Source organism: Lynx canadensis, chromosome B4 (genome assembly GCF_007474595.2).
Source record: "Lynx canadensis isolate LIC74 chromosome B4, mLynCan4.pri.v2, whole genome shotgun sequence".
Classification (NCBI taxonomy): Eukaryota; Metazoa; Chordata; class Mammalia; order Carnivora; family Felidae; genus Lynx; species Lynx canadensis.
In genome coordinates, this window is record NC_044309.1 from 46,174,890 (window position 1) to 46,463,247 (window position 288,358).

A 288,358-nucleotide genomic window follows, 5' to 3' on the forward strand; every position below is an offset into this window, starting at 1 on the left:
TCTCTCTCTCACTCTGAAAATAAATAAATAAACAAACAAAAAAAGAACATTTTCTTTTCTTAAAAAAGATTTTATTTTTAAGCAATCTCTACAACCAACATGGGGCTCAAACTCAGAACCTGGTATCAAGAGTCCCATGCTCTACCAACCAAGCCAGCCAGGCACCCTTAATTTTAGAACATTGCCATCACCTCAAAAAAGAAAACCAGTGCCTATTAACAATCTCCCCCATACATGCCCCCACCTCCCTGCTGTTCCTAACCCTGGCCGGTCAACTGCTTGGTTTCCTTTACTGTACCTACTTAGACCTTCCATTAGAAATGGAATCTACAATATGTAAGCTTTCACTTAGCCTATTTTCAAGGCTCATGCACACTGCAGCATGTATCAGTCCTTCATTCCTTTTTATGGTCTTCTGGCAATCCTTTGAACATATATACCACAGTCAGTTGTCCTGTCCATTCATACAATGATGGGACATTTGGGTTGTTTCCACTTGTTCGCTGTTATGAATAATGCTTGTAGGATACAACATTGGTGTACACGTTTTCACGCAGAAGTATGTTTCCATTTGTCTGGAATTGTTGGCCATATGGTAACTCTATGTCTAATATTATGAGGAACTGCAAATTGTTTCCCAAAGCAACAATTTTTTGTTTTTGTTTTAATAAAGAACCTTGAAGGTTTCCTCGGTATCCCTAAAGAGGGCCCGCTCCCAATGCTCCTCCTTCAGGGGCGCCTCTGCAGGGCCTCAAACTCGCGCCACCTGCGCCCAGAGCTCTGGAAGTCCAAAAGAGCACACTGTTGGAAACGTAGTCTTGATCTCCTGGCTAGCCCCTCCTCCGCCGCGTTCAGAAGCAAGAGGAAAACAGACGCCTTGCTGAGGCTATGTGGACATTGTAGTTTTCTTCCTAGTCAGCCTTGCAGACGGTGCGTTAGGGAAAACTACAATCCCCAGAATGCCGCCGACTACGGCAACTGACGAGGCCATTCCGCGTGCAGTACTCCCGCCCACCCTCCCGTCCGGGCGGCTCTCCAGGGAGTCTGTAAACACACCCAGAGACTGTCATGGAGGGGGAGGAGGAGGCGGCGGCGGCAAAGGGAGGCGTTTTGGGCCGCCTCCAGGGTCCGCTCTGTCATTCCTGAACTGGTCCCTCGTCCCCGTGACTGTGGCCTCAGGGAAGCGAACTGTTAGGCGAGAGGAGGAGACAGTCAGAACCATATCCCCTTCTTCCCCCGGGGCGGGGGCCGGGCCCGGCCAGGCCGGCTGAGCCGGGAGAGGGGAGGGGGAGGGAGCGCCTGGCCAGGCCGGCCTGTCCGCCGAGATGGATGACAGTAAGGTAAGTCCTGTGGTTTGCACGCGCAGCTGCTGCCGCCGCCGCCGCCGCCGCCGCCTGCTTGTCGCTAAGTGCTAGACTCGCCGCTGAACCTCAGCTTGGTAGCCTCGCCAACACCCGGGAAACACCTGCCTTAGACATCCCTGCGCCTCCAGTTGTTACCCCCTGTACCCAGCCAGAAATTCAGGGAACAGGGGGCTGTGTTTTTCCAGAAGGGGCCTGCTCCTCTGGAAATTTTTCACTCCCCGGACAAGCCTGTTTGTCAGCTTTTCCAGGTAGCGCAAACCCTAGTCCTTGACTTGCCTAGCGAGATAAGTGAAGAAACTACCGTGTTTTCTCTTTTTGCCTTCCCCGGCCCTCTCCCACACTTTCTCCGGTGTGGAGACCTTAATTAGGGCACCCTGAACCAGCCCTATTCCCCTTGAAGGTTCCCCTTTCTTCTCTCAGGCTCCCTTACTCAATGCCCCATTCATATAATCAGTTCACTCCCCCTATGAGCTATTTTCCTGTGGTTGGTTGGAACACTCTGCGAAGCTCCTGTTGCTATTCGTCCAGAATCTAACCTCCTCTAGAAAGCCTTCTCTAGGAAAAGTAGTGAATTCCTTCTTGGTAATGTATCTTAATATTCCACTTCCATCCGTCTTTTGCCATTAAAAAAAAAAAAATCACTTATCCCTATGATTCTAGCAGGCATTATTCATAATTGGGTAATTCACATAGTTTATGTATACCCTGTCTTTCTGTCTATCCACATTAGTGTTGTCCAGTTTTATTTCATGAAGATATAGGGATGGTCAGCTCATTACTCATCAGCTTACTGATGTTCTGGCATGTTTAAGAAATTGGACTTTTTTTTTTTTTAAGGACTCAGACTGCTAGACTTTGCCAGTCTTTGAAGTAGAAGTTACTCCTCTTTGCCTTTCAGAGGTCCTACTTTCCACAGGCTCTGGCATACTGCTCGTGCTAGCTTTTTCCTTTGTTCGGGTGCTCTTGTCCCCCTCCACTTAACCAGTAACACTTTGCTGCGGTCACATTTTTGTTTCACCCATCCTTAGAATGAAAACACTTCTCGCTTCTCTGTGCTGTTTGTGTTAGTCTACATTATCGCCTCTTCCCGTTCTTGCAGAAGGCTCTGAGAAAAGTGATAAATGAAGGGAAAGCCCACTGCAGTACTCTGAAATTGAGACTCACCTAGAGAAACAGTTTGCTTGTGAAGTAGCAAACCCTAATAGGAAGTGATATTTCCAAGACAGAAAGAGGGAGTTCTGAAAGTTTTCCAGGAACATTAGAAAATGATTTTCCATAAAAGTGTTGCTAGCTTGACTGTTCAGTATTGATTTTGAAAGTAAATCTGAATACCGTATCCCTTCTCTTTTGTAGAAAATAATGTTACAGCTCTTTAAGGATGCTAAAATAACATTGTTCTTTAATTTCCTTAATTTGAGGCTCTCACAGTATATTCTACATAATTTTTAGTTTACTTTTCAGACCTTTGAAACATTTGATAACTTTCTCAAAGTCGTTGGTACTCTCAAATTAAGTCCCAAGAAAAATACATTGGATTTTGAGTTATTTGACTTGCCTATAAAATCACATAGGAGTTATTTCTAAAACTAGCAAACTGTGGTGGAGGGTATAAAATTGTATTGTTTTCCCTAAAAGAGTGAAGTTAAATTTGGGGGGTAGACTATCCATAATTTATTTCCTATAGGGTTCACAGGGAAGCAAAACAAACTCAGTTCTCATTCTTTTTAATTGATTGTTTTTATGAGAGTATTTAGAAACCAGCAGTTTCTTAAATCTTTAATGATCATGCAGAAGGAAATCCCTTCAGAGGTCTCTGGATGGATAGTGCCTCTGTAAATACACTACTTTCACTTTGAGTACATATCGTAGTTGTGGATGAGTAATATTTAAATGCCATGTACAGCAAGACTGGACCGCTCTTCCAGCAGCCAGGCAGTATGAAACAGCCCTTAAACAAGTCTTTGGCAGCTCCCAGGCCTGCCTTTCTCTGTGCTCTAGTTGTTACAGTCCTGCAAAATTGTATTTTCCTCCTAGCATATACATGTACTTACACACAAAACACATTTCCCCTCACATTATGTTTAAGTGATGGAGTCTCAGGTTCCCTTTTTTCCTGTATAAGGGAAGGTGAGAGTTGGGGCCTGGAATTGTGGTGACAGGAGGGCAGAAAGGATGACAGACTGGCCAACAGCAAGGCCAGGGGAACGGGAAGAGGATGAAGTGGGCAGGAGCTGCAGTTCTAGAGAGACAGTATTTGAATGAGCAGGTCAGGAGAAGACGATGATGATGTGAGGACCTCCCTTTAAAAAGATTCTGTATTCTGAGTTGTTTTCATCAGTGGCAACGAGTGAGTGTGCCAGGAGCTCTCCACATTCTGCCATCCAGCTTTCTGGAGTCAGAGTAGGACAGATTTGAATGGGAGTGCAGCTTTGCCTTTCAACCGACTAGCAGTGTGCCTGACACAGCATAGAGTACTTGTTAATAGTGACTGAAGGAAGTGGGGACAGAGTGTCATTAAGGAGATTGCCCTGACGTACCTGGGCTTTGTTAATCCATGTGCTCTATTGAGCTAACCACCCAGAGTATATAGACAATGGCAAATAGCAAAAAAGAAAGCAAGAGATAGATTGGGCATCTAAAAGTGGGGGCTTGGGAAAGTGTTAAGTAGCAGAGATCGAACACTGACTGAGTAGATCTCTACTAAGCTAGTTGGGAAGGAAAAATCTTGGCTAATTAACCTTTCTGAGCTTCCATTTTATTTGTTAAATGGCCAATACATTTTTCACAGGCTTTGCTGAGGATTAGAGGTACTACATTATCATAAAGCATTGAATACAGAGTCTGACATATAGTAAGCACAAAAAATGTTATCATTACCAAGGAGTGACTTCCTTGGTAGTTGACACAGTGCAGTAGGTACCTGAGATGCTCATTTTAGCAATTCTTAATTGCACGCTGTTGCATAACATTTGGAGCCATGTTTATATTTATACCTACACTACCCTTTGCTCCTAACTATGCCCCCAATGGGAAAGGGCAATGGGATGGGGCTTGAAATGAACTTAAACTCTGCATTTAACTGTCAGATTGTGAGAAAGATAGTCTCCTGAGCCCATCTGCATGTCTACTAGTAAAAAGTGCTTGTTTTTATGAAAGCTTCCTCCTGATCTGCTGCATTCAATTACAAAGAAAATTAATGTATGTTATTTTCAGAGGCTTTGATCATAGAAGGTTCTTACTTTTTATTTTACATTTGACTTCTATGTTTATTGAATGAATGACTAATATAAATTGAAATATCCTAGACTAGATATGTTCCTGCCTCAGACTAAGCTGGTAATAGACTACCATATTATATTGCCTGACAGTTTAGGGCACCAAGCTTCAGTTGAGTGACTGACAAGAGAGTGGGTCAGACACTGGCCACAATATGCTAATATGGATACTGTTCTCCTTCGTTCTTCCTGTCTACCTGTATTACACACGATTTTCTACAAATGAGTTTTCTTACACCTTCCTTACCTCTTAGGTAAGAAGACAAGGTCTTCTGTTCCGTTCAGTTCTGAGTAGTGTTGGTTCTCACAAAAATTTTAACTTGGCCAAAGAATCTCTTTGACATTCCTGGACCTGTCCTTTGGCCCCTGAAGTCCCTCCTATTGACCCTTTATCCATCTTTTGCTACAGTTGGAACCACCTTCCTTGAGCAGTGCCACAAAACTCAGACATTCTCTGCTTTTTCTTCCATCCTCTTCATCAGTGCTTTCCACGAGACTAAAACAGAAGAGCCAGCTCCTCTACTAAACAAATCTCTGACAGATTTAATGTACCTTCCTTTCCTCTCTAGGCTGCCTGTTATATTTTTTTAAGATTTAAAAAAAAATGTTTAAGTTTATTTATTTTGAGAGACAGAGGCAGAGAGAGAAAGAGTGCACGAGCAGGGGAGGGACAGAGAGGGAGAGAGAGAGAATCCCAAGCAGGCTCTGCACTGTCAGCACAGAGCCCCATGTGGGGCTCAAATTCAGGAACCATGAGATCACGACCTGAGCTGAAATCAAGAGTCGGATGCTTAAACAACTGAGCCACCCAGGCACCCCTATACTGCCTGCATATTTTAACTAAGGTACCTCAAAGATGGTTTAACCCTAAGGAGCAATTTTAATACTACAGAAACCAGCTGAAATCTAAGTTTACATATCCTTATTTAGAACAATTCACTCTCCTAAGGTTTTCAGAAAAGTCCGTTTATTCATTAATTCATTAAATATTTATTGGACACATAATATGTAAAGGCATTGTGCTAGACAGAGACACAAAAGTGATAACGTTTATAACTGTTCTTGGAAACTTACATTTCAGTGGGCTAAGCAGACATAAAGAAAAATAATTACAATATAGTGAGGTAAAAAATAAGGGCAATAGAGGTAAAGTGCTTTTGGAGCGGTAAGAGTAGATGCCTGTACTAAATAAAGCATATTGCACTGAATAAGTACTATGGTAGAAGTTAGAGCAGGAATTAAAAATTTTTCAGTAAAAGGTCAGATAGTAATTATTTGCTGGCCATGTGGTCTCTGGTGCAGTTACTCAGCTCTGCCATTTTAGCACAGAAGTAACCATAGGCAGATTTAATGACTGGGTGTGGCTGTGTTCTAATAAAACTTTATTTACCAAAACAGTCAATAGGGGGCTTTGCTTTCCATCAGGGCTGTTGTTTGCTGACTCCTAAGCTAGAGCATAAAGCATAAGTAAAGGTGTAGGCAGAGATAAGGTTGGAAAAATAATCTGGGGCCAGATCATGATATGCCTGGCAAGTTAAGCTAACACATTTTGGTCAGTATTTTTTCAAAATGTGGAATAAAGAAACACCTGCTGACCCAGGATCTTGGGAATAGGGCGTGGGAATCTGAATTTTAATTAGGCTCGCCAGTTGACTGGCTCATATGCTTGCCGAAGTTTGAAAACCAAGGCTATAGATGTTGGGGAGCCATCAAAGGATTTTAAAGCGGAGGTGACAATATCAGATTTGTGTTTTTAAAGGAAAAAATGCTAATGGCTATATGGAGAATGGATTAGGGTAAAGATGTAGGAACCAGCATAAGACTAGAGGCAGAGGGTCCGATTAGGGAAGAACATGGATTTTGGCATATAACCAAAGACCAGATCTCATTTCTACCACTTTCAAGCTGTTATGATTTTGAACAGATTATTTAATCTGTTCCAAACTGAATTTCTTCACTGGATGGATTAATAAAACTTTAATGAATTATTGTGAGAATTAAATGTAATAACAGTTGACCTTTGGGGCACCTGACTAGCTCAGTTGGTAGAGTATGTGACTCTTGATCTTGGGGCTGTGAGTTGAAGCCCCACCGTTGGGCGTAAAGCTTACTTAAAAAATGAACAGTTGACCCTTAAGCAACATAGGTTTAAACTGCCCAGATCTACTTACACGTGGATTTTTAGAAAATAAATATAGTACTGTAAATATATTTTCTCTTCCTTATGATTTTCTTAACATTTTCTTTTCTCTAGCTTTATTGTAAGATTACAATATGTAATACATATGACATACAAAATGTGTGTTAATTGACTATGTTATTGAGAAGGTTTCCAGTCAACAGTAGTCTAGTAATAGTTAAGTTTTGCAGGGTAGTGAAAGTTACAGATGGTTTTTTGACTGTTCGGAAGTTGGCACCCATCACCTTTGCATTGTTGAAGAGTCAGCTGTATATATGTGAGCCCATATCAGAAGAACTTAGTACATCACGGGTTCTCAGTAAATGCTAGTCCTTTCTGGCCCCTCATCAGTTTAGATTGCTTGTAAGAAAGGCCTGAGCTCAAGACCATATTGAGGCTATTGTAATTTGGGTTGTGGTTGATGTAGCATGCATAAAATCCTTCAAGGATGAAGGATGTGGACAGAAGAGAGAGCTAAAAAGACAGAACCCTGGACTAGAATGATCAGAAGAGGCTGAGGAACAGAACTCCGCAAAATAAAGAGGGTTAGTGATCCAGGAGAACCGGAAAAAAAAGGGGGAAGGCAGTTCTGCCATGTATCTAAGGGAAGAGAAAATTTTAAAGAGGGGACTTTAATATGAGATGCCACAAAAAAAGTCAAACAGCAAAGGGGGGGTTGGGGAGGAGTATCCGTTCTATTTGGAAAATAGGGGATTATTTATGATCCTAGCAAGAGAATTTTCCCTGGAGTGATAGGGTAGAAGCGAAAATGTAGCGGTTGAGAAAGAGGTGGGCGGGGAAGCAAAGACAGTTAGGTATAGACCCGCTCCTAGTGAGTCAGTTTGTAACAGTTTCAGGCATTGCTGAAATCTATGTAGTATTATATTTAGCTTCAAACAGGCATAGGTGTTGGGAGAGGAGAGGCAGGAGTTAACTCTCAGTTCAGAGAGGCCTACTTTATCTTCTTTCTCCTTCCGTTGACTAGAAAAACTGGCAGAAAGGTTAGCAGCAGGAAGATGTGATTAGACTTTTGTTTCTGAAGATCTGGTAAATAAAAGGCCTAACTCACAGCTGTGAAGGAAGTTACGGGAGTCTTAACACCAAATGAAAATGCAGCTACCTGTTTTTTCTTTAAAGTGGTGAAGAGCAGTAGCTGGGTACATTCCTATCTATCTTATTGTTCTTTAATCAGTTGGAGATAACTTTTCACTTTATGTTTTAAAAAGAGTGAAGTGAACCCCCTTGCTATTTTTTGTCTTTAGCTGGGGCTGTTGCTGCCACTTCATGTACATGCAATAATCCTCTTAGACTTAACAGCTTGAAACTTTTATGAGTTGCCTTAAGAATTAGAGCGTTAGGATGTAAATAAGTGCAAAAAGGGTGGTAAAATGGTTAAGAGTTCTTCATTGGTTTTTCAGATTTTATATCCCTTATGAGGGAGCTTTTTTTTTCTTTTTCTTTCTCTTTTTCTTTTTCTTTTTTTTATAGCTTCTATACGTTGGCAGTCCTGATAATGACACCAATTTAAGTCAGTTTTGAATAGTCCTAATTTTTCTTTGCATTTATTCGTTCAATTATCAGTCTTTTAATAAATGCCTCTTAAATTTAGCCTGTCTCAGGGCTGGATACAGTGGAGATTGGGAAAGCAGAAAACACAGCTTTTGTGCCCGAGCAGCTCACGTTACCTGGAGGAGATAGAACTTAAATCTGTGAGGCCACTAAAAAACAAACAAACAAAAAGCAATATAACATATAAATTCAGTGTGTTCAGTATATGTTCCAGACATTTGGAGAAGAAAAATGACATATGGGAAGACGGTGATTGTCAGGGAGAGCTTCAGAGAAAGAAGGCTAGAGCTGATCCCCTAACCAAAGAAAGCATAACATTTGCCATTCTGGATGGTAGAGAGGTGGAGGGAACATTTGGAGAAATGGTGATATTGAATAGATGGGAATGGAGGGGATGAGGCAAGGTCCTAAGGAGGCATGACTAGATATGATTCCCCTTTGGGGAATAATGAAAGAGAAGATTGCCTTGGTTAGCAGGAGCCTGGATATAGTGGGCTGACTAGTGGCCCCTGAAAAGAAATATCTGTGTCCTAATCCCTGGAGCCTGTGAATATCACCTTATATGGTAAAAGTGAATATTACCTTATGGGGTGGGGGGTGGGGGGGAGTGTGATTAAATTAATGGTTTTGAGAGGAAGAATTTATCCTGGATTATCTGTGTGGGGCCTAAATCCAATGACAGGTGTCCTCATAAGAGTAAGGCTGAGAGAGATTTGGCAGACAGATATGGAGGCGGTGTGACCACAGAGGCAGAGATTGGATTGACGTGGCCACAAATGAGGGCATGCTGATAGTTCCTAGAAGCTGGAAGAGACAAGGATGGATTCTCCCCTGTGCTCTCCAGAAGTAGTGCCATCCTTCCAGACTCTGGCCTGCAGAACAGACAGAAAGAATACATTTCTATTGCTTTCATCACCACCAAGTTTGCGGTAATTGTTAGAGCGCCACAGGAAAGTGATATACTGGATATAGTGACCTAGTAAGCAGTGCTGAGTCAGAGGTCTTCTCTTGAGCTGGAGAGTGACATGGCCAAAGGGAGTTTGTTCTTTCTGTAATGATCAGATACTGCGTTTTTACAATGAAGGAAAATACACCAACGTTATTTTAATAAACTGAAAAGAAAGGTTAATTTGGTAGCTCTTTGCAGGATGGATTAACTAGGAAGGTGGGAGTGGAAAAGGAGAGATGGTAGGGAGCCCTACTGAGAACTTATTGTGATAATCTGTGAGTAGAGCTCTGACTAATATAGGCAGTAGGAGGAGAGAAGAAGAGCTAACTCAGATTTTATAAAGGAATAGATTGGCATGACTTCAGTTGGTGGGTATGGAGAGCCACAATAGTAGAGGGAGATTTCAAGGAAGCATAAAATGAGAAAGTTTGTTAGTTAACCTCCTCACCACCACCCTCCATCAAGTGCCTAATGCCACAGTGAGCTGGAGTAAATGAAAGATATATGGCATTAATAGAGCAGTGCCTATAAAGCACCTGTCAGTTTTCGAGCCTTTGCAGGGCATGATGTGATCAAGTTAATGAGTCCTACCATGAAATCTGGAGGGGAATAGTTATGCTTATGATAGTGAGTTACCTTGTGACAAGTTGCTATGATGCAAATCAGGGGTCTTAGGTCCTAGACCCTGCTCTGACACTGAAATTCTCTGAACTAAAATGTTGCCATCTATAAAACAAAAGAGATCACTGTGCATATCTGTGTGTGGGTATGTGTGTGTATACATGTATCCTTCTACCACCATCACTCCTGTATATCCTGATATCCTGTCTTTTATTATGTTATTGCTTTTTTCATGTCTTCTGCGTCTTATGAGTCTATATACATTACAGTTTAGGACCCTATGTTCTTATATCAATATTCCTGGAGTTTCACAGAATTTGGGGATATGGCAGGTGTTCAGTAAATGGTTGTTGAATAGAGGAAATAATTTTCCCCTCTTTACCTGAAGAAGATGGCTTTTCCCTCACTGAAATGGTGTCAAATAACATGAGATAACAGGTAGAGTGCCTCACTCAAGGCCTTGTCCATGGTGAGTGCTCTCTTCCTGCATACTCCAGTTTGGCCTTGAGTTTAAGTGTTTGTTGTTAGCTCCTAAAAAGCTAGAAGTAAAATGATCCAAGAATCTTTGGAATAGGGTTTAATCTGGACACTGGAGCCTTCCTAATAAGAACCCCTGGAGAGCATGCAGCTCCTCTTTCTACAAAAGTTAAACCTGTTGACTGGGAAGCCTGTGCCATCCACACTCAGGCCTTTGCAGGCTAAGTTCTATTTTTTCTCTGTAATGGTTAAATTTAGAATTATCAGGAACTCCTTCTTGGCTAGATCCAGTCGTTGTATGTTAATTCTCAGCCTTTTGAAGCTCCAAAATTAGAACCCTTATGCTTGACCCCTCCCCTCTGTAATATTCTTTCTTCTCATAAGCTTGTGTCTCTATGCCACATTGATTCTTCCTTTTCTATTATTCTTTCCGCTTTTTAAGGTTCACGTATTTTTTTAATAACAGCTGTCTTTTTAAGATAATGCCTTTATTGAAAAATAATTCACATACCATAAAATTCATCCTTTTAAAGGGTACAATTCTATGATTTTTATTAGTACAGTTGACGCTTGAACAACATGGGTTTGAACATGTGGGCTCACTTACATGCAGATTTGTTTTTTATAAATACATTGCCATGCTATAAATGTATTTTCCTTATGATTTTCTTTTTTTTTAATTAAAAAAAAAGTTTAATGTTTATTTATTTTTTGAGAGAAAGAGAGACCGAGCATGAGTGGGGGAGGGGGAGAGAGAGAGGAAGACACAGAATCTGAAGCAGGCTCCAGGCTCTGAGCTGTCAGCACAGAGCCTGATGCGGGGCTCGAACCTATGAACCTTGAGATCGTGACCTGAGCTGAAGTCACATGCTTAACCGACTAAGCCATCTTCGTGATTTTGTTAATAATATTTTCTTTTCTTTAGCTTACTTTATTGTAATAATACAGTATACAATACATATAATATACAAAATATGTATTAACTATCTTATTAGTAAGGCTTCCAGTTATCAGTAGGCTATTAAGAGTTAGGTTTTGTGTGGAATTGTGACTGCTTGGGGATCAGTGCTCCTAACCCTTGCATTGTTCAAGGACCAACCATACATTCACAGAGTTGTGCAATGGTTACTGCTATCTTCCCAGAACATTTTCATTACCTTAAAAAGAAACCCTTGTAAACAAACTGTGGTATATCCATGTAATGTAATATTGTGTTTTTTTTTTAATTTTTTTTTAATGTTTATTTTTGAGAAGAGAGAGACAGAGCATGAGCGGGGGAGGAGAGAGAAAGAGGGAGACACAGAATCAGAAACAGGCTCCAGCCTCTGAGCTGTCAGCACAGAGCCCAACGTGGGGCTCAGACTCACAGACCGTGAGATCATGACCTGAGCCGAAGTTGGACACCCCACCGACTGAGCCACCCAGGCACCCCAGTAACGTTATTAAGCAATAAAAAGAACTGAACTATTAAACCACAAAAAGGCATGGCAGAACTTACCTGCATATTGCTAAGTGAAAGAGGCCAGTTTAAAAAGGCTGTCTACCATGTGATTCCAACTATATGACATTATGGAAAACGCAAAACTATAAAGGTAGTAAAAAGATAAATGGTTGCCAGCATTTTGGAGGAAGGAAGAAGGGGTGGGACATGGGATTTTTAGGGCAGTGAAAATATTCTGTATGATACTTTATTGCAGATACATGATATGTGCATTTGTCAAATCAAGAGAGCCATACAACACAGTGATGTAGACTATGGATTTATTAATAACATATCAACGTTAGTTCATCAGTTATAGTGAATGTACTACACTAATGCAAGATTTTTTTTTTAATTTAATGTTTATTTTTGAGAGAGGGAGTGGGGGAAGGGTGGGGGAGTACTGAGGATCTGAAGCAGGCTCTGTGCTGACAGCAGAGATCCATCCCAATGTGGGACTTGAACTCACAAACCACGAGATCATGAGCTGAGCCGAAGTTGGACACTCAACCAACTGAGCCACCCAGGCACCCCTACAAGATGTTAATAATAGGGGACGCTGGGGGATGCCTGGATGGCTGAGTCGGTTAAGCATCTGGCTTTGGCCCAGGTCATGATTTCACAGTTCATGGTTCGAGCCCCACATAGGGATCTGTGCTGACAGCTCTGAGCCTGGAGCCTGCTTCAGATTCTGTGTCTCCTTCTCTCTCTGCCCTTCCCCTGCTCATGCCCTGTCTCTGTCTGTCTCTCTGTCTCTCTCAAAAAAATAATGATAGGGGACACTGGGAGAGTGGAGAAAGAGGAGATATGTGAGAACTCTCTACTTTCTGCTTAATTTTTTGTAAACCTAAAACAGCTCTGAAAAGCAAACTATGTTAATTTAAAAAAGAACAAAAGAAACACTTTAGCAGTCGTTCCTCATTCTCTCCTCCCCTGCCCTAAGCAATTACTAATCTACTTTTTATCTCTTATCGATTTGCCTTTTGTGGACATTTTAGCTCCATGGAATCACATAGTATGAGGCCATTTGTGTTTGGTTTCTCTCACTTGGCATAATGTTTCCAGTGTTCATCTGTGTTGAACCATGTACTTCATTCCTTTTTATGTCTGAATAATGAATGTTCCATTGTATGGACACACCACATTTTGTTATACACTCATCAGTTGATGGACATTTTGGTTGTTTCCACTTTTTTAAAAGCTATCATGAAAAACGGTACTATGAACATGCATTGTACAAATTCTTATGTGGTCATATGTTTTCATCTTTTGGGGGGATATACCTAGGAGCAGAACTGCTGGGTCATATGGTAATTCTAGGTTTAATATTTTGGGGAACATGCAAATGGTTTTCCAAGGTGGCTACTATTTTATATTCCCACCAGCAATGTATAAGGGTTCCATTTCTCCACATCTCCACATGTTATTGGCTGTTTTTTATCATATAACCATTCTTGTGGGTATAAAGAGGTATCTCTTGGCCTTGATTCACATTTCCCAAATGACTAATGATGTTGAATGTTTTTCATATGTTTATTGGTCATTTATATGTCTTCTTTCGAGAAATGTCTATTCAAATACTTTGCCTACACTTTAATTGGACAGTTTATCTTTTTGTTGAATTGTAGGTGTCCTTTGTATATTCTGGATACAAATACCTTATCATACGTTATGACTTACAATTATTTTCTCCCATTCTATGTGTTGACCTTAATGGTGTTCTTTGAAGCATAAAAAAAATTTTTTTTAATGTTTATTTATTTTTGAGAGACAGCATGAGTGGGTGAGGGGCAGAGAGAGGGAGACACAGAATCTGAAGCAGGCTCCAGGCTCTGAGCTAACAGCACAGAGCCTGACGTGGGGCATGAACATGCCAACTGTGAAATCATGACCTGAACCAAAGTCAGATGCTTAACCAACTGAGCCACCCAGGTGCCCCTGAAGCACAAAATTTTTAATTTTGAAGTCCAATTTTTTTCTTTTGTTGAGTATGCTTGTGGTGTCATATCTAAGAAACTGTGGCCTAATCCAAGGTCACAAGATTTATCTCTATGTTTTCCTTTAAGAGTTATTGTGGCTCTTACATTTAGGCCTTTGTTCTATTTTGAGTTAATTTTTGTATATGGCATGTTGTAGGAGTCCAACTTAATTCTTTTTGCTTGCAGATATTCAGTTGTCCCAGCACCATTTATTGAAAAGACTGTTCTTTTCCCGTTTCTCTATTGTTGTGGCACCTTACTGAAAATCAGTTGACCATAAATCTAAGGTTTATTTCCAGATTCTCAATTCTTTTTCATTTGATATGTGTGTCTACCCTTGTGCCAGTACCACATTATCTTGATTATTGTAGCTTTCTAATAAATTTTGAAATCAGTAAGTCAAGCCCTCCACCTTTTTGTTTTTTAAAATTGTTTGGCTATTTGGGGTCCCTCTATTACCATATAATTTTTAAAATTATCTTGTCAATTTATGCAAAAAGGCAGCTGGTATTTTTTAAAGTAATCTCTACACCCACTATGGGGATCAAACTCATGACCCCAAGATCAAGAGTCAAATGTTCTACCAACTGAACCAGCCAGGCAACCCCAGCTGGGATTTTGTTGAATTTGCAGATCAATTTGGGGGAATATTGTCATCTTAACAATATTAAGTCTTTCAATCTATGAATATGGAATGTCTTTCTTTTTATTAGATCTTTAGTTTCTTATAATGATGTTTTGTGGTTTTCAGTGCATACGGTTTGCAGGGGTTTTTTTTTGTTAAATTATTGCTAAGTCATTCTATGAGGCCAATATTATAGCATGTATCAAAACCAGAGATACCATAAGAAAACTATAGACCAATATGTTCTCTGAATATAGATGCAAATACCCTCAATAAAATGCTGTTCCTTTTTTAAATGTTTATTTAGAGAGCAAGCAGGGGAGGGGCAGAGAGAGAAGGAGAGATAATCTCAAGTAGACTCCGCACTGTTTGTATAGAGCCCAACTTGACCTGGGGCTTGATCTCACAAACCGTGAGATCATGACCTGAGTCGAAATCAAGAGTCAGATGCTTAACTGACTGAGCCACTCAGGTGCTCCTAAAATGTTGTTCTAAATGGTATGTTTTTATGCTATTCTCAATGAATGTCTTTATGATTTCATTTCAGATTGTTCATTGTTCAGAGCTAATTTTTGTTTATAGATCTTGTCTCTTGCAACCTTGCTCAACTCATTTATCAGCACCAATAGTTTTTTGTGGATTCCTTAGGATTTTCTACATACAAGATCATACCATCCTCAAGTAAAAGTAGTTTTACTTTTTCCCTTCCAGTATGAATGACTTTTCTTTCTTTTTCTTGCCTAATTGCTGTGGCTAGATCCTCTAATACAATACAGTGTTGAATAGAAGTAATGAGAGAAGGCAGGGTCCTTGTCTTTTTCCTGATCTTTGGGGGGAAAGCTTTCAATATTTTACCTTTAAGTGTGATATTAGCTGTGGGTGTTTCATAGATACCCTCTATCAGGTTGAAGAAGTTCCCTTTATTCAGTTTGTTGAGTGGTTTTGGTTTTTTTTTTTTTTTTTTTTATCATATGAGGGTGTTAGATTTTGTCAGGTGCTTTTTCTGAGTCTTTTGAGAAGAAAATGTAACTTTGGCCCTTTCTTTCTTTTGAGATGATCTATTATTACAGTATTTGATTTTTGGGTTGTTACACCTACCTTTATTCCTGTGATAAGTTGCACATAGCTATGGTGTAAATCCTCTTTATATGTTGTTAGATTCAATCTGCTAGCATTTTGTTGAGGATATTTGCATCTATATTCAGAAAACATATTGGTCTGTAGTTTTCTTATGATATCTTTGGTTTTGGTATCAAGCTAATAATGGCTTCATAGAATGAATTGGGACATGTTGTTTTCTCTTCTGTTTTTTGGAAGAGTTTATACAAACTTAGTGTTAATTCTTTAAATGTTTAGTAGAATTCACCAGTGAAGTGACTTGGACTTTTCTTTGTGGGAATTTGTTGTTGTTGTTGTTACTAATTCAATCTCTTTATTTGTTATAGGTCTATTCAGATTTTCTATTTTATCTTGAGTCAGTTTTGCTACTTTGTGTCTTTCTAGAAATTTGTCCATTTCTTCTAGGTTATCTTGTTTTTGGCATATAATTTTTCATAGTATCTCATGTAACCATTTCTATTTCTGTAAAGTTGATAGGGATGATGTCTCTTTCAGTCTTTTTTTTTTTTTTTTAACCCAGTCTTTTTATTTTTAAGTTTATTTATTTTGAGAGAAAGAGTATAAGCACAAGCAGCAGAGGGGAGGAGAAAGGGCGAGAGAAAGAATCCCAAGCAAGCTCCACACTAACAGCACGGAGCCCAACACAGGGCTTGAATCCCACGACCCCAAGATCATGACCCGAGCCGAAATCGAGTCGGATGCCTGAGCCACCCAGGTGCCCCTCATCTTGACTTTAGTATTTTGAATGTTTTCTCTTGGCCAGTCTAGCCAAAGGTTTGTTGATTTTGTTGATTTTTTTTGAAACTTTTGGTTTCATTGATTTTCTCTATTGTTTTACCAACCTCTATTTTATTTATGTCTGCTTTGATACTTGTTATTTCCTTCCATCAGCTTGCTTGGGATTTAATTTGTTCTTCATTTTCGAGTTTCTTAAGGTGGAAAATTAGGTTATTGATTTCAAATCTTCTTTTTAGTTTAAGCATTTACAGCTCCCTCTGAGCACTGCTTTAGCTGCATCTCATAAAGTTTTGGTATGTTGTGTTTTCTTTTCATTTCAAAGTAGTTTTCTAATTTCCCTTGTGATCTCTTCTTTGACCCATTAGTTACTTAGGAATGTCTTTTGTCTTTTTATCTGCCATATTTATTAGATAGTTATTGCTGTGTACTAAGAATTATATGACAGTCCCTGGTGCTTACTTTCTAAAAATCAGAACATCCAGTTTTAGCTTGTCTCAATGGAGAAAGTGTTTATAAAAAAACAGGTAGTTAACAGAAAAGTAGGACCTTCACTCTTACTTGCTTATAATAAACAGACTTGAACATTTTAAACATAATAATGAAGACAGATGTGGTATTGCAAAAGCCCTAGTGAAATCTAGCATCTCTACTATTTTACCTTTGTGTAATAAATTCTCTGGAGAGTAAGGAAAAAATCAATGGCTGGCAAGTTTCTTTATATGAGAGCTAGGGAGACAGACTTTCTGAGTGTTTCCCTTGGGGCTTCCTATTTCCAGCTCACAAATGTGTTTGGGGGAGGAAAAAGAAGTAAAATGGGTAATGGATAAAGAGGTTCCACTGTTTTAAAGACAGCTATTTATATTTTCATGTGGCTCTATGTCAATAGAAATAAGACTAGAATAGAAAAAGCTAAATCTTATATTATTTTCATAGTTTTCTTTGGAGTTTGTGTTGGTGCATAAAAATCAGTACTTTTACTTAGCAACATTAATGTGCTTCCTCACAGAAGAGATAGGAGAGCAAAGGGACAATATGGTTGTCACTGAGTTTGTGAAAATTTAATGAAAATTGGTAAGAATGATTTTTGGCCAGAGATATTTAAGGAATTTGTGAGACTGATTTCAGTTTTAGTTTCTGGTTCCTTTCACTAACTTCTCCTAAGCTTCCCCTAATCATTATGGCTTATGAATATATGCAGTTCAGTTGTTAAGGCAAGTAGTCTACTAACCCACATTTGTATAATACCTTTTTCTTTACCTGGTGCTTTTATACTTAAGACTTACAGTAATCCTGCAGCGTACCTCTCTTGAAAACTGGTATACTAATCAGATTTTAGCTGACACCAAAAGCTAAAAATTCAGTCTACCATTGAGGAAAAATTAAACATATGGTTTTAACGTAATTTTATAGGAGGTGACATAAAATACAGGAACCCTGGATTCATTTACTCTGCTTTCTAATTTAAAAAAAGGTAGTGAAATAATTTTACTATCATGAAAACTAAACAAAAGGATATAACTTTTGTTTGATTTTTATGACCGTGCTCAGTTTGTTTCAAAAATCATTGAAGTCTCTTAAGTACACTGTGTCCTCTTGCTGGCTTCTCAAAGGCAGCCTTTCCTGAATTAATTAAAAACAGCAATATTCGAGGTATTAGATTACAGTGTTGTATGATTGACGATTCACTTTACTACATAAAGAATAGATATGATTATCATTTATGTCTCTGTAGACTCGAGTTTATGCTGTAAATATATTGCTTTTTAAAAACTGTAGCAATAGCAAATATACTTTGTTTTAATGTAGGATGATTTCAAAATATTTTATTAAAATTGTGCAGTTTCCTGAGGTGTATATTATTATGTTGGAATAAAAACATGGTGTATAATATAAAAAGCTTAAAAGATCTGTTTTTGAAAAGTTGAAACTAATTTGGGAATACTGAAGCAGCTAGCTTTACAAGAGTGGTGGAAAAGAAAGTTTTTTCCCCAGAGTCTTAGAGAATTCAGTCTCATTTCAGAGCTGCCTTATAAAATGCTTGATGCAGTGGTTGGCCATCGTGTTATATGACACAGGGTCCAGTCAATGTGGTTCATTCATATTTACAGTTTGGCTTTCAACCTAACCATTATACTTAGTAATGATCTGATCTTTATAGGGTATTGGGCATTGTTCATGTGTGATATTAATAGTGATTGCAACAAACAAGCAAATGAGAGTTTTTATACCCACATGAATATTGAGTTTGAGTTTTGTTACTGGGAATGCTTCTACTTTTTTTTTTTTTAAGAGTTTTTTTATTTTTCTTAAGTTCATTTATTTTGAGAGAGAGAGAGAGAGAGAGAGAGAGAGAAAACGAGCAGGGGAGGGGCAAAGAGAGGGAGACAGAATCCGAAGCAGGTTCTAGGCTCCATGCTGTCAGCACAGAGCCCAACGCAGGGCTTGAACTCATGAACTGTGAGATCATGACCCAAACCGAAGTCAGATGCTTAACCAACTGAGCCACCCAGGCGCCCCTACTTTATTTCAATGATTTGTCAGTATTTGAGTTTTGCATCTTCTCTTTTATAATTGCCTTTAAAGCCTCAGCAGTATTCCTTTCAGAATACTGAAGTTATGTCATTTTTATTTTCTGAGGGTAGTTTTCAGAAAGAACTAGACATAATTCAGAATTTTGTCAGATAAAGTAGATAATCTGAGGCCGACTCGACTGTATTGTAGCTTGTAAGAAATTAGCTCTAAAAGCACTTTCCCAAAAAGCTTGTTCTTTGGAATAAATGTAACCCCTTTCAAGGTAATTGCTTTAAAGAAAATTTATTTGATGTACAAGTTCAGGTTCGTGTATTTAAAAAATCATCACATTTACCTCATAGTTACATCTTGTGTAAGAACTTGGGGAGGTTCCAAAGCTAAACAATGAAGAAGATTAAATTACTTTGCTAGTCACCAAAAAATTGTGCCTGTGCAGGTAAATGAATAGAGATATTGAAAAGATGTCTTATGACCAGTGGGAGCAAGTTGAAATCTCCTGAGACAGTCTAAGGTTATAATTATAGGCTTCTAAAATCAGGAGAGAATTATCCTGAAGATGTCAGGGACTTCTGTGTGTTCCTTTGGGCTCATCAATGTTGAAGAGGGAATTCATAGCCAAATTTCTTAGGATACATTTATATATATATATATATATATATATATATATATATATATATATATATAATTTATATATATATACGCACACACAATTTTTGTACAAATTTTATGTTTTTTTCTAACTATAAACATTTAGAAATAATAAAAAATATAGACGAGAGAAAGCTGTCAAAGAAATCCTCATTGAATTTTTAATAAACATCCTTTCTTCTATGTGTTTTATAAGGTTGAGATTACACTGAACTTAAAATTTTTAAATCTTTTTTTTTAATGTTTATTTATTTTTGAGAGAGAGAGCGTGAATGGGGGAGGAGCAGGGAGAGAGAGAGAGAGAGAGAGAGAGAGAGAACCTGAAGCAGGCTCCAGGCTCTGAGCTGTCAGCACAGAGCCTGACGTGGGGCTCGAACTCTCAAACTGTGAGATCATGACCCAAGCCGAAGTCAGATGCTTAACCGACTGAGCCATCCAGGCACCCCTATAATTTTAAATATTGATTTTTCTACCTATTATTTTCACAAGTCAGAAATTCTTTGTGAACACAATATTCAGTGGCCATCTTTTAGATTGTAGCATCTAGCCATACATGGTTCATAAAATTTACTGTTAAATGACTTAAAGTTTATCATTGAAGAAATAATGAAAACTTACAGAATTTCTTCTCTCACACTCATAGTATTAGAAGTATCAGAAAGAAAACAATAACATGAAGCAAAGACTCATGAGGCATGTCATGGGATTATGCTTTCTTAGTTTCATAGGCTTCATTTATTATTTGTAAATGTTTTCCTTGCTAATGTGCAGCCATAGTCACTTTCCTAGAAACAGAACTGAGAGAAAAAAACCATTTCTTCTCTCTCTTGGCGAAGGTGGTTGGAGGTAAAGTTAAGAAGCCCGGCAAACGTGGTCGGAAGCCAGCCAAAATTGACTTGAAGGCAAAACTTGAGAGGAGCCGGCAGAGTGCAAGAGAATGCCGGGCCAGGAAAAAACTAAGATACCAGTATTTGGAAGAGTTGGTATCCAGTCGGGAAAGAGCCATATGTGCCCTCAGAGAGGAACTGGAAATGGTAAGAAAGTCTGCCAGTAAACACCTGAAAAAATCAACCTAAGCTTAGTAGTCAAAGAAATATATATTAAAATATGAAGGTACCAATTTTCACGTATGTGTTTGACAAATATGGGAAAGAGTATTAGTCTGTTAGCCAAGACGTAAGCAAGGAAGCAGTTTTGCATAGTAGCTTGTGGGAGCAGAATGTGACTATTTCACTGAGGGATTGTTTTTGAAGGAAAAAAATGGAAAATAACACAAATGTACAATAATAGGGGATTAGTTAAATTATACTGCATTCATAAATTGGACTACTTTGCAGGCAGTAAAAATCACAATGCACATGTATATTTACTAATGTAGAAAGGCATTTACAATATATTGCTAAGTGGAAAAAGCAATATAACAATATGTAACAATATGCATAGTATATATACCATTTGTGTTTCAGCATATTGATTTATTTATTTGTCATGTTTTGGTCATTTATTCATCCAGACTTTGGGTGGTGGCTGTAGAAATGTAAAAGAGAATAGAAATCTCACTATAAGCTCAGGGGAGGAGGTGACAGGTTGGAGACGAAAGAGAATACTACTATGATCATCACAAAACTAGGACCTCAGCATTTTAAATGGTAAGAAAATAAGGTTGGGGTCTGAAGAGAGTCCAGATAAACACTATTGAATAGATTTAAAAATACATATATTGAATTTGACTCCTGCTGCAAGTTATTTCTTACCTTCTGCAGTGGAAGCTACTTGAGGGCATGATCTTTGAACTGACTGATCTTTGTATACGTCAAAGTCCATACTACACAGTCTGGCAGAAAGCAGATGTTTAGTGAATGTTTATGAAAGAGAAGGGAAATTATAAAATTATTTATTTTAGGAGTAGAAATGATAATGTGACAGCAAAAAGAGATGAATTCTAATTAGTGGCACACTGGGAAGAGAGAATCTTTTAACCAGAGGAGCCTTCTTTTTTTTTTTAAGTTTATTTACTTTGAGAGCAAGAGAGTGTAAGCAGCAGAGGGGCAGAGAGAGCAGAATTCCAAGGCTTCACACACAGCACAGAGCCCAATGCAGGGCTTAAACCCACAAAACAGCCAGATCATGACTTGAGCCGAAATCAAGAGTTGGATGCTCAACCGACTGAGCCACTCAGGCACCTCCCCAGAAGGGCCTTCTTAATCTGAGCACTACCCACAGTTTATCACTAGAAGATTCAGCAGCAGTTTCCTACCCTCTTCTGAAAGATGGCAGGCCTCATACATGTCCTAGGTTATAAACAGGAAATACAGTGGAGGGATAGGATTCCCACCAGCCAGTGTGACCTCTAGTTATGGGAGTTTTTCTGTCTGGGATTTCCACCCCTGGTTCCTGAACTCTGACTAGTAAAATTTTACTTAAATATATTTTACATATTTCAGTACAAGCAGTGGTGCATGGCAATGGACCAAGGAAAAATCCCTTCTGAAATAAAGGCCCTACTCACTGGAGAAGAGCAGAACAAATCTCAGCAGAACTCAAGCAGGCACATGAAAGCTGGGAAGACAGATGCTAATAGCAATTCCTGTGAGTACCATGAGTGGGAGAGTTTATATTTAGAGGAGCGTTTTAAGGTAGGGTTTCCATTGACCACTTTCCTTATGTCATTAAATAAAATGTTGATGTCACTTGTAATATACTAATAAGCAAGTGAAATGGTGTTAGATTCTAAATATTGAGATGAATTTTACATGGGCTCGATGAACAGCAACTGAAAAATGTATGGAAAATTTTTAAAGTAAACTTAGTCCATAAATGGGAGTATACATTCTAGTTATTGTTCATAAGAATTTTATTTGTATTTTGATTTACAGCCTAAAGAATCCTTTCACTTATATTTATCTTATGTTTTTCCTCCAATAATTGTGTTAAGGAATTACACTTTTTATTTTGTAGATGAAGAAATAGCAGAGGGGTTGGTTAAGACGCCCAGGGTCACACAGCTATAATGGGAAGAACCTGTCTTCACCTAGTCCAGGCTGTATCTAGTACAGGAGCCCATCATTGCAGGGTTTTTTTTTTCATTATGGTGAAATTCATATGAAATTCATAAAATTAACCATTTTAAAGTAATAATTCAGAGGCATTTAGTACAATCAGTGTTGTACAACCACCACTTCTATCTAGTTACAAAACATTTTATCACCCCAGAAGAAAACCCTGAACTCATTAGGTAGTTACTTGTTCTTACTCCCTCCCTCCAGCCCTTGGCAACTTGTCTCTATGGATTTACCTATTTTGGATAGTTCATACAAATGGAAACGTACAATATGTGACTTTTTGTGTCTGGCTGTTTTCACCTAGTATATTTTCAAGGTTCATCCACACTGTAGCATATATTAGTACTTTATTCCATGTTATGGCTGTATAATGTTCTGCTAGGTATGTGTACCACAATTTATTTGTTCATTCATCTGTTGATGCTTGTTTCTCCCGAACAGTATGATATGAAACATGAGTGTACAAGTATGTGTTTGAGTACTTGTTTTCAATTCTTTTGGTTATATACCTAGAAGTGGAATTGCTGAGTCTTCTGGTAATTTTATATTTAACTTTTAAGGGAACCACAAATTGTTCTCCACAGTGGCTGATATGTTTTGCGTTCCCACCAGCAGCATATGAAGCTTCCCATTTCTGTACATCTTGCTAACTCTTTTTATTTTCCCTTATTTAAAAAAAATTTATTTTTAAGCAATCTCTACACCCAAATGGGGCTTGAACTCACAACCCCGAGATCAAAAGTCGCATGCTCCACTGACTGAGCCAGCTAGGTGCCCTTCTATTTTTAAAAACTATAGCCTTCCATCCTAGGATGTGAAGTAGTATCTGATTGTGGTTTTGATTGGCATTTCCCTAAAGACTAATGATGTTGAGCATCTCTTCATATGCTTGTTGGCCATTTGTATATCTTCTTTGAAGGAATGTCTAAGTCCCTTGCCCAAGTTTTAATTGAGTTGTTTTTCATTTTGTTGTTGAGTTGTAGGAGTTTATATTTTTCCCGGATTCTAGACCTTATCCCATTCTATAGGTTGTTTTTTTCAAATTCTTTTTTTTTTTTTTTTTTAAGTTTATTTATGTTGAGAGAGAGAATCCCAAGCAGGCTCTGCACTGTCAGCACAGAGCCTGATGCAGGGCTCACTCTCACAAACCATGAGATCATGACCTGAGCCAAAATTAAAAGTCAGACGCTTAACTGACTGAGCCACCCAGGCGCCCCTTCTCACATTCTTGATAGTGTCCTTTGGTGCACAAAACATTTAAATTTTGATGAAGTCCAGTTTATCTATTTTTTCTTTTGTTGTTCATGCTTTGGGTGTCATATGTTAACAATCCATTGTCAAATCCAAGGTCATGAAGAACCTTACCCCTATGTTTTCTTCTAAGAGTTTTATGGTTTTAGCTCTTATATTTTAGGTCACTGATCCATTTTGAGTTAATTTTTCTATATGGTATGAGTTAGAGGTCCAACTTAATTCTTTTGCATGTGAATATCCAATTGTTCCAGGACCATTTGTTGAAGACACTGTAAAGACTTTATAATGAAGATGTCATGGATTGGTTTCTTTATCATTGTGATTGCTTTGGGAGCACTTGAAACAGTTATAAGAAAATGCTGTAAATTTTTTATCTTTTAAAATATTTTTGTAAAAGCGAACGGTTTGGTTTTTGATAGCTTTTATTACATAAGGTAACATTTGTTTTAATCTAAATTGAATTAATGAAAAAAAGCCAAATCAGCTCAATTTTCTTGCAATCTGTATTTTTAAAAAGCCTTTCTGTAGATCCTAAACAAACAAAAAATTTATACATTTTAAAACAGATTAAACAAACTTCATTGACTTACAAACATTCTTACATTGGTAACTATGATTTATTTTTTAGGGTGAAGATTATATAAAATGATGAGTAGCTGATTGAAGCCAATATTCTGATTCCTATGGAGGATGAATGGGCAAGATTGTACTTCTTGGCTCCATTTACTACCTACTGCTCAGTAGTCATCTCTGTAAATCTGCAGTTTCTACCAAAATGTGTGATCATAGATCCCAAAGGATTTTGCTTTAACTTTCAACACTTAGAAAATTTATAAACATTCAGACCTGTTCTGGTTGGTATTGCCACCGGTGGCAGTTAACATGTTGTAATGCTTGAAAACACAGGAGTAGAGAGAAGTGGGTGAAGATTGTATTTTTGCACCTTAACTCCACATTGCTTTATTGGTTAATTTATATTCTTTCCATGTATTTCATGTCATTGTATGTGTATGTATGTTTAGGTGTCACCTTCTTTTATGTTTTTGACTGCCCTACAAAGAGAAACCAAATGGGCTGATTATTAAGTTCTCAGCCTTAATGGACCTAATCTTATTTGTTTATATTTACTTGAGTAATGTTTATTTTCTGCATGAACCATGATTTCTCCTGTGAGCCATTCCAGCATAAGCTGTGAATATGTATTAACAAATATATACAGTTCTATTTTTATAATCCATAATGATATGCCTGTTTTGAATAATGTACGTGTTCACAAAATCCATCAGGAAAGCCCTCAAGACAGCCTCTATTTAAAACTTTCGTTGCTGTCTTCTCGAACTATATTTATAAAAGTTTGCTAGGGCCTAATCCATACTTGGAGAATAATTAGTCAAATTTTCTTTTTAAGCAAGAAGTAACCCTTTAGGCATTTCATCAGCATACACCATCTTGACAACTTAGAGAATGTATGTATGTATGTGTTTCTATTGTATGTCTATATATGTATGTGGGGAGGGTAGGAGTGAATGTTCACACACATTTCCTTGTGTAGTCAACTAACTCGGACACTTTTTCTAAAGAAAATAGGATGAAATTAGCTGCTGAGATCGAGTTTCTGCCTCAAGAGATCTGGAACAAAATGAGGGAGAAATTGCTAGTAGATCTAATGGCTGTAGGCATAACCAGAACACTTAGTTTCTCCCCTGACATGAGCTTTGTGATGAATGTGTTCTGAGCCAGGAAGAAACACACTGTGGGTGTGCCTCTGGTTCGGCCCTGACCGTGTCTACACTCTGGAATGAAGCACTGAGCTAGAGTTGTCACAGCACCACGGCCAGATGGCCTGGTGGGAGCACAGAACGGCAGAGTAGTTCTTTTCAGCTCCGGTTACAGCTACATTGACCTTCTTCCTGACTACCCAACAGAGCAATGGCTGAGGAATCAAGCTCATAATATTTTACATGCAAATAGACTAGGTATCTTTCAGTTTCCCCAGTGAGACACCTTATCACTCTTTCTTCTCTGTCCCATAGTTAAATCAGGAATTGTGTTCTCTGTTGCTGCTAAATTATAATTGTTCTTTGCTCTACCGAGGCAAATATTTGGCTTCTACACAGTATGTTTTGTTACGAAATGGCAGTTTAAGAGGAGGCATCATACTCCAGACTGAGGTGGAACAAGAGATGGACCACATAGTTTCAGATTACAAGGTACTCTCCCCTCTTCTCTTAGGCCATGTTTCAATAAAGTGCTTCCCCTTAGCCTACGTTCCTGAAGATCTCTTGTGTGTAGGTTGCAAACTCAGATCTAGTCTAGTCCTGTGTGACTACTGATATACCACTAGCCCAACCTGTTGGGTCTCTCTGTGTTTTGGAGGACTGGGGGTTTAAGAGTATTTAATGTCTTTCTAGGATCACAAATATAGATAGATTGAGGATAGTTAATATCCAGACCTTCAGAGTTTAAGTGTTTTAAATATAGTGTTCAGATTGTAATGGGTATGGTTTTGCCATCTGGTCTACTCAAATGTATATTTTTATTTTGCAAAACAACCCAAGATTTACTACGTGTTGCTTTTTGTTCAGTACCTTTTGAATTCCCCAGAAGAGTTGTTTTCAAAGCAAACATTCCAAAATGAATGTGGCTCTTCAATGGAATGTCTCCATTGTGCTTGAAGTATTTCTTCTCTGGTTGTAATTTTAAAGTACAGGGTCATTTGAGCTACCCTCTGTCCCCACCCCCAGTATCTTTACAAGAGCAGTGACTTTGTCCTCAGGTAGAGGATGTGTAATTTTGGATGAAAGTAAATTACAACTTATATAAAGTTTATTCCTAAACCTATCTTTTTGGTATTTTAAAGTAGATCATACCAAGACAAAGTTTCTTGGTCTTAAAAAGGAATGTTTTGATTGCTTTGGGTGTTGTGCTGGCTGCACGCTTTGGCCACTTGAAGCATGTTAATAAATGTCACTGATTAAAACAGCTGGAGCATTTCTTTTCCCATTCCAGTTAGGAAGCAGCAATACTGAAATCCTAGCATCTCTCACTTTCTGTAATGACAACATACAGGCTAAGAGAGAACAGAAGAGGGGGAGAGAATCACTGAGCTCGGTCCCTCTGGATCAGCGCTGTTCTTTTTGCTCCCTGAGTAAAAAGAGTAATGTTGTTGTTGTTGTTCCCAAAGAAAGGAAGGTAAGGGGAAAGTATATATTTGTGTATTTAGACCAGTCATATTCTGTCATTAACTTAGCACGGACCTGCCATATATTAGAGCAACTGAATATAAGATGGAATAAGTTTGGCCAGGTCACGTTTTAGGAGATAGTTGATGTTCTTAAATTTTTTTTTCTATTTCGTCTAAAACCTGTCTGTTGTATCTAAATCAGAATCTGTCTTACTGCAGCAAATTCATATCACTGTTTTTCAGCTACTTGACAGTATTTATCAGCATCACCATTTAGCATTTTATTTCATCATCTTTGAATTATGATAGAGTTGATTTGGCTCATTACAAAAAGCATAGGTTTAAACTGGATTTACTTTTAGTTCAAACAAAGGCAAAGAAATTTAAAACATCAATGCTATATTTCACAAGAAATCAGTTGCATATTATCAATTACATATTTAGTTTTGAAAGAGAGGAAGATTATTAATCCATGTGGTATTGGGGGGCATTGAGGGTATTTTCTTTCTCTGAAGAGCATTGTACAATTATATTTTTATGAAAAATAAAATATCTTCACCAGAGAAATCTCAAGTGGTCTGTTTCGCAATACTGAAATATGTTTGTGTGAGCACAGAACAGTAAAAAGAGTGAGATTTAGGCAGAAGCACTGGTCTTGGATTCATTTTTCGAGTCACCTTGAATTCTTTGATCTCTCGGCCTGTTTTCCTCATCTATAAAAAGGGGGGAGGGTAACTTTCACAGAGTAACTGGCAGGGTAAATAGGAGATATGAGAAACTGCTTCTTATGTAGTAAAGACCTATATTAAATTTAAAATATTAGCATATGCCTGCATTTGACTATTGTAAGGATTTAAATCATGGAAGATAAATATATTTAATGAGCTGGAATTTAAACATGTAGGGTTGTAGGTATCACATTTCTGAAGTCTTTTAAGCTTTATCACTATGTCTATCCCTGGAATGGTGTAGTTGGAAGGCATTTTTAGCAATAATAGCCTTCGATTAATTAAACTAATTTTAAGAACAATTAGTGTTCCAACTAGTAATAATCCTATAATCTGCATAAAGCAGGTTTTCAGACTGCTAGGTAACTTAGTTCTCTTTTCCCTTATTCCATCCATTTTACTTAACTATAGAGTAGTCCTGAGTCACAGCCAAGGCTGCTATGTAAGGTTGGGCTGATTGTGCACTGCACAAAGGCACCCAGTTGAGGAGGTGAATGGATCTAAAATCTAGCTCACATTTCCTACAACAGGCCATGTGCAGAGGAGAGGGCACCTGCTATCTGCTCACCAGGGCACCTTTTGCATCGGTCTGCCCAGAGAGGTGCTTTTTTCTAATTTGACCTCACAGCGTTGGGGGGGGGGGGGGAGTACCTTTCTTAATTCCTCCACTCAGAGGGTGCATTTTTAAAAATGCAAAACAGTGCTGTGCTTCAGCTGGCTTATGGCAGGCTCCCCAGAGGAAAGCCAATTGTGTGCATCTCTTCTCAACTCCACATTGAGTGACATCAACTTCGTAGCTTTTAATTGGCAATGATTGGAGTATTGACACATAGAAATCAGTAAATGCTACAAATCAGCGATCCCCGCCCCCCGCCAGACTTGGTTTCCAGCACACTACTGAAAAAGGCCTAGTATAAGCTAGAATGGCCCAACCAGGCATATTGGAGGCCTGGAAAATAGATGGCTAGAAGACCTATGGAGCTGGAAGGGCTCTTTTTGTAAGTCTGTAGGCAGCTTGGAGATGTCCATATCAAATTCAGATTTGTGTTGACCCTTGAACAATACAAGTTTGAACTATTCAGGTCACACCTTTTTCAATACAGCACAGCACGCACTTTTCTTCTGATTTTTTTAACATTTTCTTATAGCTTACTTTATTGCAAGAATAGAGAATATAATATGCAAAACATGTGTTGACTTTATGTTATCAGTGGTAAGGTTTCCAGTCAACAGTAGGCTATTAGCAGTTAAGTTTTGGGGGAGTCCAAAGTTGTATGTGGATTTTTGACTTTGTGGAATGTTGGCACCCCATCCCTTGCATTATTCAAAGATCAACTGTATTTCATGAGACAGATGATAGTTGTGACTTAGAAACTGTTAAGGATTGCAGAGAGATACCCAGCCCAGCTCTAAAAATGACTAAGAGGTAAATCAGCTGGATTCTTAAAGCAAGCCCTGGGGTCAAAGTGGACAAACTAATTCACCTATTGTGCTGTGACAGGTCCCCCAAACACTCCTTGGCTGGGGGTTGGGCTGGAGTTGGACAGTGAGCTTTGGCTTGCAGGCCATTTTGATTCTGTAAGATACATATTTGAGCAGGAAAATTCTCCTGTGGTCCAACAGAACCGATTCCGAACCTGCCATGCCTCCGTGCCCCTTTGCTGAGAAGGAAAGCAATGCCTGATTAGCACTTCACAGCCCCAAACCCAACATGGAATCAAGTTAGCAGGCTGAAAATGACAACTATGTGTACACTGGGCAGACTTGGATAGTCCAGAACCAAACAGGCTAAATGGCCATCCCAGGCCCACATTGACTTTTGGATCGTACCGCTTCAATGGAATGAAGACCATGCCTCCCAGCACCACAAGACAAAGTATAGGATTTATGGCTAATAATAATAATACCCCTCAAACCTCAGGTCAGGACAGCACTGAGCCCCAAGTGCCACAAAAAGAGAAGAAAGAGCATTGAAAAAGGAAGGAAGAAAGCCAAAAAAAACGATGGCCAAGCCTTCTCCCAGAAGAAGGCATTCTCATTGACGTCAAGTACAAAATGAAAGCTGGCAGTGCCTCTTCCCTTGTGAGAGTAGCCCCGTGTTCTTCCCACTCCAGACAGAAAAAGGAAAACCCATGTGCCCTGGAGCCTTTTTTTTTTTTTTTTTTTTTTTTAGGGAGGCAGAGTAGGAACTCTACCTAGCAGCAACCAGTGCAGTGTCTTTAAACAGAGCTACACTAGCATCACTCTTCCTGGAGTGAAGAGGGCCAGCCCTGGTGGGGAAAGGAGTCTTCAGTACAAATCAGAAGCACACAAACACAACACATCTGGGCTCCGGAGATGCTGACTCATTTCGAGGACAATGCAGTACCCAGCCAGAGCTGCTGGAAGCATGAGATGAGAGAAGGTTCTTTTTCAAATACAAAGGACTCATCATGGAGTTCCTTTACATTAGCACTCCTTTGGTGAGATAAATGTTTCATAGATCATTAACCACATCATTCTATACCTGGGGGTGACAGAAACACATCAAGCTGAAATGTGCTCATTTATTTGTTATCAGATAAAATGAAAATAGAATATCTTTACAAGTGTAATATGTACAATCACATTCTGAGTAAGATGGCTTTTTAGGAATATTTTTGTTGAGTAAAAAGAAGTAGCCAGTTGTGTGCTGGTAGATGTTTAACAACAGACTCTTGGCTAGGGGAGGTCCGATTTGTAGTATTTACCCATTTCTGGGGTGGAAATATTCCCACCATGGTTGATTTCATGCTACTATGTTGTCAGTCGGCAACCAACATTTTTGAAAATTTAAAAACTGACTCTTGCAACATGTATGAGCCACCTTCACACCACTGGATAATCTATATAGAATGAGAATAGGGAATCTGTTAGGACTCTTTCAGGTACAAGTAAATACCCAACTGAAGTTGGTATAAACAAGAAGGAAACTGAAAGCTACAGTGGCTTGATAGTGTCAGTAAAGACATTTAAGTCATTAAAGACACAATATTTCCTTCTGCTCTAGGTTCTTGTCAGTAGGTTGGCTTTCACCATTGGTTTAATCCTCTCATAAACATCCCCAACAGTAAACCCATATATCTTTTCTTTTAAAAAAAATTTTAAGCCATAAACCGTTCTGTTAAATTTTTCTTCAAAATAAGCTTAAATGTTGCTTACAATGTTTGTGTTCATAAGTTTGAGTCTATGGCTTTTCACTGTGTTTCTTTCCCCTTCAACTCCCCAGTTACCAAGAAGCTTTTTTTCAATACCTTCATTTCTCTTTCATTTGATTTCATTGAAATTTGATTTCAATGAAATTTCATTGATTTCTAGTTATAGTATAATTCATATGGTTTAACCAAAAATGTACAACTGTTACATGTTTTAGCTACACAGTTGCCTATGATTAACTATGACCAAGAGTGACCTGGGTCCGTTTCACTGGTTTTTCATATTCTACTAGAATGATAGTTAAACTAACAGGCAAAACTGATTCCCCTCTACCCCCATCAGTTTTCTCTTCTGTATAAAGTGGAAATCCCAACAGAAGGGTGACAATAAAAGTCTACATCCTCAAGTATTTTGGGTATCCTGTTTTGGACCATTCCTCCTTTTTAAAATTATTTTTTAAATTTTATTAATTTATTTTGAGAGTAAGAGAGTATGCAGGCGGGGGAGGGGCAGAGAGCAAGGGAGAGAGGGAATCCCAAGCAGGCTCTGTGCTGCCAGTGCAGAGCCAGACCCTGGGCTTGATCTCAGGAACCGTGAGCTCATGACCTGAGCTGAAATCAAGAGTCAGTTGCTTAAGGGGCGCCTGGGTGGCGCAGTCGGTTAAGCGTCCGACTTCAGCCAGGTCACGATCTCGCGGTCCGTGAGTTCGAGCCCCGCGTCGGGCTCTGGGCTGATGGCTCAGAGCCTGGAGCCTGTTTCCGATTCTGTGTCTCCCTCTCTCTCTGCCCCTCCCCCGTTCATGCTCTGTCTCTCTCTGTCCCAAAAATAAATAAACGTTGAAAAAAAAAAAAAAAGAGTCAGTTGCTTAAGTGACTGAGCCACCAAGGTACCCCCTGGACCATTCTTTCTTAAGAAATATTTTCAGGGGGAAAAATTTCCTTTGGGGTGAGTAGTGAAGTAGCCCTACCACTTATGTCCCTTCCATTCAAGTTCCTGCTTCCAATTGTTCCTTCCACCTTGAGTCTGTAAAATCTTAACTTAAAAAAAAGAAAAAAAAAAGCTACAGAAGGAAAACAATGCCACAATTTGACAGTAACATTAAAAACCCATTTCTACTAATGTTAACACATGGCAATAGGTGCCAAGTAACTTGAAAAATGGGAAAATTCACCGGGTTAGCAGTGACTAAAGTAAAATAGCATTAGAAAACCTTTATTAAGGGCTTCACATGTGTTCAGTAATACACTGATGATTTACATGAGTTTGGGCTCATTTTATTACTGCAACAATTCTGTAAGGTGGTGTGATGGTTAGTCTCCCATGTCAATTTAGCTAGCTATAGTACCTAGTCATTTAATCAAACACTAATCTAGATGTTGTGAAGGTATTTTGTAGATGTGGTTGACATCTATAATCAGTTGACTTTAAATAAAGATTATCTTTGATAATCTGGGTGGGCTTTATTGAATCAGTTAAAGGCCTTATGAACAAAAAATGAGGTTTCCCAGAGAAGAAGCAATTCTGCCTCAAGACTACAACATCAAATGCTGCCTGCTGGCCCGGCCCATAGATTTCATAAACCGCAACCCCAGCCTACCTGCCTGCCCTACACATTTCAAGCTTGTCATTCCCCTCAATGGCCTGAGCCACTTCCTCCAAATATTATCATCTAGCTAGCTAGCTATCATCTAACTACATCCTATTAGTTCTGTCATTAGGGTTCTAGAGAAGTCTAGTACAGGTAGATACCGCTAGATTCCCCATTTTAAAAATGGAGAAGGTGGGGTTTGAGAATAATTTTCTGGGTAAACGGGTGGTAAGCAGAATCCAAACTTCAACCCAGAAGTTGACTTCCGAGCCCTTGAAAGCAACCATAATACTATTTATGACTAAGGAAAACTTTGCTGGCTGGATGTATCGCTGGAATGTTGTGCCTAATTTTCAAAGCGTCGTTCAAGTAGAATACATCTTCCTGGACAATCAGATAGCCCAGAAGTGTACATGAATCTAGACTGATGGACAGAGTATGTATCTTTTCTTCTCAGCTAGTGTGCTGCCCGTTGTCTCTACCATACAAATCCTGCATCTACTTTTCTGTTGTCCAGGTGTCTCTGCCATGTCCTCATCCAGCACGCTCAGGGTCCTATTAGCAGAACACTAATAGACCTAAGACCTTAGAAGACCTAAGACTACTTGGTCTTCTTTTTCATTTTTTGAAAAATTTTTAATGTTTTATTTTATCTTTGAGAGAGAGGCAGAGACAGAGCATGAGCAGAGGAGGAGCAGAGGGAGAGGGAGACACAGAATCCAAAGCAAGCTCTAGGCTACAAGCTGGCAGCACAGAGCCCGACACGGGGCTTGAACTCATGAACCACGAGATCATGACCTGAGCCAAAGTCAGATGTTTAACCAACTGAGCCACCCAGGTGCCCTGGGAATATAGTCTTCTTAGACTGTTCTTTGGAAGATCTGTCAGGGAAGGAGAGTAGAGAAGATTCATTCAAAATTCCCTTCGAGGAACTCTTGGGTGGCTCAATTGATTAAGCATCTGACTCTTGGTTTCGGCTCAGGTCATGGTCTCATGGTTCATGAGTTTGAGCCCCGCATCGGGTTCTGTACTGATGATGTGGATCCTGCTCGAGATTCTCTCTCTCCCTCTCTCTCTCAAAATAAATAAATAAAACTTAAAAAAAAAAATTCAGGCTGCCAGAACCAGAATCCTCAAACACTTAAAGGGGAATCAGGGAATGTTACAGCTACAGTTTAGATTGCAGACTTAAAAAAAAAAATTTCCTTAGAGGAGTGTTAATCTGTATTTAGCTATTGTGGGCAAATACCTGGGACTACTTTATTGCTGCCTGCTGAAAACCAGATTATATTCGCAAGCTTCCAGACCTACATTATAATCCTGGAACCAGACATACATGCACCCCTCATTGCAGAGGCCAGGACTTTTTGGGAGTCATTTTCCTGCAGAAGTGAAATCGCACATTCTTCAAATTATAGGTGAATCCTAATTGTATAGCCCTAATTGTATAACTCAGGGTTGATGGGGAGTTTTAAAAGGCAATCTTTTAAAGAGGCTTCTTCTGGAAAAGAATACAGAGCTTTGTTCGGTTGAGCAAAAAGTGCAGAATGGCCCAGATTATAGGGGATCAAAAAATTAAAGACGGTCTGAGGGAAATGAGAGGGCCCTAAAATAAATTCAACCTAAAATAAACTTAACTGCCTAGGAGCATAGGGACATTTACTTTTAGGAAAAGTCTAGATTGCACTTCTATGAAAAGGGCCATGAATTCTCAGAGTCAAATGGTAAAGGGAACAGAAAAGACAGAGGCCTTGGTAAATGTGGGTGGCACTCCCGCCAGTTTGGTGTCTGATGGGGTTTTGCGAAAGTGATACCATTTGCAAAATGGATTTAAAATAATATTTTGACTAGTGATTTCATGTCTGTAAAGAGTATTAATTATTTTGGAATTTCCTCCAAATGTTTAGATGCTCTGTCTTTTGAACACACTGATTGATCAGTTAATCTACAGCTGCTTCTTGTGCTCAGCAATTTTCCCTGACTTGTTGCTAGGAGACCAGGACCTCTCAGAAATTGCCCATGTGACAGGCATCAGGAAGAGGTGGTGGGCTCTACCTACTAGCCACAGTGCCACCAAGCGGTCATTCTGCAAAACACTTAGACAAAGTCCGTTTGTCTCCCCTGTTCTCTAATTAGAGTACGCCAAGGTAGTCTCTGTTCCAGATGAATTAGCAGGTTAACTGAACAGTGGGGAATTGTTTATTCTCTTCATAGACTTCTGCACACAGGGAGGATTTTTTCTCCAATAAATGAATCATGCCACGGCAAGCAGAATGGTGGAGTTAAAAGAATGTTGGACTGGGGGGCGCCTGGGTGGCTCAGTCAGTTGAGCATCTGACTCAATTTCAGCTCAGGTCATGAGTTCACGGTTCCTGAGATTGAGCCCTGCGTCTGGCTCTGCACTGACAGCACGGAGCCTGCTTGGATTCTCCCTCTCCCTCTCTCTCTGCCCCTTCCCCACTAGTGTGCATTCTTCTCTCTCTCTCTCAAAACAAACAAACAAACAAACAAACAAACAAACAAACTTTATATATATAAAAGGATGTTGGACTGGTTGGTAGAAGGCATTTTAGTTTACCCCTAATTTGACCTCCCTTGGTTGTAATTTCCTCTCCTAAACAATAAGGGGCATCGGCTAGGTCTCTCAATGTCCCTTCTAATCCAAAATTCTGTAATTCTTCATTGCTTTTACATGCAGTTCTTCCAGAGGAGCTCATCCTCGAAGCTGATCCTGGTCCAGTAGCTCCAGTAGATCTCAGTTATGTTGTTTCACAGTGAGTTTGAGCAGGGGGCAGCAAGACTGGAAGGGAAAAGGGAAAGACTGTGCCCACCCCAAGACACAAAACTGCCCACCTTATCTGGCAAATGACTGCTCCCACATATTTGGTGGAGGCCCCCCTGGGTAAAATTGTCCTTCCTGAGCAAGGAACTCTGGCCCAGGGAATCAGCTCCAGCCATCTTGGGTAAAAACCTGGCATGTCAGGTCAACTGAGAAGCACATATGAGCAGGATGTTCTTGTGGACTTTCAGCAGCAGGCTGATTCGACTAATGCTTTCACTGAAGATTAGAAGAAAAGGAACAACTTGAATTCCACCTTAAAGGATGCGTCCCTGTCCCTTCCTCTGACAGTCTCTGGGAGCCAGGTATGAGCATCACCTCTACTCTGAACCCTGTTCCCCACTATCATTTTTCTTGAACTCCGCTTTGGAGGCTACGTGAATCCAGATTCATGGTGCGCCTCATATGTACCTGGTAAGGAGACTGGGGTAATGTTTTTACTGTCTCCAATAGGCTGCCTCCCTGTGATTTAACTGATTCTTGCTAGGCAGATATGAGTTATGGAGAATGTTGTTCTTGTACTGTTGGGACTTATGCAAAGCCTCATCAATCTGTGAATTATATCCAGTTTCCTCTATTTCAGGATCAAGTGAGACAACAGGAATCCTGAATATTAAATAAGACTAGGGGTGCCTGGGTGGCTCTGTTTGTAAAGTGTCCAACTTCAGCTAGGTCATGATCTCATGGTTCATGGGTTTGAGCCCTGCATTGGGCTCTGTGCTGAGAGCTCAGAGCCCAGAGCCTGCTTTGGATTCTGTTGTCTCTCTCTCTCTCTCTGCCCCTTCCCTCAAGCTGTCTCTCTCTGTCTCTCAAAAACAAATAAACATTGAAAAAAAGTTTTTAAAAACAGACTAAACAAAAATACAGTGAATTATCAACATGCTCAGAGAATATAGCTGGATTATTATAGGTCATGAGACTATGATTTGGTTGACCCTTTTAATTTGTCATTATTTGGGAGATTCTTTAAGAAAAAAACCTTAAAGTGTCAACCAAATCAGTCTCATGACCTATAATAATTCAGCTATGAAATTGTCTCACTGAATTTCCACTGACTAGGATAAACTCACAGAACATTATAGATAGAATGGAGCTTAGAACTCTTTTAGTTTAAACTAAAACCTAAAAATATATATATAAACAAAATTGAGATGAATTAAATTTAACTTTTTACAATCTTTTAAAAATATTCCTTTTAAATGGACCAACGGTATGGACCAAAAAATGGACAAAAATGCAAGGGTTTTCTCTGTTTTTTAACAAGTCTGAACCATAGAATTTGAGGGCTAAGTGAGAGAAATGTCTAACTTCTTTTGTCATTTTAGAGTGCCATCTGCTGATGGGATAAGGAAGAAGAAGATGAGGAGGAAAAAGAAAAAGAAAAATATGAGATGTTCATTTTGCCTTTTGAACTTGACTGAAGGAAGCAGCTCCATTTAAAAACACCGGCTCTGTAGATGTTTCGTAGATGAAACGCTTTCTTGTTCTTGTTCCTTGTCCTAATTATTGAACCCAGTCTTGTCTCGTTTCCCTTTGTCTGTATCTCTGACATTCAGCACAAGTCCAACAACCTATCCACAGCTGAAGAAAAGGTGAGGGCCAGCTCATTAAATTCCACCTAGACTCTCCTTTTAAGAATGGGCGGATTCTCTTAGACCTTAGATTTCTACCAAAGCAGCAGCCAGAAGACCCACGGAGGCCTGGACGGGTTTGGCCACTCGTGTGTTCCTTAGAGAGACATCTGTAGTGTCAAGGAAAGAGTGATATACATGCAGTTAGAGGCCCTGAGTGTGAATACCAGCTCTGTCACACTCTAATGTGGGCAAGTCACAAAACATAGTATTCCAGATTCTCATCTATGAGGCGCAGATGACAAGAAGTACATCATAGAATTCCCAAGAGGATAAAATAATGCGGGTAAAATTGCTGAAGAACTGGAATTATTATTTGCAGCTCTTAACTGGGATGTGAAAATGCATACTGTCTTGTCTGTAAGCCCTTTATTGTTTATTTTTATTTATTTTTAACATTTATTCATTTTTGAGAGACAGAGAGCATGAGTGGGGGAAGGGCAGAGAGAGGGAGACAGAATCTGAAGCAGGCTCCAGGCTCTGAGCTGTCAGCACGGAGCCTGATGCAGGGCTCGAACCCACGGACTGCAAGATCATGACCTGAACTGAAAGTCGGACGCTTAATGACTGAGCCACCCAGGTGCCCCATGTAGGCCCTTTACTGTTTAAATAGGAACATTTTTAAAATGTGCTGGACCTAGATTTGAAACAACAGAAAGCTGACAAGCAGAGAAGAAAACCTAGAGATAGCACAGGCAAAGAAGAGTCTGAATTTGGCCAGGCTATGAAGATGTATCCTGGAGAGAGATGAGGGGAAAAAGGCGCTGGTTGGACATATGGCCTCAGGTCAGAGTATCAAGGAGGATGAAGCAGGTGCTTCTCGTCCTCGCTATATCTATTTATAGAGGTCGGGCCAGGCAGCCAAAGCCCTCTGCCTGAAGCGCAGAGCACAGAGAAACGCCATGTGTCATTTCTCCCACTGGCATTTTCTAAAGGGCTTGCCTAGCAAGGACACCTACTCATTTGCTTGAGTTTAACTCATAGAAGGGAAGTAAACATCCTAGACACAGCCCAGATGGGACACAGATGTGAGAAAAACATATTGACCTCGGAATTTTCAAGACCTCATCAACTGCTTAGGTTAAGGGAGAATGAAAATGAGAGATGGGGAGAGGGGGAGAGAGAGAGAGAGAGAGGGAGAGAGATATTAGGCAATTTTATAAGTTTTCTTTCCCTAAGAATCCTGAGTCAAATTTAATCACAGAAGACTTCCCAGAAAGTTCCAGTGTATTCCATCATACGGGGTGCTTTCCACAGGAGATCCGGACAGCGATTACTTGGAAGAAACTAATGTAAAAACATATACAATATTAACACTCCCTCAATGTTACTTAGTTGCAGAAATACAAGTCTCTGAAATGTGTGTGACAGGAGATTTCATTTGGAACAGAAGCCCATAGTTATAAAATTTCAGTAGGGAGGAGAAAAAGGAGACAGAATAAAACAAATTTGAGTCATTAATCAAAGGCTGTGTGTATGGTTTATGCTTTTTGGACCTAATGGTAACTAAAAAGTAGGAACGCATTCTCTCTTTTATGCACGTAACTAATAGAGTAAAAGAACTCTTAACTATAGCTCAAGGTGAAAGCTTCCCCTAAAAGAAAAGGCAACCAAAAGAAAACCACAGAAATTCCAATCAATAGTTAAATGCATTTTACAAAATAAAACATTTCCCTCAGAAAGTTGACAGAAAAAAAATGCAAATAAATAGCTTCTGTTTTTAGAGTTAAAGCTTTTTAATCTCTGGCAACATAACAATAATTGAAAGAACTCTGCGAAATTAGACAAAAGTATTTGGTGGATTTGAATTAATGGGCCAAGCAAGCTTTTTTTCCTTGGCTTCTCTGTCAAATGAATCATAGATTGAGTCTTTGGTTATAGTTTTGGCCGTAGGAGGAATTTCTGAAATGCCAACATAGTTTTTTTTGGCCATCCTTGAACTGGTTGTGATAGTATAGGCATTGCTTCGGTAACACTTCATTGAGGACATGCAAAAAGTTTCTTTCATTCCTCTCCTAAAATTGGCATTATAAATGGAATAGAGCGTAGGTTTAGAGGCTGAAGAACTAAAAGATATCCATGTGATAGCTGTGAAAACAAGAGAACTTTTCTTAGAGTCCCGTTCGGGGGGGTGCCACAGCTGAGCCACATGAAAAGGTAGCCAGGAGAGCAGGAACAATAGATTTAAAATGAGGAACATCTTGATAGTTTTCACTTTTGTCCTCGGGACAATGTTCATTGTCCTCCGCACTGTCCGACCATCGGTGCCTATTCTCCAGATATACTTCACGACCTTCTGGTAAAATAAGATGATGAGGACAGAAGGAATCACAAAGCTCACCAAGAAATGGATGACAGTGTAGGCAGTTCCTTCCCAAGAGGCAGGGAGGAAGTAATTGCAATGACTGTCCCAGTGGGAGCCATAGAAAAAGAACACAGGGGTCACGAAGGCTGCATTGAAGACCCACGACGCGGCAATCATTTTCTTGGCTTTTTCTCTGGACACCTTGAAGCTCAGGGGATAGACAATGGTGTAGAACCGGTCTATGCAGATGGAGAGGAGGACGTAGATCTGGACGCCTGGGGTGAGATACTGAAAATACCGCACCAGCTTACACATCACACTGCCAAGTGTCCACCTCCCCGTGGCGAACTGAAGCAGGACGAAAGGCGTACTGGCGACGCTGACGAGAAGATCAGCACATGCCATGGAGACCACAAAGTAGTTGGTGGTGGACTGTGTCCTCCTACTCCGGTGGATGACCAGACAAACCAGGGAGTTGCCAAATACAGAGAACAGCCACAGGGCCCCGAAGAAAATGCTGGCTGTGGCCACTTCCCCGGGTCTCAGTCCGTACTGCAGGTCCGTTCTGTTGCTCATCCAGCCGTGCTCCCCATGTAAGTCTGTCAGGTCACGGCTTGGCAGAGGTGTGGCTGTTTCGGTGCAGCTGTGGTTTTGGAGGGGCACCAGGAGCGTGGGGATGACCAAAGGCGGCTTGCTGTTATCCATTCTGTGAGCAAAAACCATATTCACTTTTTTCCTCTTAGTTCTGGATAAGAAAAGAAGAATGAGGCCTCCTGTTAAAATGGTGTTATAAAGAGCGACTCCTAAGGCTAACAGTCTTATCGGACACTGAGACTGTTGTTGTCTGTCAGTGAGTAGGACCCGTGGACTGGCAGGAACCCTGGACTACCATCCAGAAAGAGCTCTGGTTCCACTTCTCTTTTGTTTTAGGAGCTGTTTTGGCTGATCCCAGCTCAGGCTGTCCCTGGCCTCTCCCTTTCTCAACCCTTACTCAAGTGAGGTAGAACTCCTGCCCAGCCCCACCCCTAGACATATCCTTGTTGCCTTCACCCGCTGGGGACCACAAAGGGTTAAGGCACTCAAATCTGGCTCATGGTAAGGGTGCTACTCCCAAATGGAATGCACGGCACGCAGGTGAGAAGTTCCTAAATGTCAGGACACTAAAGCAGTGAGGCTGCGACAAGAAGACTCAGGCAGATGGAAACACACGGATGTCAGCTATGGAAACAGCTAACAGGAATCTGTGCAGACAGCCTGGCTGGTTCCCAGAGATGGCCCTGTTCTTACTTATGCAGAATTTCCAGTACAGAAGCATTATGAAAGGCACGGAGCAACTGTATATAACACTTTCACAGGAGCCAGAAGTAGCTTCTAATTTAATGACATCTGAAAATAGCTTGCTTCTTCCAAAAGATGACATGATCCCTGTTCTAATAGCTTGCTACTTACAAATGATGTAACTTGAGGCTATTCTGCTGTTACTGTTTCATAGAATAACATATTGACTAAAGAATATACAAGATGTTCTCTATAGAATGTAACCAGGTTACTAGAAAGTTTGTGGCAAATGGATGATTAAAACCAGCCAACTGTAACTGTTACTCAGCTGGGTAAATAAACATTTATTTATTTTTGAGAGACAGAGAGAGACAGAGCATGAGCAGGGGAGGGGCAGAGAGAGGGGGAGACACAGAATCCCAAGTAGGCTCCAGGCTCCAAGCTATCAGCACAGAGCCTGATGTGGGGCTTGAACTTACAAACCGCGAGATCATGACCTGAGCCGAAGTCAGACACTTAACCGACAGAGCCACTCAGTGCCCCTCAGCTGGTTTTTTAAAAGCTTATGACCCTTGGGGTGCCGGGATGGCTCAGTCAGTTAAGTGTCCGACTCTTGGTTTCCCCTCAGATGATCTCATGGTTTGTGAGTTTGAGCCCCACATAGGGCTCTGTGCTGACTGTGTGGAGGCTACTTGGGATTATCTTTCTCCTCTTCTTTGCCCCTCCCCCATTCATGCTGTCTCTCTCAAAATAAATTTAAAAAAATAAATAAGTAAAAGCTTCTGATCCTTAGATATAGAAGATTATTATAAATTTAGGCTTTAACTTTTTAGGGTACTATTTGCTGACAATAAAAGTTATACTTTTTATTTATTTATTTTTTTAAAATTTTTTTTTTCAACGTTTATTTATTTTTGGGACAGAGAGATACAGAGCATGAACGGGGGAGGGGCAGAGAGAGAGGGAGACACAGCATCGGAAACAGGCTCCAGGCTCTGAGCCATCAGCCCAGAGCCCGACGCGGGGCTCGAACTCACGGACCGCGAGATCGTGACCTGACTGAAGTCGGACGCTTAACCGACTGCGCCACCCAGGCGCCCCAAAAGTTATACTTTTTAATAGGTAAAACAATTATATAATTGTGGGCTATTCAATTAAAATTGGTGTGACTTTGGTTGTAGTTGGATTATTAAGGTCTAATTTGGTCTGAATCTATTAAGCAGAAAGAGAAAACACAGCATCTATGTCCAAAATAACCAGAGCAGTCCCATGTAGCCTGTGGCACAGCAGGGGGGCCCTCCAGCAGCTCCCGCAGGGCCCTGTGTCCCTGTTGGTGGGTTCCTGTTGACCAGCCTCACACAGAAGCGTTTCTGAAGTTTAGAGGTGGGATTAAAGAGCAGTTTTTGTTATTGTTTTTCTTTTAAAGATTTCATTTTTTAAGTAATCTCCACACCCAACGTGGGGTTCAAACTCACAACCCTAAGATCAAGAGTCACACGCTGCTCCAACTGAGCCATTCAGGTCCCTACCAAGAACAGTTCTTAATGAAAGAACAGTTTTTCTTTTTTTTTTTTTAATTTTTTTAACCTTTATTTATTTTTGAGACAGAGAGAGCAAGCATGAGTGGGGGAGGGGCAGAGAGAGAGGGAGACACAGAATCCGAAGCGGGCTCCAGGCTCTGAGCTGTCAGCACAGAGCCCGACACGGGGCTCGAACCCACCGACTGCGAGATCGTGACCTGAGCCGAAGTCGGATGCCCAACCGACTGAGCCACCCAGGCACCCCGAAAGAACAGTTTTTAATGGCAGAACAGTTCTTAATGGCCCGCTTTTCCTTGAAGGACTTTTGCACTAATTTGTGGTAGGGAGATGAGTGTTAATATATACTGTTCTCACCCTGAAACCACATTCAACAAAAATCTGGAGCTCAGTGTGATGTAGTAAATGCCAGTCCCATATTACCTTCAGGCTTTTTTGTCCATAAGGCAGCCTTACGTGATTTCTCAAAAGAAATGTAAGATAATTAGAAATTTGACTACTAGAAGGCTTTTAAGCATGGCTGGCTGGGTGATATTATAAGAATACCAACCACATTCTCCATCAAAAAAAAAAATCAGGATATGCAGTCTGAAAACAGAATATAAGATCTAAAATTAGCACTGCCCTAGAAAATCTGGAATGCATGACCCTTGTACTTATAAAGTTGAAATGATCTCTTCACCTTTATATGTGTAAAACCTACAAAATGCCAAAAAAAATTATTTTTTTAAAGATTTAAACTTTAGGGGCACCTGGCTGGCTCAGTCGGTAGAGTGTGTGACTTGATCTCGGGGTTGGGAGTTTGAGCCTCACACTGGGTGTGGGGATTATCTACAAATAAAATAAAATATAATAAAGATTTAAAGTTTAAAAGTAAAACAGACGAGGAATCTTCCCAGGCTGTGCTCAACTTTTGGGGGATGCCTGCAGCGTAAATAAAACAGGACTTGGTGGCACAGCCTCTTTTCCATAGTCAACACACACACTTTGAACCTGTGAACTTACTTTTGTTTCTCTCTCCCTTGTAGCAAAATTCTGGAGATGAAACTCAAGTTCACCACCACAACTAAAGCACCAGGAGGCCTTCCATCACTTCCTCCAGCTGCATTACACCAGCGAGTGTGTCTGCCCATTCTCTAGCCCCACCACTCGGAAGCAGAGGCTCCTAAAGCTCAGAAATCGGACGAGGGAGCCTTGAGGAGGTCCTGAGTCCAGGTCTCCCCAACGATGGCACGACTTTTTGGACATTACGTACAACTGCTACGGCTCTGTTTTTTCATTCAATAAACCAAGACAAGACACTATGCTAGGTACTAGGGAAACTGATAAGTAAAGCCCGTAAGAGGGAAAATGGATAAACAGCTGCCTGACAACTAAATTCTGTAATAATTATAATTGATTCTAAAAAGGCAAGCAGCTAAGTGGCAGAGAAAAACAAGGACCCAATTTTACATGGGATATGAAAAAGAAAGGAGAGGGGCGCCTGGGTGGCGCAGTCGGTTAAGCGTCCGACTTCAGCCAGGTCACGATCTCGCGGTCCGTGAGTTCGAGCCCCGCGTCAGGCTCTGGGCTGATGGCTCAGAGCCTGGAGCCTGTTTCCGATTCTGTGTCTCCCTCTCTCTCTGCCCCTCCCCCGTTCATGCTCTGTCTCTCTCTGTCCCAAAAATAAATAAACGTTGAAAAAGAAAGGAGACACTTCACAAAGGAGGTGATGTTTGAGTTGGGGATTTAGAGACTAGGACTTCTTTAGGAAGACAGGGAATGAAAAAAACATTCCAAAGAAGAGAGAGAGCATGTGGAATGAATTTGGGGGTCATCTTTTTTTGGGTCCCCTTTCCCTTAGGGGACATAGTTTCCTACAAACCACACCTCCTAGAGTATACACAGTTTCTAAATGTCCTACAATCAAACTGACCTAAAATTTCCCCAAGGTTACAGTGAGAGGTTACATTTTCTGCATTCATGGGCTGAAATGTGGTCAACAGTGGATGAGAGTATGAACAAAGCCAGAAAGGCTGTGGTATCCTTGTTCACACAGCACTTTGTTAGTCCTTTATTGCAGCATTTTCCAAGTATACTTTCCTTTAGAACAATGGTTCTCTAGCTTAGCAACGCATTGGACTCTCTCAGGGAGCTTTTAAAAAATACCGATGTCCTGGTCCTCCCCCAGAGATTCTAATTTAACTGGCCTGGAGTGCAACCCCCCAGGTGATCCTAATGTGCAGCCAAGATCAGGAGTCCCTGCTTCAGAATTGCTTTCATGTTTCTGACTTCCCCCATCAAACTGTGGGCTCCCAGGTGAAGAATGCTATTCTTTGTCTTTACATTAATAATTGCCCATTAAATATTTACTGAATCAAATCCATAGGGACAGAGAACTGAAATGTAGGACTCCTACCATAGGGGGCTCTGCTAGGAGAATTAAACCCAGAGATAGAAAGTCATTGTGTCTTCTCATGGAGCTGAAACACTGGTGACCATGGAGACAGGGAAAACAGACTGTGAAACTAAAGTCACCTCCATCGACTGCTACATGCAATAGAATTCTCATTTAAGGGAGAGTGAAGGTAGTTGAGACGTCTGTCCTCAGACAGGCTTCTGCAATCCCCACCCCCCAAAAAATAGTCTGCCATGTTATAACTAAATTCTAGGGTTCCAAAGTAAAATTTCAGGTTCCAAAGTAAAATTTCGCCTACCCCATTAATTTGGAAATAAATCCTTCTTCAGGGGAGTGTTTCTGAAATACAAGGGTTGTTTAATTAGTTATTATGTCTGGGTTATCCATATGCAGTAATTTTAACAGCAACAGGAAAAACTTATTCACCTCTTTCCTGATCGACCTCTCTCTTCCCCTTCAGTTCTGAGACTGCCACATGATACACCCCACTGAGTTGAGTACTGAAGGCCCTTATTAGAATATATCTCTATACACTATCATTCATCTATCAGGCTCTAGGAGAGCTGTTGCAATATACAGGTGGGGAAATGGTGGATGGGTTGCCATGGTATAGAGCTAGGGACTGGGTGGACCTCCATCCCCCCCTCAGGAGCCTGGGGTAAATGCCTGTTAGTGTATATTGCAATTTTTACTTTGTTTTGTTTTTTGTTTTTGTTTTTTTCAAGTTTATTTATTTTGAGAAGGGGAGAAGGCGAGAGAGAATCCCAGACAGTCTCTGACCTGCCAGCACAGAGCCCGATGTGGAGCTCAAACTCATGAACTATGAGATCGTGACCTGAGCGGAAGTCAGATGCTCGACCAACTGAGCCACCCAGGCACCCTGCAACTTTTATTTTGAATGTTGCTCTGCTTCATAAGGTTATGAGTTCCTTAGGGCAAGGACTGTGTTTTTATCTCTGCATCCCTGGGGCATATAGATACTAAAAGTTTACTGAATAAATAAATGGATAAATGTGTTAATAAAAAGTATCCAATACTTGAAAATAAAGCAAAGAGAGTATAGCATATCTTTTTGATGTCATGCTAAGACACTGTTAAAGGGGGTTCCCCCAAAGAATTATTTAATTCTCTGGGAGAATGTATCTGTGCTTGATTTTGCTATTTACTATATGACTAAAGCCCAGACATTGTGAAAGTACATGTTAACATGCAGATTTCTGTCTAGCAGAAAAAATAACTCCAAGAGTTATGAACTTATTGCTCTGTAGGACATCAGTTTTGTGTCTGTCTAGCAATCTTATGTCCATCTTCTTTAAAAAAACAAACAATAACAATAACAAAACCCTATAAATACCCATCTATTCAAATGCTCTTAGAACCAGCCCTATTACCTCATTGGTTTCTTCAGTAGCAAGTTGATAAGTCTTTGACCTACGTTCATCCCCTATTTGTGTAAGAGTGAGTCATGATTTTAGCTTTTTGAAAATCACACTGATAGATGGATGAATGCATGAAAGATGAGAAACAAACAAAAGGACCAAAAGAGGAACAGAGGCATACAGCTGACAAACTTGGTTTACTTCAGGGTTGTACCAGGGGCCATTCCTTGCCAAGCATCAACTGCTGCTTCGGCTTCTAGATTCAAAGAACCCTAACAACTGATCTCTTTTCCCCCATGGAATTATAAAGATTCACAGGCATTCTTACAATAGAGAAAGACCATTTTTATTTCTGAAATCTGTTTAAACATTTAATGTCAAACTAGAATTTTTATAATGTTGAATTTTTTTTTTTACATGATTTGGTTGGGGAAAAAAAAAAACAACCTGAAACATTTTCTTGTACCATGGTAAGCTTCTGCTGGACCAAAGCAGATACATAAGATAAGGTTGTTTACTACTGAGCAGTAAGACTAATTACAATTATGACAGTAGTTACAGCATTAACACCACTGAGAATTGATATCTATTTTGTGCTTACTATATGTCAGGTACTTCATACACATAGCCCTTTGAGGTAGGTAATAGCTGTATTTCACAAATGGAAAAAACTGAAGTTCTTCCCCAAGATCATATAGTTATAAAGTAGTCACCCCAGGACTGCCTCACTCCAAAGCCCATGCTCTTAACCACCACTGGGGCTTCATGCCTAGGGAGGCCACAAAAGGCTGGATCTGAATTCAGAGGTTCACATTGGCTGTACATGGATAGGTCTTTCTTGACTCCTCAAACACAGGAATGTAAAATTATTCCGCCACAGCCTCTTGCCTACCCACAGATACATCTGTTCAATATGCTAGCTCAGAAATATGTGACATAGTGAACATTTGGGGGAAAAAAAAATCACTCCCACCATATACTGCACAGAGGCTTGGCATCAAAAGTACAGTAAGACATGTTGGTCTGGAAATACAGCCTTTCTTCAGAATGAAAAATGTGAGATGATTGGAAATTCATTATAACACATGATTAACCGTTATTGGCTTTTAAACACAGGATGAAAGCAGAACTCTAAACCCGTTTGAACTGAAAGTGAGGAAAAGTTTGATCAATGGTAGTGCCCCAAGTAGGGAAATGACTCCTTTAAATTTTAATTTTTGTAACTTAGAAAATACCATGGTGGTAGATATTTGCTCTTAAACCTTGCATTGTTAGTAGGCTGTATATGTGAAAATAAGAAATACCCAAAACAGTAGTGGGTGACTGGCTTGCATGAGCTCCCCAGAGCCAGCTGTGCACATTTCTTCGCAACTCCAAGTTCAATGACATCATGCTGGTATAAATCAGCCTTGGCAGGAATATTCACACCATGGAAACTGACAAACACCACAAATCAGGTTTTGTTTTTTTTTTTTCTTCTCCTGCTCAACTAGATGTTTAACATTTACCAGCCTACTGCCTCCAGTAGGGCAGGATTTACAGGGCAACATACCCTGAAGCCCTGAATTTACATCCCTGAATTTACAAATGGCTAAGGAGGCCACACAGGCTCTTCAGAAGCTTCCTGAATGGTTATCTCGCTTTCTGGCTCTGAGCTATGGCTTTGGTGTGGACACTGAGCTCAGTGCTTTATGGAACTACATAAGGCCCAGGTAGCCACCAGCATGACTATGGTGGGGGAACAAAAAACCAGAGAGGATAAGACACGTTCTCACAATGTGCCACCCAGATATGCCTGCCAGATGAAATACAGGATCCCCAGTAAAAGATGAATTTCAGATAAAGGACAATATTTTAGCATAGATATATCCCATATAATATTTAACTGGTATCCTATATTTTTATTAGCTAAATCTGGCAAACCTACACCCAGAACATAATCCTGTGCTGAAAATCTTCTCATCTCACAATATAGGAATATTGCAAAGCGTACATGTATGAAGGCTTTGAAGTCAGAAAGCTCAAGTGTAAATTCCACCTTTGTTGCTCACTAAGTTGTTGTGTGACCCAGGACAAATGATCTAACCCTTCTTGAACTCCAGTTTTCTTATCTGTAAAATAAGGATAATTATTCCTATCGTATTTGATTATTATGAAGATAAAATGAGATAATATATGCACAGGAGTTAAATGAGCTAATACCAACCAATCTGCCTAGTATGAGGAAAATTGTCAATAAGCCTTATCCTTGTGCAGGTCTATACATGATCTAATGCAGTGTCTAGCACATAGCAAGTGCTTAAAAAATTAGCACTCTTATGGAGGTTCTTAAAAAAGTTAAAAATAGAACTAGTACAATCTAGCAATTGCACTACGAGGCATTTACCTAAAGAATACAAAAATACTAATTTGAAGGGATACATGCACCCCAAATGTTTATAGCAGTATTATCACAATAGCCAAATTAAGGAAACAGCCCAAGTGTCCACTGATAGGTGAACGGATAAAGAAAATGTGATGTGTATATACATACAACGGAATATTACTCAGCCATAAAAAAGAATGAAATCTTGCCACTTGCAACAAGGATGGAGCTAGAGAGCATTACGCTAAGTGAAGTAAATCAGTCAGAGAAAGACAGGCACCATATGATTTCACAATATATAGAATTTAAGAAACAAATGAGCAAAGAGGAAAAAAGGAGAGGCAAACCAAGAAAGACTCAACTATAGAAAACAAACTGATGGTTACCAGAGGGGAGCCGGAGGGACAGGTGACCTAGGTGATGGGGATTAAAGAGTGCACTTCTGATCAGCACTTTGTGATGAATGGAAGTGTTGAATCACTATACTGTACACCTAAAACTAACATTATACTGTATGTTAACTAAACAGAATTTAAATATCAACTTTTTAAAACTTAAAAAAAAATTAGCACTCTTACTACTGTTAGCCCATGGAAGTCTCAAAAGCCATATGACAAGCAAATTTTAGTAACCACATCTCATACTGTAGTGATAATACTAACATCAGTCACATAATTTAACTGTGTTAAGAGTGAATGGCTTTTGCAGAGGAGCCGTGGCACCTAATCATTATTCACATTGTTGATTCTAAGGGAAAAATCATTGAGATCCAAATAAATCAACACAACCTTTCTCCAAGTTGGGCATGATTTTTTTTAGTGACAGATTAGCCAAATAAAACCTTTTTCTATACTTTAAACCAAAATATGTAATACAATGAATTGAATGTCTTTCTCAAAAACATATGAAATCCACTCTACTTAAATTATTTCCATTAAGTAATTCTGAATAATTGCAAAAGAACCTCATATTTCCAGTGAAACAGTTTCTCCTCCACCATCGGAGACCCCTAGTATCACATGCTTACTAAACCTGGAATTTTCTCTACTGCCCTTTCCCCCTTTTCTATTATATGTTATATAACATATAAATATTCCTCCATAATATTTCCAGCTCTGTGCCTTTCAATCTGTTTCCAGCCTGGGATCGAGCAGTGTCCTAAGAGCAGTCTGGGCACACCATCTTTGTGTCTGGATACTGGCTGTCCATGGACCTGTATTACTCTTCTACCACCTTTACCTTTCTTTGTCCTTCACATGAATTCTAAAATATCAGAAATAAACAGAGTCAGCATCCTTGGAGTGATTTCTGGGAACGAGGAAAGCTTCTTTCTCAACTTCTCTTACCATTAGAGCATCATTCTTTTAAAGTCAAGGTCCCTATTAAAATGTAAATGCTTCTTAAAGAGTAAATATTTTTACTATTATAAGCAGAAGAGACCCCTTTTATCTCTGAGATCAATGATCTTAGTGGAAAGGAAAAAAGAAGAGATGCCAAAACAAAAGTCTTGAGGACAGTCACACCTGAGAGAATAAAGATGGGGTGCCATTATGGGAGGGAATGGGTGAAGGGTGAAAGGCTGAAGGTGAAGAAGCACCTACTTGACAGTTTTGTGTAGGGATGGCTAGCACTGGAATAAATGTCACACCCAAAAGAATATAACAGAAAGGAACCCAAGCTCTACCCCACATGAACATTTCTGTTGGTCATGAGCTGCAGTCCTCCCCAAATTCTTTACAAACAATGTTGCAGGAGAAAATGTTAGGTTACCCTAGCATCTCACTTTAGGTGCATATAAAGGACACTAGCCAATCTCTCTCACCCCACTGCCACTTAGTAAAGTTCTGTGCAGGAGGGATGCAGCTCCAGGGTTAATAATACTGAACTTCTCCCTCTCTCTACTGTTCACACAAAATCTATAAAGTCAGACAAAATGGGGGGGGGGGAGAAATATCAAGAAACATCACCCTAAGAAATGACTATTTTCTTACAATGGTATATGCAAAATAGTCTTCAATTATACAATTACCCAATATTTTTTATCACTTAATATGAACCAGGATTGTGCTAATTGCTAAAAATATAGAAGTCAGCTAGACAGACAAGGTCCCTGTTTTTGTGGAGCTTACCTCTAGTAGGGAAACAAATAACAGCTAAACAAATACATAAAGAGTAAAGAAATGGCTAGTACTAGGGAGAAAAATAAAGCAAAATGAGGGACCAAGGATCCATGAAAAATGGGATGGCACGTGACTGGTTGGTTACCCAATGGCCATTCCCAACTTCTCCCTTGCCTTCCTCTCTCAAGAGGCTGAAAAGAGATAACCACTTTCTGTCATCCCTTGCAGCTAGGGATGGTCACACCATCATTGCTTCTGGCACTGAGACAAGAGGAAATCTCTAGGTGGGTGTTGGGAAGCTCTTGAGAAAATGTTTCTCTCTTGATAAGAGGAAAGAGGCATGTGGAAAGTGTTCTATCTTGTGGGCCTGCCTGCCCCTTACTTCTTAACCTTTGTAAACTGTCATGTGAAGAGGTCAGGGCACTGGGTGGTATCTTATCACCCAGTAATAAGGGCAGGGGAAGTCCTGAGACTCAAAAAGATATTACCCAGTGTCCTGACATTGAGGTAATGTTAGAACAGCCACCACTAGGCTTCTCAAATAAGCAATGTTTCTGTATGGCTTTAATCCCCTTTGAGTTTTCTATTACTTGCCTCTAAAATCATTGTAACATAGGGTCTTATTTTAGATGGAGTGGCCAGAGAACAGTTCTCTGAAGAAGTGATACTACAGCTGAAACTCCAGTGATGGCAAGCCAGCCACAGGAAAGTCAGAATAACATTCTAGGCAGAAGTAATGTGTGCAAAGACCCTGGGGGCAGGAATAAGCTTGTTATGTAGCTGGAGCATATGAATGTGGAATAAAATGGTACCTGATATAATCAGAAAGGTAGGCAGTGGATTAAATCACATATGGCATTGCAGGGCACAGATATTATTCTTATTGCAATGAGACTCACTGCAGGCTTTAAGCAAAAGAGTGATAGGAGTATGACCTGATTTATGTTTTAAAAATACAACTTTAATTGCTGTGTAGGTGGCTGAGAGAAGTGGGGGCACCAGTTAAGAAACTATTACAATAAGCTAAGTAAGTAATAATGATGGCTTAGACCTAGTAGCAATGTAGGTGGAGAAAAGTAGATGGCTACTGAAAATACTTTGGAGACAGAGCCAAGAATATCTGCTGGTGTGTGATGGGGTTAGGGGAACAGGGATGACTCCTAGGTTTGAGGGTCTGCGATGGGGGGGGGGAGGGAGAAAAAGTTTGGGGATCTGGAAATCAGTAATTCTATTTTGGGTGAGTTACATTCTTAGCAGATACCCAAGTAGAGACATCCAGTTGTCAGATAAATAGATAAGTTTGGAGAAATGTCTATTGAGATTCTTTGCCCATTTTCATTAAGTCATTCATCATTCCATAAATCCATTTTAAGATCATACTATGTGCCAGAATGTACTGTGCTAAGAACTATGTATACAATGACCAATAAAACCATGTCCCTACCTTCAGGAAGTTCACAGTCTAATTACGACTATGCTGTGGAGGGATGGAGAGAAGAGGAATAAATAAGTACAAATAAAACCAGTAAGTTGTAGTGAGTTCTGTGAAAGAAAAGAGCAGAGCATGGTAGGAGGACCTTCTTTAGGGCTGGGTGGTTGGGGAACCAAAGGAAGCAGTAGCAGCCATGACAGAGAAGAACAAGCCATTGCTAGTAGACTCCCTAGGACACCTGCTGCAGACAGATGACAAGACAAGAAAACCCAGTCCCTAAGCTGCCCTGGATCCCCAGCTACCTTCCAGATCTTGAACAATGTTTCAGGCTCCTTAAGGCCTGGACTTAGTACTTGTGATAGGCTGTTTTCCTTGAGGCAACTCAGACTTCTCTGCAGTCAAAAAAACCTATCTCACAGGGGATGGGGGACAAGAAAGAGAGAAAAAGGGTAAGCGGGGCCTAGAGGGCCTAAGTGCCTCCGGGAACTTCCTTTGACTCTGTACCAGATTGGTTCCCCTATTCGCCTATCCCACTCCACAATATGTCCCCACCTGGTCATTTAAGCAGGGAGCAAAGAATGCCTTCATTTCTGCCTAGAGGAGGGGGAAAAGAGGAGGCCTGATTCACTCACCTGCAGGTCACTGTTCCACGGAGTCAGTGTTGCCCATTGATAATTGCAACTGGAAGACTCCACCGCATTGTACGGAGGCAAGATAATAAGTCACTCAAGAATTGATTTGTGCTGTGCTCTTTGCGGAGATTTTTTTTTTTCTGTCCCCTTCTGAGAATGACCCCAGACCCTAAGTTCTGCCTTATTTTGCAGGAGAGTTGTATTACTGGGCCTGAGACAACACTGTTTCCTTGGCTTTTGTTTTCTGGAGGCTGAGTTCTCTGATGCGATTTCTAAAGAGGGTAGGAGAGAGAAACAAGGATGGCTGAACCAGGATGTGGCTGTGGCCCCTGGAGTCATGTGAAAGGCAGGCCTAGATGGCCACAAAAGATCTTTTGGGAATGATGAAAAGGTTCCAAAATTTGATTATGGTGATGGTTGTGCAATGCTGTAAATATAACAAAAATCACTGCCTTATACACTTAATATGAGGGAATGTTTTGGTATATGAATAAAGTTGTTAAAAAACAAAAAACAATGTTGGCCTGGAACCCTTGCCTCACTTCCCCACTGCACTCACTTCCCTACTGCTCCCCACTGACAAGTGGTAATAGAGGAGTGCAGCTAGCAGGGTGGACTCAAGGCATAGAGTTTCTAGCTGGGAATAAAGTCCACTGCCCCAGGGGTGGTACCAACACAGATCTACCAGTTTCCAAGGACACGTGGTGGCCCAGATCATAATTACATTTCTGCTATAATCAAAAGGGATCCAAGGCTAGAGCGACCATCCCATACATTTTGCTGTAAGAACCCCAGGACATAGGAAGAGAAAGAGACTCCCACTCCCAGTCCCAGTAAAGTTTGTCACTGACTTTCCCACTTAGCCTGGTAGGATGGAGCCCTGCCGTTATTTAAAGGAAATAATATATGTAGGAGGCAAAATGCCCCCCCCCCCACCAAAGATGTCCATGCCACACAGCAAAAGAGACTCATAAATGAATGAGCCCTTAAAAACAGAGAATCCTCTCTGGTTAGAAACAGACAGATGAGGGGCACCTGGGTGGCTCAGTCGGTTAAGCGTCTGACTTCAGCTCAGGCCATGATCTCGCGGTTTGTGAGTTTGAGCCCAGCGTCGGGCTCTGTGCTGACAGCTCAGAGCCTGAAGCCTGTTTCGGATTCTGTGTGTCTCTCTCTCTGCCCCTCCCCTGCTTATGCTCTGTCTCTGTCTCAAAAATAAATAAAACATTAAAAAAAAAAAAGACAGACAGATGAGGCAAAAGAAGTTAGATAATGATTCCAAGCATGACAAGGAAGCAGACATGCTGTTGCTGGCTCTGAGATACAGGGGCTCATGTGCAACAGCCAGAGAGAGGCCACTAGGAGTGATGGATGGTCCCCAACTGATAGCCATGAAGAAAATGTGACCTTAGTCCTACAACCACAAGAACTGGATTCTGCCAATCACTGAGAAGAGCTTGGAAGGGGAATCATCCTCTAAAAAGAAACACAGTCCTGTCCACACCTTGATTTCAGCCTTGTGAGACTCTAAGCAAAGAAACCAGCCAACCCACTCAGACCTCTGACCTGCAGAACTGTGACATAATAAATAGCTATTATCTTAAGCTACTAAATTTGTGTTAATTTGTTGAGCAGTAATAATAATAGGAGCTTGGCATATATTTTGACACCATAGTTGATAAGAACATGCTATATACTGTAAATGTACACCTGAAATCTGAATTCTTTTATTCTTTTTCAATATGGCATTTCTTAGATAACTGGGTGTGAACACTACCACTTTCCACTACCCCACCAGCATCTAGATTAGTAGAAACCTTGAAAAGCTTAAAGAGTGTAGTTTACCTTAAAGATTGGACCAGGGACTAAGAAACCAGGGCTCTGATTCTGATCATAAGCACTGAACAGAAAGTCATGAGAAACAGGTCTTATTTTTAGATCCCTGTAAGGACCTTAAGTAAATCAATCTCTCTGACTCTCCATTTCCATGTCTACAATATCAATGAGTTGGCCTAGATGACTTCTAAGTTCCTTTTAGTGTAATGAACTAAAACTGATAGACGTTTCAAGGAACAACACACATTCATTTAATATATAACCCACTACTTTCACCCGGCAGACAGCTCATCCCAAGAGGGCATTTTGATGGGTGGAGAGGGAAGTTGGTTAGGGCTGCTGAGGCTTCTGTGAGCTTCTGATAACCAAGAACAGTATGGGTCTCCAAAGAAGAGATGAATTTCCCCTATGGGCCAGCTAAGCACCCTGCCCCTGCCACCCCCAGGTGCCCCAATAATTATCCTGGAAGAGCCAGCAACCTCTTGAAGATTCCCTGCAAGAAGTGATGGGTCAGGGAGGACCTGCCACCTGTGTTTGCCTTCCATTCTATCTAAACCAAGCTTCTCAGAGGGGAGAAGAACTTACTAGCATCCTCTACCAATTTCCCACACCTCTCTTCCCAGTATGGAGTCTTTCGAATTCTGAAGGAAACAATTTGGCCAAGGGATTTGCACCTCCCCAAATTCAATGTAATTCATTGCAGCAAACGGTTTTTGAATAGCTGCTGTGTGCTCACTGAGTTAAAGTAGAGGCGAGCAGTTGTTCTGGAGGTAAGCGTTCAGTTTCATTTTCAAGCTTGGATTTCAGTATTAAAATCTCTAGTGAAACTCAGGAAAGAAGGAGGAGGCAAAGACCAGACGCATTACACTCAAAGCACAGAACGATACAGTAGATGCGATTTACAGTCATTTGAAGAGAAGATGGTTTTCCTTAAGAACTGAGTGCAAACACTGAACAGAGTTACTAAGAACGCTGTTTTTCAGAAGCATTTATATTCTGTTTCACATCAAATTAACATCAACACTCTGGGTAAATTTTGTCCTCAATCAGGGTTTTTCCAAGAAAGCAAACCTTTAAGTTCATGGAACAGAACTTAGATTTGAATTTGCATTAATGTGCATTCTTCATGGACAAATTATGCAACTATATGTAGCCAGCTGTCACTGAAAATATGTTTGACATGTATTTGCTTTTTTTCACATGGTTAATACATATTTTAGTACCATATATTTTTAGACATTTTATAAGTTAAAACAATGCTATCATTTCTCATTGGTTCATACTTTAATCCTCTCTGTACATCAGCCATGGTTGACCCAAGTCACCTACACCAATCATTTTTAGCTTTTCTTCCTCAGAGACAGATGTGACAAATGTGTTTTTACATGTGACACACCCCTACAGATGTATCCAGAATTATGTGCAACTCTACGAGCCTGACCTATAACTCCAAAACTGAGTCTTCAACTAAGAAATCATGTGGAAAAGAAAACAATTGTGTAGATATCCTTAAATTTATTCTAATTAATTTAAAAAATTAATCACTGGCAAATCTTGGTATTTGATATATTAGCAAGCAATTATTTGCAACAGATATCCTTTGCTTGGCATATATTTTGACACCATAGTTGATAAGAGCATGCTATATACTGTAAATGTACACCTGAAATCTGAATTCTTTTATTCTTTTTTTCCTTAAATGTTTTACTTACTTTTGAGAGAAAAAGAGACAGGGAGCATGTGTGGGGAGGGGCAGAGAGAAAGGGAGACTGAGGATCCCAAGCAGGCTCTATGCTGTCAGCACAGATGCGGGGCTCGAACTCACGAACTGCAAGATCATGACCTGAACAGAAGTCGGACACTTAACCAACTGAGCCAACAAAGTGCCCCTGAAATCTGAATTCTTGAAGGCTAAGGGTGCCTGTCACAGAGAACCAGAGAAAAGACTATAAGGAAGAAAAACATAGTTATTCTCCCAACTGGGCAATGGTGGGAATATGATAAACCTGTTATAAAAGTCTACCAATGAGCATTTTTCTGGAAGTAACTAATCTCCTACCCATGATCTATAAAGCCACTGACATTCCAAAAGGTTTCATAGGCTACACCCAAACTTGGAAGTTGTGTTACATTCCTTAGATGTGGAAGAAAATGACTCTTCACACATTTCAAATATGAAGAGGCTGTATAATGTGGTGATTGGGAGCATGGGCTCTTAGAGCTGTGGTTCACAGTTAATTCTGCCTCCCAGGGGACATTTGGCAATGTCTGAAGACATTCTTGATGTCACAATTGGGGGAGGAGGGTGTTACTGACATCTGGTAGGTAGAGGCCAGGTATGCTGCTAAACATTCTAAAATAATGTAGGAAAGCCCCCCACAAACACAGAGTTAGCTGGCCCCCAAAACCAATAGTGCTGAGGTTGAGAAACCCTGCTATAAAGCAACCTGCCTGGGTTTCAGATCACTCCATACCTAGGTAGCCTCTACCAAGTTACTTAACATTTTTGTCCTTATTGAGTGCTTTTTACCAATAAAATTAGGATAATAATGGTACCCACCTTATTGATTTGTTGTGAGCATAAAATAAATGATGCAGGAAAGGAGCTAAGAACAATGTTTGGAACAAAGCAAGTGTTCAACAAACACTGACTTTTGTTATCACTGTATGTATTGAGAAAGACTGAGAAGAAATAAAACAAAATTGTAACAATGGTTGTTTCCAGGTGGCAAGATCATGACTGATTTTTATTTTCATTACAGTTCTATAGTTTTCCAAATTTTCTAGAACTGTATTTATATTAACCTAATATCCAAAAACATATACTATATTTTTAAAGAATGCAGAGGAAAGAACTTTACTTGTGATATGGCAGAAAGAGGACAGAATTCAGATCCTGGCTCTATCTGCTGCGTGGGACTTCGGGCAGGTTAGTCCATCTCTCTGAGCTTCAATTTCCTGATCAGAAATTGGGGCTAATAACCTATGTCACAGAGTCTGTATCAGGATTACACATGACAGACATCCAGTGCCTAGGAAAGTATGCTGAATGAGAGGTTCCATGAGATGACCGTTTTAAAAGTTTAGCCAGGAAGGGGCGCCTGGGTGGCGCAGTCGGTTGGGCGTCCGACTTCAGCCAGGTCGCGATCTCGCGGTCCGTGAGTTCGAGCCCTGCGTCGGGCTCTGGGCTGATGGCTCAGAGCCTGGAGCCTGTTTCCCATTCTGTGTCTCCCTCTCTCTCTGCCCCTCCCCCGTTCGTGCTCTGTCTTTCTCTGTCCCAAAAATAAATAAACGTTGAAAAAAAAAAAAAAAAAAAAGTTTAGCCAGGGAAAAATGACTCCATAAACAGGAAAATATATTCATCATGCTAACGCCTCTTTTGCTTTTTAAACTGTCCTCTTAGAGAGACGACCTCCCATCTCGTGTCATTTTTGGCCTTGGTTCATAAAGGAGATGCTGCATCCATATTCTGGTTCTTCCTTCTATTCCTTCCTCTTCCCCTATATACACATATGCTAGGAAAAGATTCAGTAATTTGGCTGGCAGGGCCTGACTCATTTGGCAGGGTTTGTGAGCAGTGGGCAAGTTACTGTGACTGAAAGGCAGGGCCCCGGTCTCACTTTCTCATATCCTTCACCCAGGCTCAGTGTCCCTCTTCCTATTTCCTCTTCCATTCCTAGCCTCCAGGTTGGCAAGGCCTCTCCCTAAGGGGAAGCCTCTCTGCTTTGTCTCTCTGTTCCACCTTCTCCTGTTCAGCTGGGAGAGTAGAGCTGGTAGACTTGAGAGGGATGAGTAGGAAGCCCAGCTAGGTTTCCAAACCTAAGCCTCTCGAGCACACCAGCCCTGCCTACCTGAGAAGCCCTGCATGAGTGTGGTGGGCATGCCGCACTTGCCTGGCTTCCAGCACAGCTTTTCTTCTGCACAACTCACTCAGCAGGTAACACCGGAGGTAAGGCGGTAAGGAGGAGAAGTTTATCCACAAACCCTTTTCTTCCTCTCCTTAATGACTGAATTAGATGGGAACAATAGGATATGTCTCTGAATATTATAAAGAGGGGTGACTATTTTATTTATTTTATTTTTATTTTTTAATGTAATCTCCACTCCCTACATGAGGCTCAAACTCATGACCCTGAGATCAAGAGTTCCATTCTCTACCAACTGAGCCAGGCAGGTACTCCAAGAGGGATAACTGTTTAAACCCTAGTTATCCTGCTAACTTGAATTCAAATCCTAAGCAAACTTTCAAGATAACCTGAGACAATCTTTTGCACTCAAGTCCTAACTGCCATGGTTTGGGAAAAGTACTGTGGCTCCAATCTACTCCGACACTAAAGATCCCAGGGTTCTCTGGGGGAGGAGTCCTATAGTCGTGTGAGCTCTTGGCTAAGTGTTCTGGGGACTGGGAGCCACAGCTGATTAGGAGAGGCCTGCCTGGGGCAGGAACTGACCTTCTCATCACATTCAGCCTCAACCCAAGATAAACTATTTCAGTGTTGGGAGATGATGCCAGGCAGAGCATCAGAGTAAAATGAGACCATTAGGGTGCCTCTATATCTAGACACAAATAAAAATATCAGGAGAACCTCATTCTAAAGATAAATAAAATGTCAGGAGGATTGGATATCCCCAGGTAGGAATTTATGAATACTTCTTGAACTCTAGTGTGCTACTGCTTCAGGGTCAGCCTGACTATTGTATATAAATTTCAGGCATAGTTTTGACTATATGTAGTTGCTAAGTTCTCTCCCACTACACATTCACCTCTTCACTGTCCTCTCTACAAGCACATGCAGCATAAAATAGAGGTGGGCCCCTAAACTGGCTCCAGCAGAAAGCTTCCAGAGCTTTCGCAAATGTATAGTGTGAGCTTACCATAAACCAGGCCTGGTGCTAAGTGCCAGAAACCCAGTGATGGAAGATATGGTCCCTTCACTCAATGAGCTCATTTTAGATGACTATAATAGTGTAAAAGTGGTACTTGCCCCAGGGAAACATAGATTTTAGCAGGGATCCAAGGCTTAATATAAAGGACTAAAGTTCAGTATCGTAGGAGACACAATCACTCTTCAAAGTATTCTTCGATGAAACCCTGAAGGGGAATACCTCATTTAGTGAAGAATTTTACAAATTTTAGATTTCTATCCCTTCTCTTCCTCTTTGTATCTTTGACCTAGTAACTTCTCGTAGTTTTTCCATAGCACAGAAGTATGAGATCAGTCATCATTTACTGTCAAGAGCCAAAAGGGAAACTACACAGACCAAAAAGAGGAAATCTTTATATTTCAGAAATTTCTAGAAGTTAAGGGAAAAACTTATTTTTCCCTTAAAAACCTAAAATAATTTGTAAAGAGAGTGATCTGTTATTACCTTGAAGTATGATAATATTATTTTAAAGCAATAAATCTAGTCTGTTTGATACCGTAGTTTGTGGTCATAATTTCTAAAGTTTTTAATCTCTTTGTTTTATTTTGAAAACCAAGTTAAGTCCTTTTAAAGATAACATGTTTAGACTGGTCTTATTACTAGGTTCAGAGGATGAAAATATGTTCAGTTCGATTAAAAAAAAAAAAAATCAACCATGAGGTAATTCTAGATTTTTTTGCCTTTAGACATCATTTGGTCACCATAGTAACACAGTACTTTACTACCAAATATCTATACAGCAAAAAGGGAAGAGAAGAACAGGCAATTACTTACTGGTTATTTGGGAGTACAGAATATGACTATTGGGATAATTCAAGATTATATATAGATTCCACCGGGGATCTGTTTTAGCCAGGCAAGCTAATTTGATCTTCTAGTAGCATCAGCTGAACAAAATTTGTAGCCAAATCAACTGTTGACATCATTTGAAATAACACAAGCAGGAAAGAAGCATAGTTTAGTAGTTAAAAATCATGGACTCTGGGGTCAATTTCCTTGGGTCCAAACCCTATTTCTAGGGTTTGCTAGCTGTATGATCTTGGGAATGTTCCCTGATTTCTCTGTGCCTTAGTTTCTTCATTACCAAAATGTGGGTACTAATAATACCTCCCTCCGAGGTTATTATAAAGATTAAATGACTGATTATTTGTGCTTAGAATAATGTCTTGCACATAGCAATAACTTTGTAAGTATTTTTTAAAAGATGAAATAAAATTTAAATTTGCTAACTTCCCTCTTTGTGCTAGGTAGAAATGGCCAAAGATACCAAGATTTAAGTACACAGCAGATTATTTTAGCCTGTAACTTTAGAAGATTCCTTTGAGAACTTCCTGGGAGCCTTCTTGATGTATTCTGTAAGATTTGGAAGTCAGTAGCACTCTACTATCTAAAACCAGAGCTGGAAATAATCATAAGCTCTCCTTGAATCAGGAACATCAGAAGGAAGACAATTGCACAGCACAAAGAAACAGCACGCCTGCCCGCTCAGGCTCCCTAAGCCACTGCCAATAACCTCTGGGAACATGGGCACAGAATAAGCAAGGGAGGAAACAAGATTTTATTGCCATGACAATGAAATCTAGTTGATTTCAGTAATATTATTTTTTTTCTTCTTTCCAAGACTCAAAGAAAAAATCGTTTTCATCAATTAGTACTTTGTTTTACTAATTATCATTGTACAAAATTTCCATCAATTTTTCTTCAACAGGCACTTACTCTGGTAAATTGTTCCTTTTACAGAACTATCTAGGCATCTTTTCTAAACCTGCAACAAATCTAAAGCCCCTAACCAACATCTAAGCCATGACAAAAATCTCTAAATTGCCTGGAAAAAAGAAGGTATTATGTTCTCTAAGCCAAATTTCAGCCGCGATACCACAGGATCCCTAGCGCATACCTTCATCTGGACTTGATTTCAGGGATGGTCTCCTTTGGTCTTCTCCGTCAGGAATAACCCTTGCATAGGAGTTTGGAGAATTCCATAAACCACCAGGAAAGCTTGGGAACACATTCATTTCTGTCCTCTGCCTTCCCCTTGGCTCATAGCCTGCTTCCTGGTAAGAAGACAAGATGACGCTGTACTGGGTTGACGGTTAAACCATCTTCCCGCCCCCAGCCCCACTCTCTTGGTGCCCCTCCCTTATCCTTTCCAAGGCTCTGGAATGTGTCACATGGGAAATGGATCATGTGGTTCAAGGGGGGGAATGTGGCCATCTTCTATCTCCCTTCCCCCACTTTTCCTTTCAGGAGCAAAGCAGCAGAAATCTCCGACCTGATTGGCTCTGACCAAAAATCTCCATATGAAAAGGAAAAGACTCAACCAAACCTCCAGCCTTCTCCACTTTCTTTTTTTGTTTTATTTCTCATCTGAACGTTTTATTATGGACATTCAGAGTTGCTAGGTAGTGAGGGAAATGATGCTTTCTTCCCAGCCCCTTTCTTTCTTATTATCAATACCCTAATGTGACAAGGTGTTCCCTAACCTCCGTCTGGAACCCACTTAGCATAACTGAGACAACTGAGTGTTCAGCACCAAGGACAGCATTGCACCCCCTTCGGCGTTCATTAAAGCCATTTGTTTACTTCACTCTCAGGTAAATAAAAATATTTTAAAAATATTTCCCTGAGGTCTTGTGTCTAAATATAAGTCAGACCACATATTTAGGGCCCTGATGTTTCCTACTATCAATTTATTGCTACTTTATAAATACAATTTTTACATATCATTACAAAGACCATCCCATGCCTACCTACCTCCCTGTTGCCATCCCATCACCCATCCCCACCCTTTAGATATGCTCCATGCTTTAGGGGGAGGGGAAATTCTCATAACATAGTTTACTATACACCCATATATCTATGCTCATGAACAAGACAAAATAAAACACAGAAACACACAGGATTTCTTAAGTGTGTATATCAAGATGTCCTTAGCCCCATTCCTAGGCCTCAGGCAGGGTTGAATTAGAGAAGCAGGGAGGAAGCCTAGTAGAAACTGTTTTTGTGCAGGGTCTATCCTGCTTTGCTGACGTCCCTGTTGCCATGGTGCTAGGTAACAGCTGAAGGGGATGATTTCTTTCAGAACCGGTCACCATGGGACCCTGCTGACTAAAGAAAGGAAGAGGAAAAAGGACTGAATTGCTGAGGAGGACTTTCAATTAGCATTTTCAGAGCCAAATTTACCTAATGGGCCCTTTCCTTATTAAATTGTTGCTGACCCTAAATCCTAAAAGGATTCTAGAAATTAGTATGGACACTGTGATGCTAACTCCCTCCATACTCCTCTGCTTTTTTCCCTAAAAATCTATTTAGGTGCAACTGAATGAAAATGCCAGCTTCACAGGGTGACTGTGGAGTGCCATCACAGAGTTGGGGGAAGGACACAGGAATCTATATTTTTCTCAGATTGGGACTTCTGATTTTTACGAAGCCATTCATCTTAAGTCCTAAAAGCCTTAACTTTACAACCACACCTGATTGTTGACACAAGGAACAATTTGTGAATGTTTTACAATTTTATAGGAGAAAGCACAAATATTTTTGAATGTGAGTTGCTGAATGATATTAAATAAAAATAAATTTGATTAAAGCCAATCCTTTGGATAGAATTTGGACTACCTCCATCAGGAATTTAAGCAAGCTCTACGTTTATGTCATTAGGCTGGCATATAACTGATTGTTTCTAACTCAGAGTCCTTGCCATGGCAATTCTAGATATTTATCTTGGGGGGCAGAAATACTTTCAAAAATTTTCCTAATGTTTATTTTTGAAAGAGAGACAGAGTGTGAGCGGGGAGGGGCAGAGAGAGAGGGAGAAACAGAATCCAAACCAGGTTCCAGGTTCCAAGCTGTCAGCGCAGAGCCTGATGCAGGGCTCAAACCCACAAACCGTGAGACCATGACCCAAGCCGAAGCCGGATGCTTAACCGACTGAGCCACCAAGGCACCCTGGCAGAAATACTTCTAATGTGCAGGAATGCAAACTCTGTTAAAAAAAAAAAAAAAAAAAAAAAAAAGAGGCTGCACAAGGAAGCTGGAGTATAATTTCAAGAAATCAAAATTTCTTCCTGGCTCAACATTCACAGCTTAAGATGTATTTACTTCTTTTATTTTAGGAGAAGAGCCAGGTTAATTCCAGTTTTTCTAAATAAGACAGAGAATTTCAACTTGGCTAATTCTAATGCTTGTAGCTTTCAGAAAATTCATTTATCAGGAAAGCCGATAGGTGTTTGAAGAAATTCTTAGAAAGCCAGCAGGACGGTGACTTAGATATCATCTATCTTTTCTTAGTCAATAACAATAACGAGAACAAGAAAAACAGCTAATGTTTAACATGTCCCAGTTATTTAGTACATGTCATTTAATCCTCCTCCCAAACCATGAGACAGGTACTCTTATAGACTTTCTTGTTTTATAGAAGTGACTGAGGCTTAAAGAGGATAAGTAATGTGCCCCAAACTACACAGCTAGTTAGTGTGGGAATAAGGATTTGGAACTATTTAATCTGACTCCAGAGCAGGCACACTATACTATACTATTCTGCATCGTAAATAATGGACTAGACTAAAATTACTTGTCAATTGATTGTAATGTGATTCACTACTAAGGGCCTCTGACAGGAGAAATTAAAAAGATTGCTTTAAATTATTTGAGACCAGGGCACCTGGCTCAGTCAGTTAAGCATCAAACAATTGATTTTGGCTCAGGTCATGATCCCATGGTTTGTGGGATCAAGCCCTGCATTGGGCTCTGTGCTGATGGCACAGGGCCTGCTTGGGATTCTCTCTCTCCCTTTCTCTGCCTCTCCCCTGCTTGCATGCTCTCTCTCTTTCAAAATAAATAAAAATAAACTTAAAAAAAATCATGAACTTTCTGATTGCTTTAAACCAAATCGAAAGCAAACTACTGTCCAACTGTCTGAGAGATTTATTAAAATAGTTTTCTTAAGGGGCACCTGGGTAGCTCCATCAGTTAAGCGTCCAACTTCAGCTCAGGTCATGATCTCGCGGTTTGTGAGTTCGAGCCCTGTGTCAGGCTCTGTGCTGACAGCTCAGAGCCTGGAGCCTGCTTTCAATTCTGTGTGTGTGTCTCTCTCTCTGCCCCTCCCCTGCTTTCGCTCTGTCTCTCTCTCCCTAGCAAAAATAAACATTAAAAAATTTTTTTAAAATAGTTTTCTTAAAACAAAGCTCTTTTTACAAAAGAATGCCAGCTAATTAATGCAAAGTATAATAGTTAGGAGCAGCCCTCAATGAAATAACCTATTCAGTAAAGGACCAAAATGGGCATTCAAACTATTAAATGAGGACAGGTTGTTTGTAGATGATTTGCAAACTGCAAAGGCAAATGTATTCTGGAAGGGGGGGGGGGGTCGTCACCATCTTGACTATGCCACCAAACAACTTGCAATTATGTGCCAACATGAAGCAATGTGAACTACCCAATATTACTAATGAAGTACTCTTTCATAAAATGTTCAACCTGAATCTAAACAAACTTCTATTCATAGAGTCTAGTTTTTTTTAAAGGGCAGGGGTTGGAGAACAAGTCATAAGATGTTATGAGGAAATAATCAGCCAAATCGAGAATACAGACTATTCTACAAGGGAACTTATCTAGACTTATCAAAAGTCAATGTCATGAAATGAAAATAAAACAGGGGCACCTGGGTGGCACAGTCGGTTAAGCATCTAACTCTTGATCTTGGTTCAGGTCATGATCTCACAGTTCATGAGTTCCATCCCCATATCGGGCTCAGTACAGAATCTGCTTGGGATTTTGTCTTTCTTTCTCTCTGCCCCTTCCCTGCTTGTGCACACATGCTCTCTCTCAAAAGAAATAAACTTAAAAACAAACAAACAAACAAACAAACAAAAAAAAACAGGTGTGCTGCTTGAAGGGTGTGCTGTTACAGATTAAAAGAGACTAAAGACCACAGTTGCAAAGGATATGATTTGCTGACGTGCTGACTGGGGAGGGAGAGAGAATGGAAATAAGTAGCTATAAAATATTTTTGGGAAGCATCTGGGTGGCTCAGTCAGCTTGAGCATCTGACTTTTGATATCAGCTCAGGTCATGATTGCTTAGTGTGGAACCTGCTTGAGTTTCTTTCTCTCTCTCTACCTCTGCCCCTCTTCTCCATTCCCGTTCTCTTTCTCTAATAAAAATTAATTAATTAATTAATTAAAAATATTTTGGGGACAATTGGTGAAATTTGCATTGTGAATGGATATTAGATGACATCACAGAATTGTTATTTATATTAGGTGTAGGAAATGGTTTATAGGAGAATTTTTTTATTCTTAGGAAATGCTTAAGTATTCAGGATAAAGTGTCAAGACGAATGCAAGTTACCTTCAAATAGTTCAACAACAAGAAAATATATGTATGTATATATACAGAAAGTGTGAGAAAATATGGCAAAACAATACAATTGGTGAATCTAGGGGAAGAGTGTATGGGTGTTTATTGTACTTAAACTTTGTCATCTGAATGAAAAAGTAATAAATACTGTTCTATGCTAGAACAAGGACATGCCGCATGGAGTCTGTCCCTTTCCAGGTCAGGTTTAGTGAGAAAGAAAGTGACATAAGGAGAATAAAGCAGTCAGAAAACTGGACTTGACCTCTTTCTAGGCCGAAGTTGGATATGAGTGTACTCATTTTCTACTGTGGCTATAACAAATTATCACAAACTTAGTGGCTTAAAACAACACAAATATTAAAGTTTTATAGCTTAGAAATCTGACATGGGTCTTACTGGACTAAAATCATGGTGATGGCAGGGCTGCATTCCTTTCTGGAGGCTACAGAGACAGAATCTATTTCCTTACCTTTTCCAGCCCCCCACATTCCTTGGCTCGTAGCCCTCTCACTCCATCTTTAAAACCAACAACTTTGTACCTCTCTAACCATTATTCCATAGTCACATCTCCCTTTGACTCTGACCTCAGACTGAAAAGGTTCTTTCAAGAACCAATGTCATTAGATTGGGCCCACTCAGATAATCTCCCCTTTCAAGGTCCTTAACCTAATTGTATCTACGAAGTCCCTTTTGCTTTGTAAGATAACATATTCACAGGTTCCAGGGGTTGGGACATGGACATCATTAGGGAGCCCTTATTCTGCATACCACAGTGAATTGCCTCCATGTTGAGAGGATCTCTACCATTGCTCCTCTTTGGGGACCACTGCCCAGGTCCCTCATACCACACTCTCTGCACTTTCCATAGCTATTTGGGCCAATGGCAAGTCTCCAACAGTGTAGTCAGACAGAGATAGAGCAGTCAACTATCCCAAGCTGTTCCTATTCCCTTGAAGCATGGATGCTGAACTAACAGCCAGGGGGCTGCCATAAACAGATGAGGTGACTCCATAGCATGGGCCAAGAAGAAGCTGAGTCCGCAAGGGGAGGTAGCCAGTACTCCCTGGGAACTTTGCCTGAAGCCAAAAATGGGCCATGAATTCACCAGCTCCAGGCTTCAGCATCACAGGCCAGCAGATTCCCCGGTGATCAGGCCAACAAGGGACATCATGCCAGAAAACTGCCAGTACATACTCTAGGTCCAGAATGAAGCCAGGGGATTCCATCTCTCTCATCAATTCCACAAGAATGTGTACATTACCCTTCCCCACCCCCCATACAAATGGATGTTATCTTCAGAGAAGATGCAGGACCTCCTCGGAAGGCATTGTGAAACATGAAACATATTTTATCCAAAGGAGACTTATACTACTTAAAGGAATTGTTCAATGAAATTGAACTATATCTGAGACTGAATTAGACACTTAGGGTTTTTTTTTCCCCTGTAACCTAACAATGGTTTTAAAATATGATATGACTCCCTTCAAATGGTGATACCTAATACTACTCCCCTTGAATGTGGACCTGACTTAGTAGCCTATTTCCAATGAAAAGAATGTGGCAGAAGGGATTCTATGTACCTTCTAAAGCCGGGTCATAATAAGGATAGTTTCTGCCTGGCTCGCTAACTTCTTGGACTGTTCATTCTGGGGGAAGCCAGCTACCATGTCAGGACATTCAAGCTATCTTATGAAGGGGCCCACATATGGAAAACAGGCCTCTCACCAACCAGCACCAAGGAGCAACCATGAGTGAGTTGCCATGGCAGCAGATCCTTCAGCCCTAGTCAGGTGACTGCAGTTCTCATCAATATTAGGACTGCAACCACGTTTGACACCCGAAGCCAGAACTGCTAAGCTGAGTTGCTCCCAAATTCCTGACCCACAGAAATTATGAGATGTTTATTATTGTTTCAAGTTACTATGTTTTGAGGTATTTTGTTATATAGTAATAGATAACTAATACACAAGTGAAAACTCTGGAAAAAACAAGATACCTATTCTTTCTTGGCATAGCTGAGTTAATAAGTTAAATTAAGTGTCCCTACTACATATGTGTATGTTCCTTATACAGAAGTTATGTGGTTTCATTAAGTCAAGACACTAGGAAGGGGAGAAACAATTAGCCACTTAACAGTGTTGTCTGGGGGAAGAAAAGCTAAGTAGATGGAAGTAGGTTATAAAGACTCAGAAGAACTGTAGGGAATTCTAGGAACAGGAAGACAGACCTAAGACGGGACTTGACAAGTGACCAGAAAGCTGTCAGAGCCAAGACTGGCACCGACTCTACCTCTTTCTCTATGAGGCTACAATGCCTATCATCTCTTACTTTCTCATCATCAGCTATGTTCACCTGCTTCTCTCTTTTTTAAAATTCGTATTTATGTATTTATTTTGAGAGAAGGAGAGAGTGTGCACGTGTGAGGGAGAGAAAATTCCAAGCAGGCACCATGCTATTAGCACAGAGCTCGATGTGGGGCTTAATCTCACGAACTGTGAGATCATGACCTGAGCTGAATGTTTAATTGCCTGAGCCACCCAGGTGCCCCACACCTGCTTCTCTTTTGGTATCAGTTCATCCTGCTTTACATTGCATTACTGGCCCCCAAATGGCTGGTCCCAACAAACCCAGCTGGCTCTGAAATGTACATGACCTTACCAGTTCAATGTTCCTATCTAAGTAACCCAATTTCAATTAAAAACAAACTACCATATAATCTAGCAATCCCATTTCTGGGAATATCTCTATCTCTAAAGGAAATAAAATCAGTATCTTAAAAAGATATCTACATTCCAGGTTCACGAAGCATCATTCACAGTAGTCAAGATATGGAAACAATCTCAGTGTCTGTCAATAAATGAATGGATAAAGAAAATATGATACAGACTTCAGAAGATGACAGAGAAATAGGCAGACTGGGATTTCCCTCGTCCCTCAAACACAGCTGTATTGGGGCCAGAACACTTGAAACACCCAGGAAATCTATCTGCAGAGTGACAGAAAAATCTCCACAGGTGGAGGGAGACAGCTTGGCCAGACAGAGGTGCGTGTAGGTGAATTGGGGGACATATAACAGAGTGGGCACAGAGGGGAGAGATCCCCTTATGTGGAGAGACAAAGGGGAGAGAAAGAGAAGCTGTATATTGTGGTTGTGTGTTAGGACGAGAGAAAAACATCTCCAGATCACAGACTGAGGAACGAGAAATACAGAGTACCAGTCTCTACTTCGTAAACAGCCTTAGGAGCTGAAGATCCTGATTTTCAAAAGTGTGCGATTTTCTCCAAACAACACCTAGGGGTGGGGAGCCAGCCCCAGGGCTTGGTAGCAATCTCAGGGGCACACTGGGAGAGAATAATCCCCTTCCTGGAGTACTGTGGGAAGAGAGGTTATTGCCCCACCAAGGACCAAAGAGTCTGCAGGCGCCCAACATGTTGGGAGAGTGGAGTGGTGCTACCCCAGAACGGGGTTGCGTGGTGCAGGATCCTTTAAAAACAGGTGCTGAATCCCAGCCCACTGCCTAGGAGGTGTGGGAGACTGTGGAGCAGGATAGGCTGACCACTGGGACTACTCTGTGAGGACCGCCTAAACTGTGTGGTTTGAGACACTGGTCAGGGGAGGAGAGATTGAGGTGTTACCATTTTTATCTCCATTACCAACACGGTGGGGCTTCAGAGAACAGGACAGCGGCCCCCAGTGGAGGCGGGACCTGCTTCCTAGAGAGATTAACACTGACCCAAACCAAGCAGCATCTCATCCAGACCATCACAGCTGCAGGTCCCAGGCACCAACAGACAACTGTCCTGCGGTTTTGTATGTTAGTCTGTTGCTCTTTTTTTTCCCTCTTTTCTTTATTTCCTTCTCTTCTTTTTCTTTTTACCCTCTTCTTTTTTTTTTTTTTTTTTTTCCCTTTAGAATCAGGCTCGTAGTTTCTGATTTGATTTTTGGTCAATTTTTATTATATATATTTTTTCTTTATTTTTTTTCTTTCTCTTTGTTGGTTTTTTTAATCAGGCATTTTTACTCTATTCCTTTATACCTCTTCTATACCTCCTTCTTTATTTTCCTTTCTCTGGATTAAGCCTTAAAGTTTCTTTGATTCTCTACTTGGTCTTTTTTTTTTTCGCCCCTTACATTTTTCTCCTCGTATGAGATCAGGTCCCCTGCCCATTCCTTTTTTCCAGAGTTACTTCAACAACAAATTAAAGCATACCTGGTGGAAAGTCTAAACAATCCACTACTATGAGTAAGGAGGAGCTTTGTAGAAGACTGACCAGTGGGATAGAGCAGGCAATACACAACAACAGAGAGCACTGACACACTCCAAAAATACTTCCTGAAGTTCCAAGCCCTGGACAGTGTATGGCCCCTTTTTAATATAGTATTACTTGCAGGTGCAGGACATATAACAAGCTACTAAAGCATGTAAAAGACAGAAAACTAGCCAAAATGATGAAACAGAAGAATTCTCCTCAAAAGAAATTCCAGGAAGAAATGACAGTCAGAGAATTGCTTAAAACATATAAAATATATATCTGAACAAGAATTTAGAATAACAGTCATAAGACTAATAGCTGGGCTTGGAAAAATCATAGAAGACAGCAGAGAATCTATTGCTGCAGAGATCAAAGACCTAAGAAATACTCATGATGAATTAAAAAATGCTATAAATGAGATGCAAAATAAACTAGGTGCAGTGACAGTGAGGACAGAAGAAGCAGAGGAGAGAACAGGTGAAATAGAAAATAAAATTATGGAAAATGATGAAGCTGAAAAAAAGAGGGAAAGGAAGTTACTACACCACAAGGGGAGAATTAGAGACCTAAGCGATTCAATGAAATGAAATAATATCCGTATCATAGGAGTTCTAGAAGAAGAGAGAAAGGGGCAAAAGGTTTATTTGAACAAATTATAGCTGAGAACTTTCCTAATCTGGGGAAGGAAACAGGCATCCAAGTATAAGAGACACACAGAACTCCCTTCGAAAACAACAAAAAAGGTCAACACCATGACATATCATACTGAAACTGGCAAAATACAAAGATAACAAGAGAATTCTGAAAGCAGCTAGGGACAAATGGGCCTTAACCTACAAGGGTAGATACAAAAGGGTAGTAGCAAACCTGTCCACTGAAATTTGGCAGGCCAGAAGGGAGTGGCAGGAAATATTCAACATACTTAATCCTTTATCCAGCAAGGCTGTCATTCAAAATAGAAGGAAAGATAAAGACTTTCCCAAACAAAAACTGAAGGAGTTCACGACCACTAAACTAGCCCTGCAGGAGATCCTAAGGGGGACTCTGTGAGTGGAATGCTGCAAAGGACCAGAGATATCACCACAAGCACAAAACCTACAGATAACACAATGACACTAAATCCATGTATTTCAATAATCACCCTGAATGTAAATGGACCAAATGCCCCAATCAAAAGACATAGGGTATCAGAATGGATAAAAAAACAAGATCCATGTATATTCTGCCTATAAGAGACTCATTTTACACCTGAGGACACCTGCAGATTGAAAGTGAGGAGATGGAGAACTATCTATCATGCTACTAGACAGCGAAAGAAAGCCAGAATAGCCATACCTATATCAGACAAACTAGACTTTAAAACAAAGATTGTAACAAGAGATGAAGAAGGGCATTATATCATAATTAAGGGGTCTATCCATTTAGAAGATCTAACCATCGTAAATGTTTACATCCCCAACATGGAGGCACCCAAATATATATATCAGTTAATCACAAACATAAATAAATGTATAGATAATAATAGTGATTGTAGGGGACTTCAATACTCCACTTACAACAATGGACGGATCACGTAGGCAGAAAAATAAATAAGGAAACAACAGTCCTGAATGACACATTAGACCAGATGGACTTAACAGATATATTCACAACTTTCCATCCAAAAGCAGCAGAATATACATTCTTCTCAAGTGACATGGAACATTCTCCAAAATAGATCACATACTGGGTCACAAAACAGCCCTCAACAAATATAAAAGGATTGAGATCATACTATATATATTTTCAGATCACAACTTGAAACCAACCACAAGAAAACATTTGGAAAGCCCCTAAATACATGGAGGTTAAAGAATATCCTACTAAAGAATGAATGGGTCAACCAGGAAATTAAAGAATAATTTTAAAAATATATGGAAACAAATGAAAATGAAAACACAACAGTCCAAACGCTTTGGGATGCAGCACAGGCAGGCCTAAGATACACTGCAATCCAAGAAGTAAGAGAGGTTCTGGGGCACCTGGGTGGTTCAGTTGGTTAAGTGTCCAACTTCAGTTCAGGTCACGATCTCACGGTGTGTGAGTCTGAGCCCTACATCGGGCTCTGTGCTGACAGTTCAGAGCCTGGAGCCTGCTTTGGATTTTGTGTCTCCCTCTCTCATTGCCCCTCCCCCACTCGCATTCTCGGTCTCTCAAAAATGAATGTTAAAAAAAAAAAAAGTAACAAAGGTCCCAAATACAGAACCTAATTTCACACCTAAAGGAGGAAGCAGAAAAGAAAGCCCAAAGCCAGCAGAAGAGAAATAATAAAGATTAGAACAGAAATAAACAACATAGAATCCAAAAACAAAACAAAACAGATCAATGAATCTAAGAGCTGGTTTTTTGAAAGAATAAACAAAATTGATAAACCCCTAGCCAAACTTCTCAAAAAGAAAAGAGAGAGGACCCAAATAGATAAAATCATGAATGAAACAAGAGAGATTACAACGAACACCTCAGAAATACAAACAATTAGTAGAAAATACTATGCAAAATTATATGCCAAAAAACTGGACAACTTGGAAGAAATGGACAAATTCCTAGACACTCACACACTACCAAAACTCAAACAGGAAGAAATAGAAAATTTGAATAGACCCATAACCAGCGAAGAAATTGAATAGGTTATCAAAAATCTCCCAACAAATAAAAGTCCTGGGCCAGATGGCTTCACAGGGGAATTCTATCAGACATTTAGAGCAGAGTTAATACCTATTCTTCTCAAGCTGTTCCAAAAAGTAGAAACGGAAGGAACGCTTCCAGATTGATTCTATGAAGCCAGCATTACCTTGATTTCCAAACCAGACAAGACCCCACTAAAAAGGAGAATTACAGCCAATATCCCTGATGAACACAGATGCAAAAATTCTCAACTGGCAAATCAAATTCAACAGTATATTAAAAAAATTATTCACCAAGATCAAGTAGGATTCATTCCTGGGCTGCAGAGCTGGTTCAATATTCGCAAATCAATCAACGTGACACATCACATTAATAGAAGGATAAGAACCATATGATCCTGTCAATAGATGCAGAAAGAGCATTTGACAAAATACAGCATCGTTTCTTAATAAAAACCCTCAAGCAAGTCAGGATAGAAAGTACATAACTTAACATCATAAAAGCCATAAATGAAAGTCCCACAGCTAATAACATCCTGAGAGCTTCCCCCTGAGATCGGTAACATGACAGAGATGTCTACTCTCACCACTGTTTAACATAGTGTTGGAAGTCCTAGCCTCAGCAGTCAGACAACAAAACAAAATAAAAGGCATCCAAATTGGCAAAGAAGTCAAACTTTCACTCCTCACAGATGACATGATACTCTACATAGAAAACCTGAAAGATTTCACAAAAAAACTGCTAGAACCGATACATGAATTCAGCAAAGTCGCAGGATATAAAATCATTGTAAAGATATTGGTTGCATTTCTATACACTAATAATGAAGCAACAGAAAGAGATATCCGGGAATCAATCCCATTTACAATTGCACCAAGAACCATAAAATACCTAGGAATAAACCTAACCAAAGAGGTAAAAGATGTGTATGCTGAAAACTATAGAAAGCTTATGAAAAAAACTGAAGAGCACACAAAGAAATGGAAAAACATTCCATGCTCATGGACTGGAGAAACAAATATTGTTAAAATGTCTATACTGCACATTCAATGGAAACCCTATCAAAAAAGCACAAGAATTCTTCACAGAGCTAAAACAAACAATCCTAAAATTTGTACAGAACCACAAAAGAGCCCGAATAGCCAAAGTAATGTTGAAAAAGAAAAACAAAGCTGAAGGCAAAACAATTCCAGACTTCAAACAGGCAACAACCTCTTTGAACTCAGCCACAGCATCTTCTTACTAGACATGTCTTTGGAGGCAAGGGAAACAAAAGCAAAATGAACTATCTGGGACCTCATCAAGATAAAAAAGCTTCTGCACAGAGAAGGAAACAATCAACAAAACTTAAAGGCAATTGATGGAATGGGAGAAGATATTTGCAAATGACATGGCAGACAAACAATTAGTATCCAAAATCTACAAAGAACTCATCAAACTCATTGGGGCGCCTGGGTGGCTCAGTCCGTTAAGCGTCCTACTTCGGCTCAGGTCACAATCTCGCGGTCCGTGAGTTCGAGCCCCGCGTCAGGCTCTGTGCTGACTGCTCAGAGCCTGGAGCCTGTTTCAGATTCTGTGTCTCCCTCTCTCTCTGACCCTCCCCCGTTCATGCTCTGTCTCTCTCTGTCTCAAAAATAAATAAACGTTAAAAAAAAAATTTTTTTTAAAGAACTTATCAAACTCAATACCCAAAAAACAAATAATCCAGTGAAAAAACGGGCAAAAGGCATGAACAGACACTTTTCCAAAGAAGACATCCAGATGGCTAACAGACACATGAAAAGATGCTCAACATCACTCATCATCAGGCAAATATAAATCAAAACCACAATGAGTTACCACCCCACACCTGTCAGAATGGCTAAAATTAACAACTCAGGAAACAACAGATGTTGGTGACGATGTGGAGAAAAGGGAACACTTTTGCACTGCTGGTGGGAATGCAAACTGGTGCAGCCACTCTAGAAAACAGTATGGAGATTCCTCAAAATATTGAAAACAGAGCTACCCTATGACCTAGCAATTGCCCTACAGGGTATTTATCCAAAGGATATAAAAATGCCGATCTGAAGGGGCACACACACACACCCCCCCCCCAGTGTTTATAGCAGCACTATTGACAATAGCTAAAGTATGGAAAGAGACCAAATGTCCATTGACTGATGAGTGGATAAAGAAGATGTGGTATACATACAATGGAATATTACTTGGCGACCAAAGAGAATGAAATCATACCATTTCATGGATGGTATTGGAACGTATTATGTTAAGCAAAATAAGTTGGTCAGAGAAAGACATATGATTTCACTCATATGTGGAATTTAAGAAACAAAACAGATGAACATAGGGGAAGGGAAGGAAAAATAAGATAAAAACAGAGAGGGAGGCAAACCATAAGACACTCTTAAATACAGAGAACAAACTGAGGGTTGCTGGAGGGGTGTTGAGTGGGGGGAATGGGCTAAATGAGTGATGGGTATTAAGGAGGGCACTTGTTGGGATGAGCACTGGGTGTTATATGTAAGTGATAAATCACTAAATTCTATTCCTCAAACCATTATTACACTGTATGTTAACTGACCTGGATTTAAATAAAATTAAAAAAATAAAAATCTAAAAGCAAAGTAGGTGCTCAACAATAATGTTCCAGCACATTGAACAAACAGGACTTTTGGGGACTGACTTAAAACAACTTAATTTTTATTCTCCACTGTCCATCTAAAAACACTCTGCAGGGGTTGGGTCTTCTCCTATCCCCAAAAGAAAACCTGGGCAGTCCCATCCTTTTTCTGGTCACGTTTAGGTAAAAATAGCAATTAAAATATCCAGTCCTGTATATTAGTCACGATTTGCCCCTTAACTTAAAGTTCAGGCTTTTCCCCTCCCCCCTGTTTGTGCCTGCTACAGATAGGGAAGCTTACATTTTGGGTAAGAGTGTGCCACCTCTCTCTCCCTGATTTGTTTGTCTAACGGCATTCCAAGAACTTCACTCAAATATCCTCTTTGAGACCCCTTTCCCAGTCACCATCTTGCCTTTTTATGCCCTTGATAAGGGTGAGCATTCCAGAGTACTCTAATCCATTCTCACCCCCGTATAAATTGCGGAAACCCTACCGAGTGGTCTGTCTGTGGTATTTCTTGTCATAGAATCTCAGGTAGGTAGCACTCCTATTTTCACATATTTAAAAAAACTTTTTTTAATGTTTATTTATTTTTGAGAGACAGAGACAGAGCATGAGTGGGGGAGGGGCAGAGAGAGGGAGACACAGGATCCAAAGCAGGCTCCAGGCTCTGAGCTGTCAGCACAGAGCCCAACGCAAGGCTCAAACCCACGAACCATGAGATCATGACCTGAACCAAAGTCAGACGCTTAACCGACTGAGCCACCCAGGTGCCCCTTCACATATTTTTGTAATAGTTGGACTAAACTGTCACTGCTTGGGATTTTTCTATTTCTAACTTTCAACATACTTCCCTCCTTAACCAGAGTTCCCTATCCTCCTACCCCATTCCACTCCTCACTTCTGCTTCATAACCTCTATTGACCCCTGGAGAGTCTCTGACTCCCTTCTCTCCTTACCTAGCCAATAATGTTGAGTCATTTCCCCAATGCTCTTGCAAATGACTAGACAAACGAATGTGCTTCTCAAGAAAAGGGACCCAATTAAAGACAGGTTACCTTATGTGGCAGAAGATATTTCTGGCCATTACTGCTACATTTGGAGTTAGCCATCCAAAGACTGAAGTAATAAGGTGGTTTCAACTTCTGAATCACTTATATCCCTAGAAGCAAGAGTTGTCCTACTAAAAAGTCACTTATCTCTTAGAAGCTCAAATTCTTGACCCAGACATGCCATCCCTCTTGTTCCAAGTGATTTTCTATTCACTAAAAGGCTGCAAAAATAGGCTTACATCTCACCTTTGTCATCTGTTACTACCAACAAAACTACTTGTGTAGTCAAAGCAGCCACAACCCTGATAGGATTCATGGCCAATGGCCTGCTGCATACTTCCCCACATGCACCTTCACATCATACACTTCAGTGAGGCCATGATGCCCCCCCGACCCCGAACTAATGGGGCAGAGCCAGGAAGGTAACCCCACCCCACTACAGACATCAGCCCAAGATTTACCGCATGGTAAAGCAATAAAGACATCATCATCTGCGTTGCCTGTCCTAGATCAAAAAATCAACTTGGGAGGCTCAAAGTCCTCTATCTCTACAGCAAGACCCATTTATTCCTGGGGCCTATATTATTGACCTCATCACTTTCCTCTCCCCAAATCAAGATGCTTACCACACTCTTATCATAGTGTCCTCTTTCCTGAATATAGCTCACTATGCCCTACTCATTTGCCCATCTCAAACACTAGCCTTTATTCCTCTAGAAATTTTTCAAATATATAGCTATACAGATGGGTAGTCTTAAACCACAAGTCTAATTTTCTTCTTCTTCTAGAGAGAACTCTTAAAGCAGTGGTTCTTTTCTTTTCTTTTTTTTTTTTTTTCAACGTTTTTATTTATTTTTGGGACAGAGAGAGACAGAGCATGAACGGGGGAGGGGCAGAGAGAGAGGGAGACACAGAATCGGAAACAGGCTCCAGGCTCTGAGCCATCAGCCCAGAGCCCGACGCGGGGCTCGAACTCACGGACCGCGAGATCGTGACCTGGCTGAAGTCGGACGCTTAACCGACTGCGCCACCCAGGCGCCCCGGTTCTTTTCTTTTTTAATGTTTATTTATTTTTTGAGAGAGACAGAGACAGAGTGCAAGTGGGGGAGGGACAGAGAGAGAGGGAGACACAGACTCTGAAACAAGCTCCAGGCTCCAAACCATCAGCACAGAGCCCAACGTGGGGCTCAAAACCACAAATCGCAAGACCATGACCTGAACCAAAGTGAGACGCCCAACTGACGGAGCCACCCAGGTGCCCCTTAAAGCAGTGGTTCTTAACTTTAGTAGCAAAATGAAGAGCTTTAAAAAGTACTGATGTCCAGACCCCACTACCAGAGATTCTGATTTATAATTGGTCTAGAGTGAAGGCTCGGCATTTTTTTAAACCTCCCCAGATGATTCTAAGGTGAAAGCAACATAGAGAACCTGTCTTAAATACAGATGGCCCAATGCTACATAGGGCTTCCATATTTGAGGGGTAGATGACATGCATAAATGTGGGAGGCTCAGGGAAGAAATTCTCATTTGATGATCATAAATTACATATGTTCTATATAGTAATTCATGCAGCCATCTCAACAGTACCTCATTTCATCTTTACAATCATCCTATGAGGTAGGCACTGTTATTCTTATTTTACAAATAGGGAAACTGAGGCACAGGGAGGTTGCATAACCGACTAAGGCAAACCCCAGGTCCGATTTCCAATTCCACACCCTTTCTGTGATACCATACTGAGATGTCAATGCCTCCTACAGCTGGATGATCCCACTCCCTAAAATAAGACACCCAGGCTTTATCCCAGAAATACTATTCTACTGCATCCATGAATTTTTCCTGGAACATTTTTCCATGAATTGCATACATATAGCCCAGCTACTAGGCTATATGTTAAGCTGCCAAAATGAAGTGAAGTGCTCCAAGGGAGAGCTCCTTGACAGGGGTCTACTTCTTTTTTTTTTTTTTTAATTTAATGTTTTTTTATTTATTTTTGAGACAAAGGGAGACAGAGCATGAGTGGGGGAGGGGCAGAGAGAGAGGGAGACACAGAATCTGAAGCAGGCTCCAGGCTCTGAGCTGTCAGCCCAGAGCCTGATGCGGGGCTCAAACCCACGAACCTCGAGATCATGACCTGAGCTGAAGTCGGACGCTCAACCGACTGAGCCACCCAGGCGCCCCAACAGGGGTCTACTTCCTTATTGAAGTACTTCCATTCTCTAATTAATACCTGCAGTCTTTCTCCATTACTGCTTAAACTTAAACTCCATTACAACTTAAAGCCTGTGGCTTTCTAGATTTAGTTTTTCTTACAGACGAAGCTATACTGCCTACCTACAAACCATTCTTTTGATGGTCTCATGAAATTAAGTACTCCATTGCTCCTCTGCCTTGGACTCCACACAGTACACAAAGAATCAAAATTATAGAGGCTAAGCTGCATAAGACTGCTGCCAATATCAAGATGGACTCTAATACATAGTGAGCTGGGTAACTAGAGCTAGAAATATGTATTTTTGTAACGCACCAGTGGTATGTTTAAGGGACTTGGTAACAAATTCCACCGTGTCACTCCATGAAATCCACATTGCATGCCGGCTGACATACAGGGTGGGTGGGAGGTGGCAGGGACCAGGGGACTTACTGGGAGAGAGAGTCCTGCAGGTGTCTGCGTGGTAGCTTTCAGACGTTGCAGAACAAAAATCCAATGCTTGTGCAGGTGTCCCATGTATCCTGAGAAAGAGGTAAGATTAGTCAGTTCTCTCAAGACAGTTCCCAAATTCCTGACTCCTGTTACTTTAACTGTTCTTTCTAAACCTAACCTCAGCCCTTGTTCAGGGCTACACGTTTCAGAATCCTCCTTGTTCCACCCATTTAGGGACTTCCCAATTTTCACCTTACGAATCACGGCCTCATCATTTCTGCCTGTTTCCAAACATGCCCAGGTTCACACTATTTTCGGGAAAACTTCTTCTCCTTGCCAATTGTCCTGTCTTTCTAGTCTCACCTCTCGCGTGTGCTGTATAGTTACTGCCTTCATTTACCTCTCAAATTGTCCCATCTCCTTCCCACTGCATTACCTCAGTTCAGCAGTCTCCCATGGTCTCCAGTAAAGAAAAAAAAAAATCTTGGCCCCCTCAGATTTATTCCTTTAAGTCGCTCCCCGAGTTATCTTTCCAAACACATAAAAGTCATCCTTATTTTAAAACCTTGATCCGCTCTCTCATGCCCACTCCTTTATTACTGGATTCGCTGAAACCCTCCTCTCACACAGAATTCACAGCCAATATACAAGGGAAAGAAGGGACGACTACGCAGTCATACAGTTATGACTGCAAAATCTTGAAGAACGTAGCGGTGTGTGCTTGACTCCCTCGGACCTTTCTGGAGGACCAAATTTGGTTTACTACTAACCCCACAGATAGTTTCAAAGTTTCAAACCTTGTTCCCGCGAAAAAGGATTTAGTCAGGCGCATGCGCAATCGTGCCCTTGGAAGTGCCGCTTTACTCTCGGGCAGATCTCGCGTTGTTTGGGGAAGCGCCCAAGAGTAGCAAATTTTGTGCGGCGTTGTGAGGCCTTTTTTTTTTTTTTTTTTTTTTTTAAACCCTCCCAAGCCGGGTGGGTTAGTGTTGTGTACAGAAGATCGAGACTCTGCGGCGAGAACAAATGAGGCCGGTATAACTAGCTGACACGCTAGCGGCAGTTCTCGGGGGTCGAGGTATTCTACGGACTTCTCTGCAAGGCCCCAAGGCTGCGACACTCAGGAACCAAAGCCAGAAATAAATAAACGTAGAAAAAGCCAACCAGTTTATCACCTCAAGAAGCAGCGTTTTGTTTTGCTTCTCCACTTTTCACTATACGAAAAATCCCCCATTGGCTACCAGGCCACCGCTTTACCCTCCTGCTGTCAGTGCGCCTGCGCGGCGTTTGTTTACCAACTCGGGCGACCGCTCTGTCCCGCTTCCTGGGCGCCGGCGTTTAGTCTTGATATGTAATTCATACTGAAAGTCATGTTTTCAGTCAGGAAGGCGGAGTGGAAGTTAAGAACAGGCCATTTTAAGTGTAATTCCGAAACCAGCGAAAATACGAACGGTAATGAAAACCCTGAAAGTTAGAAATCTTTGCCTTGTCAGACCTATCATGGAAGAGCTTTAGAATGAACGTGACGAAGGTGACAGCAGCACTCTCTCCATTACTGAGAAGTGACAGGCAGCAACAGTAAATCCAAAAGCTCAGGTAGTATTTAGGTACATATTTAAAATATGGGCTCTGTTATGGAAAAGATGCAAATAAACCTAGCCCCAAGGCCGTCTTGCTCGAGCAATGCCTCAGGATTAAGACTGACTTTTGAAGCAAAGTCAAAAGGCAGCCATGCAAATTTAGAAACCATAAAGAGAGGTAACTCTAGAAGCAATAGCCATCAAAAGCACAAACCAATAAGCAAATGTTAAAAGGTGGTTTTAAGTTCCCTTCGGAATCCGTTTCAGGTGGTTTAGAAGTCTGTGATACTAAGAAAAAATTAGAAGACCTGGTGGAACTTAATGTTATCATGACTGGATCTGTTTGGGGAGAAAAAAAAAAGGCAGGCAAGCTGATTTTTTTTTTTCAAGTATCTTTATGGAAGAATTTCTAACGATGCATTTTAATGTGCTCAGATGCAAATTTACATAACTGGTAGATTGAGCTAAACCCGAATCTTAGAACTGTTATAAAAACATAGATGTTAGTAATTTGGCAACTTTATTGCGCTCTATTTGTTAAGTTTTAAATGATGAATTTGAAGACTTGGATTTGGGACAGAAGAAAATTTCTAGAAAGGAAAGTGTGATTTTTAGGTAGCATGAAATTAAGTAGAGAAAAACGTATGGATGTGTGCAGGTGCGGCCAAATTTTGAAGGCTTTGGACAGTTTCCAGCAAGGTTCACATAGAACCTCCATTTTAAAAAGCTAGCCCCTGGATTTTTCTATGTTCAAAATGATAGTAAAATTTAGTAAATCTTGTTAGTTTGGATACTCTACCTTTTAAAGCAAATTTGTGCCAAAGTCAGAAATGACTTCAAAATCCTGCTCTGTTATCTAAAAGTACACTTATTTGGTTGAGGAAGGTGATAACCAGTTTTCGAAGCCAGGATTGAATTGACATTTTCTTCATGAAGGAAAAGAAATGTAGATAAGGTGAATTGATTCTTTGTTCACCTTAATGATTAAGACTGAGTCATAAAGACGGCTGGCTTACTTTGTCAAGGCAATCAACAACTGTAAAACAAACTGAATACTTTTATTGCACTAGATGAGATGGCTCTAATGAAAATTAAGTATGGGAATTGGATGAAGAGTTGATAAAGAACTGTGAATCCTTTGAGGCTCCTCGTTCATTTACATGTGATAAAAATGTTAGTGTAACACTGGTAAGTGGTCAAATAAAGTTTCATCTTTGTTCCCGGAAAAAAATCCTTTGATGAGTAAAAGAAAGTCATTAGTGGGTTGGTTATCCATTCAGTCTGTCACATGACTCAGGAAATACACTTACCAAAATTTCCACAATCAGCAGCTGAAAAAGCTACCCATACAATTTAAAACAAAAAAAAGTTTTTTTAGCAGTATTCTGGGCAGTGTGTCCTGTAACTACCCTGACACTATAAAGCAGTGAAAAACTGTTGTCATTTTTATCCACGTATTTTTGTGAATCTGGGTTCTTGAATTATTGTGACCTCAAGACACATAAGAAATTGATGAGCAATGAATCTGATATGCATTACCAATTACTCAAAATTGGTTGAATCAATAGAATATGATCTTATTAACTGAGTGATGGAAATCTTTTTCAGGATAGAAAACCGTAAGAATTTTTTTTTAAGTGTTAAATACATATATAACAGCCAAATTGCAATGTTTGTGAATGAAACCTTAATGATAAAAATAAAGGACTTCAAGGAAATTTTGCTTCTGCTTCTAACTCTCCGCTCTTCAGTGTTGGGAGTGATTTTAGCACTCTTGTCATACCTACAAGAATGTTCTCATCAGAAGGAACTGATTAGCAAGGGAGGGGGGTGGAAATGGAAGAAAAAAGGGTGAACTTCAGTTGTGAATATTAAGCAATGCCCATTGAGGATATCTTCTCTGCTGAAGCACCCTTCTGCTAGGTGACTCTGCTCTGATCTCCCTCCCACCCCCGTATTTGCATGGCTAGCTGCTTCATTGCATTTTAATCCCTGATAAGGAAAGATGCCTTTCTGTTCTGCCATCCTCAACATATTAAAGATTCGTCTATCATAGTCACAAGATGGCTGCCATAGCGTCAAACATCATGTTCTTCTATCAAATGTTCCAAACAAAAAGAAAGGGATATGGCGGGATGCGGTGGGGGTCGGGGTGGGGGGGTGGTAGGTAAGCTTTCTCCTTGTGGCCTCTCTCTTATCAGGGTGAAACATTTTCCCATATGACTTAACAGACTTCCCTTTACATTGCTCAGAACTGTATCATATGACTACCCATAGCTGAAAGGAAGGCTAAGAAACCATGTACAGGGAAAACAAGGTTCTTTAAAGTGGTGTACTAAAAAATAACAGGACTTAGAGAAAATATAGGTTTAGGAGCAGACCCTCAAAACTTACACAACTTTGTTACTTGAGGACAATAAAAGTTACTATGCTAATGAAAAATAATACCAATTAAATCTCCACTGGCCTTTGTATTCAACCTCACAGTCATCCTTTAAAACTATACTGCCCAATATGGTATCCATTAGCCATGTGTGGCTCTTGGACATTTAAATGTGTGAATCCAAAAAAAAATTAAAATAAAAATAAATGTGCTAATCCAAATTGTGATGTGCTTGCTGTAAATGTAAAATATACAGCAGATTTCAAAGACTTAGTATGGAAAAAAGAATGTAAAATATCTCATTAATAGTTTTTATGTTGATTATATGTTGAAATATTTCACCTGTTTCTTTCTACTCTGCTTTTTAAAAATGTGGCTACTAGAAAACTTAAAATTATATGTGTGTCTCATATTTCTATTATATAGCATTTCTTTAGAACCTTTAACCCTGGGACATGGGCTTCCCTCTTGTAACATGTAGGTCCTAGAGGACGCTGCTTCCAACTAAAAGCAGTTTCATCAAAATTAAAAATACGATTCAAGGGGTGCCTGGGTGACTCAGTTGGTTAAACGTTCGACTCTTGATTTCAGCTCAGGTCATGATCTCACGATTCATGGGATCGAACCCCACATTGGGTTCCTTGCTGAGTGTGGAGCCTGCTTGGGATTCTCTCTCCCTCTCTGTCTGCCCCTCCCCCTCTCTAAAAATAAATAAACATTAAAAAATATATGTGATCCAAGATTTAGCCTTCTCAATCAGCACCCCCCCACACACACACACACAGGAGAAAATGCTTTTATACTTTCATTTACACTGTGCAGTTTCACCATATAAGCTACTATTGTGAAAAACTTAAAGGCTCTTGAAGCTACCAAACCTCTATTTATCCTAAGGAAAGGCATTCCTGAGAAATTGTCTGCTTTTTTTTCTTTTTTTTAATAATTCTTTTTTCTAAGTTTATTTATTTATTTTGAGAGAGAGAGAGGGAGAGAGAATTTCAAGCAGCAGCACGGAGCCCAATTTGGGGCTTCAACTCATGAACCGTAAGATCATGACCTGAGCAGAATCCAAGAGTCAGATGCTTAACTGAATGAATCACCCAGGTGCCCCATGAACCAACATGATTTCTGAGTTATATTGACATTATTTCCCTATTTACCAATTGCAATGTGCTAATAATGACTATATCTAGCATATAAAGCTTTTATGGTAGGAGATAAGATTGTCAGTAGGCAAAACGAAGAGAGAATTTCCTATATTTTGAAAGGATTGGTAAATTTGTGAGCTATCTTGGACAGTGACAATAAACGATAATGGGGGAATAAAATGACTCTTCAAGTTACCAAGTTAACATGTAATAAACTGTACCATTTGATTAATTCAGTTACTCCTCCCCTCTAGTTAAAACCCATTGAGTTTTCAAGACCCATTTCAAAAGCAACCTCTGAAGCCTTCCCTGATCTCCTCTAAAAGCTTCGTTAACACTTTGCTTGTACTATCTTTTCAAAGCACACATATTTGGCTTTGCATTAATGTTATTGTCTCTTTGTTTGTATATATAGAATAAAACTCCCCCCATTGAAGGTAGTGATTGTATTTTGTTCACTTTTCAAAATTCCTCTAGTGATTGCCCTTATGGTTCACAAAATTGCACACACTTAAATATTTGTTGAATTTTTTTAAAGTTTATTTATTTTGAGAGAGAGAGAGAGAGAGAGAGAGAGAGTGTGTGTGTGTGTGTGTGTGTGTGTGCGAGAAGTCTAGGGGCAAGAGAGAGGGAGAAAAAGAACTCCAAGCAGGCCACACCCTGTCAGCACAGAGCCCAACACAGAGCTCGAACCCACAAACTGTGAGGTCATGGCCTGAGCAGATGGTGAACACTTAACCAACTGAGCCACCCAGGTGCCCCAAGGGTTGTCTAACTCTTAAATCTAAAACATCAAACCACATTTAAACTCCTGAGAAGTCAGCACTCATGTTAAATAATGGTCATGATGAAAGTAGTAATTATTAACCGTGTCCATCTAATTACACCATTCTACATCCCAATGAGCAAAGCACTCAAGAATGATGATTTAATTCTGTTCTCATCTATTCACTTGGGTGTACAATATGCTGACACAAATCTGTGTTAACTGATAAACTGGACTTGGATAGAAGAGCCCTATCAGGATGACATACAAGCAAAAGGGAATCTACCACTTAGGCAGTCGGTATACAATTTTTCCAAATTTTGTATAATTTGTTTCTTGTATAATCTTCCTATGTATTTCCTGCTGAGCTTGGAGCCCCTCAAGTAGAGACCTTGCCTTATTTGTCTCTTGTTTATTTCTCTCTGTAACTCCAGCACTCATATAATGCCTGACATGTCATAAGTAATCAATAGATACTGAGTGAATGAAGTACAGCTTTGATCATATAAGCATATGTTCCGTGTGACCCTGGTTGGGATTAAATGTGGGTTTATATTGATTGTGAAGAATATCTGTGGGTGATGGTATATAGTCTTTTGGTTGTAAGGAACGGTCCCGTTTGTTACCTTGAATGTGTGGGATATGTGTGCATGTGTGTTCACATGTTCTTAGCCATACTGCCAAGTCCTTAGAAAATACAAAGCCAAAACTGTGGGGCCTTGAAAGGGTCCCAGGTAAACAGGAATCAAAAGTTCATTTGGGATGTTGGGAATTCTAGACACCTATGCCTAGGAAGTCCATGGCCTGTCATTCTAGCACATAGTGACTACAGGGTCCCTACATGTGTTCTCTCTGCATCTGTCTGTTCTCTTTTCACCATGACCTTATGGTTCTTGCTATACTTCCTTGTTCTAAATCTTGAGTGAAAGTATAAGATTGACTTAGCTAATTACCATCTTGTTTCTTTCAGGCAGAGCTCTCTGTATCAGGCCCCATTATAAACCATAGCTCTTGGTCAGGAGCCCATGCCATAACCTTTGGTGGGGCTGTGGACTTGATGGGTTCCATAACTACCGTATCTAGGACCCCTACTAGAATGCAGTGGGAGGTATCTCTTGGAGCTATACTGGAATCGTGCGTATTGGTCACTAATACCTATTGGGTGCTATCTACTTTGCATTTATTTTGTTTGGAGCATAAGAATTGGCCTCACTGGAGACACAAAAAAGGCTGTCAATTTATATCTGAATTCAAGGTGAATATGTCATGGAGGCAGTATATGTGTTTTTATATGTTGAAGAGGCTGACTTTCTGAAAGAGCTAAGTTTAGTAGAAAAGAATCAGATTTAAGTTGTTACATTGACCTTATGCCTAATTGTGTGTGACCATAGATAAGTCACCTTTTATCTTTATTGTACTTCCTCACTTGTTAAGGGTTATAATACTTACCTTGATTGCATAGCTATTATAACACTCTGCTTTGATAAAAGTTAAATTCAGATCACTATGTGAGTAATGTATCTATTATTAATACATAAAATAATCTGAAAACATTTAATAAGATCTATGTAAATTTATAGTTCAATTAAATTTGGTGGGGATTGAAACTCTTGTGTATGCATTTTAAGAAGCAAATTACAGTGGCACCTGGGAGGCTCAGTCAGTTAAGCCTCTGACTTGATTTCGACTCAGGTCATGATCCCACGGTTCATGAGATGGATCCCGGAGTTGGGTTTTTCTGCACGGACAGCACAGAGCCTGCTTGGGATACTCTCTGTCCCTCTCTCTATGCCCTTCCCTGCTCATGTACTCGGTCTCTCTCTCTCTCTCTCTCTCTCTCCCCCAGAATAAATAAATAAACATTAAAAAAAAAAGTAGATTACAAATATGGTTGTAGTTTGGCATAGTTGCAGGATTAGGGCTGACAGTTCTGGCCTTGTGCTGCCCTCCTGTGCTGTTTAAATAGCGCAGCAGGTCAATTACATTCCTGCCTGATGAATGCTGGGGGGTGGGGGGGGAGGGGGAATTCTATCTTATTACTTACCCTCTTCTGTCCTCATGTGGCCACAGAGGGCCTAACTATTCTGGATGTTTCTGTTTCTTCAATAAAGGAAGAGATGGAAAACTACTCTGAAACATTCTAGGTCAGAAAATCTAATCCTGAGTTAAGGAAAAAGGTAACAAATTGCATTTGACACTGGAGATCTAATTACTCCACAGACACAGGAATATCCTAAGCAGATTATTGAGGTTTGTAGAAGAATACCATTATGACAGAGTAAGGAAAGGCTTTTTGTCAAAAATAAATAAAAATGCAACTCATTGCCCTTTTGATACGCCAAGAATTTATACTAGAGCCTTACATTGTTTATTTGGTAAATAAGACAGTCTATTATGATGGGAACAGAAGATGCTGTTGTACAATGAATTTCTATGCAGAACACTAGCTAGTTGAAATATGAGACTCCCAAGCAAAGCTAATTCCATACTAATTCTCTTAGCACAGGCTCCCAAAGCTATTCCTTTCAAAGAGGTTTAAGGAAGTTTGTTGACGTGATAATTTTTAGGAAAGTTAAGAAAAGATATTGAAGGAAGCCTTGTGAAACCATACAAAGAATTAAGTAGGGCAGGTAAGCAATGGGAGGCACCCTTATAATGTGTTTACTTCCCATCTGCCAACGCTCAGACCCCACCCCTGGCCTGCTTCCAGACTGATGCCTGATATTAGAACCTAGCTACCCTCTGCTTAGACTAGGTACATGTGTGCATATTTTATTCATGTGGATAGATAGCAGTCAGGTTTTCATATCTTCCAGTCTAGCAAAACTACTCTTGTCCAGATTACCAGTGACCTCCATGGCTAAATCTAGTGGTAGGTCTTCAGTCCTATTTCTTGTCAGCAGCAATTGAACCATTTGAACCAGTAATTCTCTCCTCCTTGAGACACATTCTTTAACTTGCTCTCTGGGTCACTTCTCCCTAGGCTCTCTTCTACTCCGTCAGTGTCTCCTTTCCAGTCTCTTTTGCCTAGATCCTCCCCGTCTCCTTGATTTCTTACTGTTCAGGCCTCTTCTCTTCTCTGTCTAAACTCCCTTGGTGATCTTATCTGGTCCTGTGGCTTCTAGTCCCATCATCTAAATGCTGAAAATTTCCAAATTTGTATCTCCAGCACAAACCTCTCTCCCCTGAATTCCAGACTCATGTATACATCTACTTACTCAGCCTCTCCATTTGGATGTCTATGGATATCTCAGACTTAACACAAAGCAAAATTCGTCCATCCTTCAGCCAACCCCGTTTCAGTAAATAGCCAAACTTTTCTTCAGTTGCTTAGGCCAAAAAGCCTTGGCATCATTATGGACTCCTCTCGCTCATGCACACACTCTATTTCCAATCCTTCAGCAAATCCCATTGGCTGTGTCTTTAAAAACACATCTATCAAGTCTATCCTTTTTCTCCTTACACTGCCACCATTCTGGTCTCAGATGACATGACCTCCTTTTTGGATTACTGCAATGGTCTGCTCACTGGTCTTTCTGCTTCTCTCTTGCTTCTTTGTAGTGCTTCCCACTCAGCAAAGTGATTAAAGTTAGCCAAAGTCCAATCAAAACTCTCAGCTCAAAGATGGCTTATCTTGATTGGAATAAAATCTAAAATCTTTAATCTGGGCTCCTACTTACTGTCTGATTTCATTTCCTACCTCCCAGACCCTACTTTATTTCTGGCTTACCGTTCCCTTATTGTTCTTCAGCCATTCCAGGCACATTCCTACCTCAGGGCCCTTGGATTTGCTATTTCCTCTGCCTGGAACATAGAAAATTACATAGTCCATGCCCTCATTTCATTCAGGTCGCTATTCAAATGTCACTTTATCAAAGAATCCTTTCCTCTTAATATTGCATCTGCCGTCATTACTCTCTGTACCCTAAAGTAGTTTGTTTCCTTTTAGCACTTGTAACAACATGACAAACTATGCTTATTTGTTTGTGTATTGTCTGCCTTTCACACTTGAGTGTAAGCTCAATTCCATGAAAGCAGGACTTTGGCTATCTTTGTTTTCCACTGTGTCCCCAGAAAGGCTGGCATCTGGTAAGGGCTCATTAAAAATTTAATGAATGAAGGAATGAACAAATATTCATGTGAATAATTATTCAGAGAGTGATCAGGAGTAGAAAAAGAGCACTCCCCTCCCTTTTTAGGTGTAATTTTGCATAAATTGAATACAGATCATAATCGAAGGAGGTTTTCCCCATCATGTTTTCTCAATTTAAAGAATAGAATGTAATTGAAAACAGTGAATTAGTGGTGAACCTATTTATTGTCCCAAATTCCATATTCTACTCACAGAAGTTGGCCACTTACGTTCCAGTCTTGGAAGCTGAATAAATCAGGTAAATAAATCATGTAAATCAGGTATGTGGTTATGACTCCAGGTTTTTCTATTTATTTCCCATTCTTTTGAAACCAGCAATACTAGTAAATCTGCCCTCGCTTACCATATTTTATTTGAAAATGAAGATTTTTCTCCAAGTAGAAATGCTTGATGCACTTTTTTCTTTAAAGAATGACCCCACCATATCAGTTTGATACCCTTCTTGCAACCCAATTTCTTTCAAAGATGTTATTTTTCTTTCCAGGAATTTAACTTTCATTTCCCCCAGAGATGGGGGGAAGTGTAGTGCATTGTAGGTAAATTAAGGCAATGATGCCTCAGTCATAAAATTTATGGAGTCCTTGGATCTTCTTCAAGTATCGTCACCATGGACTCTGGACTCTGCTTCATGAGAACAGGCATGCTGCTTCTAGTACCTTCCTCACTCTCTTCCTTGGCTTTGGAACACTCAGCCTTCCGTCTTAGGACTTCATCTGAAAGACAACATGATAGCATTGGCCTCGTAACGGTTGTCTTATAAGGGCCAAATGTGGTAACACCAGAGAAGCCGCTTTCAAATATGTAAACCATTGAGTTCATCAGGAACATCTCAGGTTCAACTAACAGAAACCCATAACAAACTAGCTTGGAAAAGAAGGGGGAAATTGTTTTATAAACATAGGGATGTCCCACAAAACTTAAGTTCAGGGAGAGGAACCTCATGAGTTGCAGGATCCAGAACCTGGGGAGTCTTTGGTTGCTAAGGGTTATCTGTCTTTCTAAATCCCATGGTCTCTTCACTGCCTCTCTTTGCATGCCCGTTTCTTTCTTCTGGAACTCTACAGAAGATCATTATCTGCATCTCCATCACATGTGGGCTGAAGATATCTTTCTTTCTTTTTTTTTTTATAACAATGCTCTTTTTAAAAAATTTTTATTGGGCACCTGGATGGCTCAGTTGGTTGAGTGACCGACTTCGGCTCAGGTCATGATCTCACGGTTTGTGAGTTTGAGCCCCTCGTTGGGCTCTGTGCTGACAGCTCAGAGCCTGGAGCCTGCTTTGGATTCTGTGTCTCCCTCTCTCTGCCCCTCCCCCACTCATGCTCTGTCTCTCTCTGTCTCAGAAATAAACAAACATAAAAATATTTTTAAGTAAAGAAAAAAATTTTTATTTATTTATGCGGGGGGGGGGGGCACACAGTGGGAGAGGGGCAGAGAGAGAATCCCAAGCAGGCTGTGTGGGGTCAGTGCAGAACCTGAGGAGGGGCTGGATCTCATGAACTGTGAGACCATGTCATGAGCTGAAATCAAGAGTCAGATCCTTAACCGACTGAGCCACCCAGGTGCCTCCTGAATATACCTTTTTTTTTTTTAATTTTTAAAAAACTTATTCATTTTTGGGAGACAGAGAGAGACAGAGTGTGAGTGGGGGAGGGGCAGAGAGAAAAGGAGACAGAATCTGAAGCAGGCTCTAGGCTCTGAGCTGTCAGTACACAGCCCAATGCAGGGCTCGAACTTACAGACTGTGAGATTGTGACCTGAGCTGAAGTCAGACACTTAACCGACTGAGCCACCCAGGAACCCCTGAAGATGCCTTTCTTAAAGCAACTCTTTCAGCTCTGAATCTGCATCACTTTATTAATCTCTGACTGACAATTTACTAACCGGTTTCTGAGACCTGATTCCAAATTTTCATTAGAGGAATTTGGCCAAGTTTAGGTCAGATAGGACACCTGCTTTCCCCTCATCTGGTCAACTTCAGGATCAGAATGGGAACAGTGTCATATAATCTGCTGTCCCTCAGCAGACGAGGTTAAGTAAGAGGACAGACTCTCTGAGAAGAGAGCCTGGGGCAGTGAAGAAACAATGTTGCACACCTCAAGTGCGACATAGACATCAAGGGATGGAGAAGCTACATGCATCCTTATTCCCATACCTTTGTAACAAAGTATCTGATGTGGCCGTATGGTTAATGGCATATTTGTAAATATGGATGGGTCTTACAGATCCCCACCAACCATGACACCCCTTCACATTGTGGTTCAGATTTATTTTTCTAATACCATCTCTGTTGCCCTCTTTTTTTTTTTTAAGTTTATTATTTATTTCTGAGAGAGAGAGAGAGGGGAGGGGCAGAGAGAGAGAGAGAAAGAGGGAGACACAGAATCCAAAGGAGGCTCCAGGCACTGAGCCATCAGCACAGAACCCGACGCAGGGCTCGAACCCACGAACCACGAGATCATGACCTGAGCCAAAGTCAGATGCTCAACCGACTGAGCCACCCAGGCGCCCCTCTGTTGCCCTCTTAAGGAACATAGCCTCTCTTTCTTTTCTTGGGGGATCCAGTTTCAATGCACACACTGACTGTATCAAATTCTGAATCTTCCCTATTCCTTATTCCCTGATTTCCCCCTCTACGTTAATTAGAATTGACTACAAAATGCTATAGCAAATAGACCCAAAATTTCAACGAAATAGAAATTTATTTACTTATTTATTTCTCAGGTCAGGCCAGGGACCCAGGCTGATGTAGTTCTATGTTCTTCAATATGTGGCTGCCAGGGGTGCTCAGGTGGTAGAGCATGTGACTCGATCTTGGGGTCATGAGTTCAAGCCTCACATTGGGTGCAGAGCTTTACTTAAAAAAAACGTGGCTTCCAAAATTGAGGTAGTATTCACCTTCATAGCCCATAGGAAAGGAAAGAGAGAGAGGCAGAAGTAGGAGGTTGATGTGACAGGTTTTATGTGCTAGGCCGGGAAGACACATATCCCTTTTTCTTACATTCTGTTGGGAAATACCTAATCCACAAGGCCATATTCTATTTGCACAGGGGCTGGGAAATTTACTGTGGCTGGGCAGCTGTCAGCCCAGTTATAATTCTGATACTAAGGGAGAAAGAATGGGTTTTGGTGGACAGCTAGCAGTCTGTGTCACATTGACCCCCTGTGTTACTGTTCTTCGTTAATGACAGTATTTCTGAAATACCCAACCTTGAGTCCTTAAAGTTGTCTTCCATTTCTCCATCTTTCTCTAATCTCCTTATCCTTTCTAACTACCGAGGCAATCCTACATTCGTTCTGTACATTTCATTCCCTCCTCCACAGCCCTGCTTAATGCTGTTGTGTCTCTTGCTTGAACAACTGCAATCAGGCTCCAAAATTACCTCACTGAGTCAGCCTCTCCAGGTTCATTGGACCCACGTTTTACTCTTGTCAGATGCCACTTCCTAATACAGAGATCTGATTGTCCAAGACAGTTTGGGCCCCTTAACACTTACGTCTCCACTTACTCTGGGGGCTGTAATCACCACATACAAAGCATCTAGAGCTATGCCTCTGTAGCTCAGGTGATCATGCCAGATTGCCTCCCACCTTCTGTTCCAAATACTCTCATCCTGGTCTCATGGTCCATGCTTCTACCCTCTTGCCTCACATTACACTTTGCCCAACAACCAGCTTCCTTTGGATTAACACCATAATGGGGCTGTCTACCCAGCTTTCCATTTAGCTCTGTCCCTGGACACTGTCTCTCAGGGCCCAGGCTTGCTCTTGTTCAAGAGACAAGCCTGGACAGTGATCACATTATTTACTGCACCAAAAGCTCCATCAGTTCCCATTGCTTGTTGAATAAACAGATTTTTTTTCAGCATGCCATCCACGGCCTGCCAACTGTCTGATCCCATCCCCCAACTACCAGCCCCACCAATACATCCTTATAATCTTGACATTTTTCTCATTTTTTCAAGAACTGACTTGAACACTTCCTTGAAGACTTCCTCTTTCTGTTCTTCCATGTATTGCCTTCTACCTCTGTAGCTTTTTGTGCACCTGGTGGCCTCCCACACCTATGAAGTATACTCCTTAAAGGCAGGCTTTGTGACTTAAGTCATCCTTTTACCCCCACTGCTGCTGAGAATAATGCCGTGGGGAATACCTTAAACATGGTAAGATCACATTATTCCCCTGCTCAGAACTTCCTAGTGTCCCAGTGGCTTCCCATGATAAAAACTCCACACAGGCCTACGACCTGAGTTTCTGCTACCACTCTCCTCTTGCTCCTTGCTGTTCCTGGAAGACATTGGACAAAGATCTCACAACAGGGGTTTTGCATTTGCTGTTCCTTTTACTGGGATACCCTTTCCCCAGCTACCCGCACGGCTTGCTTTCTCAAGCCTTCTGAGCTTCTCCAAGGCCAATTTCTCAATGAGGCATTTCTCTGCCGCTCTGTTCGCACAGGGACTTCACAAACCCTTTGTTTTCCTTTCCTCTGCTTAGGGTTTCTCCATAGCATGTATCACTTCCTTACATAGTATGTATTTTAGTCATGTATTTTGGGGTTTATTTTCTGTCTCCCCTCCCCCTATTTAGAAGTAAGCTTCATCCTAGTCTAAATCTGTTTGTTTACCTCTCTATCCCCAGAGCCTAGGATAAGGCCTGGCATATCCAAGGCAGTCTGTAACTATTTGTTGAAAGAAAAAAAGAATAAGCAAATTAATGCAAGGGGCCTAATAAATATTTGTTAAGTTGAGTGAAAATGTCAGAAACAGATGACCGTGAAATCTTCAAACTGTAAAAGTATGTGGGTTTAGGAGGATAGTGAAATTGAGTGAAAGCTGCCTTATTATCAACATCGTCCAGGAAGGATTAAAAGCTCGTACTTGTGGTGGGAGGGGCAACTGGGCCAGGAAACTCGGACTTTCGCAGAAACATTCGGGGCTGCGCAAGTACCCACCCCCCATCCTTGCCCCTAGGACTGCATCTGGGAGGCGAGCTGGCCCTACCACCCCGTTTGGACCCTTGTCTACTACGCAGGTGTTTAAAGTTATTTTGGTGTCTGCTTCTGTGTCAGTTTGTGAAGGACACAGAAATCTTGGCTGGCTTACGCGACACTTCTCAGCTCTAAGTAGGAAACCGTCAGGGGTGAAAACGACAGAAACACGGCTCAGGACTAGATTCTGGGTCTTGGGGAAGCAGAGCCCATTTTAGAGCAGTGCGAGGGGAACTTTCTGTCTTCTACCCAAGCTCCGCCTTCGCAGTGTTTTTCTGAAATTTTTCACCCTGGCTTACTCTTTTGCAGCCTCCCACTTTCCGCAAGGAGGATGGCGCTCGCTCAGATCTCCGCGTTCCCTCTTCCCTTGGGGACTCCATAGTATTTTTTTCACGCTTCGTCGCTACTACTCATTATTTGCCTTACCGATCTCCGGTGCCTTGCCTGTAACCAAAACGCTTTCAGATCGCAGCAAGGTCGATTTAAGCACAGCCTTTGTTAAGGTGGCGTGACTGTGACTCATTTACTCTTCCAGAGTAACAAAGCAACAAAATGGTGCTCCCACATATTAATTGAAGAAAGATTCAGGGGAGAGAAATATTAATTTTCTACTTTTATGTAAGATATTAATTCCATGAATAAAATCAAACTCTTGTGGTATGTTGTAATACTCTAGAATATCTCCTTTTACATCTATGTGGTAGTTTGTGTATTTATACATGTGGATTTATGCTTATGTATAATACAGAATTCCTGGGTAGTCTAGCAATTATGTTAAAATGTCAACAGTGATCTAATTCCGGGAATAGTGTATAAAATATGGTTTTGAGGCCTACCCTAATTTTCCTGTCCCTCTCCCCCCTTCTCTAATCCAGGAAATTAAGTATAGCTCCTTAGGTGTACAAAAATAAAGGCGAGACCTCTCACGTGGATCGCAGGTGAAATATTTTCTGTCAATCAGGTGGAAAGTCCTGACTTTGAAACTAGTTTTGGGCACTGCCTCTCTCACTGCTCTCTTGGGTATCATCACCCTTGGCCTTCTGGAATCTGCGTTTTAGTTGAACTAGTGCATAGTGATACCAAAGGCCAGTGACAGCTGCGTATAAATATCAGTGACCACAGGCCACATCTAGGAAACATCTGCAGGCAGCCCAGGGAATGAGCAGAAGCCATTTTGAATCCCTTGTAAGAGAGGAGGATCTGCAGACTACAGCACAGGCGAATCCAGGCAAAACCTGAACCATTAGGAAGGAAAGAAAGAGAAAATGAACCAGCCTGAGGGTTAGGAGACCTGGCTCTGCCATCTACTGGATGTGTGTCCCTGGACAGGAAACTTCTCCTGCTCTCAATTTCCTCAGTGGTGGAAAGAGAGGGTTTGAGCCACAGGGTTCTGAAGGTCCCTGCCAGCTCTTACATTCTGGAGTGCCGAGGTGAGGCAGGCACACAAAGTGGAACACGCTTTGGAACAATACGTGGTTAAGAAAAGTTAAAAATCAAACTCATCTGTAGCATAGATGCGTAAGAAAACATTGCTGCTGTGTACTATTAGAAGTGAAGGAGATTAGTTTCCAGTAAAATGTATCCACTTTGACCCAAACCAAGATTACATGTATGGGCGGGTGGTGGAGTCCGGTGTCTCAGAAACGACAGCCCTCCCCATACATCTTTAACTCTCACCATCCTGCTCAGGATCATGTTGATAGATAATTGCAAGTTGTAACGGGGAGCAGAGACACGCCCAAATAATAGTATCAGAAGTGAGGACAGGGTTGCTGTGGTTTTATGAATCATTTCATAATCTGGACTTTCAGATTACTTTCACCCTTCAACGATTTGTAGCTATGTAAAGGCATTCACTTGCATCTAAATTTTGCTCTGGGTGGGTTGTAGCAGTGAATCTAGTGGGAGGGAAAGGTGGAGGAAGGAAGGAGCTGTTGTATTTGGCGGCGGGACTCAGGTAGAGGAAACTGCTACAACCCGGGAAAGAAGTGAAAAATACAAAGAGGAGACGAGTTCCCACACGCAGCCCATGTCAGTGGCCTTAAATGTGCTCGGGAAGCAAGAACCTGGGTCAGGGGTGTGACCTCGCTTTTGAAACCTGTGTCTGAGACAGCTACAGGTTTTATTAGGGACCTGGGAGACCAGTCGAGTTTTTGATCTTGAAATCCTTATTTTTATTGAGGGAGAGAGCTTGGGTTCAGACTGGATTACAAATGCTGCGCCCACGTTCGCTTTGGCCTCTTCCCCAACCTCCCGCCACCCCCCAGAAGAGCAGAGACTTCTAGGTTAAGGGTGAGCTAACCACTGCTCACCCACAGCCGAGGCACCCAGGCAGGGGGGCTCCCAGGCCCTCGGCGAAGGCTCCCCCGCCCCCAGCCCCGCAGTGCCAGAGGTTGGGGCCACCGGCGAGAGCCCAGCTGGGGGCAGAACTCCCACTGTCCGCCTCCGCCCCCAGTGGCCCGCACCCGCGGCCCGGCGAGTGCCGGGAAAACACGATCGCCACCGAGGCGTAAAACGAGGCTCCAGCCACCTTGGAGATCATCTGATCCAGCCCCTCGGTTTCCCGGGCGCGGAGTGGGCGCGCCAGCCAGCGCAGCGCGGTGACCTGAACCCGAGGTCCCGCCGCCCCCGCCCCTCCCCGGCTCCCCGGCCGTTTGGCTAGTTTGTTTGTCTCGTTTTTAATTTCTCCGAGGCCAGCCGGAGCAGGTTTGCTGGCAGCGGCGCACCTCCGGCAGTCACGCGACCAGCCAATCTCCGGGCGGCGCTGTCGGAGTCGGCGCGCGCGCGCGCGCGGGCGGGGACGCGCCGGGCCACCTTAAGGCCGGGCTTGCCAGCCGCGGCGGGGCGGCTCCCGGCGCCGCAACCAATGGATCTCCTCCTCTGTTTAAATAGACTTGCGGTGTCAATCATTTTCTTCTTCGTCAGCCTCCCTTCCACCGCCATATTGGGCAACTAAAAAAAGGGGGCTCGTCTTTTCGGGGTGTTTTTCTCCCCCTCCCCTGTCCCCAGAGCCTCGCCGCTCCGCGACTCCGACGCCGCCAAGGTTTGGAGAGCCGCTCGGTTGGCGGGACCCGCGGGCTCGCAGCAGCCCGGGACCTGGACTGGCTTTGCCACCCCCCTCCTCTCTCCTCTCCCCTCCCCTCCCCGCCCTCCCGCTCGCCGGTACACTTGATCGGCGGCGGCTCTCGGCTGCCTGGCCGGGGCTTCCCCTCACCCCTCCCCCAGAGCCAGCGCGCCCCTGACGCTCGGGCAGTTACTTGTCCGTGTTTGTTTCTCTTGGCTCGGAGCGCAGTCGCAGGGCTTATAAGAGGGGTTCGGGCTGGGTCGGGGCGTTTTGTTTTGTTCAGTTTTGTTTTCGGAGAGCGGGCGCGAGGCGGTCATAGAGACCTGGGAGGAAGATGTCAAACGTGCGAGTGTCTAACGGGAGCCCGAGCCTGGAGCGGATGGACGCCAGACAGGCGGAGTACCCCAAGCCCTCCGCCTGCAGGAACCTCTTCGGCCCGGTCAACCACGAAGAGTTGACCCGGGACTTGGAGAAGCACTGCAGAGACATGGAAGAGGCAAGCCAGCGCAAGTGGAATTTTGATTTCCAGAATCACAAGCCCCTGGAGGGCAAATACGAGTGGCAAGAGGTGGAAAAGGGCAGCTTGCCCGAGTTCTACTACAGACCCCCGCGGCCACCCAAAGGCGCCTGCAAGGTGCCGGCGCAGGAGAGCCAGGATGTCAGCGGGAACCGCCAGGCGGTGCCTTTAATTGGGTCTCAGGCAAACACAGAGGACACACATTTGGTAGACCAAAAGACTGATACATCGGACAACCAGACGGGGTTAGCGGAGCAGTGCCCTGGGATAAGGAAGCGACCTGCTACAGATGGTAATGACCCTTCCCCAAGCAGAAAATGTCTGTCTGTCTGTCTGTCTGTCTGGGGCACCGCTTTGCCTGCTTGAGGGTCTTAACCTCAGCTTTTTATTTATTTGTTTGTTTGTTTATTATTTATTTATTTATTTATTTATTTATTTACTTTTGTAGCGTATTCTGATTTAGCTTGTGGGGAGCGAAGTGGCCTAATCTTGGGTTTTAAATGCTATCCGGCTGACTGCTTGCCTGTTTATTATTTTTAAGTCAGGAGGCTGAGATGGTATTATCTGATAATTTCTCTAACCGAAAACATGGCAGTTCCTCCCCGCTAGCCAGCGGTGGGTCTGTGACAACGTTGGGATGTGTATCCACGGCCTCCGTCTTCGCAATGGACAGAGAGCTTTTGGGGCGTAGAAAACACTTTCTGTTATGTGAAAACAACCTCATTCTGTGCCCTTAAAGGCCACTGGGAATGACGGGTCCGGGATTGTGGGTGGAGGTGTGGGTTTTTCATCCCCTACCTATTGTGCCAACTTCTGTCAGCCATTGTTTTTCTAATAAAGATTGTGTGTTCTTTTTAAAATTCCCTCCTGCCCTTAGATTCCTCTCCTCAAAACAAAAGAGCCAACAGAACAGAAGAAAATGTCTCAGACGGTTCCCCGAACGCGGGTTCAGTGGAGCAGACGCCCAAGAAGCCTGGCCTGAGAAGACGTCAAACGTAAACTCATCGGTGGGTTGATGGCTAGGCGCAAGTAACTTACATCCCGAATTGGGCTTTCAAACCCCAAGATAACCTGATCTTAGTGGTTGCTGGCAGATTATAGAGTTTGTGGGTTTTTGTTTTTGTTTATATTTTGTGAGGTCAAAAAATAGGAATGGGAAAGGCTGGGGCATCACTGGATTCCGGGGTACTGTGGTGCTTCACGCTTTCCACGTCCTGACATCATTTTTCCTTGAAACATGGAATGACTAGACCAAGTGTCCTCGGCAAGTACTTGTGACCAAGGCCCAATGGATAGAAGGCCAATTCCCTGTGAATCCCACCAAAACATGTTGGGGAACAGTAGGTTCTTAACTTCTTCTGAACAAGAACTGGGGTATGCCCCAGTCTCACTTCATGAGAATTCATTTCCCAGGGATTCAAGTTGAGTCTGTAACAGATTTCGAGCCATACGTGGGAAAATGGCAAGTAAATGATTAAAATTTGGGGGAAAAGTTAGGTACAAATGGTTACATGCTTTTATCTTTATCGTTTTCATAAACTGCCGCTTTCCCTGTTTTCTTACAAGTTTTGGGAACAGGAAAGGAACCCTGTGTATTTAAAAAAACCAAACTGGAAACCTCAAAAATACTAAGGTTCCTACAGAATTTCTGATGATAACTTCCGAAGTCACAAAGCAGAAGTTAAATTAACTCTGCTGGAGTAAGCAATCCAGGAACACGTCAGCATGTGTATGCTAATTGTGCTATAACAGGATGATTTGGATATTTTAGGGGAAACCGTGAATAGTCATAAGGGCCGGCAAGGGCAAGTCTACCCCACAGAAGAGAAGTGGAGATTTTTTTCCATATACTAAAATCTGGTCAATATGGACAGCTAATTTGAATAATTCACCCCTCAATTTACCGTGGATTGGCTATCCATAATGATCAAAGTGCATATGTTAATAGTTTGTAAACTTCTTACTGATAAGAACCGTGACCTCTTCCCCCCCCCCATGCACTCATAGCTTAGCACATAAAGAGATTTTAGTACATGTTGATCCTGGCTTTTAAAAATCCTCATTTATAAAAAAAAATAAAGGAACCTAGAGATTAAGGTGAGATTCAAGTTTGTTGTGTTTTTAAATCATAGTGTCATATATATGACTTCTTCACACACATCTGGCATTTTTCAAAGGTTATACAGAACATCACTATAGGACTTCTATATTACAGCTGTATACGAAGTGGGAAAAGTGGATGAAAAAAATTTTCTGAAGCCACCTGCAGCTTGGGACTTGTGGTTTGTGACCTGAAGCTTAGCTCATCAGATGAGCCACAGTGAATCACACCTATTGGATTTTGATCTGGTCCCATTCTGACATAGAGAGAGGCATTTGTTAGTAAACATTGCCAGTTCAGAGAATACTAGAAATAGTGGTAAGGACCTCCCTCCTCAAAAGCATTCTTGTGTATATTTTGCATATGACTGAGAAACAAGAATATTTTGAAAAAAAAAAAAAAAAGTTAATAGAATTTTCTTTGGAGAGCATTTATAAGTTACAGTTCCACTTATTTTTCAAATTTAGAAAACTTTGATACTCTTAAGTGTTACAGTTTCTTAATTCTCCTTTCTTTCTCACTGTCTTTGACCCCGATTCTCGAGACCAGGGTTTCTCAACCTCTGCACTATTGACATTTTGGGCTGAATAATTCTTTGTTGTGGGAGGCTGTCCTGTACATTAGTAGAATGTTTGGCAGCAGCCCTGGCCTTTCCCAACAGATGCCAGTAGCAACCTCCCACCCCCAGTGTGACAACCTAAAATGTCTCCAAACATTGCCACACGTCCCCTGGGGGACAAATCTCCCCACTGTTGAGATCCCACTCCTCTAAACAAAAATAAACAACACGGAGAAAAGTAAAAAATCCAGTGAAGGAAACGTTGGATGGAGAGGACTATAGTCATCAGCTTTTAGTACACACTTTCTTTTCCATTGCTCAGGTATTTCACAACTAAGACAGTGATGAAATAATTCCTGTACTTTATTGGTAATGCTATTCCAGTGCTTTTTCTCCTAATTCTTTCTTCTTGTTTCTTTTGCAGAATTAAGAGCACGTTTCCTTGTTTATCAGATACATCACTGCTTGGTGAAGCAAGGAAGATATAAATTAAAAATTTTAAATACATATCGCGGACTCCATGGAGTGGACATCCTGTATAAGCACTGAAAAGCAACAACACAATAACACTAAAATTTTAGGCACTCTTAAATGATCTGCCTCTAAAAGCATTGGATGTAGCATTGTGCAATTAGGTTTTTCCTTATTTGCTTCATTGTACTACCTGTGTATATAGTTTTTACCTTTTATGTAGCACATAAACTTTGGGGGGAGGGACGGCAGGGTGGGGCTGAGGAATTGGCGTGGGGGGGGTTTCTGAAGAGCTTGCTTCCATTTAGAGCAAGGAGAAAAATATTTGACTTGCATGAAGAGAAGCAGTTTTGGGGAAGGGTTTGAATTGTTTTCTTTAAAGATGTAATGTCTCTTTCAGTGAAAACTGATAATTCATTTTTAAAAAATCATCCAAATTTGAACACTGGTTGCAAATAATTGCTAATTTTTTTGTACATGAAGCTTTTTCTCATTTGGGAGCTCTGATGATTCCGTTATGTAGTGGCAAATGGCTTTTTTTTTTTTTTTTAAACAAAAAACTATCCTCTTATTCCTCCCGCCCCCCCCCCCCTTCAGTTTCTCTTAAAATTGGAATTTACCATTTAATTATTCAGCAGTTAAGTAATCCTTTCAGGTAATTCTGGGCAAATATCTGGGGTGTATGGGGGAGTTCTAAATGCTCAGATTTAACCATCTAATTTTTATCAGGTTTGCTGAGAAGATTTCTTAATTTTCTTTGGACTTTGAGCTGTGTAGACACAGTCATTCTAATACCTTGGATATTTTTTAAACATCTTTCAGTAACTTCACATAAAAATAATGAAATAATTTTAATTTAAAGTTTCTCATTTTATTTGTTAATTTGCCCCAAGGAAATAGTGTTTTTAAAGGAAAGTGCATATAGAGAAAAGCATACGTGGAATTACTGAAATGGATACTACATCTTTAAGCAGTATTTTTACATTGCCTGTGTATGTGTATGAAACAAAACCATTTGAAGTGTACCTGTGTACATAACTCTGTAAAGACACTGAAAAATTATACTAACTTATTTATGTTAAAAAGAGATTTTTTTTTTTTTTAATCTAGACCATATACAAGCCAAAGTGGCATGTTTTGTGCATTTGTAAATGCTGTATTGGGTAGAATAGATTTTTTCCCTTCTTCTGTTAAATAATATGGCTATGCTTAAAAGGTTGCATACTGAGCCAAGTATAATTTTTTGTAATGTGTGAAAAAGATGCCAATTATTGTTACACATCAAGCAATCAATAAAGAAAACTTCCATAGCTATCGAGTTGAACTGTAATGTGCTTTACTAAGCTTTGAGGTATTTGACCTGGCATTATGGGTGTATTTACACAAATATAACATGAAGTGGCAAATATCTTGATAATTTAGGCCCACATCTCAGATGATGTTTATGTGGTTCTGAATGTGATAGTATTTTCCACTTAGTTCTGTATGCGTGAACAAAGCTTTAGACGTGGAAAGTGGAAAAGCCACATTTTCATATAAATAAGATTGTCAAATCTCCATTAGTTCCAATATTTATATCTTCTAGGATATGTGTCCGACTCAAACATTTTTACATAAGTGTAGACTGTTCATACATTTGCAGGACTGAAAATGAAAGTAACATGGTGACTTCTCTAAATTCTGTATTTACACATGCAAATGTTGTGAGAAATTAGAGCGATTGTTCAGACCACCTAATCACCTCTTGCCAAAAATATTTAGATATATATAGGTCCTTTAGAAATTGGAATTCCACACTAATTTAGACGGAACAGGTATTCTTCAAACTGGTCATAACAAATCCTTCAATTTTGAAATTTCCTGGTTATAATCTACACAACCCAAGACTGGTTAATCTAAATACCAAATCTGAGGGTTTGGGGCCCATGTTGACGTGGCAGAGGTAAGATATTTTTTACTTTAATAAGAAAAACTTAGACAAGGTATTTTAAAGTCAAATTTACTAAAAATGATTCCTGTTATTACACATTCTCTTAAAAATGTGGCTAAGGTGTAAATTTTTTTTTCTAGGATTCTGCAAATGGTTAAATCGCAAACATTTGAACTTGGGTTAAATTGTTTACCTGAAATACTAGCATTTACATTATTGCACCCCAAAGGGGGCTCTACACAAGACAGTTAAAACTTATTTTGACCTGAAGCTGTTAAGAAAAAAAAAAAAAAGAAGAAAGCAAAGCAAAAAAAAAAAAAAAAAAAAAAAAAAAAGAGTTGACTCTCTTCGGCTGCCGGGAAGGAGAAAAGAAGGTCCTTTGGTGGCGGAGCTACATCTTCCAAGTAGGTATTATTTTAATTAAAGGCTAAAGGTGTTTTTGTGATTCTATTCAAAACACGCATACAGGGTGTTTTTCAGGAAGACACTGAGAAAGCAAGAAAAACAATTCAAAATGGGGAGGAAGGAATGGAGAGTCAGGAAATAATGAAATAAAATTAGTTTCTCTGAACCAAAAAGAGTACTTAAAAAGTGTCTCTAACAGAGGAAAAAAATCCTCTTAATTGCTGCCTGCACCTTATTTTCCTTCCCTCAAGCGGCATCCTTAATGTGAATTTTTAGAGACTGCGTTTTAGGAGTGTAGGGCCAGGAAGAAGTGGATGCTCGCCGCGCCAGGCACGTTCACAGGAACGCAGCCCCCAAGTCACCGGGTGGATCCTTTACACGTCTGTGTCAACGCTCCAAGTGCGTCCCCGAGATTCGGAGCGTCCCTTCCCTGGTCCCGGACCGCTGGGCCCGCCGCGGGCGTCCCTCTGAGGGGTCGCGGCAGCCGGCGCCAGCCAAACCCTGCTCCGCTCCCCCGGCCACTGCGCCGTCGTCTCCCCAAACTGCCCCGAAGCCCCGCTCCCGCCTGCCGCGGCAGTTGCGGCGTCGGGCTGGCTGGCGCCCCGCGACGAAAAGGCCATCAAGTCTCGCAGCATTTCTGCCACTTGCAGCGCCCGCGCTGCCGGGGTGGCTGCGCGCAGTTCCCGCGCTCGGGGCGCCCCGCAGGCCGTGGAGGGCGGCTGCTCCCCGGCCCGCGCAGCGGCGCGGGGCGGTTTCTCGGAAACTTTCCTCCCTCATCATCTCTCCTCTGGGTTGAGAAAGAAGCGGAAGCCCCTACTTCTCTCCACAGTCAGACCCTCTACACCAAGCACCCTGCCATATTCCAGATCGGTGGGGGGATCTGAGCGAAGGGGAGAACCTTTCCGAATCTGCGGACCCTCCGGGGCAGCAGCCCGCTCCCACCCCCACCCTGGGCTCCAATGATCCGCAGCCCCGCGCATTTCGAAAGGCTTCGCGGCTCGCCGGCGGCCAAGGAGGACCGCAGCGACGCGCAGGAGGGGCCGAGCGCCACAGCCGCTTGCGGGGTCGCTTCCTCCTTTACAGCCGTTTTGCAAAATCCAGCTCCCCCCCACCCCCACCCCCCATCGCATCCCCAGCTGTCCAACGCGTCGGACTGGGGCAGGGAAGAAATAGGAAAACGTGGGGCCAGGGGCATGACTGGGGGACAGAAGGGACCGTGGAAATCCACAGGATGGGAGCGGGGCGCGCGGCCTTTCAGGCCCCGGTGCGCCCACCGCCCCGGCCGCGCCAGGCGACCTTTCCCGGCGGCCGGGAAACCCCGTCTTCGCCATTTCATCTTCATCATTGTGAGCGTAACACTTGCTCTTCATAAGCTTTTTAGGACTGAAAAAGGTGTTTTAAAAGCCTATCTGGATCTCCAATCTGTTTTTCAGAGTGCGAATTTCTTTTTTAAATTTGCCATCTCTTTTACCTGAGCCACACCCTACGCCCGCTCCCCTCCCTCCCGGCCAACAGGAAGGTAAAAATCCTGTAAGCGAAACTGGGGAGGGGGACGGCGGCAGAGAAGAAGCGCCCACAGTCAGGCTAGATCCCCCCACCCCCGCCTCATCAACGGCGGGGTAAGGAGGAGGAAACCTCCCGGATCTTGGCCCGCGTGGGGGTGGGGTGGAGTGGGGTGGGGTCAGCCTCAGTCAGACCCTGCAGAAGCGAAAGTATTTACACGGACACTCAAGTCCCAGGCCTGTCTCGCGTGGGGACACACAGTAGGCAGGAATCAGAAAGCACAAAATACAACAAGAAATCGATGCGTGTTGGGCGCGAAGCGTCGACGCGCCTCAAAGGAACGCTAAGAAAAGGCAGGGAGAAGGGCGCGCAGCCGGGACGCGGGGCCGGGGGATTGCATCATTGCAGCTCCCCCTCCAGAAAATGGGCTCCGAACCGCGGCGACCATCATGGCGCTCGGGTCGGGCCGCGCTTCCCGCGCGCCTTCCCCGAGCGCTCGGGCCGCGGGCACCGAGCCCCAAACGAGCGTTTTGCAAACATTTACCCCCACCCTCCTCCCTCGGGCGCCTGTTCCACCCCCCCCCCACCCCCGCTTCCTTTTGTGTGCCCGCGTATGTGAGTGCGTGCGTCCGTCCGAGTGTGTATAGGACTAGGGAACTTGAAGATTATTTTTTTCCTCTCTTTTTTCCCTCCCGGGCTGGTGGTTGTAAACTTGATTGGCATTGGCTGCGCCCACTGACCCCTGCGCCGAGTCCACTGAAAATTTAAGGTGGATCCGAAAGGCTCCAGCTTCTCGCGCTTTAGCTGGTTTGGGAGGAAAGGGAAGAAAAAAAAAAAAAAAGCCCCAAACCTTGCGCCCGGCGCGTTTTCACGAATCCCCTGCGGTACCAGCCCCCGCGCCCGCCCCACCCGCCCGCCGCGCTCTTCCTCCGCCCACCTCCCGCTCCTTCCCCATTGGCCCGACGGTGCAGTTTGAATTTTTTTTTTTGGATGCTTGTTTGCTTGTAAAAAATACGGTACCCCACATCGTGTGACGAAACCTATTTCGGCGCCCCGAACTGGGGAGCTTCAGCTGGTTCTGGGGAGGAGGGTGGGCGGAGCATCTGTCTGTTCCAAAATTTTGCCCCAAAGTGCCGTTGACAGTGTGCAGGCGGGTGGGGGAGCGTGGGGCCGCGGTAAACAAACCCGAGCAGCTTTGGCGGGGGCAGAGATGTAGTATAAAACGTTAATGGATGTCCGGGGCACGCCGTTTCGCCGGCTGCTGGCCAGAGGTGCTAGGGAGGCGCTGACGGAAGCCCAGGAGAAGATGCACCTTCCCCTGCCTTGGAAAGGTAGACTTGGGGAGGGAGGGGGCTGGGGATGAAGGTGGCCCGGAAAAGAGCACCTTACAACCTAGAGGAAAAAAAAAAAAAAAAAAGAAAGAAAGAAAGAAAGAAAGAAAGAAAGAAAGAAAGAAAGAAAGAAAAGAAAAGAAACCGGGGAGATGTAAAGACAGATCAGGTCTATTATTTCAAGTGCTACCCAGCCAGATTCCATCATAATTCAGCCAAGTCGCTGTCATTTTTATTGAAAAAATTTAAAGGAAGTTTTCTCTCTTTGATTTCCAGAGTGCTTTTGAGTAAGGAAAACGTTAAAATAAAATTGAGAAAAAAATTAAGAAAGGAAATACGACTTTTCAAGTGCCTTTTGATTTCTGGGTCTGGAAATTAATTCTTTTGATAAAGTACTTTAAGATTTAGGAGAATGTTGGTTGTATTACGGGTCTAATAGAAACGATATCCTGCATTAATTGTAACTCAATTATGTTTTACTTTGCTGTGAAAATTGCAAAAGTTTATAGTAATTCAAATTACTCTCTAAATCACTATTTTCACATTAGTGAAACTAGCATATATGCATACATTTTGGGAGTCTCTTACTCTTGTGGCAGTGTAACTAATGATTTTAACCTGACGTCCAGCCCCAGCCTTCAGTCTTAACAGCTCTTAACTCCACTTCCCCAGCCATTTTTTACTTCTTACCTCCTCCAGTCCTTCCTAACCCAATCAATCCTTTACTTACACAACCTAACTTGGACCACCATAAACTAACCTGCCTGTGCCCTTAGTAAGGAATTTGTTTGAGTTAAGAAAGTCCCCAGATGGACTGGCTAACCTCAGGAAGTAGTGAGCTCATCATCCCTGGAAGTGTGAGTCAGGCACTAGTTTGGATGACCCCTTGATAAGGACATTGTAGACAGGAGACAAATATCAAGTGAGTGTGAGGACTAGTTACTTCCAAAGTCTGTTCTAGACCCTTGAGATATGGTATTTCCAATCTTGGACTTTATGGATATTCAATAAATTAAGCAATTTTCCTTGAGTTGCACTCAAGGAAGATTTCTTCTAGAGTTGTACCTTCCAATATGGTAGCCAGAAGCCATATGTAGCTATTGAGCATTTGAATGTGGCTCGTCCAAATTGAGATGTAACTGTGAAATATACACCAGGTTTCCAAGAATTAGTATGAAAAAGAATGTTAAATATCTCAATAATTTTTGTATTGATTACATGTTGAAGTGATCATATTTTTGATATATTGGATCAAATAAAAATATGAAATTTAATTTTATCTGTTTCTTTTCCCCTTTTTTTAGTGTGGTTACTAGACCATTTTAATTTGCATATATGACTCCCATTATATTTCTGTTAGACATTGCTGTTCTAGACCAACACCTATGATTACTTGAAGCACTATCTTTGAGAGTAGCTGGTAACTTCCAGTTGCCATCCTAACTTCCCAACTGAAAGCAAGGCCCAAACTCAGCCTCTGGAAACTTTAAAAAGAATTCTGCCAACACCGAACACCTACTGTTTCATCTTTAACACTTAGTATTGGGTTTGGGCCCAGTCTATGGACCTATGGTACAGATATGTCTGATTAAATCTGACTTGATAACAGCTTTCCACATTATGTGAATAGAGAGAGACACTAGGGAATCCAATATGTTAGGAATGATGCTGGGAAGCAATTTAGACCCCAAACAAAGCCTCCACAGGTAACTTTTCACTACTTGTCACTCTTTAGTGGAGAGGAAGGCAGGGGGCAGATGGAGTAAGGTTCTCATTCTGGATGTATCTCTAACGGAAGACTTGAACAAATGAAAGGGTGTCCCATATTCTTGGATAGAAATACTCAAGATGATAAAGGGGATAATTAAATGTATGCTTTTATATTAAATTCTGTTAAGTTCTGATTATCCTATTCCATTCCATTGTTCTATTTGTTTATGCACTCAGGACTATATTATTTTAATTACTGTAATTTTATTTCTGGTAACGCTAATATTCTACATCCAACCAGTCCCTTTAATCTGCTTTTTTCCCAGAATTTTCCCAGAATTTGGCTGCTTTTGCTTGACTTTTTTCCTATTTGGTTTTAAAATGAATTTGTCTGGCTGGAAATGGAATTCCTACTAGCATTTAAAAAAAATGGAGTGGGATCCTTATCTCATACTTTATACTAGGATCGATTCCTGAAGGATTAAAGAAGTGTAAAAACTTACACTTTTTTCCTGAAGTGTAAAAAAATGAATTAGAGACACACTAGAAGAAACTTCAGGGGACTTTTCAAAAATATAATCTCAGAGCGGGGAAGGTCTTTCTAGGTATGAAACAAAGCAGAATCTATTAAAGATAGTATTGTTAAATTCAATGACATAAGAGTAAAAATGTTCTGTATGGCAAAGGCTTTCAGAGCAAAGTCAGAGACAATGGCTTGGGGTAATAGTTGCACAACAACGTGAATATACTTAATTCCACTGAGCTATGCATTTAAAAAATGGTTAGGGGCGCCTGGGTGGCACAGTTGGTTTAGCAACTGACTCTCGATCTCTGCTCAGGTCATGATCTCACGGGTTGGTTCATGAGATCGAACCCCCACATTGGTCTCTGTGCTGACAGCACAGAGCCTGCTTGGGATTCTTAATCTCCCTCTCTTTCTACCCCTCTCCTGCTTGCACTCTTTCTGTCTCAAAATAAATAAATAAACTTAAAAATAAATAAAAAATGGTTAAAGTGGCAAATTATATGCGTATTTAAATACAGACATACATACATGCATATATACTTACATACACTTCTACAAGCACACACACATACATACGCACACAACTACTGGAAACATTTTAAAGTCTGTCCATGTTCTGTCTAAAAGAATCTCCTACACAGTGTTCTGTGAATCCTTTGTGAGACATGGGTATGGTGGTTGCACTTCAGGCTCTGAAATCAGACTGCTTGGGTTTGAGTCCCAGTTACCTAACTCATTGCCTATAAGACCTTTTGCAAGTTACTTCACCTTTTAAAGTTTCTATTTCTTTGGCTATATCATGAGGATGCATTTACCTCTCTCACAGGATTATTAATCTATTCAGTGGGATAATGTATGGGCAGTACTTACCACAGTACCAGTTATATAATAAATACTAATCATTCCATATATTTATAAACCATATAATTAACAGAGACATCCAGTTCTTATCTTGGATTCTCAAGTAACCATCCATAATCTGCTATATTAACCTTGTAAACATATTTCTCAGTTAAAAAAAATGTTTATTTTCAACAGAGACAGAGAGAGTGTGCGTGTGAATGGGGGGAGGGACAGAGAGAGAGGGAGAGAGTGAGGATCCAAAGCAGGCTCAGCACTGTCAGTGTGAGCCCCATGCTGCGCTTGAACTCATGAGCCATGAGATCATGACCTGAGTCAAAACCAAGAGTCGGATGCTTAACGGACTAAGCCCCCCGGGCGCTCCTATTTCTCAGTTTTAATTCTCACTTTTTTTTTTTAAGGTTTTGAATTTATTCGGAGAGAGAGAGTGCACGCATGCACGCACAAGCTGGGGAGGGACAGAGAGAGGGAGAGAGAGAATTTGAAGCAGGCTGGGCACTACCAATGCCAAGCCTGAGCCTGAGCCCGTCATGGGGCTCAATCCTACAAACCATGATGTCATGACCTGAACCAAAATCAAGTCAGATGCTCACCTGACTGAGCCACTCAGGCACCCTGCTGCTGTAACCACTCTTAAGAACAATTTTTTTTTAAAATGTTTATTTATTTTTGAGACAGAGACAGAGCATGAATGGGGGAGGGTCATAGAGAGGGAGACACAGAATCCAAAGCAGGCTCCAGGCTCCGAGCTGTCAGCACAGAGCCCGACGCGGGGCTCAAACTCACGGACCGTGAGATCATGACCTGAGCCGAAGTCGGACGCTTAACCGACTGAGCCACCCAGGCGCCCCAAGAACAATTTTTTATGAAGTATTTAATAAACAGAATTAATATATTGCAAAATATAGTTAAAATGATCAAATTTTTGTTATGTATACTTAACACAATTTTTAAAAAAGCTTAAAAAGTAAGGCATTTGTTCAGTTTAGGGCCATCTCTAATTATCTCAAAAAGGACCTGGTATAGATTTGTTTGTGGTACTAAATCAATCACATACACACACACACATATACACTCACACAAATACAATGGCAAACTGGGAAAATGTTCACAACCCATATACTGAAGGGCTAATTTCCTGATAAATATAAAGTTCCTACAAATCAATGAGAAAAAGCAAACCAACAGAAAAATAAGAAAGGATATAAACACAGTTTTCAGAAAGAGAACAAAAGGCTTTTAAAATATGAGAACATACTCAACTGTAGCTTAAAACTATTGGGATATAAATTACATACAGAATACATAAGTTTAGGCAAATATATTCACAATTAGCATCACTCAGATACAAAGATGGCCATCATCCTTTCTTGATAGTTTAACCTTTGCTTCCCTCCTTTCTATCCAAGGCTGAGTGATTTTTTTTTTCCTGGCTTCATTGGTGACCAGAGAAGCAAAGAGTTTGCATATGTGGAAGCCATGACCACCTTTCAAATTCAGTGTAAGATTCCTCTCAATCCAAACCTGCTAGTCTTTGGCTTAGTGCCATCACCTTTTTTTGCCCATAGACATTCCCCTGAATCAGCCTCCTTTTTTTTTTTTTTTTTAACACTATGGCCAAGTGGATTTATTTTATGTTTGCAAGTTTGGTTCAACATTTGAAAATCAATATAACCTACCACATTAACAGTCTAAAGAAAAATCGTAAATCATATCAGTTGATGCAGCAAAAGTACTTGGAAAAATCCAACATCCTTCATGATAAAAACTCAGCAAAAAAAGGAATAGAAAACTTCCTAAATTGGATAATGAACATCTCCAAAAATTACCTAGGGCTAACATGATACCTACTGATGACAAACTGGATGCTTTACTACTAAAGCTGAGAGACAGCAAAAATATTATCTCTTAACACTCCAATTCAACATCATACTAGAAGTTCTAGCTGAGTCAGCCTCTTAAAATGAATACAACCACCTTTTTGACACATTTCATCCATTTCTGCTTTAAAAATTTTTTTAAATGTTAATTTATTTTTGAAAGAGAGAGAGACAGTATGAGCAAGGGAGGGGCAGAGAAAGAGGGAGACACAGAATCCGAAGCAGGCTCCAGGCTCTGAGCTGTCAGCACAGAGCCTGACTCGGGGCTTGAACTCACGAGTTGTGAGATGAACTGAGCTGAAGTCAGACACCCAACCGACTGAGCCACCCAGCTGCCCCCATCCATTCCTGCTTTTAATTTCTATATATCAGCTGGTAATCTGAGCTGATAAGTCATCACCTTAACTGGCTTTTGCTTCAACTTCTCTATTCTCTGAAAAGCTTCAAGTGGAATTTATTATATGATAAAACGCAAAATGTCAAATCAGTAGAGAGAGACTATATTATGGAATAAATGGTGTTAGGTTATAGGGTTATAGCCAACCACATGGGAAAAATGTTAAATCTCTCCCCTGCTCCTCCCCACGGACACACACACACACACACACACACACACATACACACACATTATATTTTACATTATATACTGTGGGTTTACTTTTTGATTTAACAATTCATCTTCTACAAGTTTACTTTTGGGAAATAATGACTAAAGATATATTTACCAGAATGACTATTGTGAAGTTATATATTTGATTATAAAAAGAAACAAAAAAGTAAACAACTGAACAACTCCTTAGATATAGGAATGTGGGATTGATTATTTGAATATGGTATATCCAAGAATGACACAGATCGCAGTCATTAAAACACCCCAGGTAGCTTTATCTATGTTAATACGGAGAGTTGTCAATAATATTAAAGCAGGCACAGAGCAATATTTATGGTATGACCTCATTTTTGTAAACAGTTTTTAACAAGAAACAACTATAAACATGTTTCAAATTTGAAAAATAATTATCCTTACAGTTCTTTAATGCAGAATAAGTTTCTCTTTGTCTTAGTCTCTTTTCTCAGACATTGGCGGAGAACAAGCATTTCTATAATGCCTATCCCCTCCTTTTCTGTCTATTTCTGTCTAGTTTCAGATATCAGTAAATCCATATATGAATTATGAGGAGCGTGTGTCTTTGGGTATATGGTTTTCTTTCCAGGGCACACAAACGAGGTATAAATATCATTCCCATTAACTCGGGAATATCTTAACAAACCATGGAAAATTGAGCCAATTCCATCTTTTTTGGCACAAGGGATCCTGTGGGTAACATTATCCCAAACCTCACATTCCTAGATCTTTGGGATTTGGCACACCCAGGGATTCTGCCCGGAATTCAACAGATTAACTAACTCCCTGTCTTAGTTTTGTTATGTAGGACGTAGTGCTCAGGAGATTGTTTTAAATTTCTAGTTTGCTAACCAGACCAATCTTGAGCTGTCACTCTCCATGGGACTGGTTTGAGGCAAATCTTAGGATCTCAGAATACCAGGTATGGAAGATCACTGCATCCAGTGTTCATTTTACAGACGAAAATATTCTAATCCTTGATTTCCTGTAAAGTGGGGAAGTTAAACAAGTTGATTTATAGGTTCTTTCTAGCGCACAATTCTGTGATTTCTGTTTCCTAGTCAGGATCACGTAGTCTATCCCTGCGGATCAGGTTATTTTCCAGGGAAGCTAGAATCCTGATTTTTGGCTGAAAACCACATATTCGCAGGAGTCAAAGAAGATGCTGGTACAACAGTACAGGCTGAACGGTGGACATTTATTATCTTGCTTCAAAAAAAAGCATGTGATAACTTCATGGTTGCTTAGTGATGCCAAACACTGCTTCATTGTTGCCTGCTAAGGGCCAGGCTCTGTTTTCAGCGTAACAAATGGGAGCATTGCCCTCTTCAGGCTGTTGGAGGAGATGGACAGGGCATCACAGCCATGATTATTACATGCAGTTTAGGTGAGTGTTCTGAAGGATAAGTGTTGTGAAGGGATCTCAAAGATTCTGTCTTGTGCTCCCATGGTTTGGGCCCCATACAAAGGTGTCTAGCTGAGAGAGCAAAGGGGGGCTGAAATCCAAACTCTTTCCCCTAGCCAGCCTGTGTTCACCAAAAAGAAACAAGTCTTGAAAAACCTGTCTCTTCACGAGGGGCCTTCTGTCGTTGGTTGCCATGTAGGATGCTGTAAGCGTTAGAAACAGGGGGCCTAACCTAGTGGTGGCGGCTAGGAAGTCTCTCCTAAGGAAATGACCTTCAGCTGAGATTTGGAGGCTGAGCGGGAGTTAACCAGTCTAAGGAAGGAGGGGAGGAAGAGAGACCCAGGCTGAGCCAGTCCAAAGCTCCAAGGCAGGGAAGGACTTTGAGGAAGTGAAGAAAGGTGCTTGTGGCTGGGAGTGAGTGCTGTGGGGGAGCTGTGGGCAAGTCCAGATGGGCTTTTGAAGGAAGCCACATTAGGAATTCTGGACTTGACTTTAAGAGCAATGGGAAGCCATTGGATACTTGAAGAGACTTGTGCAGCTTCCGTTAAACTTGCTTATTTCCTCATTTTATCTAATTCTGGTCAAAGCCCTTAGTCTTGATCAGGATTATTTCCATAAGAGGTGGGGGGCACCTGGGTGGCTCAGTCGGTTAAGTGGCCGACTTTGGCTCAGGTCATGACCTCCCAGTCCATGGGTTCAAGCCCCACGTCAGGCTCTGTGCTGACAGCTCAGAGCCTGGAGCCTGCTTCAAATTCTGTGTCTCCCTCTCTGTGCCCCTCCCCTGCTCACACTCTGTCTCTCTCTCTCTCTCAAAAATAAATAAACATTAAAAAACTTTAAACATTTCCATAAGAGGTGGGAAAGAATGTTTAGGCTTGCACCTTTTTATTTTTTATTTTATTTTTTGGGGGGAGAGAGCCAAGTGGGGAAGGGACAGAGAGAGGGAGGCAGGATCCGAAGGAGGCTTTGTGCTGACAGGCTGACAGCAGCAAGCCCAATGTGGGGCTGGAACCCACGAACTGTGAGATCATGACCTGTAGGCTTGCACCTTTATGTTTCTCTGTGATGCTGTTTAAACATACACCATATAAAACACATTTTAAAACTGGCTTCAGGGGCACCTGGGGACTCCCCTGCTCGTGCTCTGTCTCTCTCTCTTTCTCAAAAACAATAAACATTAAAAACAAAAAACCAAAAAAACCCCTGGCTTTGGGGCGCCTGGGTGGCTCAGTCAGGCGTCAGACTTCGGTTCAAGTCATGATCTCACAGTTTGTGCGTTGGAGTCCCGTGTCAGGCTCTGTGCTGACAGCTCGGACCCTGGAGCCTGCTTTGGCTTCTGTGTCTCCCTCTCTCTGCCCATCCCCCACTTGCTCTCTCTCTCTCTCTCTCCCTCAAAAATAAATAAATATTAAAAGAAAAATCCTGGCTTCAGTAAATGAAGGGGACACGAAGTCCTGGGACCATCAGGGGGGGTACTGGCCACAACTAATATATTGCAGCTTCAATGCAGGACTCTTCCCCTCCTCCTGGAAAATACTATGGCCTGCTGTGGGTCTTTAAATGATGGAGCTGAAGAAGTGAATCTCGCCACTTTGCCTCCACCCACTAGCTGCTTGTTCACCTTGCCTCCTCTTCTCACGGAAGCTGGTTGCCTGACTTGTTTTGGGTGCCGGCCCATGTTTTGCCCTTTGCCGGTACAGGTGGTGTGAATCTTCTAAGCAGGTGAACAGCTTAGGAGTGGATACTGAATCGCTTTCTTCAAATAGCTCAACAGTCTTTGTCTTCCATTTTTACTGGGCGACTGGATTGAATGTTTACAAATAATTTGGCCGAGGGATTCACTATTTATTTGGTTTTGGAAAGAGACTTCAGAGGCCGGATGATAAAAATGGACAGCCCATGGAGTTGGGTTGTTGTTGTTGTTGTTTTTTTTTTTTTTTAACTGAAGCTTAGGAAAAGAGAGACCTCTGCTGGCTAAGCCGATAGAACCACCTGCATTCATTCGGTCTGCGACCCAGCAAGAAGCTGTCCCTTAAGCTTGTGCGAGGGGGGTTCGCAAATTCACTGCTCCCTGTTCATTTCCTCAGCTGTCAACTCAGGTGTTTTTGGAGTGAATCTAAGTGACCTGTAATTCCCAGCCCCAGTCATGGTTGTTTCGGTTTCAGTCTCTAGGAAGAGGGTCGGTCTTCCATACTGCTCGAAAACAAAAGCTCTAAATAGCAGCACCAGGGAGCACCCGGGTCTGAAATCACTCCTACACCTTCTCTTTGTTTCCTTTCTCTTCTCTGCCCTTCACCTCCCCGCCTCCCCTCTGCCAGGAAAACAAATCTTCACTGAAAAGGGAGCAGCCGTGATGGAGAGAGAGGAGGAAATAACCGCTTATCTGTAGCATATCCTCCACTGAAGATTGTGGCTGGGGGCCCAGAGGTGGGGTTATATATATACCTGAGCAGCGCTGGGAACCCCGTGGATAGTGGAGTGGAGCTCCATCATCAGTGGGACACCCGTTACTCCGCTGAAGAAGGTAGAGGGTGGTTATATGGGAGAAGGAAGTGGGGGGAATCGTCTCCTTGAGCCCCTGGTTTGTCAGCAACAACAACGATGATGAGTGCCTATCACGTGCCAGGCCCTGGGCCAAGCATGTTACATACCTTAATTCTGCTTCTTGCTTTGCCTCTCTCTTTACGATTTAAAAATTTTTTTTTTTTAACATTTATTTATTTTTGAGACAGAGAGACGGAGCATGAACGGGGGAGGGGCAGAGAGAGAGGGAGACACAGAATCGGAAGCAGGCTCCAGGCTCTGAGCCATCAGCCCAGAGCCCGACGCTGGGCTCGAACTCACGGACCGTGAGATCATGACCTGAGCTGAAGTCCGACGCTCAACCGACTGAGCCACCCAGGCGCCCCCTCTCTCTTTATGATTTTAAAGCCCTCTTTCTCTAGAAAACAAATTAAAAATAGGTAAAGAATTTAGGACAAAGCCTGCATAAAAATAATAGCTATGTGTGTGTTTGCCATTTTATTAGTATTTTTTCGACTCTGGAGTATCCACCGCCCCCCCCCCCCCAGCCCCCGCAAAGGAGAAGAGGCCTTCCCTGTGCTGACTGGGCTAAGTCCTAAGCTCACATCCAAGATGACACCTCGGGCCTGTGGTACAGAGCAGCAAAAGGGCCTCTTTGGTCTGGCGCTTTGTTTCCAACATTGGTTCCACATCCCCTCTTCCCACACGTCCTGTCTTCCTCTGTCTAACCTGCTCTTGCTCCTTAAACACTCATTCTCCTAGATTTCAACGGCCTTTTCCGGATGGGCTGAAGTAGGAGCTCTTACTATCAAGTAACGTTCACTTTAACGCTGTTGGGGGGACCTTGAATCATCTGGTTCAAGCCCCTCTTTGGGGAAAATTGAGGCCCAGAGAGGTTGTCGGCTGCCCAAAGTTACCCAACTGGGGGGGGGGGGCTGAGGCAGGACTGGAACCCAGAGCTGGGGTCTTGATGCGGCACCCCTTTTATGACACCCACGCCGTCCTTGCTGTCCATCGTGCAGGAGATGGTTTTTGACTTTACTTTCTGCTTCTCCTCTCTGGTTGCCTGTCAGCCACCCCCTTTTCTAAGGGGTCCACTCCTTCATACCGCACAGGGCCAACCCGGGGCCAATTAGTACAGCCACCTGTCGGCCGGCCGCTCCAAGCAGCCCCGGGGCAGTTTCCCTCCCTCCCCTAAACTAACCTCTTCTGTTTGCACCTTGTTAGTGCAGTAACAAATCACTTGACTCACATTTACCAAGTGACATTCATGGACCTTTTACCCTGCTCTGAAATGCCTATTGATTTTGGCATTCCTGTGCTGCTAGGTAGTCTCGAGTTATATTTCATGCGTGCTTTAAGTTTGTGTGTGTCAGAAGTTGCCTTTACTTATTCTAACGCTCTCTGATTCCTCAGCATAACACAGTGCCTTTGACTGGAAACATAGTCTCTTAACCCAACAGAATAAATCTCTAACTCTGGGAATTTTAGTACTGTGGAAAGCCAATTATATAGCTATTTTAAAGCGGGGTGTCCTCTCTTAAGAGTTTCAATCTGTGCCTTATAGTTTCTAATATGGTGCCCTGGGTCTACTTGTTAACATTTGCCAAAGTTTTCTAAGTGATAAATCGCCCTACTTGAGTACTGCCGTAGAATTTGTTCATTCATGGGGCTGGCAGTTATTTAAAGAGTGTTCCTGAAGTATGCTGGACTGCGTTAGGCCCCTGAAGGCATTTGAAAAAAAGTTTTCGACATCTGCGGCATTTGAGAAAAAGTTTGACATCTGCCCGTCCATCCCCTTCTGGCTGCCTAGAGGGTGGATAAGATGGATGCAACTTGAGGAGGCATCCTTTGTTTCTGAGGATAGAAGGTGCATTGTGGAGCACAAAGATACAGGAACTGTAGGCGATGCCACACCAGCTCTGTACCGCTTATCTCCCGAATTCCTCTAAGTAAAAGAAAAATACACTTTTATCTTGTTTAAGCCACTATTATTTCTGGTCTCTGTTACTAGCTGCCAAATGCAAATCTTAACTGATATAGAAGTCCTTGAGGATTTTTGAGCAAGGGATTGATTCTGATTGGTAGCTATGCAAGAGCTAGATTTGGGGGGTGGGGGTTGTTCCGGGCCATACAGAGAGATAAAGTTGGCTTGGCAGGTGGGGACGGATAGTTGGGGAGGCTTTGAATGAGGAGAATACAGATCTTGCACAGGGTCATTGATTTCGTTTTTTTTCCCCCAGGACACCTCTGCTGAACTCCTGTTCTATAGCTGTTATTTAAATATGTAGTTACTGAGTGATTTGCATTGTGCTATCGTCAGGTGGCCTGAAAGCTAGGGAGATTGAGAAGATGGGTATTCTTTGTGTTCTAAAAAGGAGCAGGCAAAAGCTGGCACAGGAAAAGAGTATCAGTGTTACAGTAAAGTGAAGTTACTATGTTTTCTGAACTCCTGCAGACTTTTTCAAGGAAAGGAACTTTTGTTACATGGGACTGTCTAATCAAGATACATTTGAAATGTATCCTTTCCTGGGGAGCAACTGTAAGTAATATTTAAAAAATATATCTTGGAGTAACTTGCAGGGTAGAGATACATTTCATATGCTAAAAATTTCCAAAAGGGGAAAATCTATTAACTTACTCTAAGCTTCACATCACATCTTCCTAGTGAACTTTTCATCTTCAGGTTGGGCAGATAATTTCACATCTTTTAGAAGCCATTTCATTCTTGTTTAAAAGGCTTATAAAAATATAATAGTATAGCTATAATAGAGCATAGCGTTCCTGTGAACTAGATGTGCTAACTTAGTATCTAGGTCTCTGTTTCCTTGAAAATGGGTTGGCCGTTCCAAAGTTCCTTCCAAACCCGGCTCAAACAGGTAATTGGAAGCTTACTACAAATTTCAAGGTCCCTTAAGGCACTGGCCTTCAGTCTTTCTCTCCCTGCACATAGAAAGGCAGACGTGCCCAATGTTACCTGAAAATCCTTGTTCATTAATTATGTCTCCCTGCTCTTTCCTTCATTTGGAAAAAAATACATTAGAATGCAAGTAACTGAATACATTAACTGACTACATTAGAATGCAAGTTCAGGTTGTACCTGAACTATCTGTTGCAAACTTCATGCCAGCTCATTTTTAATAGTATCTATGATTGTCCCTCATTCATAGTGGGAAAAAATAGGGAAAAAATGATTGCAAATATTAGGTTTTGATTTATACCTCCCTGAAGTGCCTAGGTTGAATTTTGCACATAGGCAAAACAATCCCCAATAGTCTGATAAGCAGACGTTCTCTCCCTACAGATAGATAATAACAGGAACCAACTTTTATGGAGCACTCAATGTGTGCTAAGCCACTTATCTACATTTTTTCCTTTAACCCTGACAAAAATTCTGAGAAATAGCTTTATCAATGAGGAAACTGAGTTTCTGGAACTAACTCTTGCTCACCATCACATTAAGCAGCTGAACGAGGGCTCAGATCTAGGTCTCGCTGACTCTTCTGACTCTCGCCTGGGTTTAGAGGCTGTCCTGTTATTCTTGTAAATAATCTCAATGAGAACAAGGCCAGCTGGCTCAGTGTGACACTCGATCCCAAATCATTCTCTTTCACTTTCTGCCAGATTGGAAGACTGTATAGTGATTAAATATTTCTGGCCAGCAATGTCTTGCCATTTATGGAAAAATGATACCCCCTAATCTTTAATAATTGTTTCATTAAGAACAAAAACAAAGCTCCTGCTAAACTTTGGAATGACTATAGGAAAATCTTAGTACTTCTTGCACCTTAGTCTCCCTCTCTCCTCGGCAAGGAAAGAATAGCATCGTTTTCCAAAGTTGCTTTAGGAAGAAGACAGAGGATGCTACTTAGTTTTGATCAGTAGACTTTTTTTTTTCTTTTTTTTTGTGGCAGGCTACAACTACCATGGGACATTTTAAGGTTAGGAAACCCCTTCTTAGGGGATAAGGCCATTTTATGGTAAAAGAGGCTCAGAAGGCCTAAGGAGGGAGGTTATTATTAAAGCATGAGCTTGCCTCTGAAGATCCATATAGATTCTGGTGTTTCTCCAAGGCCACCTTGCGAGTTAGGTAGGAAGACATGATCCAAGGCTTTATATTTGCTAAACTTATTTGTGTTAGGTTCCTACCTCCTATCTCATTTGCCTGGGAGGGGAGGGGGGCCCGCCCAACTTGTTTTGGGGGAAGTGTAGCAAGATAAGAGCCAAGTTAAGTTAGCTAATTTGTTAATTTGGTGAGAGGACTCTGTAAAAAGATCATTTCATGGGGTGCCTGGGTGACTCAGTCGGTTAAGCGACCAACTTCATTCAGCTCAGGTCATGGTCTCACGGTTTGTGAGTTTGAGCCCTGCATGGGGCTCTGTGCTGACAGCTCAGAGCCTGGAGCCTACTTCCGATTCTGTGTCTCCCTCTCTCTCTGCCCCTCCCCTGCTTGAGCCCTGTCTCTCTCAAAAATAAAATAAAATAAAATAAAATAAAATACCCTTAAAATTTTTTTAAAAAGGCCATTTCATTTGTGTGGATAAGAAGCTCTTAGGGTGGTTTTCTTGTCCTTTGGGTTTTGAAGGTAATTTTGTAAAGAATAATTAAGCCTTAGGTTTTCTTTTGAGCCTGAGAGGTAGGTCCTGGGAAAGCCAGTTGCTTCGTGGATGGGAATATACCCACAGCTGGGGGTGGGAGTGGGTTGGGTGGGCAGAGGTAGATCTGATTAGCTGAAGTCTATGGTCTTCCTCAATGAGCCACCACAGACTTGTAGGTGGGGTCGACATCTTCACGTCATGATGTCTAGGCTAAGCTTACGAGGGAAAGGAATAACCTCCCCACAAGGTGGTCGACATGAGCCACTGAAATAATGTATCTGAGAGTGCTTTATAAAAACATTGTTATAATGTGTGGAAATGGTGGCTAAAGGAAGTGCTTCAAAACGTCAGCTATTATTAATGAGAGTGTAATTCAATATTAGGTCTAACTGGACACGGCTGATGTATACACACATGGGGCAACTTTTCAAAATATATCCTTTCCTTACCTGTTCACAGATATTCCTCACCATCCATTCTCATTCCTCCCTGCTTTCTCCCCTTTGCATAGTATATTCATATAAATACATTTATCCATTCCGTTTTAGCAGCTGGAGTGTGAGTGTGGTTTCCTTAGTTGCTCTGCTGTGTGTGAAGCGAACACTGACTACACATTATTCTTTACTCCAGGAAGGCTGGGAACAATTCAAAGCCAAGGGCATGTTGTAACACTACTTAATAATCTGATGTCACATGGCCCATTCTCTGAATAATAGGTATGTTTTCTTTAGGGCTGGTGTCTTAGACCTGCTTCCTAGGGCAGAGCCTCATTACTAAGCACAATATTTCTTAATTAATCAAATGAGAACCAGGCCATGTTGGTATGATGTCACTGCATTAGTGCTTGGCATAATTTCTTCTCTGGTCATCTGGCTGAATCATTAAGATAGCTAACATAACTGTAGGAACAATGGCTCTCACACCTGGTATGAGGAAGAATTACCTAACGTAGCTTTGAGGATGCTCATTTGCACAAAGTTCTGGAAAATGTCGATATGGAAAGAAGTTCTGTGTCAGTTTTCTTTTCTTTTTTTCTGCGTCTGTTTTCTTTTACCTTCCTTCTTCCAATAAAAACGTATTAAGCACCTACTGTATGCTAAGCATTAGGTATAAAAAAAAACCATCCCTGCTCTCAAGCCCTTAAGGAGCTCAAAGGTGTGTGTGTGACCACAGTACAATAAGTTATGAACAATGAGATAGGTTAGCATAACCTTCTGTGAGCATACACATGGGAGAGGGCAGCTCTGGGAAGGCTTTGCAGAGGAGATGTTGTGTTAACTATTGAAGGATAAATAGAAATTTGCGGAGCCCAAACCCAACAAACAAGAGTAGCAGAAGGGGTATCCATGTGGCTGAACAAAATCTACAAAGGCACCAAGGCGTGGAGGAAGGTGATTGGGACGTACGATGTGTAGTCTGCTAATACCCATAGTAGTCTTGTCATAGTCTGGTGTTACCAGTGCACGGATGCACAGTTTACAGCAGCAGACATTTTTGTGGACCTGCTCCTGAGGTGTCTCCACAGCTGTGGTAATCATCCGCTACAATCTGGTTTTGGCAGGCCACAACTGTTTTCCCTCTGCTTCATGGTGTGGAATTCTGGAGGATCAGTAGAGCACTTCTCGGTCACTTCTCCGTGTGGAGATAGACATGAGGGAAGCTCTGAACCCTGAATCAGCTACCAGTTGCCTACCGCCACGAGATGGGAGATGTGCAGAGAGTAGACTCCAGGATAAAATTACTTTATCTCATTTGAATGACCTGTTCTGGTAAATCATGCTAGATTTCAAGAGTTACACCAGCTCCTTTTACCTAGACTAAGGTCAAGCTTAAGTGGCTTCCTCCGTCTCTTTTCTCCTGTGCTTCGATCTATTTCCTACCGACTGCCTACAACCGAGCCTTCCCCAGAAGTACAAGCAGGCCCTGGACCATCTTACTCTGGGTGTGGAAGGATGCACAAAAGGGAGGTATGAGAAGTGACAGGTTTAAGATAGGAAAAGCCATGATGGATTGAGTGGTGTGGAGAGAACAGCCAGAGGAGTCTCATGGCTCCCAGGTATGGTCTTACTTCAGTATGGCCGTTGCGTTCAATCATTGGCTGGAGGCAGCCTTGGGAAGCATGGCCTCAGCACAAAGTCAAGTGTGGGTTTCAGGTGACTGGCTTGAGGACTCCCCAGTGGCCTTGCTGAACTTTCTTTACAACCGCACTGCGATCCAAGACACTTTCACTCAGCCTTCCTTCCTTCCCGCTCTCCTTCGCTCAAGGTCAGATATGCATCATGGTTGGACAGCTTCCCCAACTTCTCTTGGCTCCTCTTCACTTCCTCTACAGATGTTTCCCCTGGTAAATGTCTTGCATGTGTAACTGTATTTTGGTGGCTCCTTTTTGGAGGACCTGGAACAATACTGCACGGGACGAGCAAAGGAATGCTGATTTTAGTTCTATGCTCTTTACTGCTGAGATTCACCAGTAGGAAAATGTATTGCTTTGATCAAAGTTTTAAAAGAAAAGGGAGAACAGAAAGTGTGCCAATAAGGCAAGAGAAAGCTGTTGAAAAGGATTAAAGTTCAATAAAATAGGGACAATAAGGAATGAGATACAAGAAGATGCAATGGTTTAAAAATATTTGAATGAGCATGACGTGGAGGAAGGTATAATAAAAATGCAATGTCACGTGGGGTCACCCCCCCCCGACCAAGGTCTGTTTAGTGGGAGTCACTAGCCTTCACTTGTTCCTGTTTGAGTCTCAGTCTTGGGCTTCTGGAGCTTACTAGCTCACTCTTGTATAATAAAAACCCTCTTTCACAGTGTCAATTCAGTAACTAAAATTGTCCAGTTTGATGCTTAATCAAAATTCAATCTTCAGGGCGCCTGGGTGGCTCAGTCGGTTAAGCGTCTGACTTCGGCTCAGGTCATGATGTCGTGGTCCGTGAGTTCGAGCCCCGCGTTGGGCTCTGTGCTGACAGCTCAGAGCCTGAAGCCTGTTTCAGATTCTGTGTCTCCCTGTCTCTCTGACCCTCCCCCGTTTATGCTCTGTCTCTCTCTCTCTGTCTCAAGAGAATAAATAAACGTTAAAAAAAATAAAACAAAAATAAAACAAAAAAACTCAATCTTCATTCAAGTGAAGTTTTCTTCTCCTTACCTATTGACCAGGACAAGAAAGATTCTATGGCCTCTTCAATTCTAGACAAAATTGGTACTCTGTCTCTTCTGCTTCATTCTGTTTGCCAAAGCAAGTCACATGGCCAGCCCCGAAGGTAAAATCCAAGGAAATATACTTATTCCTGAGTCAGAAAAACTGAAATTACATGGTAAAGTGTGTGGGTAGAGGGAAAAGCAAAAGTTAGGGCTAGGAATTCGATCTCCCGTAGTACTAAGGGGAGAAAGTCTCCAATTAGCTATGCGTGGCACCTGTGTTCATCCCTTGACCATTCCCTGTGGCCAGGGTGGGACATGGTAGTATGATTGGCAGCTACAATAGGACTACGTGCTTGATGTGAGTAAGAAGAACTGTTTCCCCAAAAGAAGGAGATGCTAATCCAGGAAGAAAGGAGGAGGCTAGAAACAGAACAATTCTACTCCCATGCTTCCCATGCTTTGGCTTCTTAGCCCTTATAATCACTCTTTCACATAGGTACTCCTAAGATCCTCTTTTTTTTTTTTTTTTTAATGTTTATTTTTGAGAAAGAGAGAGAGAGAGAGCAGGGGAGAGGCAGAGAGAGAGAGGGAGACAGAGGCTCCCAAGCAGGCTCTGCGCTGACAGCTGAGAGTGCAATGTGGGGCTTGAATTCACAAACCGTGAGATCATGACTTGAGCTGAAATCAAGAGTTGGTCGCCTAACCCACTGAGCCACCCTAATATCCTTTTTATAGCTGAGAAAATTGATGTTAAGAGAGGTTATGTAACTTGCTCAAGATGACCCATCTTGAATGATAGAAATTTTGGATTAAAAAAATAGCTTTAGGAACTCCTGGGTGGCTTAGGCGGTTAAGCAACCGACTCTTGATTTTGGTTCAGGTCATGATCTCATGGTCAGGAGACTGAGTCCTGTGTCTGGCTCAGCACAGAGCCTCGTTGGGATTCTTTCTCCTCTCTCTGCTTCTAGTCTGCTTGTGCTCTCCCTCACCCCCATCCTCCACCCCCAACAAAAATAAATAAATTAATTAAAAAAAAATAGATATACCTAAGGGCGGCTGGCTGGTTCAGTCAGTAGAGCATGTGACTCTTGATTTTGGGCTCATGAGTTCCAGTTAGGTGTAGAGATTACTAAAAATAGATTATCTAATCACCAAAGCCACAGTAATCAAGAGAGTGGTGTTTATTGAAAGGACAGACACAAAGATCAATGGAACAGAATGCAGAGTCTAGAAATAGACACACCCATGCATTGTCAACCAATTTTTTAAAGATGTTATTTCTAAGTAATCTCTACACCAATGTGGGGCTTGAACCCATAACCCCAAGATCAAGAGTTGCATGCTCTCCTGATTGAGCCAGCCAGGCACCCCAACCAATTTTTAATGAAAGTGCAAAAAGTCAATGTAGGAAGATAGTCTTTTCAGTAAATGATGTTGAAGCAAATAACAACCATATGCAAAAAAAAAAAAACAAACACAAAAAACAAAAAAAACAAAAAAGCCAAAGTAAAGAAAAAAAAAAAAAGAATCTCAACTTACACCTTTCACCTTATGCAAAAATGGATATGCCCAAACCTCACAATGAATCATAGACCTAAATGTAAAACATAAAACTATAAAGCTTCTAGAAAAAAACATAGAAGAAAATGTTTGTGAACTTGGATGAGGGAAAGGTTTCTTAGATATGAAGCTGAAAAAGCACGATCCATCAAAAAAAAAAAATCTAAATTGGGCTTCATCAAAATGAACAACTTTTGCTGTGTGAAAGTGACTGTAAAAGAGAATGAAAACACAAACCATAGACTAGGAGAAATAGTTTCAAATCACATATCTGACAAAGGACTTGTGTGCAGAATATATAAGAACTTTCAAAACTTATCAATGAGAAAATAACCCAATTAAAAATGAGCAAAAGATTCTTTTATTTTTATTTTATTCTTTTATTCTATATGTGAGATATATATATTATCTTTAAATAATACTTTATTGTTATAATCTGAATTTTCTCCATGACATAAGCATTAAGGGGATAACTTAAAAATTTCAAATAGTTGAGCAATTTTAGAGGCTGCTTTTGTTATTTATCACACTACAAGGTGAAAATATATATAGTGATTTTCTGCCTTTTAAAATTTTTTTAATGTTCATTTGTTTTTGAGACAGAGAGAGACAGTGCCAGCAGGGGCGGGGTAGAGAGAGAGGGAGACACAGAATCCGAAGCAGGCTCCAGGTTCTGAGCTGTCAGCACAGAGCCCTACGCGGGGCTTGAACCCACAAAACACAAGACCATGACCAGAGCTGAAGTCAGATGCCTAACAGACTGAGCCACCCAGGTGCCCCCCCCCCCTTTTTTTAAGTACGCTTCACACCCTGCATGGAGCTCATTGTGAGGTCTTGAACTCACGACCCTGAGATCAAGACCTAAGGTGAGATCAAGAGTTGGCTGTTTAACTGACTGAGCCACCCAGACACCCTGATTTTTTGCCTTTCTGATACTTATCCTATTTTTCTTATCTAAGTGATCCAAACAAATGATTGACATGGACTTACTGAAAAAAAAAAAGTTTTTCTTCTGTCTTGCCATTAAATTTTTACTATTACAGGGGTGCTTGGGTGGCTCAGTCAGTTGAACATCCAACTCGGGTCATGATCTCACAGCTCGTGAGTTCCAGCCCCGCGTCAGTCTCTGTGCTGACAGGTCAGAGCCTGGAGCTGTATGTATATATGTATGTATACATACATATATGTATATGTATATATACATAAATATATGTATATATTTAAGCTCTTCTTTATCTGTTCATCTATTGGTGGATACTTGGGCTGCTTCCATAATTTGGCTATTATAAATAATGTTGCAATAAGCATAGGGGTGCTTATCAAACTTTTCAAATTAGTGTTTTTCATATTCTTTGTAGAATTAATTTCTACATTAATTGCACTCATTAATGCAATTAGTGGATTATACGGTAATTCTTTTTCTCCTTCTCTTTTTAAAATGTTTTTTTTTTTATTTTGAGAGAGAGAGGGAGAGAGAGAATCCCAAGCAGACTATACACTGTCAGTGTGGAGCCTGAAGTGGGGCTCAATCCCACAAACCATGAGATCATGACCTGAGCTGAAATCAAGACTGAGCTACCTAGGCGCCCCTCATATGGTGATTCTATTTTTAATTTTTTGAAGAAACTTCATACTGTTTTCAATAGTGGCTATACCAGTTTGCATTCCCAACAACAGTGCACAGCAGTTCTTTTTTTCCCCCACATCTTCAACCTTGTTGTTTCCTGTGTTTTTGATTTTAGCCATTCTGACGGGTGTGACATGATATCTCATTGTAGTTTTGATTTGCATTTCTCTGATGATGAGTGACATCGAGCATCTTTTTGTGTGTCTGTTGGCCATCTATATGTCTTCTTTGGAGAAATGTCTGTTCATGTCTTCTGCCCACTTTTGAATTGGATTATTTGGCTTTTTGGTGTTGAGTGTTATAAATTCTTTATATATTTTGGATACTAACCCTTTAACAGATATAGCATTTGCAAATATCTTCTTCCATTTAGTAGGTACCTTTTAATTTTGTTGGTTATTTCCTTCACTGAACAGAAGCTTTTTATTTTGATGTGGTCCCAATAGTTTATTATTATTATTTTTTTTGTTCCTCTTGCCTCAGGAGACATATCTAGAAAAATGTTGCTATGGCTGATGTCAGAGAAATTACTGCCTGTGCTCTCTGCTGCGATTTTTATGGTTTCAGGTCTCACATTTAGGTCCTTAGTCCATTTTGAGTCTATTTTTGGGCATGGCATAAGAAAGTGGTCCAGTTTCATTGTTTTGCATGTAGCTGCCCAGTGTTTTCAATGCCATTTGTTGAAGAGACTGTCTTTTTCCTATTGCATGATCTTTCCTCCTTTGTTGAAGGTTAACATAATAAAATAATCATGGTTTTACTGCTGGGTTCTCTATTCTGTTCTTTTGATCTATATGTCTATTTTTGTGCCAGTATCATACTGTTTTGGTTCGTATAGCTTTGTAGAATATCTCAAAATCTGGGATGGTGATACCTCCAGTTTTGTTCTTCTTTTTCAAGACTGCTTTGGCTCTTTGGGGTCTTTTGTGGTTCTATGCAAATCTTAGGATTATTTGTTCTAGTTCTGTGAAAAATGCTTTTGGTACTTTGATAGGAATTGCATTAAATCTGTGGATCGTTTTGAGTAGTATGAACATTTTAACAATATTTGTTTTTCAAAAAATGGGCAAAGGGCTTTGAACAGATACTTCATGAAAGGAGATACACACAGATGGCAGATAAACACATGAACGTGTGTTCAACATCATCAGTAATTATGGAGTTGCAAATTCAAACATAATGAGATAATACCACATGCCTCTTAGAATGGCTAAAAACCCAAACCAAGGCAACCCAACCCAACTAAACCCAAACTAAAACAAAACAAAACAAAACCTGAAATGCTCAATGCTGATGAGGCTATGGAGCCACTGGAACTCCCATACATTGCTGGTAGGATGCAAAATGGTGCAGCCACTTTGGAAAACAGTGCGGAGTTTTCTTACAAGGATAAACACACACCATATGACCCAGTAATTCTAGGTATTTACCCAAGAGAAATGAAAACTGAAGTTCACGTGAAAAAAAAAATGGTACATGAGTATTTGTTGCAGCTTTATTCACAATCATCAAATACCGGAAACCAAAATGTCCATCAACAATTGAATGGATATGGGGCGACTGGGTAGCTCAGTTGGTTGAGTATCCGAGTTCGGCTCAGGTCACGATCTTGCGGTCTGTGAGTTCGAGCCCCGCATCGGGTTCTGTGCTGACAGCTCAGAGCCTGGAGCCTGCTTCAGATTCTGTGTCTCCCTCTCTCTCTGACCCTCCCCTGCTCATGCTCTATCTCTGTCTGTCAAAAACAAATAAAACATTAAAAAAATTAAAAAAAAAAACCAACTGAATGGATAAACACACTGTGGTGTAACCATACCACGGAATACTACTTAGCAGTAAAAAAGAATGAACTATACACACAGCAACACGGGTGAATCTCAAATGCATTTTGCTAAGTGAAAGAAGCCAGATCTGAGTGACTACCGATTGTGTGATGCCATTTGTATGGCAGCCTCAAGAAGGCAAAAGTAGAGAGATGGAGACCAGATCCTTGGTTGTCAGGGACTTGGGCTGAGATGCGTTGGTTATAAAGAGGCAGCACCAGGGGATTATTGGGGCTGATGTAACTCTTCTGTATCTTAATGGTGGTAGTGGCATCATGCTGCTGCTTTACTTCCAAGCAGAGAGAAGAGGACACATGTTTTTACAATCTAGGGAGTTAAGAGGGAAGAGTCTTTTGCTTTCTGACTAAATTGAGGTCATTGTATCTACTAGTTGAATTCTCAAGGGCTTCTGTCAGAGCTCCAGCTGGAAATTTCAGGGTCAATGAGAAGCCTGGACACCTAGAAAATTCTATCACAGATAAGATGTGTAAGGCAGAATAATGGCTCCCCGTGACGTCTACATCCTATTCCCCGGAACTTATGAGTGTTGCCTTAAGTGGCAAAAGGGTCTTTCCATATGCGATTAATGTTGAGGACCTGGAGACAGGGAGAATAGCTTGGATTATCTAGCTGGGCCCAATCTAATCAAATGAATCCTTTAAAGCAAAAGCAGCTGTGGTCAGAGACACGCCTATGGAAGACTGGTCATTCCTTCTCCCTCATCCCTGCTTTGTTTTTCTCCATAGCACTCAGTGCCGTATTGTAGGCAGAATGATGGATCCCCAAAGATGCGCACACCCTAATTCCCAGAATCTGTGAATATATGTTACATGGCTAAAGGGGAGGGAAGGTTGCAGATGGAATTAAGTTTGCTCATTTGCTGACCCACGAATAGGGAGATTATTTGGGATTATCTGGGTGGATCCAATGTCACAAGGGTCCTGAAAGATGGAAGAGGAGGGCAGAAGACATCAGAGTGACGGGATGAGAGAACTCAACGTGCCTTTGCTGACTTTGAAGGTGGAGGAAGGAACCGTGGAGCCAAGGAACACAGAGCCTCTAGAAGCTGGAAGAGGCAAGGAAAAGGAGCCTCCCCTAGAGGCTCCAGAAGGGAATGCAGCACCGTCAACACCTTCATTGCCACCCGTGAGACCCAGGTTAGACTTCTAGCCCACAGTCCTGCAAGGTATTAAGTTTGTGTTGTTTCAAGCCACTAGGTTTGTGGTGATTTGTTATAGCAGCAATGGAAACCAATACATAAGGAGAATGTATTGTTAAGTGTGAGGGGAGATGTTAATATTCACCAGGCTTCCTGGTTCTTCATCCCTCGAGTCCAGGCAGGTGATCCATTTGTCTACCTTCAGGATCAGTCTCATTGCCACTGGGATCAGTTCTGATCCTGGCAGTAAACATATGGGGTGTTTGTTGATATAAGATCGCGTATTAAACTGCACTCCTGTTGCCTGTGCCAGTGTTTCCTGAAAACACGTTCCCAGCTCCTGCCCTCCTTCAGCACAGGTGACTCGACCTCATTCTGAACCCAGTTTCGGGTTGTATCTGCTCCTGCCTCGAGATCCCTGTTCCCGATCTCCTTTTCCTCCACCAGATTGCACTACATACTTGAGCGTGCCGAGGCCCCACACTTGCTTCACCCCTGACACAACTTTTTCTTCCCTCTGCTTGGGATTTTGTTTTATGCCCGTGCGACAGAGGGAAAGATGTATTATAATGATGTACTGGCAATACCTCCCTTCTTGTCCACGGGACGAATGCATGCTTTGTATACTCAGCTCACTCTAGAGGGCTTGCTGAATTAAGCAGGGTGGCTGGCAGTGAAGAGAATTAAAATGTGAGGGAAGACCAAAGTTCTTCACCTACCACAGGCTGAGGGGGATCATTGGAAGAAAATTTGATGAGAAGGTTGAATAAGCAGTAGAGATGGGTGAGCTGTAAGCCTAGAGATTTTGAGGAAATAGAAACTGAACAAATATTTAAAAGGAAGGTTTCCTAAGGGCACTTGGCTGGCTCAGTTGGTAGAGCATGCAATTCTTGATCTCGGGGGCATGAGTTCGAGCCCCATGTTGGATGTAGAGATTACTTAATAAAAAATAAAGTAAAATGAAGAAAAAAGAGGAAGGTTTCCTATATGGTATGTAATGTGATATTGTCTTTGCCTCCCTGAGAAACACTCAGTAAATGTTGGCTTTGTGGGAGCTTGGAGGCGGTAAGTGCTGAGGGTCGCCCCAAGGCAAGGGCAGGATGACCCCAAACAGCCCAAATAGTTTCAGATGGAGAGAATGAGGAAAGGGACGGAGGTGGTCTTCCCAGTGGAAGGCCTTTCAGCAGGGATCCTTCAGAAAGGCTGCAGGAAGTAGCTGTCTCTCAGAGCAGTCCAAGAGGGACACAAGAGGGCATTTACCTGCCTGCACGCTCCCGTCTCCATTTCCGTTGGCCAGGGTTCACCTCCTGAACTCCTAGATAGTGTCGTCTGGCCACTCTGTGACCACTCAGAAACTGATTTCACACACTGCCATTTCATTTAAGTCTGGAAATGGGCAGTGACTCACATGGGTGGGGCACTGACAAAATGAAAGAACAGAAGAGGCAGTGGAGGGAATCTGAGAAGGCTGAAAACATTTGTCTCCGTGATGAGAAAAGCTTTTATTAAAATCTGGCTCCAGGGGCACCTGGGTGGCTCAGTCGGTTAAGCATCTGACTTTGGCTCAGGTCATGGTCTCACGGGTTAGTGAGTTCAAGCCCCGCATCAGGCTCCCCACTGACAGTGCAGAGCATGCTTGGGATTCTTGCTCTCTCCTCTCTTTCTGCCCTCCACCACTCACACTTTCTCTCTCTCTCTCAAAACAAATAAATAAAAACTTAAAAAGAAAAAAAAGAAGCCATACCTTCTATTTCTAAAAAAAAAAAAAAAAAAATCTCGCTCCAAATTGTAAATCATGTTTTTGAGTGCACAGCTAATAAATGTATGAACTTACTTTTTTTTTTTAATGGTTATTTATTTTTGAGAGAGAGAGAGGGAGTGAGCAGGGAAGGAGCAGAGAAAGAGGGGGACAGAGGATCCAAAGCAGGCTCTGTGCTGACAGCAGAGAGCCCAATGCTGTCTCGTGGGGGCTCCAACTCAAGAACTGTGAGATCATGACCTCAGCCAAAGTTGGACACTTAACTGACTGAGCCACCCAGGCACTCCAAATTTACATTTTTATTCATAAAGACATATGAAAAACTACTGAGGAAACATTCCCTAATGCTAATTAAGAATGCCCCAGAAATCTCATCTTTAGAATTTCAGATTATAGCCATAGTGCTGCAGTCTAACAGGTGGGAAGCTTCTAGCATTTTGATTTTTAAAAGGTCATGCTGTCTCAAAAATAAATAAACATAAAAAAAAATTAAAAAAAAAAAAAAAAGGGGCACCTGGGTGGCTCAGTCACTTGGGCGTCTGACTTTGGCTCAGTTCACGATCTCACCATCGGTGGGTTCCGGCCCCGTGTCGGGCTCTGTGCTGACAGCTCAGAGCCTGGAGCCTGCTTCGGATTCTGTCTCTCTCTCTCTCTCTCTCTCTCTCTCTGCCCCTCCCCTACTTCCACTGTCTCTGTCTCAAAAATAAATAAACATTAAAATTTTTTTTAAAAGGTCATGCTGTTTAATTACTCAAGTATTACATATAATATTTTTACTAGTAAAAAAAAATTTTTTTTCAAGCCAAAACCACCCTTCCGAGTAAGGGCAGTTGCATTTTCTCTGCCCTTTCTTAACTCAGCCCTGAATGGAAAAGGGGCATGATTTGAGGGGCAGATTTGGGGAAAATAAAGTGGGCATGCTCAGTTCATTCCCACCCACTTTCCTCCTTGGAATCCAGCCCGCATGAGGTCTGCTCTCAGGGCGGGCTGACGCCTCCACTCACGGCAAGGCAAATCCCCCTTGGACCTGGACTGCTGGATTTTATTCTGCAGCTGGGTGCTGGGAAGCTTTTCTGACTCCCAACCCAGCTTTATCAGGAACTAGGTACGACTTTGGCCTTCTCCTTCCACTCCTTTATCTCAGTTTGTTTTGAACTCAGAAAAGGAGGAAGGGGTGCTATTTATCGGGCTCTGCTTCAGTGTTCCGACATTTGGTACATCGGCCAGAAAATTGGTGTGGGAGAAATAAGGTACACAATTAAGGAGAAGCGAATGAATGCCCATGGAGTGACTGAGGCTTCTGGAGTGGCATGGGATTGGCCTTGGCCCTGTGGTCTTGCTCTTTAGTGTGTGTGTGCAGGACATTTCGATCTTGGCAGTCTTACATTGAGCCAGGTAGGTTTTTATGGTGGTGCAGTGGGCTCTTAACAGCTGTGGCCTGGGAAAAAAGACCTTAGAAAAGCCACTCTGAGGCTGTAAGAGGACTTTGGCAAGGGCACAGGGGCCACGAGAGGGACTTATCAGGGGCCAGCAGGCTGAAGAGGTCTTAATAAGCAGTTACAGCTGAGGCAAGGGTTCAATTATAGGGAGAAAGAAACAGTCTTTTCATATACTGCCCTTTTAGATATTGAAGGAGTAGAAAAATATTTGCTGTTTTTAAACCGTGGGGGCAGCTGGGTTCTCTTTGGACCACAGAGCACTAATGAGAGATTAGTTTTCAATGTGCTAGTACTAAGTTTAGGTGGGTAATGTAAACAAACAGTCCTAATTTTGATTCCTCTTTTATGTTGTTTTGAACTATCTTCAAGGGCAAAAGTGGATGGACTAAGTTTGCATTTATGTGGCTCAAGAATCACTCCCTCTACTTGTCCTCGAGGTTGCTAGAAACTGGTTACGGAAATGGGATGGAGAAATCCTCCCCAGGTGATGGTTTTCTTCCGCCTGAGGAATGCCACAGAAAGAGGCGGTGGAAAAAGCCACGGCAGCACAGGAATAAAAATGCTTACTGGTTACTTTGGGAGCTCTGTCACTGGACGGAATTCACCTTCAGTGCAACACTGCAGTGCAGACATCTAAAATTCAAAAGGGACTCGGGAATTAAGAGGTTTCTAATATCTGGGTGGGAAAGGACAGCTCCACAGATAAGATCTGATCCACGAAGATGTTGCCAGTGCTGCGCGATTCTAACTTGGCAAGGAGGCAGCAGCCCCTCAAATGCCTTGCCAGAGGTGGAACTTCCTGGATGTGAAAAATGCAAGGTGCCATTGTGCGGAAATTAACCTGTAGCTAGTCGATTTCTCGTATCTAGGTTTTTAAATTTATTTTTAAAAAGTCTTTATTTTTTTTGTTTTAGAGAGAGAGAGAGAGAGAGAGACAGAGTGCAAGCAGGGGAGGCACAGAAAGAGAGGGAGACACAGAATCCAAAGCAGGCTCCAGGCTCCAAGCTGTTAGCACAGAGACTGACCCGGGGCTCAAACCCATGAACCGCAAGATCATGACCTGAGCTGAAGTCCGGCTCTCAACGGACTGAACTGCCTAGGCGCCCCCCTCCTAACTGGGTTTTAACTCACAATCCATCAATTCTGGATTCTTGGTCTCACTCAACTGGCTTCTGGTGAGGCTGTTATTTCTGCAACAGTTTTTGGCGACCCAAAATACTGTTGGCGACCCGCACTACTGATTCTGGGAATGTATTTTGCTTGATAATTTGCTTGAAAAATCGGCTTGTTTTCTGCCTCTGGTGTGTGTAGAGAGGGTGCTGTGATCATTTTGCATGTTCTGTAAATCTATAGACTCTTGGAAAAAGCAGAGTACAGACTTGCTGGGGGTAACTATTGCTTTCTAATTTGGAGGCCCTCTAGGAGCTGCCCCCATTCCAGTGAGATCCAGCTTAAAATGCAGTTGCTAAAGATCCCTGCCTCTACCCAAACATCGAAATCCCCTCCATCTGAGACAGAGCAGCTCGAATAAAAAGTTGGGGGAAATGAATTTTGGACTTTAATTTCTTTGAATTTTAATTCACAAAAACAGGGTAATTTTGTTTTGAATCTTGCTTTTCTTTGAAACTTAATGTCTCATGATTTTTATTTCATGCCTTGGACCTTAATTTCTCTCTAGACATTTGATAAAGGGAAGATGTTTATGTTAAAATTTTTTTCCCCTCAACATTATTAGCATTTTGTTATTGAGGTTGTGTTGTGCATATTATAATGGGAATAGTGCATTTGTCATTTTTATTTTAATTTTATTATTATTATTATTTTAAATGATTTTAATGTTTTTAAGTTTATTTATTCACTCTGAGACAGAGAGAGACAGACAGACAGAGAGAGAGAGTGCACACAAGTGAGGGAGGGGCAGAGAGAGGGAGAGAGAATCCCAAGCAGGCTCTGCACTGTCAGCACCAAGCCCAATGTGGGGCTTGAACCCATGAACCGTGAGATCATGACCTGAGCCATAGTCAGACGCTTAACCGACTGAGCCACCCAGGAGCCCAGTTTTATCAGTTTTTAAAAACGTTTATTTATTTATTGAGAGAGAGAGAGAGAGAGCAAGCATGTGTGGGGGAAGGGCAGAGAGCAGAAGAGAGAGAGAATCCCAAGCAGTCTCTGTGCTGGCAGCGTAGAGCCTGACGGGGGCTCAATTCCATGAACCCCTGAGACCATGACCTGAGCCAAAACCAAGAGTCGAAGCTCAACCGAGTCACCCAGGTGCCCCTTTGTCATTTAATTTCAATCCCGGGGCATCTGGGTGTCTCAGTCTGTCAAGCGTCCGATTTCAGTTCAGGTCATGATCTCATGGTTTGTGGGTTCAAGCCCTGTTTTGAGCTTTGCGCTGACAGCTCAGAGCCTGGAGCCTGCTTCAGATTCTGTGTCTCCCTCTCTCTCTGTCCCTCACCTGCTCAGGCACGCTCTCTCTGTCTCTCTCAACAATAAATAAACATTGGAAAAAAATGTTTTTTAAATCTCAATCCTGATCCTCTGGTATGCTATGTGGAAAACATGGATAGGCATGATAAAAACGGATAATAGAAAAATGAAAATTTCAGATTTGGGTACAAAATGGCATTGAACTATTTAATGCATATAGGGAACTATTTTGGAAACTTTTGTGAGTGAAATCTGTCTTGCCCACCAGTGTTCCTGGGAGGGGACAAAGTTGGGTAATATAAGAGGGAGGAGTAGTCTCATGAAGATGGGGCAGGACTGTTCTGATAGGCTCCTGAGGTCCTCTTGTGAGGATGTCACACACACCTCTGCTGACATAGGCTTAATGGCTAAAACCAGCGGTTTAAGAGAACAAAAATCAAGGGAATATTAGTGGGGGGATAATTCTTAACTGACTTTTGATAGTACCTTCTGCCATAGATTGAGTTATTCTCCAAGCATATCCATGTCCTAATTCCCGGAACCTGCGAACATATTCTTTTATATGGTACCAACGACTTTGCAGATGTGATTAAGTTAAGATCCTGACGTGGGGAGGTTATCCTGGATTATCTGGTTGGCCTGATGTGACCACAAGGGTCCTTAAAGGGGGACACAGAAGAGTCAGAGAGGAAGGTGATGTGATGACAAAGCCAGAGATGGGAATGACAAGCTTTGGCGACGGAGGAAGGAGACACAGCCAACAAGCACAGGCAGCCACTAAATGTTGAAAATGACAAAAAAAAGGGGGGGGGGGGGAAGTGGGATTCTTCCTCTTCCTCAGAGCCTCCAGAAGGAACCAGCCCTTCCAGCACCTGGACTTTACCTCTGAAAAGTGAAATGGATTTTGGACCTCGGACCTCTAGAACTACTAGAGAATAAAGATGCATTGTTTTAAGTAACAATGTGGTAATTTGTTACAGTCCCAACAGGGAATGAATACAACTTCCATCTGTGAGGGAACCTGACTTAGTAGATCTCCTTGTGTTCTTGGAGAGGGTGATGTAATCTGATTGGTAAATTCCAGAATAATAAATTGAGCATGAATGGCTTGGTTTCATTCTTCTTCCTCTTTGGGAGCCAGGCAGCCCAAGAAAGCACCCACTCGGCTACTTGCAGGGCAGGGCCACCTAGGTGATGGGATCTGCCCTTCTTGGGGCTGCTGGGTTTGGCTGGTTCAGTCGGTATAATACTGTGTGGTTCAGTATTAGTAAGCTCATTTGCCTTCCATGCTAAGCTACATTCTCTAGTGGCTCTCTTTTTAATGTTTATTTATTTTTGAAAGAGAGAGAGAGAGAGAGAGAGAGAGCGAGCACGTGAGCAGGGGAGGAGCAGAGGGAGAGGGGGACACAGGATCCAAAGCAGGCTCCAGGCTCTGAGCTGTCAGCACAGAGCCCGATACGGGGCTTGAACTCATGAACCGCGAGATCATGACCTGAGCCAAAGTCAGACACTTAACCGACTCAGCCACCCAGGTGCCCCTTCAGTGACTTTTATCAGAAAAGGTGATATTTTGGTTCCCATGGATCACTTCTTTGTCTTATTTCTCTCTTTATGTATAACTCAAGCATGATAAAAGGGTGAACTTGAAGATAATAGATTGAACAGAAGTGGCACAACCTTTTCTTCCAGCTCCAAATTTCTATAAGGTCTATAAGAAATGGAAAAGGTAGATGAAGAAAATCACAACTGCATGGGAAACAAGAGGGGGAAATTTCCAGGGACCAGAAATTGTGACAAATGCCTGTATGATACAGGCGCAGGTGAAAAAGATCTATGATAGCCAAAACTTGAATATTGTTTTTTTGTTTTTGTTTTTGTTTTGCTGCAAAATATAGGAAGGACACCCTGAATGCTTACTGCCCCAAACTGGTAGATGCTAGCAGCAGGAAAGAGTTTAAAGTTCAAATAAGTTGACTGATTCGGGGACCGCAGCAGGAATGTCTAGATGGTTTGATCCCTCCTTAGCACCACCTTCTCCTACCCCTTCTGCCTGATAATAGTAATGGTCGTGTCTATCTCCAGTGAAGAAAAATGGGGAGGAAGGTGACAGTAAGAAAGATAAGGCAGGGCCCCACCTTCAGTGTCTGGCAATGTCTGGGAAGAATGAGGAGCATCTGTACCAGAACACTAGCCACCGAGGTATAGCCAGTGGTAATCCTATCCTTCCTCAAAACAGGCCAAGAAAAGCAATGCGACGTAGATCTAAGAGATGCCCTCTACAGAGATGAGTGAAAAATCAAGAATGTCCAACTTTGAAGAATGCCACCATGACAGAGAGAGACGGTCAAACTTCCACCTGAGAAAATGGAGTCCGTAGAGCAAGAAGATTAGGGCTTTGCAACAAGTTATGACTTGTGTTCACGTTCTTGTGAACGCTGAATACACGTAAGTATGAATAAACCAGAGATTATGGAATCTGATTGTTGAAATAATAAAAGGGCTCCATCAGATTTGCTGGAAAACAAATTAACGAACTGGAAAACAGAGCTAGAAAGTTCTCTACATAATCAAGATACGTGAAAGATCTAGAATTTTCAGTTTTATCTAATCAGAGTTTCAGAGAGAAAGACTATAGAATATGGAAGAGAGGCGGAGCATTTAAATAAGTCATTCAGAGAAGACTTGCTTCCTCAGATTGAAAGGACCTACAAATAGTATGAAATGTATGAATAGAAGAGATAAGGAAAAAAGCCTTAAAATCTTCCAGACAAAATAAACAGAATGCCTACAAAGGAGGGAGGGAGGGAGAATCAAACAGACATCAGATTTCTCATCAAAAACACTGTATTAAAAAATATCAGTGCAATGGCATCTTCATAATTTTAAGAGACGCTGACTTTTTAGAGCATTTTGACCACTTTTAATTGTACACAGTGGCATACAAGTATATTCACATTGTTGCGTGACCATCCAATCTATCCAGCTCCAGACCTCTTCATCATCCCCACTGAAACTCGATGCTCAGTAAACACTAATCCCCCATTCCCTTCTCCCCACAGCTCCTGGCAGCCACCATTCTTTCAGAAGGGACAATAACTTTTAATTGAGGATTTTCCAAGACCCAATGAAACAGAAGAAAAGGATGGGGGTCTTTTCCTACCAGACATGCACCGTTAATATAGAGCTATTGTTATTAAAACAGAATGACATTAGTGCATGGATGGACAAGTAGACAACTAGGAACAGAACAGAAGCTCAGAACAGACCAAACTATTTATGAAAACGATTTATACAAAATGGACACTCTGGATCTATAGGGAAAGGGAGAACTACACTAGTGATGCTTGATAACCCCTTATACATAATTAGATCCCTAGCTCACAGATATACCAAAAATGAATTCTAGATAAGGACTCAAACTGAAAAGTAACTTTTATTTATATATTTTTTAATTTTTTTATTAAAAAAATTTTTTTTAATCGTTATTTATTCTTGAGACAGAGACAGAGCATGAACAGGGGAGGGGCAGAGAGAGAGGGAGACACAGAATCCAAAGCAGATTCCAGGCTCTGAGCTGTCAGTACAGAGCCCCACACGGGGCTCGAACCCACGAACCGTGAGATCATGACCTGAGCCGAAGTCCGACGCTTAACCGACTAAGCCACCCAGGCGCCCCGAAAAGTAACTTTTAGAAGAGAAAACGGGAGAATGTTTTTATGGTCTTGCTCTTTAGGATAAAACGAAGCTGAAAACCCAAGCCATAAAGGAAAAAATTGGTAATTTCAACAACATTAACATGTAGACAATGTCTGCTTATTAAAAGTCATTATAAACATTGAGAAGTTACAGGGGTGCCTAGGTGGCTCAATTGGTTAAGCATCGGACTCTTGATTTCAGCTCAGGTCATGATTTCATGGTTGTGAGATAGAGCCTCGCATCAGTCTCCATGCTGGGTGTGGATCCTGCTTAAGATTCTCTCTCTCCCTCTCCTGCTGCCTTTTCCCTGCTCATGTGTGCACTCTCTCTCTCCAAAAAAAAAAAAAAAAAAAAAAAAAAAAAAAAAAATCGAGAAGTTACAATCCAAAAGGTGATATTTGTAACAGATATAACCCACAAAGATTGGTGTGCAGATTACATAAAGAACTCCTACAGATCAATAAAATACAAATAACCCATTAGAAAAAGACAAAAATATAAACAAATTCACAGAAAAGTAAAACCAAATGACAAATAGGATGATCAACCTTCCTAAGATTCATAAAAAATGCAAAGAAAAATAATGTGATTCATTTTTTTAGCCAGTTTGGTAAAAACGAATATAAATGTGATACCAATTGTTGGTGGGAACGTAGAGCCATAGGACCTCTTCTGCACCATTGGCAGGGAGGTAAACTAGTATGTCCACTTTGGAGAACAATTTGGTAATGTCTAGAAGAATTACAAATGCACATAACCTAAGGCCTAGGATTTCATTCTGAGGATTCATTCTAGGAAATCAACAAGACTTGCACAAGAATGTTCAGAGCAACACGGTACAAGTAAAAAAAGTTAGAAATCTGCATTAGAAATATACATCAAGGGCACCTTGGTGGCTCGGTCAGTTAAGCATCTGACTTCAGCTCAGGTCGTGGTCTCATGGTTCATGAGTTCGAGCCCTGCGTCAGGCTCGCTGCTGTCAGCACGGAACCTGCTTCGGATCCTCTTTCCCTCTCTCTTCCTCTCCCCCACTTGTGCGCTCTTTCTCTCTCAAAAATAATAAATAAACATTAAAAAAAAAGAAATACACATCAATAGGAAAATGAGTAGTTAACTCGGATTCTATTAATAAAAAGTTGTACTACAAGCAAATCTGAGTAAATTATGATTAAGCTTGAGCTTCACCCTCAGAATAGGGATGTCTTTCACAAATGTAATGTTGAATGAAAAAAGCAAATTGGCAAAAAAAATACACCTAGTAAGATACCATTTATAGAAAGTTTAAAACAACCAAAAGAATACTATGTATTGATTCCGGATACGTCTGTAGTGGTTAAAACCTAACAAAATGTATGGGATGATAAGCACCAAATGAAGGATAGTGTTTGCCACTAGAAGGAAAGGTGGAGGATGTGATCACTGAGAGAAAAACAGAGCCAAAGAAGTAACTATAGAAGATTTGAATCAGACAATTAAAAGCTTTTTGTTTTTTTAATGTTTATTTTTGAGAGAGAGACAGAGACAGAGCACAAGTGGGGAAGGGCAGAGAGAGAGGGAGACACAGAATCTGAAGCAGGCTCCAGGCTCTGAGCTGTCAGCACAGAGCCTGATGCCGGGCCCAAACCCATGAACCAGGAGATCATGACCTGAGGCGAAGTCAGATGCATAACTGACTGAGCCACCCAGGCGTCTCCAGACATTAAAATCTTAAACATATGCAAATATATGTATCCCATATATATTTGAGATATATATATATATATATATATATATATATATATATATATCTCCAACAGGCAGAGAAATAGCATTTTCTTCAAATACACATAAAACATGGACAAAAATTGAGCATGTAGTAGGTCAGTTTCCCAACTTGTATACCATGTGGGACCTGTGTCCCATGGGCCAGAGGTTTGGGGATTATAGCCTGACTCCCACCAGCATCCTAGTTTGGGGCTCCAAATTCCTTTTACCCTAATGAGATGCACAAATATCATTTTTTACGTGTACCACAACACCAAAAAAGTTTGGGAAGCAGATACTTGACCATAAAGAAAAGCTTAACAAATTTCAACTCACATGCAGTGATTACAATGTAATAAAATTAGAAATTGAGGATAAAAAGAACCATTCCCAAATCTATACACTTAAAAATTAAGAATAAAAAGAGACACGTAAATAACTCTTGGATTAAAGAGAAAGTCAAAATAGAAAATACAAATTATTGGGGCACCTGGGTGGCTCAGTCAGTTAGGTGTCCGACTTCGGCTCAGGTGTGATTCTGTGTCTTTCTCTCTCTCTGCCCCTACCCTACTTGTGCTCTGAATCTTTCTCTCTCAAAAATAAATAAACATTAAAAAAAAAAGATACAAATTATTTAGAATGGAACAAAAAAGAACATTACATATTAAGATCCACAGAATGGGACCAAACAAGGAAATCCATAGTATGTATGTATGTATTTAAAGTAATCTGTGTGCCCAACACAATGTGGGGCTTGAACTCACAAGCCTGAGATTGAGTTGCACACTTTTCCAACTGAGTCAGCCAGGAGCCCCAGAAATCTGTAGTTTTAAATGCACTTTTTTGGAAAACAAGAAAGACAGAAAATAAGTGCCTGAGCTGAAGTCAAGAGTCAGAGGCTTAACTGACTGAGCCACCCAGGTACCCCTAAGATTTTATTTTTAAGTAATTTCTACACCCAGTGTGGGACTCAAACGTACAATGCTGAGATCAAGAGTCTCAAGCTCCATGGACTGAGCAGGCGCCCCATCTTACATTTTTATTTGATAAATCAGGCAACTCTAAAATTAATGAAAATAGAAAATAAAGATAGATTTTTTGGGGGGGGAAAAAGCAATTAGATAAACTTTTATAAAGTTTCATTAAAAAAGATAAACTTAACATTGGGATAGAAAGAGACATACTACAGATATATAGAGGAGATTTTAAGAGTTATTACAGAATACCATGTGTAATTTATGCCAATATATTTGATGAAATGGACAATTATTGAAGATAACCTAAATGTCAAATATTGGATCCACAATAAAGAAAAAACCCGAATATACCAATAACCACAAAAGAAATTGAAATCGTTGTCAAAAAAATACCTACCGAAAAGGTACATGGTCCAAACGTGGTCTGTGTTCTACAGTGAATTCTTCCAAGCAGTTAAAGGACATAATTCCCATCCTATCCCAGCCTTTCTAGAGCACAGAATCAGATGGGAAGCTATGTGATTCATTTTATAATCCTGACATAACTCTGATACCAGTGAGGACAAAGGACAACACAAGAGAAGAAACAGGCCCAATCCCTTAGAGTCAGTCAGTCACTCAATATGCAAATCTAATTTAGGTGTATTTTGAAAGAATAATGCATCATGAGTAATTAAAGTTTATCTTAGAATGTAAGAATAATCTAAATTAAAATTGTTAACTAATCTACTACATTAATAGATTCATTTGACAAATGGTTACTGAGCTCCTATCACGTACCATGCACTGTACTGGGAACTGGGAAAACAGCAGTAAACCAAAACTTAAAAAAAAGACGTTTAAGTCAACTTTACCCAAAAACCTATCATAATTCTGTAAATCTTTCATTTGAGTAAAAGTACAACCACTTAGGGCACCTGGGTGGCTCAGTCGGTTAGGCATCCAACTTCAGCTCAGGTCATGATCTTATGGTTAATGGGTTCCAGCCCCGCGTCGGGCTCTGTGCTGACAGCTCAGCCTGGAACCTGCTTCGGATTCTGTGTCTCCCTCTCGCTCTGTTCCGACCCCACTCGCGCTCTGTCTCTCTCTCTCTCTCTCAAAAATAAATAAACATTTAAAAAATAAAAAAATATATAACCGCTTCAGTAATAGCAATTTCCTAAACTACAAATAAGCAACAATTCGCAATTAATTTTGAAAAGAGATTTCTTAAAAAAAGTCTCTAGTTCAGTAGTAGGTTTGACTGAAAGTGGAAGCAACTCTGAAGAGAACTCACCACTTCAGGATAGAGGGATGGCAGACTGAAATGGTACACGAGAGAACAAAAGGAGGCAAACATTTTGGTGAATAGGTATTTTTCATTGCTTCTGAAGGATGTGGCAGTAGAGAGAAAATCCTCCTGTGGAAAGGATTTTGGGGTGGTCTATACGTGCTTTCTGGAGAAGCAGGAGGAAGCAGTGATGCCTCTGAACACACTGGAACCCAGGATTGTGAATTAGAGAACGAGGCATGGGATAGTTAAATTTTTTTTTTATGTTTATTTGTTTATTTTGAGACAGAGGGTGTGCGAGCAGGGGAGAGGCAAAGAGAGAGAGAGGGAGAGAGAGAATCTTATGTAGGCTCCATGCTGTCAGCACAGAGCCTGCCACAGGGCTTGATCCTGCAAACTGAGAGATCATGACCTGAGCCGAAATCGAGAGTGGGATGCTTAACTGAGCCACCCAGGCGCCCCTGTGGTAATTTTATTGGTCAATTTGGCTAGGCTTTGGTGCCCAGTTGTTTAGTCAAACACCAGTCTAGATATTGCTATGAAGGTCATTTTTAAAGATGTGCTTTGCATTTAAATCAATAGACTCTGAGTTAAGCAGATTACTTTCCATAATGTGGGTGAGCCTCGTCCAATCAGTTGAAGGCCTTCAAAGCAAAGACAGGTTTTCCCAAGAGGCAAATCTGCCTCCAGATTGCACTGTCTACTCCCACTTGACTTTCCAGCCTGCAGATTTCACATTCAAAATTGCAACATCAACTTTCCCCTGAATTTTTAGCCTGCCAGTCTGCTCCACAAAATTCAGGCTTGTCTGCCCCACAATAGTGTGAGCCAATTCTTTAAATCTTTCTCCCTCTGTATATATCGTACTGGCTCTGTTTCTCTGGAGAATCCTACTACAAGGCAGAAGAGCAAAGTCTGAGAGCAAAGGAGAGTCTGAATGGAAAGGCATGAAAAGATCTGCTCTCAGAGGAAGCTGACCCGGTGGCGAAGAAATGTATTGGAGAATATTTAGTGCCAGATGGAAAAGCCTGAGTGATTGCAGGGAGTTTGATTTATGTTCTGGTGTTTTTATCCTCCTTGCAATGCCAGCAATCTGGTATCCAGATTTCTCTTTTTTGGTTCTTTTTCCATCAAACCTGCTTCACCACCACAGAATGCAGAACTGGACCCGTGTGGCTTTCCATCAGTAGCCTCCAGATTTGCTGCTCCCCATGACTCTTTACAAAGGCTGGCATCTTGTAAGGATAGCTCCGCACTGTCTTAATTTCTTAATATGGCTAATCTCTTCAAGAATTTTACATTTTCCTCCAATTAGTTTGTTAAGTAGTATAGCAAGCTTCCCCTCCTTCCTCTACAGCTGCTTTCTATTCCTTTTTTTTTTTTAATTTTTAATTTTTTAAAAATTGTAGGGGCCCCTGGGTGGCTCAGTTGGTTAAGCATCCAACTCTCAGTTTCAGCTCAGGTCCTGATCTCACGGTTTCGTGGGTTTGAGCCCCGTGGCTGGCTCTGTGCTGACAATGCCAAGCCTGCTTGGGATTCTCTTTCTTTTCCTCTCTCTCTGCCCCTCCCCTGCTCATCCTGTCTCTGTGTCTCTCAAAATTAATAAATAAACTAAAAAAAAAAAAAAAAAAGGAGAAGAAGAAGAAACAGAACCTTGTCAGCCACCCCAGAAACTCCTTTATGTGTCCTGTCCCCATCTCAACCTCCTCCCTTGCCCCAAAAGTAACCACTTTTGATTTTTTGAATTACTTTATTGAGATATAATTCACATACCATATAAGTCACCTATTTAAAGGGTATGATTAAATGGTTTTTAGTATATTCACAGAGTCATGCAACCATCTCCTGACTTTCACAGCACTTCCTTATACCTAGTACATATAGGAAAGGCAGGTTAAATGTTTGTTCTGTCCCTTAATTTATCACTTTTCAAGATATTGAATTAATTTTCTTCCATCTTTCAAATACGACCAGTTGGTTGGGGGTTTTTTGTTTTGGGGTTTTAAAAAAAAATTATTTATTTATTTATTTATTTATTTATTTATTTATTGAGTGAGAGAGAGAGAGAGAGAGAGAGAGAGAGAAAACACACAAGCAGGGGAGGGGCAGAGAGAGAGAGAGAAAGGGAGAGAGACAATCCCAAGCAGGTTCTACCTTCTCAGTGCAGAGCGGTTCTCGGGGCTCGATCTCACAAACAGTGAAATCATGACCTGAGCTGAAATCAAGAGTGGGATGCTTAACCCTGAGCCTCCCAGGCACCCCATGTTGTTGGGTTTTTTAAGCCATTATATACTCATGGTTTTAAATATATTTGATGAGTTTCAATCCATTGCAAATTATTAGTGAAGCCCAAATCGTCTCATTTTGACCAACATTGCCTCCTAGTTCCCTTTGACATAACTCTAGTTGTGTTTGATAGCTTTCTTGCTATCTGGTATGATCAGCTGCTACAAAGCATGTCAGGCTTTGGTAACTTTATTTTTTATTTTTTATAGAGAGAGAGAGAGAGAGGGAAAGAGAGAGAGAGAGGGAGCAAGAGAGCCAGGGAAGGGCAGAGAGAGAGGGAGAGAGAATCCCAAGCAGGCTCTGCACTGTCATCACAGAACCCAATGTGGGGCTTGAACCCATGAACCGTGAGACCATGATCTGAACTGAAATCAAGGGTCTGTCACTCAACTGACTGAGCCACCCAGGCGCCCCAAGACTTTGGTAATTTAAACCATGTGGGAATAAGTAAATGAGTTAATAAAAATATGGAGACTTAGTCATAAGGTTATATAGTGGACATCTTTTTTCTTTTTTGCTGCCAGCGTTTACTGCATTTTATACTATGAAAAGTTTCCCAGAGTTTATTTTAGATATCACTCCTCATTCATTCAGCCTTACTGAAGTGTGTTGAGAGGGATTGACCACATCATGTGGTCCATGACCACATGGACCAGGGTGCATGAAAGACAAGAAGACATTCACGGGGTCTTTTGGAGACATGTTGGGATAATTTGCCTTCCTTTTGGAAGGAGATATTGAATTTCTACTTCTTACCATTTATACATATTAACTGAAGTGGTATTAAAAACCCAGAAGAGTCTATTATTAGAAGACACAGAAAGGTAAAAAGTCATATTGATAGATTGATAATTTGGTTACATGATGTTAGGACTACAAACCACCATGAACAGAATTCAAAGACAGGCAACAGAATGAAAGTAAACATTTCCTACATACAAAACAAGAATTAGTACCCAGATCATTGTAAACCTTCTGCATGGGGATTAGAAAAAAGGTAAACCAGTAGAAATATGGGCAAATGATATGAGCATATAATCCACATAGGAGGACACAGAAAGGGGAAAACACCCAGATGTGAAAAGTGCACCATTTCACTCATAATCAAGAAGGTACATTTAAAAAAATCTTTTTAACGTTTTTATTTATTTTTGAGATAGAGAGAGAGACAGAGCATGAATGGGGGAGGGTCAGAGAGAGGGAGACACAGAATCCGAAACAGGCACCAGGCTCTGAGCTGTCAGCACAGAGCCCGACGCGGGGCTCGAACTCACGGATCGCGAGATCATGACCTGAGCCGAAGTCGGCCACCCAACCGACTAAGCCACCCAGGCGCCCCAAGAAGGTCCATTTTAAAACTGCAGCATAGGGTTCCATAGCATGGATGTACCACAGTGTAATTAACCATTTCCCTACACGGTGGAAATTTAGATTATTTTAAATTTATTACAGTGTTCAATAAACATCTGTCTTGCCTCCTTGAATCTATTTCTGCTTTTGAGAAATTAAACCCGGTAAACTTAAACTTCAGAACATGATAGCAGACATCTTGGTGTCTGGGCCCCAAACAGAAGTTGCGTATAATGCGAATGTCCTCTGAAACTTACCATCAGAATGTTCTTTGGATTATATTCTTAATCATGTGCTTAATCTAATACACTTAGGGACCACTGGAACTTTTTCTGGTCAGATTAGTTCGAACAGTCAGAAATTGTTCTCTTTCCTTGAAATAAAGCTGATTGAAGGATTACATTGTCTGAATAGCTGCAGGATTCAGAAACTCCTTTATAAAGACTTACTTTCTTTTTAGGTTTAAAAATATCCATGATTTCTTTTGGATGAATGGTCTAAACATGCATGTTTTACCAGGGCCTTACTTTTTTATTTACCATAGCTATAGTTATTTGTTGCTCATTGTATGTAAATATGTTACAGGAGAGAAAATTGTTGACTCTCTGCCCAGGAGGGAGAAAAAATATTTATCAAATTCAAAATATGTATGCGTTTGTTTCAGAAATTCCACTTTTAGGAATCTCTCCTACCGAAATACTCACCAAGAATAGACACAAACATACTCTTGACCACATATGAGAATATTCACTGTACCACTGTTTGTAATAAACAACTCAATTGAAGATATGATAAATGCCCATCAATAAAGGAATGGATAGATAAATCATGGCCTGCCCATAAGCTGAGCGACAGCTACATGTATCATCTTGGTAAAATATCTGTATACAAGGGGCGCCTGGGTGGCGCAGTCGGTTAAGCGTCCGACTTCAGCCAGGTCACGATCTCGCGGTCCGTGAGTTCGAGCCCCGCGTCAGGCTCTGGGCTGATGGCTCGGAGCCTGGAGCCTGTTTCCGATTCTGTGTCTCCCTCTCTCTCTGCCCCTCCCCCGTTCATGCTCTGTCTCTCTCTGTCCCAAAAATAAATAAACGTTGAAAAAAAAAATATCTGTATACAAGAAGGTCTTGGCAGGAAAAAGAACTCACCCCAGATGGTCAAATGAAGGGATTTTTAGGAAGGATTTACTTATGGAGGTTGGGCAGTGTTAGGCCAGCAAAGAAGAGGTGGAGAAATGCCTACAGATTAGCAAGAGTGGGAAGCTGATCCATGGGGTTGAAGGTACAAAGGAGAAGACATAACAGGAACCCGGTGAAATTTGGAACCATAGAGGCAGGGCCACAAGTGGAACTCAGCCAAAGAGGGGATACATCTACTGCAAAAAGACAGAGCTGAAGTGGGTAAATGCAGGGAAGGAACACTGATTTTTTTCTCTTATGCTCGGATATCTTGCTGGTGCCTCCCATTGGCTGAACCCTAGAAGAAGCATCTGGCAAGGGAGCCTGGTGAAATGATCCACAGGGGTCAGCCGGCTGGGACACAGAGCAGGGCAGACAGAAAGGCCAAAAAATGATCTATGGGGGTAGGGAAATGACTAACACAATGTTTATGTTATATTTTTTAAGTGGAAAAAAAAAGTTGCATAGCAATATATACAGCAATATGCTATTTTTTGTAAAAGAAAGCCACAATGCATATTTGTATAATCATAAGCATTATGTAAGAATACATAGCAAACTATAAACCTCAGTGTTACTTCTGGAGGGTGAAAGCAAATAAATGGAGAGGGAAACCTTTCTAACTTTCTACATTTTTATATTATATAAACATGTTACAAAAAGTATTTCTTTTGTGTTGAGGGAAATAATGATAAACTATATTTTCCATGAAAAGAAAGCATTGTTATCCCTGAAGTGAAGACAAAGTAGGAGAAACCCCTGCATGATTATTAAATAGTTGATTCACTCATGGGCACTGCAGAGAAACACCTCCCAAAATCCACGTTAATTATTTTAATGTGAAATTCAAAGAATAGATCTTGTATGCTTTGGTGTTGGTTAGGGTTCTCTGTTTGCAAAGATGAGAAATCAAATCAAGATCACTCAAGGAATAAAAGGGGAGTTAAAAAAAAAAAAAAACTAAGGGGGCACCTGGGTGGCTCAGTCAGTTGAGCGTCCAGCTTCGGCTCAGGTCATGATCTCGCGGTCTGTGAGTTCAAGCCCTGCGTCGGGCTCTGTGCTGACAGCTCAGAGCCTGGAGCCTGCTTTGGATTCTGTGTCTCCCTCTCTCTCTGCCTCTCCCCCGCTTGTGCCCTGGCTCTCTCTCTCTCTCTGTCAAAAATAAATAAACATTGGGGCGCCTGGGTGGCGCAGTCGGTTAAGCGTCCGACATCAGCCAGGTCACGATCTCGTGGTCCGTGAGTTCGAGCCCCGTGTCCGGCTCTGGGCTGATGGCTCCGAGCCTGGAGCCTGTTTCCGATTCTGTGTCTCCCTCTCTCTGCCCCTCCCCCGTTCATGCTCTGTCTCTCTCTGTCCCAAAAATAAATAAAAAATGTTGAAAAAAAAATTAAAAAAAAAATAAATAAATAAACATAAAAAAAACCCCAAAAAACTAAGGATATACAGATGGCTCATGGAACATAGGGATGGAGAGAAAGAAACAGCGATTCTTTCTGTTTACCTCCAGGTCCCTGTCTCTATATTGTTCCCCACAAACACACCTTTTCTGCTCTTTGGTGTACATAACAGGCAAAACGTAGCTGCCTCACAGATCTGGACTTCCATATTTCAGTTGCAGCCACTGAGAGAAGACTAACTCAACTCTCTTTGGGTCCATATTCCAACCTCCCAGGAGAAAGAATCTGATTGGCTAAGTTGGGTTCAGATGGCCACCTCTGGTCCAGTTGGCTATGGTCAGTGGCACAGGATCATACAATGTAGTGCGAACACAGATCCTGGAATCCTCTGCAAGGAGATAAAGAGATATTGTTAGATCAAGGATAGGGGATATGTTCCTAGGCTACCTACTACGGTTGCAAATAAGGCAGAGAACATTATAAATTGATGAGTTAAAAATCACTTTTGGATTAGGCCATAGCTGAAAAGTAAAAAAGATATTCTGAGGGAGCCATAGAAAGGCAATGGTAAAACACTGATATAAAATGAAATCAATTGGTAAATCAAATGCTGTACTATGAGAATAATAAAATATACATTTTTTTTAACTATTAAAAAAATTTTTTTTAACGTTTATTTATTTTTGAGACAGAGAGAGACAGAGCATGAACGGGGGAAGGTCAGAGAGAGGGAGACACAGAATCTGAAACAGGCTCCAGGCTCCGAGCTGTCAGCACAGAGCCCAACGCGGGGCTCGAACTCACGGACCGCGAGATCATGACCTGAGCCGAAGTCGGCCGCTCAACCGACTGAGCCACCCAGGCGCCCCTCAACTATTTAAAAGGTTACAGATAGGGGTGCCTGGGTGGCGCAGTCGGTTAAGCGCCCGACTTCAGCCAGGTCACGATCTCGCAGTCCGTGAGTTCGAGCCCCACGTCGGGCTTGGGCTGATGGCTCAGAGCCTGGAGCCTGTTTCCGATTCTGTGTTTCCCTTTCTCTCTGCCCCTCCGCCGTTCATGCTCTGTCTCTCTCTGTCCCAAAAATAAATAAACCTTGATAAAAGGTTACAGATAATCAGAAATCACAGTCACTGTTTTGAAAATAGGTACTAATAATATATTTATAACACATTTTGTAGTTCTCAAAAGGATTCCACATGTATTTTATAATTCATTTAAGAAAACCCTCTAAAGGCAATTGAGGATCAAAGAGGTTAAGTTATTTGCTCAAAGTCATATGGGAATCAAAGGCTCAGGACTCAAGGCCAGTGTTGTTACTCTACATGCCGGGCCCCACCTTATAGAATCTGCTTTGCCTGTTTTTCAAAGGTAATTTAACCTTTTTTTTTTTTTTTTTTTTTTAGCATAGAAAGTAGCAGCAGAAATAATTTTTAAAGTGCTAAATTTTAGGAAAGGTGGATTAAAAAGTTATTTTCTCACCTAACTCAAAAGCAAATAGAGTTGAAACCCTACCATTGAAGGGTTTATTATTATTATTGTTATTATTAAAGCAAATAACTAGGGGCACCTTGGTGGCTCAGTTCGTTGAGCGTCTGACTCTTGATTTCAGCTCACTTCGTGATCCCAGTGTCGTGGGATCGAGGCCCCCATTGGTCTCTGCACTGAGCATGGAGCCCGCTTGAAATTCCGTCTTTCTCTCTCTCTCTCTTCCTCTGCCCCTCTCCCCTGCTCACATGCATTCTCTCTCTCTCTCTCTCTAAAATAAAATAATAATAAAATAACAAAGCAAATAACTAGAACAATAACAATCAACTTCCAGCGTATTGGAAGATACATCCCTGCTTCACTATAATGTTTACTGCGAAATGACTAAATTCTTCATTAAAAAACAGGCTTTGAGCAAAGTCAAAACAGAAAACTAATATCCAACATTCTCTTGCCTGTAAGACACATGCTAAAAATGAAACTATTCAAGGCGTCTAAAAGTTGAGAGAGAGCTTAAGATTTATTATGCCTCTGTACATACAAAGCCAGCAGGTGCTCTAATCTAGGTTGCAATGATTATTGTATACGTCTGAGAACTTGAGAGATAATGACTAAGCTTGGGAAAAAGAGAGACAAAGGTAATAGTTTCCTGGTGTCCTGTCCTGGGAGATAAGAGAATCTTTATGGCTACTGGCAGGGTGTGGACTCAGCTGCAGTCTTTCTGGCACCAGAGGAAAAGGCATGTGGTAAAGAAGATACGCTGTAATAGAGCCCATGGGGTAAATGCTTCTATGTTAATGAGGTAATGCATGTTTCACTCACGTGATCCCAGGTGTGTCGTGCACACCTGTGGAGGGGGAAGTGGAACAAAATTAAAGTGTCTTCAATTGATCACCTTAGGGAGATTGGGGCAGTTGAAGAGCTCCCAGTCAGATTTTGCCAGAAAAATAAGTAAGATTATATCTTTTTTCCAGAAAATGACAATGATGAGAGATTCTCACTTTAAAAATAAAAATCCTGGGGCACCTGGGTGACTCAGCCAGTTAAGTGTGCGACTCTTGATTTCAGCTCAGGTCATGATCGCGTGGTTTGTGGGATCAAGCCCCGCATTGGGCGCTGTGCTAATGGGTAAGAGCCTACTTGGGATTCTCTCTCTCCTCTCTCAGCCTCTCACTCATGACACGTGCACGCTCTCACTCTCAGATAGATAAAGAAATAAACATTAAAAATAAAAAATAAAAATCCTATTATGAAGCAGTGATTTTCAAAATTATATTATATTGAATCAAAAACAGAGAAATTGATCAGTGGAACAGAATAGAGTTTCTAGAAACAGATGCAGACAATAGTAACAAATCAACACAAGACAAATCAGAAATAACACATTTATAGAAAAGCATAAATGCTTTCTCACTTTCTGCTTAGCTTAACTCCCATCATACACTAAAATGAACTCCAGGTAGGTCAAGATAGATGAAAATGTTTATGGTGGATGCTTTCTTTTTCTTTTTTCTTTTTTTCCTTAGGCATCGGTTTCCCTCTCCGCAGCACCCCACCATAATTTCCTACTGTGAAATTTCTTCTCCCTGACTAGATGTAGTGTTAGTGGGAGGGTAAAGTTCTGTTACCATGTTGCATTTGGAAGCTGAAATTATTCACTCCCCTTCTCTCTACCCAGTACAGCCAGGGGATGGGCACTTGACCTAAGTTCAGCTACTCCGGGTTGACTCCTAGAATTTTGATATTAAACTGATGTTACTACAAGAAAGAACAGGGGTTGGTCCAGGGCATCCAAACAGCCTATTCCAACTATAAAACAGCTAACATCCTTCCAGCTTTGGTTCGCCAGACCTCCTTGGTTCACTCTCAAGCATATTCCTGCAGACACGTACCAATAGTTTGATTATATTAGCCAGAGTGAGATTTTTTTCTATATCCACATAGAGACTATAATTCCAAAGAAATAACTAAGGAGGAAGAGAATTTATGAGACATGAGATGGTTGGTAGTATCGCCGTTCATCCTGGAATACATATCTCCTCCATAAGAAAAGCACTCTGGGAGATGACCTGATGGTTTGCATTTCTTCTTCTTGCCTTCCCCGATGGCAGGAGTATACTTCTCTAGCCCATTGATGTTGGCTTGGCCACCTGACTTGATTGACCAATAGAATGGAAGTGGATATGATGGTCTGAGAGGCTTTAAGTATGACTTGTCAATTTTGTTTCCAAAATATATATTTTCTTTTATCTGCTCCATTCCATTTTACCAACACTGTATACATCCATGATAATCTCATTCATGTATTTAAAAACATTTAAAGTGTTTTTATTTTATTTTTGAGAGACAGAGAGAGGCAGAGCGCAAGTGGGGGAGGGGCAGACAGAGTGGGAGACAGAATCTGAAGCAGGCTCCAGACCCTGAGTTGTCAGCACAGAGCCCCACGTGGTGCTAGACCTGTGAACCATGGGATCGTGACTTGAGCTGAAGTCAGATGATGCTTAACCAACTGAGCCACCCAGGCGCCTCACATTCATTTACTTTAACAGCCTTCTAACTCATCTCTGGCCTTTTAGCTGTGTACCTCTGAAAACCATCCTTCATACAACTGTAAAGCCACAGATTAAAGCCTTCAATGCCTCCCTCTCCCCGACATGGCATTTGAAAGCCATCACGAGGGGCGCCTGGGTGGCTCAGTCGGTTAAGCGTCCGACTTCGGCTCAGGTCATGATCTCATGGTTCGTGGGTTCAAGCCCCGCATCGGGCTCTGTGCTGACAGCTCAGAGCCTGGAGCCTGCTTCGGATTCTGTCTCTGTCTCTGCCTTTCTCTTACTCATGCTCTGTCTCTCTCAAAAATAAATAAATGTAAAAAAAAAAAATTAAAAAAAAAAGAAAGCCATCACGATTTACTCCTATACATCCTCTCAGCCTCATCCCTGGACGTTCCCAGCTTCCCACTTTATGCTTAGCAATATGAAACTGCCTGAAGCATCCTGAACGCTACTCCACGCCTTCGTCCATTCTGTTTCCTTATTCTGTCCTCCTCTTCCTTCTAATCTTATCCATATAATATCTGTTCAACTCTCTAGTTTCTACCAGTGCTTCCAGAAATTCTTCCCTGGTACTTCCTAGACATGCACTTTCCCTGTGCTTCCTTCGTGCACACACCTTTGGCACTTTCCATGTTGAATTGAAATGATCTGTTCTGATATTTCTCTCTAATAGATGGCCATTTCCTGGAGGGCAGGAAAGGTATCTTATTTAGCTTTTTATCCTCAAAATCAAGCATGATGTCTGGCACACTGTAGGTATTTAATACACATCCATGGAGCTGAAATAAACCAAGCAAATTAATATAAGAAAGCTAAGTTGTCTTTTTAAAAATGTTTATTTATTTATTTGAGAGAGAGAGAGAGAGTGCACACAGAGGAGGGGCAGAGAGAAAGGAAGAGAGAGAATCCCAAGCAGGCTCCAGGCTGCCAGCGATCTCATGAACTGGGGGATCATGACGTGAGCCAAAATCAAGAGTCAGAGGCTTAACTGACTGAGCCACCCAGGCGCCCCAGAAAATTAAATTGTCTTAAATCCTGCAGCTGGGATTCCTAAAAGCTAATGGCATTATGAAGTGGTTCTTCTGGAAAGAAGTATAGCAACATGTAACAAAAACTATGAAAATGTTCTTCCTCCTCCACTTGGTATTTTCCCATTTGTGAATAGCCTCAAAGAAATAATCCAAATGGGTGAAATGTACACAGATGTTCCCGGCAACTCTAGTTATAATAGTGAAAAAAAGAAAAAAACCCTGGAAGCCATCCAACTGTCTAATAGGGAAATGACTAAGCAAACAGTGGGATTATTACATAGCTATTAAAAATGACAAGGTGAGGACTATGTCAACACGAAGTGTGTATCTGCAGGAACGTTAAGTGGAAAAAAGAACACAGACAGTGTTTAAACAATAGTGGTTAACGAGGAGTGTGTACATTAACAAAGATCAGAGGCCAGTTTGGAGAAATGAAAATGGCTAGAGTTCACTCGGCCCTTTTTTTCTTGTGCGTTTCCATGAGTTGATGAAATAATATTGAGATATCGTTGCAACATAGATATCCTGAAAGTCCTCTGCAGTGTCAGTGCTCTGAGTAACCTACCAGGTTGTATTTTCCAAGAGATAATTTCATGCTAAACTCTCATAAAATCATTATGAAAATAATGATATTTCTTTGAGAGAGCAAAATATTTTTCTTTAGTTTAATTCAACAAGCAATTCTGAGAACTATGTGCTAGAGTGCTTATGTTCTCATGACATTTACAAATCACATGGGCAAAAATGCTCAGATGGATCTGTGTTATTATTTTAACCTACTTTTATTTATTTGAGTGACTGTACATATTAAGACCATTAACACAGGAAAGTTTGAAAGACCTTTGGCCTAAACCTCTCATTCACAAATTGTTTCAATTTTATACTTTTGATGTTGACTCCAAAAGAGGTTCTATGTATAGTCAGTAAGATATTCTGGTAAAGATTAAAAGGAAAAAATTATCATCATACAATTCTAAACTTGTGTTGCTTTACCAGTGTAGTGCACTGTGAATTAATATTTTATAAATCCTGTGATTATCTTGTGAATAGCAAAATATTGACATTGCAATATACATTACATTGCAATGAAAAGAAACCACATTTTTTTTATATCTTGTTTGAGAAATGTTTTACCTTTTTAATTCACTGAGATCCTCAAAAACATGGAGGTGGTCCAGGTGTCCCTGGATCTCTGGGAGACCCCTGATTATAATCATCACTTTATCTTAAAATGTGATAGTTTTAACAAGGGTCCCCAAATTAATGGCTATTAATAACTGTATACACACCTAACTCACAGGGGCACCTGGCTGGCTTAGTTGGTTAAGCATCGGACTCTTGATTTCGGCTCAGATCGTGATCTCCTGGTTTGTGAGATTAAGCCCCGTGTCTGGCTCTGTGCTGACAGTGTGGAGCCAGCTTGGGATTCTCTCTCTCCTACTCTGTCCCTCCCTCATTCATGCGCGCACACACACACACACACACACACACACACACACACACTGTCTCTCTCTCTCTCTCTCTCTCTCAAAATAAATAAATAAGTAAACATTAAAAACAAAAACAAAAAAAATCACCTAACTCACAAACTGCTGTCACTTAGCCCTACTGTTTCTGCTGCCATGTAACCAGCAGTCAGAACATTCACAGCTTTTAGAGCAGAGGTTCACAACCTTGGCTACAGATCAGAATCACCTACGTTTTCCCAGACCCCACTCTGGGCCTCTTGATTTAGACTCTTCGGGACTGGAATCTGGAAATGACTATGCTTAAAAGGCTCTCTTCCTCTCTTCTTTCCTCCCCTGTATTTCCTTATGGTTCCAGAACTCAGAATTCAAGTTAGTACTGTTCATAGTATGGTTTATCTGCATCATAGGTTTAACAGATCTGAAGGCTAATCTGAGGGTCAGCCACCATTTTCAATGTAGTCTCTCTGGGACAATGTGTTACAAGTGCCCCAGACATAATTTAGAATAGAAGTTTGAGGATGCAGGCCACAGATTTTTGGGGGAACAACTCACACAAAACTTTTTTTTTTTTGACCTTCAGGAGCATGTTTATTGTGTCTGAGATGATACATCAGGTGCTCTCTGAGCTACAAAGGGTAAAAGGAAATCCTCTCATTACAAACTGACAAAGGTAAAAGGTAAAACATTTTTCACAACAGCATGAACCACATACTCAGAAATAGATCTGGGTTTAATACAAATGATATCATTCCTAGTCATCTACGGCTACTTTTATAACTTCATACAGATAATGAATTAGGCTAAAATGCACTATAATATTTGGTAGACTTCAGGACCAGTATCCTTAATACATCACAAAATACATTTTGATATCCCAAAGAAGCAAGATTTGCAAGTAGGCATTTTAAACATAACTAATCTACAGCTACAAAGTTCTACTCTTGACAGCATTTACCTTTTTGGGGTGTCTCCCAGTCTCCAAAGGATAAAAGCAGAGAGTAGAATCAGTATAACATATGGGGCGCCTGGGTGGCTCAGTCGGTTGAGCGTCCGACTTTGGCTCAGGTCATGATCTCGCGGTCCGTGAGTTCGAGCCCCGCGTCAGGCTCTGTGCTGACAGCTCGGAGCCTGGAGCCTGTTTTGGATTCTGTGTCTCCCTCTCTCTCTGACCCTCCCCCGTTCATGCTCTGTCTCTCTCTGTCTCAAAAATAAATAAATATTAAAAAAAAAAAAAAGAATCAGTATAACATATACACAGAAGTCCGTATCATAAAGGCTATAAAGATTTGCAGCACAATGAGAAGAGGACAAAACTTTTGATCAAAACTTTTCAATCATTCCTCAGATTTCTTATTGTGCTTAAATATATGAAAGTAAATGCTGAGATGAAAGTGTTATATTCAAGTGTCCATTCTTTTAAATTTTTTTTTAATGTTTTTATTTATTTTTGGGACAGAGAGAGACAGAGCATGAACGGGGGAGGGGCAGAGAGAGAGGGAGACACAGAATTGGAAACAGGCTCCAGGCTCTGAGCCATCAGCCCAGAGCCTGACGCGGGGCTCGAACTCACGGAGCGCGAGATCGTGACCTGGCTGAAGTCGGACGCTTAACCAACTGCGCCACTCAGGCGCCCCTCAAGTGTCCATTCTTATAAGTAATTCAAAGCCTTATGTTGACCCTTCTCCTCTACCTTCTGTTTTCTTCACTATAGGTCTGTACTATGATTACTGATGCTCTGAAGATGACGACCCTCCTGTATCCCAATAAGATTCCTCGCCCAAGAAATACAAGCTTAACTGTGGTCTTCTAAACCCGAGCACCCAAGGAAATATCCAGGGAAGTTGGGAGCTGAAGAACCAGGGTACATTCCCACCTTGCCCCCTGCCCCAGTGCACTCTGGCTCACATTCCGTTTGGAGTGATTATGTCTATGGGGACAGAGGAAGATATGTTCCTACCTTTTACCTGAAAAGCACAGGGAGACACTGAAGGCATCTTGACTAAGTTCATATTTCTCCTTTGGGGAGCTGTAGCCGGAATATTTGGACATGGACCAAATTCTGAAAAATCAAGTTCAAAAGGACTGCGGTTGTGAGTCATAGCAAATGGTGTCGTGTTGATAAATACAAAGCATAGTTATAAAGATGGAGAAATTCATTATGCTCCAGAAAGATATGGCTGTTAAGACTTTCCAGATGAACCAGAGAGTTGAGACCATAATTATTTAAGTGAAAAACCAATTTGGCCTTCCTATTCGAAGGTGGGACTATTAGAAGGATGATGTATTTGGGGCTTCCAGGCTGAGCTCCAACCACATATCTGAATGCCCCAGAAAGTATCCACAGATGCTGTATGTGTTTTTCCCTTCTGAATTATCCAGATGATTGCCCTTCAGCCCATGCTTCGCTAACCTAGGGATAGGATCCATTCATTTAACTATTGTATGGGCTATAATTGCCACTTCAAATGAAAACCCAGGAAGCCAAATCCAGGCTGTTGAAAGTGTATAATTAGCTCCTTGTACAGCCTGACCCCACTGATTTTTCTGACGCATTTGGCCTGCAGTGTGCCCTTTCTGAGACCTCCAGTATCTTCTCCACAGCTGGAGATGCCCAAAACTGCACGCAGCACTTCCTGTGGGTGTGGTCTTACATTCTTAAGGCTGTGGGCTGAATGAATCGCCTTTCAACCACTCAGAGCCACAGTGACTTTTAAAATACGGGAGTGGATTATGAGTAGCTACCTCAGACATAAGAGGGTTCTCCCTCTTCTTTTTCTTTGTAAAAAATGATTTTGTGGTGGTGCCCTCTCAAGAAACACTATAATTGGTCAGCCTGGGGTACGTTAGTTGTCCTCCCAGATAACGTCATTAGCTATTCTCAGGAGAGGAAAGGCAGGGTATGCCCCTTGGGAGAATGACAACACTTGTTTCAAGTTGGGGAAGAGCCTGTGGTTCTTTTCCTGCGTTTGGGGGAAAGCGAACACACAATGTTCATTTCCTAGATACGGGATGTGCTGTGTGGCTGGCAGGTCATTTTCCACCATGTCACATCCTTCTGGTTGAAGGCAGCAGGGGCCAGGACAGGAAACGGCAAATTCTGAGAATGAGACCAGGCTTTCCCAGAGCAATCATTGGTTCTCTGGAACTATAAAGCATGCTCATCCAGAAACAGCCTCAGATTTTTCTGTCCTGGAGATAGCCAGAAGTGAATGGTAAGTGGGGGAGCCTAGAAGGATTCTGTCTGAAAGATTGCCATTGGGATTGTAATACTGGGGTTATATCCTTGGTCCACTATATATTTTGTGTGACTTTACCTCATTTTGCTAAGAGGTCTCTTTACTTGGAAATTTATCACTGGTGAGTGGAATAATGGGGGCATGTGAATACAATTAAGACCTAGGAGTCAGGAGACCAAGATTCTAGATGGTTCTGTGAAGAATCAGCTGTATCTAGAATGTGTCTGTGTTTCAATTTTCTCATCTTTCAGATGAGAATAATGATTCTATGCTGATATGTCACAGTATTGAAATTCTCTATTGCTATGGCTTATATGCCACTTTTAAGAAGGTCCTAATAATGATGAGTACAGTGGTTATGAAGATGGGGATCTTTGGCAACTAGGAAGGATATACTTTTACCCCAGATGTATAGTTGTCTCTCTTAGTCATCTCCAATTGGCTTCAACTTAACTTGGTACTAGGTAGCCCTCAGTGAGTTGTTAAAAATGTTGGACACTTTATTTCATTCAGTGGCTACTCATTTTTTTAAGGAAGCGTTTGGAATAAAGAAACAGCAGTATTCATTTACTGGAACTTAGTTTTAATGAAGCACCCATCAAAGAGTGAGACTTAGAAAAGATGGCCCAAATAACATTTTAGGCTTGATTGTAAGGTAAGAGCCTGGAAAAACAACAATCACAAGAGTTGCTTCAGGGAAGCATCGAATGTAGCAAAATTAGTTCCTTACATTTGATGGACAATATGATTTTTGAGTTTTGGGGGGACTTGTCTTTTTCACTCATCCCAGACGCAAAACGATGAATTGCAAAGTGTTGGGATCCGAGTGTTCAGGTAAGGACAGGGCTTTGTGAACTGGTACAACCCACCACCTGTAAAGTGATGTTTTAAACAGAGCAGAGGCCTCAGTATTGCGGCAGAGTAATGCCGGCACCCCCTCCTCACTGAGCTTACCTCTTATTTAACAGTTAATAAAGCCCACCCTTAGCGTTCCCCGGGGGGAGAGAAGCGGACGAGGGCATTGCATACGCATTTTTAAGGTCCCGGGAACTGGGGTGCCTTGTGCCAGACAGAGTACAGAACTGGTCCCTGCGCACCTGACCCACAGGACTCGCTGGAAAATGCCCCGCCCGTTCCCCCTCGCGTGGCAGTCGCTGCGGAGCCTCACTGGGGCGTGGGGGGAGCAACGAGACTCCGCGCTAACCGCGCGTCTGTGTCCCCGCAGGGCATGGAGAGGCCGGCGGCGCGGGAGCTGCAAGGCGCCGACGCGCTGCGCCGCTTCCAGGGGCTGCTGCTGGACCGCCGCGGCCGGCTGCACGGCCAGGTGCTGCGCCTGCGCGAGGTGGCCCGGCGCCTCGAGCGCCTCCGCCGGCGCTCCCTGGCGGCCAACGTGGCGGGCAGCTCGCTGAGCGCCGCGGGCGCCGTGGCGGCCATCGTGGGGCTCTCGCTCAGCCCGCTCACCCTGGGGGTCTCGCTGGTGGCGTCGGCCGTGGGGCTGGGGGTGGCCACCGCCGGAGGGGCCGTCACCATCACGTCCGACCTCTCCCTGATCTTCTGCAATTCCCGGGAGTTGCGCCGGGTGCAGGAGATCGCCGCCGCCTGCCAGGACCAGATGCGCGAGATCCTGAGCTGCCTGGAGTTCTTCTGCCGCTGCCAGGGCCGCGGGGACCGCCAGCTGCTGCAGTGCGGGCAGAACGCCTCCATCGCCCTGTACAACTCTGTCTACTTCATCGTCTTCTTCGGCTCACGTGGCTTCCTCATCCCCAGGCGGGCCGAGGGGGCCACCAAGGTTAGCCAGGCCGTGCTGAAGGCCAAGATTCAGAAACTGGCCGAGAGCCTGGAGTCCTGCACCGGGGCCCTGGACGAACTCAGCCAGCAGCTGGAGTCCAGAGTCCAGCTCTGCACGAAGGGCGACCGTGGCCACGACCTCAAGATCTCTGCGGACCAGCCCGCGGGGCTGTTTTTCTGAGAACATCCTTTCCCCCTTGTGACCGAGGCCAGAAACCATCCCCATGGGATGCTCCAGATTTGTAGCTCCCTCAGGAAAACACCAAGTTGGATTAGGAGCTGAACTGAATGCAAAGGATGAGAAAAACTGTTCTTGAAATTTGGGGAAGGAGGGAGTCACAGACCTTCTTTCCGTAACACTAGGACATCCTGCCTGGGGCTGAATGCTAGGGACTTTTGACTTGCCATATCCTGTGGGACATGTGACCCGAAAATTATTTTTCCTTTATCAAAACGATTCAGTCTCCACAACGGTGGGCGCTACTCTATTGAAGTTGTTTCAGGGTCCCTGCCACAGCGCAGGTGGTTTGAGCAGGTTGGGGAGGGTGCCACGCAGCCACCCTCTGGGTCCTCTCCAAGCCCCAGTAGGCTTTGAGGTCCTCAGAATGCCTGTGAGAGGAGACACTAGCTTTGAAACCTCTCTTTCCGAGTTTCTGAGTGTAAAAGAACTCCAGAATCCAGAGCAAATCAGACCCCCTCTGAACGGGCACGGCTCATGACCCAAGAGGGTCCTCTCCCACTGATGTGCCCTTCCCTCCCCTCTACTTGTACACGTTCTCAAATCCAGCCTGGGGCAGAGTGCATCTTCCTGGGTGGGGGAGGGAATCATATCCAGACCTCCGGATACCCTGGGAGAAAAACCAACTAAACGGTCCTCTAATTCCTGCCCCCTCGCAACAGGAAGCAGAGGCCAAGGAAGATGAAGTGACTAACAGCTTCATTTACTGACATTCTGGTGTACAGAAGAGAGCAGTGGCTTGGAGTGAGACAGCGCTGGGTTTGTTACTGGCTCTGTTGCTGCTGTGTGACCTTGGCTAGTTCATTTCTCCGTGACTTGGCTTCCTGGTCTGTAGAACAGATGCTAAACCCTCACCCTGTTGCGAGGTATTAAGTGAGATTAAGGTGCCAAGGGCAGTGTCTGGCTCACAAAGTGCGGCCCCTGGACTGGCAACGTTAGAATCACCTGGGAACTTGTTAGAAAGGCAAATTCTTGGACCCAACTGTCAACTTAAGGGATCCGAAACCAGAGGTGGGGCCCATCAACCTGTGTGTAAGCAAGCCCACGGGGCGGGGGGGTGGGGGGGTGATTCTGATACCTATTAAGGTTTGAAAATCACCGCAGCAGATACTGGTATCCGACCCCCTTGTGGGCATTTATGAAGTTTTATGGCCTCCCTAGGGGCTCCGTGGTCTTCAGAGTCATTCACAGAAGGTCAAGGACAGACAGTGTCCCAAAAGCAAAAGAAAGAATGTGTTTGTGCGTGAGATACGTCAGTGCATCCTGGGGCAATTTCCCACCATATGAAGTAAGGGATATAACATAATAACCCCTTTAGAGGGCAGTGTTGCCCAATCATTGTAGAAACTGGTACCTGAAGGACTGTGAACTTAATGCAGATTGACCTTTGTTACCTTCTATGAAAACCGCCAGACCATGTATTGTGTTTTTAATTTATTTTAAGTTTGTTATTTAATTACCATTTATTATTTGCATTTAATTTTATTTAATCACCACACCACATTTAGGAAGTAATAGGAATAGCAGACTTCTGAATGGGAGACTATGGACGCTCTTTTAAGGAGATGAGGTTGAGTTTGCCTTCGTCAGGTGGCTCATGAGCTGGAAAAAGCATCGCTCTCCTTGAATAAGTCTCTCTCCGTCAGAGGGGACTTTCATTCCCCAGCAAAGGCGGGAAGTTCTGAACAGAGAGATGGGGCCGAATTTAAGCTTATCAGTGGAGGTTTGGCTTGCGGGCTCTAGAAATGATGCAAGCATATTTATCCTGAAGGCAGTTGGCCAGCAAATAACACTTGATCTGAAAAGTGAACCTGTTTTATTCAGGGGAGAACCCCAATTTAGAGGCACGTGAAGGAAACACTCAGACCATGGGAAGTCTGATGTCCTGTGAAGTTATGTCTTAGGGATGACAGGCAAAATAGCTTGTGTCATGGTGGCGATGTGTCATATTTTCACTTTGAGATCTGTAAGGAATCTGTAAGCTGTCTCTAAGAAAATACGTATAACTTTTTCAATTTCCATTCCTACAACTGTAATGTTAAAAAATATGTCGAAAAGTATTTCGGGATACTTTGGGACCACACACGCAATACTTGGCTGTGTTATTTAATTATTTAACATGCTTTAAATTTATCCAGTCTACCCCCATCTTTCCCAAATGATAGCCGAGTGTCTGAGGAACTGTACTTTCAGTGCTGGGGGAAGGGGTTAGTGGTTGTAAATTTTTATTTTTACCACAAATTGCAATTTCTCTGTATCCTGGTTTCTTTTGAAGTTGGTACTGGTTTCTTTTTAAACTGGTGTCGTTTCTTAGGCTACCTTGCACAGATAGCTAGCATTGTAGATCACCAGAATGTACTTTGCATTGTCGTTTGTGTTATATCACACAGGTACAACCACTCCCTAACTCCAGCTTTTATTAAAGCTGAAGTTTGAGTTATAGTCTTCCAGTGGGTAGGTTGTTCCTTCCCTAAAAATAAACTGGGCATTTCGGGAAGCAGCAATAGCAAACTTTTCCTATCATTAGGGTACTTCCTATCACTAGGGGATATCAAAGTCATAAACTCCCAGTTATCATTTCAATGGCCCTCTTTACACCTAAGGAAGAGTGTCTACTTTGGAACAACACTCCGCACATAATAGGAGCACAATAAATGCATTTGAATAATTTAATGAACTGTTTAGCTACATTAATAGGAATTTGTCGATAATGAAAGCTTACCCACCCTCTTATGTGTCTGTTATAAAGATTGGAGCCTCTACCAGGATTTAGTCAATTTCAGTTAAATGGATCCTAGAGATAAATTTTTATTTATTTCTTTTGTGGGAATGTGAATAAGGCTTTTCCTTAAGGCCTTCATTCTATAAACAAACAGATTGAAATGGTATGTTGTAAAAGGAAGAAGGGAGAGGAGTATTTGGATTATAAGTGTATTTCAGGAAAATGTCCGAGTTTGAAAAATAAAAATTTTGTACTTGGGTCTAAGTGCGATTGTTAGTTTCTTGGGTTTCTAATTGTTTGGATTGTTTTTTTTTCCCCCCACAAAAAAAGGAGGTTTATTTAGCTCTGCATTTCAAGGATTCAGTAAAACTATGTTTTACTCTCTGAAAAAAATGGTCCTTAGCAAATATTCTGATCTTAATCACCTTGATGCATTTGCCCTCAGTCACCTGTCATTTCCAAGATGGCAAATGTCAAAGTCGAAAGTATTTACTGAGAGAAAAAAGAGAAGAGTGCTGTAGAAGCCACCCTACATCAGATAAGTTAAAGTCAGTCAACTTGATATATTTCTCATTCAATACCTTAGTGCGAAAAGAAAGTAGAGGGAAGTGAGACATTGAGATAAAAACATTGCGCAGAGATAAATGGGGATACAGTTCAATGCAGCGATTTCTGAATTCCACATTTTTTTCCCACTGTAGCAAAATAAGTTCTTTCCTTTCATTGAAATAAATTACCCATTCCTCAGACTTCTTGACCTTTCTGTAACTAATTACCTAATCTCATGTCTGCCTGTGTATGAATTAATAACTTTGAAAAGGGGCAGATGTGTAATTATTTTCACTTAGAATATTCCATATCAAGCTGTATAATTTTTAAAAAGTAATCAACTCATATTACAGGAATTTTCTTATTATCTAGAAGTCTCAGCAAGTTTCAAAGCCTTTGGACACAATTACAACCTGGGAAGTAATTGAAAAGAAACCTAGAATCAGCCAAATCAGACTTCACAAAAGCCAAGCACTAGAAAAAGGCAGAAAGGAAGGGTGAGGGACAGGATCTCTATGAGGAAGGCAAAACTGTCCCAGAAATTTCCAGGAGATTTTACCTTGCAAGTAGCTGATCTTGACCATGGGAGGCCTGTTAGGAAATGCAGTAGTTTTAGCTACAAATTTGCTGCTCCAAATATACCTAGGATTCTTTTGTAAAGAAGAAAAGGAGGCTGGACATCGAGTGAGAGGTCCAGCAATCTAAGCAAAGAGTCTGTAATGGTTGCTGCAGTCTTTTGAGAACTTCTGTCCTGGAGGTGATCTCTGAGTGCCAGCCTCTGAGTCTCCACCTTGGAAACACCCCTGGGGTTGAATGTTGCATTATTAATGACTGTGCAACCAAAAAAAAAAAAAAAAAAAGTCTGTGTTGGTAGGATTGTTTGCAAAGGCCAGCCACAAGCTGGGATCCTATCTTTGCTGAAGCATATGGTGTTCCTGTCGTGACAAGTGTCTTTTTAGTTAATTGCAATAAATCTCTCCTTGTTGAGTTGACAGGAGGTTGGGATGTTGCTTTTGGCTCCTGGCAAACTCAAATGAGAGAAGGTAAATCCTGCTGTGGTCTGGAATAGGACCAAGAGTGAGCCCTAAGATCTGAATGTTCTTTTAGCAAACAAGAGTTTTAAGGAGAGGGCAAATCATGCTGATGAAGCAAGACCCCTGTAGGGGCTATGAAGGAACATTAGGGACCCTCAGCACCCCTGATCCTGACTGGCATTAGCATTAGGTTGTGGGGAGAAGGTCTTCCAACGTGCCCCTGCCTGCCCTGGTAAAGCTTGTCTATACGAAGCTACATCTGCAAAGGACGGAGTTTAATCCCATTTTGTATTTCCAGCGCAACCCCAGGGCTGGGAGCGCAGGCAGGCCCGTGACCTGATTTGCCCCAGAACCTTAGCAGTGACTCACAGCCGAGGCCTCTGCCTCCCAAGTACACGGGAGCAGTCAGAGTATGGCTCATTCCAGCATTTGTGTGGATACAGTTGCCAAATTTACCAAAATTTTTGTAGATGGAGTCAGGCAAGGGTTGGTGATGTCTCAAATCTTTCTTTTAGGTTCAAATTTCTTTTTCCATGTCTGGTTGGCATGCAGACATTTATTCTGCCCTCACCTTGTTATTAAAACTGCACTCGTAGAGGCGCCTGGGTGGCTCAGTTGGTTGAGTGTCCGACTTCAGCTCAGGTTGACGAGTTCAAGCCCTATGTCGGGCTCTGTGCTGACAGCTCAGAGCCTGGAGCCCGCTTTGGATTCTGCGTCTCTCTCTCTGCCCCTCCCCTGCTCGCGCCCTGTCTCTCTCTGTCTCAAAAGTAAATAAACATTAAAAAAAAATTTTTTTTTAATGCACTTGTGAAATGTTGTTGAAGAACCATACATTCCTTAGTGCTGAACAAAATGACATTTAGATGATAAATAAAAGATGTGGATATTTAATGATAACAGTAATAGCTAACATTTCTTGAAAACTTACTTGTTGTGAGTACAATTTGACAGGCATTATCACACTTACCTTACAAAAATTTTACACATGTACACCATGATTACCCCCATATTATTAGATAAGGAAAGTAAGGAAGTGGGAAGTCGTACAGTTAGCAAGAGGTGGCCCAGGCTTTGAATCCTGGCAGCCTGACTACAGAATTAGGCTCTTTAGCACTTCCGGGAGTGACTGTATTCATGATATAAAATGATAGCTCACAATAATGACGACACTATTAACAACAGGGTGACAGATTCATTCATTCATCCAGACAACACTTACTGAGTACTAACCTACCAACCTCCTGCCTCCTATCATTTGTCAGCAACGGAGACTGTGTTCTAGAATCTTACAGTGCTAACAATCCAGTAAGCCAGGTAGGGTAATCTTATGCCATTAGGTTGATCAATAAGAAACTAAAATGTAGCTTTGCAAATGGCTAGTATTTGCAAAAAACGAAAACAAAAACAAAAACAAAAACAAAAACCAATGTGAGTATGATTTGAAAATGACCAAACTTCAGCTTAGATCATAAAAACTTGTGCACAGATATTTTGTAATGCTGTCCCAGATGTCCCAATCATGGCAAGATACTTGGGAACAAAACATCTAGAACGGAAGGACATGATTAATAAGAACTTTTTGCTAACTGCTGATGTGCTGGGAAGGCATCTTCAGAGACCACACAGACACGAATGAAGAAATGACTGGTTCAACAGGCTTTTCCAGCTCTTGGAGAAAAACCTCTGCAAATGAAACTTCTGGGGGTCATGCCACTGAAACCACCATAAAACCTGCTTGTTGGTTTTCTTCCCGTTAGGGGTATGTACTCAATTCCACTGCAGTTGTATGGCCTAAAACTACTGGAGGCTTGTGGGTGAGCAGATAGGTGTGAGTATGAATGAGATCTTAGGTATCATGAAACTATCCAAGATGATAATACTTTGTGGATGATTTGTGGTTGTTGTTTTAAGATTTTTTAACTTTTTTTTATCCATTATTATCTTTTATTTAAAAAAAATTTTTTTTAACGTTTATTTATTTTTGAGACAGAGAGAGACAGAGCATGAACAGGGGAGGGGCAGAGAGAGAGGGAGACACAGAATTGGAAGCAGGCTCCAGGCTCTGAGCCATCAGCCCAGAGCCCGACACGGGGCTTGAACTCACAGACCACGAGATCGTAACGTGAGTTGAAGTCGGACGCTTAACTGACTGAGCCACCCAGGAGCCCCTCCATTATTATTTTTTAACGTTTATTTAAGCATGACCTGAGCCGAAATCAAGAGTCGGACGTTTAACCTACGGAACCACCGAGGCGCCTCTAAGATTTTATTTTTTTAAGGAACCTCCACATCCAATGTGGGGCTCGAACTCACAGCCCCAAGACGAGGAGGGGGTGTGCTCTATTGACTGAGCCAGCCAGACACCCCCAGGATGACTTGTTTTTTTAACATTGTTCCCTGAGATTTTGCATAGTAAACACTATTAATTGCTTTTTTAAATGTTTATTTGTTCTTGAAAAAGAGAGAGAGAGAGAGCGAGGGAGGGGCAGAGAGAGAGGGAGACAAAGAATCCAAAGCAGGCTCCAGGCTCTGAGCTGTCAGCACAGAGCCTAACATAGGGCTCAAACTCATGGACTTCATCTGAAGTCAGACGTTTAACTGACTTAGCCACCCAGGCTCCCCAACACTATTAATGGACTTTCATTCTTTCTAACTTCTCTGTAGCATTTGACATTGTTGATTACCTAGTCTTAAAATATCCTTCTCTCTTGAATTCTGTGATGCTGGTCTTTCTTATTTGTCTCTCTGTTTAGCTTCCTTGATAGCTTTCTCCTCCATTCCTGAGATTCGAATTTCTCTGAGCCACAGACCTGCCTCTATCATAGAGGCTTTCACTGAGTCCTACATGTCTATTCCTAGCATCTCACAGTCCTGGAGTGGATGTTGGTATGGATGAAACCAGTGACAAAGAATTCTCTTAGGGCAACTGAAATTGGTGTGTATTCCATGAGGTGCAAACAAAGGTGGAGGTCGTTGACGGAAGAAAACACATTACAGGAGCATGTGCAGAATTGAAATCCCTAGCTGATTCCTCCTCATCACAGTGCTGTACTTTGATGTCAGCCAGACATGGTTTTGCTCTTGACTGAACGTCTAAGAGCAATCTGTTTGTGTCTCTTACACAGACTTATCACATGGTGCCTTTTATTAGAGATATTTGTGCATACCTCAAGGCTCTTGAAGGACAGACACAGTATCTCAGATAAGCTTCCCCACGGCGTCTCTCCAGCTCCTGCTACAGGACATGCTCCATAAGCATTTGTTGAATGAGTGAACAAATGAACCAGTGCTCTTTGTCCTCATGGATTGGCTGGCATTGCTTCCCAGCACACCTAACGCTAGACATCTCCTCCCCCTCGGCAAAACTGGTGCAGTTTCACGACGCTTCCACGTCTATCAAAGGTAGCAGTGGAATCCCAGGTGCCTACCTTGAATTCTCACTGTCTTTTTTTTTCTTTAAAATTTTTTTTAAAATTTATTTTTGAGAGCGAGAGAGACAGAGCCTGAGTGGGGGAGGGGCAGAGAGAGAGAGAGAGAGAGAGAGAGAGAGAGACCCAGAATCTGAAGCAGGCTCCAGACTCTGAGCTGTCAGTACGGAGCCCGATGTGGGGCTCGAAATCGTGAACGAGATCATGACCTGAGCTGAAGTCAGACACTCAACTGACTGAGCCACCCAGGCACCCCTCACTTCATTTCTAAATCTTCCCCTTCCTTATTTCTATGATAAGGTTTTGCCAAAGGATTGCTTTCCTATCAAATGTCTCTCAACTCCATTTTGATCAATTCCACTGCTATCATGACTCATCTAGGCTTTTACCCCCAACACCTGCAACCATCTTCTATTTGGTTCTCCTGATTTGAGGTTCTTCCTGCTCAAATTCATGCTATACTCCAATCTTTGATTCATTTACATGAATTACAGATTTTCTCATATTCCAACCCAAGGGAATGTAACCTTAAAACTTGACTCTGAATTTGAGTATACATCCGGAAAGGTTTTGAGTGGCTGTGGTATTTGTTATGTTTTAACAGTATACTACGACTGGTGATACTGTGAAGGGCTAAGATGAACTTGATTCTGTGGTTTTAATGACAAAACAATGATGTAGTTTGGGGACTTTACGAGAAGAGCTGAATCAGGAAGAAAAGGTCCAAGAAGAGTGGTGGTGGGAGGAAGCCTGTGAGGGGGAGGAAGGAGGAAAGCAGAGAGAGAGGAGCCAGGTTGGGCAGACTCAGGCCAGAACTATATGTATATATATGTATATATCACATACACAAACACCCCAAGCCCAGCCCTAGGTCACCACTGAATCATAAATCCGTGGTGCTGACCTCTGAAAGCTTTCCTCCCTAGAGTGGCCTCCTTTAAAAGGGGTGTTTCCTAAAGGGGAGAAGACTTCAGGTAGCACTTCTCACCTCTTTAGTATGACCAGCTCTTTGAGCTTTCTCGTGTAGCTGTTGATCCACATTGACCACCCAGGACAGCACTGGAGTGTGGGGTCTTTCACACCATTTCCTTTGGTGCGCGGGAGCTAGTAAGAGAGAGAGTTTTCCTCTCTACACCATGGTCAGGTTGGAGCTTGTCCCCACACCCTTGCCTTATAAGTGGAAGGATGTTGGGCTTCTCCTCTCCTCACCAGGATGACCAATCTGGGCCCAGGGTAATATAGTCTGTTTCCAGAAGTGCAGTCTAATTTACTGCTTCTTTTACACACAAGCATATAACCTTTTCACTTGACAACGGCTGTTTTGTCGTTCCTCTTCCTTGTTCCCTCCCAGACACATGACACACCTATAGACAGGTAGATATTCATTCATTCAACAAGGTATTTACGGAGTGCTCACTATATGCTAGGTATTTTTCTAGGCGTGAGCACAGAGATGTGAACAAAATAGCCAAATATCTCTTCTATCGTGGAATGTGGAACGTGTAGTCTAATGATGACAGGGAATGCAGACATAAGAAAAGAAGTAAATATCTAGTTTGTGAGATAGTGTGTATTTGTTTCCTTTTGGGGCTGTAATGAATTGCTGCGGACTTAGTGGCTTAAAACCACCACACACATTTATTTTCCTACAGTCAGAAGTCTGACACGGGCCTCTCTGGGCTAAAATAAAGTAGCTGGTGGGGCTAGGATTCTTTCTGGAGGCTCTAAGGGAGAATTGTGTTTTTTTGCCTTTTCTGTCTTCTAGAGGCTGCTGCATTCTTAAGCTGGGACCCTCTTCCTTCCTCTTCAAAGCCTGTGATGATGGGTTGAGTCCTTCCATTACATCATTCTGGATTCCTCTTCTGCCTTTTCTTCCACTTTCCTGGACCCTTGTGATTACACTGGGCCTACCTGGACAGTCTATCATAATCTCCCTATTTTTAAAAAATGTTTATTCATTTTTGAGAGAGAGAGAGAGAGAGAGAGAGCGTGAGTGGGAGAGGGGCAGAGAGAGAGAGTGAGACACAGAATCGCAAGCGGGCTCCAGGCTCTGAGCTGTCAGCACAGAGCCCAACATGGGGCTCGAACTCATAAACTGTGAGATCCTGACCTGAGCTGAAGTCTGATGCTTAACGACAGAGCCACCCAGGTGCCCCCTAATCTCCTATTTTAAGGTCAGCTGATTAGCCACCTTAATTCCATCTGCAATGTGATTCCCCCTTGCCAAGTAAGAGAATGTGTTCACAGATTCTGGAGATTAGGATGTGTACATCTTTGGGGGCCATTATTCTGCTTACTCTATGGCAATAAGTGCCATGGAGAAAAGCCAAGCAGGGACAGGGGAGACAGTGCAAGGGCAGGGGAGGTGCCGCAAGGCCTCAACGAGAAAGTCACATCCTAGTGAAGACCTGACGCTGGCGTGTGGGAGAGAGCCATGCGGGTGCCCGAGGAAAGAGCACACCAGGCTGAGGTGACCAGAAAGGACAGAGCTTCTGAGGCAGAAGCATGCTAGATGTGATTTGGGGAGGGAAGAAGCTCAGCGTGGCTGCAGTGGGGCAGGGAAGGGGAGCAGGTGGGCGATGAGTTCAGAGCCGAGTGGTAGGGCTCTGTGGACTGCTGGAGGACTGACTTGTACTCTGAGGGAGGTGGAAAGTCATTGGAAGTTTCCAAGCAGGGCAAGGATCTGATCAGACTTATGTTCTACAAGGATCCTTTTGGTGCTACATTGAGAATTCCCTGCAGAGGGATGAGAGTAGAGGCAAGAAGACCAAATGGGAGGCTATTGCAATATGGCAGGTGGGAGATGTTGGTAGCTGGCAGTGGAGAAGAGTAGTAAGATTCTAGGTATATTATCGAGGTAGACCAACAGGATTTGCTGATAGTTTAGATGTGGGAAGTGGGAGGCAGTAAGGACTTGGGCCTGAATGGTTGAGACGGGTGACATTGCCATTTCCTTACCTGGGGACAGCTGTGGGTGGGGAGGAGTGGGATCAGGAGTGTTCCATTTTAGAGACGTTAAGTTTGACACACTGGAGACATTCAAGAAGAAAGACAAGTAGACAGTTGAATAAATGAGTCTGGAGCTTTAGGAGGACTTAGACAAGAGTTATGAATGTAAGGATCCTTAGCAAATAGGTGGCAGTTGAGCAATTAGGTTGGATAAGACACTTCAGGAGTGAGTCGACATAGACTATATAGGGAATAGCTCTAAGGACTCAGCTCAGGGCTTGCCAACCTTTAGAATGAGGGGTGCCTGGGTGGCTCAGTCGGTTAGGCATCCGACTCCTGATTTCAGCTCAGATCATGATCTCATGGTTTGTGAGATCGAGCCCCCCATCACCAGGCTCTGCACTAACAGCACAGAGCCTGCTTGGGATTCTTTCTCTTCTCTCTCTCTGCCTCTGCCTCTCTCTCTCTCTCTCTCTCTCTCTCTCAAATCACATTTAAAAAAACTATTTAGAGTGAGGAGTTGGTGGGGATGAGGGAGAGCTAGCTAGGAAGATAGAAGGAGTGGTCATCAGGGCCGAAGAAAAACTTTGGAAGCCAAGTGAAAAGGATTTCTCGGGGAGGAGGGAGCCAAAGGTTTCTGGAGAATCAAGTAAAATGAAGAATAAGAATTGGGCATTGGGTTTAGCAGCATGGAGGTCACTCATGACCTTGACATGAGAACTATCTGTGGAAACAATGGGGACAAAAGCCTTACTGAAGTGGATTTGAGAGACAGGATTGGAAACAGCATGTACAGACAACTCTCTTGAAGGGTGTTGCTGTCGAGGGGAACAGAGAAGTGGGCAGTAGCTGGAGGGGGATATGGGGTCATGAGAAATATTTTGTAAGACTAAGAGAAATCATAGTACGTGTGGTGTGTGCTGTGGGAATGATCCAGGGGAGAGGGAAAAAGTGATGGTGCGGGAGAGAAAATGGAGACTTTAGAGGAGTGTTCTTGAGAAAGTAAGAGGATGGGGTTTGGCCCAAGTGCACAGTAGGGTTTGGCCTTCACTCGTAGGGGCACTGAGCGCACCTCCTCCAAACAAGAGGGAAGGCCGTGGGGCAGGCAGGTGATAAGGTTGGCGTGGGAACTCGTGGAAGGTCTCTTCATTTTTCCCCAAATAGGAAGCAAGGTCATCGGTTGAGACTAACAATGGGAGAGGGTGTATTGAATGGTTGGGAGGATGTCTAGGACAGCGGGACAGACAGCAGACAGACACAGGAAACGTGCTAGGCTCACCAGGCCGCGTGCGGCGCCACTTACAGAGGGCGGCTGAGGAGCGTGTTTTAATTGTGTAGAATCGGGGAAGCGTGGTTTCTTCTCAGCAGTCCTGCCACTTAGGTTCTAAGGTGCAAACAATAGAGGCTCTTCCAGCCAATTTAGCAGAAAAGAAACTTATTAAACATATTAGGAAGCCCACAGAATCTCCAAAGGGGTGCAAGCGAGGGTTGGGGGTAATGCTGCCGGGAACAATACTCAAACCTTGTGACGTCACCACACCAGCGGAAACTCCTCCGCAGCTGTTGCTAAGCTATGACACCTCAGACTGCATCTACGTGACCTGCACAGGCTGTTGGCCCCAGGACCTCTGCCCCCCCCTTCCCCCAGCTGCCCCCTTAGCTGCCAATGCCAGGGACCACTTCCTTGCATTGCTCTGTTCTAAACTAAGCCCTGGCAGGGGTATTCCTGTTTGTAGAGACTGTGCCCTAGCAGTGAGGGAGGGTGGGCGAGTGAGTGTTTGGTTTCTACTTAAGGAGACGAATTGTACCTGGGTGGCTCAGTGGGTTAAGCTTCTGACTTTGGCTCAGGTCATGGTCTCACCATTCATGATTTCGAGCCCCACATCCCGCTCTGTGCTGACAGCTCAGAGCCTGGAGCCTGCTTCGGATTCTGTGTCTCCCTCTCTCTCTGCCCCTCTGCCACTCGTGCTCTCTCTCTCTCTCTCTCAAAAATAAATAAAAACATTAAAAATAAGTTTTTTTATGTTTAAACTTTTTTAAAAAAGTTTTTTATGTTTTAACTTATGTTAAAAATAAGTTTAAAAGTGCAGCTGGAAGCTGCTGTGTATTATTATTTCACTGTGGCAATGGTACCTGCATTGCCAAGGAATTACAAAAACACCTCTATTTCTAGCAATTTGTTAAATTGTGCATGCATTAACAATAAAACACTTATGTAAGAGGCTTGTGAAACAACCAGGAAACCAGGAAATGAGACAAAGCTGCCTTTCCTTTGTCAGCCACCCCACAGTATGAACTGACCTTGAAGCTTTAGCCTTTGTGGTTTTCTACGTAAGGATTGTAACATACCATTTGAATTTCCTGCTTGTTGTCGACTTCAGGTTAATTCCATTCTTTCTATGCTTTGTTTACGTCTTAGAATATCGTCCTTTGCTCTTTAATTCTTAAGTCTGAAACACCAGACTTTTTTCGGGTCCCGGACATAAAAAAATCTCTTATCTGAAAGGCCTAAGAATGGTGGTAGACCGAGGGGTTCTGGCTAATGTTCAAGGGACCAAATGGCAGGGTGGCTTTACTGCCACACTGAGCTAGCTGCTCTTAGCCACCGCTTACGGGGTGGTGCCCATCACGGGAGCGGCTGTATGCGGCCTTGTCAGATTGGATTCAGAAACTCCCGTGATCCATATAATTAGGAAATAAGTAGGCTCTGGGGATTTGCTCATGATAAGCTCACTCATAGGAGACTAATCTACAAACCAGTCTCATTCATTCACTGGGCAACTATTTGCTGAATGCTTATTCTCTGCTAGGCACTGGGCATTGCAAGGGAATAGCACAGTTGGGGTCGCCGCTCTTATAGAGCATGCAGTCTGCTGGGACAGCAGACAAGGAGAAAGTCCATTTTGGGCCACGGTGGTAGTGATGGGAAGGGAGAAGTAGAGGGACTCAAGGAGTCTGTAGGACTTGCTGATGCGGAGGCTGGAGGGAAAGAAGAGGTGCGAGGGGGAGGATGGAGAGAGAAGCTGGTGTGGGGGAGAAATCCAGATGCCAACGTTGTAATGTTCATTGGGAGATAAGGTCTAGTTGAGATTCAAAACTAATTATCCACAGAAGAGATGCCTTTTGGGGTATGTGCACTACACAGGAGACAGAATAATTTGCTTCAGCTAATTGAAAAATTTAAGGACATATTACTTATATTTCTACCTCCCTTAGCCATACTAGGGATAACCTAGTGGCAATACAGTGTGGTGGCAAGATTGGGAGCTCTGGAGCCTGTCTGCTTGGCTTTGAGTCTTAGTTCCTCCAATAACCACTCCCTTCTGAACATGACCTCACTCCCTTTATCTGCCCACGTATTTGCCCCTCTTTCGGTGCTTCCTAGCTATGTAAAGGTTTCAGCCCATTTCTCCTCGCTTAAGCCAGACACTGGGGACCATCGACGCATCCCCAGCCTTCATCTTCTGAGTTAAATCAATCATGAGGATTTATCTAACCTCTCCATACCCTTTGAGTTTGTCCATTTCTCTCCAACCCATTTCTCTCCTGCCCCTTCCTGGTCCAAAATACCAACATCTTTGGCTTGATAACTGGTAAGTGATATTTCTGCATCCATCTCCCCTGACCCAATCTTTTCTGCACTGCAGCCACCTGAGTGATCTTTTCTTTTTTTTTTTTTTAATTTTTTTTTCAACGTTTATTTATTTTTGGGACAGAGAGAGACGGGGGAGGGTCAGAGAGAGAGGGAGACACAGAATCGGAAACAGGCTCCAGGCTCTGAGCCATCAGCCCAGGGCCTGACGCGGGGCTCGAACTCCCGGACCGCGAGATCGTGACCTGGCTGAAGTCAGACGCTTAACCGACTGCGCCACCCAGGCGCCCCCTGAGTGATCTTTTCAAATGCGTCTCTGCCCAAATGTCTTCAAAGGCTTCCTTCCCATTGCCCTTAGCATAAAGCCCCAGATCCCCAGATCCTTTACATGGCCCATATGGTCCTAGACATTCAGTTCCCTACCTAGACTGCCAGCTTCCCCCTAAATCGTCAGCTTATCATCTCTGTAAGCTTCATCTGATCTTTTATTTTTTCCCACCACAGAGCCAAACCTAGAAGAAGCCTAACCACCCCCTATTCCCACACAGCTGGTCAATTTCAGGTCTCAGTTTAAAAGCCACTTCCATAGGGAAAATGGCCATGATTCACAGATAAAGATTAGGTCATCCCCTTGCTTTTTTCCTCGGTATCTTTCATCTCACTTGCGATTACTTTTCTGTGTAATCTTCTTCCTTCCTTCCTTCCTTCCTTCCTTCCTTCCTTCCTTCCTTCCTTCTTTCCTTTTTCTTTCTTTCTTTCTTTCTTTCTTTCTTTCTTTCTTTCTTTCTTTCTTAAGTTTATTTATTTATTTTGAGAAAGAGAGAGAAAGAGGGAGTGTGAGCAGGGGGGAGAGGCAGAGAAAGAAGGAAAGAAAGAGAATCCCAAGCAGGCTCTGCCTCGTCAGCATGTAGTCTGATAAGGGGCTCAAACTCATGGATTGAGAGATGGTGACTTGAGCCGAAATCAAGAGTTGGACACTTAACTGACTGAACCACCCAGGCGCCCCAACTTTCTTCTTATTTTTTAAACAGGCGTCTGCCCAACTGGAGCATAGGTTTCATGCTTCCTTCTGGATCCTGATGTCTGGCCCAAGGTCTGACATAATGTTTGAGAATTTTTGTTGAACAACAAAAAAAGAAACAAACACCGATTCCTCTGCATTTTAAGAAGCATTTAAGAATTTCAACCTAGAATCAAAAAGAAAAAGAAAGCAACAAACAACTGGGACTAGTTACCTTTTTTCCTTTAGACACAGATTGGTTATGTCACTAAGTAATTTGTATGTCAACTCTCTTTCTTCTGAATTCCACATAGACTGTCCTCTTGTTTTTACCCTCGTTATAACATTATAAGACTCAGAACAGATTTTTAATTCATCAGTTAAACATAATTTTCTGACTGATTAAGTTTTGCACTGGATCCTTCTTGACGAATACAGAACACTTCCAGAACTGAATGGGAGCTGTCTGTCTCCACAACAGACTACGGGAATGCAGCTGCGGCAGGGGGGAGGGCAGATTTTGAGCAGAAACTGATGAGCAACGGATTCTTGTCTGCATCTTCCACGGAAGCCTTGTCTCTAAGTTTGGGAGCTCACTTCGCGTTTGGTCCAGGAGCCCCTGCTGTCCTTCTGCCCCACAGCAGCCCAGTGTCCCTGTCCTGCTGGAGGCTGTGCCATGGTCCTCCCCTTATCTGCCAGGTACAGTGGCCACAGTGTCTGGAGCCCAACATACTTTTAGAGGCCCACAAAAAAGGTTTTATTTTTTTTTTTTAATTTTTTTTAACGTTTTATTTCTTTTTGAGACAGAGAGAGACAGAGCATGAATGGGGGAGGGGCAGAGAGAGAGGGAGACACAGAATCGGAAGCAGGCTCCAGGCTCTGAGCCATCAGCCCAGAGCCCGACGCGGGGCTCGAACTCACGGATCTCGAGATCGTGACCTGAGCCGAAGTCAGACGCTTAACCGACTGAGCCACCCAGGTGCCCCAAAAAAGGTTTTAATTTCTTTTAACATCAAAGGGGGGGGGGGAAGGACTTTTTACATTAGAGGAACTATTTTAATACGGAATATTTATGTATTTGTCCTTATTCTCATGCAGCCTTAAAATATACTTGTTAGTGATTTTTTTTTTTTTTTTTTTTTTTGTGGAGAAAGGGGCATATGAAAGCAGAAGTGTGTGGGAGCCTGCGAAAGGCTTTCAGAGTGGGGGTTGGGGGCAGTCACTTTGCCCTGTCCTTCTGGAGCCAGTATATTGTTTCAGGCTTGCTTTTCCCCCTCACCATTTTGAGTGTTTATTTGGATTTCCTCTTCAATCTTCCTCATTGTTCTAAAGTACAGGATGTGACACCGCTCAGTTACTAGAACGACCTCTATTATATCCCTGACCAGAGTATAAATATCCCAGCTACTCCAAGCCTGGTAGGAATAGGCAGAAGCAGACAGTCCCCTCAGTTGAAGCAGGTTCTTCTCTGTGGAAGCTTCTGTGGTCACCCTGCTGGTCTGACATGAATCGTGTCACCCAGGTGGGTGCTGGTTGAGGCCCAAACCTTGCCGGCACACCCCGGGACCAAGGAATGGTGCAAGCAGGCCACGTTGTCTTGACATCCCTCTGCACCTCGGGGACGCCGGCACGAGAGGAAGTTTTAACAATAGCTGATGCTTGAATTATCTGAGAACAAATAAAAAATTTTTGCTTGGCTGAAAAGGACAGGTTTTTTGTTTTTTTTAAAAATATGTTTTAGGGGCTCTTGGGTGGCTTGGTTGGTTAAGCATCCGACTTCGGCTCAGGTCATGATCTCACAGTCTGTGAGTTCGAGCCCCGTGTCGGGCTCTGTGCTGACAGCTCAGAGCCTGGAGCCTGTTTCCGATTCTGTGTCTCCCTCTCTCTCTGCCCCTCCCTGCTCATGCTCTGTCTCTCTCTGTCTCAAAAATAAATAAATGTTAAAAAAATTTTTTTTAAATATGTTTTAAAAATTTATTTATTTTGAGAGAGGGAGAGAGTGCATGAATCGGGGAGGGGCAGAGAGCGAGGGAGAGAGAGAATCCCAAGCAGGCTCTGCGCTGCAGAGCCCAATGCGGGGCTTGAACTCACAACCATAAGCTCACGACCAATATTGAGAGTCCGACACTTAACAGATTGAGCCACCCAGGCGCCTCTTTTTAAATATATTTTTTTAAGAGGATAGTTTTATATTATAATAGCAGCTGAGTAGTTTAAACAGATTTCCCATTACAAATCTTCTGTGTGAGGTTTTTTTTTTCTTTCCTGTAACACATTTTAACAAAACTTGGGTAACTTTAGACCCTATATGATACGCAATTTTTTAGTCCTTACAATTGCTTCCATCTGCGGCCCCTTTCCAGGCTTCCAGCTTCCCTCAACACTTCATTCCCCATTCCCCTCTTAAATGAAATCAGAAAACAAATGTCAGGGAAGCTGAATAAATACTTTAGCGGCTCTGTCGTTCTTACAGAAAACTCTGTGGGGCCGAGGAATCTGAGTGTGACTGCAGGACAGAGCTGCTCGTGGTCTTGGGAGATGATGTTCTCTGCGGTGAAAGCACTGTCTGGGCCTCCAGAGGCCTGGGTTCTCCTCTTGTTTCTTGCTACCTTGCGTTGTCACATGTCGCTTGACATGACTCGAGTTTCTCACTTGTCAAACAAGTAACACAACATTTCCAGCAGGTCTGATGAAGTTTTGGGGGTGCTGGGGGTTCGTGGGGGCCAGAGCTGACGACCAAGAAAGAATTCTTGAAGACATCTTTGGTGTAAAAAGGTGATTTTATTAAAGCACGGGGACAGGACCCATGGGCAGGAAGAGCTGCACTGGGGGCCTGATGGGTAACTCATTATATACCCTCAGCTTGGGAGGGGATCAGGGATAGAGTATGTCTCTAAGGAATTTTGGAAGCAAAGTTTCCAGGATCTTGAGGGGCTAGCTGTTGCTAGGGAAACACTATTTGTTACCTTTAATAAAACCTCAGTCATGAGACCCTTCAGATATATATGGGGGGGGGGGCATAAGCTTGGAGTATGATTGCCAGCATATATCTTGGGGCAGTTGAGATAAAGGAAGTAGACTTACAGGATCCTCCAGGTTGGGATAATGTTAAGCTAAGGTTCTCTTTTGCCCCAGCAAAGTGTCATCATGGAGGCAGCTGAGCTCTTAGAGGGAGGTCACTCTTCTATCTCAAGGACTTGTCAATGGGCTATAGGCAGAAGGGAATTTAATTTTTCATTTGCCTTTGTTTCCTATATTACCATGGCAAGCACTTAGACCCCTGTGCTTTGTTCTTGGGTAGCCAGGAGTGTCTGAGGAATATCACATATTCCACCTGGGGGAAGAGTGGTGGGGGTGGGTGCTAGCTTGTGCTTTGTCCCTCAGCCTGCCTCATGCTGACCCTCATCAGGTCTACAAAAGGAAACAGCGCTAGTTTGGGAGAACTTCTTTGGGATAAGTCAACTTCCTCTTATCCCAAATCGCATTACCTGCTTTGGAGATCACCTAAGGCGGCCTCATTGCCTGTCCTGGGAAGATGGAGAGGATGGCGGGGGAGGGGAGGGGAAGGGAACTGAACAGACAGCTGGAAGGCCTCAGACTGTGTTGGCCCAAGCGGGTGATGATAGAACCAGTTTCAGGGTGACCCGTTGTTTTATGTGGTGTGGGTCTTCTCTCCTTCCCCTTTTTTTTTTTTTTTTTTAATTTATTTTTGGGACAGAGAGAGACAGAGCATGAATGGGGGAGGGGCAGAGAGAGAGGGAGACACAGAATCCGAAACAGGCTCCAGGCTCCGAGCCATCAGCCCAGAGCCTGACGCGGGGCTCGAACTCAGGGAGCGCGAGATCGTGACCTGGCTGAAGTCGGATGCTTAACCAACTGCGCCACCCAGGCGCCCCCTCTCCTTCCCTTTAAGGTGGAGACACGGATATGAAAAGAGCAAAGACCCTAATGTATTCTGCAGGAGGTAATCTCAAAGCTGGAAGCAGTTTCACTCCCGAAAGAAACACCAGTGCAGTTCTCTCCGATTTGCCATCATACTTGACCCCGGCGCTTTGCCGAGTTGTAATTCACCCACCGAGCAGTTACGGGGCATCCATTTTGCATCAGGCAGCGTGCTTAGAGCTTGGGGTATGAAGATCATCTCTTGCTTCTTAGGGAGTTTCTCTTTCCACCCTTTCCTCTCTACTATCTGTCTTCATAAATAGTTAGAGTGATATTTTAGCTTATGTAGGTCACATGCCTCCCTGCTCAGTACGCTCCAGAAGCTTCCTTTTGTATTCAGGATAACGTCCAACCCCAAACTCTTTTACTAACAGCGTCCTGCAGGGTCTGACCTGGGCCTGCTTCTCTGACTTTACCCTACCTGTTTTTGTTTTTGCAGACACCAATGTGATTCCTAAGTCAGGACCTTTTTTCACTTGGTGGTGGGGAGGACCTCAGGCACACTGAGCTGAGTTGACAATTCTCAGGTCAAGGCGCATTGTCACAAGTCCCTTCTCCTGCTTTGTGTATGTATTCTTTTATTTCCAGTTCCCTCATTCCCAGTTTTATCGCAGTTCCTCTCTCTCCATGGTAACCGTTCTCAAATGTCTGAAGTGTATCCTTCTATTTGTATGTGCTCTAGCAGAAAGTAATATTTTTGTGGGCAAAATTTTTACCTGATTTTATTTTTAATGGAGTACATCTTTAGAAATTATTTTTTAAATAAAAAATATTTTTAAAAATTTTATTACTATTAATTTTTTTAACATTTATTTTTGAGAGAGAGAGAGAGAGAGAGACAGAGTGTGTGTGGGGTAGAGGCAGAGAGAGAGGGAGACACAGAATTCAAAGCAGGTATCAGGCTCTGAGCTGTCAGCACAGAGCCTGACCTGGGTTTTGAATCGATGAACCACGAGATGATGACCTGAGCTGAAGTTGAATAGTTAACCTACTGAGCCACCCAGGTGCCCCTAATTTTTTTTTTATTTGAGAGAGAGAGAGAGAGAGAGCAGGTGAGAGGGGCACAGAGAGAAAGAGAGAGGAAGAGAGAATCTTAAGCAGGCTCCATGCTCAGCGTGGACCCAGGGCTCGAGCCCACGACACTGAGATCCTGACCTGAGCCCAAATCCAGAGTCGGATGCTGACCCAACTGAGACACCCAGGCACCCTCTGGGTATATATTTTAAATGCACATGACATATTTTATACTTTTCCCACTCAGCACTAGGTTTTTGAGATCTGGCTGTATTGTTATAGGCCCATTTGCTCACACCATGGACATGTTTTTTTTTTTTTTTTTTTTAATTTTTTTTTTCAATGTTTATTTATTTTTGGGACAGAGAGAGACAGAGCATGAACAGGGGAGGGGCAGAGAGAGAGGGAGACACAGAATCAGAAACAGGCTCCAGGCTCCGAGCCATCAGCCCAGAGCCCGACGCGGGGCTCGAACTCACGGACCGCGAGATCGTGACCTGGCTGAAGTCGGACGCTTAACCGACTGCGCCACCCAGGCGCCCACCATGGACATGTTTTAATTATCCACTCTCCCAAGGATGCATACCAGCTGCCTCCAATAAGATGAGCACTGTGGCACCGTATGAGAACCTGCATGCTGGAGGATTGTGCTTGCTGGGCACAGGCACCTGCAACATAAAATAACTTTTAATTTGCCTCAGTAGTGGCAGACTGTTTCCCAGAACAGCCTCATTGGCTATGCTTCCTCTGGACCTTTGTGTTTGCTGTTCCTTTAGTCTGAAATAATTGTCCCCTGGACTCTTCAAGGGACTGTCTTCTCACCAGTGAGATCTCAGCTCAATTATCACTGCTTCCCAAAGGCCTTGCCCAAGCTCACAGTTGTCCCCACAACGTGTCCTCCCCAGGTTACTCTCCATCATTTTTATTTGTTTGTTACATCATAGCATTTTTCACAGTTTGAAATTATCTGTGATCATTTATTCATTATCTGTCTTCTCCACAGCAACGGATGGTGTCCTGGCCACTAGGCATGTAGTATAGCCCTAGCATATGGTGGGTTCAACTGAGTAAATGAATGAAACAATTATAATAAATAAATAGTATTGCAGTATCACCCTGTTCAATGCTGTATGATTGGAGAAGCAAGGAACATAACAGGTGTGAGAGGTGGGAATAACTTCTTATAAGGATCCTAAAGGACAGACAGGAGGCCCAGGTCATCAGTGCTTTCTGCACTCCTCTCAGTTCCACAAGCCTACGCGTTAATATCCATCCCCCACCCCCTTTTTAAAACTAAGTTCCACAAGGCCTCAGCCCTCCGGCCGGCAAATCCCAACCAGTCCGCAGGGGGGCGCCCAGAACACGCTGGCAGGGGAGAACTAAAACTACATTTCCCGGCACCCCGCGCGCCGGTGACCCGCTTCCGGAGTGCGCGGAAGACATGGCGGCGCCCGAGGAGCACGATTCTCCGACTGAAGCGCCTCAGCCGGCGGTGCAAGAGGAGGAAACTAAAACTTTTAAAGATCTGGTGAGCGTGGATGACTCAGGTTTTTCTTTGTACTGCTGACACTGGGCGCAGGCAGAGTCCATTTGCCTTAGGTTCCGGCTAATAGTGTAGAGACGCAGCTGGGGCCTAGCTTGGGTTTCCTTCAGAATTTCCGAAACTTGGGTTCCAGACGCTCTCCCTAAGTCTGTGGGTTTGGATGGTGGGAGGGATGCCCGTCCCTGAGAGTCCCCATTTGCGCTTTTCTCCCTTTTGGTGTGGCGACGTTTGTAAGTTTCCCCCTCCCCCCCCCCCCCCCCCCCCGGAGTAAGATGCAACGGGTTTGGATTCTGACCCAGTGACTTACTAGGGGCACGTTGTTATCTCGCGGTGCCTCACTTTCCACATCTGTGAATTGGGGGTAATAATACGTACTTCAGCGAATTGTGAGGCTTGAATGAAATAGTGCACGTGAAGAGCTTGGGTTTGTCTCTTTGAGTAGAAAGTGTTAAGTCTTGAAGTACTGCTATCTCCTAGTGCTCATAAAGAGCGGACTGAGTAGGCTCGCAATACTTCTTGAATCCAAGCGTAAGGGATGCACATGTCACCAGCAGGGTGGCTCCGATAGTCATTTAATTAGGATGGAGGCAGGGGCGCCTGGGTGGCTCAGTGGGTTAAGCAACCGACTTTGGCTCGGGTCACGATCTTGTGGTTCCCGGGTTCCAGCCTGGCTGCGGCTCTGTGCTGACAGCTCAGAGCTTGGAGCCTGCTTCGGATTTTGTGTTAACCCCCTCTCTGCCCCTCCCTTGCTCATGCTCTCTCTTTCTCTCAAAAATAAAATAAACATTTAAAAAAAATTAGCTGGGAGGCAAGTGTGTGTGTTCCTCTTTGCTAAAGTGTATTTTTCTGAATTCTAAGGGTGTGACAGATGTGTTGTGTGAAGCTTGTGACCAGTTGGGATGGACAAAGCCCACAAAGATCCAGATTGAAGCTATTCCTTTGGCCTTACAAGGTAGGTTGAAATTAAACATGTGGCTTAATACAGGTTCAGTATGAAGTTACACTCAATCAACTACTTATCACTTTTGAGAGCTGTTGTTGTATACTTCAAGTAATATAAAAATATGGCCACTAAAGATACAAAATTTGTGGCTTATTGGCTTTTGAAAAAGTAATTCTGTTCTACTGAACTTACTTTCTATAAGGAGATTTGTTTGCAACAGGTGCTAACTTTAAGGACACACTGGATTAAAGTGTATGAACAAGAAACTTGTTAGAAATTATGAATCAATAAGTGCAGATTTACATAAGGGTGCCTGGAACACACATCAGTATCTAGAGGAGTTGAGAGCTCTCGCTTTGTAAGACGTGTTTATCAGATTTTCAGAAGAATGGCTAACATGTTTGATGACTAGTGGGACTGAAACTAACAGGGTGAACTTTCATGGGAGTAGAGGTAAAGTCCTGCTCTTAGATTCCCAAAGCCCAGCTTCACAGTGTTACGGTTGGTGGTAAAAGAGACCTAGCAATGTTCACTGAAATTCATTAAGTTCCATAGAGAAAATGAATGGAATCTTAGCTACATTAGTATAAGAGATTTTTCAGGCAAGCAAAAAAAAAAAAAAAAAAGTGTATGAACATATCTGTATGTAGAATTTACCCCTCACTCTGAATTCCTCTCCCATATGTCCCAGGTTAAGAACCCTTGAACTAGCTCTAGTGAGAGAAATGCCTTTGCTGGTTAGAACACATCTAGAATATTATGCTTAGTTCTGGGGCCCAGTTTTGAGGGACCAAGAGTGGCAGTGAGTGTGGTATAGTAACAAGAATAGTCCTAAATAGTTAAAGGAGCTTGAGTGCATTCAGTCTGCAGAAGAGTAGATCTGGATGGGATATGGTAATTGGCTTCAGTGATTTGGAGAGCTGTCACGTGGAAAAGTAATTAGACTTACTCTATGAAATTCCATTTGCTCCTTCTATAAATAGTAAGTATCTGATACAAGTGTAAGGCACCAGAAGTTAAGATTCTGCCCACTCTAAGAACTTAGATTCTAGTAAGGAGATAATTATAAATCTATTACAAAGTGAACTGGGACATAAGAAAGTTACATTCCAAGTGCACTGAGGGAGGAGAAGAGATTACTACTCATTGGAATGGACTAGAGTAAACTTTAGTTTTTGGCTGGAAAGGTTGGAAAGACATTCAAGCGGAACCTTGAAGACTGAATAAGATTTAGACATTTGTGCATGATGGGAGGGGAGGACCTTCTAGGCATAGGGAACAATATGAAAAAAAAGCTAAGGAGGCTGGAACACATGGGCATGTGTGGAGGCTTGCAACTACTTAATAGAGAATAGGGAAAGGATTAGTAAAGTCTTTGGGGCCAGATTATGCAGGACTTAAATGTGGGTAAAAGAATTTGGTCTTTGTTCCATGGGCAGTGGAGTGCCTTTGGGGATTATTTTTTTAGCAGGAGAATGAAATGTTTAGAGTTGTTTTCTTGGACTATTAGTCTCATAGCTTTATAAGGAAATTTAGAGATGAGAGACAAGAGGCTGGGAGACCAATTAGGAGGGCATTGCGGTAATTTTGGCAATAAATAAAGGGTAAGGTAGAGGTAGTGAGAAAGAAAGAAAAATGATAGAAAAGGAGTCATCATGATTTTGTAACTAGTTAGTTAATGGAAGGCAAGGGGTAGGGAAATCTAGGATCGTTGCCTGTGTGTTTAGGACATATTACTGGTGTAAAAAGGGAACATAGGAGGAAAAATAATTTCAGGAAAGAGGAGTTCAGTTGGAAATAATTGATTTCGGGCATCAAAGAAATAGACTTGACTGACACACAGGTGGAATCTGGGAATTAGAGCTTGATTAAGGGTCCAGAACTGGATGTAGATACCACATCCAAAGAGAAGTTGTAGCTGAAACTGTGGAAATGGCTGAGGTTGCCACGTAGGGTCAAGAGATGACAGGGGGAGAAATGGAGACTCAATAACAGGTTGAAAATCATGAGAGGACAGTTTCATACAAATTAGGTAAGGGAGAGTGTTTTAGGGAGGGGGCCGTAAACACTTTCAAGTTGTCTAGAGACGCTAAGAGGATAAGGATTGTGTAAAGGCCATTAGTGGGGAAGAAGATTCGGCAGTCAGAAGTACTGGAATTGCTTTAAAAAGCATAAAGAAGGGTTGGTGCTTTCTGGCATTTTCCTGCCTGCCCTACAGCATGTGTTGGAAGAATGAACCCAAATTGGGTGGTGGTAATAATCCTTAAATTATTTATAATGTTTTCAGTAAAAAGTTTGTATTTAATGCAGAGAAAGTAGGAGTCCATGAAAGATTACTAGGAACTGAGTAATGTGACTGACATAATCATCATGGAAAGTATTCTTATTCTTGAGGTTATTTCATTCTAAGGAGTAGTTTACAAATGCTTCATTTAAAAAACCTATAGACGCTGGCTCTAAGCAAGAGATTTAAATAATCTAACAAAGTTTTTCTTTTGTCTTCTCTTAAATTAACTTTAAAATTTAGTTTGAGTACTAATGATGGTGTCAGTTTCTACAAAATTGTGGCATCCTGGGTCCATCCATTGTTCTTAAACTTATAACAATTCTGAAAGGCAGGAATGATTATTTTATTGGTGATGGCCAGTGGATTAAGTACCTTGGGTGGGTGCACATAACTTGTTATCAGTAGAGCCAGAATTTGAATAATAGGATGTTCTAGTGAAAAGCCTGTGTTCTTGGCCCTATATTATAGTGTTACAGTGGGGAGAGCAAAATCTTTTGATGATTTTTGAGGATGCTTTTCTTCCCATCTGTTTCATGTATTAAGTTTATTTTTCAAAAAAATTTTTTAACATTTTAATCTATTTTTGAGAGACAGAGCACGAACGGGGGAGGGACAGAGAGAGAGGGAGACACAGAATCCGAAGCAGGCTCCAGGCACCAATCTGTCAGCACAGAGCCCGATGGGGGCTTGAACCCACCATCCGTGAGATCATGACCTGAGCTGAAGTCGGACGCTTAACCGACTGAGCCACCCAGGCACTCCGTATTAAGTTTATTTTTAATTCAGAGATCACTCAAAGTCCTCTACGAATTTCAGACAGTTTTTTGAATGGCTGCCATACACCAAGTAGTTGTGTTAGGTGCTAGCAGTGTGGCAGGTGAATGAATTTATTCCTGCTCCTCTTACTGGGTGTTCATTCTACACAGATACTACCACTGGAAAGGCTTACAGGTTGTGAGAAGAAGAAAGGAGATAATAGAGAAAAATAATTTCACAAAGTGAATATTGCTTTGTGGGCGGTGGGCGTTACAGCCACATGGATTGAGAGACTTAAGCTCCTTTATTTCCCTAAATCTTTCTTGTATACCCCTTTCTTCTGAAATTTTAAGACTTCCCTTGAAAGAAAAGGGGAACAGATCCCAGTGGGTGTGTTTTTGTTTTTGTTCTTGTTCTTGTTTTTGTTTTCCTGTTCTAGAAGGTGTGTTGTACCCAGGCAGGGAGGGCAGAATCCCCCCAAAGTTGGGGAATAAAAGGCTTTGGAAGCCCTTAGCTCACAAATAGGTAGAGGCTGTTGCAATGCATTATCACTTACCCTACAACAACAATAAAGTTAGTAAATGAGGGAGAAATTTTATCCGTATATTGTCATTTGTTGCTCTGACCTTTACAAAATTAGTGCATTGTCTGGTCTGACTTATAATTCACATCTACACTTGTACTTTTATAGGTAACATCGATGTTACTGTTTAGAAGGGTAAATGGTAGAATTCACTAGACTATGGAGTTGTTTGCTCTGGCTTGGCAGGATCCTAGTTTAAGTGATCAGTGTCTAAAAGACGGATGTTGAGAAGTCTGCTCTACTTGATATCAATCACTCTCCTTTCTTGAGCTCTCTTCCTCCTCAATTTCAAGTCAGTATTATCTTCTGTCTTTCCAGCTATTCTTTATGAGATTCTTCTGGTTCCTTTCCTTTTTCCTTGTAAGGTTAATTCTATCTTTATCCTTTTTTTTTTTTCCTCACTCTGAAAACACTACTAAGATTTCTCATCCAGTCCTGAAGCTTTAACACTATCTGCATCAGTGAGTCTCAGCCAGTGCTCATCAAAATTACCTATCTTACTTGTAAAACAGTAGAGATTTCTAGAGTCACTGAATCAGAATTTCCACATGTGTGACTTGGGCATGTGTAGGTATAAGAATCCCATAGGTTATTCTGATGTGTCTGCCCTTGGGGGAGCAAAACTGTTAGGATGCTCCAACTTCTGTGTTTCTAGCCTGTACTTCTCTGCTGAGCTCCAAACAAGTGCGTCCAACTGGTTTTTAGATATTTCTCTCTGAGCCTGTTGCAGAAACGTCAAGTTCCTGTGTTCAAACCAGAGTCATTGTTTTCCTCACCAGAGCTAATTTTCTATATGCCCTTAGAAACCCATGTGTCAACCACATTTTCTTTCATTACTTTGTACATCTCACTTGTTTTTATCCTCACTGTCTTGCCTTAGTTCAGACCACCATACTAACTCCCCTGGTATCCTAACTGAGCTCTTACTTTCCTGTGTGTTCCCCATTCTGTTAAGGTCATCTTAGGTCATAAGGAAGAGAGTCACTCAGGTAACCTCGGAGAAAAGGGGTTTATTGTAGGGTTAATCTCTAGGTAAGGAAATCTCAGAAGTTCTATACAGTCAGGGAACAATGTGAGCATCAACCGTGGAGGTCATTATCACTAGGAAGCAATCTCAGCAGGCGCTGTTGGAGTGCACAGCTACCTTGTGAGCTGCAGCCAGCCAGCCTAGAGATGGTGGCCTTGGTTTGGGAGTTAATTTCCAAATCTTATAGTTACGGCTTGATTGGTGATAACAGACCATGGGGACCTCTTCTTAAGGGATTACTTACGGCATTCTTCCCTCAGAAGAAGCAGTGTAAATGCATGTACTGTTGAGCTCCTTGGCTCATTATGCCATCAGGCATAGGGATTATCTTCCTAAGGAGTAACATTGATTGTCATGTTCCCTGCTTAAAATCCTTTAATTCTCTCTCTTACAGGAAGACATCAAAACACCCTATCATGGCTTATGAGTTTCCTTTCTGGCCTCATTCTTCTCCCTCTCCCTCCTTAACATTTCTGTGTTCTGCCGCATTGTACTTCTCACTCTCCCTGCACGTGGCTATGTTCTTTACAGCCTCCGTCCTCTGTTCTCTTATAGGAATGTGCTTCCTTTCTTTCTTTGCTTAATTCCAGATTTAATTTACTCATCAGGTCTGTTAGCCTTTCCTGACTCCCCTGGGCAGTGAGTTACTCCTTCCTTTGTGTTCTCACTGTATGTTGTAGGGGCCTGTTGTAAAGCCATTATCACATTATATCATATTTGTGTATGTCACCCCTGGGTTTTAAGCTTACCTAGGACAGAGACTATGTCTTCTGTCTGTTCAACCTTCCTCTCCCTCCAGTTCATCAAATATTTATTCACTGTCTACTTTGTGCCCACGTTGTGTCATTGTAGAAAAAGGGAAATAATGCAGAGAGCGTTTCTTTGCTGTTAGAGGTTTTCTTTTTCTTCCTAGGTCGTGATATCATCGGGCTGGCAGAAACTGGCTCTGGAAAAACGGGTGCCTTCGCTTTGCCCATTCTGAATGCACTGTTGGAGACGCCCCAGCGATTGTTTGCCTTAGTTCTCACGCCCACTCGGGAGTTGGCCTTTCAGATCTCAGAGCAGTTTGAAGCCCTGGGGTCTTCCATTGGTGTGCAAAGCGGTAAGTGTCTGACAGGAAAGGAACTGTAGAGTTTCTTCACAAGTTGAGAATGAATGGAAAAGGAGGATAGAAGCAAATATTATTAACATGACTTTATTGACCTTAAGAGCGAATTTGGTATTTTAGCTTTAGGGAAAGTTATACGGGAAGAAAAATTTAAGTAGAAATCTAGCACTGGCTTAAAACGTATTCAGTGAACTATGGAAAAAATTGAGGGTCTCTGTTCTGTATTCTTTTTGTTTCTGTAGCTGTGATTGTAGGTGGAATCGATTCAATGTCCCAGTCTCTGGCCCTGGCGAAAAAACCACATGTAATAATAGGTGAGTAATTGACAACGGTAAAAGGCACTGACAACGATGAATTGGAGAAGATCTGTCCATGTTGCATAAAACTTATTTGTGTAGAAAGATTTTGAAGAAAGGATTTTTGTGGTCTTGTTTTATTTTTTAATTTCTGAAATTTTGGGGGGCTTGGTGGGTGGGGTGGTTGGTAACTTTTCTTTTTGTCCTAGTTCTTAAACATTGCCCTTTCTCTTCAACCTTTCTTGATAGCAACTCCTGGTCGACTGATAGACCACTTGGAAAATACAAAAGGTTTCAACTTAAGAGCCCTCAAATACTTGGTGATGGATGAGGCAGACCGAATATTGAATATGGATTTTGAGACAGAGGTGAGCAGCTAGTTTCTTTCCTCATTGTAGGACATCTCAAGTGCCCTCTTCAAACTTTGGTTCATTGCACAACTGCTTTGTGGAATACTATATCATTATCAGTTAATTTAAACATTTCTGCTGCCTTTTTTTCATTCTTGGTGTTCCTCACGTTGTCAGTGCCTCAGTATCCTCTAGAGAATATAGTCTGACTGTAGTTTTAGAGATGAGAAATTTCTACCAGATTTCGTTTCTATTTTATTTGATATATACCTCTTTTGTATACCTTGAAATATTTTTATTTTCTGTCATCATAGCTGACCCACTCATAACTTAGTTGATGAACACCTTTGACTTTTCTCTTAGATTAGCTCTACTGTAATTTAAACTGTTCTTTTCTCTGAGTGGCATTTTTTAAAAACAGCATATAGTATCGTACAAATAATAAATATTCAATAAATTTTAGCTGAATTGAATGGAATTTTTGAGTTCCCAAATTCCCACAGTGATATAGTTTTTCATTCTCTGCTTCACAAAGAGCATTTGTAAATATCCACTCTAAATGTTATGTTGGTATCCTTTCTTTGTGCCTTAGGTTGACAAGATCCTCAAAGTGATTCCCCGAGATCGGAAAACGTTTCTCTTCTCGGCCACCATGACCAAGAAGGTGAAGTTTTCTAGGACTTCTGATTTCTTCTTTATTAAGTGATAAGTAAAAACAGCATTTAGGAATCAGTGTACTATTCCAGGTTTTTTTCTGCAGGTGCAAAAACTTCAGCGAGCAGCACTGAAGAATCCTGTGAAATGTGCTGTTTCCTCCAAATACCAGACAGTTGAGAAATTACAGCAATATTACCTTTTTATTCCTTCTAAATTCAAGGTAAAGTGTTTACTTTGATCGTTCCTGCCTCTCCCTCTCCTTCCTCACTAAAGCATCTGAAAGTGTGTCCACTTTTGATTAGCTAAGAGTTGTGCTACTGTTTGTTTTAGAACACATACTGTGCTTATATTTATCACTGATAAAGTCAAACATTCCGGGAATTCACAGCATGCTAAACCACAATAATGAAGTCATGATGTAATTCCTTTCCAGCCCCATTCTTGAAGTAGTTTTTCTTTTGTCTCCTGATTATGTGGCTTTTTTATAGGGAATGGACCCTCGTTTTATGCTTTGATGTAGGGACTTTTCCTGGTTGCCGAGTATAGATTTCCTTGTGCTTGGCTTCAGGCATGTGAAATTCATGGTTCACAGAGATGATAATGCTGCTTCAGGAGTGCAAACTGGCAGCTGGGGTCTGGGTAATTGAGAGTTAACTATAGGCTTAGGTTTTTAGATAATTTATATTCCCGGGACTCCAGTCTTTTCTTCCAGATCAGTTACTTACATTGATTGTTTTGGGTTTGTAACTTAGGATACCTACCTGGTTTACATTCTAAATGAACTGGCTGGAAACTCCTTTATGATATTCTGCAGCACCTGTAACAATACTCAGAGAACAGCTTTGCTGCTTCGAAATCTTGGATTCACTGCTATCCCCCTCCATGGACAGATGAGTCAGGTAAAGATTCTTCGGCATCATTAGTGGTGAAACGGTGGTGTGAAAAGGGTAAAGCTTATAGCAGTAGTTCTGTACAATAACAACATGAGGTGTTCATGCATCTTTTCAGAATTGTTTTGATTTTATGGGCTTTAAAGTGTTGCTCTAGTTGCTTACTTCCTCCTTTTAGGATAGTAAGAGGCTCAAATTAGAAGATTTCATAGTTATTTGTCTGGTATGGAAGCTTTTCAGTTGATTTATTCAGCCCTAGTGCTAACGTTGATTCTTTGGTCTCTAAAGATGTTTAATAAATTATTTTTCAACTATCTGTCATGTTAAACAATCCCCGTTTCCTGTTAGTATTTTCTGACCTTGTCTTAAATATTTTTTTGTTGCTTCCATGTTTCCTTCTGATCTGTGGAGCCTAGTTTGGACTTAGGGGAAACATCCTTTTAAAAATTTCTGTCTTGGTTCTTATATTTAGTGTTTCTAGTTTGTGTGTCTTAGATTCTGAGATTCCTTAGTTTATCAAGATTAACATTCTTTTCATTTCTTTTCATCATGTCAGAGCAAACGCTTAGGATCCCTTAATAAGTTTAAGGCAAAGGCTCGTTCTATTCTTCTAGCAACTGATGTTGCAAGCCGAGGTTTGGACATACCTCATGTGGATGTAGTTGTTAACTTTGACATTCCTACCCATTCCAAGGTGAGTCCTATTGCTGACCTGACTTTCTTTAAAAAAAATTTTTTTTAATGCTGATTTGATGTGTAATGTTTTTTTTGAGAGAGAGACAGAATGTGAATGGGGGAGGAGGAGAGAGAGGGAGACACAGAATCTGAGGAAGGCTCCAGACTCTTGAGCTGTCAGCACAGAGCCCCATGTGGGGCATGAACCCACAAACTATGAGATCATGACCTGAGCCAAAGTCGGACACTCAACTGACTCAGCCACCCAGGTGTCCCTGCTGACTTGACTTTCTAGTTTTGAACTGTATTTCTTTCTTTCTTTTTTTTTTTAAATTGAGGTATAATTGACATAAAAGATTAGTTTTAGTTGTATAACATAATGGTATGCTGTTTGTATGTATCACAAAATGATTGCCACAAGTCTAGTTACCATACATTGTTATGAGTTTTTTTTCTTGCACTGAGAACTTTTAAGGTCTACTCTCTTAGCAGCTTTCAAATGTGTAATGTAGTATTATTAACTATTTTTGCTATGCTGTACATTTCACTCCCATGGCTTACTTGTATTATAACTTGAGGTTTGTACTTTCTGACTCCCTTCACCCAGTTGATTCCCTACTCCCATTATTTTCACCTTTGGAAACCACCAAATATGTTGTCTATGTTATGAGCTCAGTTTGTTTTTTTTTAGATTCCACATATAAGTTAGATCATACAGTATTTATTTTTCTCAGACTTATTTCACTTAGCATAATGTCTTTAACGTCCATCTCTATTATTGCAGATGGTAAGATTCAACTCTTTTTTATGGCTGAATAATATTCCAGTGCGTCCAAAGTGTATTTTTTAAGAATATTCTTTTTTTTTTTAAAAATGTTTACTTATTTATTTTGAGAGGGAAGGAGAGAATCCCAAGCAGGCTCTGTTGCTGTCAGAGCAGAGCCCTACATGGGACTCGATCCCATGACCACAAGATCATGACCTGAGCTGAAATCAAGAGTCAGATGCTTAACTGATTGGGACACCCAGACGCCCCTCCAAAGTGTGTTTCTTAATGGAATGTTTTCTGTATCCTTTTTTTTTCTTCTTAATCCTTTATTGGTTAAGTATCAAAAACTGGGAAAGCTCTTGATTTATTTATTCTCGTTATCTTGCATGTGCCTGAGGATGTGATATTAATAAATGTGAATGAAGGTAGCCAAAGAGAGGTGTGAGATCACAGGAGTAGATGCAGCACGTGCTGATCTTTGTCAGTCTTACTTCTTCAGAGTCGTCAGCTTGTGGTTCTCAGTGTATCTCAGGGTTTCTCAGCCTTGGCACTATTAATGTTTTGGGCAAGCAGATTCTTTGCTGTGGGGCTGTCCTTCGCATTGTAGGATGCTTAGCAGCATTCCTGGCCTCTACCCATAGGTGACATTATGACAACCGCATATGTGTTCTGACATTTCCAAATATCCCTGGGGAGGACAGAATTGTCCCCAGAACAACTAGTATCTCTTGGCTTTGTATTTAACTGCTGTAGACAAGGTGCTGTCTCATTTGATTTTCCCAATAACTCTGAGTGTGGGCATGTGTTTCTATCCCTGTTTTATAGATAGAAACCAAGATTCGAAGAGGCTATGTGACTTGTAGATAGTTGTGTAGCTGGTAGGTGGTAAGACCAGAGCCATGATGCAGGTCTGCCTCTAGATCCAGTGCTGTTTTTCTCTAGACCATGTTGTCTGCAGCCATGTAGATATGCTTTAGATTTGTCTTTCTGTAAAGAAAAGAGAGTCAGTTTTGTGCTGCAAGGAAAATAAAAAAGATGAAGTAGATTTATCTGAACAAATTGCCCAGTCCATTTTTCCATGGTTCAACATGAGTGTATTTCCTTTCAGAAGTTTGCAGTAAGACTTTGTGTTCATAGTTTTTTATTTAAATTTTATGTAACTCAGATTTATTTATGCTTTTTTTCTCAGGATTATATCCATCGAGTAGGTCGAACCGCTCGAGCTGGGCGTTCTGGAAAGGCTATCACCTTTGTCACACAGTAAGTAAATTGACTTCAGGGGCAGAACAATGCAGAGAAAAGAGCAGAGCTTTGGTGCAGACTGATTTGGTGGCCTGACTTTGCCACTTACTGTAATAGTCATTTAACCTCCTTCATGTTGTTTTCAGCATTTGTACAATGCAAATAATGGTATCTACTTAACAGAGCATTAATGAAGATTATATACATATGTATATATATACATGTATCCTATATATATATATATGTAACCCTTGCTCCTTCTTTCAACTGCTGAAGCTGGAGAGTAGTGACTTTTCCCTCAACTCAGAGTATTAGAATAATTATTTTGATTTTGTTTAAAAAACTTTAGGGGCGCCTGGGTGGCTCAGTCGGTTAAGCGTCCAACTTTGGCTCAGGTCACGATCTGTGAGTTCGAGCCCTTTGTCGGGCTCTGTGCTGACTGCTCAGAGCCTGGAGCCTGTTTCAGATTCTGTGTCTCCCTCTCTCTCTGACCCTCCCCCGTTCATGCTCTGTCTCTCTCTGTCCCAAAAATAAATAAATGTTAAAAAAATTAAAAAAAAATAAATAAAAAACTTTAATGTTTATTTTTGACAGACAGAGCATTAGCAGGGGAGGGGCGGAGAGAGAGGGAGACACAGAATCCGAAGCAGGCTCCAGGCTCCGAGCTGTCAGCACAGAGCCTGACATGGGGCTCCAGCACAAACCACGAGATCATGACCGGAGCCGAAGTCAAACACTTAACTGACTGAGCCACCCAGGCGCCCCGATTTTGTTTTTAGAGAGACAAAATTTTGGCTTTTCTGGGAGTAAAAATATGTTGGTTGATCTTCTAGTGGGCTGTGTACCGAGGATTGCTCTAATCAGTATTCTGGATTCAGTATTGTTTAAAACTTGCGTCAGTTGCCTCATTCCGCATAATGTGTAGTTTGGGAATGGACAGACATCCGCGTTGTCAGTCAGCCAAAACCACACCAATTTTCCTTCCTCAGGTATGATGTAGAACTCTTCCAGCGCATAGAACACTTAATTGGGAAGAAACTGCCTGTCTTTCCAACACAGGATGATGAGGTTATGATGCTGACAGAGCGTGTCACTGAAGCCCAAAGATTTGCCCGAATGGTATGCAGCTTACTTTTTCATCAACTTTTATGCAAATAATGGTAACTACGTGCTAGATGCTGTTGGATTAATCCTCATAACTAACTGCAGGAAGTATTATTTTATTCTAAATTTAAGATGAACATACTAACGTGTAGAGATGGTAGGTAATTTGAATCGAGGTCTGGACTCAGTCTGACCACAGTGACCACATGCTCAGCCACTGTTCATGTTTCACATGTGGCAAGAAAACCTCTGGACTCGAGATCAGAAGACCCAGCTGTGAATTGGACATTGTGGTTTGAACCATGCGTCTGACCTCTCGGAATCAGTTCCTTGCCTGTAAATTGGAAATAACAGTTACTTTGATCCTTATAGGGGTTTTTTGGGCATCAGATAAGCTAACGTGAACTGCGTAGTAACTAACAGTAAGTAGCAGTAATAATAATGGTGAGGATGGGAAGATTGTAAAAGAGAATCCTAGCAAGTGCTGTCTGCTCCCTAGAGTTCTAGTCTGAGGGATGAAGAAACTTTGCCCCTGGGCTGCTGCTTTCTGAGTAGCTGAGGCGTGGACTTGTGTTTTTCTGCTCACATAGAACTCTCATTTGGTATTTTGGTTTATAAAAGTATTAGATATACATTGGAAAGAATTTCAGAAAATATGGAAAAGATTAAAATAGTAAATGAGACATATGAGTTATCCCCCACGGCGAACATTTGGCTCTTGATAACATTTGGCTATTTTTCTTTTTTTAGCCATAATTAGATGTTATCTAATTGTATATGATTAACATTTTTTCTATTTTAACAAATATAGAGCAATGTGATCACTTCTCAGTGGCTACAAAAAATTCCATTATAAATATATAACATGACTTACATGGGTGTATATTTATGTTTTTTCACATGTTTTGTGTTTTAACTAGTACCATGTTGGACATCCTAGTATGTACAACTTTGTGTACTCGTTTCCTTAGAATAAATTCCTAAAAGTAGAATTAGTTGTCGGGCCGAGGAGTAAATGGAGTTAAAATTTGAATTCATACAGAATACCAGATTTCTCCCTCTCCCACCCAGAAGAGCTGTTGGCGACAGTTTATGTGGGTGTCCCCACACCTTGACAAATACTAGGTATTACCATTCTCTTAAATCTTTGCTGGCCTGCCATGTGTAAATAATAGCTTATTGTTTTAATTTTCATGTAAACATTTTTGTGTATTGGGGTTTTGGTCTTCTCCCTTTGTTAGTGTGAGGTATTAGGGAGTTATGTAGTGTTTTTTTTTTTTTTATGTTTATTTTTGAGAGAGAAAGAGAGAGCGTGAGTGGGGGAGGGGCAGAGAGTAGGAGACACAGAAATCGAAGTAGGCTCCAGGAGTTGCCAGCACAGAGCCCAACACGGGGCTTGAACTCAAGAACTGCAAGATCATGACCTGAGCTGAAGTCAGCTGCTTAACCGACTGAGCCACCCAGGTGCCCCGGTGTTGGATTTTAAGGAGAGGAGAGCAGGATGTGTTACCCTCAGTGACAGTAATTCATTTTCAATCTCATCCTTTCTGTTTTCTTGCAGGAGTTAAGGGAGCATGGAGAAAAGAAGAAACGCGTGCGGGAGGACACTGGGGACAATGACGACACAGAGGGTGCTATGGGTGTCAGGAACAAGGTCGCTGGAGGAAAAATGAAGAAACGGAAAGGCCGTTAATTTCTTTTATAAAGACTTGATTTCAGCCTTTTGTTTCGTATAAGGGGATTGTAGAAGAGGATGAAGCCCCCTCCAGCACAGTTCCTCAGACCGAAATCTGTCACAGTGATGTCGAGAACCTGCTCATCTACTTGAGCACTCGCTTTCCTTCCGTAGGGTGCCATTACCGCACACACTTTACGGTGCTCGTGTCAGCTTTGGTTTCTTGGTCACGAGATGAGTAGGATGTGTTCTTTTATCACTTCACACAGACCTTTTGTTTTTTCAGCTGCAAGTCAAGGACTAGGTTGATGGAGCCCTGGACCTGTATTTGTGAAGGGAAGAAGCTTCTGTATTTGTAAAACTGGTGATACTTAAGCAATCTCAGCTTGTGCTTCATTAGACCAAATGTGGACTAATAAATTTGCCTACTATTTTTAAAAGATTCAAACTCTTTGAAAACCTTTACGGGTTGAGGGACTTTACAGATTTAAGTAAGATCTTGCTAATAGGTAAGAAATTGACAGTGGCAGTTATGTGGCGAAATCATTGCTTTTTCTTAATTAAGGTAAACATTATTTATGATTTTTAAAGATCTGCAAAGGAACGAGGTGATGGATGGCTTTGAATGGGAAGTCCTGCTTAAAAGGTGGTTGTGTTTTTCTTGGGGATGGATCAAAGGCCTTAAGTAAGACTGCAGAGTCTCTTAGATCCCTAGGTACATTCACTTCCCTGACTGCTCGGTTTAAGAAGACTGCTTTTGGGTTAGGAAGAAGACTGCTCGGGTTAGGAAGACTGGTTTCTTTTCTTTTGTCTCCATCTATATGGCTACATAACTCAGAATATGTAAAGCTGGATCATCAGCTCCTGGAGAGAAAATAGACCGTGGCTCTGTAGAGACTGGGTCAGAATAGGGGAAAGTTGATGGAAATCAGAAACAGCTGTGAGCTTCACGGTCATGAAGTCTTGTGCCCTGAAGACTTTCAACTCATAGAAGATGCCTAATCATTTTTGTCATTTATTAGAAGAGAAAGGGTCTGAATTGGCAGAACTGGCGTGAAGAGATTCCAGTGGTTTAAGATTGAGTTTTGAAGAGAAACTTTCTATGTATATCTTAATGGAAGGTGCGTCTTAGAGTCAAAGTATCTGGCAAGAAGTGAAAAATAGATGTCAGTAAAATTCTCTGTGGTAGTCAGGTGTGGATGGTTACTTGCAGGAAGATCTTTATAAATATAGGGTACATTCTGCCAGAAACGTATCCTAAGAGAAATGCCTGTGGATAAGGCATTTATAATTAATTGAAATCTAAACACATGGATTATTTTGTTTAGGTTGCTCCAAATTTCATTGCTCCTTGTTATGGTGCATTTGAGTGAAGGTTAAATTAGAAAAATTAGGAGTCAGTAAGAAAGAAGGAAAGGAGAAAAAGGGTGGAAGAAAAGCAGGAGTCAAGTAGTTGAGTGGGGGCCATAACTGTGACTTTGTTTTGAATTGTGGGTATGATTGGAGGCTAATTCTCCCTGAATGTTGTATTTTCCAGATGGAACTTTCTGCAGTGGCTTGGATAATAGCAACACTTTCTCTCTGAGCCTTTGGGTAAAAGTGAATGGAGGGTTGCTGTTGTCATTCATTGGAGGACTTCAGAAGCAAGCTGACATTGAATTGGGGTGTGGGTGGTGGGTAAGGAGAAGAGATTGGAATTATCCTGAAGGTGTCTGAACTTTCTAAAAAAGTGGAGTCTCTCACATAGGGTCCGTAGACCCCTGAAGTATGTGCCTATTTCTGGGGAGACTGAAAGGGTTAAAAACTGCTCTAAAGCTTAGCTGTTGTCTCTAAAGTATACATGTAATTATGCTTTGCTAGGATGGGACGATAGGATACTAAGCAAAGAAATGTGGATGATGCGTCTTTAGGCATATTAGTAGGTCCAGACTGTAAGCTAGAGTCCTACACAGAATAAATAAAGATACTACTGTGGAGGACAGGAGGCACAGAAATAAATGAATGTGATCTGTTAGTAAATGAGGACAGAGCTGTGAGTTTGTGCTACTATTTAGATCTGTTCTTCATGTTCCCTTATCCTCTAAGGTAACGTTGCGAAGTCTTGCTGCTGAAACCCTCATCAAGATGTGTGTTAGTTTCCTAGGGCTGCCATAACAAAGTCCTACAAACTGGGTGGCTTAAAACAACAGAAATTGATTGGCTCACGGTTCTGGCAACTGGAAGTCTGAGATGGTGTTAGCAGGGCCATGCATCATCTGAAACCTCTAGAGAAGACTGCCTCTTCCTAGCTTCTGGTGGTTGCTGGCAGTCCTTGGTGTCGCTTGGCCTGTGGCAACATAACTAATCTCTGCCTCCCTCTCGATGTAACCTTCCTCATGTGTCTGTGTCTTCACATGGCCTTCCTCTAAGGATACCAGTCATTGGATTTAGGGTGCACCCTAATCTAGTGTGACCTCATCATAACCAATTATATCTGCAAAGACCCTATTTCTAAATAAGGTCACACTCTGGAGTTCTAGGTAGACACAAATTTTAGGGGGAGATTATTAATCCAGTACAGACCATCTTTCTGTACTGCTATATTCTTTGGGGTTTAAGACTGCATTGTGGAATAGAAATGGCAGATAGAGTTGATTACAAAGAAAGTGGAGAAAAGACAGAAGGTAGGTCTTCAGAAATAGTAAGATGGGTAGACGTATAGAAGTTTAAAATGACATTCTTTTAAATGAAATGTAAATTATTTTTGCAGTCAGTGTACCAGAGGCTCTAGTTTCAGGAGTAAGAAGGGTGTTTCTGGCCTTTCTTCTGTTTCCTTCTTGATATAATCCCTTAGTTCTGCTTTCCTGATTTAAGAAACAGAGCTTCAAAATAACCCACCAACCTCTCTCCCTCCCCTAATTGCAAACAATTCCCACGCCTAATTTTTATGCCTTTAAAAAAATATATATATATATATATATTTTTCAATATATGAAGTTTATTGTCAAATTGGTTTCCATACGACACCCAGTGCTCATCCCAAAAGGTGCCCTCCTCAATACCCATCACCCACCCTCCCCTCCCTCCCACCCCCCCCATCAACCGTCAGTTTGTTCTCAGTTTTTAAGAGTCTCTTCTGCTTTGGCTCTCTCCCACTCTAACCTCCTTTTTTTTTTTTTTTTTTTTTTCCTTTTCCTTCCCCTCCCCTATGGGTTTCTGTTAAGTTTCTCAGGATCCACATAAGAGTGAAACCATATGGTATCTGTCTTTCTCTGTATGGCTCATTTCACTTAGCATAATACTCTCCAGTTCCATCCACGTTGCTACAAAGGGCCATATTTCATTCTTTCTCATTGCCACGTAGTACTCCATTGTGTATATAAACCACAATTTCTTTATCCATTCATCAGTTGATGGACATTTAGGCTCTTTCCATAATTTGGCTATTGTTGAGAGTGCTGCTATAAACATTGGGGTACAAGTGCCCCTATGCATCAGTACTCCTGTATCCCTTGGGTAAATTCCTAGCAGTGCTATTGCTGGGTTATAGGGTAGGTCTATTTTTAATTTTTTGAGGAACCTCCATGCTGTTTTCCAGAGCGGCTGCACCAGTTTGCATTCCCACCAACAGTGCAAGAGGGTTCCCGTTTCTCCACATCCTCTCCAGCATCTATAGTCTCCTGATTTGTTCATTTTGGCCACTCTGACTGGTGTGAGGTGATATCTGAGTGTGGTTTTGATTTGTATTTCCCTGATAAGGAGCGACGTTGAGCATCTTTTCATGTGCTTGTTGGCCATCTGGATGTCTTCTTTAGAGAAGTGTCTATTCATGTTTTCTGCCCATTTCTTCATTGGGTTATTTGTTTTTCGGGTGTGGAGTTTGGTGAGCTCTTTATAGATTTTGGATACTAGCCCTTTGTCCGATATGTCATTTGCAAGTATCTTTTCCCTTTGCATTGGTTGCCTTTTAGTTTTGTTGTTTGTTTCCTTTGCTGTGCAGAAGCTTTTTATCTTCATAAGGTCCCAGTAGTTCATTTTTGCTTTCAATTCCCTTGCCTAAAAATATTTTTGAGAGGGGGTGCCTGCATGGCTCAGTTGGTTAAATCTGACTTCAGCTCAGGTCATGATCTCACAGTTTGTGAGTTCAAGCCCCGCGTTGGGCTCTGTGCTGACAGCTTGGAGCCTGGAGCCTGCTTGGGATTCTGTCTCACTTTCTCTCTGCCCCTCACCCATGCGTGCTCTGTCTCTTTGTCTCTCTCTCTCAAAAATACACTTAAAAAAAATTAAAAATGTTTTTTTAATGTTTATTTATTTACTTAGCACATGTGGGTGCACGTGTGGGGGAGGGGCAGAGAGAGAGGGAGAGAGAGAGAATCCCAAGCAGGCTCTGAGCTGTCAGCACAGAGTCCAATTTGGGACTCCAACTCATGAACCATGAGATTATGACCTGAGCCGAGATCAAGAGTTGGAGGCTTAACCGACTGAGCCACCCAGGTGTGCCTAATTTGTATGCCTTAATAAAGGAAATAGCTTGTGATAGTCATGTGATGCTGGCCCAGAGAAAATTTCCCCCTTATTTCTCACCTGAATCATGAAGCCACTTTACATTCGTTGTATCATGGCTTCATGATAACTAGCTAACTTGGTTTTACTTCCTCTGTCCAGAACTACAGTGAGAGGAGGAAAATATCTCTGCCTTAGGAAGGGGTGCAAGGGTCCCAGTGATAGGGTTTTAGTTGGGTAGGCTATTCCAGGCTTAAAGCAGGTCCAGAATTCGAGGCACTCTGGAACTTAAGGGTGCTCTGAAGGGATTCCAGTGGTTGCCAAAAGGGGTCTAGACTCAACTAGGTTATGATTATTGTTTCTTAGTCCCTGAAAGGTGTGATAAATATCCTAAAACTTGTCTGACTTCTGAAAGATATCTGGCTTACAGCCAGATGTTTTCCAGGTAGCTTTCTATCTGTAGATAATATCCAAAAGTCTAAATCAGAGACTGTCTACCCCAGCTCCCTCAAAGCCCTGGGAAAGGAGATCAGAAAGAACCACAGCCTGTGGCATTGGTTACGAAAAGTGAAGGCATCTGTGTTATCAAAAGCAGGTAACAAAATAACATCAAGAAAGTATGTTCTGGGGCACCTGGGTGGCTCAGTTAAGCGTCCGATTCTCGCAGCTTAGAATTCTCTCTCTTTCTGCCCCTCCTCCGCTTGTGTGCATGCACACACATGCTCTCTGCCCCTGTCTCTAAATAACCATCAAAAAAAAAAAAAAATGTTCCAAGATCTTGAAATTAGAGAATATACAAGAAGTTTTAATCCACACACTTCTTAAGGTGAAATCAAGCCTCAGGGCAGATAATAAGGGTGTGAGTCATCTCTTTAGTTGGAATGACAAGAGACCCAGACCTTGGCACTAGAGATTCAAGGGTTACCCACACCCACATTCCTTTTCATGCCTCACCTGTCCCAGGAATGCACTAAAACTCCAGCTAAAAATAACTACAGAAACTCGAACTCTGGGAAGTAGCACTGAACAGCCTACCCTAGAGTGAAGAGGTGGTTTATGCCAAATGGAAGACAGGAAGAAAATGGGCTCATGTGGGACCATGTAATCTCTAGGATGTGGACCCTGATGTCTGCTCATACTCTTGGAAGTTTTTGCTTACAAGCCATCCCTCCACCTGATATTTTCATTAACCTATGGGTGCCATGTTGGTGCTGGAAGAAGCCAGAAGGATGAGGGAATGCAACAGAGTATATAGGCAAAATGTTAGTCAAAAGACCTATTGACTGTTACTATGTGACCTCATGGGAGTTACTGAACCTCAGTTTTCTCTTCGCTAACATGGAAATAAGATCATCCGTCCTATCTGCCTCACAGAGTCTTGAACCTAGTTTTGTGTTTTGTGTTTTTAAATTCTGTTGTCTCCCTCCCTTCCGGTGTCTGCTGTATCCCAGCTACAGTGCCGGGTACCAGGAAGACAACACTGAAGAAAAAAGTCAGATGCTGTTTTTGCTGAACTCAGCCTTAGGTAAATTCAGGATTTGTCTTAGCATTGTGTTGTGATTATGCTTGTCTAGAGGGGAGGGACCATGGCTTATTTGTGGATGTAATTTTAACATCTCATAGGTCCTAGCACACAGCATTTGTCCAATATCTGTCATTTTCTGGAACATACTCTGTTGGCAATTTTACATGTGTTGTCTCTAGTTCCTTGAATAATCCTGAAAGGTAGATATTATTGTTCCCATTATAAGCTGTAAGGGCAGACTGTCAAATCTGCTCCTTAAGAGTTTTGGGACTGTGGGCAAGTTTTTCAGCCTTTTTGTGTTTCAGTCTTACCTGAAGAAATGCAGATAGCGATATACCTTCCTCACGGGGTTGTGAGGTTTAAGTGAGGTAGACTGTGGCTTATCATATGATTAATACGTGTTATCCATTATGATTATCATTATTGTTACTGTGATTACAGATGGAGAGTAGCTAAGTAGCTTGCCCAGGTCACATAGCACATAAGGGGTCAAGCAAAATTTGGTTTCAGGACTCTGCTCTTGATACTATATACACTGTGTGTGTGTGTGTGTGTGTGTGTGTGTGTGTGTGTGTGTCTATAATTTCATATTATTCATTCAGTAAGTGCTTACTGAATGAATGATTGAACCATAATATATATTTTTTCTTTTGGAAAAATCTCTTCTACCAGCAAATAAGTATTACCTAAATGAGCTTTCAGACTTAACCTATTGGGAAGTCTGGGGGGAGAATATGAAATTTTCATTTCCACCAGTAGATGGCAGAAGGAAGAAAAGATACCTCTGAATGGGCAGGAGTTCTCATCCTGAGCAGAAGGATAAATACTGAGCAGGGACTGAGACGTGGTGGCTGATCACAAGGGCTCTTGATGTCATGTGTGGCCCACAGTGACGAAAGGGGGCCAGAGTGCATATGAGAACTCCCCACAGGTATGTAAAAGGCTCAGCCTTCAAGATCTAGGTTGACCCACAAGACAGGCCTTGGGAGACTGAAGTAAGCTGAAGTTCAGATGTAGTAAGAACACAAAGTTGCCTTCTCCTATTCTGTCTTCACAGTTTCAGTCTACATTCCCTTTTCATGTTACAGGCAGCTCTGTTCCCTTCAGAAGTGTGCCCTTCCCTCCTGGGATTTTGATGAAGTCGCTTGCCCTCTGTTTATGTCCTCCCTCAACCCACACCCCAGCCTGTAACCTATGGGTGCTGTTATTCACCCCCTTCCTACCCCAGTACATGTGCTTTGTGTTTATGAATGTAAATTCTCTGAGCCATTAATCCCCTTGTGTTGTATCCCTCTATCTTACTGCATATCCATCTAATAAGCTTTATCTATTGCCCTCCCTCCTCTGTCGCATCAGCTTGGTGCTGGTTAGCTGGTGAGCTACTCATTTGTCCATTCTGTCCTAAAGACGTCTTTCAGCTCCAAGTGATGGGGAAATGTCCCTCTGGTTCCTTAAGAAGGCATGGTGGTCAGAAATACTGGGCTACCTCCGCTCTCTCTCACTTCTGTGCTGGCTCTTCCCAAGCATTCCTTTGCGGGAGGAGGCTGCGGGTGACTCCTGCTCAATACCTGCCTTCTTAGAAACTCTAACCCAACCTATTTAATGCAGCGCCAACTTCAAGCCAACATCCTTGTTGTGTTTTCTGGGTGGGTCAAGAGAGTGGGGACCGCCAGAAGATTTCTTATTTGACGTACTCTGTTTGTACATACGTAATGGTCTGTTTGTGATTCTTTACCATAAGGCGGTGGAGAGCCCGCTGTGTGCTAGGCATTTGCTAGGGGCTTGGCATATATTACTGCATTTACTGGAGGTAATGACTCATCTCGTGAGGAAACATGGACAAGCTTGTTTACGATATGTTAAAACCACAACCTTGTCATTTCTTATTCTGCATCTTCCACGATTTCATGCATGCATCGAAGGGTGTTCAAGCACTTTTGCTAATAAAGTGGGCTTAGGCTAATAAAATGAAGTAGAGATTCGGTTACATCATAGTTAATCTGTGGCTTCTGATTCCATTTCATCGATTTGTGGTGGAATTCAAAGGGCTGGGGGTGAGGGGGAAGTGAGAAAGATGCCTCTCGGCACTGTAGTTTTATATTTTCACCACATTCCTACAAAATGAATAAATTTGACATTTGGACTCTGCCATTCTATTCACGTGCAAAACCTCACACAAAATCAGAATTTTAGGGTTGAGAGGATCTTGGCGATGAACCAGATTAGATTGTTCATTTTTCCTTAGAGTAAAGGAAAGTATGTGTGTGTTTATAAGTTTGAGTATTTCTTTCAGATTATTTTGAAAGCGGGGAGGGGCAGAGAGAGAGGGAGAGAATCCTAAGCAGGCTCCAAGCTGTCAGTGCAGAGCTGGATGCGGGGGCTTGATCTCCTGAATTATGAGATCATGACCTGAGTGGAAATCAAGAGTCGGATGCTTAACTGACTGAGCCACCCAGGCACCCCCATAAGTTTGGATAGGTTTTGTATTGTGCTTATGAGGTTATAGCTCTTTAAAGAGAGACACTAAAATAGACTCCTGTTCTTCAAAAGAGTTCTAGTAGAATTTTGTTCATAATCCCTGCCTAAGGAAGAAAATACTTGCTTTTCAGGACTAATGTCTTAAGAGTAGAGTCTCTTTTTTGAGAAGAGTAGTGGAAGATGTTGGGGGACAGAAATGTGTTTTAGAAAACCCTGATTGGCCTAACCTATTTTCCTAATAAATGCCAGTATTGTTCCAAACCAGGCTGTAGGTGCTATGTTGGGAGGAGTGTGGGTAAGTCGTATTCATACCTCACCTCTTCAGCATCTTTGTCCAGGTGAACTCCAATTGTGTGTGATCACCAAGGGCAGCCTAGAAGGAGGCAAAAGTTCCTACGAGGACAAGGGACAGACTGAAGTTTCTGTGGGAATGGAGAAGAGCGACTCACCTCTATGTTGATCACCTGGGTAGGATACAGGGACAGAGAGGAAAGGAGGGGGAGAAGCGTGTCCTGTAGGAGTTATAGCCTATACATAAACTGCAGAGTTTTAAGGTACTCAGCAGCAGTACAGTCGTTTCCTGCCCCTTCTCCATTCTCCACACTTCCTGGGTTTCCCACTGGCCAGTGGCTTGTGGCCAGGGCTCATTTCTCTCTCCCCTATGGCCTAGAAGGGTGGTTTCCATGGTGGGGCACATGCATCTAGGGGAGTGTATGACAGTTTGTTGGGGTGTGGAAAGAAAATACTAGAATTTTTTAATACCTTATTTTAAACTCATCCTCTAATTTCTATTTTTGTGTTTTATAAAGTACATAAAGTATGGGAATACCAATTTATAATGAATATGTACAAGTATGGAAGTTTGTTAAAGTGACATTAAATAGAGGTATACTATCAGGAAGGTTTAAGGCTCTAGGGAATTTTTTTTTTTTTAACTTTATTTTGAGGGAGAGAGAGAGAGAGAGGGAGAGAGAGAGAGAGAGGGAGAGAGCGAGAGAGAGAATCCCAAGCAGGCTTTGTGCTGTCAGCACAGAGCCTGACGAGGGACTTGATTTCATGAACTGTGAGATCATGACCTGAGTCGAGATCAAGAGTCAAATGCTTAACTTAGCCACCCAGGCACCCCTCTAGGGAATTATTCTGACAACACTGCTTTAAAAAAATTATTTCATGTTTCATTCTGAAATGAATTTTTAAACAAAACTTTGATACATCCTTACATATATATATATATTTAACTTCTTTTATTTCTAAAAATTTTTTAAATGTTTATTTTTGAGGAGAGAGAGAGAGACAGAGCGTGAGCAGGGGAAGGGCAGAAAGAGAGAGGCACAGAATCTGAAGCTGTCCGCACAGAGCCTGATGCAGGGCTTGAACCCATGAACTGTGAGATATGACCTGAGCTGAAGTCAGATGCTTACCCAACTGAGCCACCCAGGTGCCCTTTTTTGACTTTTTTAAATTAAATTAAATTATTTTTTAAGAGCAGTTTTAGGTTCACAGCAAAATTGAGAGGAAGGTGCAGAGATTTCCCATATATCTCCTTTCACACACACATACCCCATTATCAGCATCCCCCACCAGAGAGGTACATTTGTTACCATCAATGAACCTACACTGACGCATCATAATCACCCAAAGTCCATAGATCACCTCAGGGTTCACGCTTGGGCTTGTGCACTCTGTGGCTTTGGACAAATGTATCTACCTCTATAATACACAGAGTATTTTCACTGCTCTAGGAATCCTCTGTGCTCTGCCTATTCATCCCTTCTTGTACCCCAAACCCTGGCAACCGCTGATATTTTTACTGGTTCCATCGTTTTGTCTTTTCCAGTATGTCATATAGTTGGAATCATGCAGTATTTAGCCTTTTGAGACCGGGTTCGCTTAATAATATGTATTTAAGTTTCCTCTATGTCTTCTCACAGCTTGAGAGCTCTTTTCTTTTTAGTATTGAATAGTATTGCATTGTTTGGATGCATCATAGTTTATCCATTTGCCTACTGAAGGACATCTTGGTTGCTTCCACATTTTGGCAATTATGAATAAAGCTGCTGTAAACATCCCTGTGCAGGTTTTTCCCCCCACTTCTTTTTTAATGTGATAAAATACTCAAAATTTACCATCTTAACCATTTTAAAGTTAAGAGTTATGTGGTATTAAATACACTCATGTTATTGTGCAAACACCACCACCATCTCCATCCCCCTAACTCTTTTCATCTTGTAAATCTAAAAGTCTCTATCCATTAAACAATAAATCTCCATTTTCCCCAACTCTCAGTCCCTGGCAACCACCATTGTACTTTCTGTCTTTATGGTTTTGACTACTCTTACTACCTAATGTAAGTGGAATAATACAGTATTGGTCTATTTGTGACTGGTTTATTACACTTGGTTCAATGTCCTCAAGTTTCATACATATTATGGAATATTAAAGAATTTCCTTCCTCTTTAAAGACAGGATAATATTCCATTGTATGTATAGACCGCATTTTGCCTCTCCATTTGCCCATTTTTGAATTGGGGTTTGGTTTTTTGGGGTTTTTTTTTGCTTTTGTTTTTGTTTTATTTGAGGTTGAGTTTTAGGAGTTTTCTGTATATTCTGGATACTAATTCCATATCAGATATATGATTTGCAAATACTTTCTCCCATTCTGTGGGTTGCCTTTTTACTCTGCTGATAGTGTCTTTTGATGCACAAATTTTTAAATTTTTCATGAAGTCCAATTTGTCTACTTTTTCTTTTACCTGGGCTTTTGGTGTCACAGCTAAGAAATCATGACCAAATCCAATGTCATGAAGCCTTTGTCCTATGTTTTCTTCTAAGAGTCTTATTGTTTTAGGTCTTATTTACATTTAGGTCCTTGATTCATTTTCAGTTAACTTTTGTATGTGGTGTTAGGTAAGGGTCAACTTCATTCTTTTGCATGTGGATAACTAGTTTTCCCAGCAACATTTGTTGAAAAGACTATCCTTTCCCCATTGAAAGGTTTGGCATCCTGTCAAAGACCATTTGACCATAGATGTGAGGATTTATTTCTGGGCTCTTTATTCTATTCCGTTGGTCTATAAGTATGTCTTTATGCCAATACCAAACTGTATTGATTACTGTAGCTTGTGCTAAGATTTGAAATCAGGAAATGTGAATCTTCCAGTTTTGTTCTTCTTTTTCAAGATTGTTTTCCTTTTGGGATGAGCACTGGGGTGTTGTATGGAAACCAATTTGACAATAAACTTCATATATTGAAAAAAAAAAGATTGTTTTTGCTATTTAGGGTCCCTTGAGATTCCATATGAATTTTAGGATGGTTTTTCCATTCCTGCAAAAAAAAAAAAAAAATTGGGATTTTGATAAGGGATTGCATTGAATCTATAGATGACTTTGGGAAATATTGACCTTTTTTTTATTAAAAATTTTTTTAATGTTTATTTTTGAGAGAGAGAGAGAGACAGAGATAGAGCATGAGTGGGGGAGGGGCAGAGAGCAAGGGACACACAGAATCTGAAGTAGGCTCTAGGCTCTGAGCTATCAGGACAGAGCCTGATGTGGCACTCAAACTCACAAACTGTGAGATCAAAACCTGATCCGGGGCGCCTGGGTGGCGCAGTCGGTTAAGCGTCCGACTTCAGCCAGGTCACGATCTCGCGGTCCGTGAGTTCGAGCCCCGCGTCGGGCTCTGGGCTGATGGCTCAGAGCCTGGAGCCTGTTTCCAATTCTGTGTCTCCCTCTCTCTCTGCCCCTCCCCCGTTCGTGCTCTGTCTCTCTCTGTCCCAAAAAAAAAAAAAAAAAAAAAAAAAAAAACAACAACAACAAAAAAACCTGATCCAAAGTCGGATACTGAACTGACTGAGCCACCCAGGCACCCCAAGGAAGTATTGACATTTTAACAATTTTAAGTGTTCTAATCCATGAACATGGGATGTGTTTCCATTTATATATGTGTTCTTTAATTTCTTTTAGAATTAGTATATAGTTTTCTTGTATGAGACTTTTACTTTCTTGGTGATGTTGATTCCTAGGAATTTTATTTTATTTTATTTTATTTTATTTTATTTTATTTTATTTTATTTTATTTTTTTAGAATTTTATTTTTTTTGATGCTATTATAACTGGAACTGTTTTTATAATTTCCTTTTCAGATTATTCATTAATAGTGTACAGAAAATACAACTGATTTTTGTGTGTTAGACTTTGTATCCTGCTAATTTGCTGAATTCACTTATTCTAGTAGTTTTTCTAGGATTATCTTTAGGGTATTTTTATGTAGAAGATCATATCACCTCCAGAGATAATTTTACTTTTTTCCAATTTGGATGCCTTTTCTTTCTTTCTTTTTTTTAAATGTGTATTTATTTTTGAGAGAGAGAGCACAGTTGCATGCATTCACAAGAAAGGACGGGGCAGAGAGAGGGCAAGAGCGAGAGCGAAAGAGAGAGAGAATCCCAACCAGGGTCCACACTGTCAGCACAGAGCCTGACATGGGACTCAATCCCATGAACATGAGATCATGACCTGAGCCTAAATCAAGAGTCCGATGCTTACCTAATTGAGCCACCCAGGCACTCCAAGGATGCCTTTTATTTCGTTCTCTTGTTTAATTGTTCTGGCTAGAGCTTCCAGTACTATGATGAATAGGCGTGGTGAAAATGGGCATGTTTGTCTTGTTGCTGATCTTAGAGGGAAGGCTTTCAGTCTTTCATCACGTATGAGGTTTGCTCTGGGTTTTTCATATATGGCTTTTGGTACGTTGAGATAATTTCCTTTTGTTCCTAGTTTGTTTAATGTTTTTTATCATGAAAGGGTGTCCAATTTTGTGAAATTCTTTTTCTGCATTAATTGACATCACTGTGTTTTATCCATTCTGCCAATCTGTCTTTTGACTGGAGGGTTTAATCCATTTACATGTAAAATAATTACTGATAAGAAGGGACCTACTTCTGTCATTGTGCTATTTTCTATATGCCTTATGGCTTTTTAAGTTTATTACAAAAAAGTTTTTTTGGGGCGCCTGGGTGGCGCAGTCGGTTAAGCGTCCGACTTCAGCCAGGTCACGATCTCGCGGTCTGTGAGTTCGAGCCCCGCATCGGGCTCTGGGCTGATGGCTCAGAGCCTGGAGCCTGTTTCCGATTCTGTGTCTCCCTCTCTCTCTGCCCCTCCCCCGTTCATGCTCTGTCTCTCTCTGTCCCAAAAATAAATAAAAAACGTTGAAAAAAAAATTAAAAAAAAAAAAGTTTTTTTTTAATGTTTATTTAGTTTTGAGAGAGAGAGAGAGAGACAGAGAATGAGTGGGGGAGGGGTAGAGAGAGACACAGAATCTGAAGCAGGCTCCAGGCTCTGAGATGTCAGTACAGAGTCTGATGTAGGGCTCAAACTCATGACCTGGGAGATCATGACCTGAGCCAAAGTTGGATGCCTAACCAACTGAGCCACCCAGGCACCCCCTTTTCAAATTTCTCATTTCTGTTATTACATGGTCTTTTCTGTTCAGCTGATTTTTTTTTTTTTTTTTTTTTTTGTAGTGAAATGTTTACATTCCTTTCATGTATATTCTGTAGCTATTTTCTTTGTGGTTACTATGGGGATTACATTTAACATTTTACAGTTATAATAGTCTAACTTGAAATCATTCCAGCTTAACTTCAATAACAAACAAAAACTATGCTCCTTTAGCTCCGTCCCCACCCCTTTTGGTTGTTGTCACAAAATTAGATCTTTATACATTTTGTACGCAAAACATAAACTACTAATTCTTTTAAATACATTGGACTCTTAAATTATATAAAAAGCAAAATTTGGAGTTACAAACCAAAGTTACAGTAATTTTAGCTTTTACACTAACACAATTATGCTTTTATAATTGCCCATATATTTACCTATATATATATTTTTTTTTCTTAATTTATCTATATTAAGATCTTTATTTCTCTATATGGTTTTGAGCTACTGTGTAGTGTCCTTTTATTTTACCTTGTAGGAATCTCAAGCATTTCTTGCAGGACAGGTCTAGTGGTCCCTTAGCTTTTGTTTGTCTGGAAATGTCTTAATTTCTCCTTCACTTTTGAAGAACAGTTTGCCACACACAGGATTTATGGTTGACAGGTTTTTTTCTCCTCCCCTTCCCTCCCCTTCCCTCCCCTTCCCTCCCCTCCCCTCCCCTTCCCTGTCGTCTTATCTGTCTTTTGTATTTTTGTCAATGTACTGTATTCTGGCTCCAAAGTTTCTGATGAGAAACATGCTGGATTTATTGAAGATCACTTGTATGTGATAATTTGCTTCTCTCTTGCTGATTTTAAGATTCTGTGTTTGCTTTCGAAAGTTTGATTATAGTCTTGGTGTGTGTGGATCTCTTTGAGTTCACCTTACTTGGAGTTCTTTGAGTTTTTTGGGTATTTATACTTAAGTATTTCATCAAATTTGGGAAGTTTTCAGCCACTATTTCTTCAAATATTCTGCCTCCTTTTCTCTCTCTTCTCCTTTTGGGATTCCTCCCTTCCATGTGAATGTTGGTTGTCTAGGTTGTGTTTCACAGGTACCTTAGGTTTTGTTCACTCTTCAATCTTTTTTCTTTCTGTTCCTCAGACCCGATAATTTCTATTTCTTCTCTTCAAGTTTGCTGATTCTTTCTTCTGCCTTCTCAAATCTGCCTTTGAATCCCTCAAATGAATTTTTACTTTCAGTTCTTGTACTTTTTAAGCTCTCAATTTTCTTTTTGGTTTCTTTTTAGGTTGTCTCTATTTTTATTGATCTTTCCATTATGTTCACACATCATCTTCTTGACTTTCTCTGTATTTTCCCTTAGTTCTTTGCAGTTATTTTAAAGTCTTTGTCTCATAGATCTGTTGTCTTTTTCAGAGACAATTTTTGTTGATTTTCTTCCCCTTTGAATGGACCATGCTTTTTTATTTGTATGCCTTGTGATTTGTTGTTGTTGAACACTGTTGGATTTAATAATGTAGTAACTGTGGGGATTTTGCTGGGATTGGATTGGGATTGGATGGAATCTATAGATCAAATTGGGAAGAGCTGATATCTTGAAGGTATTGAGTCTCTTATCCATGAACATGGAATATCACTTCATTTATTTAGTTCTTTGATTTTGTTCATCAGAGTTTGTAGTTTTCTTTACATGGAGCTTGTATATGTTTCATTAGATTTATATCTAAGCTTTTCATTTTATTCTGAGTACTCATATAAATGTGTTTTTAATGTCAAATTCCACTTGTTCATTGCTGATATTTAGGAAATCAGTTGACTTAAAAAAATTTTTTTTATGTTTTATTTTATTTTGGGGGGAGAGAGAAAGCGAGAGAGAGGGAGAGTGAGCACAAGCAGGGGAGGGGCAGAGAGAGGGGGAGACACAGAATCTGAAATAGGATCTAGGCTCTGAGCTGTCAGCACAGAGCCTGACATGGGGCTTGAACTCATGAACTGCAAGATCATGACCTGAGCTGAAGTTGGATGCTTAACTGACTGAGCCACCCAGGTGCCCTTCAGTTGACTTTTTTATATTAACTTTGGTTTGTTAATGTTTTGTTGAGAATTCTTGCTCTGTGTTCATGGGAGATATTTATAGTTTTTTTGTAATGTCTGTGTCTGGTTTTGGTAATGGGGTAAGGCCGGTCTTAGAATGAATTAGGAAGTATTACCTCTTCCATCCTCTGAAAGAGATTTTAGAGGATTGGTGTAATTTTTTTCCTTAAATGTTTGATAGACTTCACCAGAGAAGTCTGGGTCTGTTTTGGAAGGTTTTAACTATTGATTAAATGTCTTTAATAGGTATCGGTCTGTTCACATAGTCTGTATTTTTTCAGTCCTTGGACATTCTCTTCTTTTGTTTTCAGTTTGTGTTCTCTTTGCTTTTCAGGTTTGGAAGTTTGTACTAAGATTTCCTCAAGCTCAGATATTCTTTACTCAGCTATGTCTAGTCTATAAACCCATCAAAGGCATTCTTCTTTTCTGTTACAGTGTTTTTCATATCTAGCATTTCATTTATGTTCTTTCTTAGGATTTATATCTCTCTGCACACGTTGCCCATCTATTTTTGCATGCTGTCTATTTTATCCATTAGAGTCTTGAGCATGTTAATCATAATTGTTTGAATTCCCATTCTGATAATTTTAACTTCTTGCCATGTTTGGTTTTGATGCTTATCTGTGTCTTCAAGTTCTGTTTTCTTTTTTCCTTTTGGTATGCCTTGTAGTTTTTTCTTGATAGCTGGATAGGATGTACTGAATAAAAGCCCTTTAGTGAGTTTATGTCTCTGCACTGTGCACTTCAAGGTTCTTCTACATAGAAGGCTGGAGAAGCTCAACTCCAGCCTACCCTAGCTTTCTGTGTAGAAGAAGGGGAATACCCAACTCCAGCCCACCCTAGCCATCCTGTCTCATCTAAAGGGGGAGGAAAAAAACTGAGACACACCTTGAAGTTCACAGTCCAGAGACATAGGCTCACTAAAGGACTGAAACCTAATCATAGGACTATAGAACACTTCTCTTTTCCCTATACCTTACCACATTACTGAAGGTCTGATAACGTCCTAGTAGGTTAGGCTCTGTTTGACTAGTTTCTCTTGAAGATAGCCCTTATTAAGAAGAACAGCATACTCTGATGTGTTTCAAATCGTTCTTCTTCCCTTCCCCCTGCTGGAAGCACAGGAGGATTTTTCTCTTATATTCATTGTGAGAACCTGGTTGAACTCCTGGAGGTAGATCTCACAAATGTGGGGCTCCCCTGTGACTGGGCCCGGCTGGAGTTTTGTTTTTTTTTAAATTTTTTTAAATGTTTATTTGTTTTTGAGAGCGAGAGAGAGAGAGAGAGCAAGAGAGAGATAGCATGAGCATGGGAGGGGCAGAGAGAGGGAGACATAGAATCTGAAGCAGGCTCCAGGCTTTAAGCTGTCAGCACAGAGTCCGACATGGGCCTTGAACTCATGAACTGCAAGATCATGACCTGAGCCGAAGTTGGAGGCTCAACCAACTGAGCCACCCAGGCGCCCCCTGGAGTTTTTTTTTTTTAACTTAAAAAAAATTTGTTTTTAATGTTTTATTTATTTTTGAGAGAGAGAGACAGAGTGCGAGTGGGGGAAGGGCAGAGAGAGAGGGAGACATAGAATCTGAAGCAGGCTCCAGGCTCCCAGCTGACAGCATAGAGCCCGACACAGGGCTCGAACTCACAAACCATGAGATCATGACCTGAGCTGAAGTTGACACTTAACCGACTGAGCCACCCAGGCACCTCTTTTTTTCAAACTTAAAAAAATAATAATTTATTTATTTTGAGAGACAGAGAGACAGAGAGTGAACAGGGGAGGGGCAGATAGAGAGGAAGAGAGAATTCCAAGCATGCCCTGCGCTGTTAGTGCAAAGCCCAATGCAGGGCTTGAACTCATGAACCGTGAGATCACGACCTGAGCCAAAATCAAGAGTTGGATGCTCAGATGACTAAGCCACCAGGTGCCCCGCCCCAACCACCTGGAGTTTTAACTCTCTGAGTTGTCCACACTCTCAGTTACAGTTCAGGTTTTCCTACCCTGGCAGTGGTTCCCACCATGGTTTCTGTTTTGAGTCTCTCCTCCAGGAAGCCATGACTTCCTGTATTCACTCATCTCTCTCCAATCTTGGGGGCAGCAGTTTGACATTATCCTCACCTCTCTTATAGACCCTAAAAGAATTGTTGATTTATCAGTGTGTTTAACTTTAACTTATTAGGGTGCAACTTCCAAGCTCCTTACATGGTTGAAGTAGAAATGGGAAAACATAAGTCCACTCTTACGTTTTTAGATACATAGGTTGTTAGAATTTAGTGCAGCTTCCAAATCCTAGTTTCAAACCACAGATTTTTCCTCAGTTCCCTAAGAGTTCACGGAAGTTGTGTGAGTTATTTTCACTGTTTCTAGAACCTAAGAGAAGTCTTATATTTATCTGAAATAAGACTGCATGGGCCAACTTAAAGGTCAAGGGCTTTGTGTTGGTTAGAAATAACTAAGTAGTTGGAGTGGTCCTCTCATGCTGATAAGGAAATGTAGCTAGTTATGGGCATGGAGTTGACATTTGCTGCTTTGTTGACTGCCCAGCATGCCAACTCCCCTTCTTTCTTGAGGGAGTTCCTCAGAAGGATAAAGTGGGGGGCACCAACCCCACATCATGATTCCTGGACAGCCCAGGAGTTTAAAACTGAACAAGCGAGGCCCTCCTCCATGCAGGCCCTCCTCCTGCTTCTCAGGACTCCCCACACTTTGGAGTGTGTTTCTTAAAATTTTCTAGGTCTCCCCTTCCTCTTTGTGTCTTTATATTTATAGTGTGTTTCTTTCAAATAGCAGATACCTGGGTGTTTTCTCCCCAGTGTGAAAATTTCTGTTTTCTTATTGGAGGCTAGCTCATTTATATTTAATGTAACTATTGATATGTTTAGGTTTAATTCTAAACAGTTTGGTTAGGTGATATTTTGTTCCTGTTTGTCCTTACTATTTGTTTCTCTGTTCGTCTTTTCCTGCCCTCTTTTAGACAAATTGAATGTTTTTAAATATACCATTGACTTTTTAGCTAAACATCACCTGTTACTTTGGTGGTTTTTCTAGAGATTACAAATATCTCTAGTTTTTCCCAGTCTACCTTTAAATAACATCATCCTAGTTCTTAAACAATGTATACATGACTCTTGTGGCACTATAATTTCATTTACTAAACTCCCATTCTTTGAGCCCTGATTGTCATATATTTTACTTCCATATGCTATATATTGTACAAATATGTCATTATCGTATTGCTTAAACAGCCAGTCTTTAAACAGTCTTAAAAAACATATAGATGTCTTTTATATTTAGCTCTATATTTATAGTCTCTGGGGCTCTTATTCCTTCCTGCAGATATACACTTCAATCTGTATCCTTTCCTTTCTTGTAAAGCAGGTTTTATGAACATAAATTCCCCCAGCTTTGCCTGAAAATGTCTTTAGTTTACCTTCATGTTTGAAATAGACATAGATTTCTAGGTTGATGAGTTTCTTTTTTTGTTTAGTTCTTTAAGAGAACTTTTCTATTGTCCTTTGACCTCCACTGTTTCTGATAAGAAGTCAGCCATCATTCATGATTGTTCTTTTTTTTTCCTTTGGATGCTTTTAAGATTTTATTTTTATCTTTGTTTTTCAGTACATTAACTATGATAGGTTCACTGAGATACTGTGGTCTGTGGATTGATTTCTGTAATCAATTTTGAAAAATTTGTGTCTATTATCTCTTCAAATATTGTCTCATTCTTTCTCTCTTTTCTTTCTGGGACTTCAAATACAAATACGTTAGTCCATTTAATATCATCCCAGCATCTTAGATGCTCTGTTTTATTCCACCCCCACCCTTTTCTATTTCTGTTTTAGTTTGGATAATTTCTATTGATATGTCTTTAGGTTTACTGATTCTTTCCTCTGCTGTGCCCATAATTAAGACCATCAAATGACTTCTTCCTTTCTGATATCATATTTTTTATTTTTAGCAATTCCTTCCTTCCTTCCTTTCTTAAAAGTTTATTTATTTTGAGAGAGAGAGAGAGAGAGAGATGATGATGATGATGATGAAGAACAGGGGAGGGGCAAAGAGAGAGGGAGAGAGAGAAAGAATCCCAAGCAGAGCTCTGCACTGTCAGTGCAGAGCCTGATGCAGGGCTCGAACTTGTGAACTGTGAGATCATGACCTGAGCTAAAACCAAGAGTCGGGATGCTTAAATGCCTGAGCTACCCAGACACCCCATCCCTCCTTTTCTTTTTCCTTCCTTCCTCCTCCCTTCCTCTCTCTCTTTTCCTTCCTCCCTCCCCTTTTCTTTCTTTCTTTCTTTCTTTCTTTCTTTCTTTCTTTCTTTCTTTCTTCCTTCCTTCCTTCCTTCCTTCCTTCCTTCCCTCCTTCCTTCCTTCCTTTCTTTCTTTCTTTTCTTTCTCTCCCTCCTACCATCCCTCTCTCTCTCTCTTATCTTTTTGATAAAATTTCTCATTTGTTTATGCATGGTGTCTATTTTTTCCAAAAAACTTTTTTTTGTGTGTGTTTATTTTTGAGAGAAAGAGAGAGAGAGAGAGCACAGGGGAGGGGCAGAGAGAGAGAGGGAGACACAGAATCTGAAGCAGGCTCCAGGCTCTGAGCTGTCAGCAGAGAGCCTGATGTGAGGCTCAAACTCATGAGTCAAACCGTGAGATCATGACCTGAGCCAAAGTCAGACGTTTAACCAACTGAGCCACCCAGGTGCCCCTATTCCTTTATCATATTTATCAAAGATATTTTAAAGTCCCTGTCTGATAATTACAAAATTTAAGCCTGCTCTATGCCTGCTATCATTGGCTGTTTCCTCTCTTGATAATGGATAATATTTTCTTCCCTCTTTATGTGCCTTATAATTTTAGATTGTATGCTGGACATTATATGTATGACAGAAAATAAAAATTGAAGTAATGTTTATTCTCAACAAAGGACACACCCAATAGGAGGCTGGAATTTTAAATGGGTCTGGGCTTTTTGCTATTTTAGTTTCATTTAGATCACCATTGGCCTCAAATGTTTTGAGGGCAGGATCAGGACTTTCCCTTTAGCAGAGCTTGAGATCTGACACTAGTAAGACCATAGAGATCTCTTTTTGCTTTATATCTAGCCACCAGCTTCACAAACCATGGAAAGCTCTGTTTCTAGCCCAGCTGCTAAGTATATGTTTCTGGGAAGCTCTCTTTGCTTTCCAGTCATGTTACTGGCTTTATGCACCTTAGAAGAAAACTTCTCTCTGCCTTGCTGCTCTGTCATCAGTCTTTGGAGGGCCACAGAAGTGCTCTCCCTGAAGGCCAAGAGCACTCAGAGGTATTCCTCTCAGCTTTCTTCTTATGCAGTTGTGCACTTGGGAAGACCTGCATACCCGAGGAGACCTCTCTCAGCTCTGCTGTTCTGTCCCCAGAATTTGAGTTATTACCTCTGAGCATTTGGTGAAGGCCATGGGAAAACATGGGTGGGTAGGTGCAGATTTGCTCTGTAGCTTGCCACCCACGCCATTAAAAGTCCATTGAAAGTTCGGCTGCTCTTCCTGTTCCTATCTCTTACAGATTTTTTATCCTTCACTACTCTTTCAGAGATGAAAGCTTCTATGGTTCTCTTATTTCCTAGGAAGAAGCCCTTATAACACTGAAATTTAGTTTATTTAGGTTTCTTTGTGTCCTCATATTTCTGATGGATTTAAAAACAAAACAAAACTGTGATCTTGTAGATTAGCCCCCTTATTCTCATCTTTAGGGTGTGAGTGGGTCTCTTGTGACTCTCCACAACCCCATTCATGTTTTAAAAAGTAATTATAATTTTGAAACAATTTCAAGTTGATAGAACTGTGGCAAGTATAGCAAGGAACATCTTCCCCCTAAACCACTTGAGAGAAAGTTGTCGACATGATGCTTCATCATCCCTGGGTACTTTTGTTTTTATTTCCTAGAGACAAGTATATTCTCTTACATAACCTAAATGCGACCATCAAAATCGGGAAGTTAACACTGACACATTATTACAACCCAATCCTCAGACTCCATTCAAAACTGCAGGCCAGTTATTCTGTAGAGTATTTCTCAGTTTGGAATTGAATGTTTTTCCTTTGCTTAGATTTGGGTTATGCACTTTTGACTGAGTATGTGAGAATCGATGCTGTGTTTTTCTCATGGCAGCCTGTGAGGTGGCTCCTGATTTTGATTTTCTCATTACTGTTGTGTTCACTTTGATCCTTTGATTATGGTGGTCTCTGTGAGGCTTCTTCACTATACAGTTACTTTTTTCCCCCTTGTAATTAGTAACTTTTATGGAGAGGTGGTTTGTAAGCTTATAAATACCCCCACTTCATGAAGCTTTCAATTTATTTCTTTATATCAGTACGGATTTATGGCTTCCTGGTTTTTTTTTTTTTTTTTTTTTTTTTTTTTTTTTTCAACGTTTATTTATTTTTGGGACAGAGAGAGACAGAGCATGAACGGGGGAGGGGCAGAGAGAGAGGGAGACACAGAATCGGAAACAGGCTCCAGGCTCTGAGCCATCAGCCCAGAGCCTGACGCGGGGCTCGAACTCACGGACTGCAAGATCGTGACCTGGCTGAAGTCGGACGTTTAACCGACTGCGCCACCCAGGCGCCCCAGGCTTCCTGTTTTGTTTATTATTTATGTTGAAGCTCAAACTATCCCAGACTTGGCCAGAGGGGAGCCCTACTTTCATCTGGCTTCTGTGTCCTTTTAATATATCCCCAAGATTCTTTGAACACTTTTTTATTTCTGGCACCACAAAGCATTCCAGGCAGATTTTATACTTTCCAGGAAGAGTCATTTCTTCAAGGGGCCTTTGGTACATAATGGCATTTAGAAACCAACATCTGGGCTCTATGTGTGGTCATTGCTATTGCGGTGTCACCGTTCCTAGACCCTCTCAGTGGACAGAGTTAGAGAATATATGTTTGTGTACGTACAAATATATTACATACATATATTAGACATACGTTCACATTTATCTCTATTTCTGCATCTATCTTTCTATATTGGAAAACATGAGTTCATGCCAATATTTCCAATTCCAATCTAACAGCACAGGGTTTATTCTAGTTTTCTTCCTTTCTATTTGTGTAACTTCCTTCTCCAACAGTGATGGCTCTTACTAGCCTTCATATTAGTTCATTTTCTGATCAATCCCTCTGTATAGAACCAATATTCCATAACTGCTACTAACCCCACTAAGTAGATGACTTCATCACTCCATTTGGGCACTCACACACCATGCCAGGTTACCCCCCTGCTTGGACATCTTAGTCTCCCTACTTGGTCTTGGACTTCTCACCTCTAGGCTGCCTTCAGGTGAGGATGCCTTCCCTACCTTGTCTGGGTTCCAATACCCTACTCCAGGCTATCTCTGTGGGGACATCACCCAGCTTAGACTCTGCTGTCTTGTGCCAGCCTATCTCATAGCATAGACATACGCATCTGCTTGGCCCCAACATCCCATGGTAGTATCCCTTCACACATATGCCCTCCTCACCCTGCTCTGGCTCAGACACCTCACACTGTGACATCCTTCTGTGGGGATACACTATTCATCTCCTTGGGCTCCATTTCTTCACGATGGACCATCTTTCCCTTCACCCTCCCTGGCCCCCTAAGGATGTTTTCCTCACCTTTTAGTTCCCAACTTGCTATTCTGGGCAGCTATGATGCAGGGACATTCTTCTAATCCTGCTTGGGCTTTAAGACCCAATATCAGGGCTCAGTGATACCCCTGTCACCCAACATGGGCTTTAAAACCAATCCCATGCCAGGCCACTCATTATATATATATATATATATATATGTGTGTGTGTGTATATATATACACACACATATATATATATACACATATATATATAAATGATCATTTATATATATAAATGAATATATATAAATGATATATATAAATTTATAGATATATAAATGATATTAGATACCAATTAGATATGATATTAGATATTATTTAATTAGAGCTAATTGCAAGGCTGGTTTAGCCTAGTCCAATACTATACCTCCTCTAGCCATAGTACCAAGATTTAAGAGAAATCACGTAGTTCCATATTTCTGGTAAGACTATCACCCCTGGTCGTTAAGACATAATTCTGCCTGCCTCACTATCTTGAACCTCCCCAGGGACCTATCCTGGCAAGGAGACTAAATTAGAACCGATCAGCCATTTCTCCTCAGAGTATAGTATTAATCTCATCATTTCTTATAATCTTGTTTACCTTAGTCATTGCCTAAAGTCCAAGCAAGGTATAGTACAGAGTGTATAATATACTATCACTGTTTTAATGTATAAAAAATATATATTTACCTTCACCTTCTTTATATATATATAATATATAATATAATAAATATCCCTCAAAGAATATACAAGAAATAGGTAACAGGTAACATTGGTACCTCCAGGGAGGGAAACCAGGTATTTTGGGGGTGCTGAGGAAGGGAAAGTCTTCAAACCCCCCCCCCCCCAACACACACACGTGCGCACACATACTCTTATATAACATTTGAGTTTTGAATACTATGAATTTACCTATTAAAAAAAATAAATAACATGTAACTATAACCCATTGAATGACTATCCTCAGCTCACTAGGCACTGTGGAGTATACAAAATCAGTGTCTACTCTTAAGGGGATTACAACCTAGTTGGAGTGAAAAGTATGCAGATTACTATGATGTAATTGATGCAATGGTAATTGCATATCAAAGAGAGATGAGAATCTGTGGAAGCCAATGTCTCACAAATGATTTATTATTTAGTTATATGACCTATTTCCTAATGATTTGGGACATTTAATTTTTGTTGATTAGAAGATTCAGGATGCTAGGCTGACTTTGGCCCTGTTCCAGACACCCCTCCCATCCCACTCTCCACCTCCCATTCTATCTCACCTTTACTCTTTCTGGTCTGGGAATCATTCAGAATTAAAAAAAAATTTTTTTTAAAATATGTTTATTTATTTTTGAGAGAGAGACAGAGTGCAAGCAGGGGAGGGGCAGAGAGAGAGGGAGACACAGAATCTGAAGCAGGCTCCAGGCTCTGAGCTGTCAGCACAGAGCCCGACGCGGGGCTCGAACTCACAAACTGCAAGATCATGACCTGAGCTGAAGTCGGATGCTTAACTGACTGAGCCACCCAGGCACCCCCAGAATTTTTTTAATTAAAAAATGTTTAATGTTTTATTGTGGTATCATTTATGTAGTAAAAAAAATCACCCATTTTTATTGCACAGTTTGATGAGTTTTAACAAATTTATATAGTCATCACTGTAATCCAGTTTTAGAACACTTCCATCACCCCCCAAAAGTTTCCTCATGCCCAGTTGTTTTCTGTCCCTATTGTTTTGCCCTTTCTTCTTCTTTTAAAGACGAAAAAATTAACTCATACCGTTATTTTCAATTCAGTTTGTCCTGTAGGCAGTATTTTTTTTTCCTTCTTTTTTTGCCACACCTAGTAAATCCGAGACAGGTTTGGTTGGTGTTGAACCTGAACCTGGGAGTACCACCATGTTAAATGGTACGTGACCATCCCACTTTCCTTTAGAAGAGTTCCCTAAGTAGTCAGTGCTAACAATACTCATTTATGTCCTCCTCCAGCTCTCTGTCGATTTACCTTAGAGTGGCTTGGCTCGTTTTCCTTTTCATCCCCAATTTTAGAAAAATAGTAAGGCCTAAAATGAGGATCTCTTCTGCAAGTTAGAAGCCAAAATAAATGCAGTGATGCCACATTAAGGTTTTCTAATTTAACTTTTATCAGATGCCAAAATGCGCACAGTACTATACAAAGCACAGCATTAAACCAAGTCACTAGCTACCAGAGGTGTAGTGGGAATATGGAGGCCAGGAAAACCCAGCAAATGTACGGCACAGAAGCTTGTCTGACCTCACCCCAACGGTTGAGAGGAGGTTAATATGGAGAGCAGCTACAGCCTGCTTCTACACCATGAAAGTAAATTTCCGAGGAAAGTCCCCTCTTTTCATCCCCCTCCCCGCCGTGTGTCAGATGGGGAAAGAGGAAACAGAGGATTCAGGTGATTTGCCTTAAGCCACTAGCCAGGTGGGGCAGAACACAGCTTTGCCTGACCTGGGCAGCACGCTGCTGTCTGGGGTGCAGGCCCAGTGTAGGGGAGACTGCGGAAGAACCGGGAGGCTAGGGGGTATCCTGGGGCAGAGACCGCAAGTCCTCTGTCTTGACTTCAGTGACATGCTTTTGCTATGCATGTGAGGGCTGTGGCACACTGGGTGCTTATCTGCACAGTGCTCTCGGCACTGTTTTACTTTCTCTTACTGTGAAATGGGGGGTCATAGTAATAACACCACCCTCAGAGTTGTTGGGAGGATTAAGAGCGAATTCAGTACTGATCGTGGAGATTCGGTAAATGTCAATTCTGACGACTTCTGTCTCTGCGTCCTGAGGCGTTTCTAAGCGCACCTTGGCATCTGCTCTTTGGACCACCCGACCCTAGAGATGAACGTCCATGACTAGAACCACACTCCCTTCTACCTCTTCCACCGGCCCACATCATTCTTCCACCTTCCTATGCTGCCTCTGTGATTCAAAATAAATGGGAGTAGAAGCAGAGCAAACTCTGAAGATCTAACGAATGAACACGTATTTAGATCAGCAGCATAGTAGATGATGAGAGAGCTACCCGTTTTTGCCTTTAAGGGGCTTTCAGTCTTAATGGGAAGGTTAAGATTCAGAAGGGCACAATTAAAGGATGATTGAAGAAAATTAAAATGGAGTGCTGATTATATGGCATAAGTAATTAAAGAATAAATCAATAGATAATGCTTAAGATATAATAATAAAATAACAACAGCTAATATTTCTGAGCCCGTGCTATGTATCAGATGTTTTTCTAAGTGCTTTATGTGCATTACTGAATTTAATTTAAGAAGCTCAGAAGTTCTTTAAGGTAGCTATTATCAATATCTTCCTTTTCAGAAGAGGAAGCTAAAGCTCAAACAAGTATAGCTTGCTTAAGGTTGCATAGTTGGTAAACCAAGTAAGGGGGATACAAATAATACAAAATAAATGAGTTTAGAGGAGGCAGATCATGTCAGCCCAAATAGATGTTTGTCACTAATTCCGGTCTTTTCCCAGAGTTCCCATCTAGGTGAAGCAACCCTTGTTAACTGTCAGAAAGACAAACCAACAACTAACTCACCTAACCTTCAGTGTCTTTCGGTTGTTCTTTGAAGAAAGAATAAAGACAAAGCCACTTAGCAAGGCTCTGCATGGCTCCACTGACTTCTCCAGCAACTCTTTTACTTGTCCTCTCTCCCCCGTGGCCTTTTTTGTTTCTAAGCTCTTGCCTGCCACAGGACCCTTGCACATGCCATTTTCTCTACCTGCTCTCCTCTGCTACCCTCTTCACCTATGCAGCTTCCACCCATCCTTCAGATCTCAGCTCAAGCATTCCCTTCTTCAGGGAAGCCTTGCATAATATCACTGACCAGATCGAGTCCTCTTATTGGAGACTGTGATTTCATGCTGCTGCATCGCTATAACACTTGTCACTGTATTATATTTGGTTATTTGATTGATATCTATTTCTCTCACTTGATTATTAGCACAATGAGAGGTGGGACTGAATGCATTTTTACTCATCGTTAAACACCAAGCAATGTGCCTAGCACATAATAGGCACTCGCTGAATATTTGTAGAATGAATTGAAGACTAAATTCAGGAAGATTCCACAGAGGATGGAGGACATGGAGGGTCCTAAAATAGACAAGAGCTGGGGAAGTGAGAGGAAGCATTTAAGGTAGAGGAACTAGTGAGACACCTAGTAAGTGACCTTGCAACATAAATGAGCTGAAAACAAATAAACAAAACCTGAAAATGGCAATCCATAGACCCATAAAAATGGTGTCAGTGCTTATTGTGTTGGTTAGTCTCTCCCGTACTTTTGGAGTTACATTTACTGCTAAACGTATATCCACATATAAAAAACTATTCACTAAGTTATGCCTTTGCTCAAGATTGCACACATTTTTCTCTCCCTGCCACTTCTGCAATGTATGGACCTCAACCAAATACGGAGGTTGGTTTTAGAACCCAGGATATTCTAGTTCTTCATTTTTCCCACTTCTCAGCCAGTCCTGGTAATTTCTGGATTCATGGTAGAGTAGTTTCTGCACTTGTCATATTTATGTATAGAGGAAACAGAAGGATAAGCAGTGCTGTCTACTGGGTAGAATCGTGTCTCCCCCCAAAATGTGTTTAGATTCTAATCCCTGGTACGTGTGAATGTGATCTTATTTGAAAATAGGGTCATTGTAGCTGTAATCAAGTTGATGAGATCATACTTGATAAGGATGGGCCTTAATCCAATGACTGGTGTCTCTATAAGAAGAGAGGAGTTTTGGCACAGAGACAGAAGACACACAAGAGAAAGGCCACATGATGATGGAGGCAGAGATTGGAGTATGCAAGTAGGAGAACATGAACAGCAGGGATTGCTGGCAACCCCCAGAAGGTAACAAGAGGCAGGAAGAAACATCTCTTAGGGCCTTCAGAGAGAGCACAGCCCTGATGGCAGCTTGATTTAGAACTTCTAGCCTCCAAAACTGTGAAAGAATAGATTTCTGTTGTTTTGAGCCATCCACGTTTGTGGTGCTTTGTTATGGCAGTCCTAGGAAACTAAGCCAATCCTCTCTGGACACAAAGCAGTCCTCAAAGCTCAGAAAAACAATTAGCATACAAATAAAGAAGCTCTGACTCTACCACGTTTCAGTAGACCAGAGTGATCAGAAGTTTAGTGCAGTTGCAAAGTAGAACTCTAGAAATGGCAGATAATCTTGACATTGGAGTCTACATTTGTTGTCGGGATCATCACTATATATAGACATCCATACATTTCGATTACATAAGAAACATTCAAGGAGATAGGAGGCAGGGCAGTTTAGGCTGAAATTATATCTAGCTTGATAAAGCATGTAGGTAGAACAGTGATGACAAAGCCATATGAAATCACTGAGGAGAATTAGAACATTCTGGGATCTGTCTTCAAATTCTAAGGTTGCACTTTCTTACACCACACACAAAAATAAATTCAAAATGGATGCAAGACCTAAATGTAAGACAGGAAGCCATAAAAATACTATAGGACAAAACATTCAGCAACCTCTTTGATCTTGACCACAGCAACTTCTTACTTGATATGACTCTGGAGGCAAGGGAAATAAAAGCCAAAGTGAACTGCTGGGACCTCAAGATAAAAAGCTTCTGCATAGCAAAGGAAACAGTCAACAGAACTAAAAGGCAACCAACAGAATGGGAGAAGATATTTGCAAATGACATATCTGATTAAAGGGTTAGCATCCCAAATCTCTAAAGAACTTATCAAACTCAACACCCAAAAAACAAATAATCCAGTGAAGAAATGGGCAAAAGATATGAATAGGCACTTTTCCAAAGAAGACATCCCGATGGCAGACACATGAAAAGATGCTCAACATTGCTCATCATCAGGGAAATGCAAATCAAAACCACAATGAAATACCACCTCACACCTGTCAGAATGGCTAAGATTAACAACTCAGGAACAACAGATGTTGGCAATGACGTGGCGAAAGGGGACTCCTATTGTACTGCTGGTGGGAATGCAAACTGGTGCAACCACTCTGGAGAACAGTATGGAAGTTCCTCAAAAAATTAAAAATAAAACTACCCTATGATCCAGCAATTGTACTAGTAGGAATTTATCCAAAGGATACAAAAATGCTGATTTGAAGGGGCACATGCACCTCAATGCTTATAGCAGCACTATCAACAATAGCCAAATTATGGAAAGAGCCCAAATGTCCATCAACTGATGAATAGGTAAAGAAGATGTGGTATGTATACACACACACGCACACACACACACAATGGAATTCTACTTGGCAATGAAAAAGAATGAAATCTTTGACATATGCAACAGTGTGGATGGAACTGGAGGGTATTATGCTAAGTGAAATAAATCAGAGAAAGACAGATGTCATATGATTTCACTCATATGTAGAATTTGAGAAATTCAACAGATGAACATAGGGGAAGGGAAGGAAAAATAAGAGAAAAACAGAGAGGGAGGCAAAGCATAAGAGACTCTTAAATACAGAAAATAAACTGAGGGTTGCCGGAAGGAAGGAAAGTGGCTGAGTTAAATGGGTGATGGGCATTAAGGAGGGCACTTTTCAGGATGGGCACTGGGTGTCATGTGTAAGACATGAATCACTGGGTTCTACTCCTGAAGCCAAGACTACACTTTATGTTAACTAACTTGAAAATAAATGTAAAAACAAAACAAAACAGAACTCTAACATTGCTGTCAGGCAGGGTAAACTTGGGCACCTAAATTCATGCCCACTTTTGTGTACTACTGTCAGAGAGCCCTGGTACAGCGGTCTTACTAAGAATATGCCTCATTGTGTTTTTGTAATAGGATGGAAAGAGCACCTGCTTATTCTCTTTTCCATGTGAAGTATTAATTTGCTTTCCTTTCCTACATAGGTACTATGTCAGTCATCACTTTACGGCCTCTTAGCTCTGAATGCACACCCTTCAGTACCTGCTCTGTGATGATGGACTAGACTGTAAGTATTTCTTGTACATGCTGAGAATGTTGTTAAGTTGTCTCAGTAGAGGGAAAGGGAGGGAATTTGAAGAGGAAACTGTAGGTTTTTCTTCCTAGTTATGGTGCCTTGTGGTTTTCCTGTCTTGCTCTTGCTTAGATGGGTGGTCAGTGGTGTGGATCTGTAAGGACAGCGGTGTTGTGTCCTAGCTGTGTGCTCAGAATGTGCAGTCTCTTGGAGACGATGCAGGCCCAGTGACCACCTTCCTGTGGCCTTCCTGATGTGGCTTGGCATGCTTCAGTCCTGCAGTGGTGTGCCAACTCCCTCTGCACACCTGTCCAGCAGCCTTAGCTTGCGTGTGCCCTGAGGAGTTGTTTCCTGTCTGTGCAGCAACTGTGGACCCGCGCTGGCCTGGGCAACCCAGTAAACTTCTCCTCCATCCAGTAGGCCGCAACCAGATCCTCTCCAATGAAATCTGAAGCCCAGCTTTTGGGACGAGGTCTCCCCTTCAAGTTTGTCTTTCCTTGGATATTTTCCCTCAGCCCTCAAGTACCCTTTATAGTTCTCTTTACATCTGATAACCATGCTCCTATCACAGTCTCATAAGTCTTTAAATTTAAAACTAAACTTTCCCTGTTGGAATTACTGTGTGGTTTCTGCCTCCTGACTGGACCCAGACTGACATAGGTACATTCCCCTCTTTGGCAGGGAGCTAAAATACAGAGCCTTCTCTTTTTGTAGAGAGGTTCTTTGTCTCCTGACATCTAGCTTGATCTCCCAGACCGGGATTCCTGGAGTACATAAATTGCAAATTCACTTATGGTCTTGAAGGGATCTACATGCCCGGCCCTCATTCTGCTCTAGTTACTGGGCATTTATATCAGCTACGTTGCCTTCACCAGCTTATTTTAGCTTTCGAAGGGTATTCACATAGTTATGTAATAATTGGAAGATAAGCTCTGTGTGGCAGTGAGTCTTCTCTCTAGCCAGTTGGGTCAAGCCACACTTTTGCTTTCTGAAAAAGATCAGCCTCAAGTTTATGGTACAAGTGGTATTAAACTACGTGTTCAATGCTGGAGAGTGGTTTCAATCAGAAGTGACTATATTGCCTATGTCATAGGGTGGTTTTGAGAAGTCAAAGAGATATTCTAGGTAAAATACTCAGCCTAGTTGTGGCACTTTGTACGTGCTCAGTAATTGGGAGTTCTCTTTTTCATTCATTCAATCATTCATTCAAATTATATTAGCAAGCAGCTACCATATAGCAGGTGCTATGATCAGCATGGGGTATGAGGATGAATAAGATTTGCTTCCTGCCCTCCAAGAGTACCCCGTCTAGTCTCTTGTTTAGTATACATCAGAGTATAAGCCATAATCTTCCTCTTCATTCTTTCCCCCAAATATGGGCTTTCAAGTAAATGGAATATAATTAACGATTTAGTCATAAAATGTACAATATGGAGGTAAGTTCCATGTGTAGAGGGAATTTTCTCCTTAGTTTGACATGAGCTTTGACAAGTCGAGGTTATTGTTGCAACATATTCTTTTTTGGTAATTAACTATATTTAGTTACATGTGATATATATGTTATATAGCATGTTACCATATAATAAGCTACGTGATAAACATTACAAATAATACTTAACCCTTACTGCTATCTTCTAAACTAAGTATTATTATCCCCATTTTATAAATGATGAAGGTGATGCTCAGAAAGTTTGAGAAATTTTCCTTAAGTAGCTCAGAAAGCAAGTATAAGGCCAGGATTTGGACTTCATCTGACTCAAAAGCCCATGCTTTTATCAACCATACCGTATTGCTTTCTTTCATCTATTTTCATCTTGGTTGTGCTAAGGACTGAACTGACTGAACTGTCATTCCTTTACTCTTTCTCCATCACCCAAACTCATCACACCATGTTGTACTTGCCTGTTTGTTTGACCATCTTTGCCATTAGACTAAGACTTCCTTGGGGGCAGACACACTCAGCTGTTCACCACTGTATCCCCATTGCTTTGGTTATCTATTACTGCTTAACAAAACCACACTAAAGATTGGTGGCTCAAAATAACAAATCACAGTTCAGTGGGTCGATGGGACTTAGCTACATAGTTCCCTCTTGGAGTCTCTCTATAGTTGCAGTCAGGTGATGGCTGAGGCTAGTGTTATCTGAGAGTTCAACCAAGCTAGACATCCAAGATGGTTTCTTTATATATATCTGGTACATGGCCTTTAGTGACTAAAACAGCTGAGGATTGGTGGGGCATCTTTCCAGCTCCACATAGTTTTCCACGTGGCTACCTTGGCTTCCTCACAGCATGAGACAGTTTTTACATAGTGTCTGATTTGCCCCATAGTGAATGTTCCAAGAGATTTGGGTGGAAGCTGTCAGGCATTTTGTTACCGAGGACCAGGAGTTACTCAGCATCGCATCTACCATACTCTGTCGTGAGTCACAGGGTCATCTAAGATTCAGTATGTGAAGGAACTACACGAAGCAGGAGTATCAGGATGGATCATTCATTGGGTGCCATCTTTGGAGACTAACTACTACTACTGAGGCGAGAGGGCTGTCTGTGGAGGGAAAACTCAGAGAAGATATATACATGGGGATGCTCAGATGAAGAGTTGGAGTTAGCCAAGTGAAGAAAGGGTGGGGAAGAGAAAGGAAGAGAGAGGGAATGGCCTACCAGGCAGAGGGAACCCCTTATACAGACATGGAGATAAGAAGGGGGGATGATAAGCATGGGATAGTCAAATTCTACTATTTACTTGCCAGGTGACTTTGGATAATTATTTAACTTTTGCAGATTTCGGTTTCCCCATTTGTGAAATGGAGATCATCATAATTGTTATCTACTAGTGCTGTAATGATTTAATCAGCAATGCATGAAGAGTTCTTTAGAATAATATCTGGTACATAGAAAAACAGCAAGTGTTGTTTATTGTTAGTATTACACAGAGAAACATGGACCGCTAAATATGGCTGGAACAAAGGACTCTAAATGGGGGAGGATGAGGTTTGAGTCTAGAATGTGAAGCAGGGGCCAGAGCTTGACTTTGTAAGTTGTACGGAGAAAGTAAATAGAAGAGATGTTGCAGATTTCGGGGAGGGAAGAGCTGGCCAGATTTGGGATTTTAGGAAGATCTCTATATTAAAGGTCTCCAGGGTGGGGAATACTTGGGGGAGACAGAGATGAGTTGGAAGCTCCTGTGGTCCATGAGAGGGACATAGTGGCCTGGCTTATGGTAATGGGGATGGAGAGAGAAGAACCTGATAAAGGTCACGGTGCTAGTTAGTGACGGAGAAGGGACTGCAGTTGCTGACTAATTACACAGGAATGTCCTGCCAGGAAATTAGCCTTTTTTACTTGTTTATATAGGCAGAGGTTTAGTATGTACCATTTGATGGAACCAGATAAGTAGTCACAAGTAACTCGGCAGGGGTGGTTCAGCTGGGAGGTATGGTTTCCAGTTCCATTGCTTATGCCTGAAACTGCTAATAATAGATGTGCTCCCCCAGAAATCACTGCATCCAAGGGAAAAATCACGAGGAGAGTGATTTTCCTTGAAGGCGAGCTTTTTTTCCAACTCAATTCAAAGGATCACACTCCATTTTCTCATAGCTGCCTCATTTGTTCTCCTTTGGGTCAGACTGGGAGTGTTTGCTTTTCCTAGTTTATTTGGCAAGTGGAACACTAGTAAGATCTGATTGGCTACTCTGTTGGGGCATCTTTGCCCTTTCAAGCTGTGTTTCTCAAACATCCTCTGTGGACACAGGTTGGCTATGGAGTCCATAGTTCTTAGAAGATCTGAGCATAGCTGGGAACAAGCGACCCCAGTGGCTACTACTTGGAGGAATGGGATCCTGAGAAGACACATCTGAGGCAAGGGTGGCTGCTGGGACTGAGGGCAGAGAATGAGCCTGGTGTTTTTACGCGCTGAATTAGGGGACCCAGAAGGTCTAGATTATATTCTAAATGACTCCTGAGAGGATTTACTCTAATCTCTTCTCTTGTCCACCAACACCCCATGTTGATCCTGGGTCCATACGGGGCCTTGATTGACAGAGTCCTACAAGTTCTTCAGGGCACAGCTCAGGTCCCACCTCTGTGGAAGCCTCTTGTTACTATTCCAGTCCTTGTGGGTCACTCCCAGATCTACCCCTGTTCCAGCTGGAAACGTAGGCGCCATATAATTCTGCACTGACTCACACATGTGGTGTATATTGTTCTCCCAGCTTTACAGGAAGCCCTGTGAGGGTTGACAGTTTTCCGTCCCTTGTCTCCAGAAAACCTTCTCAGAGTTTTCAGGCGACCTCTGTGGATTGACAGAGCCAGAAGTTTGGAAGATGCGTTAGCCCTGATTTACAGATTGGGCAGCTGAGGAGGAAAGTGTTAAGTCACCCACCCCATGTTGTGAAGGTTGGCATGTATTCAGGAGCTAACCAGGAACAGTCCTCCATTCCACATTCCACATATATTTGTTGTTTAATTTTTCCAGCAACCCGAAGAGGTAAGTCCTATTATCCACATTTTACTGCTGAGGAATTAAAGCTTACAGTTTTTAAAGAACTGCATAAGCGCTTATGTGCCAAACCCACCCAGAGCTGCCTCGCATTTTCAGCGCTTCCTACATCGTAGCCCCAGTTTACCTACCTATGTCCTCTGCAAAGTAGGCCGCTACCTTTTCTGAGGGTAAGGGCGAGGCTGTGGCTTCTACTTTAATCTTGGTAACCCTGGGCCTGGCACAGAAGCTGATGCCTAGCTGAGGTTCCAGAGATCACCATTACTGAAATGTTCAGTGAACAAAGAGTCGGTGATAAAGCCTACTTGCAGTTCAAGTCAGGGCTGTCTCCCTGAGAAGACTAGGTTGCTGTGCCCCCTTTCAGAACAGATCTTGGAGGGGCCTCTTCTCTCCTTGGAGTGATATCATCAGAAACATTGTGTGAGGAGAAATGTGACTTCTTGGCTTCCTTCAGAAGCCCTGTGGGAGGAGGTTGGTGCCGTAGCGAGCACCACTGGGGAGTGCAGCCTTAGACCTGTGGGGCCGAGCCTCCCTTCTGGCTGTCCTCTGTGGCAGAGATGTAGTTTCAATCCACAGAGACCCCTGGAGAGCGACCATCAGCCTCCACTGACCTGGTGATGTTAAGCCCGGTCTCTGCCCAGAGAGACTTGGGATTGGTCCTAGCTCCACACCCCCCCCCCCCCAGGTCTGTGGCCTTGGGCCGGTTATTAACCTTATTAAGCCTCAGTTTCCTCCCTGTAAAGTGGGAATACAAGTAATTCCTGCCTCACTGGGTCGTTGTGAGGATTAAACGAGAAAGCGTGCACGTGGCCCTGGTCCCAGGGTGCCGTGGATGGCAGCCGTGGTTGTCGGCCGCTTACAGGCCTAGAGAGGAACGTGGAAGAGTAGCAATAATAACAACCCCGGACACTGGTGCTTTGCCAGTCACCCTGCACATACGCTGCCTCAGGCCTCTGTGTTCCTCCTCAAAGGGCCTTCCCAAGGCAACACGGTCAAGCATTGGGGATTTATTTTCCAGGCCTTTCCATTTTCCTTCTCTGGCTTCCTGGTGCAGTGCCTCCTCTGTTTGAAGCTGTAGTTCGGGCTCCCTGTGGAAGTGCTCCCAGGGGGAGATCAGTGGGATGGCTGGACAGGGCAGAGGAGGGAGCTGAGGAAGGTGGGTGGTCGGTCTCTGCCTGGGCTGCCTGAAAGTGGGGAGTGGGGTAAGGAGACCTGACCCAACTGGAGCCAAGAAGTTGGAGCTTTCACACCCGGCGCCCGTACCCGCACCCGTCAGTGGTCACCAGACTTTGGTTCAGCGCCATGGACAGGCATCAGTACTGCATATGGCTGGCTTTTCACAGGTGCAGGCAAAGCGGGCTCCGAAGCAGGGAGATGGCTAGCAACTATGCAGACGGGAGAATTGCATTATACTTACACACAAGGTATGAGCAGTAAAAGCCAGATTCATGTGCTGGCCATTTCTTGGCACGCTAGCATTTCAAAGTAAGACTCTTATTAATGCTCATGGCCCCCCCCCCTCGGGCAGATCGACAGGGTTCAGGCAAGAGATTTGGGGGTTAGATGGGCCTTCCTGACGTAGCTCATGTCAAAGGCTGGCTTTCACTTAGCCAGGCGTGAAAGTAGATTTTACCTTGTCTTACAAACTTCTCACAAACCCCTGCTCATAAGGTGCCCTCCACCCTAACCAGGATGTTTGCAATGCAAATTATCTTTTACAGTCTGGTGAAAGGGGCGAGGGCACACCCTATGGGTGCTTTGACTATGCATTATTACCATCACAGAGTTGAAGGCTGGGAAGTTAGTGCATAGCTCCCATAGGTGTTAGACTAGTATTTGTTTTTTTTTTTTTTAAGTTTATTTTTATTTATTTTGAGAGAGAGAGATAGAGAGTAAGTGGGGGAGGGGCAGAGAGAGAGGGAGAGAGAAAATCCCAAGCAGGTTCTGTGCGGTCAGTGCAGATCCCAATGCAGGGCTCAAACTCACAAACTGTGAGATCATGACCTGAGCTGAAATCAAGAGTCGCTCAACCGACTGAGCCACCCAGGCCCCCTGGATTAGTATTTGCTGAGTGAACGCAGGCAGGACTGAAGAACAACCCTGTAGAGAGACACACATATTGAGTGTCTTCTTTGTTATGTCTGATCTTACTTATTCTTCAGCTCACTTCTACAGTGAAATCTTTCCTGCTTTCCTTAACCCTCCAGGAGAAATTGCTCTCTTTCTATTAAATTCCCAGTTTATTTACTTCTTCACATTTTATTGCAATCCTGTATTTCTACGTCTGTTTCTCCTGTTAAGACTGTGAGGGCCTTAAACACAGGACTTAATTTACTTATGTCCTTAACTCCAGAGCCTGGTTCCAGGTAGGATAGTAAATACTGATTGAATACGTGAATGAATGAACCAGATGGCTAAACCAGAGGTCTGTTGTCTTCAGTTACAATATGAATGTCTGTGTGTGTGTGTGTGTGTGTGTGTGTGTGTACTTAAAATTGTTTATCTTGAGAACTCCTTTCATTGAAGGGAAACCTAGCCAAGAAAAATAAATAGTTGATTTATAAGGAGTAACAATAAATGAACACCAAATGGACAAGGCTAAATAAGAGATGGGTCAGAGTGGGGTCAGTTCCTGGCCTTCTAGTTCAGCCAAGTGCCTCAGGTAGAATAACTTAGCCACTCCTTTTGTTAGAGTCCAGACTGATGCCATGTGACCATCAGAGGAAGGAGTGAAGGTGGCTACAGGGTCCTTCTGTTCCACATGGCCATGGCATGCCTCCATGACAGATGGTAACAGAGAGAGGGGGCTTCATTTAGGTGTGTGTTTATATATTAGTTCTGTTTTTATTTTCTTACTTTTTTTTTCTGACAAAATATCTTACGATCTGAGGGCTTGCCTTATAATTTAACTCTGTAAAGCAGCCGCTCTTCTCCTCTAGTGCATCGAAGAACCTTGACAATCTCAGGAAGATACAAAACTTCTCTCTTGAAAATTGTAAAGAGACATTCATGAACTTTTTGTGGCTTTAGGAGTTCAGGGGCCTCCTTTGCGTAGAGATCTTTGTGTTGCAAGAGTAGTACAAGGCCCTCACATAGTAGGTACTTCATATGTACCATTGTGCTGAATCAAAGTGAGTATTGACATTTGCCAACAGTCTCGCAAAAGAGGAACAGGTGAATGAACACCTGATAACATGACTCAGGGTCTTCCAGGAAAGCATCTCCAGGCTACCAAACTAAACCAAACCATGCATTTCCTTCCTTACCTGGCTTGCTAATACTTTCATATTCACAGTGACAGCCTCATGCTTTGGTGTAGATCCAGTTTCCGCCAAAGTGCCCCAGGGGTAACTTATTAAACCTTATCTGTCCTATATCCCTTGCCATGAATGTGTTTATCAGCCTCTTGGAGTGCAAAATGATTGTGATTATGGATATAAAACACGTAATGCAGTGCCTGGAATAAGAAGGTGCCCAACAGGTGTTGGCTTAGAACAGAACAAGACAAAAGAGCAGATTAGAAGTGGGAAGGTGTTCAGAAAACAGAGGAGATATGGAGAAGGATGTGGCATTGGCAGGAGTGGGGTTGGGGGCAGGAGACCCGGGGCTGAGAGCATGCCCTTCCCAGCCTGTCCTAGACTAGCCTGGCCTTGTCCACCAGAAGCCCTGAACATGACAGGTGAGCTGGAACCCCAGGAATGGGGGGTTTATTTATTTATTTACTAAATAAAGACACAACCATTTGACAGATCTGTTACGCATCTTAGGATGTGTAGAAATACAATAATAGCACCAAATATGAATCATGGAAAACAGGCTGTGAATGGAGACATTTGCTAAGAGATGCCAGCCTGGCCCCAGTGAAGTCAGTTGGTCAGCTATTTTCACTTGGGAAAGGGAAATTAAGGGAGGATCTGCAGCCCCTGCCAAACCTAAATGTCCAAATGTCTAAAAAGCAGACTGTTTAGGGCCGCAGGGCAACACCAGCTGCAAATGAGCTCAGCAGGGCGAGGCCAGCAGGGAGGCCAGGGCAGAGCTCGCTGGGGAACACATGGCAGAGAGCACAGCCTCAGTGTCCCTGCAATGTCAGTCATGTGCTGGGCCAAGAGGCCAGGGCAGAGGGATGCAGAGGAAGGACGGGCTGCCTCTGGGGTTGGGGGCTGGGCTGTGTGGGCGCTGCTCTGTTTTCTGAAGGTCCAACGACATGAGGGCCACCTACCCCTCAGTTTCCTCATCTGTAAAATGAGGAAAATGGCATCTGCTTTGAAGGGTGTCTGTAAAGATTCAAAATGAGACAGAGAAAGCCCATGTGCTGTGGAAACGGAATACTCTGGATGCCAGCGGTCATTGTCATGAACAAGGAACTAAACTCGTATTGGTCAGCTCAGGCTGCTGTGTGACAAAACACCACAGACTGGGGGGCTTACTCAACAGAGTTTATTTTCTCACATCTGGAGGCTGGAATTTTGAGATCAAGGGGCCGGTAAGGTGGTTTCACGTGAGGCCTCTTCTCTTGGCTGGCAGGAGACCGCGTCTCGCTGTGTGCTCACATGAGCTCAATTTTTTGTGCACACACACACACAGAGCACAAGCAAATTCTCTGGTGTCTCTTCTCGAAAGAGTACTAATCCCATCAGGAGGGCCCCACTCTTATGACCTCATCTAACCGTAATTACTTCCTAAAGACCCCCATCTCCAAATATTGTCATGTGTGAGAATTAGGATTTCAACATAGGAACTTTGTGGGGGACACAAACATCCAATTCATAGTACTGGTTAAAAAGAAGCTATTCCTGGGGCACGTGGTGGCTCATTTGGTTAGGCGCCTGACTCTTGATTTCAGCTTAGGTCATGATCTCGGGGTTCGTAAGATCGATCCCCAAATTGGGTTCTGTGCTGATAGCGCAGAGCCGGCTTGGGATTCTCTGTCTCCCTCTCTCTCTGCTCCTCCCTTGAGCACACGCTCTCTGTCTCACAAAATAAATAAACTTAGGAAAAAGAAACTATTCCTTTTTATGAATATTCTCTGATGTATTTTACAGAGAGAGAAAAAATTATTGGTTGTACGAAAATGTTTCCAATCGTATGCCAAAATAGGGAAATGTTAATCCCTTAGGCTGATCCTGGATTTCTCAGCCAGAACTTTGTTGGTCTATTGCTGCTGTACCCATTATGTCACTTGTAGAGACACCCTTTTAAAAGAGCCAGGGAAAACCTGATCTGCACTGGCAAGTACGGTGTGAGGAGACATAGGCTAATTGTGGTTCTGACCTTTGATCCCTCCATGACTACCTTTGGGAATGTGACAAAAGCTATGGACATTTTCTCAAGGAAAATGCGCATGCATTTCTGACAGTGGAGAGGGGTTTTCAACTTGAAATCCACCTTTGGTTTGTGTGTGTGCGCGTATTTGTATGTGTGTGTGTGTGTGGTCCATGGACCTCAGTTTATGAGCCCCTGCACTACAGAAAATGGGGAATGCTGGTGGTTTTTGAGAATATCAAGGGAATTTCTTCCATTTTTTTTTTTTTTGTGTGTGGGGGAGTAAAAATGCAGATTTTTAAAAATGCAGAATGTAAAAGAGTTCACTGTCCTGTTCTCCTTCAATAAGTCATGAAGTGGGTTTAGGGTGTTAAATAGCTGGCTGCCTGGAAGGGGAGTCTGGAGACCTGAGTTCTAGTCCTGACTCCCCAGTTAACTAGATTTGGGACCTAAACCATGTCCCTTTGTCTCTCTGAACTTCAGGATTATCATTGGTCAAGGTTATTCCCACCTACAGCTGTTGTTTACTGATGTCTCTTGTGGGCCAAACACATTATGCCAAGTGCTACCCACACCCCCAAATATTAATAGTTCAACATTGTATAGCACAGATGTATGTAACACACACACACACACACACACACACACACACACACACACACACAGTTATTTTGTGGGAAGAGAGCCATATTTCTTTACAATGGGAAAATAAACTTTTCCTAGGTCTTCTAGGTCTCACTTCAGAAGTTCTTTCCCAGGGGATCTAGGACAAGCCTTAGTTTGGGGAAACTCTTATCCAGAGACATCTGGGGCCCTCATCTTTAACAAGAGCAAGGTGGCTGTGTCTTTTCCCATTTTCCCTTAAAATCATCTTCTTTTCTCAATACTCACCTTTGTCAGTGCCTATTTACACTGTTCCCTCCCAAGGTCACACCCATCAGTTTCTTGAAAGGGTGTTTCAAACAGTTGTGGTTTGGGTAGCACAAGAGAAATAAGGAAATGGCTGGCAGGCAAGTGATGGGCCCAATGGCATCCTTGTTCTGCTCTCCACCTGCCACCGGCTAGGGCGGCTTGGGAGTTGCCACGGCAGTTTGTCCCTGCTGGCGGGCCCTGGGGTGTGCCCTGAGTGCCAGCCCAGAATCTTTCCACAGGAGTTTCACTCTGGTTTGGGTCCATGTTGTCCTTGGAATTAGTCAGTTAATTAGTCTCCTGTGTCCACTGGAACCATTGGACCATCTCTGGCATGAGACCAGAATCAAATTCAGATGTGGCCTGGGACTGGATAGCAGATGGGGACCCTTCTCATTGTACCCCACCACCCAGGGGACACAGCCTTTTTGGCCACGTTCCTTGGGGTCCCCCACCAACACACTGAATAAACTTAGCAACTAAAGGAACAGGCGATAAGGTGATCATCTGTTGATAATCTGCTGATTTTCCAACTCAAGAGAGGAGACTGAGGGCATTTTGATGCAAAGGTGATTTATTGATTTGGATAAAGTCCTTTTATTCATTGACTCTGTTTCATCTGAAACACTACACACACCTGACACATAATAGCTGTTCTGTATGAGTTTATTGAGAGAACGCATGGATGCATGGATCGTTCTCCTTAGTGCTTTTGTGCTGAAAGGGGCTCTGACACAAAATAGGCCTTCAATCAGCATTTGGTTCTTACCAGTTTCTCCCCTCAGGTGATTCATTATTACTTCTGTTGACTCAGGAAATCGTGATGGAGGCTGTGTTAAAGAATATATGTATTTTCAAAACCTCAGACCAACTTGTATTGGAAAGCCAAATATTTCTCCCGCATTCGGGAGAATGGACGTTATTTACTGACCTTCTTATCTTGGTAGGAGTATTTTTTTTCTCAGTTCCACTGTCTCATCAAGTAAATTTTGAGCAAGTCCTTTTTCTTCTATGGGTCTTAGCCAAGCCTACCAAATCAGGGACATAGGGAGATTGGGGCATTTGGGAAGTTCATTAATTTGAAAACAGTTTTAGAAATAAAGGCCTTCTGTGTCTTCCTAAGTTGAAACTCTGGAGTGGTCCCAATCTATGTGAGTAGAAATGTTTTCTCATCTTTTTTTATTTGCTGGGAGATAAATGTTGTGGGTTAAAGGCAGAGGAGAGAATTTGTGGTTCTGTAGTGGACTCTCCATGAGTCATCGCTTGTAAACACTTGTGAAGAAAACCCTGATGACTTTAAACTTGTGGAAGATGGCACCAGAGAGGATAAAAACAATGCGGAAAAAGTTATCACTGATGTTCCTGCTACATTTTCCCCCCTTGGCTAAATAATGACCGACTTATTCTAAACCACTCTAGGGACTGACACACTTCATGTGAGTTTCTAAGTGTTAATATCTGACTGTGTCACCAAACAACTGCTTCACTCTGCAAGTGTTCCTGTTCACCCAGCTCAGCCATGATGGCGCAAGTGGCTTGACCAAGAAATAATTTATAATTGCATGATTCTTTTGAGAATCAATGAGAAAGTGCTTCTAAAATTCTGTTAGAAAAAGTTGGTGGTTTATGGCACTTTATGGGATCATCCCAGTTTCAAATATTCATCTCACAGCCGACCCCGTAAACATTTACATCTCAGAAGTTTCAATATTTAAGTCTTTATATATATATTTTTTTAAGTATTTATTTATTTATTTATTTATTTTTAAAGTTTATTTATTTTTAGAGAGGGCACAAGCAGGGGAGAGGCAGAGAGAAGGAGAGACAGAATCCCAAGCAGACTCCACACCATCAGCACAGAGCTGATGTGGGGCTCGAATTCACGAACCGTGAGATCGTGACCTGAGCCGAGATCATGACTTGAGTTGAGATCAAGTCAGACCCTTAACCGCCTGCACCACCCAGGCACCCCAAATTTTATTTATTTTGTAAGTAGGCACCACGCCCAACATGGGGCTTGAACTCACAACCCTGAGATCAAGAGTTGCACACTCCACTGACTGAGCCAGCCAGGTGCCCCTTAAGTCTTTATATTTTTGAAATTGCCTCTTCCAGATGGGTGTGGCACAAAGCAGTTTCGTAGCCTACACTTTTTCATTTTTTATTTTCAAACCATGGTCATTTAGTTTAGAGAATAATTTAGTAATAAGGGCCCTAGTTGTTTCTTGAAAACACATGTACCAAAAGGATTTTCTTTTCAACTGCAGTTGACCCTTGGACAGCACCACTTTGAACCACACGGGTCCACTTCTACAAGGATTTTTTCAATAAACACAGTACTGTAAACGTATTTTCTCTTCCTTATGATTTTCTTGGTAACATTTTCTTTTCTCTAGCTTACTTTATTATAAGAATACAGTATAGAATACACATAGCATACAAAATACGTGTTAATCGACTGTGTATGTTATTGGTAGGGCTTCTGGTCAACAGTAGGCTATTAGCAGTTAAGTTTTGGAGGGAGCCAAAAGTTATACTTGGATTTTTGACTGTGGAGGGAGTCGATGCCCCAACCCCCACGTTGTACAAGGGACAACTGCATATCCAAAGCCTCAAACCTCAGAATCATCCTTGACTCTTTTTTCCCCCTTTCATATCCCACATTCAATTCACTGAGTTCTGTTGCCTTTATCATCAGAATGTATTCAGAATCTAGTAACTTTTTTTTTTCCTGAAGTTTATTTATTTATTTTGAGAGAGCGAGGGAACCAGCATGGGAGGGGCAGAGAGAGACGGGGACAGAGGATCTGAAGTGGGCTCTGTGCCGACAGCAGAGAGTAAAGTAGCATCGGTTCCTCCAGCCTCTCCTCCCAACTGTGCTTAACATACTCTATTTATTTGATTATCATTTTATTATGTATTACCTTATTATTATTATTCATTATTATTCTCTTCACTAAACTGTAAGCGCCACGAGGACAGACTTTGTCTTGTTCACTGTGGAAGCCCTACCTTCTGGGAGAGTGCCTGGCATGTAGAGATATTTAATACATATTTGTTGTGTGATTAAACCTAGTCTCAAATCAGGGAGTGAAGAACAAACAGGTGGGAGTGTGGGTAATCACAGAGTCTTATAAACATTCAGGTGTCTGAACCACATTTCCAAAATAGCTTATGCCTGGAAAGATTTTTGTCAATCCAGGATGTTCTCCTGAAATGCCCTCTGTGGCCTGGATCTATTATCTTCACTTGCCCTAGAATTCTACTCTCAGGGATGAGTTTTTTAGTGTTAAGCATCAACCTTTTTAAAAAAAAATTTTAATCTTTTATTTATTTTTGAGACAGAGAGAGAGAGAGAGAGAGAGAGAGAAAGAGAGAGAGACAGGGTGTGAGCGGAGGAGAAACAGAGAGAGAGGGAGACACAGAATCAGAAGCAGGTTCCAGGCTCTGAGCTGTCAGCACAGAGCCTGATGTGGGGCTTGAACCCACAAACCATGAAATCATGACCTGGTCTGAAGTCAGATGCTTAACCGACTGAGTCACCCAGGTGCCCCCAAGCATCAACCTCTTCAAAAGGCCTAAAATGCATTCATTTTTTTTAGGGCACAGCTTGCTGGTTTTGACAAAGGCATACCGCTGGGTAACAACCACCATGATGAAGAGACTAGAACACATCCATTACCCCAAAACATTCCCTCGTGGGAATCCTCAGCAAGTACCCTTGGTCATGAACAAGCACTGATCTGCTTTCTGTCATCATAGACAAATTCCACCTGTTCTAGAATTAAAAAAATTTTTTTAGGGGCGCCTGGGTGGCGCAGTCGGTTAAGCGTCCGACTTCAGCCAGGTCACGATCTCGCGGTCCGGGAGTTCGAGCCCCGCGTCAGGCTCTGGGCTGATGGCTCAGAGCCTGGAGCCTGTTTCCGATTCTGTGTCTCCCTCTCTCTCTGCCCCTCCCCCGTTCATGCTCTGTCTCTCTCTGTCCCAAAAATAAATAAACGTTGAAAAAAAAAAATTAAAAAAAAAATTTTTTTTAAACATCTATTTATTTTGGGGGGGGGGGAGGGGTAGAGAGAGGGAGACAGAGGATCTGAAGCAGGTTGTGTGCTGTGAGCTCAGAGCCCAGATGAGGGCCTCGAACTCATGAACCGTGAGATCATGACCTGAGCTGAAATCAAGAGTCCAACGCTTAACCACCTGAGCCATGCAGGCGCCCCTAGAATCTTATACAACTGGAAGCATACAGTAGGTACCCTTTATTCTCTTGCTTGACATGTTTTTGAGATTCATCCATGGTGTTGCATGTATCAGTGGTTTGTTCCTTTTTACTGCCGAGTGAAAATAGCAGGCCATTCTATTACATAGAAAGTACTGTAATCCTGGCAGTCCTGTAACACTTTAGTCTGAATGATTTTTTTTTTCTTTTTTTTTGCTCGAGCCACATACGGAAAGTACAAGAACATTTGGGTAACTGGAAGTGAGGGGGAAGCCTGACAAAGGCAGGGCGCCGAAAGGCGGTTTTGCCAGCATCACCAGTTTGCTTGTCTGTCACGTACAGACTCCAGGAGCAGCCTTCCTGCCTTCAGTGCCAGAAATCCAAGAATGAGTAAATGAGTATTACTGAATCCCTCCTAGGCGCGAGATGTAATTCCATTCCATGTTCATGACAACACCGTGAATTAGATGTCGTGGGCTCCCTTCTTTCAAGATGAGGAAACGGGCTCTTGATCTATTAGTGGGATTCAGGCCAGGTCTTATTAGGAGGAGAGAGGGAGGGAGGGAGGGAGGGAGAGAATGAGAGAGAAACAGAGAGGGAGACTGGGAGAGAGAAAGAGGGAGAGAGGGAAAGGGGGGGAGGAAGGCAGACGGAGGGAGGGAGGGAGAACGCAAGGGAGGAGGGAGAAAGGAATGAGAGAGGAGAAGGAGAGGTCAGGCAAATCCACTGGGTGGAAGGTGCAGACTCCTGGAGCTGCATTGGGTTTCAGGCCACTAACCAGTCTGGGCACTTGATGGGACGAGATTCTCTAATCCAGCCTTGGGGTTACCGGCAGTGCCGCTCTGGTGTCAGCATGGCAGCCTCGGCTCATAACTTTCCTCCGAATTAGGGCCCTGAGTAGGAGCACGACATTCAAGCCAACCCCAGAAAGAGTGGGGAAGTCTGGGCCGTGACCGTGGCATTTCCAACTGCCACCTAACTAGGGACGGGAGGCAGGCAGACACGAGCGCTGGTTCCCCGCAGGCTGCATTCCGAGGCTTCAAGTGTCATCTCTCCGGAGCCACACATGTTTACCCTGTGCGCATTCCACCTCTCTCCCTTCTACCTGGTGGCGGTGGGAAGGGGAGACCAAGGCCACTTCGGCATGAAGCCCTTGAGACTCCCGCGGCACTAGGCAGGCTCCTCGTAGAAGTTCACAGAACCCCACGGCAGACACGAGACAGCCTATGTTGCAGGGGTGTATTAATTTCCCAGGGCTGCCTGAACAAAGTATCGCAAACCGAGTGGCTTAAAACAACAGAAGTTCATTCTTTCCAGTTCTGGAGGCTAAAAGTCTGTGATCCAGGTACTGGCAGAACTCCTTCTGGAACTCCAAGGGAAGAACTATCCCACGCCTCTCTCCTAGCTGCTGGCGGTTGTCGTTGCCCTTGGTGTTCTTGGCCTGTGGCAGTTGAAAAGTGCGGGCTCTGCCCGTCTCCCTCGGCCTTCTTCTCAGTCTCCTCTGGGTCTGCTGTCTCCACGTCCCCTTTTTATAAAGACAGAAGTCACTGGATTTAGGGCCACTGGAGTGGCTTGTCCATCTCACACATCTCAGGTCGGTCCCCTCCTTCACGCCTCAGTGACCTCTGCTTCCAAGATGAATCTGCGACGGGGAGCCTGGGTGGCTCAGTCCGTTAAGTGTCTGACTTCGGCTCAGGTCATGATCTTGCAGTTAGTGAGCGTGAGCCCCACAGCAGGCTCTGTGCTGACAGTGTGGAGCCTTCTTGGGATTCTCTCCCTCTCTCACTGCCCCTGTCCCACACGGTCTGTCTCTCAAAATAAATAAATAAACTTTAAAAAAAAAAAAGGAGTCTGCGACTCCACGCTCTGTCTGGCCACTGTCTACTTGTCCCACTTCATCCCCCACTGCCCACGCTTTGTGCTCACAATCTACTAATGGGCACAGCTGTCACACACTTCTGTGCCTTGGCAAATTCTGTTCCCTCCGCGCTGGAACGCACTCCCTGTTCCTCAGCCCTCTTCCCTCTCCATGTGAAAAGCTCTCACTCACCCTTGAAGCCTCTCCCCCGGGTGAGGGCTACGCTGAATGCCGTGGGGGGCGCTACCTGGGGCCTTTGTGCCCAGCTGTGGTCCTTGGGTATTTCACCCATGTGACACCTGACAGAATGCATTGCTTTTGTTTCCTTATGGGCTACCTCCCTGCCAAACTGAGCAACGTAGAGGCAGTTATCTTTTGAGTCCCCCTCCCACCCCCAGCCATACACAAGATCACCCACCGTTGCTAAATGGCTGAATAAACTTGGAAATTCCCTTCAGGGGACAGAGACCAAGGAGCCTGTTTCTCATACTTGTATTATATTCCCTACAGTGCTTGGTACAGTTTGCTCTCCAATGCCTCCTGTATCATTTAACGATTGAATGGAAAAGCCACTATTCACAGGGAGAGTGGGAGCTGTGGGTCACTAGTGCAATTCCATTAGAGCAAAATCCCCCTGTCCTTTTCTCCAACTGACTCAGGTGCTTCAGTGAGGTTAAATTAAGTGAGATTTAATCGAGGCCAGGGAGGGGGAATGGGTGGCACCTTCCTATCTTGCGAATGAAGAAATAAAGGGAAAGAAAGGGAAACTCTGGGCCTGAGCAGTCCTGAATTCCAAACAGTAATTACAATTCCCTTGGTAAAGGGCCAGGACCAGGGCGCTGCTTGTTCCTGGTTTGTTCCTGCAATCAAGAGTGGGGATCATGGCGATGTTGGGCGGTGGAGTAGGGAAGGGAGGTGTCAGCAGGGACTGGGCACTGGGACACCCAGACGGAGGCTGACCCGGGCCCATCCCATGGAAAATGACCCCTTGCCGGCCTTGCAGCTGAACGAAGGTCCTCCCCAGCATCAGACCAGCCTCTCTTTTGGGGGAACAAGGCACCCTTATTATGAGGCTCTCTCTTCTCACCTCATTTCCAGTCATGTGAGCTTCCCTTCTGTGTCCCTTAACAATGCTACCTGTCACTTGAAGCCAGGTAACACTCAAAGGAGGCTAACTAGAGTTGGAGTCATACCTGAGTCTCCAGACACCCTTTATACCATTTCTTCTATTGATTTCCAAGGGCCTTCAACCTTGTTCTCCAGACTGTTTTAGTAGGAAAAGAGACCTACTAAATGAATTATTTCCTCTACTGGCCCTCACCCTGTCCCCATCAGGGGCATCTCAAAATTACTAAGCTTTTCCACCCTCCTACTCACTTCGACGACCCGCCCCTCCCCCTGCCCCGGCCCCCAACCAGACCCCAGGGGATTCTGGGGCACTGGGACAGGGCTGGGGCTAGAGGAGGTAAGCAAGTCTTACTCTCAGGGGCTCACAATTTAAGGAGGCACTCACTCTCAGGGCTAAGTGCTTCCTTAAATTTTGTGTTCTGGGTTGTCCAGGCCGGCTGCTGGGCTGGCGAATTGATAAAGGGATGGGAGGAGAAAAAGAAGTTAAAAGCAGGGAGTAGAAGACACCGTGGTAACTGAACAAGGAGGGAACTCTGAAGTCAGTGGCAAAGTGAATAATAATGGGTGTATTGGGGTAAATACCTAGTAGTGCAATTGCTGGATCAAAGGGTAGTTCTGTTTTTTAACTTTTTGAGGAACCTCCATACTGTGGAATTTAAGAAACAAAAGATCATGGGGGTGGGGGGGGGACAGGAAAACTAAGAAACAGACTTTTAACTGTAGAGAATAGACTCATGGTCCCACCCACAGAAGGTGGATGGGGGATGGGCTGAATGGGTGATGGGGATTAAGGAGGGCACTTGTCCAGATGCGCACCGGGTGTTGGATGCAGGTGTTGAAACACTGAATTGTACACCTGAAACTAACATTATATTGTGTGTTAACTAGCTGGAATTTAAACGAACACTAAAAGAGTGAAGAATAGTGGGTGCAGGCGATCAAGGGCAGCTTTTCCCCACAAAGCCCTCACACGCGCAGCCTGTCAGATGTCACCGAGAGAACAAGAAAGCAACAGGAAAAACAAAACGCCCCGGCGCATTAGGTTTCCTGGAGTTTCTTGTCCCAGGGAAGACAAGAAAAGGGGAAGAAATCCCCGAAGACACGTTCTCTCTGATTTGACTCCCTCCTGGACCTGACGGCTTTTTCTGGCCATCACCAACCTCACCTGGAGGCATGGTGATTCAGGGTCCTAAAATGCCTCAGCTGCCACTAGCCACACGGGGCTTCTGAGCACTTGCAATGTGGTTATTCCAAACTCCCAAGTGCTAAGGGTGATATATACACTGAAGTTTTGAAGACCTAGCTTGAAACAAAAGAATGTAAGTTAGCTTACTGAGATTTTTGTAAAAGCTTGATTATACTGAAATGATGTTTGGGATCTATTGGGTTAAATTATTAAAATCAATTCCCCCTTTTTACTACTTATTTTAGACACAGAGAGTGAGCACAAGCCGTGGGGGTGGGGGAGAGGGGCAGAGGGAAAGAATCTTAAGCAGTCTCCACACTCCATTCGAGCCTGACAGGGGGCTGGATCTCACTACATACTGCGAGATCAGGACTTGAGCCAAAGTTAAGAGTTGGATACTGAGCCGACTGAGCCATCCAGGTGTCCCCCCCTTTTTACTTATTTTAATGTGGCTTCTAGAAAATTTTTTATTTTGTATTTATTTTTACTTATTATTTTTACAGACCTTTGTGTGGAGGGCTGACTTTCAGTAGATTGCAGCAATGAAGCTTCTCTGCGTATGGAACCTTGACCCAGAAGCAGGTCTTCTAGGAACGGATTAGCACCAGATTCTTCACGAACGTGGGAGGGGGCAGCCCCTTTTGTGGCTGAGCCCCATTTCCCTGGACTAGGGGCTCTTCACACCTTGGCTGCTAGAAAATTTAACTTTAATATGTGGCTTGCATTTGTCACTTGAATGGTAGATCTGTTGGATAAGGCTGGTCTAGTCCAACTTCCTCCTTAAACACAAGAAGACAGAGGTCCCGAGAGAAGGTGTCACTTAGCAAATGGTACACACGAAAATACACTGTCATTTCCACCAGGCTCTCAGTTGCCCCTTCCCCTGCCCCCACACCCTGTGAGTCTGGGGAGAGGAGTGGGTGGCCCTTGCAGCCCCCTGGGCTGCAGGCCTCAAGGAAAATGTTCCAAGACTCAAGACATTGGCTGTGGATTCTTGGGAGTGAAATTAAACCGAATAAAGTCACATTTTAAAAGCCCATTAGACCCTGGTAACTTGGGGTGTGAGGACAAAGCTGGGGAGCCCTAGGCCTTCCTGTTAATTCACATGCATAGTAACCAGGAGTGCCAATGGGCACCTTAAAAGCACAGAACTTCCCCCTCCCCCAAGGCTTTGGGGTAGAGCCTTGCCTGAGCCTTGACACTGAGGGGTAGCCACTCAAGGATTGTTTGACAAGTAAACAAAGACAAGTTTCAGTAGGATTGGCTTGATAATGGAAGAGGAGTGGGCAGCGAGGGAGGCGGAACCAGACACCAAAGGCAAATTCCTTTATTTCATAATTTTATCTGGCGTCCCCGTTCTCATCAACCTGCCTGGTCAAGGCATTTAGAGAGGTAGTTAGGGAAGTACAGAGATAGTGAGGTCTCCACCCCGGGACGGCACTAATGCTGCTCATCTGAGGACAGTTCGACAGGTGGAGTTTGCGGAGTTGACTCCGGACCCCGGAGGAATCTTTCTTGGTTTCGACCTGGCTTTGGCTGGGGCTCCAGAGAGAGCGGTCACCTCCTTGCCCCGCCTGGCTTCCCATCCTGCACTGGTGGGGGAGAGTGATAGGCTAAGCTAAGAGGAAAGGTGAGGAAATCGAACTTCTCCCGCACCACGGCAGGAAGGGCTACCTGGAGGTCAGCTCTCCTTCCTATTTAACACACACGCGCGCGCACGCGCCGGCCGTGGGACCCAGGAGCTAACCCAGGCGCCACGACCTGGCTGGCCCAGGCCCTTGTCGGAGGGGGGTGCCCGGCGGGGAGGGCGGGTGTGGCTCTCCCCCACCCCCGCCCCGGACGTGACAGCTTGCGGGACGATAACGAGAGGTCCACTCTGGCCACTCTTCCCCCGGGCCTTGGGACCTGCCCGTGCGCGCGTCCCGCAGCACTTCGGATGCGCTAGGCGGGGCCCGGGTGGTTCCTCCTGTCCGCCCCCCCCCCCCCCCCCCCCAGCTTCAAGGGTGACTGTGCCGCTGACGTCAGGCGACTTTTGGTTCATACCCTGGCACGGGGACTTTATTTTCATAACAGCATGCAGTGCCGCGGAACTGGAATAGGCGTGTCCTCTCCCCCTGACCCTCTCCCGCCCCGTGTCCCTCTGCTCACCCCCTCGCTTGTTCCCTCCCTCCGGCGACGGCTGCCTTTATAACCGCTCAGCGCTGCGAGGGCGGGATAGCTGCCTGCGGGCTTCTCCAGCAGCTAGAGGCTCCTGTGCCGCCTCCGACGCGCGCGAAACAAGCAGCCCAAGTTCACGCGCCACGGCCAGGGCAGAAGGGTGAGTGAGGCGCGCGCGGCCCGGGGCGCCCTCTGCCTCCAGATTTAAATCCTTGGGGGAGTGCGGCTTTGGGAGGGGTGGGATACAAGAAAAGAGAACTCCTGGTAATGGACTACAGCTGGCTGTGAGAAAAAGAAATCCCAAGAATGGAATTTCTCTAGTTTGGCTAACTGAACTCAGAATCCCCGCCCTGAGGTTCTCAGGCTGAGAAAGAGGCGTAGAGCAAAAAAATAGTCGGGATAATATTTGTGCTCAGACACGTTTACAAACTCCTAGCAGGTGGAATCCTGGCTGGGCACGTGAGCAGCTTGGGGATCACACTTAGGGAAGAGAAAAGGAGACCGATTTTAGAGGATGGGATTGGGGGTGGGGAGGGTTGGGAGCTGGGGGTGGAGGGAGGTAGGAGGAGGGACATAGTGACAGTTGCTACTTCACTCAGGTACTGAAAAGTTTTGATTTGTGTTCTCCTTTCACAACAAGCAGACCCTTGTGAATTTTGGGAAGCCGATCGTTGAAGCCACCCCTTCTCTTGATGAGAGTGTCAGGCTGTCAGTCCCACAGCTCTCCTTCCCTGGCTGTCCTTTGAGTTGCTCAGGAACCTTGGGGCTGATGGAAGTTGAATATCCAATAACAGCCCACTTTCTGGCAACAACTAGATAGGACCCAGGTATGGCCCCAAAGCTGTCCAAGATACTCCCTTAAACATCTACTGGGGGAAGGGTGTGTGTGTGTGTGGTGGGGGGTGGGGGTGGGGGTAACATAGGGCTAGTAATAGAGAAAGCCTGCTTAGGACCAAAGAACTGGAAGGCTTTTCTGTTCCTGGCTTCTTTCCAGGCTGATTTTCTCCTTAGAGGGTTTGTAAAGGCCACACCTGTTGAAGGGTTCAATTGAATCAGACACGAATGTGGGCTCACTCCTGAAGGCCAATCCTTGAACCACTTCAGATACATTGGGCTGGGACCCATGGGAGGGGTGAGAATGGGGGACAGATCTCCCCCCTCCAGGTCTGTGTGCTGGCTATCACTAGGAGAGGGATGGAATGACAGAAAGGAACAGTCAGCAGCGGCGTTACCTGGGAAGCAGAAAGGCTCCTCTGAGGATATGGCCAGATGTGTGCTCAGAGGGCAAATAGGAATGAGCGTGACATTTCTGGGAAGTGCGCTCAGTCTTGAGTCAGAAGACTGATTTCTCATCCAGGCTCTGCGGGAACCTGCAGCTGTGAGGAGGCCAGGGCCTGGGCCTTGAGTTCCTCCTAAGGGGTCTAGGCAAGGCCCCCATCTCCTTCCCATGGCTGAGATTCTAGCCCCTCTGTATCTGCATGTGTCCCTTTGGGAATCTTCTTTGGAGTTTGCTTCTTAGTATTCCACTACTTAGTGAAAATTGAAGATGAATTTTGACTGTGATTTCATTCTTCTCATTTTGGAAGTTTGCCTTCAGGTTCAGTTCTGTTTAAAACCCAGACTGAGCTGAGGAAATGGACAGGAAATGATGTGCTGGTATATTAGGACCTTAAGAAACAATGAATTGAATAGTATTTTAATCTGAAGGATCTCAGATTTTCTGAGCAGTTTGGTGTATTTGTTTCTACTTTTATTTCTGTATTTATTGCTTTGTGTTCAGAATACATAATCTGTATGTTTCTTATTTTAGAATTTCAGATTTTTTTGTGGTTTAAAACATGCTGTTTTTGTAAATATTTCATAACCATTTCAACAGAAGCAATCATATAGAAAGGGGTTGGTAAACTAGTTCCATGGCCAAACACAGCTCACTGCCTCTTTTTGCAAATAAAGTTTTATTGGAACACAGCTATACTCATTTTTCTATGCATTATGTATGGCTGCTTTCAGCCCTGCAAACCCTAAACTACTTATTATTTGGATCTTTGCAGAAAACGTTTGCTGATCACAGATACAGATGATCGGAATTATATGATTAACAATGGAGATCTAATAAGAACATAGAGACTATTTCAATTAAAGTGTCCATAGAACATTTATAAAAAGTTATTGTATTATTACTCTTCTATTTCATCTGCTAAGGACTGATAAAGAATATGATAGTCTCCTAGAAATATTAAAATCTCCTATAACTATAGTATTTCTTTTAATTTCTCCTTGTATTTCCAGTAGCTTTTGTTTTATGTATTTTGGTGCTATGTTATTTAGTGCATAAAAGTTTATGATAGTTGTATCTTCAATGTGGAGTATCCTTAATGATTATAAAGTAAGCTTTTTGGTTCCTACAATGTCTTTTTGCCTTAACTAAACTTTGTGTGATATTAATACTTCAACTCTTACTTAATTTTCTTACCTTCAGCAAGCTATTTAATTATGTACTTTCTTACCTTCAGCAAGCTATTTAATTATGTACTTGATGCATAATACCTGCTAAAGAAACACTATTTCTTATTGCTTATTTTTGTGTTTATTTACATTTTGCCTTTGTTTTTTCTTTTTTCAAAATGAAAAAGTTACCATTTACATTTATTGTAATAATTGTTGCTTGCTATTGCCATATAATTTTTGGCCACATGGTCTGCTCTCTCAATCTTTTCCCACATTAGGTAGTCTATATTGTATCTTTAGATCGAGTAGGGTGCTAAGTGAGTGGTCATACCATTCTTAGGGCTTAGAAATACAGGCTTGTAAGGAAGGATGATAAGTTTAGCTTGGGACTTGTTGGATTGAACACGAATATGTTATTTTTATATATAAAATATTTAGAAGAAGGCATCTTTGAGAGCTGTGAGCTGGTATACCAGTATGGACTTTACTTTATCCACCTATTTTCTGGAAATTTTATTTCTTAAAATCCTGGGCCTAAAATATTTGGAAGTTTCACTCAAAATATTATTTTCTTTTAAAGATTTCTAGTATTTTATATTCCAGCAATTTATTTCACAGAAATCTAAAGTTCGTATGCTTTGTTTAGAATGGAGGGAGATGGTATGGAATGTCTCCAGAGAACTACCCGAAAGTAAAGAAACTGGGATATACACTGTGGTTATGCTTGTTTAGATCTGCCTAAGGTGGTAAGGTAACTTATTTTTTCTCAGTTACTACAAAAGGAACTCAATTCAGTGATGTTATTCAGAGGTTATTCATAAGCTGATGCCATAATCACTTTTATGTCATCAGAATTAGGATGACTACCCAGAACAGGGGATCCTGGAGATTTCCCTGTGGACACTTTCCATTTGTAACTAATCCTTCATCATGGGCAGAGACATTCCCTTGGGACTCCACCCTTGTCTTAGAATTCAGCCTAGATAAAAAGATGAGGATAAGCATCAGCTTGTATTCATCTTCCAAAATTCTTCTTCCCCATTAACTCACACTTGCCAATAAATAACTTGCTTTGAGTAGATATCCAGTGGCCAGCCTTAGTCCAAAACATTTGCTCAGCAACCCCTGTGCAGAGCATATAGTGAGGAGAATACCAACAAATAGAAAGTTTGCTGTTTCCTTTAAAAAGCTTGTTATCTGATAGTTGAGTCAGCACTGATATTAATGCGTTGTATAAAACATATATGTGGAAAAACTTGAGTACCAAGAAATACTTAATCGCAAAAACTATGATGAGAGTTTAGAATACATTTAGAATGAGATGGGACTAATAATTTTTAAAATTATTATTATTAAATTATTATTACCTCAAGATAGGGGTAAGTTTTGAGTTATATTTCAAAGCAATATGGTAAATGGATTGTGAAGAGGAGGGGAAGGGTCTTTCTGGTTGGGAGAACAAATGCACGTGCTGAGGCAAAAAGCAGGACTTTGTCACAATCCCCTTCTGGATAGAAATACTCTTGGAAGATTGGTTTGCCTTGCATGGAGGTGGGGATGGGAGTTAGGAAGGGTTGGGAGGACCAGTTGGAGAAAAGCCATGAAGCTCTGGAACTGAATCTGTTATAACAGACAAAAAGGAGCTAATATGTTAATTCAAAGATCCCTTCCCAGGCCTTCCCTTCTTTGTTCCCCTTACAGACCACTTTTTTTTTTTTTTTTTGAAGCTGCTCCTTGGCTTCTGGGAAACCAGTCCACTCAGGCTTATTATGATGATTGTTTTTTTACCAACCCCTGAACGTTAGAAAAAAAAACTTTTTTTTTTTTTTAAATTTTAGAGAGAGAATGAGCAGGGGAGAGGGACAGAGGGAGAGAGAATCTTAAGCAGGCTCCACGCTCAGCACAGAGCCCCATGCAGGGCTCCGTCCCACAACCCTGGGATTGTGACCCGAGTGGAAATCAACCGAGTGCTCGACCAACTGAACCACGCGGGCGCCCCAATCCCTGATCCAGTTTTAAACCATCTTTTGTTGACCTCTGCGTTGGTGAGATGGTGTTCCCCTGGTTCTGCCCTTGGCCCCCTACCCACCGTACTTGTTCCCAGTGTGATCTTGTTCTCCTCCCAAGGCTTCAGATACCTCCTCTAGGCCCACTCTGTACTTACAGCCCAAACCTCTCCGGAGCCTCAGACTTGCATGTCTAAGTGCAGAGGGGGTTAGCACAACCAGGTCCTGGAGCCTGGCTTCTACGCGCCATGAGATCTTGGGCAAGTTATTTTAATTTCTCTGTGCCTCAACTGCAGAAAGGGGACGTAATAATAGGGTTGTTGTGAGAAGGCAGGAATGTGTGGCCTGGAGTAAACTCTCAGGAGGACTTTGTGTTGTCCTTTCTGGATGCCTCCACTTGCATGTTCCATATTCATCTTAGATTCCACATGACCACGCTTGGCATCGGTCCTCACCCGCCTGCATTTCTAGGCTCCACGCAGTTGCCTAAGCCAGAAATCTGGGAACTAACCTACCTTCCTAAAAATCTCCCACTCTTTGCTGCTTATCTTTCATGCTTCACCTCCCTGGTCTCTGTAGCATAAAAAAAAAAAAAAAAAAAGAAACCCGTTAGGTAGAATGGATCACTGTTTTCCATGTGCACTTAGCATTCTCCGCACAGCCCGTGACTCCTTCTTCGTATGTCACCGTGACTCTGTTGGGTCTCCCAGGGGCAGTAGACATACTTTTGGTCTGTGTGACTTAGCATAGTACCTAACACATTTATTTTTAGGCATTTATTTTTTTTAAAAAATGTTTAGTGTTTATTTTTACTTTTCAGAGAGAGAGAAAGGGAGAGGGCAAGCGAGCAGGGGAGGGGCAGAGAGAGAAGAAGACACAGAATCCAAAGCAGGCTCCAGGTTCTGAGCTGTCAGCACAGAGCCCGACGTGGGGCTCGAACTCGTGAACTGTAAGATCATGACCTGAGACAAAGTGGGACCCTTGACCAACTGAGCCACCCAGGCGCCCCACAGAGTGGACATTTAAATGCGTGTTGATCAAGTGTAGTATTGCTCACTGTGGAGACTTCTCAGAGCCGGTTTAAGTGGAGAGAGGCAGGAGTTGGGGGGCAAAGCTTCAGAGTTCATCACCGTGATTTCGAGATGAAATGAAAAATTACATTATGATTAAGGCCACTCATAAAGGGATAGTCTTCTCAGCTCTGTGAAACTGGGCACGGTAACTTCTAAGAGTCTGTCTTCTCACCTATAAAATGGGTTGTAGGAATAGTAAATGAAGCAATAAATGTGAAAACATGTAAATGAGAGAATCCATACCAAAACATAAACCCTCAGCAGGGTGCCTGCCTCTGGGGAACTCAGGATGTGGCCGGAGTCATTATTTTTATTCATAATTGTATTGGGACTCTTGCACTACATTGAATGAGGCAATTCAAGAAAAAGAGAGAAAATTAAAATGCTAGAAAATCACACATTTTCCTGGCTCAGGTAGAGGGGACTCAGCTTCAACAAACACTAAAGTTATTTGGTATCATTCCCCAGGCACCGCTGAGAGGTAGGTATTGTCTTCTTCATTTTCAGATGAAAGAATGAGATATGCCTCATAAGGAGGAAGATAAGATTGGCTTTGGCTAGGCTCTGGGCCCCAGGTTATTCACGCTCAGATACGGTGGGGGTGGGGTGGAGGGGGGTGTGGCCCAGGCAACCAGCTTGGGCGACCTTCCAGGTCTGGGCATCAGGAGCTCTAGACCCCATTCTCGCCCCCCTGGGAAAAGAGGAAAGGAGTCTTGGGGAAGCTGGGGGACTCATCAATGCTGGCATTTGTTCTTGCATACCAGCTAGGGCCTTGGGTCTGGCAAGAGCGGGCCCGGGTCTAAGATCAGTATTGCTCTGCTACCTGGTGGCCTCGTCCTACAGGTGAGCCTTTGCCTGGTGGCCCTCTCCTTGCTTGGCCTGCGCTCGGACCCTCAGTCACCTCCAGCCCTGTTTTGGGGTTTGGTTAGGAGTTGGCAGGGCATGTTCTTTTAATGACAGGAGGTGGGGCGAGGAGAAGAATGAGGGGGAGGGAGAAAGAGATTTGGGAATTGTCTAAAAGGAGAGGGATGAACAGTGAAGCTGGAGGTGGGCTCACACCATCGAGTTCAGCACCCCACCCTCATTTTTCAGAGGAGGGGAGGGAGGTTCCTGGAGATAGTGTCCACACAGAAGGCAGCTGAAACCCCTTCTCTCTGAAAGGGCGGGGTGAAGACAGGGCTTGGTCTTGAGTCCCGGAAGTGACTTCCTGCCTCCCCCTTCCTCCCTTCTCTCCCTCCCTCCTTGCCTTTCTTCCTCCCCTATCACCTCTTCCTCTTATTGTCCTTTCCTTTCTTTCTCCCTTTCCCCTCTCTTTTTTCTCTTTAACGTTTCTTTTTTTTTTTTTTTTCTTTCATGCCCTGACTCATTCCAGAAGGGTTTAGGACAGCGCCAGGCGACTTCAAGGTCTGCGTGGTAGGTGTTGTTGGATTATTGGACCGTGAGTTGTTAGCTTAGTTAGCAGCTGTAATAAGTGAAGGGGGTCTCACCCTTATGACTCAAGGCCCTTTCCTGTGTCCCAGGTCAGAGGCTACATACTTTAAAACTGTACCATGTTCCTGCCAAGTACAGGGTTTAGTCATCAGGGAGTTGGGTGGGAATGTGGGGCTGGATTCTAGTAAATCTCTCTCTGCTTCCTGGGAAATCTCAGGACTCATACTTTCCTGGGAGACACCTGGTGTCATTCACATAGGAGCACGGTTCCAGACATGGCCCAGAGCCCCTAGCCTCGGACCCGAAGTGTGTTTTAGACAGCCCACATGAAGAGGACAGGAGGAAGGGAGGTTGGGACTCGGGACAGTGAACGGGGAGCTAGCAAGGAAACCAGGTACGACGCACCCCACCCACGCTGTCCCCTGAGCAGCCCCTCCTCTCCCAGCGGACTCCACTTCTATCCCTGAGCACACTCGTCCATCCTACTTAGGCATTTACCATCTATCAGGTTGGAGACTGGGGAGAAACACTTAACAACTCAGTCCCTGCCATCAAAGAGCCTTTCAGTCTGGAAGAAGACACAGACTTTCCAATAGGTATTGCAGGGCTGCGTGAACAGGGCTATGGTGGGAAGCACAAGAGGCAGGCAGGGCTGAGGACGCAGAGCCTTATACTTTTGTGCAGGATTATGGCTCTTCCCCCCATGGCTGCCGATAGAGCAGCTCAGAGAGGACAGGCCTGGAGCGTGAGGGGGGGTGTCTTCTGAAGGGGTCCAGGTGGAGGGGTCAGAGGAGTGGAATATTCAAGAGCTCCTGAAGAGATGTCACCCGCAGGACATGAATGTTGGGTTTGCTAATGTGGGATGGGGATTTCTCAGGCCATTTCCCAGCTCTGAGGTGGATCTTAAATTGGCTTTTGGTGCCTCTGCCTTGGGCTCACCGATGGGAGCCCCCTGCACTGCCTCCTGCCTTTCTTTCTCCTCTTCCACGGCCTTCTCTCCTGCCCTGCCTGCTGCAGTGGAGCGCATGTGGTCAGTGTGCAGGAATCTGAGGGTATTATGCGTAACTTGAACAGCTGGAGCAGCTCACAAGGGCAGGCCGCGTGCCTCGGTGGATTTCATCCGTGCTCAAAGCCTAGCGCATTGCCCGAGTGCTGATGGAGCCCCCCCCCCCAACCTTGCCAATGGCAGGTCCCCCCTGGCTCTAAAGTCCTTACCAGACATAGGGCTCTACGGGTGTAATGTTGGAGTTAGAATTCTGGTTTGAATTCAGAATTGGATTCAGTTGACCCTGCCTTGTCCTAGCGGTGTGACTTTGGTGAGCCAGCTGACTTGTGTCTCAGTGGCTGCAGTTGGAGGACAGGGATAACGAGGGTATGAGCTATAGCAGAAGGTGGTTGTGAGGGTTAAATGGGTAGAGCGCATAAGGGCGTGCCTCACCCCTGCTGAGAATGAGTTAGTGGTGAGACGTCCTCTCCCTGTTCAGAGCTGTCCAAGAGTAAATGGCTCCTTGCAGCCCCCATTCAGACTTTGTAGGAGGTAGTCTTTTCTTGATGGGACCCCAAATCTCTCTGCCCTTGACTTTGGTTACAAGCGATGGCCAAATAACCCGTGGTCTCATTCCATTTTCTCTTTCTTGCTCCCACCCTGAGGTTCCTCTCTAGCTCCTGGCAGTTTGTTTTCCCAAATGCTCATTGCTTCCCTTTCCCCCTCAAACCTTGCTTTCTAGAAGTCCTTCGTAGATTCTCAGAACCCCGTCCTTTCCCCCAGCCACCTTCCTGGTGTCTTTTCCTCATCTGGGCCACTCCCTGGGTGACACAGGGCCTTCCCCATACAGAGCTGCTTGTTAATGAGGCAAGTGAGTTTTATTTTCCTCTGACCAAATTCAAAGTACTTAGGACACTTTAGACCCATTGCGCAATGCCTGTCGTGCAGGGGAAGAGGTGGAGGAGGGCTAACGGAGGTGAAGTAAGGATAATTCCAAAAAAATTAGTCACTCAGATAAACACGTATTTACTAAGAAAAATTTTAAAAGGACAGTTGTGAGAGAATTGGGAAATATGAACCCTAACTGGATATTTGATATTAAAGGGTTATTGTTAATTTTTAAAGGGTGGTTAAGTTAAAAAGGAGTTTTATCTTTTAGAGATACGTGAAGTGTTTAAGTATAAAAGGATATGATGTCTGCGGTTTGCTTAAAAACAATCTAGTGAGGGATGCCTGGCTGGCTCAAGTCAGTAGAGCATGGGACTCTTGTTCTCAGGGTTGGGGGTTTGGGCCCCACGTTGGATGTAGAGTCTACCTTAAAATAAATGGATAAATAAATTTTTAAAAAATCTAGTGAGAGGTACCTGAGTGGCTCAGTTGGTTAAATGTCTGACTCTTGATTTTGGCTCAGGTCATGATCTCATGGTTCGGGTGTTCAAACCCCGCATTGGGTTCTGAGCTCATAGCAAAGAGCCTGCCTGGGGTTCTCTCTCTCCCCCTCTGTCTGCCCCTCTCTCAAAACAAATAAATAAACTTAAGAAAAGATCTAGTGAGTGGGTGGGGATGTGGATGAAGCAAAATTGGCCATATATTGGTAATTTGTGAAACCAAGGGATGAGTCCAAGGGGTCTCCACCATATTATTCTTTTTTTGTGAGTATGCTTGAAAATTTCAGCATCTCTTTAAAAACAGTGTTTTAAAGGTACTTCAGGGACTGTTTCTCCGTCTCCCGTGCGTGATTGGGGGTGGGAGGTGGAGGCGAAGTTGAGGGACATAGGGTTTCTCCCCTTTCCACACCCATGGCCCATTGCTCTTGTTGGACTCTGGTCTGTGGATGCCAGGAGGCCCCCACACAGCATCCCCCACCCGGAAAGCTGCCACCACAAGGGAGGGGCCCGGAGCTCTAAGCTGGGGGCGGGAGGTTTCTGCCTCACTGTTCCTCTGTCCAGCACCACAGGTGCCCTTCAGGCAAACACCTCATCAGTCTCTGATAAGAGTTAGTCATCAGGCCCAAAGTCCTTCATAGTTTTCCGTGATTATGATGACTACCATCAAGGGACAGCACTACCTTGAAGAGTGGGGAAGGGACAGTTGTGGGGCAGGGCTGGGAGGGTGAGATACCTTTCCTGCTGGATGCACCCTTCTGACTGATCTGAGAGGAGAGGAGAGGTGAGTGAGGATGAAATGCACATGGCCTCGGTCCCTTCCCTTGTGTGCACCGTGTTTGAACTCAACGGGGGTTCTTTCTCTTCCATATTCATGGTGCGGACCAGTAAGTGGGGTCTGCACCTCCTTTCTCCCTACCTCCATGGAGTGGACATTGGTACGCAAGGCAGATCAGACTTCGGGTCCTTGTGTTTCAGGAGTTGCCTATATCTAAGCTCAGTTGCCTTCCTTCTTCCTCCCGTTTCGTATTCTGCACTGCCCTGAAGACCCATCCTTTGCTCTGTGCTCTGCACGGTAGGGGCGACTGTGGTATAATTTCCATGGGGTAGAGTGCAGTGACACTCAACCTACTGAGCCATCCAGGTGCCCCCAGATTTTGTATCTTTAAGGGAAGCAGATGTTGGAATTCTGTCTACACTGAGGAAGCTGCTCATTTGCCCTGGACAGTCAGTGAACAGTGGCCTGTTCTATATCTCACTGTGCTGTTCTCTGACTTGTGGTTTGATCATGAGGACATAAAATGGAAGGAGAAGGGAGGGTGTTGTTTTTCCATTGGGTTGATCACATAATCCCATAGAGCCATGAAGGGCCAGAGAAGTCTTGTCTATTAAGCGTGTATGGGCATGTGGTGAAGAAATTCTGAGCTGTTTTTTCTGCTACAAGGAAAGAAGCAGGATCCAGCGGATGTTTTATACCTTTTCTTGCTTCCCAATGCCAGTGGCTTCCCTTCTTTCAATTCCTTTCTTCACAGGCTCTCCCTACTTGGCATTAGCAGAAGCCGAGATCTTTCACGGGTGATTTTCTGTGTGTGTGTGTGTGGGGGGGGGTGGTTCTCAGTGAGCCTTCCCTTCCCCTACCTCTGTCCTCTGCTCCCTGTCCCAACCATATTTCTCTTCTAGTCAGTTCAGGACTCTTCATTGTTGAGTGAGCAATCCTATCAGGAAAAGAAAAACTAAAGCCCCACCCCCCCCCCAAAATCGTGCACAAATAGCATACAACAAACCAAAAGTAATGGTGTCCTAGAAACTAATAAACAGCCAGATAATTCAGAAAAAATTTTCTTGACAAACTTTAAAGCCTTAGCACTTTTGAATTTCAGCATCTTACTTGACATTGACTTTGGAGTTTGAGAACCATACATTTTTGGGAAATGTACAAACTCCTTCTCTCTTCCTATGTCTCAATTCATCTTCCCACTGTGCCCTGAGTTCTTAGGAATTAGATTTCATGGGGTTTGGGAAATCAGCTGGGTCTGAAATTGACATGAAGGTTGTGGGAGCAGAGAAGGAAGCAGACCTGGGAGGTCAAGGAGAGATATATAGGAAGTAATCTGCTATATAGCCAGTCAACTCTGATTGTCTTTGAGTGGGTGAGCAGATTACCTGCTTTGTGGATCATCTATCCCCTGGGAGCTCCTAGCCTGTATGGGGCTGAACCAAGTGGAATCAAGACCATAAACAGAACTGGTTTATGGGGCATCTGATAAGGGAGAAAAAGGGGAGGAGGTCAGAGAGAGAGAGAGACAGAGAGAATGACAATATCTCAGTTTGCATTTAAGGCCAACTAGAACTCACTTGAGTGGTGGTACCTGCAGTAGTAGAGAGCATAGATCCTAGAACTTGACCTATATTCAAATGCTGCTTCTGCTATTTCCTCGTATATGATGTTGGGCAAGTAACTTGACCTGTCTCTGCCTCAGTTTTTTCATCTGTGATACAGGGCTATTTTTTTTTTTTTTTTTTTTTTTTTACCTCCTAGAGCTGCTTTGAAATTAAACTAGTATATACGAAACGTGATTAGAAGAGTTTCTGATCCACAGTAAAAATGAGCATTAGCTATTCGTGATATGTTTCATTGGATTATCCACTGTTGTTTTGTGTCCATGTCCCTCCTTACAGATAGTTAATAAAGAACTCTTTCTGACAGAGAAGACTCTTTCTATCGCTTTTTGGAATGAGTAGACCCATCCTTACAAACCTCAAGGAGGGGAAAAACCCTTGTAATATGTGACAGCAAAGCTGAAGTTGAGGATCCCATGGTGGTGAAGGGAATGTTTGGCCTTCTGTAGAGAAATTTACAGTTCAGATAACGCCTCTTAACCAGGAAAGAATGGGATGCTTACAAATGTCCGAAACAGAGGCAAAGGTGGAGAAGACCTTGAGACTGGCAAATTATGATTAAAGCTTTAAGCTTAGAGATTTTCATGTTCGATAATTCCTGAGAAAATACTAGCCAAAAGTATCAGGATCCCTGGCAAGGTATTTGTGACATATTTTTTTGAAATGAGACCCTGAAATTCCTCAGCAGAGCACTGAGTCGTCTGGCATCAGGGTACATATTAATATAGTTTAATTGTGGGGAGATTTGTCTTTTCCCTCCATCAGTCTGTAGAACTTGCCATGAGAGGTGGAGAAAAGTTAGTAGCTCCATCTAATGTAGCGAATTCAGAGGCAAAACCCCGGCCAAACATGTAAAAGTTTTCCCTAATCTTTTGGGTCCCCTGTGCCTGTCCGAGTTTGTTAGGAGACTCACCGCCCCTCCCCCCAACTTTGCGTTTATGCAGGATCAGAATGGCCACGACATCCCCTAGTGGTTGCCGCTCAAGCCTGGACGCCAAGTACCACAGACTTTGTGATACCACTCAAATCTGGGGCATTGTCCTAGAAGCGGTGGCCGCAGTGGGGGCTGTGACCTCGGTGGCCTTCATGCTCGGTCTCCTGATCCTCATCTGCAAGGTGCAGGACTCCAACAGGCGAAAAGTGCTCCCGACCCAGTTTCTCTTCCTGCTGGGTGTGCTGGGCATCTTCGGCCTCACCTTCGCTTTCATCATCCAACTCGATGGCAGTACAGGGCCCACCCGCTTCTTCCTCTTCGGCGTCCTCTTCTCCCTCTGCTTCTCCTGCCTGCTGGCTCATTCTTTCAACCTGACGAAGCTGGTGCGTGGGAGGAAGCCCCTGTCCTTGCTGGTGATGCTGGGACTGGCCGTGGGCTTCAGCCTGGTGCAGGACATCATTGCTATCGAGTACATCGTCCTCACCATGAACAGGACCAATGTCGCCATCTTCTCTGAGCTTTCTGCCTCTCGGCGCAATGAAGACTTTGTCCTGTTGCTCACCTATGTCCTTTTCTTGATGGCGTTGACCTTCCTCACGTCCTGCTCCGTCTTCTGTGGATCCTTCACTGGCTGGAAGAGACACGGGGTCCACGTCTTCCTCACCATGGTTCTCTCCATTGCCATCTGGGTGACGTGGATCACCCTGCTCCTGATTTCTGCCCTTGGCCCCGAGTGGGATGATACCATCCTCAGCTCAGCCTTGGTTGCCAATGGCTGGGTTTTCCTGTTGGCTTACGTTGCGCCCGAGTTTCAGCTGCTCACGAAGCAACGGGACCCCATGGATTACCCTGTTGAGGATGCGTTTTGTAAACCTCAGCTCATGAAGCAGAGCTATGGTGTGGAGAACAGAGCCTACTCTCAAGAGGAAATCACTCAAGGTACAGAGCACAGCTGGGTGAGAATTCCTTGTAGGAAGATGGGAGGGAATCAGAGGATATTGGTTGTTGTTTTGTTTTGTTTTTACATTTTTATTTATTTTTGAGAGACAGAGAGCACAAGTGGGGGAGGGGAAGAGAGAGAATGAGACACAGAATCCGAAGCAGGCTCCAGTCTCTGAGCTGTCAGCACAGAGCCCGATGCGGCGCTCGAACTCACAAACTGTGAGATCATGACCTGAGCCGAAGTCGGACGCTTAACCGCTTAACCTGAGCCACCCAGGCGCCCCAGAATCATAGGATATTGTAATTGTAAGGAACATTCACGATTATCCATGTCATACCCCTGACAGAACAGACAGGGTCCCCAAGGCTCATCCAGCTGGTTAGAGTTCTAGTAGAACTAGAAGCTGGCCTCTGGAGTTTTAATCTAGTACTTTCTATACAATACCCTGTGGGTTTCTCTGAGTCAAAATAAGTTGGAGCAAAGGAATGACTAGAAACATCCCTAGAGACCTGTAGGCGAGATTTTGTTCTTTATGAAGGATAGCTGGGTGTTCCTTCCAGAAACATGAAGCCTTTATAGATTTGAATGCAGAAAGCCAAGCCATGATTCCTTGCAGTAGGCACAGAGCACAGAGGAGGGAGAAAGCCCTTTTACCACAAACCTGCAGAAATCTCCATAAAGTTACTGAGGATTCTGATTTATCCTGCACAGCCACATCTTACTGTGTGTCTCTGGGCCCACGGGAGGGAAGAGATTGTATCTGACATAAAAGAATCCAATGATTTTGCTCTTGCCTGAAGTCACGAGTAACCAGGTGTTCTGTTGTTCTCACAACAGAAAGAGGCTACACCGAGAGCTAGAGACTGCCCTTGCCCTTAGGGACCTATCCGTTGGTCTGTGAGGTGTCCACTGCTCTCTGGGCCTAATCAAGAGTCCCTGAGGTTTACACCGACCTCTGGGGGGATGAGTTTGGGAGAGGAGTGAGGGACCTCCAAGGCTAGGTTCTTAGGTTCAGCTAACAGTTTCCTCTGCTCTTGAAGCCCGAGGTGCACAGCTTCCTGGTGCTTCTCACGGGAGCTGTGATTCCTCTCCGGGGCACTTGGAAGGCCAAAGGGAAACAGGGGTGGCTGGAGGGGATGTTTTAGCACCCATCCACTCCTGTCCATTCTCACGGCTTCACTCTGTCACCGCGCTCCTGGACTCCCTGTTATCATTCCCTAACTGCGATTCCTCCCTTTCATCCTTCCTTCCATCCATTTTGTAGGCCACCCGTCCCCTTCCTCTCCCCTAAAATACTTCTCTGGCTACCACATGTTCCTGCTCGCAGACGTTGCTGGCTGTCTAAGATCCACCATGTTGACTTAGGGAGGGTTTTCCCAGCGAGAACCCAACAACCATGGAAGCTGTGCTCTCCGTCCAAACAAACCAAGTCACTCAGTGCCTTTCCCTGCCTGTGTGTCCAGGCTCCAGGCATGCCTTTGTGCCCTGTTCTTGCCCTTTTCCAGAGCACACATTGCCCAGTCTCCTTATTCACTCCTCCCACATGCTGTAGAACTTTGAAATGCTCTTATCAGAGTCTGTCTCATTTCATAGCTATTTGTGTAGCTGTCGTATATCCCTTGCTCTCCAGTGTCAGCCTCAGGCCAGGAATCCGTCTGGTTAATCCTTATATTCTCCACAGTAACACAGAGAAAGTATTTGAGGTGTTCACGGAGTAAACTGAATAGGTACACTTGGTGGGAAATCTCAGTAACCTGGAACAGGTAAATGGATTGCTTTAAATTGTATTCACGACAACTGTATGCGTTTACTCTTCTGTTCCAGAGTTTAAATCCCTCCAGTGTTCCCCAAATACCGAGAAAACAATTGCTCATAAGTTCTGCCCCCTCCCAAAGAAAGTAATAAAATTTTTTTTTCTTGCCTTGCTGGTGGTTAAGGAAGCAGGTAAATCCGTAGTGAGCTTCACTGTAGGTAACTGACAGCGCTTGGACAGCTCTCTGTCTGAAAAGACTGGTTTCAAGAGTGCTTTTCAAGTGGTCCTGGATTGAGGTGCGCCACCCGTGAAAGTTTTGGGAAAGGTGCTTCCCTAGTGACCCTATGTTGCTGGTTATTCATTTATTCAACCAATATTGTGTTTGGCCCTGGGCTTGGAACAATCACAATCTCTCCCCACATGAAACTCGCGGTCTGCCGGGAAGATAGACGCTTGGATAAATGACCGAATTGGGGTAGGCACAGGCAGAAGCATGATGTGGTGGGGGGACCCTAACGCTGTAATCCCCCCTCTCCCTCTCTTTCAGGCCTTGAAGAGCTAGGTGATACGCTCTATGCTCCCTACGCCACCCATTTTCAGCTGCAGGTAAATGGTTTCTTTCTCCTGTTACACCAGCAGCGTCAGCCCCCCTGGAATGTCTGTCCTTTGGGAACACGGGCTGTAGCCACTCTCATGGCCCCTGGAAGGCCGCCTTGAAAGGGCGCGGTGTCTTCCTTTCCCGTGATCTGCCTCAGGGGTTAGCACAGGACCCTGGAATGCAGGGCTTCAGGGGGAGGGTTGGGAGAAGGGGAGAGAGTTAGATTCCCGCCCAGATTGGAGCTCTCTGGAAATATCCGGGAATTGGAGTGGGTTTAACGATATGGTTGCTGCCTTTTCAGAATCGGACCTCCCAAAAGGACTTCTCCATTCCGCGGGCCCAGACTCGGACTAGCCCTTACAATGACTATGAAGGAAGGAAAGGCGGCAGTTAGCTGTTCCGAAGAGTGGGGCGAACACAGCAAGTCAGCCAACCAGGGGGGTGTTCAAAGGGATGTGGGCTACACCCGGAGTCGCCTAAGGAAACCGTACAGAACCTTTTGGGATGAGCTTTCCTTCCCTTCCGGAGTTGCTGGGGGGCTAACAGGATGGCAGGTCACAGCACTCTAGGGTTTTTCCTTCGTCCCATACTTAGGATCCGTCTTTTAAGCAGGAGGGAATCTCAGGCAAACTCAGGGTGTGCCCCTCACTGTGCCCAGTCATTTCACAAGCGATGAGAGCTCTGCTCATCTGACCGCTTACTGGCGCAGTTAGCTGCAGGTGCCAGCCTTTCTAACTCAAGACGGGTTTTGTGAGGACTGCTTGGCCCGGAGCAGAATGGCAAATCTGAGCAAAAACAGCCAAGGCCTGTCCCTGCCGAAATCTACACTGGAGACCAACTCACTGGCACCCTCCCTTCTCGCCTGGGTAGGAGAGGCTCAAGGTCACCCTAAACGTTCTCATCTCTGGTGCTACCACAGGACCCCTGTGGGTCCGCAGCACCAATTCACAGGTCACCATTCCCAAACATGCTGTCCATCCCCAGACTGAAGCTCCCCTGTACGCTTCACCAGAACTCCCTCTTCTGTAGCTTGCCAGCGGGGAGAAGCCCGATTTCTCTTTGGCAGGAGAATCTGTGCACTGTTCTTGCTATAAACTCCTGGCACTGATCCTTCTCTCGGCGCCTTGCTCCTCAGCTTCTGTAAATAGCTCTGCATTGTGTTCACCACCTGTGTCCCGCAAGTGGACATTGTCCTCCAAAGGAGAGTGTTCCGTGTGTAATAAGTTATTCACTGTTCCTCACTTGGAGATGCAATAAAGATACGGTGGCAACTCTGACTGAGAGCTGCGGTGGGACCTGAAGGAGAGACGGCAGGCTCTTGTCTTCTTCATGTGGAGCTCAAGACACGGAGCTGAAGTTCAAGGTTCAGTTCCGTTGGGTGAGAGGCAAGGGTGAGAGGGGGAGCCAAGAACGGCCACGGACTCTGAGGTTTTGTTCCAGGAAGGCAGAGGAATGGCAACCCTGGGATTGGCTTTGGTGGCCCCAGTAGGACCGGGAGGAGTCCTCAAGGCCAGCTTCCCGATCCACAGGAGGTTTAATTGTAGGAGGCGATGAATTCAGATCCCTGTTTGACACAATCGGTTCATAATATCCCTTGGAAAATGCATAGTGACTAACAGTTATTATTTAGTTACCTCGAGAAGCAGCTCTGTGGGGTGGGGCAATAGGAAACACTCTTTGGTGAAGGAAAAAGAATAAATCCCCATATGCAGAAACGGAATGACATTTAGAAATTCGTAGCTGAGTTTGGGAGTTATCTCCTAAGAGCCTGATGCTCCGTTTTTCATCAGAAGGAAAAACCCTGTTGGGAAGAGGTGAGGTGAGGCTGGAGAATTAATGACACTCTGAATTAAGGATGTTTACATTCCACAAAGATTTGGTGGTTTCCCACATGGCTTTGTCCCATCACCAGCCTAGTTTTGTATTGAAAAGGGGGAATTACAAATAATGAGATGGATCCTTCTAGACCATTCTAATCTTTCTTAAGAGGTTAATCTTTTCTCAGTGAGGTTGTTGTCAGGTGAAGACAATATAATTTCACGTGTATTATCTACCACGGTGTAGGTACTCAAGAAATACATATTCCCTTCCCTCTTTTCTTTACTCCTCTGGTCGTTAGCCCATCAACCAAGCGAAGGGGGCTGAGTGAAAGGCAAAGCCACAGAATACCCTGGATCTGCTCTCTTGTTAGGGGCAAGGATCTTCCGGGCTTTTGTAATCCCATGACGGCAGTCCTCATGTCAGCCTCTTCAAAAACAGGAGAAAACATGGAAATGGTGCCCATTGCTGGCTTCTCTCCCAAGAAATACAGAGTTTGGACAAGTAGACCATCACCTCGCCGAATCCTTGTTTCTTGTCGGCAGGTAGATTTCCCGTTCGAACAGATCTTGTCAAACCCTGTCCGTGGCTGCTACCCTGTCTTCAGGTCTTACGTGTTCAGGCCATAATTAAACTCCTCTGTTAAAATAGGGACATCACAGGAACTGGAGGTTTGGGCACCTGACAATTACTACGATATTGGACAAGAGGGTTTCAAAGACTTCCTGTAGGTTTCCATCTTCACTGGGCTGAAATAGAAGGTGCAAATTTAGCCCAGCTTGGGCCTCGAGTGACGCCGGTTGATTGATGGCAGGGAACCAAAATGGCATCTCCTTTGAACTAAATGGGTGATAATGAAGTGAAACTCAGCAACCTTCCTCTCATCTTTCACTGTCAGAGTCTCCTCTCTGCCTCTGGCGTCACGCGGAGGCTCTTCTGCCGCTGCCATACCCCATGCTTCCACTTGATGGCGGTAAAACCTCAAGAGATCAGCCTCAGGGAGTGTCCGGCGCAGAGGCAGAACCAGCGACATTCAGTGGGCTTGAGGCAAATGCGTCCCATTTTAAAAGGCTTGTATGTATGAGCTGTTCGTGTCCTCCCTCCCACCATCATTAAAGGACCCACGTCCTCTGCCAGACGTTCATTGCCCGGTGTGTTAGTTTTGTGAAACTCTCCAAGGTATTCTAGCAGCCCATTTGCATGCAATCTGGCACCTTTACCGATAACGGTGTCAGATGCTGTTGTTATTAATGTCGACGAATATTTATGTGGTGAGAACATTGACTTTTTGTCAGGGAATGCGTGCCAAAACAAAGAGTACAGCCTGGCCCTGGAAAGGCAGCAGTAAAGCCCATCCCTCCCGGTCCCCTGCCCCCATGCATTCTGGGTTTCCTTCCTTCATTTCTAGCCTTGTCATTATTGCTGAGAGCCGAACTGTGCCCAGCTGATCTTTTCCTTCCTGGCCCACTTCCTTCTGTTGCTATCGGGGTTTGCAGGTTTGCTGCTGTTCCAGCCCCGATCTGAAGCATGGAAGTACTTTGGAATTGGAGGGTCAGAAAAATCTTTCTCAAGTGTGGACTGCTGAAACCTGGGGTCTGGGAAATCGGCCTCCGGGTTGTAGATTGTTGGCTTTGCACATGGGATGGTCCAGCCTGTGGTCGTCTTCTAGAATCTCTTCCATCCAGGGCAGACAATGCTTTGTCCCCCCACCCCCCCCCCCCCCCGCCCCAGCCGTGGCTTCAGGACGTTCCAGGTATACAGATGGGTCTGTGTGGCAGCGTATCAGTGCCTGACCCTCACTTCTGCCACTTCCAGATTGCTAGAACTCTCTGAACCCTTCAGAATGGAACACTCCAGTGCCTACAATGTTGGCGTTTGAGGTCACAGACCTTCTTCAGTTGGGCCCCCCGGCCTTCATTTTGCAGAGGAGAGAACTCAGGCCTAGTGGACTCAATACGACCGGGGCCAGATTTCGGGTTCTGTGTTTTGTCTACTGGCAACACTTGCGTGGCCAGTTTTAGACCCTTCCCCCACCCCCCCCCCACCCCCGCCCCAAAGTGGGTGTTTGAATAAAGAATCCAAGAAAACGGCCATGGTCACTCTGTATTTTAAGCTTCCTTCTCATTTTACTTTGCCTCCCGAATTGCCTTTTCTTCCCCTGACTTCCTGTCTAGTGTCTCCTCTCCCTTCTGCATGCAAGCCGTGGAGAGAAGGAGGGGGTGACGATGGGCATATTGTGGTTAACCCCAGGTCACTCCCCGACGAGCCCCAAGCCAAGGGAACATTTGCCTCTTGGGAAAGTAGAGTGTCAGAGGAGGACTTGTAAGACCAGGCAGGATTCTTCATTTTCCCTGCCAGCGTGATAATTCTTCCTCTTCCCTGACTCCCATACTGAGTCAAAACCCATCCCCAGCACCTTCCTGTTTTCCTGGTTGTATGGAGTTATCTGTCCCCTCAGGGGGCTTTGTCCCAGCCCTCTGGAGTCTTTTACTCCCGTGTAGTTCCTGAGGGCACATTTCTGAGGCAGCCCTTGAAAAACCTTTGAAAGTAACAGTTCTATAGTTGTGACCTGACCCACGTGTCTCAAGCACCAGATCCAAGCATGATGATCTCAAGAGAAAAGAAGGTGGGGGCATCTGAGTGGCTCAGTCGGTTAAGCATCCGACTTCAGCTCAGGTTCGTCGGTTCGAGTCCCGTGTCAGGCTCTGTGCTGACAGCTTAGAGCCTGGAACCTGCTTCAGACTCTGTGTCTCCCTCTCTCTCTCTGCCCTTCCCCTGCTCTCGCTCTGTCTCTCAAAAAATAAATAAACATTAAAAAAATTGGAAAAGAAAAGGTGAAATTTTGATGGAATTTGGTTACTGCATGTGTACCAGCTGCATCAGTTCATATTATTGTCTATCATTCCTGCGGGATTTCTATCAACTCAAAAAAAAACCTCTGACAAACCCATGTAGCTTTGCCCTGAGCTCTGCGGCGTGGTAGGAGGGGACTAGCACCGTATCCTGTGATTACGTAAAACTACTTTCTCTCTCTTTCCCTAAGAAGGAATAAATCCAGATCAACATTTTTTACCCATAAGAAATTGAAGCAAAAAGAGCGTATATTGATTTTGGCACCATATCTTTATGAACAAGATGGAAAAAGGCAGGGGTAATGGTAATAGAGTTAGGTGCAATCATAAGGCAAACATTCAAGAAGAGATCATTTAGAGATGGAGGTCTCTAGCGGTTTCCCGCAGGGCTTTGTCTTTCGATCTGTTTGGGTAACACTTTTATCAACCACCCGGTTAAAAACAAAGCATGGGTATGGGGCGCCTGGGTGGTGCAGTCCGTTAAGCGTCTGACTTCAGCCAGGTCACGATCTCTCGGTCTGTGAGTTCGAGCCCCGCGTCAGGCTCTGGGCTGATGGCTCAGAGCCTGGAACCTGTTTCCGATTCTGTGTCTCCCTCTCTCTCTGCCCCTCCCCCGTTCATGCTCTGTCTCTCTCTGTCCCCAAAAAAATAAATAAACGTTGAAAAAAAAAAAAAGCATGGGTTTATCAAATTTTGCACGCGACACATTAGGAAAAGACTGAATAAAAAAATGAGAATACAAATGTATTGCAAAAGACCGGAATGAAGATCCCAAACCAAGAATTTAGTTTAATGAATGTAGATGTATTCATACCTCCCAAATAAATTACATAAATATTGTTTGGAAAGACTTAGATACCTACTGGCGATGTGGTTCAGCAGGCAAAAAGCCAACGCGATCAAAGGCAGCACTGATAAAATTGTGAAGTCTGGATCAGGGCAGCTGCTGTTCTCGCTGAACTGGGGACATGTTACCCCACCCCAGATTATTAAATCCATTTCTGCGCGTCTCACTGTAATTGGGCAGCTTCTAACAGGGGAGCTGTTTCTAGAATTACATGATATACAGCACGGTTGATGGAAATGGAGCTATTTCACCTGGAGAGGGCAAGACTTCTGCAGGCTACGTTATCCTCGACACAGGTCACATTTATTGGGAGCTTACTCTGTTCCAGGTTCCATTTTAAGGGCTCTGTTTGTATAATATCATTTCATACTTATAAAAACCGTATGAGTTATTATGACCATTTATCTCCCTTTTGCTTCATACCTGCAGAAATGGAAGTCCTAAGGTGCATAACGACCAAGTGATAGGGCTGAGGGTCAAAGATCCTGGGCTGTCTCAGGATCTCTTACGCATAACCCCTCGCTGCCTCTGATAACGACAGCATAACAGGTGGCCGAATGGTTATAAATTTCAGGGATGCAGCTCCCAGAAAAGCTTCCTGCAAAGCGGTGGGTTAACTCCTGCTGGATGTATTCAAGCTCAATGACGCTCTGTTGAGGATGATACGGGGCGTCCCGTGTTGGGAGTAGGCTGGACTAGGAGGCTCAAGGAGTCTTGGAACTGTTGGAGTTTTGGAGTTTTACTTGGCATGTTGTTGTTCCTGGCACTGGATTCTAAGGACCGTGGAGGGGTATCGGTTTTACTGTGCAGTTTTCTTCTCCCACACCTGCAACCCCAAACACTCCCTCAGCCCTCAGGGGAAAAGGAAAATGCTCTTCATCGGACACACCCTCACCTGTTAGTAAGTGTGTTATTTTTGGTTGCCATAATCCATCCCCTGGCCGGTAGTTTTATTTTACAGAACAATTCCTCGCAGCTTTGCTTTGGAATGGAAGAGACCATGCGAATACTTTGCATCTGTATTTAATAACGCTGTATTGTGATACGATGATCAATCCTGTGGACTCCTCTGCAAAGAGACTTGAACTTAGTAGAAACTAGCGTGCACCCCCTGCCTCAGGAACATGCAGTCAATGCCTGAAATATAGCCCGATGGAGTTCTTTACACAAAAGCTATCATTTTTAAAAAAAATTTTTTTTTCAACGTTTATTTATTTTTGGGACAGAGAGAGACAGAGCATGAATGGGGGAGGGGCAGAGAGAGAGGGAGACACAGAATCGGAAACAGGCTCCAGGCTCCGAGCCATCAGCCCAGAGCCTGACGCGGGGCTCGAACTCACGGACCGCGAGATCGTGACCTGGCTGAAGTCGGACGCTTAACCGACTGCGCCACCCAGGCGCCCCTAGCTATCATTTTTTAAGTACAAAAAAAACAGGTCCATGTTGTTCTTTGAGGGCGATTAATTGCATAAGAAAGAAACTCATGGTTTGTATTCTCAGCAAAATCAAAAAGGTTTGTGGGTTGTGCTTGCATAGCCTGAGCTTAGTCATCTGAGTCATAAACCCGTGAACTCGTCGAACACTTTGGGAACCAGGGAGCGGGTCAGAGGGAGCATCTGAGTGTACTTAAGTAGCTGCCAGAGGGGGAGGCAGACAAAGCTGAACTGGGGAGGGAGTGTGGGAGTGAGGGAAGGGTGGGGAGAGAAGGCCCCTAGGTAGGAAGGAAGGGTTGGAAAATCAGGGACCTGGCAAAATAAGGAAGAAAAAGGTATCATGAGGTGAAATGAAAGTTAAGGCCTTGAGAACCAGAAATCCAGGAAAACATGAAGGGACAATTCCCAGAGTGTCCTGAGCGGTCCATGCAACTGGGCAACCGCGTCATAGAACGGCTTAGTAAGAGAGGTTATTTTTGTCTCTAAGTTCCCTAAGCCCTTGCATCATGAACGAGGGGGATGATGTGAGGAGAAGCAGCCTCCAAAAGGCGCGGACCCTGGCCTGCGAACAAGGTGGTTCTTTTTGTGGTTCTTTCATTTCATACTTATAAAAACCGTATGAGTTATTATGATTACTTATCTCCCTTTTGCTTCATACCTGCAGAAATGGGAGCCCTAAGGTGACATAGCGACCAAGTGATAGGGCTGAGGGTCAAAGCTGGGTGGGCTGCCTTGGGATCTCTTACACACAACCCCTTGCTGCCTCTCTGCTGTCTGCGGTAATGACAGCAGAACAGGTGGCCCAATGGTCCCATAGCCCTCTTCAAAGGCATTGGTTGGGCCTTCTGTTCCTTCCTTTTCCTGACACACCCGGTAGCCAAACGGGAACCTGAAAACTTTGCCCACCCAGGGAGCTGGTATGTATGTGTGTGTATGTGTGTGTACGTGTGTGTATGTGTGTGTGTGCACGTGTGTGTTACATGTTATTTAAAGAGGAAATAAGAGGATAGGAAAAAAGATTGTTCTTTTTCGTTAGAATAATTGAAAAAAATTTTATTTTAGAGAGAGAGTGCTCAAGTGGGGAAGAAGGGCAGATGGAGAAGAGAGAGAGAGAGAGAGAGAGAGAGAGAGAATCTGAAGTAGGCTTTATGCTCAGCAGAACCCAGCTCGGGGCTTGATCCCACGACCCTGGGATCATGACTTGAGACAAAATCAAGAGTTGGATGCTCAACTGACTGAGCCACCCAGGTGCCCCAAGAAAGATAGTTCTTTATCAATTCTGCATAAAGGATAAAAGGAGTTTTCTGGCTCTCCAAGTATCTTTTCCGGCAGTCTGTGAGAGTCTCGGAGATCCCTAGTATGGGTGCGGGGTGTCTGCACGTGTTCAGCTCACCTACACAACACATCTATGCGTGTGCAACTCACCTACACGTGTGCAACTCACCTACACAACATATCTATGCGTGTAGCCAGAGATCAGATGTAATTGTAAGGTACAGAGTCACTTCCACAGTGAGGTGAAACCATTGTCCTTAATCTTATTCACTCTATGTATGCAAATATATCATGCCAGTAAAAAAAATCATTCCATTCAAATCAGTAACAAAACAGAAGTTGATTGCAAAGTGGAGAAGTGATGCATGTCACCAGGTGTTGTGACCGAGGACTCATGACCCACCCCTGTGACCTGGCTTTCCACGACCTTTCTCATATGCCCTTAGGGTGGGTGATGTGACAATCAAAGAGCATTACCTCGCTATCTATGTCCTCCCACATCCCTGCTTTTCTCAACATCTTTTCTTCCAGAAAGGCATTCCAGTCTGAAAGGCTTTCCTATATATAGTGAAGAAATTTGAGGAGATAACTTATGTATCTAGACGAGGTTAATCCCAGGTAGGTTTTCACCAGGTTTAGGTTTGGCCTAAACCCTTAGGCAGGACCTCTCGTTCATATTCACCTATTAGGACACCTAGGAAGTGACACGAATATTTTAAGACACACGGGGGTAAGCGGATGCTGCTGCTCATTGCCAATACATGGCCAGTCTGGGGCTCTGGTCACCTCAAACCCTGCCCGGCTGCCCCTGGGTCTAGGGAACTGACATTTCTCCATCTTGTGATCCCTTCCAGGACTCCTTGCCTCTCTCCTGTCTGGTTTGCCAGTCCTTCTTGGGTCTGACCCTGCGAGTTAGAGTTCTCAATGGTGCCAATAATTCCCTTCAGAGATGAGTTTTTCTGTAAGTCCTTCCCTTGAGGGGCCCAGCTCTACGTGCCTCCCGCTCAGGTCTTGCCCCGACTCTTCCCAAATCTCCCCAAACTCTTCTTGACAGCGTTTACACCTCAGTCCAATGTGGCATCCTTTGTGAGGCCTCCTACCAGTTGAGTAATGCTGGTCTCCCACGGAGCTGGTCTTCAGAGGACCAGCCTGTTTGTGTCCGAGTACTCAAAATTTGAAGTTATATTTATTGGCTGGCTTACCTGCTTTTCTCCTACTCTTCTGTGTGCTTTAGGAAGACAGGAACTCGTTTTGTTTCCTTCTGTATTTCCCAGGGCCCAGCACAGTGTCTGCACGTATAGGAGCATTTGTTGCATGAACGAATACAGTTTTGGGGAGAAAGGTGTCTTTTTGCTTGTCACAGGCTAATTGGGATTATAACATCTCATTTAGAGAACACCACTGTCAAATTCCCTCTGGTCTGTTCTGGTGTCTCCATTTCTTCTGAAATAATTTTGATAGATTTCAGCTGATCAACCATGAGGTTCTTATTTTTTTTTATTTTTATTTTTTCATATAAGAACACTTAAATCCAAAGTGATAAAAGCTACTTACAAGCCTGAGGCTTGGAGGAAAGAAAGGAAATTCTTTAGTTTTTGGGCTGAGTGCATTTCATCACATCCAAGTTTTATTTCCCTGAGGCTTTTCTTTGTCGAGCTTGGGAAAGTGCTGTTTCCTACGAGAACCACACAAGAACCAACTTCAAATATAAACGAGAAAAGCATCCCCAAAGCAAAAATCAGAGAACCATTTTAGATTGATCCCCCCAAAGATCAATTGCAATCTTCTTCTTTTTTTTTTCAAGTGCATTACTTTTCTAAACTGACTCGAACCAAATAGATGAACAAGGACCTTCCAGCCTGTATAAACCAAACTGGAAATCGATGAGCATATGCCAGCAGGTAGGCTCAGAAAGGATTTATCTTCCTAAATTTAAGGCAGTAAGCTGCTTCTGGCAATGTTTTCTCTTAGGAGAACGGGGTGAGTGTGTCTGGGCTGAACATGACTCTGGACAAGGGGAGGAGGGGAGGTGCAGATTGGAAGCTAAATGTTTCCAGTGACAGGACTGACTCATAAAATCTTTCCATTGATTGTGCCATATCAAGCCAATCACTTCCTGCCTTCCTGGGCCAAGTTGGGAAAGCCTGGACACTCTTTGCTACAAACCAGAGCAAGGAGGGAGACCTCCCTTGTTAACAGAGCGGTGCTTGCTGAACTCACACTATCTTTTTTTTTTTTTTAAGTTTATTTATTTATTTTTGAGAGAGAACGGGGAGGGGGGGGCAGAGAGAGAGAGAGAGAGAGATAGAATCCCAAGCAGGCTTCACACTGTCAGCACAGAGCCTGATGTGGGGCTTGAACTCACCAATGGGGAGATCATGACCTGAGCATAAATCAAGAGTCCGATGCTCAGCCAACTGAGCCGTCCAGGCACCTCACACTACCTTCAGAGTCACACGGGAACTTGTGAAAAATGCAGTGTCCCAGGGCCGTCTCCTGGAGGTTCTGATTTAGTAGCTCCGGGTCTGACTAGGAGAATTTATATTTGGAACAACTGTCCCAGATGATTTGTCTGATTCTGCAGGTTTGAGGAAAGGCATTGGATAGGTAGCCACGTTCGTTCTTCTTTGGCAGATCCGCCAATTTTCCAGGCAAGCCCTGGTTGCTGCCTCCTCAACCTTTGAATTCCAAGCCAGAGGAAGACTCTCAGTATGTTCATTCAGCGTGTCATGTGGTTCTGTGGACAGGTCCTCTCTCTGGAAGGATCTTGGTAGTGATGTCCCAGTGGTTGAGGTGGGACTGGGATATCAGGAGACAATCCCTTTAGGGATGGAATGGCCTTTGCCAGCACTAGGACCCCACTTGGGGCCCCCTCCTTATGCTCCTGGTACAACCACACCTTCCCCCAGTTTCCATCTTCGCCTCTAAGCTCCTTCCCAAGTCTCTCCCTGTCTCTATTAGAACTCCACGGCCTCCAGTGCATCTGCGCATTTCCATTTCAAACTCCGCTCATGCAAGACTACTCATCTCTCCTCTCCACCCCCACATGTGTTCTTCCTGGGTTACCTCTTCTACAAAACAGAATCATTATCCACCTAGTTACCCCGGCCAGGATCCCGACTTCTCCCCCTTCCTCATTCTTTGCATCTAATCCCACATATCTGTTTAAGGCAGTGGTTTGCAACCCTGGCTGCAAAACATAATCATGTGGAAAGATTTTTTAAAACATACCCATGCCTGGGCTCCACTCCCAGAAATTCTGATTTAATTGGTCTGTGGTGAGGTCAGGCCCTGGAGAGCTTTTTTTTTTTTTTTTTTTTTTTAATGTTTATTTATTTATCCTGAGAGACAGAGAGTGAAGCGGGAAAGGGACAGAGAGAAAGAGAGAGAAAGAGAGAGAAGAAGAAGGGGGAGGAGGGGGGGCAGAGAATCCCAAGCAGGCTCCATGCAGCCAGTGTAGAGCCCAATGCAGGGCTCGAACTCACAAACTGTGAAATCATGACCTGAACCAAAATCAAGAGTCAGATGCTCAAATGGTTGAGCCACGGGGGTGTCCCAAGCCATGGAGAGCTTTTAAAACTTCCCAGGTGATTCTAATGTGTAACCAGGGTTCTCTCTCCCCGAGTTACACACTTCCTTCCACAGGAGGCAAATCTGATCAGCTGGGGGTGGGGGAGGCAGGGGGAGAAGGGTAAGGCACTTACCTTGGGCACAAAATTCAAGGGAGCACCAAGACCCGCGGTAATCAAGGTAAATAATATGTTTGAAAATCAAAATGAAGGCAAAAAAGACCACGATAAACAACACATCAACATTTTATAAAAACAGCCTGTTGCGGTTTGTTTGTTTTACAACCCTGCGTTATTTCGCAACAGGAGCAATTGTTTCCAATCGGGCCGTGGTTCCCAGGCTTGTGTGGCTGTCCTGTCCCTCCCGTGGGTTTATGAGGGTTGACAAGAGGCGTGTGAACAGATTAGGCAATGGACTTAGATTTTTTTCATTGGAGATTTTCTATTTGGTTCAAAGTATGGGAGGTATTTTGGTAAGTATAAACAGGAACGCTCATTTTGCCTTTTGCCTGAGTTTCCAACGCGGCTCAATACAGCATGGGCTTCTCCCTTTGGAGCTCCTCCTTCCAAGGGCTACATTCCTGCCTTTGGGATAGAAGCTCTGTATGAGTTGACCAAGCCCAGCTCTCCAGCCCCATGTCCGGTTGCTGCCCCTGTTGTGCATTTGTGCTCTAGCGATAACGAATGCCTCGCGGTTCTCTGGATGTGTCTTCATTTTCCTCGCAGCTACACCTTTACACGGGTATTTTTTTATGCCCTGCAAATCTGGGTCATTGCAGTCAGCTGAGTAGTTTGTTGTTGATTTTTGTACCGCACAGAGACACCTGGCTGAGATGGTGAGCAGGGTTGGAATTTAGCCTCGTTCCGCTTACCAAGCCCTGTGTCCTGGCATGAGGCTGCCTCCCTGGGGTTGGGGGTGGGGAGGCACCTTTTCTAATTCATCCACCCATAGGGGGCACATTTTTCTGGTTTGCACAAAGACTCCTTGTTGGTGGCTGCTCTGAGTATCATTCCCTGTATCACCTGCCCCATGAATTCCTGCCTACCATTTAAGACAGAGCTCGAGCTTTTGACCTCCACTGTGAAGTCTTCCTTGCCCTCAGTCTCTCAGAGTGACTCTGTGTTCTAAGTCACCACCTCATCCTCTGCGTGCTTTTATGATGGCAGCTTTCTCAGTGAATTGTAATTATGGGAACAACCATGGAGCCACCTGGCTGGCAGATTCGTCTGGCATATATCAGTCAAGAACAGGGTGGTTCTTCTTTAATCTAAGGATGTCTTTGAAGAGCACTAGAACAATCAGTGGTAAAGTAAAGCATCCAGACAAGTAACTCCTTTCCCTTCAGGACACCAGACAACTGGTTCATGGCTAAGTTAGTCGGAATGTGCCGGGCCAGCTAAGGCAACAAGTCCGACTCTGGGTGAGTTAATACCAAAGTCTTATTTCTTGCTTAGACTACATCTTCATCATGGAATCCAGATGGATGGAGCTTGCCACCGTGGAAGAAAAAGAATCAAACTCCCGATGGCCCTGCGCCAGCAATTAATTGCCTCTGCCTGGCTTTGACTTTGCAAATGACATTATCTCTGCTCCAACTTATTGGCCAGAATTAGTGCCATGGTTCCACCCAACCTCACAAGGGCAATCCCGCCATATGCCTGGAAGGCAGGAGAGTTTGAAAAACGTTTGGCAAACAGCACTTACGACTACCGGAGTTGACATTTTCCATAGAGTTGACGGAGTTTCCTTATTTCCTAAATGCTCCTAGCATTTGTTTTGGTGTTTAGAAAAATGGGTTATCAACATCAGAACATGGTGATAACAACTGTAGCTAAAAACCAAAAGCACAGTCTTTTTTGGAAATCTTTCAGTGACATCTTTGCTCATAAATAAGGATTCTCATGGGGTTTGTGTCTGTTGCAGTTTACAGATGTAGTTCAGATTATACTGTAAAAAACAGCAGAGTGGTGGGGCGCCTGGGTGGCGCAGTCAGTTAAGCGTCCGACTTTAGCCAGGTCACGATCTCGCGGTCCGTGAGTTTGAGCCCCGCTCAGGCTCTGGGCTGATGGCTCGGAGCCTGGAGCCTGTTTCCGATTCTGTGTCTCCCTCTCTCTCTGCCCCTCCCCCGTTCATGCTCTGTCTCTGTCCCAAAAATAAATAAAAACGTTGAAAAAAAATTTTTTTTAAATAAAAAAAACCAAACAAACAGCAGAGTGGTAGTGGCCCAAATGCACTTTTAGAAGAGATTCTTATTATCTTAGAAAGATTTATATACATATATATGTATATATATGTGTATATATATGTATGTATATATGTATATATGTATATATATACATATGTATATATGTATATATATGATACATATTATATAAATATATAAAAATTAAATGTATATAACTATCACATGAATATATAAAAATTAAATATATAAACATATAAATAAATGTATATATACATACATAATTGAAATAAATTGCCTCATCCATCCAATTGATCAAACGAGATAGCGGATGTGAAAACCGTTTGTAAAGTGCTAAAACGTGAAGGGCTGTTTAAAAACAAATTATTATTAGCCTAAAGGACCAGTCATCCCAAAGATCCATCTATTCTAAGATCTTATCCTGCTATAGGCATCTCCTTGTTTCTTTTCCATGGATTTTCATTTGCTTTTAAAACAGGCCCCTAATAATAACAGATCTAGCAAACATTTTAAAAAATGTGAATCAGCTGTAAGTTCAAATCAAAACTCAAAAAGCTCAGTTTTTCAGACTGACAGAAAGTTTCCAGACAGAAATTGCCCTGGGAGTAATGCCATTTGGAGTTGACATTAAGGAATTTAAAAATGAATTGCAGATGAAGTCTACACAGAGTTCTTCTACATACCAATAAAGTCCAGGTGGGAGCTACGACAAAACGTTCCCTTCGTAGAATATATTTTTAAAAGTTCAGCCCTGTTAGTATGTTCAGGTGGGCTCTGTTTTTGGAAGATGTGCACATCCATAGACTCTTAAAAACAGAATAACTAAGCAGTGAATTTCACATTTAAAAATAATTTTATTGGGGTGCCTGGGTGGCTCAGTCGGTTAAGCGTCCGACCTCAGCTCAGGTCACAATCTCACAGTCCGTGAGTTCGAGCCCCGCGTCGGGCTCTGGGCTGATGGCTCAGAGCTTGGAGCCTGCTTCCGATTCTGTGTCTCCCTCTCTCACTGCCCCTCCCCCGTTCATGCTCTGTCTCTGTCTCAAAAATAAATAAACGTTAAAAAAAAATTTAAAAATAATTTTATTTATTTTTTATTTTTTGTTTTAACTCTTTATTTATTTACTTTGAGAGAGAGAGGGAGAGCACGCACCTGAGCACATGGTTGGGGGGGAGGGCCAGAGAGAGAGGGAAAGAAAGAATCCCAAGCAGGCTCCACACTGTCAATGCAGAGCCTGACGCAAGGCTCCATCTCATGAACCACGAGATCACGACGTGAGCCGAAATCAAGAGTCAGACGCTTAACTGACTGAGACACCCAGGCGCCCCTAAAAGGAATTTTAAAATCGTGCTCCCTTGGTACATTTATATCACATAAAAGAACATGTTGGTGAGTTAAAAATGTCAGTTTCGTCAAGTAAAATATATATGCAGTACTATAATTTATTTTCTTTCCCTGTGTTTTACACCTTTTTTATGGATAGCTTCCTCTGTATCTGCTTTACTGCGTGTACTCCATTATCCTATAGTAATTGGGCAATAACAGATATGACTGAAATCCCTACCAGTTTAGTTTATCTTGAGCCCTGTGATGACACATAGTTATCTCAAGAGCTTGTGACTATAATCATGTGAAAGTCCTGTCGAAATGAAAAATTATGTCTGACCTCAAATGAAAGGACTTGTGTAAAATAAAGTGCGAACACATCTCATACCAAATGCCAATCTTGTACATGTGAATGTTTTTCTCCGAGAACATATAAAAGTCAATAAAATCCACTTACTTTTCATATTAAAGAAAACAGTCTGCCTAGAGGATTCATCCTGTTGGAGATCTGGTGCAACGTTTCCAAACCCGGATTTGATTTATCTACTGATTAAATGTGGCTTGAGTTCTAATAGTTCCACTCTCTTTAGAAAAATCCAGAAAGATATCCAATGGCATTTCCGAAGCGTACTTGGTAGTTCTTTGAGTGACGGATGAGATCAATATTGGAAATTCCTCATTCAACTCACCTCTCCGATCTGACAGCTGGACTATCACAGTAACCCAATCACACTGATTTTCTTGAGACTTTCTTGAAAGCTGTTCCAGGAAAAGCATTCTAATAACGTTGTCAGCAGTGGATGCATCCTCATGCTTCCTGAGTCCTCCACTTTGAAGCCCTTTGAATAAATAAATTCTGATACGTGTTAAAATGCAAACTTAATTTTAATTCATCTGTCTGTGAAAGGCAGCCAGTATGATCTCTCACAGAAGACCGGGAGCTTAAAACTGGCTTGAGCCATCAAGACACTTTCAACGACTCCAAGGAGATGTCTGGGATGTCAAGCATGTCTCCTTAGAAGTCGAGGTCTTCACGATTGCCCCCGTTGAATGTTAATTGAGAAGCGCCTTCTTCTCGCGAAAAATACACAGGCTTTTGTACCCAAGGAAGCACACATATGTTTTCTAGTTTATTGCTCATCAATTGTGTGCTTATAAAGGAGATGAGTAGGCTTAATCTGAGGAAGATGCTACAGAAATATCTTCTTTACCATCTGAGCTTGAGGCAAAAAGAGAACTTCATCCTGCCACAACTTAAGGGCTTGGTATGTGACACCCCTGGGTCCTTATATTATCAGAGAAAGCTTCTGGGAAAAGGTAGACTTGGAACTGATTGTGGGAGGAGAAAAAGAGGATAACAAGGCATGAATCTGGCCAATCTGAAGGAGAAAGAATCCTGGAAAAAGGGGTCATCTGTTTAAAAGAAGAGAGAAGAAGGGCACCTGGGTGGCTCAGTCAGTTGAGCATCAGACTCTTGATTTCGGCTCAGGTCATGATCACAGGGTCATGGGATTGAGTGCCGCAGGGGGTTCCGTGCTCTCTCTCCCTCTGCCCCTCTCCCCCACTTGTGCCATCTCTCTCTAAAAAATAAATACAAATAAAAAAACAATAAAAGGAGAAGAAGGAATAATGGTAGAGAGCGTGAGAGAATTTAGCCTGACGAGACCACAGCTTGAAATAAGGCATGCTAACTGGAAGCCTTTAAGCTTACGGGGAGAGCATGAAATTTAATGTGGAGGGAAACAAATCTTTGATGATCTTTAGGTCAGGAAAAATCATCAAAATGAAGGATATATTAACTCTACTTGGCAGGTATTTTATTAGCATCATGCTCTAACTGAGCTAACCAGCCACATTATACCAGGGAGATATTTTATAACAAAGTTTTTCACCAATACCCTTTCTTCTGGAAAAATAAAGTCAGCAGAGGATTATCTAAAATACCTAAGAGAATAAGCACCTTTTAAATGATACAACCTGGTACATATAAGTAAATGAGTTTAAATCTTCACATAATACCTGTTGAATTGACTAATTGAGTACAATATGGTAATCATAAATAGTTTTATCATTTTTTTTTTAAGTGGTTCCTCATGGATCTTGACTTAGAAGGCTTTTGGGGTTTTTAGCTTTATGTGAATTGCTGCATTAACTTCAAAGAAATGAAATTGTACTTTCATTAAAATATTCTTTAACTTCATAAACTCATACTTTTCTGGATTAATCTCTCCTGTGTTGGCCACTCATGGTGCATGCTATGCCTTGCTGCCTGGAGGCGAATTTCCTGCCCATAGCTTCTTGCTGAGGGAGCAGACATATGTGACCAAGTCTGTCCCACATGACAAAGGCAGGCACAGCTGAATGGACCAAGGATGGGTACGAGACCCATGGGCTGGCAGTCCAGAAGCTGACTGTAAATTAAGAGGAGGGCCACTTCTAAAGAGCTTCCTGTCAGAAGCAATGATGGTTAGTTGGACCACTCAGACTTCCTTTCAGGAGTCTGAATATGATACTTGGGGAGAGAACCAGTCAGCCCATAGTGGGTGGATACATGAAAACACCTCAAAAGGAGACAGTGAGGAAATTATCAAAATGGCTGAGGGGCATTTCAGGGCTGGGGTGGGGACAACAATCTCCTACCAGTGCCTGACAGTATTCCATCTCCACGAAGCTGGCTGAGTGGCTATATCTGCTCTCAGAGAGTTTTGTCTCCCTGCTGCCATACGTAACCTCACAATCCAACGCCATTCCTGAAACAGCCTGAATGAGGCACTTGCCACCGTAGAACCCCCACCCCCCAAATCTAACTAACATGTAGTCCAAAATTTGGTACAAAGATGTTCAATTTTACTTTTACTAATTTTAAGAAAGACATTTGGGGAAACAATATTAGCCACCACATACGGTTTGAATGGGCTTATTATTAAAATGGGTTGGCCAACTCAACAGAAACATCTGCCAAACCAACCAAACAACAAAACAAGACAGAATTATGTTGAAGATGCCACTGTCATCATTTTGAGGATAAAAACTAGGAGGATCAGTGATGATGATTTTCTTCCAGAGCAGATGTAAGGTTGTGGCTTGTTTATCCCTCGAGTTGGGTTCTTTACGTGGTTTGTTAAATAGCATCTCATCAATAGGTCTGAGTCTTCACGTTTAAACATTTTCCCTCAATTTTTTATTACCGATAAAAGCAGAGGGCGACACTCTTTGGTCATTTACCTACATACTTGTTTGTTCTGAGAACATTGCTCAGGGCACAGATTTCAAAAAGGACCAGCTATCTGAGGGCAGCAGAAAAATATATGACATGTTGGAACATTGTGTAGAGGGTGAGCAAGCCCTTGAACCGTAGCTGGGGAACCTGGATTCTAGTCAATTCTGCCGCTGGCAAGCCATGTTATTCTGGCCAAGTCCCTTTCCTTGTCTGTAAAAGGAGGGCGCTGTGATCCTGAAATTCTCTGCGTTGTGTTATCTCCCCTACAAAAACCATAAACTCCGCCAAAGCAACATTGTCTGCCTTATCTGCTTAGGGCTCAATCCAAGAACAGTTCCTGTTCTTGCAGGTGCTTGGGAAATACTTGGTGATCTTGAGCAGTTCACGCTGTATGTTGCTTACTAAAAAGGCTCTTTTTCATGTATGGAGTCTTAGCTATCCTTCAAATTGCTTTCACATAGGAGGCCCTCAACACTCACTGGTCTGAGATATCACATTTGGTTCTCAGGGGGTCCGTGCTTACTTGTTAATACAGAAATACAGGCATGGAGAAGCCGTACAGAATGGGAAGAGGGGTGGCCTGTGAGTCGAAAGACCTGGCCCACCACTAACTACTGTGTGACTTTGGGCAAGTCTTTCTTTTTCTCTAAGGTTCTGTTTTCTGGTGGCACACCTCTGGTCCTGTTATACCTGTTATGTACAACAAATGGGTGTTAAGAATAGAAGAATCCACCAGGAAGGATGTGGAGCTGTAGGAGGAATGTAGTCAAAGTAATTAATGCGGAGGCATCAGTCCATTAGAAACATCAAGACAGGCAGACTCTGTTTTTTATATGCACCACCTAAAATCCTTTATAAGCATCAACTAGGGTGGTTCTTCCTTTGCTCTTAGTGGTTCATCAAAGCAGGTCACTGACCTCAGCCACATCTGCCACCATACTCGCTGTCATGGGGTGCTAAAACCATGGGAGAAAGCTGCCAGTTTGCTGACAGCTTGCAAGCCCATGAAATGTCTGTGTTATTTAGTATGCCCAATTGTGGGGATCCTGAGGATTTTGCTATAATTTTTGTTGCAAATTCTGGGTTACTCATTTAGGGTCCCTTTATAAAACATGACTAGAGGATCAATCTAGTAGTAAGTTGCTACTGACCTCTCTCTCTCTCTCTCTCTCTCTCTCTCTGAGAGAGAGAATCCTAAGCAGGCCCCTGGCTGTCAGTGCAGAGCCTGATGCAAGGGTTCATCTCACGAACATGAGATCGTGACCTGAGCTGAAATCAAGAGTCAGACGCTTAACCAACTGAGCCACCCAGGCATCCCTGGATCTCTATATTTTGTCACATTAATATGGCCCTATTTTTTTCAGACCAAGGTCTTCTGGCCCCATTAGTAAGAGGTGCCAATTTGTTTTTGCATTCCTAAGGAAGGGAATCTTTCAAATGCACGAAGGAAGAAAGAGACACATAATCAAGGTAGGGTGGCCAGCAAGATTGTAATTTTGCTTGAGAGTGTGGTCTTCTGATGATGGGTCCCAGATGGATGGAAAGGGCTAGGAAGCAGGGGAGGAAGGATGAGCCCATACTCTGTTGATAGTGTGACTCAGGACTACCCAGCAACCCATCAGGGCTCCATTGGGATGATCTTCTGAGTTTTCACTGCACATGTTTCCTATGGACTTTGTATTTCTGCATCTTCCTGGGAGCTTGGTTTAGGCAGTGGGATGAAACACTCTTGTACGGGATCAACAGTCTGGAAAAGAAGAAATGTCATTGTCAACTTTCTGAGCCAACACAAGGGATGATACTCTCCAGAGCTACGTTTGAAATACCATTTCAGCTTCATTCAGTCCTTTGTTGATAAAGAAAAAAAATATTGAGGCTACCCACATCAGAACTTTGTTTTACCATCTTCCTTCTTAGCCAGTAACAAGAATCTTTTTGCAAGATTCTTGAAGAGCTGGTCACTGGACATCGAAGTCATCCAAGAAATTCTTGGAGAAGGTATAATAAAGATCTTCTCATCATGTAAATGCCCTCCAGAGGGTTAATGACGGCAAACGATCTATCTGTATCCTGGGCTGTGTGCCATTCCAGGAAAAGGCAAAGTCTCAGATAACAGACCAGAAGGATTAGGATTAGTTAGAGTTGCCATGTACGGTCCATCAAACAAACAATCTGAGCATGACTTTCACCCTCAGATTTCAGTTACGGGGATCAAAATACAAGAACCGTGTCCCAGTGTGGTATTTTTGGCTGCCTGCATCTGTGTGCCTTCAAGCCATGGTGACACAAATGCAAGTTGCCTCCCCTTCTACTCAGTAGCGCTCCCTCTGCTTTTGTCTGAAAGAATTAAAATCGGTTACACCCATCTGGTGATGGTGGTGACGGACCTAACCCAGTTCTTGGGGGCAGCCTGAGCTGCGGGAGCTAGACGGTGACTCAGAGAGGCAGCCAGCGGGGCTCAGGGGATCATCTAGACAACTGATAGATACTAAAAGCAGATGTGACCTCATTCATATTCACAAGTCCCTGTTGTCCCCAAGGCAAAAAGCAGCGAGCTTGCTCCTCTTCACCCTCACACGAACCCTTCAAGCTGCCTTTTCTTTCCAGCGACATTCACCTATATTGGAGTACATCGTTAATGGAGGGGCCATGGGGATTTGGAGGGGCTCGGGCAGAGACAAAGGCATTGTATCTGGATGACTCAAGCTGCACAGACTTGGAGGGACGAGCCTGCCCTGCCTGTCCTCTCTCAGGTCAGTAAAGACATTGGAAATGAAGCCTGACAGCTCTCCTGTGGAAGGTGGGCTTGCTATATCCCTCCTTGGTGATTGTAGATGAGCACATTTACCTGCAGCTGAATGGGGGTACCATATGAAGTTAATGCTACATCCTCCTCAGCTCCATCACTGTCTCGGGCTGAAAGCCAAAGGAGGGAAGGGCTGGGTTAGTGTCAGAGATTCACGTGGAAACAGCACATGAGGACTATGAGGAGACTCAAGGGCTTGCCAAGAGGTTCTTGGCCTTTTAGAAAGGAATTCTCAGTCGAGACTGATTCTTTTTCTTTTTCCCCTGAATCTATGATTTTAAAAAAGAGTGCTTGAAAGCTTATGAGGAAGGTTGGCTATGGATGGCGTACGTGTGTTCAGGACATAGAATAATCCCATGCGTGGTTATGTGTTTAATGTCAGTCCCCTCAACAAGACTTTTGAGCTGTGTCTGTCTGTCTCCGAGGTCAGGCCCTTGCGCGATATGTATCTGTTGTTTGATGGTCACAGACATGGCCATGCCCCAGTGTTCACACTTAGGGGCTCTCTCGCTAGCTGTGTGACCTGGGGCCAAGTTTCTTAACCTTTGGTTGCCTTTGTTTCCTGATGCGAATAAAAGGGAGATCATGATGATCATAATAGCAAACGTCCTTCGTAGGATTGTCTTGAGGATTAAGTCACTCAATATGTGTACGACCCTTGGAATAGGGCATGATCATCGAAAACACCATATTGCTGCACTCTGCATATTATTACCCACGGTGGTGCTGGTGGTGTGGTCATACGTGATGCTCTGACATTGTCTTCCCACTGTCATTTTTTTCTAGAGGGTCGGACCCTGTGAAATATGAAATGCTATTCTTTCCTTCATGGCAGAACGAACTGAATTCTCGGTTTAACTGTGTTCCTTGAGGTATAACGAGACTCCTTCACACTCAGCTCCTTAGGGACCGACATTCACCCAACATTCTCATCAGACTAGACTAGACACCAGAGAAGCTTCATTCTCCAGAATTCTCCAGGACTGGCTGCTGTTCATGGATTTACCAAAGGAAAACACCAAAGTGTTTTCCTCTTTCTGTTCATCCTGCAGCCACTTCATGCTGTGAAATCTGAGTTGAGTAAGGAAGACCTTATGTTTATACAGGGAGGAGGCAGAGACATCATAGCCATCATTTAGGCAAGGAGCCTGAGCTTCTAGACGTTGAGGAGCTTGGTTTGGTCTCAAAGTTGGCAGGAAGCAGAGCTGAGCCTCAAGCCAGGGCATCCAGATTCTGCGTTCTTTCTGCTGCCCCATGCTGCACAATTATGTCACGCTCTCTGGATCTTTAGGAATGTCACACCTGTGCCTTATCCGTCCTCAGACCAGACAAATCCTGCCCAGACTCACTGTCTTCTTCCCTACTTTATACCACGACTCTGTAACCTGTAGCTCTTGAAGGTGATAAAACAGCAGTTCTGAGAGTTGTTCCTGAGAAAGAGCAAACAGAAACTACACCACTTGGGACCACTGAAATTGGGTTTCTCCTAGGAAGGGGGGTGCCTTGAAGAAAAACATGCTGAGAATTGTCAAAAAGGGCCGTGCAGGGGCGTCTGGGTGGCTCAGTCGGTTGAGCGTCCGACTTCAGCCCGGGTCACGATCTCACAGTCTGTGAGTTTGAGCCCCGCGTCGGGCTCTGTGCTGACGGCTCAGAGCCTGGAGCCTGCCTCAGATTCTGTGTCTCCCTCTCTCTCTGCCCCTTCCCCGCTCATGCTCTGTCTCTCTCTGTCTCAAAAATAAATAAAAACATTAAAAAAAAATTAAAAAAAAAAAAGGGCCGTCCAGCAAAAGCTCGTATTTACTATAAGGCAAACAGCCCAATGAATGGGCTTACGTTTGCGGGAACATTCTCTTGGTTCACATCATTTTACAGTCATTGAACCACTTTTACACTGCATAGACTCATTGTTTTTATCTTAAAGTCTTCAAAAAGAATAATGCTAGGTTTGTACACCTTCAAACAATGAACAGAAAAAAATGCCCACAATAATGTGATATTTTAAAATATACATGGGTCTTGGAGTGCCTGGGTGGCTCAGCTGGTTAGGCGTCTGACTCTTGATTTTGGCTCAGGTCATAATTTCACAGTTTGGTTTGTGAGATGGAGTCCTGAGTCAGGCTCTGCGCTGACAGTGTGGAGCCTGCTTGGGATTCTCTCTCTCCCTCTCTCTGCCTCTCCCCTGCTCATGCTCGTGTGCATGTGTGCGCCCTCTCTCTCTCTCAAAGTAAATAAATGTTTAAAAAAAAAAAAATATATATATATATATATATATATATATACATGGGCCTTGCTTATAGCAAACTTGATATAACAATACCTTAAGTAAACTAGGGCAGATGAAGTAAGCAATAATTAGAACAGGAGCTTTCCCTTCACAAAAAAATTTTGATGGCTGATATTCTATATTTAAGATCTCCACAAATTATATTGCATTTAAAATTCTCAGTTAAAGGGGGGCACCTGGGTGGCTCAGTTGGTTAAGTGTCTGACTTCGGCTCAGGTCATGATCTCGTGGTTTGTGAGTTCAAGCTCCGCATCGAGCTCTGTGCTGACAGCTCGGCCTGGAGCCTGCTTGGGATTTTGTGTCTCCCCCTCTCTCTGCCCCTCCCATGCTCATGCTCTGT

General features: G+C 42.6%; 7 protein-coding genes and 4 long non-coding RNA genes across 24 annotated transcripts in view; 9 read left to right on the plus strand and 2 right to left on the minus strand.

Moving 5' to 3' along the window:
* The first annotated feature begins 1,037 nt into the window (after positions 1 to 1,037).
* On the plus strand, positions 1,038 to 27,618 carry CREBL2 (cAMP responsive element binding protein like 2). Its single transcript, XM_030321755.1, has 4 exons — positions 1,038 to 1,340; positions 20,392 to 20,589; positions 22,000 to 22,144; positions 24,500 to 27,618. Exons 1-4 carry the CDS (start codon positions 1,326 to 1,328, stop codon positions 24,502 to 24,504), a joined length of 363 nt encoding a protein of 120 aa, XP_030177615.1. The 5' UTR covers positions 1,038 to 1,325; the 3' UTR covers positions 24,505 to 27,618.
* An 11,135-nt stretch (positions 27,619 to 38,753) lies between these two features.
* On the minus strand, positions 38,754 to 79,620 carry GPR19 (G protein-coupled receptor 19). Its single transcript, XM_030322967.1, has 4 exons — positions 79,253 to 79,620; positions 78,817 to 78,905; positions 61,119 to 61,275; positions 38,754 to 40,065 (listed from the first exon to the last, which is right to left on the minus strand). The coding sequence occupies exon 4, from the start codon at positions 40,041 to 40,043 to the stop codon at positions 38,796 to 38,798; it is 1,248 nt and encodes a 415-aa protein (XP_030178827.1). The 5' UTR covers positions 40,044 to 40,065; positions 61,119 to 61,275; positions 78,817 to 78,905; positions 79,253 to 79,620; the 3' UTR covers positions 38,754 to 38,795.
* On the plus strand, positions 64,883 to 78,269 carry LOC115519176. The gene is made up of 3 exons (XR_003970415.1): positions 64,883 to 64,975; positions 72,213 to 72,215; positions 78,252 to 78,269. It is a non-coding gene; the product is annotated as an uncharacterized LOC115519176 (long non-coding RNA).
* Positions 79,621 to 93,703: 14,083 nt separating the features above from the next.
* On the plus strand, positions 93,704 to 94,520 carry LOC115518327. The gene is made up of 2 exons (XR_003970237.1): positions 93,704 to 93,874; positions 94,140 to 94,520. It is a non-coding gene; the product is annotated as an uncharacterized LOC115518327 (long non-coding RNA).
* A 2,215-nt stretch (positions 94,521 to 96,735) lies between these two features.
* Positions 96,736 to 101,860, plus strand: CDKN1B (cyclin dependent kinase inhibitor 1B). The gene is made up of 3 exons (XM_030321773.1): positions 96,736 to 97,703; positions 98,289 to 98,418; positions 100,496 to 101,860. Exons 1-2 carry the CDS (start codon positions 97,229 to 97,231, stop codon positions 98,408 to 98,410), a joined length of 597 nt encoding a protein of 198 aa, XP_030177633.1. The 5' UTR covers positions 96,736 to 97,228; the 3' UTR covers positions 98,411 to 98,418; positions 100,496 to 101,860.
* A 98-nt stretch (positions 101,861 to 101,958) lies between these two features.
* On the plus strand, positions 101,959 to 163,451 carry APOLD1 (apolipoprotein L domain containing 1). Of its 12 annotated transcripts, XM_030321763.1 has the most exons (8): positions 101,959 to 105,711; positions 114,229 to 114,440; positions 115,037 to 115,242; positions 122,994 to 123,097; positions 129,006 to 129,171; positions 137,009 to 137,217; positions 156,915 to 157,064; positions 159,665 to 163,451. In XM_030321763.1, exon 8 carries the CDS (start codon positions 159,668 to 159,670, stop codon positions 160,406 to 160,408), a length of 741 nt encoding a protein of 246 aa, XP_030177623.1. In that variant the 5' UTR covers positions 101,959 to 105,711; positions 114,229 to 114,440; positions 115,037 to 115,242; positions 122,994 to 123,097; positions 129,006 to 129,171; positions 137,009 to 137,217; positions 156,915 to 157,064; positions 159,665 to 159,667; the 3' UTR covers positions 160,409 to 163,451. The 12 variants fall into 12 exon arrangements, with proteins under 12 accessions (XP_030177623.1, XP_030177624.1, XP_030177628.1 ...); XM_030321764.1 differs by lacking the exon at positions 115,037 to 115,242; XM_030321768.1 differs by lacking the exons at positions 115,037 to 115,242; positions 122,994 to 123,097.
* LOC115518328 lies at positions 133,345 to 135,883 on the plus strand. The gene is made up of 2 exons (XR_003970238.1): positions 133,345 to 133,517; positions 135,271 to 135,883. It is a non-coding gene; the product is annotated as an uncharacterized LOC115518328 (long non-coding RNA).
* An 18,664-nt stretch (positions 163,452 to 182,115) lies between the features above and the next one.
* On the plus strand, positions 182,116 to 197,042 carry DDX47 (DEAD-box helicase 47). Its single transcript, XM_030321858.2, has 12 exons — positions 182,116 to 182,223; positions 183,097 to 183,190; positions 188,748 to 188,936; positions 189,185 to 189,256; positions 189,488 to 189,606; positions 190,181 to 190,252; positions 190,349 to 190,465; positions 190,998 to 191,144; positions 191,692 to 191,829; positions 193,769 to 193,839; positions 194,811 to 194,940; positions 196,487 to 197,042. Exons 1-12 carry the CDS (start codon positions 182,137 to 182,139, stop codon positions 196,616 to 196,618), a joined length of 1,368 nt encoding a protein of 455 aa, XP_030177718.1. The 5' UTR covers positions 182,116 to 182,136; the 3' UTR covers positions 196,619 to 197,042.
* Positions 197,043 to 203,196: 6,154 nt separating this feature from the next.
* On the plus strand, positions 203,197 to 247,284 carry LOC115518476. Its single transcript, XR_003970277.1, has 3 exons — positions 203,197 to 203,538; positions 227,126 to 227,208; positions 246,777 to 247,284. It is a non-coding gene; the product is annotated as an uncharacterized LOC115518476 (long non-coding RNA).
* Positions 247,285 to 248,435: 1,151 nt separating this feature from the next.
* GPRC5A (G protein-coupled receptor class C group 5 member A) lies at positions 248,436 to 265,663 on the plus strand. 3 transcript variants are annotated; one of them, XM_030321973.1, is made up of 4 exons: positions 248,436 to 248,590; positions 261,103 to 262,048; positions 264,336 to 264,394; positions 264,688 to 264,754. In XM_030321973.1, the coding sequence occupies exons 2-3, from the start codon at positions 261,110 to 261,112 to the stop codon at positions 264,348 to 264,350; spliced, it is 954 nt and encodes a 317-aa protein (XP_030177833.1). In that variant the 5' UTR covers positions 248,436 to 248,590; positions 261,103 to 261,109; the 3' UTR covers positions 264,351 to 264,394; positions 264,688 to 264,754. The 3 variants fall into 3 exon arrangements, with proteins under 3 accessions (XP_030177833.1, XP_030177831.1, XP_030177832.1); XM_030321971.1 differs by having other exon boundaries at positions 248,439 to 248,590; positions 261,103 to 262,031; positions 264,688 to 265,663; XM_030321972.2 differs by lacking the exon at positions 248,436 to 248,590 and adding an exon at positions 249,087 to 249,257 and having other exon boundaries at positions 261,103 to 262,031; positions 264,688 to 265,663.
* Positions 265,664 to 267,620: 1,957 nt separating this feature from the next.
* Positions 267,621 to 288,358, minus strand: part of GPRC5D (G protein-coupled receptor class C group 5 member D) — a 24,769-nt gene continuing 4,031 nt past the window's right edge. Inside the window, exons 2-5 of the mRNA XM_032593770.1 lie at positions 285,777 to 285,844; positions 270,413 to 270,553; positions 269,920 to 270,016; positions 267,621 to 267,724 (exon numbers count right to left, since the gene is read on the minus strand). Coding sequence (XP_032449661.1) covers positions 267,621 to 267,724; positions 269,920 to 270,016; positions 270,413 to 270,553; positions 285,777 to 285,844 — 410 coding nt within the window. The remainder of the gene's footprint in view (positions 267,725 to 269,919; positions 270,017 to 270,412; positions 270,554 to 285,776; positions 285,845 to 288,358) is intronic.

What these genes read in the sequence shown, in the direction of transcription:
- CREBL2 (XM_030321755.1), top strand. An exon ending in TCAGAGAGGAACTGGAAATG is followed by an intron (nt 20,590 to 21,999) that starts GTAAGAAAGTCT and finishes TACATATTTCAG; the next exon opens with TACAAGCAGTGGTGCATGGC.
- GPR19 (XM_030322967.1), bottom strand. Translation starts at nt 40,043, where the DNA reads ATGGTTTTTGCTCACAGAATGGATAACAGCAAGCCGCCTTTGGTCATC.
- CDKN1B (XM_030321773.1), top strand. Translation starts at nt 97,229, where the DNA reads ATGTCAAACGTGCGAGTGTCTAACGGGAGCCCGAGCCTGGAGCGGATG. An exon ending in GAAGCGACCTGCTACAGATG is followed by an intron (nt 97,704 to 98,288) that starts GTAATGACCCTT and finishes TCCTGCCCTTAG; the next exon opens with ATTCCTCTCCTCAAAACAAA.
- APOLD1 (XM_030321763.1), top strand. Translation starts at nt 159,668, where the DNA reads ATGGAGAGGCCGGCGGCGCGGGAGCTGCAAGGCGCCGACGCGCTGCGC.
- DDX47 (XM_030321858.2), top strand. Translation starts at nt 182,137, where the DNA reads ATGGCGGCGCCCGAGGAGCACGATTCTCCGACTGAAGCGCCTCAGCCG. An exon ending in TATTCCTTTGGCCTTACAAG is followed by an intron (nt 183,191 to 188,747) that starts GTAGGTTGAAAT and finishes TTTTCTTCCTAG; the next exon opens with GTCGTGATATCATCGGGCTG. An exon ending in CGGCCACCATGACCAAGAAG is followed by an intron (nt 190,253 to 190,348) that starts GTGAAGTTTTCT and finishes TTTTTTCTGCAG; the next exon opens with GTGCAAAAACTTCAGCGAGC.
- GPRC5A (XM_030321971.1), top strand. Translation starts at nt 261,110, where the DNA reads ATGGCCACGACATCCCCTAGTGGTTGCCGCTCAAGCCTGGACGCCAAG. An exon ending in TCAAGAGGAAATCACTCAAG is followed by an intron (nt 262,032 to 264,335) that starts GTACAGAGCACA and finishes CCTCTCTTTCAG; the next exon opens with GCCTTGAAGAGCTAGGTGAT. An exon ending in CCACCCATTTTCAGCTGCAG is followed by an intron (nt 264,395 to 264,687) that starts GTAAATGGTTTC and finishes CTGCCTTTTCAG; the next exon opens with AATCGGACCTCCCAAAAGGA.